Below are 233,115 nucleotides of genomic sequence, written 5' to 3'. Positions count from 1 at the left end.
GCTGATCAGTACCTGTCTGTGGACATATATGATCAATTAAGCATATAGAACAGATGTTTTATATCACTCCTGAATTGCAGCCAGTTTTAGTATAACTAATAGTGAGAATTCTCTATTACTATAGTGAAATTACAAATAATTTTTGTGATTCATGACAGTATTCCTTGCATATCACACATTGCCACTGACTTTAAAACCAGCCATAAATACATTTTGCTCCTACAAACACGTCTGTAAATGTGTTGAGCTTGGTAGCATTAGAGGCATACACAATAGGAACAAAACTAATGCTGTTCATTTCTTGCCATATTGCTATAAAAAATTAAACAGGTTAGACCATGCCTTGTATATGTAATACAGAACAAAAACTACCAAATTATATGTGCAGATTTGCTCCAGAAGAATATATGTGTGTGTATATATATACATACATATCTATATATGTGTGTGTGTGTGAACCTGTACAGACCTCAGTCAGTGTCCATGTTTCCCATGACACCTGGTTTTGAGAGTCAAGAAATCCAATTTTTTCTTCAATAAATGCTTTTAACCACAGGTGTCATCTCCACAGGGCGTGACAGATGTTATGGTTCATCTTTCCATTGAGTCAAATCTTGCCATCTCCTTTCTGCTCAAGTGCTTTGTAAATATGGAGCTTGGCTTCTGCTAGTAATAAATGCATTTTCAACTATCTATTGCCTTGCAATTTCTGTTAAAAATAAAGATTTAAGCTAAGAAGTAGGAGATATTGTGAGAATAATTTTATATTAAAAAATTGATGCTTATGTCTTTGCTTCATAGTTTAGCTGCACTCTGAATTCATGTAATTTTTCAGGGGTTCTTCCAACACATTGGCAAGTTTCTTATGAAAGAACCAGAAAAGGAAAAAAAATTATTTCTGTTTTTAGTAAAATGACTCCAGGTTTTTTTTTAATAGCCCTTACTGATGCTGTGAGTCAGTGACTCATCTAAGCTCATAACAATGTGAAAATACTAAAATTTAACTGTTAGAGCTAACAGTTAAAATAGATAAAAAGTGCACACTTTGCCTCCTTATTTACCCTCTGATCTTTTTGGTTAGTAATGCTAACATAATCCATACAAAAGGAATCTGTTAGCATCCTAACAAATATTCAAATGTATTTTCCTCTTTTGATGAGCACACAAACTTCCATAAAGGTCAGTAGAGACAGGTGCACAAACCGAGGGCAGAATATAGCCTAGCATACATACACCTGAAACTACACTTGCCAGGAATAACTATTTGTAGATCCAGTTATTGCAAATAAATTATTCCAATTCTGTAATAGCAGAAAAATTAACCTGCTCTGGGGTTATAGCCTCCAAATGCTTCACTTCACAGGGTGTTGTGAACAGCAGTCTTCCCTACAACTCTGCTTTGGCAGGCACAGTTCTGGCAGATCAGCAGGCTGGGGGACCCTGCACTCCACTGAGACAGAAGCCAGCAGCACTGGCCCAGCAGTTACCAAAAACAGGCACAGGATTCTGATAGAGGTTTCCACTGGATACAAAGGACAATATACTTATTTATTTAGGACGAGTGGGAAACAGCAAAGTCACTTGCTACCAGTTTGGAGCTGCATCAAGATGAGCGATGCAAGTTCACTCCAGCAGGACGCTCACGGTGGGATCCGCCATATCGCCAGGGCGGCCCAACGCCACCGGCTGCCGAGCACCATCTGCGGGGGCCATTTCGTCACGGCCCGACGCCCACACCGCACCAGGCTCTTACACTCGTTACCGCCAGCTCACTGCAGGGATCATGGCTACCGGCCGCACGTGGGCCCCGCGGTTAAAACCACACAGTTCCACCGACATGACTGGTTTTCTCGCTCGGCTGCGAGAGGGGCCTAAAGTGGATTGTCCCTCACTGCCCGGAAGCCAAAGCAGAGGCGAGGGCGCTGCCCCGCACAGGGATCCCGCACAGGGATCCCGCCTGAGCCCGCCTTGCTCTGCCCGGCCGGGGCCGCCGCCGAGGCGTCCCTGAGGGGGGCTCCCCGCGCGCCCCCGCCCCCAGCGAACAGGGGCACGGCGCGCATGCGCGCACGCACTCCACGGCAGGCGGTGGCGCTCGCTCCCCGCGACCTGCGGACGCCGAGTGCAGGGTGCTAGCGTGTCCCCACTCCGGAAGACTACAACTCCCATCATGCAACGCGCGGCAGCGCCGCGGCCACGCCCGGGGAGCATCGCCGACGAGAGCCTCCCAGCGGTGCGCGCTGCATGCCGGGTGTCGTTGTTCTCTAAGCGATTTCGCCAGCCAGCGCCCCGCCAGAGGGGTGTGGCGCCGGGCCTCGGGAACGGCCCTGTTACTGCGTCGCTTCGCGCTCGTTCTCCGTGTTAATTCCTTTCCGATTGCCGGCCCTGACGGTGTGGACGAGTGGGGTATTGGGTGTTTCACTGCACAGATCTCAGTGTCCTTCCGCAGTTTACGCAGGTTTCCGCGCATTCCGCAACGCCTTCGGAGCTGGTTTGACCCTCGGCGTGTGCCGTCGGCAGCCGCCTGCCAGCTGTCGGCGCCTTTGTGCGGCGGCGGAAGGGGCGCGGGGCCGAGGGCAGCGGGCGCAGGGCAGGAGCCGCGGGCAGGTGCGCGGGGGCCGAGCCGGGGGCAGCGCTGCCGCCGCCCGGTGGGAACGCGCCTTCCTTCGGCCTCGCCCTGTGCAGCGAAGGCTGTGGCAGCCGGGTGGGGCCGGGGGCGGCCCGGCTCGCTGGGCGGCAGAGGCCGGGAGTGCCGCCTTCTCCCGGGCCGCGGGGCGTGGGGCGACCCTGTCCGGGCTGCCGGGCTGGGGTTTGGGTGAGGACTTTGGTGCTGGCGGCACCAGGTGCGCACCGCGGTCGTCTCCAGGCGGGATGGGCTGGGCTCCCCCCCCTCCCCTCGGCTCCGCTCGGTTTGTGCTGCCGGCACTGCACGGGCGGCGATCCATGGTGTGACAACGCGCTTTCCTGCTGCTGCTTTAAAGGGACACGGGAATGCCATTGGAAAATGCTGACAGTGTGTTATTTATTTATTAGCACCTTAGTGCTAACAGACGACATGAAGGAATACACGCACTGCCTCCGGTATACGTATTACTAGGATGTGGGGTTAGGCGTATGAGGCTTGCAACATTTTGCATCCCTTTCTGTGCTTACCTGTGCTATGCAAACACTTGCAAGCATTCTTTATTTTGAACTAGCACACAGTCACATTACCAACGCCTAATCTTGTATCCTTATTGTCAATCTTACTGTAAAAGCATTTATAGTCATCTAATTTGTTATAGGACTACTTGTGCATTTTCTTTGCTGACTTGACTTTGCTTAAAAACAGTAAAATTAAGTTCTTCTTCACCTAGCACATTCACAGTTTCTCTTACCTGTGTTCGAAGTCTTTACGAAGTTCTAAACTTACAGGGTTTTTCACCTTTCATTGTTGACCTTGTTTGTATTTGCGTTAGTTACATAGAAAACTTTTTGTAGCATTTTTGTCCTTAAACAATCCACCAATTTATTAGTAGGCTAACAGTTTTGAAAAAAAAGTTATAATGCATGTGTTTTACAGTTTTCTTTGACCACACATTTGTACTTACATGCCTTATCATTTGTAGTAATCCTACTAAATGTTTTAATAAATCTTTACTTTGAATCATATAATGCTCTGTGGAAGGATATATATCTTGCATCCTGTTAAGTTATAGCATGCCAATATTTAGCTGTTGAAGTGAAAAATGATAGAGAAATATTGTCTTGCTGCTTTTCTTGCTGTTTTCAGTCTTGCAGGTGGTTTTGTAGCTGCAAAAATCTTATGGCAAGATCAAATAGTCACATCAGTGCCTAAGGTTTTTTCAAAGTAGTTCCTTCAAAGAGCATCAGACCTACCTTAGAAATGGATGCTGTCATCATGTCATGGTTCTATCTGTTTGTTTTAAGTCAATCACTTTAGTATTGAGAATGTGTTAAGTGAAAGTCAAATAGAAGAAGGAATGTGGGTTTTTTCAGTTATTGTTGACTCAGGCTTCTGGTAAGCTGGTTTTGGTAAGCTAGGGTAATTTCTTTGAGGATAGCCTCTGGAAAGAAGAGCTGCTATATTGAAAAAATGTAAACAAAACAAACAAACAAAGACTACCAAAAAAAGCCACCCAAATAAAAGCCAAACAGTGACATGATTTCTGTTGCTCAGTGTTGCAGCCATGTCTGACAAAAGTGAGCTGAAGGCGGAGTTGGAGCGCAAGAAACAACGATTAGCTCAAATCAGAGAGGAGAAGAAGAGAAAGGAGGAAGAAAGAAAGAAGAAAGAAGTAAGAAATAATTTTCACTTTGATTTGCATATGTTAATTGCCTGAAGTTTAAGACTACGTTCACATAATCTACCATTTTCTGTGTCCTGTTCAGGGAGTGTCTGTTTAATGGTTGGTGCAAATATAAATGTAGCACTTTCATTTTCTAATAATGTAAGCACCTACTCTTTTCTTTTCAACTGTCTGTATGATAAACTGGATTAAGAAAAAAAAATTAAACTTAGTATCTTACGCTAGCATAAAGTTCAGATTTCTAGAACTATCTCTGCATGTGACATCATTAATCAAATCACTGTGATCCGTTGCATGAAAGCTCTGCTTAATGAGTTGTGATAGGTCTAATCTAAAGAACTCATTTCTGAAATACAGTTCTGAGGATGTGTGTAGGAATTATCTGTCAGTATTGTCATTGTACAAACAATGTGCTGTGTTCTTCTGCTGAAGAAGAACATAGCCTATCTATAGGCTGAATTTTAAAATGAGCAATACTCAGGATGTATATGGTGCTTGTGTGTTACATTTAGTTTGTTACAGTCTTCTGGATTTCTCACTGCTCAGTACATGATAATCAGGGATAGATTACTGTTTCTCCTGAATGTAAATTGTATCTCATGAAAGAAACTTCTACTGGTATGTTTTGGGTACTTTTTTCATTACTTTTCTGTGTTTTGGTTATGATCTAGTTGGTGTTCTAAATCAGCATATGACTGAAGACTGGGCAGCTGCCAACCACATGATTCAGACAGAAAGGAGAAAGAAATAGCTCAAATTATGTCCTAATGACCTTGTAGCAGTGTATTGCCAGAATTGCTTTTTTAAAAAGCAGCTAACTAAGAGTAGAAAGATACAGAGTGTCTGGCATCTTTTGCAATAGAACTTGCACTATTTCTAAATCAAAGAGGGTGGGGGTGTATTTTTTTATATCTAGCAGATAACACAAAGAAAACTACTTTTCTTTGACACAGTTCTTATAATTTTAAAATAGGAACCACATGACTATCTCTAAAATACTTTTACACCCAGGTACAGGATGGTTTTGTCATTATTTGCATTTTACAGTGCTTAGGATTAGTGTGAAAAAAGCTACTCTTAATCTTATAAAGTGTTAGTCATTTTGGCAAATACACAGACCCTTTTTGTGTGTTTATATATGTCCTTTAAAGACAGTACCAAAGCTTTGGAACATTATTCCTGTCTGTTTACTTTATCTGCAGAAAAGAACAATCAGAATCATTGAAATTGAATATCTAATAGAGTTAATAGGTTTCAGTATTAAAAAACCCTGTGGGGTCTCAAAATAAATGAAAGGTTATAGACTGTAATTTATTTATTAAATAATTTTTAGACTGACCAGAAGAAAGAAGTTCTTCCAGTACAAGAAGAATCTGATCTTGAAAAGAAGAGAAGAGAAGCGGAAGCTTTGCTTCAGAGCATGGGGTTGACATCTGAGTCTCCTGTTGGTAGGAATGTTACTGTTTGTTTGAAATAAATGCTTGGGAGATTTTTTTAGTCTTTTTGGGGGGGGGGGGTGAAGTGTTTTTTGGGGCTTTGTGTTGTTTTTTGTTTTGGTTTGGGTTTTTTGTGGTGGTGGGGTTTTTTTTTGTTTGGTTGGGGTTTTTTTGTTTGTTTTTTTTTTTGTTAGGATTGAGGTATTTCTATAACTAACAATAATTCTCTGGCCACTTTTTCAGGGGTTATACATGTCTGGGTTTTATACTCTTTTGTCCTTCATGATCTGTTATAAATGTCAAATGGTATGCCTCAGTACACATTACATAACATTATTTTATAAAATAACGTCATTTACACTTAGTGGATTATTTGAAGTATATTAGTTAAAATATCATGTATGCATTTTCTTATCCCCTCCTATTTTTCATGCTCATTATTCTCCTGTATTTTTTTCCTTACTCTTTTCCACAATGCCAAATTTTAATGCTGATATTTTTGTATGGAGTTGGCTTTTTTCTTTTCCTCATCTTTCACACCCTAGTTTTTCTTATCTCAAATACCTGACTGACTTTGATGGAGGAATAAAAACATTAAGTATAAAAATTAGCTTCCAAGAGTGATGATTGGTATCTGTGCAGCTCTTGGATGTGGTTGCATATTGGTTCTTGCTTTTTGCCTTTACTTAGGCACATCCCTATGGAAGATGAAAGCAAGGAACATGATAATGCAACTCTGCTTTTTGTCTCCAATTCTGAAATCAAAGCAGTTTAAAGCTTATCAGTTTGGCTTCTTGGGGCTCTGTTCAATTGGGTTTGTAAATAAAATAGTAATAATTTCTTACACATATATCTGCGATTATATTTTCATAATTGCTTTTGTGTAATCCTCAAGTGTTCAGAAGTGAACAGCATTATAGCTGCTCAGATTCCATCAGCCCCAGCAGTCATTTTTGGTAATTCAAATGTTTTAGTAGTTGAGAGACTCCATTTGGCTGTGTTAGCACCAGTGTGCAGCTGTTCAAGAAATCAGTTCTGACCAGCTACAGATTTTCTTTGCAAGACTGATAGTTGAACAGTTCCCTTGCATATAGTGTGCCAAGGCAGTTGATTAAATTTTTGTAGGAATGTATGTGGTTGTTGATTTTTTTTCACATCTGGCAGAGAATCTGAAAGCCACAGAATAGCCAGTCCTCAAAGCAGGTTAATGTGTATGCTTAGAGTAGGTGTTCATGAACAACTCAGAGGTGCTGACATGCGAGAGTGGGGCACACCCCTGCATGTTGTGTTTAATTCCACTGAGCTGCTACTTAATCACACCCTTCAGTGTACACAGGGAATTCAGTCTGTCTCTTTTCGAGATAACCAGGTCTGATGTTGATCCTTAATCGAGTTTCAATGTCCTGCTTGCCTGCAGTTAGCATGCCAAAGGCTCAAGCTGCTTTTCTGCTGACTGGCAAGTGCAGTGATTGTGTGCCTGAGGTGATGCTGACTCGTGGCTGAGCTGCTTGGTGTGCAGCTGAGGTACCTCGTGCTCACACTGTCAGTGGAGGGGGGTTGCTTGACATTAGATTCTTTCCTAGAAAATTGTGTTAATTCCTAAGGCACTTGCTGTGCTGTTAACTGCTAGAGAGAGAGCACTCTGTTACAGGAGAAGGGACTGTATCAGTGTTAGTATGTTTTGATATCTCCCATACTTACTATATAAGAAGCCTTAAGTTAGTGAACCAGAATTATTTTCAAAAAGATTTTACAGTTTAATCCTGTGGGATAGGTGAAATTCCATCAGGTCTTTTCGTAAGACTGTTGGTCCTTCGGTGGGAGTCGGCTCAGTTTTGGGCAGGGGTTCCCGGGAATCTCTTTCCCCACAAGAGAGCGCTGCAGCACCAGCACTGGCCCCGCGACCTCGCCACGTCCTGAAAATGCGCACAGATGGCAAAGCCAAGGCCTGGGGCAGCTCCTTGGCTCTAGATTCACCTGGCGAGCATGCGTTAAGAATTTATATATTCTCACATGCCCCCGGTTGTATAAGTACAAAGTCTAAATGTGTGTATGTATGAATTTATGAAAAACAACTCAAGACCTATAGAAAAGGTCTCTCCCCTAGGAGGAATGAAATTTTTAATAAATTGAAGAATTCACTGTTACTTTGGTAAAATTAAGGGAGAATTTTTGTCAATCAGAACCATGTCTCTGTTATGAGATGGGGTAGAAAACTTCTTTAGAATTCACAATATACTTGTGATTTCTAAAAATTCTGTAGAAACCTTGCAGACCTAAATTCAGAGTTCTCTCTTAACTCTTGACAGAGTAGGCGGCAGTTTAAATAATTTGTGTTCAGTTGATTAAAGGGTTTTTAAGGGTTGCTAAGTAGTGAATGGTTTACATACTGCTGAAAAAGGAAGCATATAAATACCTTCAAAACACCCTTGATTCTTGTGTTTAAACCCTAAGTTTCATTAAAAATGACCATTTCTAAAAAGAAAAGTTGAAAGAAATACCAAAGTAGCTTTGTATCAGATTGCATGATGTCATTCACTATATATCACTTCCAGAAAGAGTATTACTTTTCAAATGGTAAGTGCTGTCTTCATCTACTAGCAGGAAATGGACTGACACTTAAGAAGTTTAAATACAGTGGTACTAGACTGCATACTGTCCAGCAAAAAAAGTCATTCTCAAGACCTAATACTAGAAATGTTGTAATACACAAGATTTATGTTGATTTGATTCAACCTAGAACAAAAATAACAGGATGCTGTATGACACAGCCACTTTTTTGGTCCACAGTTTGGTGATTATATGTTTTGAAATAACATTGCCAGTTAAACATATTCATTGTCTAATCTTTAAGAAAAACTAATGTCAGAGCTGTATTAACAACTATTTTTTCTATATTTAAGTAACATGAGTCAGTGGAAATTACCCTTTGAAAATCAGTGTCATCATTTGTCAGAAGTTCAGTTTAAAAATATTTTTTTCAATTCATTTTCTCTTAAATGTCTTCCCTTCCATGTCTTTTTGTACGCTCCAGATGCATAAACACCAAACAATTGCATGAAAATCCAGCATGAATTGTTAACATTGTCTTTTCCCCTCTCTTTCTACTGTTCATTTTCATCCATGTTTTTTTTTCGTTTGCCATCACTTTTTTTTAATCCTTCATTTTTAATTAATTTGCAAACATCCTAAGCTGTGCCTCCTCTGCGGGTAGTAACAGCGGATACCTGTCTGTTTCACTATTTAGTCCCTCCTCCTACTTCTCCGTCCTCCAAATCCGTGAGTACGCCCAGCGAGGCTGGCAGCCAGGACTCGGGGGATGGTGCTGTTGGATCCAGGTATGTCACTTTCCTTGCCCTGTTCCTGTGCTCAATACCTGGGCTCTGAGTAATTAAGCTTTAAAAGAAATCAAGGTTAATTATTTTATTATAATAAAATGAGGTTACAGTGTTGAATCTGTCAGAAGTTACTGTTTTGCACAAATATTTTACTTTAAAATTTGAAATGCAACTATACTTCCTGATTTGAAGTTGCCAGCATTCATGTGGAGTTGTTTAAACTTGCAAGTTTGAAGTTAAATGAATGTACTGGGACAATAACAAACTCAAAAACTGTAACTTCTGCATTCTTCTCAGCTTCTTATAAAGGAGGATGGGTATGGATGATAGGCTATTTACTTTTTCCCACACCTCGTTAATCTGATAATAGGTGCTGTCTGCAAACTTTGCATTACTTCTGATTTTATTTTTCCCTTACTCAGAACCATATTTCTCTTTATTTTACTTCATCTGTGTAGCACAGTTACAGCACTTGCAGTCTTTTATTTTGTCAAAACATAACTCCATCTTTGTACAGCCATTGTTGTTTTGACCTTTTTTCAGTGCCAATACTTATTACATTTTTTTGTCCAGTTCTTTGAGTGGTTTGAGACATGCTGCTTTAAAGAAGAATCAGATAAATATTTCTGTTAAATATTTCAAGTGGTGATATATGGGTGATAATGCAGGAAAACACCACTTCCAAAAGGTATTTCTACTGTTTCCCATGCACAGTCTGCAAATAAGAGCAGTAGCTGCCTATTAATATTGGTAAGATATTCTCAGCAAGTGAAGTTCATGTACTTGAAATTTAGTAAGTATGCACTGTGGAGGAAGTTTAGTTAAAGCACAGTAACTGCAGTTATCAGTTACTGTTGCCATTTTGGAAAAGGAGTCAAAGGTTAGACTGCTTTGAAACATCTTATAAAAAGACTGCAGTAACATCTTGTGTGCATGTGGATTATGCATGAATAATTATATACATCTTAATCTGAAAATATTCAAGAGACTAATGACCTGAACAAAGGTTTCATGGTGTCTGTTTCTAAGTAGAAATCGCTCAGTTGAAACAGAATATATCAGACTTTTTGTTAAGAGTGCTCAGGTATGATCTTGTTTGCCTGTTATGTTAATTAACCAATATAATTGTTCCTTAATTGAGTGACAAACGAATTTTAATTATTTTAAATTGTTGTTTATTGCTTATTAAATTGTCTTTAAAAAATATATTTATATATGTGTTTATGTTCACTAGAAGAAAAAAAAAAACAAGAAGTATTTGATGATGACTTTTTAAAAGAAAATATTTTCTTTCCATTCACACCTAATTTAAATTCAGTATGAAACCATATGCATAGGCCACATACCTGGAATGGAATGGCACATTGTATACTGCATTTATTTCCACCTCATCCATGCACTGCACTCTGTGTGTTCTCAAACATAGTAATGCACTGTTGTATGCAGGAGTTTTCTTATTAAGCCTTGAGAAAACCCATATCCTGAGTCCCAAAAGCTTCATGCATTTTCAAACTTTAAATCTGTCCCAGGATTGTGATCTTTAAAGCATGGAGGTATGAATATACAGCTAAATTGAAGGCATTATGGAGTCCCTGTTGGAATCCCTTTGTTTGTTCTTCCACCAGTGGGTTCTTCCCTTGCCCCAGTAAATGGGTGTCTACATCCTGGTTTATTAGTACAAGTTCATACATTTTGAACATGAAAGTTGGACTCAATGATATCCCTTGGTGTTACACGTGGCATTTCATAGGTGACTCCTACCAATATGAGATATATTATAAATATATCTCATCACCTCCTCGATGATGCTGAATCTTGTCAGTAACTCTTTCAGTAAGTAGTAGAGCAGCACTCAGCCTGTGCTCCTGCTGTTGCTTCCATCTGTCTTGCTTAATTTTCATTAGTAAAGAGTCCTGTTTCCTAGTTTGATTCTGGTTCTTTCTTTTTTTTCCTCAGTCAAGAATGCAAGTCCAACACTCAAAAAGAATACAGCTGGTTTACTTTTAGGCTGATGAATGCTTCATAGAATTAGTTTAAAAACAGAAAATATTTTTAGATATATAGGAATTGTTAGGAAAGTGCCTGAATACAGAGAAATCTGGACATATGTGGAGGAATGGGAAATTTGTTCACTGAAGTTTGTAGATAAATTCATTTGACTGAAGGCAAAACAAACTGAAAACAAACAGTATTTTGCATTATTTTGGTACATATAGAAGAGGTAAATTTTATCTTAGAATGTTACCTTTATTTAAAAGAGTATTTCCTGTACTACTTGTTAGCTTCAACTATTTTAAAGGACAGTCCCTGGTCCCACTGAAGTAGGAAAATGAAAATAATGCTTTGAAAGCAGGAAAACTACCTCATTAAGGGCTAGATGTTAAAGAGGTGCAGAAGTTGGAGCATTTTATGTTTATAGCCTTTTCCCCAAGTTCCCCTCAAACATGATTGAAAAAGTTGAGAAAATATTGGACAGGTATTGTGGTGATGCAGCATCTGTATCTGAAGCTAAGGTATTCTTTGCAACATGAACGTTGGGATGGTGGTTTGGTTTTGTTTGTGGTTCTACAACATATAAGCAATACCCAGCTTCAAGTCTCAGGGACCAAATTAAACCCTTAAGCTTAAATCTCTTTGGTCAAAATAGACAGCAGAGATCTAATGAATAAGTATGCTCAAAGTAATTAACTTCAGGCTAAAACGATGGGTTCTCTAATGCACAAAAGAATGGGTTCTCTAATGTACAAAAGATATGAAAAGGTTTTGGAGATTTGGGTATTAAGCTGTTGCTGTGGATGCAGTTGACTGGCTATATATGAAGATGGTGGATTTTTAATTCCTAATTAAGTTATGATTAATAGTCCTAATGCACACTTTGCACTAGAACAAGGTCGTGCATGGCACACCCATATTTATGAGCTTTTATGGCATTGTGTGTATATTTTTCAGGTCAACTTTAACTTTAGAAATTCTGCACCTAGTTAATAGTTAATAATTAGCATGTATGGGATAAAAATGTAAAATGGTCTTTTATTGACTTATCATAGTAAAATAGTGCATATTCTTTTTTTTTTATTCAGAAACATTATTTTTACAAATGCAGATAACGCATGTAGGTTAATCTGCTAATCTCTTACAAGTGTGTTTCTAAAATTCTGCCTAAGCCTGATAGCCAGTAGACTAGATGAAAATTTCTGAAGAAGGGATGAAGGCTAGAAATGACGGTGGAGGGAATATTGATTTCCCCCTTACTATTTCTTCTAGTACAACTTGAAATGGATCCATTCTGTTTGTTTTTCCACGTGACTTTGAAACATATTATTAATATAAAGCCCAAAATTTATAAGAGATTTTAAGTGTCTTAGATGGAGTTGGCTCTAACTCAGATGACACTTGCAAGCCCAAGGCAGTGCTTAACCCATAATTACTGCAATGTCACATCTTGGAAACTCTAGCAGTTCTTTATCCCAGTGGAAATGCTTTTTTTGCCCCACTACCAAAAGGCTTATGTGTTGATTCATTTCCTTTACCAATATGACTGTTTCCTCCACATATTTACTGCTCTGGGCAAGTTTATGTTATTGTAACAAATCTGTCTTCATATAACTTGAAGAAATCTGAACATATTTTGAAAGGAATTTCAAGTTTTTAATGGTTCTTATCAGTATTTAAAATACTTACATTTGCCTTTCATTAAGGCAACATTTGTTTGCAGACCTTTAATTTTCAACCTTTAAAATAATTTAATTCTTTGCTAATAGCTCTGAATTCTGTTTGCTTCTTAACTTTTGTATTTACTGCATGTGTTATTGCACTGAATGTTTGCTGAATTTCCCTTAACTGATGTTGCATTACCTTGTTTCTTGTGAACAATAAAATAACTATAAGCTTGCTGTAACTCTAGAATTTCATAGTGTATATTTGCTTCACTAATCTCTGGCCTTTTTTGCTAATGCTGCATGATTGTTCAACCTGGGCTACCAGGACGCTGCACTGGGATACTGATCCATCAGTTCTTCAGCTCCACTCTGATTCCGATCTGGGGTATTGCATAGATTTCTTCTATTCCCTCTTTCATGTGCTTATGAATAATAAGTATGAGCATTTTTTTCTTTAAGACTTATAGTTGTTGTTGTTGTTGTTAAGAAACTGTTTTGTAATTAATAGAAATTCGCTGTCCCTAGAGTTAGCACGGTTTGCTTGCAATATAATTTAATATACATTAGATGCTTATTTCCAATAAACACAAGTTGTGATTTCTTTGAGTCTTTCTTTGAGAAAATATAAACTTTAAGAAGTCATTTATTTAAAATAAAAAGGTTAGCATGACTGTATTTAAAAACAGTCTTCTTACAAATATGTTTATAAAAGCTGTAGTTCATTATAAGCACTAACTAAAACCTGTATTGTGTGCTGAGAATTATGATTCTGCCCACCAAAACCTTTCAAAAGGAGTTACTCTTCTGCTTTTATCTTGGGAGAGGAGTGGATAAAAAGAAACTAAATCTGATATAGGTGAATTGTTGGGCCATTGCAGTATTATTACAGTACATACTGCAATTAGGTTTTACAGAAGGAACAATGCCTGAATTAAGGTTGTGCAGGTTTTGGAATATATATTGTGTTGTATGATGCTAGCTATATCTACCTTCATTAAAGTCAGAAAGCTCAGAGGTTTTCACTATTGTGCTCTGATATGATGTATTATGGTTAAATTATTTGTCAGTCTGAGCTCCAGGTCAGCCTGGCAGTTCTGCATTCTAGATAGTATCTTAGAGGTGGACAGAAAAGGGCAGCGAAGTTAAAAGACTACGAAATGCTTTTTCCTTCAGTATAACTAAGTTGGTTTTCAAGCTTTATAATCCTAGAACTGTTGCTGTACAAGCATGACTTGGGAGTAGATCTGTACCCCTGATAATAGAGATGTATAATATATGTGGCACTATTCTGGTCAAGCACAAAGAGCAAAAGTTTTAAATTATATCCTAATGTCCAGATATTTATATGTGCACATCTTCCTTTTTGCCACAGATGTATAAATAGTTGCTGATTTTAAATAATAATGATAAAACAGTTGTCATAATCGTGTGACTTGTTCACAGTTTCCCCTGGATTTAAGTTTGATTAAACAGTGCTGTGACTTATTGACTTGGGTATTATTCTAAGCAAAATGTGAAATAATAAAATTGGTTTTTTCTGATTTTTAGACGTGGACCTGTTAAACTTGGAATGGCCAAAATTACACAAGTTGACTTTCCTCCTCGAGAAATTGTTACCTATACGAAGGAGACACAAACACCTGTCATGACTCAGCCCAAGGAAGGTGAACGGTTAATTTATTACTATTAAGTTATTTTTAGTTTTTTGTAATATAATAATGATGACTGGCTGAATTAGAACTAGCACTTGTGATCTGGAAACTTAATAAGGTAAATGAAGGTTGATTTGTGAGATAATTTATATGAATTCTATTACTAAAGTTTTGTAGGTTTTGCTTAGCTTTTACTGTTGTTCTGCATCTCTCCTAACATCACTCTTGCTACTAATATGTGGTATTTTCACACTCCTACTATATATTCAGATTAAGCACCAAGTTACTTAATTAGCTGACAGCAGATAAATAAATGGGATATATTTTGCATTTATGGTGTTTAAGGATCCACATGTAACTTGGCAGATGGAGGACAGGGAGGTGATTTGAGGCAACTGGCATGGCTTTAACAAGGGTAACTCTGCCTGACCAACCTTTCGGCCTTCTACCATGGAGTGACTACATCAGAGGACAAGGGAAGTGTGCAGGGTCTGTTTGGACTTCTCTAAGGCCTTTGACATGATCCCCCCAGCATCCTTCTCTCTAAATTGGACAAAGATGGATTTGATGGGTGGATGTTAGGATAAGGAATTGGTTGAATGGTTGCATCCAGAGGTCAACAGCTCAGAGTCCTGGTGTTCATCAGGGACAAGTGGTGTCCCTGAGGGTCCATATGGGGACCAGTGCTATTTATGATCTTCATCACTGACATACAGAGGGATTGAGTGCACCCTCAGCACACCTGCAGGTGACACCAAGCTGAGTGGGGTGGTTGACATGCCTGAAGGCTGGGATGGCACCCAGAGGGACCTGGAGAAGCTCAAGAAGTGTCCCAAAAGAAAGCCAAACATATCCTGGGCTGCATCTTCAGCAGCATGGCCAGCAGATCCAGGGAGGTGACCCTGCCCCTCTCCTCTGCTCCTGGGGTGCTGCATCCTTCTCTGGAGGGGGACCTCACCCAAGGGCCTGTGGCGACTGGACAAGGGGAAATGGCTTTCAACTGGAAGGGATTAGATTAAATATCAGGAGGAAATTCTTTGCTTTGTGGGTGGTGAGGCACTGGAACAGGTTGCCCAGAAAAGCTGTGGTTGCCCCATCCCTGCATGTGTTCAAGGCCAGGTTAGATGAGGCAGTCTGATGTAGGGGAAGGCTGGGGGTTGGAATTAGATCATCTTTAAAGATCATCTTCCAACCCCTAACATTCTATGAATTTATTGAAGGCTGTGTATCGTACAACAAACTTAGGAATTAACCCCTCTACTTCTTAAGAATTTAAATTTTTACACCTGAAGCTTGTACTTTGAGTTTAAAAAAAGGAATTAATTTATTTATAACTTAGGCAGTGTCTGTTTTCAGCAATTGAACACAGGCTTGTTTTCAGTCATGACTTGTTTGCTTTTCAAAAAATAAATTTTTTCTGAAGAAAATATGGTTGGCTAGCAGATTTGCCTTTCAGTGCTGAAACACTTGAATTTGTCTGCAAATGAAAGTATTAGTCTTGACCTTGATTAGTTTGTGTGTAGTTCTACAACAAAATCCCTTGGTTGTTTAATATGACTGACTTTGAGTATGTGTCTATGTTAGCAATTTTAGGACCTAGTTCTACATTCATAATTTTGCATTTTTCTGCTCTTTGGTATGTGAACTTTTGGGTGTTTATGCAAGAATATATCTTTCAAACTTGGTTATTATGTGAGCCAGAGGATATGATTTTTCTCTTAACTATGTGTCTTTTCTATTCTTCATTTTATCTGTATCCCTGCACAGGTAGGTGTTTGGGGTTTTCCTGCTTTCATTTCTCCCATGCCCTCAACATTTCCTTTCTCTAATTCCTCAGGTTTGTTTTCCTCCCCTCTGTCAGGTTCATGGAATCTGAAGACTTAGGTCACAGTTTAGATACTTGAAGAGTTCTACTTCTGCTGCCTGCTGACAGTAGAAATTGCTTGGGATTGTATGATCTGAGTTTCACAGTAGATGGGCTGTAGTTGAGGTTTGCTGTAGTGGAGTGGAACAGTGGTCATCTCTATTTCTGCATTTACCAGAAAGTGGTCTCAATGCATGCATTGTCTCCTGATCCATTCCACCTTACAAATACTGATTTCTTGAGGGCCATCATAATTTTTAGAAATATATTTATTTCAAATGCTTCACAAAATTCACAGGTGTCTTTTCATCATTTCAGTGTTGAAGATCTTTTTAAGGTTTATCTTAAGACCACCTGAATACATTAATAACAAAGGTCTATGTTCCCATTTGAGAATGATATCTGAAAGATATCATTGACATAGGTTTAAAAAGAAAGAATAATTCTTGCTACATAGAAAAAAGGAGTTACTAGGTAGGATATTTCTCTTGGTAAAAAAAAAAATTTAAACTGTTTAAACAATTGGCAAAAGCAATATGCTGAATTTACAGGGTTCAATTAGATAAATTTAAATTCTGTAAAATATATCTTATTGATTCTTATTTCTTCTCACAGTCTGAGTGAGAAGAACTTATCTGGGTGCATATACTGTGAACAAAAATAGCCCTGGGAAGTACACTTGAAAGTGGAGCTTGCAACTGAACTTACACCTGCAGTAGCTTCCTTATCCAGCAGCAATTTCCATCTGAGCTGGGTTAGCTCAGTGTTCATAGCTTCTTATAAACTGAAGTAAACTGGACCCCTCATAATATATTGAGATTTTAAAGTGCTGTTGGAGATGTCGTTTTGAAAAAGGAGAACAGAAGCAATTTTTTATTAGGTATGCTCTGCTGTCATTCTACTTGTTTAGGTCCACTTGTGCAAAGACCTGATTTGGTGGGGGAGGACAGCACATAAAATAAAACCAACAAACCCACAGCAAAACACCAAACTAAATAGTTCTCTTTTTTTCAGTTCTGTGTGCTGCAGTGGTTGTGAGGTTACATTGTAAGCTAAATTAAGAAACATTCCAACTGCAGCCAGTCTGTCTGGTGAGACAGATAGGAAGTAGAAGTAAACCAGTTTTAGTTCTGGAAATATTTGGGGCAACACATACCAAGTGAGTTAAATAGGAGAGACTTCATGTCCTCAAATAAAACTAGGCATTTGGAAATGCCTGGTTTGGCTTCACATAACAGTTTAATTAATTTTGAAATGTGGCAGCTTCCTTAGGAGATGAAGGCATTTAGTGTTCTAACAGTTCTCACAACTTCCATTATTTTATTGCAGTACTAAAATGTCGATTTATTATGACCTCAAAGTATTTGAGAAACTGCCTTAGGGAAATTGATTCTTATATATTAGAAAACAATAAAATTGGGGTCTCTCCTAGAAATCAATTCATCCAAATAAAGATGGGTGTATAGGGGAATATGATTTTGTTCAGCTGTCACAATTAAGGCTTTCCAGGACTAACTGGGTATTTGCTGCTTAGTGCTGCTGTACAATACTGTGCATGTGCAATCACAGCTGGCTGCAGACAGTATTAGTGCATTAACTCTACTCTTTGAAGACTAATTGTCTGCTCACATCTCCAGGACACAGAATTAAAATATTAAGCAGAGTAACAAAAATATGATGTATAGGATTTGCTTCTTGGATGCTGGTACAATATTTTAATTTTAATATTTTTCAAAGAAATAATGGACCATTGTATATTCCTGTATGGTCCTTGTGGGTCCCTTCCAACTCAGAATATTCTGTGATTTTGTATTAGCTAGTACATGCCCTAAATGTACAGAAATACAGATAGGAAAACTTGATGTGAAGACATTCAGCTTAACAAAAGCCACCCATTTCACAGGTGATTTAACTTTGATTAACCTACTCTACAGCAACAGATTACTGAGACAACTGCAACCACACTCTACAGTGTCATTGCTAGCAAAGCACTGCTTTTCTTTCTGTCTTGCCAAAATACATCACAATTTTGATGTTAACTCAAAGTAAAAATTCAGTGGTTCATTAAATCTGTTTTTAGCATTCATTGGCAAGACATTTGTTTCTATTAAAGATTGTATAAAAATAGCAGCTACTTTACTGCTCAGTTTGTAACTTTAGATCCCCTGATTGCCTGTCAGAAACAACATGGAGTTAATTCCTTAGCATATTATAATGAATATTCATTGCTATGTTGATGTGACATAGAGTCCCATTTCCTGTCTTCGAGGCCCTGTGACTTTTCCAAGTCTTTGCAGCCTTTTTTTAATCTGAAATCTTATTTGGTACACTGACAATTGAAGTGGCTTAAAATGCCAGTAGATACAGTCAGTAATGAATAAGGTGGATGCAGTTATGGAGTGCCCTTGAGGTTTCAAATTTAGGTAGCTGACTTGAGATAAATACAGTGCGTGACAGTTTCATGGGTTCTTGACTTAGTAGACTGGAAGTTTTTCAGAAATAGTATGCCCAGTGTTTCAGTGTTTTCTGGGTAGTGTATTATTGTTATGCTAATTCCTTGCAAATTCTGGTGTCTGGCCTGCTATTAAATAAATTCAAGATGAAGGAGAGACAAGAAATGTTTGTTTTAATTACTTTTCCTATCTCTTTTTTTTTTGGTCCATAACCTTAATGATGGTGCCTTTTGTGAACTGTGAAAAAGCTTCCTGGGTTTGGAATAGAAAGCATTCTAGTTTTGGATAATGAGGTCAAGAACTTGTATATGTGGGGAATTTTTTTTAATTTTGGGTTTTTTTCCTCCAGATCCCTTAATAAGAAAGTTTCTGTGTGATTCTTCTTCAAAGAGAAGGTTTTAGATTTATGCAGTTACAGATAAATCAGTGAGATGACATGTTCACTTTCAGAAGTGAACTTTGAGAATATGAAATATACTTTGAGAATATTAAAATAAATGCTGTATCCTGCATTAAATGCAGTAGTATCAGCTGGCTGTATGCAGTGAAAGTACTATGAAGGAATTTAGAGCTCTGTATAATATATGCCATTTATGTTTCAAACATTAAAAGGCAGGAGCAATCAACTATATGATCTTTTGAATAAAATATGTAGATTAGAAGGTCATATAGCACTAAGGGGTTGACCATCTACATTTGACAAGAATTTGACTCCTGTCACTGAAAATGGTACTTAGAATCAGTGTAGTATGACTAATGGGGGGTTGGGCTGAAATTTCTAATTTGGGACTTTCAAAGCTAAAATAATGTATACAGGGTGACCCAAAACCAAATTTCTAAATTTGAAGGCATCGTTTAATTCTGCAAGATTGATTGGCAGGGCAAAAAAGAGGGGGATTTTGATCCAAGTGACCATAATTTGAATACATGATCCTATATGTGTTGTTCTCAACGTCATGTGTGTTAGCTCATACTGCATTTTTAAATTAATCATTGTTCACACCTGTAGTTATTTGACATGAAGAGTTCCCTTGTTTAAAATGGCCACAAGTTAGACAGTTTTCGCGTTCCGAATCCACTGTGCGTGCGAATCCATCGAAAAAGGAGCAGTGTCTTTCTTTGCGTGATTATTTTGCCCAAAAAGCTTTCATTTTTTTTAAGTATCACAAAAGCTGTAATTGGCATGCTTTGTAAGGAAGTGTCAATGTGCAAGAGAGTGGAGATCACTAAGAATTCTTTTACGGGTTCTTTCCCCTTTGCACCACCGCCTCCTCAGCAGGGTCACTGAGATCACTAGCTTTTCTTGAAATGGCCATTTTCACTGGCAGGTGCATTATACCCTGTATTTTCAGATTGTTTTTCCATTCTGAATGTTTGGCAGGTTGATTGCTCTGGCTGCATTGACGGAGAAAGGGCTGACAAATGCGGTTGGGCTGGCTGAAAAGACAGTGATTACTGTTTTCCTTTGTGGCTGATTGAGGCCCTTGAAAGGAAAGATTTTAACCTTCACCATTTGGTTCAAAAGTATGAGCATATATTGAAATCATTCATGCCATTTATCCTAGTTCTGTAAACTTGTCAGAACATAAAAATCGCTCAATTTCAAGTAATGTAGGATTGGCATACGTCATTATCATTTTGATTAAGTTGGAGTTTGTATTATTGTGTGCATTATACAGTGTCATTTAAAGCTTTCTTTCCTGCAGGTACAGTTATATTTTTATTGCCTATACTATGGAGTTAGAAAGATTTTCAGCCCTCTTTAAACCTATCACTATGTGTGTGGTTTGGCAGCTGGTATGGCCTACAAGCTGTATTTTGTTTGCAGGGTAAAGGCTTGTCTGTAGACCTCCTGGAGTGCTGGTAATTGCACAGGCTTGCCATTGGGAAAAGACATGATTGGAAGCAGTCAGGCAGAAAAATGTTGTGCCATCCCATTGCCACCTCATAGCAGAGAGACAATCCTTGCAGTACCATCTGGTTGTTGCTATCTAGTCAGCTGGCCTGGCTGCTGGGACCATGGCTTGGCAGCTGGTTCCCATCCCTTGACCACCCCTTTTTTTTTTACTCTTTTTGTGTGCATGCATGTGGATTCTGTTTTTTTTTTTTTACTTTTTGTGTTAGATAGATAACTTTGAACATGGGTCAGGAAGATGGCTGCAACAAACAAGCCTAGTCCCTGTTGAATACTGTCTCATTACTTGTGATGAGGCATGCAGCAGCTTCCTGCTGCCATTCCTTATAAGCAGATGACGTAGCTGTTTAACCAATAAAAACAAGTCTTTTCAGAAGCTTATTCTAGAAAGTGGATGAAGAAAAGCCAGCATATTCCACAATTCTAAGTAATTTAAAGGTATTTTCTGGCTTACAATATTCAAAGAATAAAATGTAGAAATGCAGAAAGTGATGTAAGCCTTGTCAGTATTCCTGAACATTAACATTTTATGTTATTCATTGCAATTAGGGAAAACACATTTTCCTGTAAAGTTTTCATTGCCAAACATGATACAGATAATGAGACTTGCATCTAGAATGACAGAAAAAATGTAATCTCTCTGCTATTATCTTTAGCAAAATTTGCCTCTCAGAATAGCAACCTGAAAGCTAATGTAAGCCATCTTCATGCCATGTGCAGACCCATTAGACTGATGCTTTCAGATCATAAGTAAGCAGCTGCTCTGTAGACTATTTTAGACATTTGATTTTTCTTTATTCCACAGCATTAATGTGTCAGTGTGGTACACAGAACACACATCCACTGCATGGTTCTGTGTGGAATCACAACTGCCTGTAAGACAGATTGCCACTTTGGATTCTTCACAATTTCCTGCGTTTCTTATTTCAGTTTATGCAACTACATAACTCAGTGCAACTGATACCCAGGTGGAGACAGTGTTCCAATGATATTTTGGTTTGTGATAGTGTTATCCTTGGCATTACATTTTAGAAATGCAACCATATTAAGCTACATGATACCATTTTACATCAGCTTATTTGAGATTCATATAGAATATTACTGTTCCCCTTTAGAAACACTGATGGTCTTACCATAATGTTTCTCCTTAGATGAGGAGGAGGAAGATGATGTGGTTGCACCAAAACCATTAGTTGAACCTGAAGAAGAAAAAACATTGAAAAAAGAGGAGGAGGAAGAAGGTACAGTTCCTCTCATGACATTCTGAGTGCTATAAAGAAAGTCATCAATACATTTTTAAACTTTTTGTTCTATTAATTTAAAATTAATTTTGTTGCTAAATACTAATTAGCCAGCAAAACATAAAATACAAAAATTATTAAAAACAATGATACTGTTTTTCTTTCTTGAAAAGAATTGGTGAAAGGGTGCAGTCCAGAAAATGTCTGTATAAATTTTTTTCAGCTGCCCCTCATGAACTCACAGAGGAGGAAAAGCAACAAATTTTGCATTCTGAAGAATTTTTAAGTTTTTTTGACCACTCCACAAGGATTGTTGAAAGAGCCCTTTCTGAGCAAATCAACATTTTCTTTGACTATAGTGGAAGAGACTTAGAGGACAAAGAAGGGTAATGTGAATGTTAAATAATTTTCTGTTAATTTCCAATACTCTTAATTGAAAAAGTGATCTAAGATCAATATCTCCTAATTGTCTTTATAGAGAGATTCAAGCAGGAGCAAAACTGTCCTTAAATAGGCAGTTTTTTGATGAACGTTGGTCAAAGCATCGTGTTGTCAGTTGTCTGGACTGGTCATCTCAGGTAAAAAACAATGCTTAAAGTCAATTGTTGACTTTGTAAATTGTTGTAGTTCTGTGCATTTGATTCCCATAAAAGCACAGTTGGTACAGGCTGTATTTCTAAAGGTGTTCCTGATGTGCTCCATGGTTTGCAAAAAGTAGACAGCTGTTAATCTTTTGTGAGAGGTAGCAAAAGATTTGGATTGTGAAGAAAGTTGGTTTTGGTTTATGGACTGCTTGGTAGAGGTAACTCAGCTTTGCTAAAAAGAAGGCTCTCTTAAAAGTTATGTTAAAAGAAAGTTATAATGCAGGAATAAAACTGTGTGTATGTTAATGCTGATGTTGGAGCTAAATTAGCAACAATTGGGGTTTTCACTGACAGTTCTTCGCGCCTTTATAATGCAAGGTGGTTTTTAACCCTATTTTGGCAAAAGAAAACAAAGATTCTAGGATTATCTGGACCATCAGCCAGTCATCTTGCTTACTTTGAGTCTTTTTCACTTACCCTGCAGTATCCAGAATTACTTGTAGCCTCTTACAACAACAACGAGGATGCGCCTCACGAGCCTGATGGGGTGGCCCTTGTATGGAATATGAAGTACAAGAAAACTACCCCAGAGTATGTCTTTCACTGCCAGGTATGATTCTGTCTTAGGAGGAATTTTGTGTTGATGAATTTGGACAAGTACCTTCCTTATGTTTGTCAATATAATAATTTCATTGGGCTGGCATTCACTTTAACCACATTTACTTGCCAATAGATGTTCATAGCTAGACACTTCAGTTGAGAAATGCTATTCTGTTCTAGAATTTCTGACATCATTCAGAATTCAATCTTGTTTGAGAACTCCTTTTCTTTTTTTGTTTAAAAAAAACAGGAAAACTTTCTTGTCTAATGGTTGAAGCACAAAGGTTTGTATGTAAGGGGCTTGAGTGGGATTGTATACTACAGCTTAGGTTGCTGAATAAAGTGAAGACAGCCTGAGGAAATGGAACAAGGATGAAAACTAGAAACATATATATCAAGAAAAAGATGGAGGTTTTCTAGTAGTTTTCTGAAAGATAAAAACATGCAAATCTCTTTCATTATGCCAAGCCCAGGATATCCACATTTTTCCTATCATTTTGGAAAATTACAGAGTTGAAGCAAAATTTAACCTCATTGTCACATTACTGTCAAAGCCCAGATTGCAAAAGTAACTGTACTATATCAAAATGTATTTCTACATTCTCTAAGAAGTAATGACTACCGAAGGTGGCAAAACATTATTAAAATCTTGTGTGTTCCCAGGCCTTCCTTTGCTAATAAACTGTGCTAGGAGGAATACAGATGTATGCACATGAAAGAAAACAGGAGGAAAACTTTTATAATTTTATAATTATAAATTGAAACAAAAAGACTATTGAGGGGTTACAAAGGGTGGGTGAATCCTTAAGTGATTGGGCAGTGAAATACTGTACTGAATAAATTTAGGCAAAGAAGTTGTTCTGATATTTGGCCTCATTTTCTTCAGTTTTAGACATAGTGTCACTGGTTGATCGTTCATGTATTTTGTTGTTTGTTTTTCTTCCTTTCAGTCTGCAGTGATGTCAGCTACATTTGCAAAATTCCATCCCAATCTGGTGGTTGGTGGCACATACTCGGGCCAGATCGTGCTGTGGGATAATCGCAGCAATAAGAGAACCCCAGTGCAGAGAACGCCACTGTCAGCTGCTGCTCACACGGTAGGGGCTGAAATGTCTTCAAGGACTGTGCCCTCCTGAGAAGTGTTTCATGTCTATGTCTAGGAAATTCTGTCCAGTGCACTTGATTGGCAATGCTTAAATGTTTGTGTCCATATTTTGACACTTAGGAACCAGGCTATTCATAAAAATCAGAGCACAAGAAAAAACAAGTATCAGTTTTATAGGGGAGTATCGTTTGTACTTTTGATTGGGAGCAATCTTTTGTGCTTTGTTAAATGGTGAAGTCATATATTAATTATATTGTACAATAATTATACCAGAACTGGGTAGTACTTCTAAATTCTTTTCTGATAATATTTTGTTTCTTAGCACCCAGTGTACTGTGTAAATGTTGTTGGGACCCAGAATGCTCATAATTTGATTAGTATCTCAACTGATGGAAAAATATGCTCTTGGAGTTTGGATATGCTTTCCCAACCACAGGTAAGATAACTTTTTATATATATATATGTGTGTGTGTGTCTATTCTAGATTAATATTTTACTAAAAATTCAGTTGATCTAATAAACTTTAATCAACACTTTCCCAACACAGGTAGCTTGATATTTGATAAAATACTTCCCCACCTGTGGAATCAAATATTTTCTGTTGTTTCTTTTTAGTATCGTTTTGGTGTACTTGTGTTAGTGGTGAACACAAATGTATTAAATGTATTAAGCAAAGTTCCTTATTCCTGCCCAATCTATCTGAGTAAAATAAAAAGCCTTCTACTGTGAAATCTAAAATATTTTGTAGGTGTTAATATTTCTTTTTATGAAGTAAGTTGCTGATATTTTCACTACAGGATAGCATGGAGCTGGTTCACAAACAGTCCAAGGCTGTGGCTGTTACCTGCATGTCTTTCCCTATTGGAGATGTCAACAACTTTGTTGTTGGCAGTGAAGAAGGCTCAGTGTACACTGCATGCCGTCATGGCAGGTGAATACAAACTTTAATTATTCAAAGGAAGTAAAAATAGTGAAAGGATGAGTTCCTGCATGCTTTACAGTCAACATTTTTTTAAGTTTATACTTTCTCCTATCCACTGAAGGAGTTCATAGTATCTGTCTGAATTCCAGTGCACTTTTTCCTGAGTAAGAGCTTCATTAAAAACAGAAATTATTGGAATATTGAATTGGTGTTATGAGTTGTTTTTTGTTGATGAGGACAGCCTAGGTCACTGTGGTTTTATTCATTTGAATTGTAGCAGAACATTCCAAACTTCCTATCAGTTTTGTAGATAATTGTACAGTAACATCACGCACAGATCTTAAATTGGCTGGCTGTTCTCCTGCTGTTCAATCTATTTTGAAATTGTCTGACTGTATCTTATCAATTGCTTTCTTAAATACAATTGAGTGTCCAGGTTTCATCTCAAATACACATCACCTTGCTGCACAGCTTTTTTGGTTCCAAAATACCCCAAATTGTATCACTTTTGTGTAACATCCTTCCCATCTGTTTCCCTCCTTTTTTATCACCCTCGATAGCAGGATATTAGGGATATATTGTTACTGGTTTGTGTCTGAACCTCGAGCCCTTAGAGTGTATGCAACTTCTCTTAATTTAATGGGAGTTTCATGCTTATTCCTGAGTCTGGACTTTATTCTTTGGATGAATTGAAGTTGTAGCTACTGCTTGGAGGACAACATAGTTAAATGTGTGGACTGGTACCTGAATGAGTCTCCTGTCCTGAGGATATATTTTGGCACTTACAGTTAGTAGAAAATACATGTTGAACTTAAGGTCTGTTTTCAAGCCTGGTCTTCTGTGATCCCGTTGTGGTGAAGGCTTTGGCAGTGAGGTAACATCCATGCAAGGCAGCAAAATCTTCTTGTGGCTGTATTTAAATTGCATTTCAGTGCTATCTCTGTCTGCAAATGTTTGGTTTCCAAATCAATTAACCTTGGTTGTATATTCTGAAACAGCAAAGCTGGAATCAGTGAGATGTTTGAAGGACACCAGGGACCAATCACAGGTATCAACTGCCATGCAGCAGTTGGACCTGTAGACTTCTCACATCTTTTTGTCACCTCTTCTTTTGACTGGACAGTAAAGCTTTGGACAACGAAGGTAACTTAGATAGTTCAGTGGTTTTCTTCATAGCCCTTGACACAAGGTGGTGCTATAATGTCAGCTACTTAAGGAAGTTCACAAACCTGAAGTCAAATTGTGTGAAGTTCTGAGGTTCTTAGCTGCAGTCCTGCAAAGAGGAGACAGCTGATGAGCAGAACTAAGATTAACAGCATAAAACTTCGCTTTCAGCTTGAACATCATTTGTGTATTTCTGATCCATTCTTTTCAACTTTTGCCTTTGTTATCAACAATGATTACAATGTAATCAAATGTAAATCATGTTAAAAAGTCAATTATATCATATATTCATAAGGCAAATGTTTTGCTACAATTTTTTTTGAGGAATAAGGGACAGCACCAAAACTAATGTCAATTAAACTTGATGAGGTCAGAAATTAAATATCTGTCATTTCCATTGTCAGAATTACTTCTTTCTCTGTTAGTCTGATGCCCTTAGGAATGCAAAGCAGAGGAAGCAGAGTTAAAATCTCTGTATAATAGTCACTGAATTATCATTGGCTTGATTTACAAGATTCTTAAATCATTAAATTTACAATTTATAATTGGCTTGCTATTGATTATTTTATAGTAGCAGCCAGAAAACTGGCTGCATGCTTTGGGAAAAAAGCATGCATTTAATAATAAAAAGCTTTAGGTTTTGGCTGATTTTTGCAGTGGCATTTTTTTAAAGAAAGTCAAAATGCAAATCACTTTTTACTTATTGCTGGTAATGCTGTTGAAGTTCTGTATTTTGCCTTACCTTTTAGTTTTATAATTTTGAAATGTAGGGTCTGGGTATCACATTGTTCTCTTTGCTTCATTTCAGAATAACAAACCTCTCTACTCCTTTGAAGACAATTCTGATTATGTTTATGATGTGATGTGGTCTCCAACTCACCCTGCCTTGTTTGCCTGTGTGGATGGGATGGGCAGGCTTGACCTGTGGAATCTCAACAATGATACTGAGGTGAGAAGTCAGGTTAGCTGTCAAATGCAGCTGGAAAATTGTTTGTACTCTTAAAAAGTTGGGTGTTTACCATAGTTTGTGGGGTTTTTTTCCACAGCTTGTTTTTTTGTTGTTATTTTAAAATATTCTGTAGTTCCAGTAGTTTCTGTATCGTAGATAGCATTCTTTGATTACAGGGTTACAAATTACTCCTCTTAATGAATAACAGCAGTAATTAAATTGTTTTACCTATAACAAGAGAGCAAAGCATCTGTTGGTGTGACACTGATCCATGTTGTGAAAGTGATTATAGACCTCCCACCCTGAGGCCTTGTCAGCCTACAGCTCAACAGTGTGAACAAACATGTTACCACACACCACTGCTGTTCCTATTGCCACAGTAATACTTGTTCCTAACTTAGTGAATTGAGTGTTTGCTTTTCTGGTGTGGCTTACAAACTTCATTATAGTGGCAACCTTTTCCAGTATTTGCTGGAGGAAGATCAGAGGAGAAACCTGACAGATACTTAGTATTTAAATTTCACTATCTGAAAGCTACATATAGAAGACAGTTGTAGGACTATATGCCAGCCTGTGGCTTTACATTGGAATTACCTGCTCTAGCCTTTTGGACAGGGCTTGACCTGCCAAAACAGCTGCTCTCAACCCTGGCCTGTGTCATCACCTTCCTGAGATCCCAGGGTGCCTCGTCACTGCCTGAAAGTGTGTCTGGGCCTCCTGTCCCACAAGAAGAGTGCAGATGTGCCTTTTGATAGCAGATGTTTGTACTTTGGCCAAGGGACATTTTGGTCGTGGCACTGGTGATAGCTTAAGGCCACTGAGGTGTTTGTACTGTGAACAGTGTCTTTGATCTGCATTCCATGCACCAGTTGAAGTGTTGGGCACTTCTTTTGCTGCAGCACGGATGCCCCAGGTGTGTTCTGTTATCTTTCGCTTATGGATATCTGATGAATTTTTAGCAATGTGTTTTAAATTGGTGCAGGTACCCACTGCAAGCATCACCGTGGAGGGCAATCCTGCTCTGAACCGAGTGAGATGGACACATTCTGGGAGAGAGATTGCTGTAGGAGATTCAGAGGGACAAATAGTTATATATGACGTGGGAGAGGTATGTATGTCATGCATTGTGCAAAATATATTGCAAACACTTGTGTTTCTTTATTTAGCAGCTTGCCTTGCATTTTTTTCTCCTGTCATTAGAGGAAGAATAATTAAGTTTAATTTGTATTTTTGAATTAATATTTCCTAGCAGTGTTTTATTTAAGGTGTTCTAGCGTAACTTTTTAGCATGCTGTCATCCAGTCAAAAAGAAAAAGCTTTACTGTAAGGCTGGTGAAATAAAAAACGGTGGTTTTTAATAAAAATTTTATCTTCTATGTAACTGTGGCACATATGAATTCTGATCCTCGCTTGAGAAGTAACAAACAAAAATTTTGCCGTGGAGGAGCCTTGATTTTGTTCTTACAGGAAAGGGGCTGCTCTTGCAAGTATGTGTACTGCAGTAGTACAGGGCTAATGGATGGCATGAGGATATAGCATTAGCATTCCCTTTGAAGGCAGTCTCTCAGGTGGAGACACATAGCACAAGCTTATAATAACGTGATTTTATACTTCAGAAGTGCAGAAGTCTCAAATTCTGCTTCTTTATTAGTTAGAGCTTTTGATGCTTAGACTGGAATAAAGGTAAGCTTCTCTGGAACGGGAGCCTCTTGTGAACACGATGGAAGTGCTGTGCCATTGAGCAGAGCTGAGCTGTGTTTCTCAGGAGGTTTCAGTAACACTGTGTGTGTCACAGCAAATCGCCGTTCCCCGCGGGGACGAGTGGACGCGCTTCGGGCGGACGCTGGCGGAGATCAACGCCAACAGGGCCGACGCCGAGGAGGAGGCTGCCACCCGCATCCCGGCCTAGAGCTGCCTGCCTGCTTGCAGGGGAGCCAAACCCCACTGTCAGCCCTAACCCAGCACAGGGAGGAATGGATGGATTCAGCAATGGACTTTGAAATGTATTAAGATCATTGAAAATCAGATCTTGCATTGTTTTGTTTTATATATGAATTACAAACACGTTCTTGGATCTGTGTAACTTTTAATACAGTTAACTTTGACTTTGCAGGGATCTTCTTTTGCTGAAACACTAACCCGGTACAAATTTGCTACTTGGCCTCTCTAAAGTCCAATCTGAAACAGTATCTCTTTCTGAAAAGTAAAAGTTTTGCTCCTAAAACTTTCTGTATTACAGACTAACCTTCATTAGGTAGTAAATCTCTGAAGCATTCTTTACTTTGAGCTCTTCAAATTACCCATGATATGCATGCATATGTTCCAAGTTTCATTGTTTATATATAGATAAGCCTCAGACTCTGGTAGTGGGTAATATATGTGAATATAAATTTGTCTGTAGTTAAAAACTTATGTGATAATCAGACCTGAATTAATGAAATACATATTTAATACCGATTTCCTTTTGTTTCAATTGGTGCATTAAAAGGTGAGACTGATTCATAAATAAATACTATATGAGCACTCGTCAGCTGCCCTGACCTCTAATCTGTGTGCCTGCAGTAGTTCAGAGCTTCTGGGAGCTGATCCTGTTTTACTCACACATCACAGGCTTGTTTTCTACCCTCAGCCACCCCTTACTGCCAGGGCAATTGGCCAATAGCAAAAAGGCTCCTGTTATCAAATTTTTCTTTCCCAAAGGATAAGGAACTAGACTTTTAACTTAATTTCTATTGCATGATGGTTTTCATTCTGTTAACTACAGACTTGCTACTAATTTTCTGTACTGAGTTCAAGATTTTTATTATTATTGATTTTTAACATTTTTATTGAAACAAGACTTCTTAATGGCTTGAAACAGAATGGTTGTAATTTCTCTAAAGGTTACTTTTTTTTTTTCCTAGCACATTATGAAGTTTTCTATTATGATGGGTTGCAGGGGGGCTGTTTCTTTTGGGTTGGTTTGGGTTTTTTTTTTAATAAATACTGTGAGTTTTACTAATTAGGCACTAAATCAGTTTTGTATTCTTTAATTTAGGACTCTGCATTAGTTCTTAATCTGTTACAAGCTTATTGTTTTGCCAGAAGAGCTAGTTTTATATGCTTAAAAATAGGAAATAGGTTCATATGCTCAATCAGTTTCATGTCCAGGAGTATTGTCATTGTTTCTTCGTTGTTTAACTTTTCTGTTTAGTTTTGAGAGTTTTTTTTTTCTCTTTCTCCTTCTCTTAGTTCTGTTATAATGAGCAGCCTGTGGAGACACAGCAGTAACAGCAATTCTTTCTTCAGAATGTTTTTTTTTTTGGTGGGTCTGGAAGTGAAATGTGTTCAGGCTTCCACTGGTGTTAGCATTTCAAGTGTGTTTCCCTCCCTTTCCAACACAGCCAAGCTGCTCAGTGTGCAGACATTTATCCTGTGTGTTCTGCTCAACCCTGCAAGAGCAGCTCTGTTGAGCTGAGAAGCATGTGAACTGTGTAAGAACAGGCACAGCATGAGATGGTTTGTACCTTTGGGCAGAAGAATTGTAAACAGCAGAAGTTCTCTTAGTTTGATGGTTTTGAAGGGAGGGGTTGCTTGGCTTTTGGTTGGTAGGTTGTGTGGGATTTTTCGAGATTACTTTTCATTGAATAATACATTTCCCTCCCACTTTTATTTTCAGAAGTCCAGTAGGTAAGGCTTCCTTTTGCATTCATGCAGATCACATGGCATTAGTTTTGTGTAGTTTCAGCCTTCTAATAATTCTCAATTATTAAATTTTAATACTACTCTATCTTTATTCCTGCTTGTGGTCCTCCCTCACAGAATAGCTGAGTACAGATTAAAAATGCAAAAGCCATACCAGCAGCGTTAAGGCCAAAAGTAAGGCTAGATGCTGAAAATGAAGATTCTGGGAGTCAAACTGTCCAGTTTTGGAGCTGCAAGAAAAACAAATGCTGTTGTGCATTGTCAGGTCTCCTAAGGCCTTGATCAAGGCAGCCAACAAGTTGAGACTAAGATTAAATGCAGTGGGTCCCCACCATTTTTGTCTCTATTTAGAAAAGCCCAAGACAGAATTCATAGCTACAGCAGAGAGTTCCCAGAAGCGTGTCTCTATCCAGAAAACAGTACGGAACGAGAAATTCCTTAAACACAATACAACAAATAAAGCAGGAAGCCTTCTAATGGGGTTATCTATATTCATATTGCAGAATGGTGATCAGACTTCTAAGGTCAATGTACTGTAACCTCTGGCTCACTATTATTCAGCACCAAAATAATTTTTAGCTTCCTCAGAGGCTAGAGCTGGAGGAAGGCTGTTCTGTGTAGTGTTCAGTTCTTTATAAGCCATTTCTTCATAAACTGACTTAAACCCTGATGGGCCTGCTGTCACCTAAATAGAAAACCAGAACCTGAAATCAGTTTATAGCCTTTGGATATGCTCTATTCCAGGATGTTTAACCCTGTAAGAAACATGTAAAACTTCAGTAAGCAAAGCTGGTAACCACTCATCTCATCTCTGGCCACAAGGACAGTGTGATTAATTTTCCTCCACAACAGCAGAAATCTCAACTCCCCTATTTCCTCTGATATTTTTCCATTTCAGTACTATACCAGGGAAACTTTTGGTGGATGCTAAGCCAGAAATAGTTCAGCCTTTCTCTTCTCCTTTTACTTCCACTTACCTGTAAATATAAACAATGAGTTTTGCATATAAAAATAATACAAAAGTAGGTTTTTTGTCCCCACAGAATAACCTAATCTCATGGTGAAATAATCTAGAAATAAGGAGAATACTTTCAATTTTTTGTAACAAGTTTTCTATTCAGGAAAAAAAAGGCACTGGGTAATAAACCCTGTAAAAATTCTTGAGTGTGCCAGTAACTGGCAAATCTCTCATTGTATTTTGAACATGCTACCATAGAAGTAGTATCTATTACACATTTAGTATTGCCATGTATTTGGAGAGAATTCCTTGTCACAAAGTAGTGCTGCAAAATAAAACATTGCATGTGCTCATCTAATTACCGTGTTCTCTAGCACTTACAAGCCAGCACACTGCATTTCAATTCCTTTGCTGTAACTAGCAGTGAAGGGCATTCCTGCAGAGCTCTGTCCTGTCCTGTCCATTCATTTAATGGGTGCATCTGATTTTCACATTTCCTCTGTGGAGGGAAACACAATCATACCAGACAACTTCCTGTAAATGCAAAGAAGTGAAGTGACGCAAGCGTTTTTAAACATTTTATTGTCACGATTGTTAACAAAACACCTTCAAAACATCTGTACATTTCAAACTATTTTAAACTGCAATACCCATTATATAAATGTATGTGATAGATGCCCTGATGTCTCTGTACAAAGATGTACAATATGTACAGTAACATTAAATGCAAGCTGTGCAAGGCAAAGTCTAGGCTACAGCTTCATGCCACTGGTTAAAACAAGGCAGAGAACCACAGCTTCAATCAGTTCCTTGTGTGTAAATAAATAAATGCAGGTATGTATGAATATTTGAAAGGAGCAATTAGATTTGCAAGCTCAGTTCAGCTAGAACACATGCAGCTGACTGGAAAATAATACAGCAGTACTCTTGTGAATTCTTCCCACTGCATCACTTTGTTCATTTGAAACATCTTTTCAGGACTCAGCTGCTGCCGTGTGCTTGAGCTGAGGTGGCAGCAGGAGCTCGAAACTTTGGAAGATATAAACCAAATTTATTTTCTATACCAGCAAATGTAGCTGTGGCAAGTCTGTATCCTCCTATATGTGCAGGGTTAACAGGAGGAAGATCTGAAATTCGTGTTTTTGGGGTAGATTCTGATCCAGCGGGTTTGCTGTTTGAACAAAGAAAAAAGGTCATTTTGTTAGTCTAGATTTCTTAAGAAAGGACTTTAAATAGACTTATTCAAGCTTAAATACTTAAGGCTTTTGTCTGAATATGGAAGACTGTTAAAGCTGACCTTGATTAATTACTCCTATGGTGAGGTGAATGAGGTCAGACCACTACTTAATTATAAATCAAAACCAAAGTTGAAGTTACATTTTTATGGATACTTTTGTAAATTCTCTTAGCTTCCAGTATCACAAGGAAAATGGACAAAACTATCTTGCTACAATGGAAATACAAATGAGGGTACTGAAATAAATATTAAATGGCTCTTTACCTCCTCATCTGTTAGCAGTGGCGTGCAAGTTTCCCTCAATTATATAAGGATGGGGCAATTTTTTTACATGCTGCAATTTTAAGTACAGATGCTCAAAGTCAACACGTTTTAATGGGTCCTATCCATGAAAAGGCTTGGGTTTTTTCTTTGTGTTTGGCAGTTGTTTTGTGCAAGGTAAATAGCAAATATTTGACTTACTGGCCTCCAAAGTCAACATACAACCATCTCTGCAGAAGTTCGTAAGTGACCAAAGTAACACCAAACTGGGGTGAAGATCTGAACACCCGAGCTGTTAGATGTTACAAATCATAGTGTTAAACAAATAAAACAATTCCTCAGAAGAGAAGCTAAACATTTTTAACAAGGTATTATGTTTTTCACAATCAGACCTTGTAAATACTGCTCTGATTTGAGTCCTTATCAAAGCAAGTGCTAATTTGCAGATTTGGGGTCAGCCCTAATAATTTTTTTTCTCACCTCCAGCTCCCTTCCACAAAGCTGAAGGGCCTTCTTCCCTTAGAATCTTTCTGAAGCAGTCAATAACTCCACTGTATGTTGTCTGACCAGCGCGAGCTGCCACTTGCAGTCTTGTCTTGATGACATCAGCAGGGGTTACCAAAGAAGCAGCAGGCACACCTTTTAGAAGAAAACCACATTTAATTTGCACAAAGGATCTTGTAAAAGATGAAACACTTCCAACTGAAAAATACAAGTGCAAACTTTCGTATTTTTTACAAGGGCTAGACATTACAAAAATTCAGGTTCTTATTCTTGATGCTTATATAAACTGTTGTGCCTGAGATAATAATTCTTTCTTCTAAATTTAAAGGCTGAAACTGGTAGTAAAGGAAATAAACTATCAAAACCCATTCTCAGCATTTTCTTGTGGTCTGGCTGTAGCAGTAGTTTGAAACAAGATAAAATTTGCTATACTTATGTAATGTATAAAAATCAGTTGTGCAAATTTACTGTGTTTGTTTATACTCTACAATGTATTTTGCAAATTACATAGGTGATTGATTTGGAAATTGAATCCTATGCTTCCATTTGTTAAAGGTGTTGATGAGAAAAACTACTGCTTAAAGCCTCTGTTCTATAGAAATATGTCTAAACTGCTGGTTGGACTGTCCTGTAGGAGAATAGATGCTGCTTACTTCAGTAGGCAACCCATAAAAAGATTGAGGACAATGAAGGTGTTTTACAAGTCTGCTTAGTACCAAAGCGTGTTATTAGCCAACAGTGATGGAAGAACAAATCTCCACTTCCAAGGCACCACTCTCAGCTTTCTAGCCAAAGGAAAGGAGAATGTTTTCAGAAACGTACTCCACAGTATATAACTGTGTTATGAGATATTTCTGAATACTTCTAAATACTACAAAAACTTAATCCCCCTAAAAAGAGGAACCATCTTCTGACTTAAAATAATGAAATTAATTTTGACTTCTGTTAACTTTAACAACTGGTTAACAATGAATTAAAAATGTTAACAAGTAACTGTTTGCATAAGTGATGATAAACTGTGAAGTGTCACTGACCAATCCATGAGGTTTTATACAAAAACAGAAGCACTGCAGTTAAGGCTGCAAGCATACACAGACAGCAATCATATGCAGATTTTCCTGACAGGCAGATCCCTTCAGACTGTATTCTTGCCTGCTGTGCACGTGTAACCGGGACTGAGTGAGCAATTGAGAATGTGAAATTTGCAATTCAGAGAGGCAGATTCCTATACATGCTATAAAACTAGGCCTATGAAATTTACATACATTTTAATAGGGTTCATCCCTTAGTATGAGCAACACAGAAACACTAATGAAACAAAGAGAAACTGTGAAGCTTGCAGTCTCAAAAGTCTTATAGGAAATACAAATCAATAATATATATGAGTATTGTATGTATATAAGCTAAATAATTTTCCATTTCTGGCAGCTCTGCAATACTAAAGAATGAGCAGGGCTACAAATCTGTTAGATGTTTCCTAGGTGGTGTCCCTTCCATCTGGCATGAGGAACACACCAACTGGCCCAGAGAAGGTGCAGCCAAGCTTATGTGTCAAGTCCAATATGGGAAACTGCTATTCACATACAGCACATACAGGCACTCACAATTGCTGTAAATATCTATATAGTGGTCCTTTGCAACTGTAACAAGTAGCAAAAGGTCTTGTTGAGCCCAGGGGTGTTTCTGAACTGTAGATTCTGACACTGAATCATTCACAGTTGCAGGGCTGTGTGCAGATACTGGTTTTCATCTGCTGAGCTCGTCCTCTCTGTGTTTAAATATCCACCACTTTAGTTCCTGCATTTACTATTTTTATACCCCTTGCCTTTAGCAAAAACTTTTTATCACAGCTGCATATTGTCTTTATAGTAAATTTGTTTGAGATGCTGTAAAGTATTTTAAATTTCAGAGTATGGTACTTCAGCTTCTTGACAAACTAATGCCCTATTTTCAGCAATTATATTACAACAAAGTTTCTTTTCAGTTACTCCACAATCCAAACCTGGGTAAGTCATTTTCTTCTTAGCTCTTACGACCTCTCATTTTATGTTCATCAAAGATTCAAATTAGCCTTCAACTCTGAGAGCTCAGTAACAAGTAAAACCCCATTGAGACAGACAGATCAAATTTGACTACAAGTTGCTGAGCTGCATTACGCTGTTTATCCACATTATGCAAATGTAATTAGCTCTCATCAAAATTACATCGCCTCCCACTAAGGATAACAGTGATCAAATTTAGATTAAATCAGATACAATGGTACAGTATCCTTCCTTTATATGGGGCTACTGAATGAATATTAAATATTACTCACTAAAAGAAAAGAAAATTACTTTTAGGAAACATTCTGCAAAATTACCTGCAATGGCTCCAGCTGCAAGGAGATTAAGCCCTCCCACATGGCCACTTTCATCAGCAAACATCATTTTACTATGAGCATAAACCGGAAAGTAGATTGCAGAAAAGGGAATGTCTCTGAGGAAACATGCTTTGGCACCCTGACACAGAGAAAAGAGACATAATGCAAATAAATTCTGTAAATAAGGCTAAAATTGATATCCAGCAAGCAGCCTGAGCCCTGAAAGTACAAAGTCATTTGATCTACTACATAAACAACACAGAAAATAAAATGTCTCAGGAAACAGATGATACAGAGAACTTGAAAATAAGAATAAGGCATATCTAAACTAAGGGTCTGGAACGAGGAGGATTCAAGGTTTATGTATAATTTTGGTAACTTATACATTACATCAATCCTGCCATCAGTACATAGGATAAATACTTTTTACACACTATGTGTCCAAAGGCAATGAAAGAAGTGACAGAGATCAGTCCTTATGTCTTTCTGACAACTAGGGAAACAGCAAGACCAGTCCCTGCCAGCCTTTATTCCACCAAACACAAAAGCACTACTAAAATACCAGTGAGCACTATAAGACCTCACCAAAGAAGCTGCACTGGAAGATTAGCAAAAAGAGAAAAAAACCACTGCAAATTGGGTACTGTTTAATAAGGAAACACAATGGTCACGAATCTCATCTACCAAATTCAAAACAAAATCTTCAGCTCTAAAAATAAATGTGCACACTTTTATAGTATTATTGCAGGTCTATGGGCAAATCACATAAAGCAATGTTTTGTAAGTGCACAGCTAATATAACTGCTGAATTTACGTATTACCCCTTGCACTGGCAGAAGATACAGGAAGAAACACTCTTCCTTGTTTAAGGAAACTAATAGCTTCTGCTCCATTACACCTGATCTGTAATGATGGCAGTAAGTATACCTGCAGGGAAGGAATCTGTTGACTGGCGTTTTCCTGAAGTACCATACAGAACAGGCTTTTTTCAGTGGAATTTATTGACAAATCCCACCACTTAACTTCTTAAAAATCTGAATCCTACTAAACTTCACTACTGTTTCACTGCCATCAAATTATTAAGACAAAGAGAATATCCTGCTGCAAAGATAACAATAGAGATACAGAGATTCAAAATAAGTATAAGAAAAACGCACAGGGAAAGCTAAAGAAACTTTTCACAAAACCCCACCAAATGAAATGAGCAGTGCCAGAAGCCAGCAGGTCTGCAATACAGGGCTCCCTGTAGCTTGGCATAAAAGCCCAAAGGATAGAATGGGGGAGTATTTTTTTGTATCCCACTGCCATTAATATAGAAGTGAGTTTTCTTCAGTTTTCCACTGTGGGGCTGCCCTGCAGGAAGAGATTGGTTTTAAATTCAAAAGATGTCTTTGTTTTTAATAGTTTTTGTTTCAACAGTATAGAAGTTTAGCATAAAATCATGAAGGCACTCAAAGCAGAAGTACATACCTTATAAAGACCAAGAAAGCCTAAATCTTTTATAACAGACAGAGCACTGACTCTGGGTCCTGTAGTAATTTCTCCTGCTACCTGCAACCGAATCTTTACAATCTCCAGAGGATTAGTGAAGATGACCTGGGAACCTCCTGCCTGCAAACCCAAAGAAAAAGAAAGTAAATTGCATTGCTAGAGCATGTGGTGACATATTGACTTTTGCAATGTGATGAGTGCCTTCACTTCTCACTGCATTGGCTGATATTCTCATGTAAAAATATATGAGAGAGATTTAATAAAGTACCTGTCTGGAAGTCAAAAGACCTGGATCAGAAATCACGGTTTTGTAAAAATAGATTTTTACATATATATTTTTATAGCCCCCTGAGGTGAATTAATTCAGTTTGTCTCTGCTTTTCTCCTAGACATCACTTTCTAGAACTCATTTCTATGTTTAAAAGTCTATCAGATATTACAGGAAATACTAAACCAAAATAATCATTACACTTGTGCTACTAGAGCATCAAATACACTTAAAGACCTTATGTTTATTCAATAATAATCCATCACCAATGTGTAGACATGCTATTTGCATTTAGAAGTGATGCTGTTTAAAAGGTAAATTTGCATTTAACAGTGTAATTTTAAATTATTAGAAAAGGTGTTTGGAGTTTTGTTTAGCAGCCTGTAATAGTCCTAAGTGGAAACAAAATATAAAATTTAAATAGGAAGATTAATATTTCAAAATACGATACTAGATAGAAACAGGAGTCATATCTTTGAGCTGGACATGACAGATTTTACTTGAAGGAAATACTCTGTTGGCAGTGTTGAAGGACTGTCTTGCAAACTTCCTACCGGTAGCGTTGTAAAGCTGCTTCTGACCCTGCACTTTAGCTAAAGACTTTCATAGAACTGTGTCCCACGTTTGAGAGAGATTCAATCCAACAGTTTGGTTTCAGAGTTTTTAAACCTCTTTAGAAAGACATGTTTAGATTTCTTCCTGGTTTGCTGTAGGTACTACCGTTCACTTCTGAAGAAGTTTGTGGTTCATCACAATCCAGCTATATTTTACTAAGCTTGTTATGCTCCCCTCTTCCTAAGCCACCTTCTTTAATTTAAAAATTAAACCCAGTTCCTTAAAATTGTGGCATATAACTGCTTGAATACAGCCAACTCTAGAAAGCATTCCTTGCACAATATAAAAACTCCTCTTAATTCTGATTGATTCATCCTACCCATCAAATTTTACTGAAGTAAACAGATGCAGAACATCTGCAGTTAAAACTTTTTACCACATCTAAACTGCCCAAGCAATAAACTCTTTTCGTGATGCTGAGGGATTGGGAGGGGGCTGTGCATACAGGGGTGTGGTGAAGTCTGATACAGCATCTCCTGAAGAACCTGCATGGTGTTCTCTGCTAACTGATTGACAACTGATGAACACTAATCCTTTCTGCATCCAGCACAATCTTCCCCTCTGCAGCAGCAGGCAGAATAAATGTGAGATTAGCCCTGATACACAGTTTAGAAACTGGCAATCTGAATTATTCTAGCCTAGAGACAAAAGAGCATTGCAACCCTCATCAGCTCTTACTGAGAGTGACCCAGCACTTCAGCAGTGTCTATGGGCTGGGGGCAAGAAGCATCAACACCTTCACTGAGCAAGCAGCCCATACTTCACTGAGCCTTTGCTGAGGACTGACAGCCTTTTACTGCAAACCCTGTTTATCACTTCACTCAATATTGACACTGAAAATCATCACTGCAACAGCTTTGCTGAAGTACCTTGACTGAAATAGTGGGAGATCAACTGCTGCTTTTGATTAATTATTCCATTGTAGTAATTACTGTTTTTAACACTTCCCACTCAAATAATGAGTCTATACAGTTAAGCTTAATTTTATTCCCTCACTACTTCACCTCTCTGAAAGCAAATCAAAGCTCATATTTTTGTGGACATTTGTTGCAATCATCAGGAAGACCACAAGAACTTCCAGACTTTCTATGTTCCTTGGACTTACTGCACTGTGTTTACTCAGTTATCTGACACCATTCCTATGTCCAAAGGCATTCTTTAGACTCTCTTTACTTCTCATCTCACCTTTTCCAGTTTATACACACCTATGCATGCAAGATGATATGGCTGTTTTGCTAAGCAAAGTTCCAATCTAAATAAAATTTATAAAATTTGCATCTGGCAAATTCTGTTAACCTTTTTTGTTTGTTTGTATTGCATTATGTGGGATCTCAGCACCTCAGGACTGATGTGCAGAGTGACCAAGACCACCCTTGGGGGGCTCAGGAGTCCTGGAATGTTGCCAGAAGTGTCTGGTGGCTGGACTTTGATCCTACAAGGGAGATGACACCTGTAGAGGATGGGAGGATTTCACTGGGGTAAATGGTGAAGGGATAAGTTAATTAGAGTGTAAGACACAGGGTTTAGGATTTCTGTACGGGGGGTCTAAAGAAGTAAGATGGAGGAATTGGGGCGTGTCCTGTTCTTCTTCTTCTTCTTCTTGGCCTCCATCTTCTGTGGTGATGTTGGCACTTTGGGATTGGTTATTACTAAAAGTGCACTGGTTAATAAGGGTAAAAGGCATTGGGGAAAATTGATAAATATTGTATACGTAATTTTGAGTATAAAGATAAGTGACCGCCCCGGGGGCTCTCAGTGTGCTCATGGCTGGCTTGCTGTGCAGACCTCTGTTGGGCTGAGAGAAAATCTTTTAGATAAACAATTAATAAACACCGAGACCGAGAAAAGACCTGAAGCCTCTTCTCGTCCTTTGAAGCGCGGGCTGTCCAAGGCCACCCCGGGCCTTTCCAGGTCACCTAAACAGCCAAAACTGACAGCATTAAGCATAAAATAATTTCAAATGTTGACCATTTCCCTGTATCTTTTAAAAAATAATTTTGGTGGATAAAATGTTAAGCAGTGTGTTCTCACTACATAATACAATGGACCACACAAAAAAAATTCAAGTAACTTTAGATTGCAACACTAAGCTAGAAATTCACTCCTTCTAGACAAATACCAGCTACCCATCTATTAAATATGTATTATTTGTTTACATGTATAAATGAAATTCCATTTTTTATTTTTGATGTTAAAAATTAGCACACCCTGCAGAGCAGCCAAAATAACTCTTCCTATTTGCCCAACAGCCACTACAGAAACACAAATAGGCCAATTTGTAAACATTTCTATTTTCTAACCTGAATTCAATCTTCCTGTAATTAACATTTTCTTCTCCTAGGTTTACCTTTCTGTTAAAATCAGCCATAGCACTCTTCTGATACAGAAAGCAAAATACACTGAACACAGCACATTTTAATGATTTAGTAGCAACACTAATTAGAAATACAATGTTACAAATTCTATATAGTAAAAATGGAATTATGTAATCCATCACTATAAAAAGATGATTTGGTGGTCAGGTTATTAAGCAAAATAAAATACAAGGAAAAACCTACACTTATCAGTAGAAACCCCATCAAAAAGCTCTTCAATTACATCAACACTTTGAACATTGAGTATTTACAGTGCTGACAGACTTCCCAACAGGCAGCTTTCTCCAAAAGAGCTGTAACTACCTAGGTACCCACCTAAACAGCCCCTGTTAGCAGTATGTCCTGCTACCCAAGCCTTGACTTTGGCTGTTCTACTTGGAGCTTGACAAACTTTTCTGCCCAGCAGTGATCTGACTCACAGGAAGAGGAGCACTGCATTCAGTGGAGTGGCACATCTGAGTTAGGTCCCTCAACACATCACAAGCACAGGCAGGACAAGCTTTGACTTTAATACAGAACATGTAACGCAAGAAAACTCCCATTTTCATTTTTTAAAGAATGAATGCAAGGGTGGTTTTTTAGTTTGTCTGTGTTTTCTATTTAAGTAAAAGGTGTGACAAAGGATGTGTGAGGCAGAGGAAAGTGCTGCCTTGGAGAGGAGAAGAGCACTCTGCAGAAAAGGATGCAGAGGAAAATGACACAAAGGATCTCCAAATAAAAATGAACTGGAAGCATGTGGGTTTGCAGTACAAACCTCCACGCTCCTGTGCAAATCATTAGCAATCAGCATCATTCTTTTTCAAAGTCTCTTACTTCAGCTGTCAGCTCTGTATGATAAATACATGTGCAAGTGTATATGCACACAGAGGTATACATTGCACTCCCTGAATTGCTTTTGGAGATGGTGCAGTAAATCTAGATTGCTCTCTCATAAATCCTCGCTTCACACATAAATTGCAACAGACACTTTAAAAAAGGTTGACAAATTTGTTTCTGAATGGAGGTTATTCATACACATCAAAAATACCAGTAATAAAAGCTTCTACTTAACCTTAATGTCATGTAAAATAACTCTACAAGGAGCAAATAAAGGAACTAAATCTGACAGCAAAGGTTATGAGAGAAAAGATGTAGTTTGAGATCCCACAGCAAACGCCCCATGACATGCCAAAGGCTGAAGGAAATACACAAATGACCCTGCAACATGAGACCTCTTGCCCTTTCCAATTCCACCCGAGAGGCATATGCTCCAAAGGGGAGAGGCCTACTTCAAGCCCTTCCTTCCTTCCTTTTAGAAACCACCACATCCTGGACCACAACTATGTCCCAAAGAAGCAGCTAAAATAAGATGTTACTTGAAACAGCCTTGTTTAAAAACATCAAAAGAACTTGCATTTCTTTCTCTAGGCAAAGCTGACATGGTTCATGAACCTAGAGTGATCTTACTGTCTCTTTCATTAAAAAATCATTTTCTCCCGGTTTTAAATGTCCACAATAGAAATCAAGATAAAGTAGTAAAGTTTAATTCTGCTTCTCACTTATTTTTTTAAAGCATAACAAAAGAAGTAACATATCTTCAGGATTTTGAAGGAAAAGCAGTCTGTAACTCTTTATTTTTGTTCTTGTTAAACAAAACCATCAACATTTAACATTATTTTTTCCAAACAAAATATTTGACACATTCCTGTTTGCCTGATAACACCTATATGCATTTTTGTGTGTATGTATATATATATATGCATAAATATGTATGAAAATTATTTCTTACAAGTATACCAAAAATATTTGGACTGAATCTTAGATTTAATGTTTATCAAAACTTCAAAATCAGTGGTAAATCTGAATCTCTCTGTGTATGTATGTGCAAACACAAACACACATACACACATCCCAACCTCTAATTATCAACGGATGCATTGCCCACATCTCCAAAGGTTCCCAAGACCCTTTCTGCCTGGCACTCCAAATCATCTTTCTTCCTACAGCATAAAGCAAAAACATCTTTCTGATGAAACACAATTCATCCATTCAAAATATTAAGCACCACGCAGAGCATGGGAAGAATCTATTTATTCCCACGTAACTCATAGGAATTAGAGGCTAAACTCACAGTATCTCTGTCCACTGTAGCAGTAACCATGAATCATTTGCACAGCACTAGGTGTCTGCTTCAGCACTGCTTCCCAAGTGAGGAAGAGCAGCTCCCTAGAGCACCTTGCCCTTCACCATGTACTCACATGTGCCATGCATGTAAGCTGCTCTGGGAAGCACTGTCCATATCAGGCATGGGCTCTCTGCCTCCCAGGCCTCTGCTGGGATAGAGGAAAGCATTGCCAAAGCTTCACTCAGCCCCCCTGCAACTCAAAGCTAATGGGAGCTGAAAACGTCAGGAATGCAGGTTAATCACTGAATTACAACAGAATTTAATTCAATTAATTACAGTAACAGTAGGGAAAGAAATTGTTTGCCCTGAACATGTGTAAATATGGACAGTGCTGTTAATGATTAACAAACCAGCATACTGCAGGCAGGTAGGAAGATGGGATATCAGTTTCATCCATCAGGGACAAGAGCCCTTTCATTGACAGGTAAGACCTGACTGCTCTAACTGAGCTGCCCAACATAGCTGCTCTGCAGTTTTCAAATACAGCTGCAGCTTGAGAGCAGCTGGGAATATTTGGGCTCTGACAGAGCAGACCCTGCACTTTCCAGTGACATTTACATTGCCCAGCAGCAGCAGGAAGGTTTAAAGGAGCATAGGGCACGGGCTGCCTGCGGGAGGTCCCTGCCCTGCAGGGAGGAAGGAAAGACAACAGACAGGCAGCTGACCACACGAACAGGCACTGCCTGGGAGAAGTCTTTGGTAGCTGCTGTGAGAATGACAATGTTTCTCCTTACTGCCAGCACTGCTTTACTCCACAAGCTGACAGAAGCTGAGAATGATTGGAGCCTGAGCAGTAAAATTTTGGCCAAAGTGATGCAATCTCTCAGTGTCAGCGTTTCTGGAGGAGGGCCATTCCTTTGCTGGACAGTACAGCACTGCTTCCAGATACTGCAGAGCTGAGGATTCTGGCCAGCCTACACAGGGCCTCTGAACCACCACTGTCATAATGTCAAAGGCTTCACCAGTCCTTGTGTGTGGGTCTTAGAAAACTGTAACACTGTACATAAGCTCTGATACAGCACTGCCATCCAGAGAGGAGAATTTGCCATGTCTGCTGGAACCTTTCCCAAACTGCCTCCACTTCCTCACAAGAACTCTTTTGACTGCTGTTTGAGGACTGTGGCATGCACAATGTGCTTTTGTATACCTTGCAAGAGGGAAGGCTTTTGAAAGTATGAAAGGTCTCTGCTGTAAGCTCTGTAAAATAGCTGAAAATATGCCTTGCTCATCTTGCTTATCCACCAGCAGTTCCATACCAGACATGATCCAAAACTGCATTACTCCTGTTAATGAGGAGACAGTTCAACACTAAACACAGGCAAGTGAGGGTCAGAGACAGCAGGAAGTCCATCTCTGAGAAGTACATGCGGGAATAATGCTATTTCTTCTGATATTATGTAAGTAAAAAAGTATGGTTTTATTTTAGCCTATATTTATAGTATACTATTAGCAAAATACTTAAGTGTTTTAAGGAACAAACAGTAACAAAAAGCCACAAAAACCTGACTTACCCAAATCTAAATGCTGAAAATAATTTTGGTATATATAAAATCCAAACATTCCCACATTAAACCATAATTTGTACTAACAGAGAGAGAAGGAAGAGAATAAAGGAAAAATGAAAGGTAGCATCCCCCAAACACAAAGCCTTTTGTGCCCCTACTTGTGGCCCTTCCTTGGATGGAATTGTTGGTTGCGCCCCATAATATTTTCTAGAAAAACAGAACACAGTAACAACAGAAGTGTGATGACCAACATTATTTCCAAGCAAGTCAACACAGAAAAGAGCTGTCAAAATGAGAATGAAAAGGTCTGAGGATGAAAAAAGAGAGACTAATGTCTAATTGCCCCAGCTTTAGCCAACTGATATTTTCAGACTCTTAACCTTAAAGGCTTCCTAACAAAGATTCTGCTATCCAGGAAGAAGTGGAATTGCTAAAATTGAACTAAGCAATAGCAGAGACAAAAAAGTCTTCAGCTGGTAAGATATCAGATGATCCAGAGGAAGCTCAAGGAAACACCCCTCGGGTTGCTAAACTGGGACCAACAGTTCTATAATTTTGTTTAAAATTCTACCAGATTGAGTGAGATTAATATTACCTTGAAAAAGGAGATGAAAATACCAGCTCAGACAGTCAGCTAGAAGGTGCTGTTTTGGACAGACTAGAAATCCGGCCATCTTCAAAAAACACCTAAATCTCTGAAAGCTTATCTGAAACTCAATTTCTCCCCAATTTTTGCAGGTTCACTACAGTAAAACAATGCAATTATTTTGAAACAGGAGTACCTGGCAAGTGAAAAAGGCTCTAATATAGATTGAATTTAGTATTACATATTTCAGTACAAAATAATAAAATTATCAGATGTTTGACTTTAATTATGAATTTAAGCACAACACAACCACAAATGAATTCTATTCTCCATACAGATGACCTGTATTTGCTTTCTGTGTTACTGAGCTTTCCAGAAAAAGGTTACTCTTCTGCTAGCTATGCATTAGAGCTGCTTTCTCACATTTCTCAGAAAATAAACTTTGTACACTGACAGGTGAAGACTCAAGCATGTACCAGGCTGCCAAATTCAATCAGACAGAACTATAAGCAGCCTCCCTTCAGGGCTGTTTCTTTGAATTAAAAGTTTGCAGAGGTCAACAACCTTTCTGCCCCAGGTTTTGTTGTAAGCCAAGGAGGTTTTATACCAGCCTGTCAGCCTACTCAACTGGAAGTCATTAGTGTTCTCTGCTACAAAAGAAACCCAACTCAAGCCCTAAACATATTATAGGGTTAACAACTGTCGGGGAATCCCACAAATGAAATTAGCCAACGTGCAAAACCAAAAGAAATCCAGCATCAATATCAAGTCAAACCACTTACAGATTGCTAAAACATCCACTGAATTACAGCCCTCAATTTCAACAAAAACATGGTTTGTGTTTTAACTGTATTTGGATGAGGGATGTAATTAGCATCTGGAGTAACATAGCTGCATTTTATACGAAGTTATTTAAAAAGACAATTCACTTATACATGTTACATGAAAGGTAAGGCTATATTGTTAATTTTTTCCATCTTTTCACAACAGTAAAATTTTCACATACAGCAAGTTGAAGAGCGTATTTCTTTTCCTTCTTAAAATCTTCAGCAAGAATTAGATTTCCTTAAACCATTCTAGACATCTCCATCCCTCCCCTGAAGGAAATTTGATCATGGCTATAATCCACTCTCAAGGAGCACCTGTATTTTCCCAAACTAATGATGAATGGCAACCCAGCAGAACATATGGAAAGGGAGAACAGGGCACCCTCTTCTTCAGACTTTGTGAATGAAACCACTGCTGAAACTGAAAGTTATAAACTGGGCCAAAATAAGTTGCTTAAGCACACTGTTCCAAGAGAACTTAATTCAGAAGTATGCTATGCTTTCCAAACAGAAATAGTACTTTTTTTAGTTCTTGTGACTGGGAGAAAACAAGAGCACTCCTGCTCAAATTGACAAAGCACACCCATTAACTGTCATTCCAACTATTCTGGACGTGACTGAGAATCAATTTTTCCTGGGAATACAGGACAGATACTTACACAGCCTCCAGCAAGGATCTCTCCAAGCAATGGAATGGAACCATCTTTCTTGGTAAATTTGTCTCTGACAAAGTCATTAACCTAATAAAGATACAATATATTACACACTGTTTGAAGTTATTCTTCTTCCTTATTAATATATATCAAGTAAATCTGTAGCCATATATGTTAGAATGCTTGTAAGTGGTCATCTCTCACATGTGCATGTTAACAAACAAAAGGATGCCAGGGAGGAAAGAAAAAAAAAAGATACGTACAGTTAGCTTAATAGCCTTTTCTGGAGCAACACCTATCAGCTGTGGTAACAAGCCTATAGAAACAAAGACATCATAAGGCAACATTATCTTCCTAATAGAGAAAATAGTATTTTATCAGTGCTGTACAGAAATGCCTTTCTGCACAGGGACTAGCCTTTGAGGTGGATGGCATTTAAGTATGGGATGCTGCTAGAGCACTGCATAGCATACCAGTATAATTTTATATTATAGTTTCTGTTGAAAATTATAATGAAATGTGTGACCAGATCTGCCTTCCTCAACTAAGTCAAGCCTGATGCTATTGCAGTACAGAAGGAAAAAAGTTTAAGGCCCAAACATAAACCCTGGATATGTCTACTACAGAAAAGTTTGTTTGACTTTTTTAGCCCCTGAGCATAATTTTCCCATAAAGCTTCCAATCACTTTTAAAGATGGGATAGTAGTTGTGAGATAGACACATGATTATGATAAATTATCAACTCACTTGACTCACTAACCTGGGTTTTCTGAAGACTTGAGTCAACTAAGGATAAGAAGATTTTCTCTTGTTCAGTTCAACATGGAAGCATGAACTTCTTTAAACCCTATAACTAATGAGCATTTTTTAATCTTACTAAGAGGAGGGATTAGTGGACAGAAACTGATTTTGGCAAGGCCCTTGGTCCTGGAAAATGCTACTATGAACATGAACTGTCATTTCAAAAACGCACATGCACTTTTCTAGGAACTAATAGGTTTAAGAAAAACATCAGTAGATGGCAGTCTTAACTTCCAAACATAACACATCATAACAGCATCTGTTATTTTTAAACCCATCTTCTCCATGGTTGTTTTGGCATAGGTATAGATCATAAAACTTAAAAGAAAGTTATTTTTATTGGATATGGTCACTTCCTAATGTTATTCCATAGTTATGAAATATCATTTTGTCAAAAATGTTTGCCAGTTAAGTAACAAAAAACCCCACAGCAACAAAATTGTACCAATGCCACTTTCCACTATTTGTTAAGTACAGAGAAATCATAGCTAAAAATTCAAAATTCCCAGAAGTTCTCATTCTGTAGAATTTTTTTACTACTTCCTTAAAAGGAAGTTCAGAACAAAGGTGCCTTAATAGAAAGTGCAGCAGTTAATACACAAATGTAGTGTGTTCTTCCAACACAGTACTTTCTGTGCCATTTACAGACTTACTATGCTGAGGAAAGGTAGCTATTAAACACAAAGAAAGGTTGACAGTAACAAAAAGAAATGGTGCCTTCCCAGCCTGAATTTCCAATCTACCATGAAAAGACAATCTAGTTCTGCAATACCTATACTTAAAAAACCCAAAGCCACCAGACAAAACACTGCAAGACAATCCCCCCACTTCCTTTTGTTATGTAGCTGAACTCACTGGGCCACACATTTGGTGTGCCAGAGAACCCGGGACACAGCATGGGCTAGTAGGAACTTGAGAAGAAACTTAATTAATTCTGAAGCTGGATGCCAAGACTCATAAGTGTCTTTATTTTCTTGACCAAAAATCTAAGCTTTTATTTAGAATTATATCATTTCCAGTTTGTGTTCAATTCTGTTTTTTGAAATAGAGAAAACAACTACATTGTACCTTTATATTATGATATAGATGTATTGTGGAATTACAATGCAATTAGGATAATCCAGCTCAGGAATACAAGAACCCAGTAACAGACCCACAGTAAACTCCATAAGTGTTTCTGCTGTCTAGTTTAACATACTTCCAACAGACCACCTAAATCTCTGAGTCCAAATCTTAGCATCACGCTGACCATTAACTGTACAGTGTCAAAACAACTACATCAACTTCTTATCCTAAACAATCTTAAAAACAATTATTAAACAGGCTATTAAAAACTTTAGCAATCTAACATTCTTTCAAACAAGAATTTTTCTTTTCAAGTGTAAAACACTGCTTTTAACTCATCAATGGAATCATCTTTGATTTCAAAGTGCTTGAATAAGGTCAGAAACAAAAATAAAATAACAAGTTATTTTAAATGCTGCTGTGCAAAAATAGAGTGGGAGGGGGCAAGAGAAAGAAAACAGTACTGTACATCAGTCTCTTAGATGTAATTCAAGTATTTCCTTTTAGGAAAGATTTAACATCAAAAAAAGAAAACAATTTACCAGTAAGACATAATTTACACAGACTATAGCTCTTTCATTAACTTAGCACCAACATATTCCTTCCCTTACTTACTTACTTGCAGAGCAAAATCCTGAAAGACCACAAAACACTCTTTAGACATTTTAGCTCTTTCACATGTAAAATCTTCTTAGATACTGTCCATAAAGGACACTGCCCAGTGTCTTTTCTGCCAGAACACATCACAAAGCAGAACAAAATGCTGTAGCCATCACGTGAGTTTGCTGCAGCTAAAGAAGCAGGTGTGCCAATTAACAAATACCTTGCTGATCCCTATGAAAACTGTGAACTTCATAAAGTTATGGGAAATTAGAATTAAAAACAGCCAATTCAACTAAGTATCTATTCAGAAGGCTGGCAAGCATGTACCCTGTGTGCAAGTCACTTTACCAAAGTGATTAAAGTTCAGCCGAATTGATAAAAAGCTGAATTCTTAACCTGTATCTTAGAGTTTTATTCTTTTTCAAAATTACAATTTTCTGAGTTTCACTGATGATATTTTAAAGTAAAACAGGGCAACATAATTCAACAGCAGAATGCAACCTCTGTTCACAAGATAAAATTATAAAACAAGTCCGACTATCTCCAAAAGTATGAGGCACAAGATCTTGCATCCAGTTTACAGATACATTTCCAAGTTACTGTCTTTTGCCTCTTAAAAAAAAATATCTGCTGCAGAGCCAATCTTTCCTCAGATGATAATTTGCTCCTGATGTCTGACCACAGCCAAAAGTTGCAATCCTTTGTGAGATTACAATTATATCCTCAACATTTACATCCCAAAAATTAGGTCTTCAAGTTACTTAAGCAGCAAGGAGCAAATCACTAACAACAAGAAAAAATCCAGTTTTCCCCAGCAATTGTTTATGATGAAGGGTGTGCAATGGAAGAAGAATACTGAGCTCAGAAATGAAAGCAAAATTAGACATGATATCAAGTATTCTGATTTTCCCTTAGGAAACCAGCTGTTGAGGTACTAAAATAAAAAAAGGATGACAGAAAATTACTGACTTTATATATTTTTTTTTTATTTTAATACACTTACCTCTGTAAAGACCAAAAAAGCCTTCAAAACGCAAAACCTTTTTAAAGCAGTCAAAGCTGTTTTTGTACATCAACTCTCCTACGACTGAACCTGTGGAGCGCTGATTCTGCATACGAGTTTTCACCAGGTCTATGGGATACACTGCAGTAGCACCAACAGCTGCAAGAAAGCATCCAGAGCATTATTTCTGCAACATCATTGCTGGTGTAGTATGTAATTATTGTGATGATTTTCTACAGCATTTATTTAAACACAAAGAATAGATAAGCTGGTAAGACCTCTGGTATGTTGGAGGTAAGGAAGAACAATAATGAAGGTCTAGGAAAAGGGTCTCAAGGAGAATGAATGACACTGTTACATAAAACAAGGTGTGCAGGATGAAGAACATCTATCTCAATTACCACTAAAGAAACTTGTTACTAGCATAGTTTCAAAGGACTGTGTAGGGGTTCTAGGATTCAAGTGAAAAGGAAAGAAAGGGAATAACACAACCAAAAGGTTCCAACATCCAATTTTACACATGTATAACCAAGACATCCACCTTACATGAGATCAAGTAGTCTGGCAAAACAGTGTTAAAGTACCTCAAAGCTTGGAAACAGAAAGCAGAATATTACTCACCTCCAGCAATTGAGCCTAAAGTGAACCTGTAAGCTGACTCAGCTATCTGGAGCCAAATAGGTCTGCTTAATTCTCCAAAAGATTGCTGTGTGAGGGAAAAAGAAATGAAAAAAACCTTGAAAATCTGCACAGGAAAGCAAAAGCATCTGTGAATTATTTTTACAATGGTACAGAAAGACTCTGATAAAAATTAGTAGCTTTATGTTCAGGAGGAAGAAGAAAAAGCAATTACTAGATAATGTCTATTGTGCCTAACAGATGAAGCACATTTTCCAAATACCCCTTCTAAAAAATATTCCTTACATATTCCTAGTTGTGCCAAACCAGTACTCCAGTATAATCAGAACAATGATGCTCAAGAAAAAGAAGACAGAAACTCTAAACAACTTTGCTATTTTCTGTTCTGTTGCCTTTGAATTTGTAAGGCATGGAACCCCCTTTTGACTCAAATAATTCAGATTTCGAAAGGAATTCACAGAATATCTCACAGACAGGCTCTATCAGCACAGGATATATTTTAAGATTACATTCCATTAATGCATAGCACAAGTATGAGATTTCATGTCTTCAAAACAGAAGACAAGACTTTTCCATGCAGTTGCTAATTTACAGAGCAATGCTGACCTCAATCCTTTCAATTACATACACTATTATAAATGTGTTAAGTATTCTAAATAATACAGTCTGCACAGAAAATATCTGCAGAGACTCATAATTATGTTATTAAATGGCTATTAGAAACAAGGTAAACTGAACTGATTAAATACTATAAAATATGTAAGATGGGGCAAGGTTTCATCCAAATACAAATAAGACAATTAGAGCGAAATTGATGTTATACAGTATAACTTGTCTGGGCTAAGGGGCCAAGATATTAATTGTTAAATTCCATAGTAAAGCAGATACTAAAGTCCACTTTCCAAACACAAATCTGTTTTTCCTAAAAGCACCTTGTACTGTTAGCAGATGTGCTTCTGCCAGGACAGCTGGAATGTCCAGAACTCAGATGGATATTAGGAATTTCACAAAATTACCACACACACACTTCTCAGCTCCCTGTCCAAGGCTACCCAGCCAAGGTAGCTCAGCTCACTGGAGCACCACAGAATGTCAGCACCTGCCTCAGCACAGATTGCTCAGGGCTGGTGTTACACTGCTGTGCAAAACCCTGCCCACACTGCAAAGGGGTTACACGGTATACACACAACACAGGACAGCAGCCCATGAGGTCAGGATGAGATCATTACCTGTAAAAAACCATGGATTATATTTGATACCCTTTTTCCACAGAATAAAAAGGTACAGCTAAAACCACTTCCCTTCACAAGACACTCTCCTCCCCCACAATATAGCTTAACAGAGAAGAATAGAGAAATTCTAGGTAGCACTAAAATTACACACTGCACATGCAGACCAGCATAAAAAAAGCATAAATCAAATGCACTGCCTTTACAAGCAATGGAAGCAATAAATCCAAAGAATACCCTCATTATTGTAAAACCACTATGCTTTCCTATTAAAAAAAACCAAAAAAACCCCACAGGATAATAAAACCAAAATAACCACGAAAATAAATTATAAAATTCAGATACATTTCTTTTGATTCATGTAAATAAAAGACACATGCTATAATATACTCCAAAAAGCCTTAGAAGCAGAACTAGTTCTTCATTCCACTGAAATTTTCTCCTAGCTTAGCACACCTGCTCCCTTTCAGCTGGTTTAAGATTATTCTTTTTGCTCGAAGCTTCACACGGTTCTCATCAAAATCCAATCATTCCATTTAGACATTAATCTTAGTGAATGCATCACTGAATGTTAAAAATCAAATTCTTTCTGAAGGAAATGTCACTTTTATATTATTAAATAAGTGTTCACAAAGTTTTCAGTTTACTTGTGTGTTCAGATGGATATGTAAATGAATGTAATTAATGCTATAGCTTTCAAATCATGAATATTTATAAAGAGAAAATTACTGTAGCTGTCATCCCCATAGGATATTCAGCTGCTAAGCTTTAAAAAAATCTTACACAATGAAAAAAATTGACAATAAAGTAAACATGCTTGAAAGCAGGCTAATTTTCATTTCTACCAAATCTATACAGAGTGATTTTATGTAAAAATTTAGATTTTTCTTTACAAAGGGATTTTTAAATCATATAAAACTGATTACAGAATTGGTTTCATTTCCCAGGGACAGCTGGACCACACTGAGATGATATTTGCTCTTCATGAACTGATATCTTTCATTTTGTCAATACACTTAATTTACTGTTCACTTAAGATAAGGTCTAATAAAAGACTGTTCCTCATAAACTAAATAAAATGAAATTATTTTGCTTTCTGGTGTCTGGTTTTAACACACAATCTAGAATAAGATGAAAATATAATGTACTACTTCAAGAGTATGAAAAGAGTATATTCTCTTCTAGTGGTGAGGGAATCGTATCAGTGAGCTCATTTTGAAAGGGTGCCAAGCTACAAAGGTAGTTCTGGGAAGTGAAGTAAGTCAGTATTTTGTCCACTCAAGGAGGTGAGTACGAGGAACACATTTATAAGCTTTACGTTTAATATTATATTTTTTACTACCTGTATTGAGATTGTGTGGCACAGCTGGGGCTGGGGGATACAAGGATGGCTTTGTAAGAAGCTGCCAGAAGCTTCCCTCATGTCTGACAGAGCCAACAGCACCACTGGCCAAGGCCAAGTCCATCAGTGGCAGTGGCAGCACCTCTGGGATAATGTATTTAAGAATTAATGTATTTAAGAAGGGGGAACAAACCCTGTGCAATGGCAGCTGGTAAGAGGAGAGAGAACACATGAGAGAAACATCTCTGCTGGTACAAAGGTCAGTGAAAGAGCAGGAGGAGGTGCTCCTGGCACTGCAGTAGAGATTCCCCTGCAGAGCCTGTAGGACCCCACACAGGAGCAGGGGGATGCATGCCAAGGAGGCTGCAACTGCATGGAGGGCCCATGGGAATGATGGATTCCTGAAAGACTGCACCATGTGGGAGGGATACACACTGCAGCAGTTTGCAAACAACTGGGCTCCACAGGAAGGACTCACACTGGAGAAGTTCATGGAGGGCTGTGCCCTGTGAAAAGGCTTTTCAGGAACAAATGTATTCATGGTAAGGAATCCAGGTATCCATACATGCTCATATCTAAACAGGCCATGCTGATATCTCATACCTTGTCTAGTCACATACAGTATCTAACAGCCTTTTCTATCCTTACAGCAATACACACAGCACGCCCCACTTGGCAGGAATATGTATAAAGTGCATTATTCTTATTTTTCATTTGCAAGTACATACTAACATTCACTCAATTTCAATTTTTTTTTTCTACTACCCACCTGCCTCTGGAGCTCTGCCAGATTATAAGGCAATGCACCTTCAGCCAGTGGTGCTATTCTCTCAATATCTGCCAAAGTTAAGCGCCTTTACACAAGGCAGAGAAAAGGAAATTATGGTTAGATAAAGCATCAAACTTATTAAGTACAGTATTCCTGGCCACACCCCACAAACTACATCTGAGTTTAAAAAAAGACACTTGTCATATATGAATGCAGACCTAAGAAGTCTGCTACACTGCATTAAAGAATGCTTGGAGATGAAGGGAACATGGATTATTCAGAAGCAAGTTCTTCAGTACTAGTAATAAGGAATATAATACATAAATGAAACCATTTCTAGCTATTTCTGTGTAAGATTTTGCATGCATTAAAGATCCATGCAAAACATCAACCAGTGCATTTTGTAGCCTTTTGGGAATATTGTATTTTTCTACTTCATATGTATACCTATAATACAACAATTAATAATTGTGCTTGACATGCACAATTCACTTACAAAACCCATGGACACAACAAAATCAGTTTACATTGAACAAATTATGGTAACAAACACAAAACCCTTTAAAATTAGGACAAAAGTAAGAGGTGACACAGAGAACATAAAAATCATGATTGCAAAATGATAAAATTCATTATTATGTTACCCAGTAACACTGTATAAGTCTGTAAGTTGGTAGAGAATATCTATTTCCAGCGGTGTAATTTGTCCAAAGTGGATTGCAGAGTGTGTAAATTCCTCTGGATTTAAAAGGGAAAGAGAAATATAACATTTGTGCTATTTGTCAAATCTCCTTCTTGAATCCTTTCAAATAACTTTTTAAAAAAATGAAGTCTATCACCAAGAATCAAAATCCATAACGCAAAGGGAAAAGGTATCTTTAGGAGAACATCTATCCTAAAACAGGCCTTCCCAAGACACACCATGTCTGACTCCACAACTCTGACTTATGGTAAATATTCACCAAAGATAACAAAAATCCTCAAATTAGCAAGCTTAATAAAACAACACCTACAATTTGTGATTCTTGCTTCTGAACTTCTGCAAAACAGAATATAACAGAAAAGTGCTCCATTATTCACAGCTTTAAGGGCAACTGACTCATCTATTCCCATCAAGTCCAGAGTTCTTCCTCTCATAGCTCTGAGTGACTCCAAGCTTAGATATTCATCTGGCCAAATTACACAATATGTTTATGGCATAATTGGCAAGTGGCAGTTAACAAGTCTGAGCAGTGAAAACACAGCAGCCTTTTTTCTCTGTACAAATCCAAGCAAGATGTATTTATGCATCTGTACCAAAACACATTGCTAGGCAATTTGTTAGGACAATTTGGAGGATGAGTACAGCCCTTTTGTGCTTTTCTTTAGGGGAAAAATATGCAGAGCATATGAATATATGCTAAACAAAGAAGAAAACTTGGCATGCTTTTTACCACACAATGGTTTGGCTGGTCCCATCCATACAGGTAGTAAAACTGGTGATAAAATCTGCCATAAAATGGCTTCAAAAGCCCTCTGCTTATGTCTGTGACAAGACTGAAATACAGCAACCTTTCACATGCACAGGGATTTGTTACATACTAACTGGCACCATCTATATATAAAACCACTCAGATTTTCAAACTTAACCCAGTCCACCACATTCCCCAGTAACTTCCTATCTCTAAGCAACAATGCATCTCTTTCAAGGAGCTGTAAAATCCTCAGTATTATACTGACTTGCAGTTACTCATTCAAACAATAACTCCTGCCAGAATATTCTCTTTAATGAGCTAACTGAAAATACTTACTAACCTGTGAGGATGAAAATCACCCACAGTTAAAAAAAACATTTTCCCAGTGGCCATAAACTGACTTCTGACTCACCTTAAACCCATGTCCATTACCAATTACAAAATGGACAGAATTAAAACATTAATAAACTGTAGGAAATGTATCTTACCTTTTGTGACTTCAACATCTCTTCTTGTACCTGCTATATTACTGTATATCTTCCTAACAAGATCCATGTTATTCAAAAGGGCATTAAAGGCATTGAAAAAGGAGAAGCTGACCTGATGTGATACAGTTCCACCAGCTACCTTTAAAAATTAAATGAAAACAGTTAAGTGCCTTAAGCACGTTTACATCTTATTACAATCACAGAAACACTCATTTGAGCAAATTATGAAAGAATTGAATATATCTTTCTATTCCTGTAATTTTAAGATATTTTTAATAGAAACATGAGGGGAGAATTATTAAACAGGATACTATTTTTGTGGTAAAGATTGAACACTAGGAAACAATTAGGAAATAATCATGTAAGTAGGTTATTGTTGAAGTTATCTGATAGACACATTGAAAATGCCACCAAGTAATCTTCTGAAAGAGAAATGCATGCAAATGCAAACGCCTTTAGATAAAGGCACTAAGTGATTTCTTGCATCACATACATCAATGACCATTTACAGCAAGTCTGAAGTTAGTAGATACTCTAAATTTTATAGAAGAGAGTATGCCTTATGAGTAAGGCAAGGCAAGATTTATAGGTAAGATAGTAAGATAAAAGTTATTACTTTATCTTCTATATAAATTTCATTCTTATGTAATTTTCATACTACATACTTTCAGAGTATAACTTGTATGTTATTACTTTACCTACAGATCTTGCCAAACTATCAGGGATGTAACCATTCTATCTCTAGAATCTACATACTGATTTTCCAAACTCTGATCTGAAAAAGAAAAGAATGCAAGAGTATATAAAAGGACAAAATTTTAAGTAATCTCCAGCTCCTGAGATGTCATATATTCAAATATAAAAACTGGATGCTTTTGTCCTAAATAATTTCCATTGGATTTGATGATTTTAAGGTCTGTTCCTATATGGTTCTACAATTTTATGATTATTTCTGTACCAAGTACTTTGCCCTGCTGCTCTGGTGGAAAGCATAGCAGACTAACTCAAACTGCTTCCAGCAGCACTTTAAACATGCAAACCAGACTGCCAACATTTTCACTACTGCAGCCAAGGAATGCTGCCATGTTTCACCCTGCCCACTCTATTATGAAGCTGATAATCTGCAGCACCGAGGCAGTGAGTAATAAACAGACAGAAGACAAAGTGGGAGGGAAGCTGTGCCATTTTCAAACATCACAGCTATTAAACACTAAATTCAAGGCATTTTTTGTTAACACTTACTGAAACTAAATTTTCTTCCACAAATGGAGTTAGCATATGGGAGCGAATGGTAACCATGATCTCATTGAAGTCCAGCCCAGTTATCAGACCACTTTTACTTTTGTCCTTCAATGCAAAGGCTTGTCTTGCATGTTCTGACTGCAGCTCCTAGAATGAATATTCAGAGATAGCAGATTAGAAGCAAATTCTGTAACCCACTGTTCACAAAATGTTCACTTATTTCATATTCTTATGCTCCAAGAGGTCTGTGCATACAGACAATAGTGTAACTACAGTTTCAACTTCAAGGCCAGCTCAACTAAAATAAGAAGTCTGCATAGTGATTTAATCCACAGATTCATACCTCTGTCAAAGAAAAGCCTCAATTCAACTGTAAAGAAATATGCACTTTCACTAAATGATTTAAGAAATGCACTTCACATACCCATGTCCTCCCTGCTATCTATTCCTTAATTAAATACTTAAGTGCTAGAAAAACTTCTTATATTGATTTTGAAGACACAAAGTGACGTGATCTCTTACATATCCAAGATGAAATATGACTGGGCTATTATATACTAAATCACTGGAAAGTACTTGAAAATAAACAGGAGGACAGTGAAAATTATATAATATGGATTTAGATTGCCCCAAACAGCTATCTCCCATAATGTCACAAATGGTCACTCATTTCAGACAATTTAAAACTCCCATACAAACTGTAAAAACCTTCATACAAAGATCACTGTGGTAACCTAACCTCAAGATAATAACGATAGTTGTAAATTCTATGTCCAGAAAAAGTTGTTTCCTTCTATTCAAGCAAACAATAAAGCCCATTCAGCTGTCATTCAGACCTCTAGAAGCCACTAAAAAAATAACCATGTTCTGACAGACAGTAAGAAGAGGGCAAACCATCTAGCTTATATCACCTTTACAGTAATTTCTCAACTCTCATAACCTCATGAACAACATTTTCTAGATCAAGGTACAACAAACCCACTCGATTTAAGTCCCAAACCCCAGAAGATGGTGTTAGACCAAAAGAGAAAAACAATCTTATATAAAAAGAAGGGATAAAAATACCCAAATTGTGTTCATACTGAAATTACTGCAACCCTTTTTTTTTAATCATACAATGACAGTAAGAAGCTACTGTATCTTACATGGCAGTATCTTGGAAACACAAACATAAAACCAGAACAGACATTTTATCATTCTGCTCTTGGAAGCATGTGCAGAGGAGGGCCATAAAAATGAGAGAGGACTGGAGCACCTCCACTATGAGAAAAAGCTCAGAGCTGGGGCTGCTTGGCCTGGAGAGGAAAAGAAAACAGAAGGCTCCTGGAAGACCTTACTGGAGCCTTTCAGTACTTATGGGGGGCTTATCAGAAAGATGGTGATAGACTTTTTAGTAGGGCCTGTTGTGACAGGACAAGGAGTAATGATTCTAAACTAAACAAGGGTGGTAAAACACTGGAACAGGTAGCCCAGGAAGGTGGTAGATGTTTCATCCCTAAAACCACTCAAGCTCAGGTTGAATAGAGCTCTGAGCAACGTCAACTAGTTGAAGACATCCTTGCAGATTCCAAGGGGATTGACTAGATGACTTTTAAAAGTCCCTTACAGCCCAAAATATTCTGTGATCCTATGAGATATTTTTACTTTCTGCAATAATTACAGATTATGTCAAAGCACTCTATCACTCCTTACTTTTAAGACAATACACACAAAACTTTTCTTGCATCAAAGGCAGCTCCAGAAGTACAAAACCTATTTTTCTTCCCATCTACTAGACAGGCAATTTTAAGTTATATAACAAGGTGGTCATTGTATGTTAATTCATGGAATTCAGTGCAATTACCAGCAACTCTGTGAACTTCCTTTCCATGAATTACAAGGTAAATTTCTCCTAATTTGTTCTTTTTCCATCCTTTTTGGATGATATTTTCCTTTCCTTCCTTCTAGCATAATGTTCAGTTCATAATATGCTTTAACTATAACTTTTTGGCATAGCACAAAGTGCAATTCAACAAGTGAAATTCTTTAAAGTCCAATCCCTAAAGGGTAGTTCAGCAACATCACAGGAAATCAGATTTTACCTCCTGCAAGCTGACTGCATTTAAGACCAAACTCCCAGTATGTGTGTGGTAGCATGCATGCCAGTGAGAGAAAAAAAGTGATAAGTATTAGAATGTTTATAAAAATAAAGAAATGGTACAGAACCAAAAACCTCTATAGGGTAGTTTTAATGGTCAATAATAACTGGCTATATTCAGAATGCTAACTTTCTCTGGTAGAGTTTAGTTTTGCTATTGAATTACCATGATAGAAAAAGCAGACCCTCAACCCAGTTTAACAATAATCGGTAAAAGAGTTATTTTCAAAAACAGTATGTTTTGTCCCATTCTTTTAAAGGATGGTATTCAAGTTATGAGTACACACTGCTTACAAAACCAGTATGGAGAAATAACAGTTCATCATTAGCTGTCAGGATTAGTATCAGATAAGGATTATCACTACCAGAATAAACTCAAAATTTATAATGGTATTAGCGTATTGCTAAAAGTGAAATGAATTTCAGTTCCAGATTTGGAACAAGGTTAATAACTGACCTGAAGAAACTGAGTGAACTCTGAATAGTTAAGATGCTTCTTCCTGTTATGTCCAAAATGCAGTCGAATAAACTCACAGTCCCAGTTGAACGGGATTTGAAGATGAATAAGAGTTTGTTCAAAGATTTCTTTGACATTTGCTTTGAGGAGGGAAAAACAACAGGTGAGCCTTGGGGTACAGTAAATCTACAAACATTCCAGAAGGAATACAAAAAAATTATGATTTCAGCAGCTGTTTAAGAAGTGTTTTACTTTGTTAAAAATAATTGCTAACCAAACCTTTACAGACCTGTAAAAGAACACATTTGAGACACAAATGATACTTTTTGTATTATTGCATAAAACCATGGAGTGCATGTTTTATTTAGTTTTAATTAAGAAGCAATTTCCCTCATACATGACAAATAAAAGTGATTTTGCATTCTGATATTAAAATCAATAGTGGTTCTCTGTCTCTGCCAGGAGTCAAATTAAGCCCTTTATCAAGAGCACAAATACCTGCACTACAATCTCAGGCAATATTTGTCATACTAAGTATGGTTTGATTGAAACTTGATTATTACAATCACACTGTCTGAATATGGCTATTGAAGATAGGTATAAGAAATGACATCTAAAACATATCATTAACTCAGCAGAAAGCACGTTATTAGATGCTTTTGATAAGGCCTTAGCACAAAAATCAAATCCTATAAAACATAATTGGTAGTCTCAGTTATTAAAATGTTTTAAGATAAGTGAAGATAGAGATGTCCTCCTTTAAATGAAGTAAAGAAAAAACCTGCCATTTCAGATTGAATTGTCCACATGTATACTGTACAACTGAAATCTCAATGCTAAACATATTATCTGAATTCAGGCAAAAACCTCATCTGAAAAACAGCATGCATTATTCATACACAGCATTGCCATGCTGCAAAACAAGCCTGCTTTTTGTGCAGATTATCAAACACATGAACTGTATAACAGGACATCTACCCATAACACATGAACACTTTTCAAAATTTCCCTCACAGTACCTGAAATGGTTTATCAGCCTAGAATCTGTTAACAGCAAAATAAAATGGGGCACACAGTTAAAATTTAAAACAAAATACAAAATATTCTAGCTGATAATGCACCTTTTATACATTTAAACAGTTCTGCAAGGCAGAATGCAGTAAGAACCTTAATTATCATTTGAGAACTCCATCAAGACCGATGTACTTGAAGTAAATGTATTGCTTCCTTGCTAAAGGACTACTTGATTCATTCATAGTTTCAATTCTGTAGTCTATTAGTTCTAGTGCAAATCTAGGAAATCTACTACATGTTTTTGTCTTTTCAGTGAGAAAAGAAAAGGAAATATCCAGAATACATGTCTCTAAAGAGGTACAAAATCAGATTCCTCGGCTAGATCACCTCCTTCACAGTTAGACTGAGATTACATTTTCCCAGGGCAGACTATGGCTAGTGATTAACCCTTACATATAGGTCAAATACAAGAGTCAAAACCCTACAGTTTAAACCAGCTTCCACTGCAAGGAAGGCTAAAGGACTTGTTAGAGTCAACAAGAAACCTAAAAAAACCTACTCTGACCATTTCTAACTGTCTACTCAAACCTACTCACCAGTATCAATGTGCAAGGTGAGGGTTAAGAAAAAAAGAAAGCAAGCACTAAATAGATAGTGCTAAATTATTTTATTTTGCCATACTTCCTTTGAAAATTCTGTTTGCAGTAGATTTATTCATCACAGTTGCAGATCAAGGAATCAAGGTATGCACATTTAAATTCCCCACTTACCACTAATTCACTGCAGCTTCTGGCCAAGCTAGAGTCTCCATGTACTACAAACACAAACAGGTCAGTGCAGCTCATTATGGAGCCTGAAAAATGGCAATGAACCGTGAACAGAGCAGAAGACAGGCAGGCTTCACTGGCTCTATTGGCTCGGCTACCAATGCACAAACAGGGTGTTTAGTGGCTGCTACTTACATGGATGTAAACCTGACTGCTAACTCACACTGAGCTCCCCCAACAGAAACTTAGAAAAGAACATGCTGGTGCAGCCAGAAAACTTAAATCTTATTTTCACTCGTTTCCGATAATTGTTTCTCTTAACCTTAGAGAAAGGTAAAAAAAGCCTCATTTTTTCCTTTAAAAATTTTATTTTCTTATTCATCTATGTTCACTGAAACAGATTTTTCACTTGTTTCTAGTGAGACTTAAGCCCCTGGTGTTTTCACAACTCTCAAGCATTTAACTGTATAGTACTTAAAAAAACAAGAATCAATTTCCTACACTCAATTTTTTTCTTCATAAAAACATTTACAACTACTCATCGAAATATCTGAAGTCAAGACTCATCAGCATATAAAAATAATAGTTAAAAGAATTAATAAATTTAAATTTAATACTTGAGTGTATTGATACTTGATGAATTGCAGAAATGGCTAACTAGCTTTAATAAACAGTATCCAAACTAGCTTGCTGCCTCTCTCAAAACTGAGGTGCCTTCCCCATTTCTCTTTTCCAGGCAATCTCTCACACTCAGTATATTCTGCTTGAATTACAATAGTCTGGGTCTCAGGATATGCTCTGGTATATAATGCTTAACTACTTCTATGTTGGCTTGGTTTATGAAACACTGGGGGTACAGAGGCAAAACTGTACACTCGTTCTGAAAAACCACTGAGCCACAGAATGCTTTAAGATGGAATGAACCTTAAAGATCTCATTGCAGCCCCTCTGACACAGGCAGGGTCACTTTCCACTAGACCAGGTTGCTCAGAACTCCATCCAACCAGACCCTGAGCACTCCAGGGATAGGGCACCCACAACTTCTCTGGCAAACCTGTGCCAGTGCCTCACCACCCCCACTGCAAAGTAACTGACCCAGTTAAACCCATGGAAACATTAAATACCATTTACCAAAGCCACCTGAGATTCTCCAACACTTCCTGTTAGGTGCTAAAACTTACTATGTCTACCCAAGAGCAGAGGTGCTTTCTTCACAACTTATCAACAACACCTTTATAATCCAATTCTGCCGACTCCTCTTTTACATTAATGGAAATAGCCAACACCACAGCTAACACCTTGTGTGATGAGAAGCAGCAAACAGCCAATCACATTGCAGAAATTATACACAATGTGATCATCACCTACACTTTCATCACTCTGAATTATCAATAAATGCCCAATTTTTGAGTTTTTTTTTTTCACAGTAGAAGCAAAGCCCTGACAAAAAAGAAAACAGGCAACATTAAGGTACAGATGCTGGCTTTGCTGTTTTGGTTTTTTTTTCATCTTCCTCAGTCAAAACATAGTAATGCTTCTAAATTAAGATAAACTACAAGTGTTTCAAATTTCCAACGGAGCTATTCTGCAGGGGGCAAACAGCAAATTATTTTTCAAGCCTTTCATTTTAGTAGGACATTTTACAGAACGCATTCATTGTCCCTGTCAATACATATTGCTCATTTACTAATGTCTTCTACTCTTTGCTCACCTTTCTGTAGTGGAATTCTTTCCTACTGAGCTGATAACTTTCTTTCCAGGCTTACAGTAATGCATTTTCCTCTCAGATAGGCATACAAGTCAGCAGCCTGATGACATACTCAACTTACCATCAGCCCCAGGAACAATAAACCTACTACTCTAGTGTACTAGTACATTACCTCCAAGGCGACACACATTCTCACAAGATTGCTTCAGAATTTCCCCACCCAATCATTTTAAACAAATTATAGATGCTTGGAGCAGCTATCTGCAGGCAGCACACACATGACTGGCTCAACTTCCATCAAACACTGTTACCTATCAGGCTCAGAAAAACAGTACAGAACCCCAAAGATCCTAGGCAATAATCAATTTCATATAAGGAGGAAGAATACTTTAAATTATAAACACTATGCGGTCTCATTGGTGGCCCATTGTGGGGATGAGCTCCATACTCCCAGTAAACCTTGCAGCAGTACCTATTATTTATTTTGACTTATCAGCTCCCCAAGAAGCAGAGTGGAAAGCTCATACAATTCTAGTGCCATCAACCTGTTAACAGAGTTTGCCATTCCCTCATACTGGTGATAAAAAGCAATCACACTTCTTAGGGACAAAAAATATAAAAGTGTTAAGTTTTAAGCAGCAGTATAAGTATGGTAAAGATTTGTTGTTTAACAGGGTTGTTTTGGGTTTCCTTAGATCTGTCTACTCAGTAATCTATTGTCCAATTGGTGCATATTTCATGCCTGATGTACATAATAAATTTTAACATTTACATGTTGCTGTTGTTCACTATTTCTGCTATCAGCGTATTTTCACTTTGAGGAATAAATTAAGGAGCCAAAGTTCAGGGCAGAAAGACATTTTTGTAGCACCTGATGCAGGAGCAGCTTATTAAAGTAATCCAAATGTAATACAATAATTAATGTGAGAAAGCTTAACTAGAAATAGTTACATTTTATTTCTACTCTTATTTTAAAAGGATTACTGATTCCATTGAAAGATGAATGACAGCCATAATAAAAAGCTGTCAATACATATGATCTTAAAATGAAGTTCTCCTTTTCTGTTCCCTCTTGTTAACCATGGTTTTGAAAAAAAAATTAGTAGTAGTAGCAGTAAGAGGGGCTCCCATTCTGCATTGCTCACAAGCATTCAAAACTGTAGTTTAAGCCTGAAAAAAAATCATACAACGCAAAACAAAAGGAAAAACAAAGTCCTAACAGTGATGTTTCCAACATTATCTGCATGTGTTAAGCAAAAGATACTTTGAAAACTAGTAGAACTAGTAGTTAGTTAGAGGCAACTTAACAGGCAACTTACTAATTAGTAGAACAGGAGGCCAAAAAGAAACAGCAGCTCTGGTTTATAGCACTTGATGAAAACATGGATTTTTCCATCATATCCTCATGTCTGTAGTCATGTGATCATGAGTATTTTTCTGTTTATTTTAAAATATATTTACAGTCTTTATGGTTGCCAGCAGAACTTGAAGTTTTGAACTTTTGAAAGCAGAACTTTTAAGTTTAAATACAAATACTATCATTTTCACCTCAGCTGCCCTTTTAGAAATGAAGGAGTACTAGAAGTGATCCCTGGTCCCTGAGAAATAATACCCATAGAAATAATGCAAAGCATGAACAGGTGTTCAACTCCTTTCTCTTGCTCATCTTTTTCCAGTGTTCTCAAACTCTATGTCCTGATTAAGGGAAACCTGAACTTTCTCAGATTAAAACTTGTCTAAGTAACAGACCGGGCAAAACTTCAGTATCCCTGTATACTCAAATTCTGAAACTATTAAATGCTGGTTATTATTTCAGTTCACCAATATTGCACTATTTTCACATAGTTGCATTATGAGGCATCTGGTTGCCTTCCTCCCCCAATGCCTTTGGAGAAGATGCTGTTATACTTGGCAAAATATTTGTAATTAGATTTTGAGTGCAGGATGTTTTTAAAAGGCTTAAATACAGTTCCATAAATATTTTCCAATTATCTCCAAAATAATTCTGAATACATTAGACTCACAAACACATTTTAGCTCTATCCTTCTATCCATACCAGCATGTGTATTTAACTGAAAAAGCATCTCCAAAACTCTCCAGTTTATCAGAGAATGGCTTTCTTTGTGGTGACTCTACAAGGAAGAACAGCTGGAAAATGCCTTGAACTTGTATATTCCAATTAAAAGTGATGCAGTGCAGATCACTGTATGGTGTGCCAGAGATAAACTACAAAGAATCCTTTTACTTTCAGTTAGACAACCTATTTTTCAGAGAATTTTAGCAAATAATCACAGACTTCACCTTTTAAACACAGTAAAGATTATCTGCTTCAACACCAGAAAAAAAAACAAATAGCTTGAGCAGATTTAATATTCAGGTTTGCTTTAAACTGAATTCAGGTCAGAAGACCTGAACAGAATACAAATAAAAATAATATTCCTTAGTACAGTAGTATTAATTTTATGGAGTGTTTTTGAATATTTCACTCATGTTAAGTAGCACAGTCAATACATGCCATAATCAAAGGAGCAAAGCGCTTGTCAGTCTTCTATGACTGCAGACAGCAACCTGAAAAAAATCACTTGTCTTCATCAGCTTTAGCTGTTAGCATTTAATTATTTTATGGATAATGCAGTATTGTAAGGGCTCAGCAGCAACACATTTTGCATAAAATATTCACCTAGGAAGCATTCATGAAGATGTAGGAGCACTTGGTTAGAAATACATGCTTTTTCTCAATTTTTCCACGATTAAAAACTTGTTTAAACTACACTGTCACTTGTATCAATGGGTTACTAAAACAGTAATTTTACTGCTTTTTATTCACCAAGCTGACAGCAAGTCCAGTGCAGCTGAAACATGTAGAAAATAGTGAGCATGCTGTGCAGTTTGCTCGGGTAAAGCAGGTCCAGTTTCATGTCCTTGCACTGGACCTAGCTAACAAATGTCGCACAATACCAACTACACATTTATGGCAGCCATTCATATAGAATTTCTGGATGTCCAAAGCTCCTGGAAAAGTGTCCCAAAGCAGTAAGAAAACAGTAGATGACATTAAAGTGATAGAAGGCTTCCTGTTTCAACACATGACATGGCAGACAAAGACATTGATTAACTCAGCATAAAAGTATTTCTACAAAATAGCTTCTAAAGTCTTCTTCTAAGACAGTTCTTCTGTGACACAATTAATACTTGAATCACTGGAGAGCTGGAAGCTAAGTATTTTAAGAGACAAGGAGCAGACTCAGGCTCAAGAGGACTGTAAAATGCTGAAGTGCTTGAGAATGGTTCAAAATCATGTCAGTAAATAAATCCTACACAGAAGCGAACCCAACTAGAGCAGTTTGCTTCCGAAAACAGAGACAGCTCTAAAATTCAACAAGCACACTTAACTTCTCCCAGATCACTGAAAATTTGAGTAGATGAGAGTATTTTTTGAGAACATGTTATCTCACACAAGGCCAATGCTCGTTCTAGTAACTAGACCGAGGCAAGTTGATTCTGTCCCTTGCTTTGGATGCACAATGCAGAAAAACCTCAGCAAATCCATGCTGCTTCTGGCAAGACTTACTGGTTTGAGACAGCTTTGGCATCAATGCAATCACGTCCACAGAGTATTTCATCTGAGCTAGAAAGTCTTGACTTGTGTTTGCTGTCATAACTAACTCATTTTACCTGTAGACTGGGTACCTTACACAGTCTATAAACAACTTGACTTGTCTGAGAGTGAGTCTCACATCAATTACTGGCTGAACCTACTCCATTTCAGTATATTTCCAATGATTTAAAACTTCAACTTTAAAATTTATGTTTCTATAGTGTTCTGTTTTTACATGAACTAAACTCTGTGCCTTTATGTTTAGGTGGTATGAAAATGAAAGGGTGCAGGTCTCATCTATAAAACTGCCATACGACTGACTTGGAAATGGACTGCAGTGTTACCATAGTCTGAAGATGTCACAGATCATCATTCACATTTTTCACAGCTGTATTAATATGTATGATACATGTATGAAGTAGAAGTAAGTAGACCATGTTACAAGCAAACAAAGAAAGACAAAAAAGCAGCAGTAAATGTGGGAACTGCAGCACAAAAAATATGTCAGCTTACCATATGTCATCTTACCAACATAATGTTAAATATAGTAATAATTGCAGTATAATTAATTTTGTAAAAAACATCCAAGAAACCAACAGTAAATTTAAAATTCCCTCAAGAATTTTCCTTTCAAGATTTATCAGCCTTACAAAAAAATCAGAAAGGAAGATAAAGTAAATTGGTGGTTTCTTCTGTTTTACAATTTCTCATTTGTGTTTTCTTTCAGACTTTAATTATATAAAAATATCAATTCTCAGTCTAACTGAGAAATTTGTATACCATCTGAAATAGCTTATGCTCAATTATAGAATCAGATATTTCAAGTGTTCTCATGAGAGCTACCATGTTCAAACCCCCATTTTGTAAGATTATTAAATAAACCATCGTTAACATGGTCACACTGATTGTAGTAGTTTGTCCAATTCCTAATGACTGTATTTACAGACTTCACCTTTATTTAAATTCTAAAACATTTTCTTTTCAAGATGTTGTGCATCTGAACTGCTTAGTATCTGACTCTTCAACTAATGATGTAATTTAACAGGCACCATAAGTCAAACAATTTGTTTCCATAAAAAGACCTTTGCTTTTTTTTTCCCAACAAGGTACATCAATTTTCATAATAATGAAATAGTACAAACAGCAAGTGGTTACAAATCCAAACATAGTTTGCATTTTCTTTATTGAGTGCTTTATTTTTTTAGATAGAAATAACATTTAATTCTCATTCCATTTTATTAAAATTCTTACCATTGATTTATCTAATTTTCATAAACACGAAGTTTTAAAAATAAAGCCTAGTCCTCCTTAAACTGCAATGTTAATAACAGCTATTTAGCAGTATCACAAAGCAGTATAGTCAGCTTCAAGACTTTGGTCTAATTACTAACTTATGTGATTAGGTAACAAAACCAAAGGCCAAATTTTCTTCCTAATTTTGCAAACATATAATCAAGTTGTAAGTTACATTCATAACATTAAAGTAAGATTTGCTCCTCAAGAAAAGGAACAGGAAATCAAATAATTGACCTCCTAAATTTCTATATTGAGTTCTTACTGTATGAAATGACAATTATTCAGAAACATGTGAAGATCCAGAACATATCTTAAAACTCCCTCATGGCTGAAGTAGTTTGAAGTCCAGGACACAGAATTTTACTTAGGACGACACTGAACATCACCGTATTTATTTACTACTTCAGGAAAATTAAAAATCTTGATTCAAGAAGACAGAGAAAAACATATTTTGTCTCTGTGTACTTCTCAGGCTAGAACTGAGAGAGGAAAAAAAAGTTCTACTCATGCAGAATCTTAGAAAAACAGTAGAGTACTGCACAAAATGCATTTCTATGCACCTGTGCTCATGAACCACTATTATGATAGACACTATTATAATCAGATTCTTAAAACTGTTTTTCTTTAGATATTCTTACCAAATGTTACTTCTCCATTGCCATTCCTGTCAAATAACTGAAAAGCAACAATGAATATTGCATCTGGAGTACACAAAACAGATTCAAATGCCAAAAATTCTTGGAAGGAAATTAACCTAGAAAGGAAAACAGAAAAGTTATAATGATTTTTTAATTGTTCATAATACCAATGATAATTTACATTTGATACTCTAGAAAACAGTGTAATCCAAATAAAAATTTAAATAAATTAAAGAAAGATAATTAACACTCTAGAGACTGAAAAGTATGTTATATTTAAGCAGTTAACATTATGCAACTTCCTCTACGAAGCCAGTGAATTCTCCTGGAACACCAACAAGTTATTACTTTTGAATTATAAATGTAACCAGTGCCTGAAAATTAAGACATAAAAACACCAAAAAAATCCTAACAACATGAAATTTACAGGTCTGTCATTCTAATGCTACATATGTATTTCCACTGAGAAAAGATACTGTAATGCAAGTACAGGAATACACTATAAAACATTCATTTTCTTAAAACAAAACATAACATTCATAAAAAACAAACAGGTTCAGAAAAAATTACACTTTACTATGCATATGGAAAAAAAAATACACTCCAAAAATAACATGAACCACAAGTCATGAATTCAGGGCCAAACATAAAACATCTGGGCTCAAGGACAGACAGCACAAGGCAGGGAAGGATCTGAGTGTCACAGCAGCTCACAGGATTCTGAGCTGTGTGTGCAAGACAGTCACTGTGCACAACCCAGGCTGCACACACAAATCCAGGTCCTTGTGGTCACCACAAACTCAGACTCGAATGTATGCATAGATATCTTATTAGATCAGTAACTTTTCTAGAGGAACTCTGCTTATTCTGACTAACACAAAAAAAAAACCCTTCAGAAGGCATCCTAATGCTGCATGTATGAACTGCTGCAGAAAAATAAACATGAAGCTAAGCACAGATAAAGGATAATGCTGGCACAAGAAAATATGGGATAAATGACAGGATATATATTTTAGCATGAAATAATCAATGTAAGTAAGAATTTTAATTACATCTTTTATATTTAACAAAAAATTTCCTATATATCAGTAAATGCTGTTAAAGCTGAGAATATCACTGTTTCCAAGAAATTTTCCTAGAAAATGTATATAATTGATCTCAACTTAGTACTCATCATATGAGATCATTAGCTCATAGTGATTACTTCAAACACTACTGCTTACTGCTAAAGAGACAAGTACAAAGTCTGCTCCCCACAGGAAAAAAAAAGAGAAGAAAAATCACAATATTCACACTATTCATTACTATATCTAGTCTTTCTCTAAGTACACATGAAGCAGAATTGAGATACTTTAAAAAGGCTAAATATGTCAACACTCTTGTATATATGCACAGTACACCAAAGACAGGAAGAATACAAAATGATCATATTTACCACATTTTAGCCAGAAAAATCAGAGATATGAGAATGGCTCTTCACATGCAAAGTCAATTTCATCCAAAGGATGATCTTGATAAATAAAGGGTTAGTGTCAAAGAAACAAATGTTCCTTTAAAATAATTGTAAATACTATCATTTCAAAATATATCTCAGATACATGCATAAAGTTGACACACAAATTAACTCTTAACCAGGAAGCTTTATAACTGAAAAAAATCAAGTGCTGATCTCTGTAGAATGCACTCAGAGAAGCCTGAACCTGAAAGAAGACATCTTTAGCAGTCTCACTATAACAGTGCCTAGAGCCAGAGGAGATAGAACCTTCAATTTCCATTGCACATACTCAACCCGCAATGCCTAGGAGCAGGGACAGCCTCTGTGATCCTCCATTAGCCACCAGGGCAGAATAACAGGAGCTGATTAAGCAGCATGGTGAAGCTTCCCACCCAATCACTACTCAAGCATCATCCAGTGAACCCACTGCATTACGGAGTCCATAACAATATCAAATCACTCACCTTTCGTTTTATCTGTAACATTTAAAAAAAAAATCTTTTCCTCTGAGTTCTTCTGTACTTCTACCCTTCAAAAGCACACAAAGTAATAACCCTTGTGTTTGCAATTCTTCTCTTTCCTTTTTTCTACAAGTCTTTCCTAATTTTTCCCCATACAACACAACTTTTCAGACATTATGTATAGCTCTGTTGTGACTCTTCATTAGGTGAAATATCAACATTATCTTGGGGACTTCATTTACGAACACATTTCCAGATTGAAGAATGATATACTGATAAAAACAGTATCCAGAAACAAGCAGTTAAAATGAAGAATTGTGAATTACTACTGTGAAATTCTGTAGGTCTGAAGAGGGATCAAAATATTTTAGCTGGTTTTAGCACATATATATGTGTAAGTATATTCTTCAGAGAAGGTATTTATCCTATCCTAAAACCAGTGCCTGCAGTCTGGAGATACAGGAGGGCTTTCAGCATCAGTGAAATCCTATTGTGCTAAATAGATAACAGGCAAGTTTAAAGCAAATTCTAATTTAGAGGATGTCTCATAAATTTCGAAGAACATGCATTTGTAACAATGAGGAATAAACATTTTGGAAATGAACAGTCAGCTGTTTTAAGAACTACCTTAATGAGCTCCACTAAAGCAAACCAGTCTTGTACAGCAGTATTAGGAGAAAGCAATAGTGCTCTGGAACAGTTAAGTAAGGATCAAGTTACCATGAGAAAGAAAGTAAAACAACTTTTTTTTAAACGCGTGCCTACAGAGAGCCAGTTCCAAAATGTGTTGTTTCTGTAAAGTGCCAAACTTAAACCTAAAAGAAATAAAAAAATATTAACAACAGAAGCAACCACCATCAACACTCTTGAGTATTTATTTCAAGGGCAAGCAAGGCTAAGAGAACATGATAGCAGATATAGGAATGAAATTTTGCAACAGAACCCAAAGCCTCTCAATGACTTGCTGCATGACATTGGGCTGTCATTTAATGTAAAAATATATATACAGAACAGGACTACAGCTATGTTCTTGGACTTCATAAAGTCAGTCCTCAGAAAGATGCAATGCATCCCAGAATTCAGTTTAAGACTACAATAGCTATTAATGCCATTAGAGTCTGGATTTCGATCTATTATAGCTCATTACAAATGAAAGAATGTAAAAAAAAAACTGATGTTGATAATGGGGCTCTAACAAATTCTTCACATGAAATATAGATTGAATATAGATTAAAACCTTTAGGAAAAAAGTTTCAGACAAGTATTCAAACAGATAAACATTTTACACTTTGAACTATATAGCAGTGCAAAGTAAAAATGCCACTCTTCCCATGAAGAAGGTGGCAAAGCACTTACCCATACTTGATTATCTCACTTCAAATACTACCCAAATTTTTTTTTAAAGCAATAAACAAAAACAACAACAACAAAATCTTATTTACAGGGAAAGTAACAAAAAGCAATATCTAAAAGTTCTGTTCTAGCACTAAAACAAACTGATTACCTACTGTAAGAAAGGCCCTAAAAGATATCTTCTGAAGAACTGCACACCACAAAAGATAACCAACAGCTTTCAGAGAAACAATATGCTAAGCATGTTGGTTTACTTTATCAATTAAACTATTTTGAACAGATACATACAAAATTACCTTCTCAATCCATAATAAAGCAACAAACTGAAGCCATGTATTGGAAACAGAGACAGGTTACTAACATTTATCTAACATAGGTATAATCAAATATATTATCAAAGTGCTGCAGCCCTATGAAAAGAAAAATCATAGAGCATTACATCAAACCAGAAATCCTATTTTTGTCATTTAGGGTAAGAAGTATTCGGCACATACAATTTCATTTCCATTGCACAGATACTGTGCAAGCTGATCAGGATACTAAGCAAACTAATAAAATGTTCTATAGCAGAATGCATGAAAACAAAATTTAAGTAACCCAGGAAGTGAAGGAGATTTCAATTAAAAATAAGTTATATTTACATATTTACAAATGCATTGTCTACTATTTTAATGGCATTTTCTTCTCAACAAAATAACCATTCACTTCTGCATTCCTGACCTCTTCTCTGATCCATCTTAACCTTCTCACTTTATGTTAACAATGTCTGGGCCTCCTACTACAGTCCAAGGCCAAAACCAGAATATACACAGCAAAAGAAAAGGCTCCTTGGAAGACAAATGAGTTAGAGGGCACTACCTCAGCAGAGCAGGCATTTTGTACAGTGGTTTCAGGGAACTGCCTAAAAGCAAGCAGGAGCATCTATAAGCAGAGTTGGAAAAACTTCATGTGGTGTGACCTGATCTTCATTAGGCAAACAACTTCTTCCTCCATCAAGTCACTAGTGTCTCTTTTCTAATAGTCAGCCTTTTAAAACTACTGCAGTGGTTGGATTTGAATTGCACACTACAGAAATAAGAAAGCTCTTCCCTATTTTTGTGTTTAATTACTGAAGACTCTACATAGTACCTGATGATGGATGTGGACATATAGAAAAGAACTCTTCTACGGCAACTGTACTACACTTACCTTACCTGCTGTTCAACTTCCTCAGCTTTTGTAGAATTTAACAAAATATCCTCAAAATAAATCTCAGCTTTAAAAAATCCATGTTAAACACTGTAATTTTTTTCTCAGTTTTCACAAATTTATAGTCTATTGTACTTGTGAAAAAAATCTTCTCATTTAAATAAGTATAAAGTGTAATAAAATCAATAATATATTTTAGAAGATGAAGTTATCAAACTCATGCATTCAACATTAAAAATGCAAGTTTCAAATGGAAAGCAAAATTCTCACCCATCCTTAGTTTGATCTGCCACTCCAGCCAACAGCTGCACTGTTTTGGGATTGTGATGTGGATCTGTATGAAGTCCTAGGTATTTCTGCACAAAATCCTCGGGGGTCATGTAATGCTCCCCATCCTTCTCAACACTTGCATACTAGAGTAAAAATAAAAAACCAAAGCCACACAAGCAAAAATTAATCCATTTAGATGCTTATTATTTGTGAACCAGTATCTTCTAATTTAAAAAAAAAAAAACATATTTCAGAAACTGTCAAGTAATTGTGAAAACTTACAAAAATTACAACCATGGTACAGCATTCCATTTGCAGCTACACTGAAAAGACAGTACATCATTTCTAGTAGCAGATATCTTCTGAATAATTGCTCCTGATATTTACTATATTTTGGAAAACATAAATTATTCATTTTCTCTTTTTGTGAGAAATAAATGTTCAGATTCATTTTTATCCTGAAAGTAATGTTTTTAAGGAAAAATTCACACACAGAGTCAGTGATTGCTTAAGCATCTCGTGTATCTCTTCCACAATATCAGCCCCTCACATCACCTCATCACCTTTTACTCTTCCACCCTACAGCTGTGATGATAGCTGTTTGCAAGACAGCACTGTAAACCACATTACTGAATCTAAGGAGAATTAAAATAGAGTATTTCCACTAAAACAGGAACACAAAGCAGTGGACAGGAATCCCCTAATTGAGCACTGCTGCCAATATGACAGCGCAAGGAAACTGTGGCTTCCTTGAATCAACTCTGAAAGGTTCTCTTCTCAGCCATCCACACAAGTGACTGAAAAACACCTTATGAAGCACAATTCTGCTGCAAGACATGAAATCCAAAGAAAACGTTATGTTTGAAGGCCCATCAGACATGCAGAGTATGGAGCATATCTTCAAGAATCACTGAAGTCAGCTGACAGTAGAGTGCGTATCAAAGACAGTCACAATCTAAACACCATCTTTTTTTCTCCAGACACCAATTTCTCTGAGTTTATCATGAATAATAATTTATAATAATACTTTCCACGATAAAAACTGTTTGGGGGAAGTTTTGTTAAAAAATATTGAGACAAAAATAATTAACTGACAGATACATTGAACTCCATATGAGAAGGTCATGGCATTTTGGAAGAGTTTGGCAGAAAGTCAATAAATTAAGGCCTGACAAAGTGGCTAAGCATGGAAATACATCAGTCCTATGTTTGCACCATATAACTTACATCAAGAATCTTTTAGCCCAAAAAAGGCAATTTTAAATTATAGCTTAATTTGAGTATAACACATATCAATTAAATCTTTGTTCTTCTCAGTCTTGAACTCTGCTAGTTTGTAACACAAACTTCTTAGTATACCTTTATAGATTGCCTCAGGTAAGCACTTGATGAAGTGCTTTTAAAACATCCTCACATAAGACAAACATACAAACCCCCTACTCTAGTTTACAAGTTGGTGTTATGTAGCACCACACTTTCAGAAACAATGTTTTGGAAATTTTTTTTTTGTTTCCTTCCCTACGTTGCTTGAACAGGTTACACTTGAATTCAACAGGCAGGGAATAATTCAACAATATTTTACAAAGGCTGACTTGTTTAAGAAAAATAAGGAAGGTTCGCTAAGAAATCTGATAACTGTTTTTTCACCCAACTCTTTCATCCTTCTGTGATAATTTGTTAGCAAATTTCTTCATTTACAGTTGTTACTGAAGTCTTTGTCTAGCAAACACCTGAGAGGTGACTTATTTGATGGCGCACAGACATGAAATTTCAATGCCTGCATTTCATAGTTACAGGATTAAGAGAAATGACAAATCTTTTAAATGCAAATCATCCTTTATCTTTTTAATCGCTTAAAACAGGTAGAAGAAGCAGACAGCACACTCCAGAAGTTCTGAAGAGGAAGGTACAAGGTAAACTGCACGGCAGAGGGCACATACCACATTAGAAGACATGCATGAACAGAAGGAAATTTAAGCAGACTCTCTATGATTAAGGTGGATGGTGACGAGGCCTAGAGCTCACATCTTCCCTTCTAACCATTTCCAAGGGAAGCCAAATTTAGGAAGGAATGCACGACCTTTAGCTGAAGTTCACAGAAGAGCCCAGCACTTCCAGCAAGGAGCACAACGTATCTGACCCCTAAACACTTGCAATATTTCATAACAAGACCTTCCACAACTTAGTCTTGAAAAGAATTCTCTTTTATTTTAAAGCCTGCAACTAAGTTCGATTTCTAAGCATCAAAGAAGCCCACAATTTCAAACTCAACAATGCAGAAGAAATGCAAACTTTTTTCTAAGCTTCTTTTTTATTGCAAAATCTCAGATACTCAAAGATAGGGAGGAGTGCTTCATATTTTTCATTCCTCAGACTATCAAACAATCCACAACTTCATTTGCATGTTTCTTTGAAGAAAACAACACAGACATGGGGAAGAGCAAAAAGCCATTTTTTAAGCATACTGTCTGCTTTTTAGGTCAATAAAACATATACTGTCAGGAAGAAAATTTCAACAGCCAGTGGTACAATATTCTTCCTCTCTGCTGCTGTCTGTATGACCACTATCAAGAATTTCAATTGCTTATTTCCAGAAGCAAGAACTTCTAGTGACTGGATGTCAAGAATCATAAAGACTGCACATTTACAACTGAATAATGTTTTGACACCTCATTTCACTTTTTTTCATTCAAATGTGCAAAAGCATTTTGCGAAAAGTTGGAAAAAGATGTTCTAGAATCACATTTTTATACTCTATTAATATATATTTTTTTGTTGGTAGTTTTTTTAACATACTCTAGTGTAATCTTTATCTACAAAAGCTGAATGCCATGTCAATCAAAAATGAGCCTGTGTTGGAGTATCTTTTACTAGAAACTAAATGTTGAGCTTCCACAGTTTGATGCCAGCATTCTAAGTGTTTGCACTCCAGCAAAGTCACAGTGTAATCCAGTATGCAGAAGAAAAGGCCACCAAAATTATGGCTGGGATATAACTCCTCTCTCAGGCAAAAAGCTCTCTCTACTTATCATATATAGAAATTGCTAGATGGTATAGTAGAACCAGAAGATATATATAAATAGTTAAATAACAGACTTCATTATTTACAGTATTAGCTCTAATTTTATACTCCTACATTTTTAAATAGAGAAAAGCGTAATGAATATACTGTGTAACACTTAACATTAGGGGGAAAAAACATATTTTAGTACTTTTGAAATACTGGTAGTCCTATTATGGACCTAAAAAACAGTTCTTGTTCTTTTTATTATTCCACATGACTGATTCAAACCTTCTCAATAAAGTTTTAGGATTGACTGGATTTTCCTTTCTGATCATGCTTTACTGAAACTAAGAGAGTGGAGAAACTTTCATACTATTATTTATATGTGCTAATTCTAAGGCCCTGCAAGGGATAATATTACAAAATATATAAATCTTGAGAAATCAATTTTAAGTTTTAAAAACATTGCCAGTGGTCCAACCATTTGTACGAACACATATAAACCCCAAGGACAAAGCATACAGTCATGGAAGAGAAATTGTTTTGGATTCTGCAAAGGTGTATTTAAAAAAAACAGCAGTACTTCTTTATAATTATTTGCTTTGTAGAAAATAAGAAAATAGTTCAGGAATTTATTTAGTATTATAATTTGGAAATGGTATCACACTTTGTGCCAGCAGCAGTTTCTCCTCAATGCCTGACACCCCCGTCAACACGCTAAGCCCGCAAAGTGAACTTCTAAGTGTTCCACCAGCACGACATGAGTTTGATGCCATGGCAAACTGCTGAAATGGCAAAACACCGAAGTCTGACACTCAAACAACATTAGATCTTTTTACCTGCAAAAAAATATTTCGTAGTTCAGCAGGATCTGCTCTTTTGGTTGAATGCACCTGTAAACACAAGCAAATAAATGCTTCGCTTAGCCGGGCTGCTGTCAGAGCGCAGACAAACCGGCCGCGCCGGCCGCGGGCGGCAAGCCGGGGTCCCTGTCAGACCCACAGGCCCAGGCTGAGCCATGCCCGCGCTGCCGCGGGACGGCACCGGGCTCCGCGCCGGTGACAGCTCCCAGCGCCGGGCTGCCTGCGAGCGGGGCGGCGCCCCGGCCCCACAGAACGAGCACCACCGCCACCGCCGCCCCGGGGACCCCGGCCCGCGCCCATCGGGGCACTTCGGCAGGCGGAGGCAGCGCGGGCTGCGCTGCCGCTCCTCTGGGGCCGCCCCGCCATCGCCGCCCCCGCGGCGCCGTTCCCCGGCCCCCGCCGCAATCCCGCAGTAGCGGCGGCAGCGGCCGCCTCCTCCCGCCGCCCGCCTGCCCCCGGCCCCGCGCGGGATCCGCCCGGCTCCTCCTGCCACCAGCGGCGGAGCGGGAGAGTCACCTTGACCGCCATGCTGCGCTCGCCGAGGAGGAGGAGCCAGCCCGCCGCCCGCCGCGCCGCCGCAGCAGCCGCCGCCTCAGCGCAGCGCTGTGGGAGAGCGCCCTGCCCTGCCCCGCCCCGCCCCGCCCCGCCCCGCCGGGTGCCCAGGCGGGGGCCGCACGGTGTGGGTCCTTGGCGGGGTGCTGGTGGCACCTCCACAGTGCAAACGGAGCCGCTTTAAATGCTGCTCAGTCTCATTTGTGGCGCAAGAGATGCAGCCGTGCCCCTGAGGCTCAGCAGAGGTGAGTGTACCTGTTGTTTCAAGTGCCGAAACTGTTCACAGCCTGAAATTCTGGCAGCTTGGCTGCAAATCGGCTGTAGCTCCGTATTTCAAACATAGAACCTGAGGCCCAAAATCTGGCTGGAACTCAGCAACTTCTGACAGGGTCTTATAATCCTTTATCAGCAGAGCACGTATATGCTTTATACTTCAAAATGAAAGGCATGCAGGCCAAAGCCTTAAGAAAGGGAAGGTTTATACTTTATTCCAGCAGTTCAATCACAGTGCTTATAAAACCTGACTTAAATAATACTGCGTATTTTGTCTTGCTGTGCTATTTCAAGGGCCCAACAAAGTGTCCTTTATTAGATGTCACTGGAAAACACAAAAAGGGCAGAGTCTGGTACTCCTCAAATAATACAGTGACATATTAAAATACAATACTGGAACTGGTAGCTTATAATGGTGGTCATGAAACAATGACTCACTTAAGTTTAAAACAACTTTTCTCTGGTAAACAACTTTTTTTAGTTACGTGTCAACAAAAACTTTCTGCATATAACTTAGAGTTCATATACTACATATATACCTATGTCCCAGCTGACAGCAGTTTTGCTAGAAATCTGCCTATTTGATAAGCATCTGACCACCCAAGCATCTTGTTCAACAAATCCATATATATATATGCTAGCTGAAAGTGTCATGGTTTAACCCTAGCCAGCAGCCAAGGCCTACACAGTCACCCTGTTCCCCCAGCAGCAGGACTGGTGAAAGAATTGGAAGGGTAAAAAGTAGAAAGCTCGTGGGTTGAGATACAAACTGTTTAATAGGAAAAGCAAAAGCCACGCATACAAGCAAAGCAAAAAAAAGGAATCAATTCACTGCTTCCCATCGGTAGGAAGGTGTTCAGCCATCGGCAGGAGCGCAGGGCTTCATCACCTGTAGTCACCTGGGAAGACAAACATCATCACCCTAAACATCCCCTCCCTTCTTCCTTCTTCTCCTCCTTATATACTGAGCATGATGCCATCTGGTTAAAAATATCCCTTTGTCACTTGGGGACACCTCTCCCAGCTGTGTCTCTTCCCAATCTTTCATTCAGCCCCAATATCCTTACCAGCACGGCAGTACAAAAAGCAGCAAATGCCTTGGCTCTGTGAAAGCCCTGCTCAGCAATAACAAAAACATCTCTCTGTTATCCATGCTGTGTTCAGCACAAATCACAGAATCACAGAATAAGCTGAGTTGGAAGGGACCCTCAAAGACCAACTCACTACCCCCACACAAGCCACTGTGGAAAGTAATTCTGCCCCAAGCCAAACCAGCATAGCGAGTACCAAAGTGCATCAAAAGCCAGGCCTTTGAAAGAAAACGGCAGAAATCCCCACGCTCCTTCCCGCCGTAGCTGCAGCAAGCGGTTTAGCATTGAGCGTTTTAGTGTTTTGCTAATGACAAAGCTCCGGTTGTTTGCTCGGCCAAATCGGAACTGCAGCAATGAGCAGCGAGGTGTGTGCGTGAGGAAGGAGCGGGGGCGGCCCCTCGCAGGCGGCTGCCCCGCCCGGGGAGCGCTCCATGCGGGCACGGCCGCCGGCACCGGGGCAGCGACGCCGAGCCGCCGCGCGTGAGAGACGCGAGCACCACTGCGCACGCGCGCCGGCCGGCCCGCGGTCTAGGGGGGACGGGGCGGGGCGGGCACCCGAGCCAGCGCGAGGCTAGAGGCAGAGCTGAGCATGCGCCCGGGCTGCGCGCGCCGCACGGGGCAGCCATTGGCTCCCCGCCGGGTTTGGGCGGGCGGAAGCGGAAGTGCGTGTGCGCGCACGCTCATTTCCGCCGGGCGGGCGCGCGGGTTGATTCGCTGCGCGCGGGGCTCGGCCATGGCGGGTGAGTCCCGGCTCGGCGCTGTGGCAGCCTCGCCGGGAGGGCAGGGGCGCCCGGCGGTAGCGCCGTGACCGGGGCGCGGGGCAGGGGTGCCTGAGCTCGGGGCCGGCGGATGCGGGGGAAGACGGAGCGCGGGCGGACGGGGAGTAGCTGTGAGGGAGGGAAGCCCGGCTGCCTCTGCCGCCCGGCTCCCATGGCCCCGCTCCTGCGCGTCTCCGGCTTATGGCCCCCGGGTCTGTAGAGTTAAACCTGTGCGTGTCCGTGGCCACGAGTTTGCTGGCGGTGGGCAGCGAGTTAAAAACTCGAAAGTGTTCCTACTTAAAGTTTTCTGCCGAAAGTAAGATGTAGAACTTTCTTATGGTACTTCTAAAATGAAGGGGGGCTATGTTTGTGAAGCATTTGTAACATAGCTGAGGTGAAACGTGTCTTCTGGCCTAGATTAGGCTTTGGAAATCAGATGAAATACAGTTTATTTGCATTTTTTCTTCCTCATCCTTTCTGGAATAGTAGTGCTGGCTAAATAATTACTAGTGGTGTACATGCCACTGTAGTTCATTAACAGCAGTTTATGAAAATGACTTAATGCAAACATATTAAATGTCCTGACACGCATTACTTATAATATGTTATACTGAATTCTTATTCAGTATAGCATGTTATAATAACACGTGTGAAAATTTGTAGTAGCTTAGAATACTTAATGTTTTTATAGTAATGACTTTAATTCTCAGGAACTAAAAAGAGATACTTGTATGTTTTCTAGCTCCAGAACGAGTGTATGAAATAGATCTCTTTATCCTCTTTAACTTTTTTTTTCAGGACTTACTGCTACAGAGAAGAAGCTGGCTGAATACAAGTGTAATACAAATGAGGCAATTCAGTTGAAGCTAGGTAATGCCACTTTTTAATATTGTTCAAGCAATACTGAAGTATTCCAGTATCTTCCTATGAAATATATACATGTATTCATCTGTGTCAATTTCTTAGTTCTAGTCTGATTACTGATTTGATACTCACAGATAAGTAACTTGCACCTAAATTGTACAGGATGTCCTGATTTCATTTGTATGCCACTCTCACATAGTGTCTTAATTAGTTATCTGACTCTAGTGGAATGGTGCATGAACAGCTAGCAGGGCTTCTGTGGATAAACAAAGGAAAGGTGGTGACTTGGTCATGCTCTGTTCTTTTTATTTTCTCAGTTCGTTTTCCTGAGGATTTGGAGGATGAGAACACAACGTTTAATCCAGAGTACAGCCATCAAGTGTTTGGAGATGAGTAAGTTAAAGTTTCCAGATTTAAACTAATAGGTCCCAAAGGGCAAATTTGTTTCCAAATCATTAAAAGCCAAAAATGTTTTGCTAATACTGAGTGCAAGATAAGAAGTGCTGGCCTGGTGCTGCTGCCTTTGCTGATAGAGGCCAGGGTGCCACTGGCCTTTGTGGGCACCTGGGCACATGCTGACTCACTCATGTCCAGTCCATTGTCAGCCAGCACCCCCAGCTCCTTCTCCAGCTGCTCTGCCCCAGGTCTGTCACTTGTTGTGCCCCAAGTCCAGCAGATCAGCACTCCTGCCCAGCCTGGTGTTGACTGCAGTCTGACTTGGGGAGCATTCAGATCACTGATAAAGACATGAAATGGCACTGTCCCCAGGATGAGCCCTGGGAGCACCACAGGAGAGCACCTGTCTGGTGCATTTCACTCCATTCCCCACCACTCCCTGGGCATGGCCATCCAGACAGTGAGGAGTACACCTGTTCAGGCCATGAGCAGCTGGATTCTCCAGAAGAATGCTGGCATCAAACTATTTCCTGAAGTGTAGGTAGAAAAGTATTGTTTCTTTTATTTTGAGTATGCTGAATTAATTAGTGCTGAAGTGTCATTCATTATTTTCAGTAGAGTATTTTCATTCAACAATCTGGTCATAGATAAAAAAAAAAACACAGCCAAAACCAAAACAATTAAACCAAAAACCCAAACAAACCTACGGGGAATCCACCTGCATGTTTCTGTGGACTTCTTTAAGTAGTTGTGTTTCTTAATTTCAATTTCCTTTTAAAAGGAAAGTATTAAGTACTCCAGTTAGAATGATCTACCTGTATTAAATGTAATAAAGTAGTTACACTTATAGGTGTCTACTGCAGCTATCATTGACAATAATTATAATTTTAGTAATCAGAAAACTTTCTGATATGTTAGTTTAGCTAACAAGCAAATTCTTCTTCTGACACATACATTTCACATTTTAAATTATGAATGTACTACCATAAAAGAAAAATCCCAGTACAAAAACATTTTAGCCATGCTTTAATTTAAAAAAAAATGGCCTGTTTCTTTGTGAACATTACTTTTTTTCAGAAAATAAATTCTCTATTCTTTATAAGAGTATAGAGTTTGTGTTCAGGCAGCTCGTATTTTCAAACTGTAAAAAAAGTTTTTGTATTCTATACTTCTTTTTGCATATACTAATTTCTGGTTACATTGGATAACTAAAAAGAAACTGTCAACTAAAAACTCCACAAATTGCTACACCTGGTTATCTGTGCTTTGTACATTATAGATTAAAGTAGTTTACTCCCAAAACATTATACTGCACTGCAAAGTAATTTTTAATAAATGTTAGCAATCAATTAATGTAAATAACTGTTAATGAGTTAAAGCTGTTGAAAAAGCATAAACACAGTGTGAGCTGTTTCATGTATTCTCTCCTGAGCTGTCACAGTAAGGACACAGGCACTGCCTTACTGAGCTCAGAATATTTCCACTAGAGGAGGGAAATAATAGAAGCAGTGTAAGGCATTATCTCTTGTCCTATAGCACACATCCAGTTTGATTCCCTTTTCCAATTAGGAAGGTTACTTTACCTTGCCAGGAAAGTTTATGTGAGTGTCAGGTGAAATGAAGCCACTGTGGTGTGAATGTTTTGTTTTGTACCGAGTTCCTGGTTGTTATTTTCTCCTTTCTCAGTGAAGTTGCTTTTGGCTACAAGGGCCTCAAGATCCTCCTGTATTACATTGCTGGAAACCTGTCTACGCTCTTCCGCATTGAATACACATCAAGAGTAAATGAGAAGTTTGACTGTGTGGAGGTAAGTGCAGCTCTGCTTCTGTCTTTAACATAACATTGAGAAGGTTTACTTTGGTTCTAGGTTTAGTAATTTCCCACCTAGACATGGGTTAAATTAAAAGGAAGGAAACAAAGCTTCCGTTTGTTAAGCTAATAAAAAGCTTTGAACTTCATTTCACATTCCCTGACAATAGTACAATCAAAATTGTGTCAAACAGAACAGTCGGATGTGAGGTTCTGATGCCAAAGCCAGTTCCACACAATAAACCTCAACTTGGCAAGTCTGTATTTTCATATTAACTGTGACCAGGAGGAGGACTAGTATTGGTTGAGGCTAATGATGGAGAGAATCAGTGAGAAGGAAAAGGCGGTTTCTGTAAGAACTCATGAGATAGTGTGCTTGACTGTGTCTCTAAACATGGAGAACAAGTAGGGCAGTAAAGTGATTATAAACTTCCGTATGTGTATCATGTATGCTTTACGTCTTTCTTAAAGGAATGTGGTAATATGATTACCTGCAGGGTTTTTGTTTGGTTGTTTCTTCTTTTTTGTGCAGATTTTCTGAGCTTATAAAATACTTCTAGAAAAGCTTTTTTTTTCCCCTCTCCTACTGTCTATATGTTCTCATATAAAGTATGACTTCAGACTGCATTTAAATTACTACTTTCAAATTTGTTGGAGTTTATTTAAATAAATTCAAGGAGAGGCCTACTGTAAAAGGACAAATACGTTGGAATGACTTCATTAAAATGATTTTAAAGATTTGCAGTTACTTGTTTTGAAGGTGTGTTAGAATATGCTCAGTTCAACAGGCTAAGTTCCTGGACATGTCTGAAATACTTTGGAGGCTAGAGAAACGTGTCTTAGGTGTGAAAGTTCATGCTCTTCAATCTTAAGGATATTTTGGAAATAAGGAAGAAAAGGAAAGGCTGTTGGCTGTATAGTAAACATATTAAAATCCATTGTTTCAGTGATATAATTTCAAAATAGAACAGGAATCTGCACCGTAGCACCTTTTTACTTCATCTGTTTTCTGTACGAATGGCAAACTCAGTTTACTTCTGTGCAGGTCTAAACAAGGTCTGTCTTGCCCTATGCTTACTGCAGTTTTTGATTGATCAAAATGGTTGCTTTTTTTCAAGGCCTGTTTCCTATACTGAATTATTCCTCCAATTGCTTTAAGGACTCAGATGGGGACAAAAAAGATCTTTTTGAGCAGCACTTGTGTTTGCTTTCCAGAGCATTTACATGCCTTGACTGAAGGGGAAGAATGTGGTTGCTTACCCTGTGCTTCTCTTAGTGTTATTAGTACTGTCCAGTCAAATAAGCTGCTTATATTGCTGTATCTAAACATATGTAGGAAAAAATACATGGCTGTAGTCAATCTTCTTCTGCATTGTACTTGCCATCAATTTATCCACCCTAAGATAACGCATTTGCAGAGGTTAAAACATAAGCTGTCATTACAGCAGAACGTTGATCTGAATGCATATTTACATTTATGTTTCTAAGTTAACTATTTGCTGATCTCTCCTCCTTGAGGATAATTATAGTAAGACGCAGACTGTGTGCCACACATGACAGATAATCCTGTGCTGTGAATAGATGGTGTTTAGGAAAGGACAGCAGTTCTGCCTTTACCATAACTGGTTCTAAGCAAGTTGGTATTAGTGCTCTACAAAGTTATTCACAGCTAAGGATTTTGTACTCCCAAATACCCATACAAGCTCGTTCAGCAGCAGGTGGTTTTATTCTGTAATATTGAGTTTGGTTTCATTATTGCTAAAGCAGCTGCTGCTATCCCTGCTAGGGACTGACAAATATTCATCCCAATACCACTATTTTTTTTCTCCAAGATCTTTTTCAGCATTCGAGATACAATCTGGAAATGTCAAAAGGCAGAAGTCCAGTCATATTTATGCACCTTAATATGGTTTAGATCCATCTTTAAAGAAATTATGTTATTGGGGAAGCCTCAGCAAAGTATGATCATGTTATGAACAGAAGCTGGCACTTCATTTAGTGAAAGTAGACAAAAATTATCCCTTGAATGGCAATAATTCTTTCAAATAACTGAAGAGAAACAGTTATTCTGTTTTCTTCTAGTGTAAATATTAATAGCATTGACCTCTGAATTGCTTGCTACTTTGAGATATGCAGCTGTCCCAGTATCTTCCTTTTTTCTGCATTTTATGATGGGATAGGGGTAAAGTGCTTCACTAAACTCTGTATCTCGCTTTGCATCTAGTGTCTGCATTTGCTTTATACAAAAGTTAATTAAAAAGTATTGTTTCAGTATTTGGTGCTTTTGTAACATAATACTGCTGGTCACTCCGTTTCTTCCCTCAAAAGTACATCCCTCAAATCTACATGGTATGCAAATGTCATAGCTGCCTGTTAGTACAATAATAATTTCTAAATTAAAATTACCCAGAGTCAAATGTGATGTACAAAGAGACATTACTGACTTAAACAGTCCTACTACAAAACAAGTGTAGTTACAAGCCCATTCCAAGTTTCCTGTCACCACCTTACATGATTCTGATTGTGAAGGTAATATATTACAGGCAACACTTCCATGAACCATAAGCTTAACAACTCTTGGCTGCTTAATGCAGGTTTTTGCATGCTTCATTGTAAGTTGCTTTGCCTATGTTAAACATTGCTGTAGTAGTCACAAGGATTGTTTTTCTGAAGAGAAATTTGTGTGCATCCATTCCAGTTTCTAAGATACGAGTGTCTTGCTCTGATTAAAAAAAAAAAAAAAACTTTTCACCAATATCAAAGAAATGCACAAGGGAAGGCAGTAAACACATTTTGGTAGCTCCTTGGATTATGGGCTCCTCAGAGAGAAGTGTTTGAAAGGGACCTACTAAGTAATGAATGTTTCCATTTAAAAATACAGGTTTTATTTTTATGTTGTTGATCTATTGAGATTCCAGTACTTCATGTCGTATTAACTAAAAATTGCATGGCTTAAACTTCTGCCACTGCTCAAACTGAGGATTCTGGGATTTGCTTGGTAAAAAGGAGAGATCCTGTTAACCCTAAAAGTAATTGAAGACTGTATTTTCTTGTGTCAGACCTCATTCCAAGGAGAGAGAATTTTTAGGAGGCAATAGGTGAAAATATGTTGTAGTCATATAGAATCAAGAAGTATCATCCAGTGCTTTATTTGCTAAGCCTCTGGCATATTTTAATTCTTTCTGCTATTGAAACCAAGACTTCTGTGGTGGCAGCCAGTGATAGATGTGCTGCCTTACACTTGTGCAGGTCACAGTTTGGCTTCCTCTAATGAAGAAACTTAAAAGTGTAAGGGGAAGCAAAAGTAATTAAACATTATGTATATAGTACTTCCTACTGTATATTCACCCTTTTTAGTTGCTGTCCATAAGTCATTGTACTGTCCATGAATTATTGTACTGTTGCTTGGAAATGCTGTTTTAATTCTACATTATTTTTGCATGCCTATTCAGCTATATAAAATGCAAATTGATACAGATTCTTAGTTGTGATTTCTTACAGCTCTGTCATTAATGTAGACATAAGAGCTGTGTAAACAATGCGTTTGCACAATTTTTAAAAAGGTCTTTCTAAATTGTGTTCCATATAAATGTTTTTAATGTAATTCATTGATTCAGAAGAAGTGACTGGTTTTTTGTAATGCCCCTTAAATCAGCAAGTGTAAAGAAAACATATTTTAGCTAATACTGGTTTATGAAAAATAGTGAAGGCGCCAATAAATTATCTTTGTTTTGAGAATGAAATGAATGTAAAGGTTATACACATTTTTACTGAGTTCTTACACCAGGTACTGTAGAGTTGTATTTTAACTGCTTAATAGCTCTCTCTCCAAATATAAATATAAATGTTGGTAGTACCAAACCATTAAGAATAAAACTTGTTTGTACTGAACTAAGTCTATCTTTCTCTCCACTAAAAATGTAACTGAATGATAAAGTGCTATTCATTTGCAGGTGCATTGCTTCTGCTTAAGGGCCCATGGTTGAAAGGACAGGAATTAGCAGCATGTTGTATTAGCCTTTTGTAGTATATTTTGTTCTAAGCATCTTAATTTCCCTGTTTTGAATGCTAAGTAGCAAGAGTCTTGGTTTTGAACTAATACCCATCATGCATGTAAACGGTGTGAAAGAGCTGCTTAGTAAGTTAACACAAAGTGTTCTTGTGTCCGCCCTTGTGGAAATAGATACAATACAAACATTACAGCTGAACTCACGGCAAACTCCATTAAGTAAAAACCTGGGTTCATTGTCCAGAGCAAAGTTTGAATTGAATGTAAGCTCATTTTGTTGAATGTAATGTCAGGCTTTTAGGGGTTGTATTGAGGAGTATGGTTTTGTTAAGTTGAGACCAATTCATTAAGTTTTATTGCCTGGTGAGAAGCAGTAATACGTTATTGTGAAGCTTCATCAAATATTCATGGTTAAAAAGAAGTAGTAAATGTATTCAATCAAGTGGTCTTTTGGGGGTCTGAAAAGGATTATGAAGTCTGCTCAGCTGATAGTCTCTAACTTTGGCTATCTGAAAAGAGTAATCTCTGAATTAAATTTTGGTGTCAGAATATTTTGTCTTCCACAGTATGTTAGACTAAGGTCAGATTTGCTGACAGTATTTATAAGTTGTACTATTTTATGTCAAACTTTGTTTTCAAAACTTTCTTTTATTAGAACGTGGGATGTGGTTGTCTGAGTTTGTACTGTTTTGCAGCTGATTCTATAGACAGGCATTTCAAGCAGGGGGCCATAAGAATGCCAGAGTGTGCTTGCTGTCACTTCCCTATTTGGGAGCTACCGTTTTTGGTTTTTGTCCCTTTCTCTCTGCTTGGTTCTGCATCACCTAATACCTCTTGTAAGCTGCTTGTTTGTGAGCCTGAGTTCTGCAAGGCTGTGTAGCATAGCATAGTCTTGGGGAATGGCTGTCTAGAAAGTCTTGGCTTTTGAACATGCTGCACTTACAGAATAGCTACCAACACTCTCAGTCAAGCTTGAACAAATATAACAATCTCTAAGCATAAAAATGTTCATGAACTTAGGCTGTAGCCAAGAGTTTTTTGATGCTTAAAAAGGCTGGATTGTCACATTTCTGATCTCATGAGTGTGGCTCCTTTACTTGTTGGAAGATCACTAATGAACAACAAGAATGCTTGCATTTTCTTTTTTCTCTTTCCTTTTTGTTTTTTTAATTACTGGTAGATATAGTGTGTCTCATGTATTCATTTCTTAAACACAACAGTGACATCAATGCTGTCTTTTTCTAATTTTTCACTGAGCCTTCCCCTTTTTGTAATCTCCAGGCAGATGATGTGGAAAGTAAAATTAGAGAAATCATTCCACCTGGTTTTTGCACAAACACAGATGATTTTGTGTCTCTGCTGGAGAAGGAGGTCAACTTCAAGCCCTTTGGAATGCTGTTACACACATATTCTATCCATAATGAGGAAGCTGGTGAAGATATAACGTATCAGATATACAAGGTATGAAAAATTAACTTAAACTTCTGCTTTTGAGCAACCAAATTCAATTTTATTTTGCAAAGAGGCACGTTCTGTAGTGACTGGAGTGTATAAATAGTATAATTTTATCTGTTGGTTAATCATTAACATGCTTTTTCATATTAGAGAATTTAATTAGGTTTTGCATAGATTTTTCCTCTTGCATCTGTGATAGGTTTCACCTGACTTCTCCTGGCTTTTTCCCTAGGCTGACATGACATGTCCAGGCTTTCGAGAATATCATGAAAGGCTTCAGACGTTCTTGATGTGGTTTATTGAAACTGCTAGCTTTATTGATGTAGATGATGAAAGATGGAACTACTTTCTAGTGTAAGTACAGTTCTAAAGCAACAGTGGACCTTATTACCTCCACAAAGCCTGCATTTTAATTGTGGCTGGCCAATTATTGGAGCAGTATAATGATATTTTTCCCAGGAAAGAAAAAACATTGTTTATGAGGCTTGAGTTTTCCTCCATTATGCTTTGGGAAAGCTTGAGAATAGAGCTGAATTAAATGCTGTTGTCCGTTAGAGCCCTGAATGTAGGCTTAAACAGTAAAATGAGCTTTGCCCGTGTTTTCTTTTACTTGCCACCTATTCATCTTTATAATAGGCAAGTGCACTGAAGTGCTGTAAAGAGGTCTGATTTATCCAAGTTGCTGCACACCAATTAAGTGAATTGTACATTCAGAACATAGCAGGTGTACCCATTGGGCCCTCACAGAGTAGCTTGCTGACACTGAAAATTCAGTTGGAGAATGGAAAAGAAAATGGACACTGCATGGGAGCGCAACTGTAATTGACCTGCTTGGCTTTCTGTTTTATCTGCAGATTTGAGAAGTATAATAAGGATGGAGCTACGCTCTTTGCGACTGTAGGCTACATGACAGTCTATAATTACTATGTGTACCCAGACAAAACCCGGCCACGTGTAAGGTAATTGGCGGTGTAACTCGTGCCTTGCCTTTTATTTCAGAAGAGGGAACTGCTGAAGTTCCCAATACTTGTTTATAATAGTGTTGATTTGTTTAAAAAAATCCCCATTATTAGCTGTCTATGCACTGATTTTTTTCATTGTTCCCCTCTTGGAGCGGAGGGAATCTCAAACAAGTTTTGAATATTTAACAGTTTTAAGATTCTCTTGAAAATCACGTTTAACATGAAGATTGCACATACCTTAATCTAAAATGAAATACCATTTTGTTTTTAACACTTTGCATTATGTTTTCAAATGCTTGCATTTGAACTGGAAATGCATTCCTTTGTCTGCAGCCAGATGCTGATCTTGCCGCCATTCCAAGGAGAAGGCCATGGTGCTCAGCTGCTTGAAACAGTTCACAGATACTATATGTCTTCTCCTACAGTACTTGATATAACAGGTTTGTGTTACATTTTTAATAAGGAACTTTACAGGTTGTTAGCCCACAAGCTAACTTCTATGTTCATTTGTGTGAATTTCAAGCCTTTTGAAGATTTAGCTTCTGCTCAGTTCAGAAGTGCTTTACAGAAGTGTATATGGTGTAGCTTCTTAACTCAGAGAACAGCACACCAGGAAAATTCAATCCCTAGTGTGAACGGATTACCAGCTAATTAACTGTTTTATTGTGAGATACACAGCTGAGTTTGCCAAGAGATCAAGCTGGTCAAATTCCTTGTTCAACTTAACCCTGTTAGCCAAAACTCAAATTTGAGGGGAGACACAACACACCTAACTAAAATAGCATATTTAATATTAGTGTGCCTGCTGAAATTTCACAGACAGTAAGAGTTTATAGAGAACTTGTGGTCTAGGAGCACACACTGCTGGCTGAAGGTATCCATGATATTAGATGGATACAATCTATCAAATACCTGAAAACAGAAGTTTGTGGAAATGGCAGATAAAGAGTCCATGTGCATAACAAAACTACCATTGAAAATTGCCACAGACATGACATCAGTCCTGTGATTTCAAATCTAGTATAGGAAGAAATGCAGTTCAAAAGATGTTTACCATTCCATTCTAATGTAGTCTCATCTTGGTTATAAGTAACTCTGCGTTCTCATTAAAACCCAATAGACCACTTGCTTTCATACTGCGTTGTTGCCAGATCATCGTAACAAAATAATCCACCTCAATTTCAATCCAGTTTGTGGGAACCTAAGACAGTATAACTTAGTTCATGCAACATGAACTCATATGCATAATTCATTTTTCCTTTTTATAGTACACACCTGTATGTAGCTTTTATAATTGAGGATGAGCAAAGTCTTAATTTGCTACTGCATAAATCCTATGGCATGTTCATGGCTCAGTGCCTTAAGTGCAGGGTTGTAGAAAACAGTAAAAGTGGACTAAAACATTGGTCCATTTTTTTGTGGAATGAGGCAGGAGAAGGCTTGCAGTATTCTATGTGGCACTCAAATTATGCAAGTTAAAACTCTTAGAGAAGTATTTATTGTCCTTTTTGAGGGGGACATTAGACTTGGACTATGTTAATATGGCCAAGATATTTAGTTACATATCACTTAAAATTGTGAAATTAAGCCTTTAACTTTTCTCTAAAGAGGAAATGAAGATCTAATTAATTTCTTTGAAAAAGCTAATTAAAACTACTTTTGAGTTTCATATTTGCAGCAAATATCTGCTTATACCTTGTCATCCTGACACAAGCAGAATGTATGCTGTTAGTGCTTACTGGACAGAAACTGCCTCATTCTTCTTTTAACAACTCTGAGTGCAAAAGAATGAATCAATTTACTTTAGTGCACTTCTACAATCTCTTTTGCTGAATAAGTGCTATAAGGCTTGCCATACAAGATTGGGCCACTCATACACAATACATTTTAACCCAACCCAGAAAAATAAATTATTAGCTGTGCTGTGCCATATACACTATGTGGCAAAAGCTTCTATCCCAGTCCTTCTTGATAGCTTTGTTTTGCTTTTGATCATCCTAAAGCTGCAAGTTTTAACTATTTACAGTGTTAAAACTAAAGGAAAATGCATATGGGATGTAAGCTGGGATGTTAGCGATAAACTCCACAATGTTAGCTCCCAGAAAAATGAGTGTTGAAGGGGAAGCATGGCCCTACTACTTGTTTGTAGTGAGCTTGTCTGAAGCAAGGAAAAAATATATTCAAAATGTTGTACATATTTTTGTTCTGCATTAAATAGTTGCATATGTGCTCATGTTGATCTTAACTGTGGCTACTTCTCCATTTCAGTGGTTTTTTCTATAGCAACAGTTTTGATAGCTATGCTCTCTTTTTAAGTAAAATTGAAGTAACTTGAAATCATGATCAGCTTTTGCTTAGGTCCTTCCAGCCTTGTAATTTTGGATAATCTTCTTTGGCTTCTTGTACTTTTTCCTGCCTTTCCTGCTAACAGAGACTAACTCCTGCTCAATACCTATCTTCAACTAATTTACTTGTATACAATAGGATATTTTCACTAATCTTTTCCCATATTTTCCCTTTTGTTTGACTTTTAGTGGTTCTACCACTGTCAAATATAGAATAGGTAAAAGATAGAAGAAAAAAGATTTATAGGCTAGTCTTTTGCCAAGGAGTTAAATGGGTTTCAATAAGTCAATTTCACAATACATACGTACAATATGTACAGCACTGCATACACAAAATATTAGAAGTTTCCCATAATGTGACCTGTTTGTCTACTGGCAAACATCAAAACCTTGATAACAATTAAGCACAGTTGTTTATATACTCTTGGATACTGCATCTGCTTTTGTTTTCCATAGTTCTTTGTAATTACATACTAGAGATGAGGAAACAAATAATGCTGATAAGCTTTTTTTATTCTTTCTAGCTGAAGATCCTTCTGAGAATTATGTGAAGCTTAGAGACTTTGTTCTTGTAAAGCTCTGTCAAGATCTGGTTTGCTTTTCCCCAGTAAAGTTAATGCAAGGTTTCAGTCAAGAAATGGTGACGGAAGCTCAACAAAAGTTGAAAATAAATAAGGTATTAAATCAGTACAGTTGTAGTTGGACATATTCTTATCAAACAAGTACAATACCACTTAAACTTAGAGAGAGACAATCTTGCTTATTTTGACACTTGTTAAGGATATATCAAGAGATACATGGCTCGTGGTTTTAGATAAATGCCTTCTTTACCTACAAATTCTATTATAATAGAATTTGACATGGTTTAATTTCTTTCAAGAGTATGCAACTAAGAGTCACTTTGGAAATGCGGAATGCTAAAGTGGCAAACAACTTACTAATGCAACTCTAGACACTTGGAGAACTAAAGAGTTAAATTGAACAGTTAAATTTGATGATAATCTTGAGGTATTAAACTCATTTTTGAGTACGGTAGTGAAATAGCAAAGTTGCTTAATTAAAAATGTATTTGAGTGTGGTGTACTGAAGACTTTAAACCTTGAGGGATGGGCAGTGTGAAGCCATATTCAGGTGTGTTCATGAAAATGGCATAGCTTATAGAAGGAAACTACATCTGCAGCCTTCTGTATTTTAAATCTGAAGGAATAAATAAATTTCATTTGGTTTTTTAACAGTATATAAACATGTGGTAGTGTAGCAAACAAACCACTTTATTTTTGCTGGGTTGTTCAGAAACAAATACTTAGTCTTAAATGCAAGTTAAGATTAATATAGTAGCAACATAATTTTCTCCCCAGTTGTCATACTTTCTGATCCTGATAGCAAAAGCATTCAGTTTTTCCATTTACTAATTAATTTTCTTCCCCAGTAAACAGAAAAGTTTAAATATTGTTGTTTCAATTTCATTTTTATAACTTTCAGGGGGCCTTTAGAAGGGCAGTAGATATCTGTGGATTGTTAAAATCAGCAGAATGGATACTGCTTGGTATTGCTTCACATCACTCTACTTCCAGTCCTTGTTCTTAGAAAGAAGTGTGTTTAGACTCTGGCTTCTGGGCTTTCTGCTCTTCACTTACAGCAAGTCCTTGAAGCACCTCTATGGCTGGTGCAACACTTGAGAGATCAGACACTGGGTGCATGGAAGAAAATTGTTTTCAAGTAAAAAGAAAAATGTTTATTCACTGAATTCACTAGATAGGATGGATTTATCCTTGCCCCTGTCTTCTAAGAAGATAAAGAATTACTCTAATATTTCAGTATTTCTGCACTTGGAGTTCTGTTGAGTGACCTCTTTATTCAGATGTGTTTTTTATTCTCCTTTCTGTTCATTAGCAACACACAAGACGAGTTTATGAAATTCTCCGGTTGCGTGCAACAAACATGGGTGATGCAGAACAGTCCAGAAGCTATCGCTTGGATGTTAAAAGAAGACTGATTGGGCCCTATAAGGTGTATATGACTTTAATATCATTTAATATTTATTTCAAGGCTAATTATACTTGATTTTACTTTAATTTCCATAAATGTAGTTGATGTCAATTATGTTGCCAATCAACTACTATTAGTTATGCAGTGTTCAGCTGACACATATACAGATGCAGAGGACATTTGTACGTAGCAGCACTGAAGATCCTGTGTTTGGTTCCTGACGTTTCCTGCCCAGTTCCAGCAGGAGGTTACTGTTAAGCCTATGCTATCTAGCTCCAAGTGGCATTATGCCCAGGTAGGTTTAATGGGGGGAAATGGTCAATTTCTTGAAGAGGTTAAAAACATACCTTAAATAGACAAGCCAGAAATTTGAAGAGAGGTGAAGTTTACACTGCAGACTAGGTATAGTTTAGATTCCTGTTCTAATTGTTTGCTCGATCTCAAGAAAACAGCTTGCTAGAAGTAATTGTCACGTCAACATAGGACTAGCTCCATGCAGATGGAAAATAAAATACCAGCAGTAAAATTCAAGCAAGTACTAAACATAGTACCAAGTAATTTTCTTAATTCCTATTATTTATGCATCCTGGATTTTCAGTGTGGTTGGTCTGTGTTGCATAAACTGAACCTTTGAGATATGATTTTAAAATTATATCTTAGTTGTGAAAGGCATCAGTGTTTAAATCAAAAGTCAAAAAGGCCACAAATAAATCTAGGTTTATTGCTGTAACTAGCATGTTAGCTACTGTTGTCAATTAAGTACTTGCCAAGCAAACCAAAATCCTGCATATAAAGGTACACAGAGCACAAGGACTACCTTGATTAGCTTGAAAACCTTTCTAAAGTAGCATTTAGCCTGTTATACCAAATAGCAAAACTTTGCTTGTAGTCACATTGGGCTTACAGGGGCTGTTAGTAGAAATGAGAGGCCGGGATTGAATTATTAAATGTTTATCTGATCTAGTGATAACTTCATGTCATGCTGAATGCCAGAACCTTAATCAAAACACACTGTCTTTCACCAGTGTCTTGTCTCATTTGCTAAATTTCACTCAGTGTTCACTACAAATAGGTGATTTTTCAGCAACTGTTTTTCATGACTATTACATGGTTTCAATTCACTCACTCATTACTGAGGTCCTGTAGGCAAAATCCAAAATTTCATAAGCAGCTTCAATTCTAGTGCTTCTAGCAGGTGTTTCCACTTCAGTCTTTGCACACAATAAGTGCATGGATAATTAATGGATTTGTATCACTAAATATGCAATATTGCTACTTTAGAACATTGCATTTTTAGTTTTTTGTTATTTCAGTAGGGATTCAAAAGAATCCTTAAAGCAACCAACTCCTTTTTTCCCAGATTTTAAATTTCATGTTCTGAAATAGTCATCTTGTTTATAGTAGTTCTACCTAGTAAATAGCTTACTCATACATTCATTTTAAACAATTTCCAATAAATTTAGTCACACTTCCATTTCCAAAAAGTTTTCAGAAATTTAATGAAACTAACTTTTAGTTTAGAGAGGGTAGTTTTGAGGGGGGGAACCAAACTTTATAAACATATAATCAGGAATATTACTGCATACACTAATACTGGTGTCATTTTATCACATAAACTGCTTGATAGCTTCATTTGAACAGTGCTGTACAGATGTAGAATAATTCTAAGTTGATACTACCTTAGTTTAATAAAAATTGTATTAATCTAAGAATTATTTCCTGGCTAACAGTAGCAGTGAAAAAAACTATATGCAGAAAGCTCAGGGGAAAAACATGTAATACATCTATTCCCCTGGAAGTCATTACATTAGCAAGGAGGTGGTTGCTAAACATACTGAGACCTTTGTGCATGTGGCCTGACTGGCTTGGGATGACTGATGCAGCAGGGTCTGTTGCTCTCTGTATAAGTAGCACTAATACAGGAAAGAAAATATTTGGTATATTCAATAACAGGGCATCACTCCAATGCAGTTTAAAGGATAAGCAGCTTCACTGTACAATGTCAGTTTCACTGACTTCTTCATTTCTGACAAACTGCATTTTATTAGTTGATTGTGCTGGTAGACATATCTCCTTGATCATGTCTTTATTCTTCATGTCATCCCTCTTGGAAGTAAATACCACTGCTGCACTGGGTTTTTAATTGTGATACTTTGTTTGCTATTTGAATATGCTTTTCTGCCAGCCCAACAACTTTATCCCAAAGAATCCTCTTGAAGCTGCCCAGGTGAAATGTTACTGATGGCAGCTTTCAAAATCTTGTGTACCTGGATATGCTTGTAGTATATTTGGAGGTGGGAAATGGATATTGAAACAACTGGTTATCTGAAACATTCAAAGAGAGTTTGCTTTTTAGCAGGAATCTGGAACTTAAAGATGGCCTAATGCTGCAATATCAGATGTAGTGGGCATTTAAAAGCTTGCACCCTTTTTTTCAGAGCTAATGTTTAATCTAAATCTAAATAATCTAAACAGACACTCCTGTTAATTAGGCAGACTTTGAATTAATTCTAGAATAAAGTTTTAGTTGCTCTGCTAAGAGAAGCTGGGCCAGAATGTACTAATACACTATTTTCATTTCACTCATACAAATTTTCATTTGGGCAGCTCATCGTATGTTTTGAGTATCTTACTCCTTTTGACTACAAAGAGCTAATGTGCATCAGAAATTTAAACATCTATGCTGCTTTTCACATCCTTTCAACAAGGAAAGGTTTCTTGATTATTGACCAGAAATGTGCTTGAATTCCTCATCAGTACTTAAGTACAGAACCTCCTTTTCTGAACTGAACTTTGCCTATCTGTGCAATCTTTGGGATACAGTAAACATTTTTCTGGTCTTACTCATTTACAGTTCCCTGTAGTCTCCACTCCTTCCTCCTGACTCTCAGCATCAATCACAGAATGAAAACAAATACTCCTTTGAGGGATAAGCTTAAAATTAGAGCACAAAAGGACTTTGATTTTGAGAGTATTAGAAATATAATAACTTGGTGAAATTTTGTTGTTTTAATACATTGATTCCATAGGTTTTGCAAAGATTTATTGGTAATACATCAGGCATACATAATACTTTTTTTTAAATGAGGTGTTGAATGATATTCTGCTTTTACAAGGCTAGAGAAGACTGAAGAATGAAGAACTGAATAGTTCAGAAATAGGTATCATCTATATAAAAGTATATCTGGGTAAAGAAAATATAAAAGTATTTTGAGGTGTTTTTAAGAAACAGGTAAAAATCACATGTGACAGAGCAAGGACAACTTATCTTCCTGTACAAATATGTTTATGCTTATAAATCATCTTACTGCTTTTCAGTGCTGTTACTGCTAGTCCCTGGTAACTTGAATAATTTGTAAGAGTTTATGAAACTTTTTCTGTGTAGTGGAGGCTTAAAATTAATTTCTGATAGTCAGTTATAGGGAAATTTTTTGGCTGAATAGTCATGTAATGGGACACCAGTTTAATTAATGTAGGGTTAAATATCCTGGTCAGATTTCTACAGTCAAGTTTTCTGTGCCATCCATCTTCAGTAGTAGGTGTACTGTTAGACCTAATCTGTTTGGTTTAGGAACAAAATCTGAAACCATTTCTCCCTTCGCTAGTTCATTAGCAATACAGAAACTATGAGCCTTTAACAGAACAAAGGTAGTACTAATCAGACATGGTTACTGCTTCTCTTGGGATTAGGGACATCTTAAAGAACTAGATACTGAAATAGAATAAATTTTGATGAAACACCTTAATGAAATACCATATTCTTGATAATTACTGGCTGTGTTCAAACTACTGTTTGTTTGATTGCTTAGAAAAAACAGAGAGAACTTGCCAAGATGAGAAGGTGTCTAAGACCAGAGGAGATGACTAATCAGTTGAACCAAATAGACCTAAACTTGCAACGTGAGCAGTTAGAAGAGAGCTTCCAACAGCTTGTTTCAGATTACCGAAGAGTCCTAGAACGACTTGCACAAGCATGAGGATCCTACTTGTACAGGAAACTTGCAGATATCTATACAGTGTTGTAAAACACATCCTTAATTGCCACTTAACTGCAAAAATCTCATGTGACGTTTTAATCACATTAAAGGTGACTTGTGTTCCTGTGCATTTTGAATATTTTCTATTTTTGTGTTGTAGATTTAAAAATGTTGTACTTTAGGTTTTGGGGCACTTCTTGATGAAATAAAAAAATGTAGATTCTCAGATACAGTGTTACTTCAATTGTATGAATTTTCTTTTACCCTTTTGTTTTGATCAAGACTTAATAGATACTCGAATAGCAAGTTAATATATAAATCTAAGCCATCTCTCACTTCTCCTAACTTGATTCTCCTGGGGCTGTTCTCCGTGGATCCTGTTGTACAGGGTAGGGCCTGTGCAGGTTTAATGCCATGAACAGGTGACAAGGTTGGTTCTGTGGGCTCTCTGGTGTTTCCTGTGTACAGGCACTTTACCCTTTGCTAAAAGTGGATCCTGCTGCTGAAAGCAAACAGACACATTCTGTTTAAGCCTCTAAAGTGCCTCTAACACATTCTTCATCAAACCCCCAAGTTTTCAGGTTTTTGCTTTTGCAGGAAGAAACCTCCCAGCTGGGGAACCAGCCAAGATTTTGTGAGGACTCCAAAAACACTTCTACTAGTGAAAGAAACATAAATTTGTAGGAAGCAACTGCCTTTATATAGTTGCTTGATTCTGTTCTGCTGTTCATTACTTCTCAGACCGGAGGTTAGTTCAAAAATATCCTGTCTGTCCTCCCTCAAAGGAATTAATTTTTATCTTTTCTGATAGTTCAGGCTTTAGAGGATTTAGTCTGAATAAGGATCATTGAAATTTCTGAGCCATGTTTGATGGTCCTAATGGGATTCAGGTCTAGCTTTCAAAACTGGAGCTAGTAGGTTGACATATCTCCAGTACCTGATGTGATATGGAGAAAGTAAAATCTTAAGTGATTTGAATCTGTGGGATTTTTTGTATTTTATATTAAATGATTTTTAGAAATTTTCATTCCAGATTAGGGTATTTTGGCTGTATGGTATGTCTTTCATCTACTGTAGTATCCAAATCTATTAATCAGTAGTAACAATCATTAAAAGACCTTTTCTGGTAGTAATAGGAGTTTGAATTTTTTCTGTGGATGGTTCTGGTTTGTTTTTTTTTTTTTTTTTTTTTTAAATTGAATATGTTCAGAACTTGGGGATAAGTCAGAAGTGGGAAAGCTGAACTGAAGAATTGTGCTTAAACTTGGTTCCTGTGTAGAGGTCTGGGATACTTCTGGAGCAGCCTGCACTAACACTCCCTGAGCTTAAGCCATTGAAGAAACTGTAGGACTGACAAGGAGAAACAGTGTCTTAGAAATACTGAGCCAAAAAGCATAAAATTGCTTTCCTTAATCACAGTTACCTTTTGCTATTCACAAATAGCAAAACTTCTCTCACACAGTGACAAGGGCAGATTCACTTTTTCATAACAGATTTATTTTTTTCTTTTTACATTGACATTGAGAGAGTTTGAAATAGTGCTTCCAGTTCCTTTGCTGGTTTCTCATTCCAGTATGGTCTTGGGAACACTCTAAGATGTTGGGATGTGCCTATGCACAGAAAAACTTCTTGGTGTGAAAAATAGGAATAAACTGCTTCCTAGAGGCCTGGAAACTGAATCCTTCCATCCTGCAGCAGATTACAGCTTCTGCAGCTCTGCTGCCGTGAAAGACCTTGTCAGTGCACCCTAATCCATTACAGTAAATTAAGCCAATTATCTGAAGTAATCTTCATCAGCAAATTAAACTAGCCCTGCTGACTTTGCCTGAAGTGGTCTTAACTGACTGGACTATCCTTTCCCTTGGCAAAGAGAAGGAGGCAATAATCTTGTTGGACAGCTGGAAAACTACAACAGCTCTTCTGGCGCTGCTGGGGGGCACACGCCAGTTTCCTTCAGTAGGCTTGTGGGGTGCAGCTGTTTGAGTAACACTTCAGAGACTATGCACTCTTGGTACAATTAACTAAATACCCACGTTTCAGGATGCTGCTGGACAAAGTCCTAGCTTGCCAGTCTGGATATTTTGCTCATGATTTTCAGCAGGATAACTTCACCTACAAGTGAACTGCAGGATGCTTGTCTCCGAAGTACACAAAGCAGCAACTCCAGCTGTTCAGTGAGTCACATTGTGAAATTAAAAAGTGTAATACTATTTATAAAAGTTTAGTAAGTTTTGTAAAATGTTTGTATTTCTACATTAACATAACTAAGAACAAGGACCTCCTACTATATTTAAACACTTTGAGGTGTAGAACACAACTAGTGTGGTTTGACTTCAGCGTGCTGAGAAGACCGGCGAGCTCCTAGCAGCTGTTTGTATGGAATTGCAAGTAGGTACTGGAGGGGCTCAATTGTGGATTTGTGAGCTGACAAATTAACACTGAGGCTTGGTAGCAGCTCTTTCACTCTAGGCTGGGGGCATGAGAATTGGATAGCTGAAGCTGAATGCTATTGGTGCCCTCTCCTATTCTGGGCACAATATGATGCTAAAGTAATCCTGGATTAAAAATATTTTTGTTCAAATACTTAATCTATTGTTCTAGGTTACTTTCCCTCTTTTCAGTTATTACTAGCTAACAGAAACTTAAAGCAAACACTAATAATAGTCTTATTAATAATAGGTTTATGTGACTTTTTTTCTGCATTTTGATAAAATCCAGATACTTTAGTCACTTCACTCAAATTTCAAGTGAAACTTTACACAACATACTGGTAAAGCACTTTGGAGATTTTTTTACATTTGAATTTTCAGAATGTTCATAAGATCTCTGAGTATATTTATAAAGTTTTTCTTTGTAGATGCTTCTGGCATCAGGATACTGGTATGCCCTTTCATCACTTAAAAATCCAGCCATGGCAACAGTGAATCTACTTCAAAAAAATTCAGTAAAATAGTGAATTTATTTCAATTGACAGACACAAGTTTTCTTCCAATGTAAAGGTATTGTCAGCAGAGCTAATACAAGATTTTGTCCTAAGAGGTAAATAAAGCTCTGAAAAGTGTTTTATGTTCAGAAACCTAGGTCAAACTGTTCCCTTTCAGGTATTTTGAAACATAAAAGTTACCTACTGCAGATACTAGGAAACAACTTGTTCAACAACTAATAATCCCAAGAAATAGAACAGAATACCTGTAGCTTCAGAACTGAGAAAGCAAACTGCCAGGATCTGCAGGATTTGAAGGACACTAACTGCTGTAGTTGGAGGAATAAAGGTCTGTGTGTTGCTGAAGGAGTGTCTTGGGCAGCAAATGTCTTTGCCTTCTATGAACCAGCACACAAAGCTGCTATGTGGCAGTTTAGGCAATTCAAGACTGACCTATTGTCTCTCTCTGCAACAGCAGCAGGAGGGTAAGCAGCCCATAATGTCTGTATGAAGGATTTGTGTGTGCTTATATAGATTTTTTTCAATTCCTTTTTTTGTCTCTCACTGAGACTTTGTTCTTTATTCTTCTCCTTTATCATATTTTATGCTGTCAGACACTAGAAGGCTTGAAAATCTTATGTTGCATATTTTGCCATTTTATCTTTCCTCACAATGTCAGTTCTGACCTGCTTTCTTCAGTATCAAACTGTTGGAACTAGAAATACCTGTTACATTGGTAAGCCTATCATATAAAATCTTGGAGTTTCAGTTTTCAAATTTAAAATTATTCTGTAATGCTACTGCTTTGTAAAACATTGCTTACTAGGATAATTTGGACTTGAAGTTGAAAAAAAGACAGCATAATAAATATTAACAACCGTATCTCATAAGCAAGTATGTGTTGCAGATATTTCCATTTTCTGGAAAAAAAAAAGCCTAAAGTCATCAAAATATTTTTCCCCAAGCTGTCATTCATGATTTTCAATAATTTCAGCTGGTTTATACTGCTAGCTCTTTTCTCCAATGATCAGAAAGATTTCACTCTAACCCTGGGTTCATTCTATTAAAACATTCCATTTACAAAAGGCAGTTAACTACACCAGTGACAATATTTGAAATTGTGATGCTAAAAATTTAGTGCAGCCAGTAAAAATGTAAGGCTATTACACAAAGCAGTACAAATAGATGCAAGCTTGGCTCAGGCAGGGCATGCTATCTGCCATCATACTGGCTTACAACTGGTGGGAAAATTGTAGGAATGACTTTGCCTCCCTATCACTCATCTTTTTTACAATGTAAAAAGAAAAATATTACAACTATCAATTTCTACTCATAGCTACTTATTTAAATACACATTTACCAGGTTCTTAGTTCCTTGCACTAAAGCCTTCAGTGATACACACTGCAAGAAACAAGATTACACACTGTAGCTGAGCTTCTTTTACATCTAGAATGGTACAAGCTAGGTACAAAGGATCATTAATCTAACAGTTTTCATACTTTCATGTTCAAAATATGTTTAATTCTCCAGAGCAGAGGCAGAGAATAAAGGTTGGAAAAATGTCCTACACTGACTCTTCAAAGTTCATTTCAGATATAAAGCTCCGACCCAAACTGGAGGAATCTCAGGTAATGACACCAAGAAGACAAAGCCTTGGGAAGAGGATTCAGAATTCCCTCTTTGCCTGTACAAAAAAATCTATATAGCAGGAGCAGTACTGTGCACTGGTTTTTTTCTGAGAGTAGCACTAGCTTCTTTCTTCAGTAAATAAAGAACATGTAATGCTGCAAACATTCCTCACACAGGAGGTGTGTGCTCCATTTGTGGTTGTTGCACAGTTTGAGCTGAAGAGATAAAACCTAAAGAAAATCTAGATCAATGGGAAGAGCTTGACATCCCTTTTTTGTTTCTGAATGGTAGGGCAATAAGGGAGATATTCCATGTTCAATAGCTGTTATTTTTAGATGCTTTCCTTTTTTTCTAGATAGGCTTTTCTCTGAGCTGTTATGGGGTGTTCATGTTTTAAAACTTCATAGTTTCATAGTAAAGAGTAAATCTTTGCCTAGAATGAATTTAGTATGATGGGGATCTGTAAATAGGTTATTTTTCTTTCCCTCAAGGTGCAATGTAAATTTTATTTAGTGTAGCTTTACCTGGTTATATATATTTTGTATCACTAATGTGGGAGATTTATGGGTTTTTGCAAGTTCAGGGCTCCAGACTCTCTCACCCTGGATCAGATGAACATCAGTGCTGAAAAAAAGAAAACCTATTTGTGATTAGAGCAGGACCTAAACAGCGTCAGTCTCATCAGCAAAAGCTGCTGTGGAACTAAATCATCTTTTAAGACAATCTTAGATAGGAAAATCTAAGCCTAACCTCAGCTTCTGTACTTAAACTAGAAGTGTGTTTCTATATTGCTCTATAAAAGAACTTGTGTGTGCATAAAATACAACTCTGTTGCCTTACAGTCTGTTACAGACTGCTTTGAAACTTGCATGTAAAAACCTAGCTTTATGTCTTCTTTAGCACACTTTTACTTATTTTAATATCAGCCTACCCAATTTTGGGAGGAAATAAAGTTAAGATTCTACATTTAGTGCTTGGTGACTTTCACAGCACAGAACCAATGCAAGTGAGATGGGATGTGAAACATTCTTCAAGGACAGTCTTTCATACATATGTGTTGAATAAACCCTGAGCTGAAAATTAATTTCTCCAAAACTACCTCTCAACCTGACATTCAGGCTGTCTTGAGACATCACTGTCCATCTTAAATATTTCAGGGGGATTTGTCAATTGTAACCAAAAGATAATTATACACATGAAGAAGAAAGTGATGTATTTGCTTTGGGTGACCACTTGAACGTAGTGGAGTATGATTTTTTTCAGGTTTGCTATGTTAGGATCTGGTCTGTCTCTCTTTTCAGAAACACTCACCCCCATTTTACTGCTATAAAGGTCCTAAAAATGATATCTGTTGTTTCTATTTCTTAGCAAAAGGAGAAAACCTGCATCTAAGCATAAATTAGAGACTACTGACTGTTACTGACTGAAGATGCATCCAGAGACTGCAAAAATTACACAGTTTGCTTGAAATGTAATTGATCGTAATTTGATTGATCCCCTCTTATTTTCTGGCATGCAAAAATAATTGGTCCAATCTAACCACTAGTCAGTACCTACAAGTATTTGTGAAATAGCCTGACACTTAAGGACAAGGTAATTACAAAGGTGGTAGCAGCATAACTAGAATTGCCTCCATTTTCTTATGCCATCAACCAATTTTCAGGCTGTTACAATAAAGGAATTTAGGGCTTACAGCTGCAGAAAAAAAGCTAAGCATTCACTTCATTTTCTCTAACAGTGGCCTCGTTCCACTGAGTAGGAAATACTTGCTGACTCAAATAAGAAAGGTGAGATTAGGCTACCTTAGAGGTCTCTGGTTTTTTCCTTTAGTGACAGTTGAGGAAAATGTGGCTAATTACTCATCATACATGGATATGGATACTTTCATGTGAAGTGTGCTGTTCTCTTTAAGCACACACAAGGACACCCCCTCAAGAGTATATATTGTTTATATATATATACTATAAGTATGTAGTAATAATAAATAAGCAATTATATATAGTTGCTTAGGCCAAGCAGCAGAATGTGTGATTGCTTTACACTGCACATTGATGTTACAGAACTAGTGGTTGAGTGTCTGGATTCCTAAAGCCTTGGAAGATACAAAAGAGGATAAAATGATGCTCCTGAAAGACCATACTACATTGTAGAATTAAGAGCAAAGTGAAGACGTGCACATTCGGGCTCTGCAAATGAAATGTGTGCATAGCTGTCACCAGTGAGCAGAGGGTAATGGTACTCACGAGGTGTAACTGATCAGCCTAGCAATGCTTTCTCTATATTTATTCCTATAGCTTTATTTCTGAAAATCTTATAATTCTCCCCCTACTGAATAATGATGATGAAACATGTCAGTTCATCCAGAATGTGGCTATAAGTGGAATATTTTATTTTTTGGAGGCAGTGTAAGGTATTTGGGCTTTGAGTCTATTCTTAACTAAATCATAGAACTTGTACATGGGAAGTTAAAAATTACTTATGGCTGTACCAGGAGGTAAATAAATCTGGAGCTAAACAGCCTGAGTTCTCATTTGACAATTTACTTACTTATCCCACAATTTACTGCTGCGTGTGTACCCATGAATGTATGTAAGGACACGAAGATCATTACATGTGTGTGAGGATGTAAGAAAGGAATACTTGGATTATTTCCATATTTTGGAATGCATCCAGGTGAGTTTTGAATGTCTGCAGAGAAGAATGCAGCCCTTCCCGGGGCAGCCTGCTCCAGTGCTCTGCCACCCTCAACGTAAAGCTCTTCCTCCTGCTGAGATGAAACTTGTGTTTTAGTTACGGTCACTGCTCCTCATCCTGTCACTTGGCGCCACAGCAAAAGGTCTGGCACCATCCTCCTGGCACCTGCCTTCCAGGTTTTCCTTTGCATTCATTAGTTCATAAAGAGTAGTTCCTATTTTATTCACAAAAGTACAAGCTGAAGGGAGGGTGGTGGTGTTTGCTTGCTTGGTTGGGGTTTTCTTTATTTTTTAATGGCAAGAAATTATGAGGCAGCTCCAGCCCTCATGGAATAGTACGGCTGCATTCATGCGGGACCGAGTCCCGCTTTCGGCAGTTCTGTCCCGCTGCGGAAGGAGCAGTCACCACTGCAGCTAGGGCCGGTGAGCAGAGCAGCATGGGGCCGTACGGAAGGGCAGCCAGCAGCACCCCGGGGCACAGGGAGCCGCGGCCGGGCGGACCGGACCGGACCACAGACGGGAGCGGAGCGGCGCGCGGCCCCGGCAGGGCGGATCCCGCCCGCCGCCCTCACACCGCGCTCGCGCCGGCCGAGGGCGGGCGGGGGGCGCTCCCGGCCGCCGCCACACGCGGCCACGTGACCGCCTCACATGGGCAGCATGGCGGCGCCCAGAGCCGCCCGCGCGCTGCGCTGCGGAGGTGAGTGCGCGCCGCCGCCGCCGCCGCCGCCGCCGGGGTGAGGCGCGGGCCCGGCCCCGCTCTGCTCTTCCCGCCGCCCGCCGCCGCTCAGTCGGGGCTCGCTCTGAAATCGAGGAGCGAAAGGTCCCGGCGCCGCCGCGCCTGCCGAGGGCCGCGAGAGAGCGCTCCGCCGGGCGGGCGGGGGGCGGCGTGTGGCGGCGGGGCCCCGCAGCGGCGGCCGCAGCTGTCAGGGCTCGGCTCCTGTTCAGGCGAGTTCCCCCGGTGCCGTGCTCGGCCTGGGGCCCACACACGGCACCTCCCGGGGAGCCCGCGGTGCGGGAAGGCGGTGGGAATGTTCTGCTCTGCTTCTGCTCTGGTGACTTTTGCTGCTGAAGTAATGTGACATGAGTGTACGTGTTTCTTTTACCAAGCCGTTCAAGTGCAGATTCCTTACCTGCTGGCGCGCCCGTCTGTGCAATGGCTTGTCAGGGCCCCTTGTCCCCCGTGCCTTGAGGTTCTCTGAGCCCTTTCTCTACCACATAACCCTTCACAAGCCTAAGTCCTGTGCCCATGTCCTACACCCGTCTTCAGCCCCGTGCGCCCTTAAAAGCCCGATGTCCGTCATCCAGTTAAAAGAACCTAGCGAATTACATTTGCTAAGCCTTCCTACCTTCCGTTCAGGCATCAAACCTTGTTCAGCTTCCCTATGGGATATGCTTTTACAGATACTTAAGAAAGTGAAACTGTCATAGTTAAGACAAAACTGATTAAACAAAGTTCAATTTTCCCCGAATGGGACAGTTCAGTATAATTTAATTTGCAAATACCGAAAGACAAAAGTAATTTAAATTATGTTTCTGTTCATCTAAGGCTATCAATTCCATCTTAATTGAACAAAAATTACTTTTTTATAGCCTCTTATTCTTTTTAATGTATCTGATGTTACATTTTTATAAATGATGAAAGTTTTCTTTATTATGGAATTGTTTCTGCATAAGTGCATTTGAGCAGCAGGGATCTTGGAAGCTGTATACTGATTAAATGCTTTATCCACATATCAGAAGGACTTAGGCTAGCCTAAAAAAACCCTTTATTAAAAAATAAAATTGACTGGAAAATACTAGGAAATTAAAAAGTACTTTTCAGTAATCATATAGGGAAGTTATTTGAGTAGTCTCTGCCTTGCTAATGTCAAAATTCAGTCCAAGGAGAGGGCACACAACTCTTTAGGGTGTGAGTGGTTTCCACCAACCTTTGTGAAATTCTGTGTGCTCAAATGCTGCATTTCAGAGTGGACTAGCAGTGGGTTGACCTGCATTTTAGCTGGCACCTTTTCTTGAAGAATATTCAAAAACAATTTTACAGGTGATGCATAGGAGTGGGAATTGAATTTATTATTCTGTACTAGGAAGCACCCAGAGCACAGAGACATCAAGTCACTGTCACAGTTTGTAGTTAGAAATAGTATGGATTGTGTGCTGATTCACTGGCTTGTAAATGGTCTGATTAGATATTATCACAGTTTCAGGTATTATTGTAATTAAATCTGTGCTACTTTATTGGTAATAAAGTAGGACACATGAAAGAGCTGCATTTATATCTACAATTGTATCTTAGATGGTTTAAAGCGTAGTAATCTCTTACAGATCGATTTATTTTATACAGGTGAATTATTGTAGAGTAGAAGCCCCTAATTTCTTATAATGAAATTTCAGGGTTTAGTGCCACAGGGAAATAGTTGATGAGAAGGCATCCCATGTAAATTGAGTTACTTTTGTGTTCCATACTGATATAACTGATTCCTGATCTTGCTCCCCTAACAATGAATCAGAATTCTGTGCTAAGCTGTGTGAATTACTGTGGGCCAGGTTTTTAAAGTCAATTCAGTACAGACTGGTGGGGTGTGATACATCCCTTGCATGTGTAGTTTGTGTTCCCAGGCTGGCTGTTTGCTCAGTAAGGGGCTGGGCTGCCTTGTTCAGCCCCTTGTGGAACTGGGAATTTCCCCACAGGCTCCTCAGTGGGGAACCTGCAAACTGCCCCTGACTGGAACCATGGCTGTCTCCAGCACCACAGAATATGAGATGTTATGGGATCCTTCTTCTTCTGTGACTACAGAGCCTTTCAGAGATGTTTGTTTTCAAAATTCTTCTGAGAATGTTACTCTTTCCCCTCTGTTAGTAAAATGAGGAGGAAATGCCTTAAACCTTTTTTATTTTTTATGGAAACAGAGGGACATAGCTGGAGTTGGTACTGTTGCGGTACAGCTTCAGAGCCTCACACTGTCAAGTTTGTCCAGAAGTGCCAAGTCTCATTAGAAATAAGTTGGGGTTTGCTTGGGGTTTTTGATTTCTTTTTCTTTTTTCTTTTTTGGGCTGTATAGGTCACAAGTTTGGTTCACAAGCCTTGTCAGTAATGCATGGTTGAGTATTTTCTATATTTTGTAGTTAGGTTAGCCAAAACTGTGTATAGAAGGAATACTAAACTCTTCTCCAGAAGGGTATTTATATGAAAATCATCAAACTGTCCTGAAGCACTTCACAAGTTACAAACATTAGTTGGACTAATACAGAAGGTGTAGCAAGGAACTGAGGCAGTGTGAAGTGATCTGGTTTATGTGCTCTGGATGGAGTGCAGACAAGTCATTTTACGTAGTTTTTTATTCTGGTCAGACACGGCTTTGACATTTAGGGTGGTAAAACTGGTAATGAACTTTTAAATTGCCATTTTATGTTGGACTGTGCATGTTACTGGACAGAAGTGTGCTAAGGGGTCTCCATCTGGGAAGTGATTAAATAAATAAAGTACCTGCTTTACTGACTCTTTTACTGAGCACTGTTTCTGATACAGTTCATTTCTTGCTTTTTTTTAATCTGCAGACCTTGGTAATGCTCATGGTTTTACAAAATTCAAACTTTTCAGTATTTCTAAGAGGAAGTAAAAGGACTCAAAATTAGATTTTTTTTTCCTGAAATCAAAGTATTCATTTCAGATTTTTTTTTTTGCTGCCATATGCTACTGAATCAGTCTGTTTCCATCTTTCTGATGGGGCATTTTGAAACAGGAGTTATATTTCTCTTTTTTTAATTGTTATAGCTTGCTCTTTGATAAGCATATTTAATCACAAATTTCAGCATATTAGATACCATTCTCATGTTAAGAATGAATCATAAAAGTCTTCTTAGCATTATTAATATTCAAATGGTAGAACTATCACTTTGTATTTTTCTCACTGTTAAAAAGAAGTTCACAAATGTACAACTCAAACAATTAATACTCACCTACAGTAACTTCCAGTACTTCTAACCTTTTTTTTTTTTTTTAATTAACCATCGAATGTACAGATAACAGTTTTGGGGAGACTTGACTGTTTCCTGGTATTTCAGACTTACAATTAAATATGTCCTGTAATTCTGATTTTTTTGGCAAATGAGAAAAAATGGTTTAAAACTTGTGCAAGGGAGTTTTCAAGATCTAATCTGCTTGGCTGCGCTGTGCCATATATGCATTGAGCAATTAGCTGGAAGAAAATGTTAATTCACATTTTCCATTAATTTGTAGACAGACTCGTGTCTCCAGAATTTAACATTAGCATTATGAGCTGCAAGTGATGCATGGTGGAAGTTCAAACCATTTGATTGTAGTACACTTTCAACATTTTTTAAGTAATCTTGAGGTAGTTTCATCTCTGTCTCAAAACTAATCAGGCAGGCGAGGAATTATTCCCATTTCAACTGTGCAGCAGCCCTGGGGAAGACATGCACTTTCATGGTTTGAGGCATGAGAGAAAAATATTCCCCTTTCAATAAAGTGTTCAATCGCTCTGTTCTCTCAGTTGAGAGGTAATGTATTGTTGGCAGCACACTGTGGCTTTTTTTCTGCCGAGATCTCTCTCTTCTGGCTGTGGGTGGGTGTGTAGGGTGTGGTTTCTCTGTGAGCTTAGGTTTCTCAGCATTAGCTAGGGTTGCCTTTAAATGAAGGAAAGTCATTAGCAGATGTCCTGGACAGCTGCTGAAAACCAACATTTTCTGCCACATCAACAGCTTTAGTGACCCCCACCTACTCTCATAGCCATGCATTTCAGACTAAGAAGTCGTTTCTCCTTCGTAAGAAGGTGCCCATTGCCCTGGCACCAGAGTGTCACCGTTGTGGTTGCAGCTAAAACCCTCATGGAGACAAAGTTAATGACGAGTTCCTGAGGAGTACTTAGGTTCAGATTTTTGTGAATGCTTTCTCTGCTCTGCATGCCTTACGGCTTGGGTGCCCAGGTCCCAGGTAGTGTCCTGTATCTGCCAGTGTTTAGTCTGTGATAAATGTATTGCACAGGTACATTTTCATATGCCAGAAGTTAAGGAAAGTAAGCCCAGCCATAAGCCTTCAGACAAAATTGACCTTGTGTGAAACTGTATTTTGTCTGTATCACTTTTAATTTTGCAGAATTCTCCTTAAAGCTCACCTGGAGCTTTCTCTAAGCAGAAAAGAGCTACTTCCTCTTTCCATTCCTATGGCAGAGCTCTGAGCTTCTCCACCATCTGCAGAAGCTCACTGCCCTGGTGTGGTGATTTGCTGAAGGGCCATTGTCCACCTTTGTGCATAGGCTGCTGACCCTGAAGGAAAATACCATGAAACTCTGGGAATTACTCTAGAACGAAAGTGGGATGCCCCATTGTAGGGAGTTGTTGCTGCAGTGCTTCCAAAGTGGATTTTCCAGTGCTGTCTTCACAGTGGGACATGGGGATGTCTGGAGTGAGGATTGTTGGCATGCACAACTTCTACACTGCCTGCCAGAGCCTGCTGTCATCTGGCATTTCCTCACCTGCCTGCAGATGTAGAAGCAAAGGCTCAACATAATACCATGTAACAGGGTAGAAAGTCTGAAATGGAAAGTCATGTCTGTGATTTTAATTCAAGATACTCAGTACAGTGCTGCCTCTGGGCAGCAAAGAAGGCAATCTTTGTCTCTCCTTTAGGTGTTGCTTTAGTCTTTTACTCTTCAGGCTCACAAATGCAGTGTTAACCAACACACAAATTCCAGTGTTGTTCTGCAAAGAACCAAATAACTGATTTAACCTCCTGTATACTCATACAGCAAATCAGTGAAATAAAGAATACCACTTCACAATCTTTAGAGATTAAATTCAAGGGAACAAAAATACAGACTCCTAAAATCTATACTGGAAGATGATCCTGCCAAGGCTATGTGCAGGATCAAACTGTGAAGTGTCTGGCTACTTGGTCTTTGCATGTTCTGTTACTTAAAACATCAAGAATAGTGGTAGAGTTTAAGACAGGTCTCTAGGCTTGTTTAGAGTAATATATAGCATTTGAGGAGAAAGAATGAAGGATTGGATCATTCCTGAAGAAATTCTGGACCTCAAATAGTGAATTGCCTTTTATTTTAGAGTAGATAACTTCACTCCCTGAAATCACAGGATCAAATGTCCTGTGAACATATAATAAAACATTTTATTTTGCCTCTGAGAGCTCACAGTGCAGATAGCTAAGCAGACAAAAGGGGCTGAAATCATGAGCACTAGCTGATGGATGGAGAAACTCTAGCACTGAGGGAGTAATTTCTGGAGGGTTTTGTGGCAGCACAGCATCAGCAGGATGAAACAGGGCCTGAGCCTGCCCTGGTGCCTGCTGCTCCCAAGTTACCAGGCAAACTTGCAGTTCAGCAGTGGACATAGGTAAAGTGCTTTCTAGATTTAGATACAGAACTTCCTTCACTCAACTTTTTGCACTGAGTTACCCTGTGTAGACCAGAAGCTGAATTTAAGGTGCACATAAAAACAACATACCACATAGTCTGTAAAATTTGGGGTTTGTGTGTTGTGGGTGTTCTGTAGCTGTGCAGGGGGAACCCTGCTGAGCCAGTTTGGCACACTTCACCTCATTTCTTGTGTGGCTTTCCATGTATAGCTGTAGTCGGAGTGTAAGGTTGAGGATACAAAAAAATATTTCTGTGGTGTTATGGTATTCTCTTTTTTTTTATTCTGAAGATATGTGGATTTTGGCTGAAGTCACCTTGAAGACAAGCTGCTTCTGGTGTTGAACCTGTTTTGATGCTAAAGCTGCAGTGGAGGTCTGTGTCATGAAATCTAAGCTGGTTTTCCTTTCCATGATATTTGGATATATTAGACATGATGTTCTGATTGTGACAGTTATGAATCAAGAGGAAACTTAAACAAAAGCTTAGGAGATGCTTTTGGGCATTCTCCAGTGACAGTCCTGCTGGTCCACTGCAATTTGTGATTTCAAAACTTTATGGAGTACTTGATCATGTATGCAGTCTGAAAAGGCCTTTTCTGTGCTAAGACTACCTTTAGGACACCCAGTTACAATGATCTTACCAACTGGGCATTGGTAATTTTCCTTTTTTGGTTCCTCCTTCCTTCCCCACTCCCAAACAAGCATATTCCTGTAGCACTTCAAAATGCACATCTAGTGAGGGTCTTGCTGCCTCTCCTTCTCTTTTGACAGTTTGACATGATGATGTGCCATGATGGGTAGCTTGCAGTGCTTCCAGACACCACATCCCAGTGCTGTTGATCTAGCAATACTTATTACCATGAAAATTTAATTTGAAAATATTTTGAAGTAATGTAGTGGGAGGGGGAGTGGGTTACAGGGCAATGACTTCTTTTTAATGTTTGTTCTATTCAAGCTATTTGTATTTGTCACAGTGGTTTCTTTCCTAAGTATTTCTATTTAAAATCAGTGTTTGTTAAAATATGCTTGTCTGCCCAATCCAGCTTTCATATTATCTATGTGAAGAGGCAAAAGACCATATATAAGGAGCAGTCTGTATGTTGTAAACTCTTTGCCTTGCAGTTATTGCATCCTGTAGAAAGAGGCTGATTGGCTACAGCCTTGTTTTAATTTCATTTTTTAGTTTTCAGTTACACATTTCTGGAGTCTCCCCAAGCACTGCTGTTACCTGATGGCGCCTATATTTCATCAAGTTTAGACAAGCAGTCTACCTGGACTTAGGCCCAGAGGAGCTGCCATAGCTGATGAACATGATCCCCTCTGCCTGGGAATTCAAGACCTATAGAACCACGATTCCCAAGGGAATTGAAAGAAAAATGTGTTCAGACCTTGCCTCTTGCTTTTTTATTTTCTTTGTTGTTTTTATGGAGCATTGCCTTGTACTGATGGGTAGCATACTTTACCACAAGTGAAATCTGGTACTGGTTTGCTGATGATTAGGAGAAAAGATTCTTTTTAACCTACCCTGAAAACAGGAGCAGGAAAGAATGGAGCACACAGAGACAGACACGAGTTGCTGTGACATCTCTTCATTACTGCATACAAAGAAAGTGATGAGTTATTAAACAAAATAGCAAAAAATGTTGCGGCATTACGGTTGTGATGTTGGGTGGTTTTTTACTGCATCATCATTGTTAGGCTTCCAGAGTTTAGTGGATACAATTGCAGATTTAAATTTTGTTCTTGCATGCTGCTCTTTAATCTGTTTCCTTCTTTTGGAAAAATTACATTATATAAAGATTGCATATTATTTATAGTGGAGTTTTTAATTTAGAAAATATTTTTAGAATTTCTTTGTGATTGCAGAATTAATGTTAATGTTCAATGTAATTAAATCCAATTTTATTTCCTGTATGTTATATTTTTAATTTGCTCTTATCTGTCCTTGTTTTCATTGGGAGTTGTAGATTTGACTTCTTTTTTAAAAGCATGATGTTGGCAGTCAGACACAAGCTCACTTTAAATCAATGAAATAATAAGCTTAAAAGTCTTCTAAATGTGGGGAACTTGTCGTTTCTGTTTAATGATCAGGAGTTGTTTCTTCATTTTGTTTTGGATTATGTGGGCTTGTTATTTTTTTTTTCTTGATAAGTTTAAAACACTAAGGTGGGGAAGAGTATTAAAGGCTGCTTCTTTCTTCTTATTTTGCCTTTTATATCTAGTTCAACTGGGCAGGCTGGCTGAGCTCTTTTATCTACATACATTTTTGCCATTCATTTATCTTTTGCTGCTTGTGTTTGCTTATACCTTTAATTGTAGAGAGACTTTTTTCTTCAATATCTTAAGAAAAAGTGGGATTTGTTTTTCTGTTATTGTAACAGTTTGTCTGATTAACCTATATTTTTAAACATGAGTGGTTTACCCTGGGAGGAACTACAGTGGCTGGAGAACTTGCTAAGCCCTGGGCTCACAAATGTGAAGAATGAACAGATAAGGATTGTCAGATTTATATATTTAAATTTAGTGACTAATAAACATCAGAAGTAAATATGTTATTACTAAAAGGTCATTATTCATTTTCTCGGTGTAAGGGCATATAAAGACTGTTGTAGCACAGTATGTGTATTGTATTGTTCACGCTTTCCACGTTTCTCATCTGCTCCAGATTTGACATTCCTGGTATTTCTGAGGTTTAAGAAAAATCATATCTGATACTTTTAAAACTCAGAAAGTTAAAAGTACAATCATGCAGTGCAATCAGGTTCAATTTTTTTTTTCCAGTCACCAACAGGGAAGAGAATTACAATTCTTGAAGGCAAATTTCATTACAAGTTTTTAATAGTTAGAGAACACCAGAGGAGTGAAGCTGTTTTCTTGAATTGTGGCAGTACTCAGAGGCCAGAGACTTCAGGGTTCTGTTGTCTGACTTGTAGGAATCTGCTGCCCTGGAGTCTGTGCAGCAGCTAGAAATAAACAGGGAGAGAGGCAAAGGCTTCTGGCAGTGCAGAGGCTTTTCCAGCTCACTGCTTGATCGTGAATCAGTTTGAGAATCTATATTGTGAGTCTCACTTTAGTGTCTCATGGACTTCCCTCTTCCTGGGGTTGGTGATCCTGGTGGGAGCTTGCAGTCCTTGGGAACTTACCAGCTTTGGGAAAGGGAGGGTCTCCAGCCAGGCCAGCACTCTGCCAGTGCCTCGCAGTAAAAGAAGTTCTCCTGCAGCTCTGTGGCTCAGGAGAAGTTGTGAGCTCAACACACAGTGGGGCTCAGGTCCTTCACTGCACTAGGGGCCAGGAGCTGGGGATATTTGGGGCTGCTAGTGATCATGGCTGTGCATGAGTCAGTGAACTTTCAGTCTTTCTCCACCTACAATGCAGATATTTATCTACCTTGCAGGTGCATTGGTTGAGATTAATGAGTTGTTTGTAAAGCACTCTGAAGATGAAAAGCTCTATCAAAATGCTGAGTATTCTTACGTATGAGCTCTTGAGTGCATAATGGCTGTTTGCCTGCCAGTATTTAAAGCAATTTATAACACACTAAGTATGAAGTCACTGTATGAAGCCAAGTTCTAGTTTCCATTTAAGAAAAGTAATATTTGGTGTTCACTAGTTCAGATCATGCCACTGGCCTTTAGTGTTATCTAGGGTGAAAACAGACTCTAGAAGATTTTTTAAGAGGAACTGTTTCAAAACATTAAAATTGTGTTGTTGTATAATAAGGGTTTCTTCTCAGTTGATCATTTTTTACCCTCTTTGTATGACTTGAAGCAAGGTATGGAAAGTTTGTCCATTGTTCTTTTGGAGATTATGTCCTTTCCAAATCAATAATGTCTTCCCCTTCATAAATTCTGAAGAAAAAGGAGAATGTTAAAACCCAAGTGCTCAACAGGCTGCTCTGCTGCATGAAAGCCTTAGAAGGAAGAATAAAGGGCTCTTCAGAGCTCCTTGGAGGTCTTTTGGCAGACATACTCTCCAGTGTGCAGCCTGAGAAAACTTCCCTGGGTGTTTTTGAAAGTCACACTGTTCTTTTGACTTTAGATTATAAATAACCAGCCACTAACCAGCTCTATAAAGTCTCCAGCTTTCACATTTTAAATATGTTTATGTTCAGGTATTCATTGTTAAAACCTGTTTAAAGTTATGCTTCATTTTAGATCAAGCTTATTTTGAACCATAAAGAGCTATTGCAGTAATAACACAGTCTGAATGTATACATTATTACTTACAGCATATCAGATGTTCTATGTAGAAATTTGTACACTTCTCAGATGATCTGTTTCATGCTTTCTTGTACATAAATTTACATTGCATCCTGCCTTATGCATTTTTTTAAAAAAGAAAGTCAACAAATGTGGCATAACATTGAAAGAAAATGGCAAGTTTGTTTCTCATATAAATTCCAGCTGTTCTGGAAGTCTCAGATTTACTGATAGACACAGGTGAAGATGGAGTTGGGCAGAAGCAAGAGTAAACTTCTAGCTTCCCTCCATGTAAAGTGGACATGCTTTGTGTAAGAAATGGTGCAGTCACTGCAGATCTGCTTGTATTCTGCTTGACTTCTCTGCTCTGGAGTGTGCTTGTAAACTCATCTAGTGCTGTTGAGTTGAGGTCCTTTTCCACTGGACAAAGTGGATAGACATCTCACAAAGACATGCTGGGTTGATACTGAGAGGAGGTGTTGCCCATGGTCATTTGTGATCTGAGCATCAAATCACACTCGTGCCTTGTGCATGAAATGGTAGGTGATGACAAGGCTTAATGTCATTGCCATGTCCTTTTTGAACTCGCTCCTCTGAGGTGGCTAGGCAGGTCTGACCTCTCCAAGCCATTTCTGGTTGTTCTGCACTGATTATTATTATTAACAGAATTCTGTGAGTCATGGTAGAAGTGGGTGTTCTTTAAAGAAGTAAATACAGTAGCGGGTCTTGTCTGGGTTTATAAAAAATTATTCATGCTCTAACACACCCTGCTAAATCAGCAGAGGCTCATCTCATGAGAATAGTTCTCTTCTGGGAAAGCGTAAATCAAAGCTTGCTCCAAAAGATCAGGTTGTACCAGCAAGAATTATTTTACTGGTATAACTGTCCCAGCAGCTCTCTGAGTAGTACCATTATGTTGTCTAAGAGTTTTGAGTTGTAGAGTACTCTCCTTAACTAATACATGTTTTCTGGCAAGAGTGTAATTGCAGAGCAAACCAAAGATTGCTCTGAAGTGGCTGTTTCTAAAATCCCCTTGATAAAGGCAGTCTTGTTTTTGTTCATTTGGAGGTTGTTTTGTCCAAATAACTCTTCTCTAAAAGCTGCTTCACAAAATCAGGTATAGAGTGAGGTAGCTGATGGAAAGACTTCGGCAGAGCTGCTGCAGCAGTATCCCCAGCTGCGGAAACCAGTCGCGTGTTGCAAACAGGTTGGTGGGGTGTTGGGAGCTGGAAATTCGGCCTGATGAAAATAATCTGCTGGAGTGTCTGGGGAAAGGGAGCAGTTCTCTCGTGTCTCCTCCAGTGTGACACGCGGTGACAATGGACTACCAGCCACTGCAGGAGGAGCAAACGTGGCCCAGGCATGGGCGTAGCACTTCCAAGGACTGTGCCTTTGCCAGGGGAACAGCCACTGCAGAATCAGCTTCATTGTAGCTCTTTGCCTACCGAATACAGATCTGGAGCCTTGACACTTATGAAATTGTGGCCAGGGCTGTAAGACTCAAATTCACAGTCACATCACTTTTCAATAGGCCATGAGTATAGACTGAGATAGACTTCACATTTTCCATGTGAAAAAAGTATGCAGCAGGATTTTTAGCATGTAATTCACTGAATCCAGAAATTCTGAGTTGAGTTTACAGATTAGTAATTGATTAAGTGGATGTCCCTATAGAGAATTTCATAGATTACTGCCCAGATTTGCACACAAGGTAGTTAAACATGCTCAGGAGAATTGCCTGTCATATTTTGCTGGCAAGTTAGATTATCTTCATCTTGTGGAGAGCAAAACACTTATTATGGATTTACTGTCTGTGCAGAAAAGACTGTGTAAACCCTTTTCAGTCTAGAAAAAGGAGTTTGAGACCTAAATTCTTGCAAAGACTCCTTGCTTACTCCGTCTAGCGTAGAAAATCAGACAGTAGAATAGTCCAATAAACCATACAAAGTGAGTGAATAACCTGGTGAAGATAGCTCAGAAATGAGGGTTTTGGTTTTGTTTTTCTTTTTGTTTGTTTTGGGGTTTTGTTCATTTGTTTGGGGTTTGAGGTTTGTTTGTTTTTTTAAATAAATTAGTCTAAATGTTTAGTACACAATAATTCTTTTCTTTTCTGCCTGTTTTATACTTATGTTCTTCCCCTTTATCATCTATTAGAATAGCTTTCCTTTCTACAGAAGGGCCATGTTAATTATAAATAGCCATTTTATTTGCCATATGCCATATATGAAGTGGGCCGTAGATGGTGGTTACATGGCTTGAGAATAGAACCCTTAATTTTGGTGTGTTTTATAAACAATTGGCAATAAACGGCCTCATCCTGTGTCCTTTGACTCCAGCGGGAGCCCTGGCAAGTGTGTTTGCGCCAGGAGGAGCCGGCTGCCAGTGCAGGGAGCGGGCAGCGCGCCTTTGCTTTCAGCGCAGTTGTGTGTGCCCGTGCCAAGAATGAATTTTGCCGATTCAGATTTGCTCAGTTTGTCAACACACAGCTCCCATTGAACGTGGCGGGACGAGAATCATTCTTGGCACGGGGCCGCGGGCAGCGGGGCCGGCAGCGCCGGGAGCCGAGCGCGCCCAGGGGAGCGGGGCCCGGCCCTGCCGCCCCTTCCCGGGGCTCCCTTCTCCCGGAGCATTGCTTGCTGCTGGTGGAGTGGGGCGAAGAGTCTCTGATAAAAAGGGATTTCCTAGGTTAGTTTTCAAGGCTATTTTTTTTTCTGTGTGGCTGTCTGGATGATTAATGTGAATAGGAAAATACTGTTGACCCATTTAAATCATGTTAGACAACTTCCATTGCTCATCTACATAATGAAATACACACTGAACATTACAGCCTAAGTATAAGAGCCAGTGAACTACAAAAATAATATTTTACTCATTTAGATTATGAAGTAAAATATAGGACATTAGTACTAATGATAGTATTAAATTTTAAGCCATGCAAATTGCAATTGTCAGTGAAAAAGAAGTATAAGTTGAAAAGGCTATTAGCATTTCAGTTTTAACAGTTAATTTCAGTAATTTCTTTATTCTGCTGGTGTGCAGCTTAAAAAAGTCCATGCACAAAACATTTCATAGTAAGTGCAGAAGTGTTTGTTTTATATTGTTATTTAATTTCAGTCATTAAAGAAATGTTAGAAATTAATTTGTGATATTAAAATATATTAACATTTTGTATTACTGAGAGTAAACTGCAATTTTTGCTCAGGTAAAATCAAATATAAAAGGCAAATTATTAGTAACCAGTAAATGAAATCATTTTAGGCATTTATTTAAGCACCAAAGCAAAAACTGAATCCTTTAAAAATACGAATTTTGTCAAATAGAAAAAGAATTGTCAGCATTTTAAACTAAATACAAATTTTAAAGTGCTGAATTTAGGCTGACAGGTTTCTATGGTTACCTACCTTTCCAATAGTTTGGTGAGATGTGTAAATAGGCCTGTGAGTCACTAGTAATTATTTGGGTTTTGTTTGTTATAGTTGTAATTCTCTGTTCAGTTTGAGTCTAATACAGTTCATACCACATGCTTTGGTTTATGTATATTTTAGTGTGTATGATTGACAGTGATTGAGCATTTCTTATGGAGTGCTTGGTTTTTTTGTCATAAGTGATGTATGTTGGTACTTCTGAAAATGTAAACAACTTCTTCCTGTATCACTGTTTGAGAAAGAGATTTTTATGCTAAAAAGAGGTCTTTGTAAATGTTAAGCAAGGAGATAAGTGAAAGGTGTTTAAAAACATTTAAAACGTCTCCCAAACACTATACTCTACTCTTTCAAATTTGATCCATAATTCTATCATTATAATTCACTCAGTGACCCAAATGTCACATATTTATGAATAAGCTTCCAAGTAACGCATAAATAGCACATGGTAATGACTGACTGGTTTAAAAATAAATGTTTTAATCAGGATGCTACAAGTTATCTGCAGCAAGCTCTTGATTAGACATCTTCTTGTGCAGAGCATTTTCTTGAAATAAAAATAAGAGCTTATTTCTACCACCACAGCAGTTTAGCAGAAGAAGCTGTAAGCTCTCAGACCCCCGTGCTCCTGTATTTTGAAATCTGGATTACAGGATGTAATTCCCCAGCCTTAGACTCATCACCCTAGCAAAGGATGTACACTTGTTTTCTCAGTAAACACTTACTGTCCTAACAGAACTTGTGTTTTCAGGTGAAAACAGGACAATACACGTAATTAACAACTTTTAACACAAGGCAAGAAATACTACTAGTTGTCAATTTTACCAAATGAGTAGTAATGTAATCTTATTTTATTAAGGTATTCATCCCAAAGTTGTTGGCCATGTGCACTTTTTTCCTTAATTTTAAAATAAGATTGACCTATGATTCAGAAATCATCTTGTGTCCTTAGAGATTTGGCTGTAGATGCATGGAAAATACTGCAGAAAAAGGACTGACTGCCTGTTCTCTTCCCATGTGTCAAACTGCACAGAATGTGCTGATACAATGTACAGGAGCATTCCTAAATTTCCTATGCAAAGATTACTTTTACTTCAGCAATGTTGCTTGCCTACTGAAAGGGTGGAAAATCTTTTAAGGATTTTATGGTGATCCAGACATATTTTTTCCATTCCAGGTGGAAATTTTAGAGGTTAAAGTAGGATTTATTTTTCACATTTAATATTGTGTCAGGCATGTGTATAGGACATAACCATGCCAGTTGGAAAACAGTTGTTTCACAGAGCACCTGAAAAGATTTTAACCCAGTAGGATTCAGTGAATGTTAGAGCTGTGGGTGGGTGCATATAAACAATTAGATTTGGTATTGTGATGTATATAAGGACTATTTGAATAGCTTATTTTTTTAATCTGAAACAAGTGCTATTTTTAAAACTAACTTGTTCCAATAGTTGTTTCTTCCCTACAAAATCAAAATCATGAAGACAATAACCAGTCTTTCAAGCAAAAGTAATTTCTCTAATATTTTAAAAAAATCTAAAGATAGATAGAAAGTGCTTGGAAAATGTATTTAAATATGGAAGCCTGAACAGATATGTTTCTCATTCTAATTTATTCATTTTATGATAAATTAATTTACTCAATAAAGGAATGCAGTAACATAAGAGGAATGTTTCTCCTGCTAGTCAGAGAAGTTGAAACTTGCCAGATGCTGTGATCTGGAGCCTAAATTCCCTTGATAGTAACTGTGATTGAAACCCTTAATATTGCTTTGTGCAGCTTTTGTACTGGACTTATCTCATTTTGCAGTGATATTGCTTTAGACAACACTGTCTTTTTATTTTCTTCTTGCGTTTTTCTGTCAGAGAGGGAAGATGTAGTAGAAATAACAGTGGGAAGGAAGGCTGTGCTGGAGGACTGCGATGCTCTGTTCTCTGTGTCTGCACAGTTTGATCCCCTGTTCTGTAACAAACAGTTCATTTCCTTTGCTATAGGAATGAATATCACTTAGCTATAGTTAGATTATACGCTGTATTTTAAGTCCTATAATAAAAGGGAGAAGTACTGTTTAATGATACCAGAATTTTACTCAGTCAGTTAATTTATTTTTTACGCTGCCTTGGTGTGACTGTGTGTTTGTGTGTATACAGTTTTGTAACTGCTCAACTGGTCAAAGGAGATTGTAAGGATATAATACTTATTTTTTTCTTCTTGTTTGTTGAAGTTGCACTGTCAGTTGCTGCTGATAAAAGGTGGCATCAAGCCAGCTTCCTGAAGGAGCTATGGGGAGGGTCATGGCTTGTCATGACCTGGGCACCGGTACTTGAATGTTGTTATTATTGGGATGAAGTACCCTTAGGCTGTCATCCTTCCTGTAAATAGAAGGGGTTCTGAGTCTCTGTGGTTTCCCAGTTTACCAACTTGCAGAACAGCTATTTTGTTGGCCCTAAGTTTGACTGAATAATGAATTAGAAGCACAGCTCTATTCCAGAAGGCACTGATTCATCATTTTAGTCTGTTAGTCTAGACTAAATCGTAGTAAGTAAAGCAAAACAAAATCTGTTTCCATATAGCTTATAAGCTTACAAACTCATTTATATTGGCATGTAGCCAACAAATTGCCCAGTTCCACTCTGCATGAAGTAAGGGCAGAATTGTAATTAGCAAGGAGCATAACTGAGGGCCAAAGCAGACTTTTTTCAGTGACACGGGGGAGTCACAGTGATGCTGGCACAGGGGCTGACTCTTCTCCCCCGGAGTCAGTCGCTGTTCGACCATTGCTATGCTTCGTTGCCTCTTAGGAGAGTAACAAGAGCAGTTCTGTTAATGCCTCTATTAACTAAACAAATTCTGTTGTTAATTTCCAGAAAAATTAAATAAAACCATACCAATTAGAATATAATGTTTTCAAGATACTGGCCTGTGTTTCGGTTTATCAGGGTAGGGTCATAAGCATGCTGTTGTTGAAGTTTCACCAGTGTGTTGCTGTTGTAACTGAAGTCACATCTATCCTGATGAATATTTCATTTCCCCAATCATGCTGTTAAAAACAGAGTGTTTTTACCCTTTCATTTCTGCTTTCTCTTTTCCAGTACCATCGTGACAGCTGTGGCTGCGTCCTGTTTACAAATTGCTGCTAGTCACATTTTCAGTAGTCCTGATGGGTTTTGCTTTCCCCTAATACATCCAATTAGGAGGAAATATTTCTCACAAGCAGGGACTTGCTCTTCTCCTTGTAATGACATAGTTCTGCAATCCAGGAAACAGTCCTGCATGGTGTCCATGTCCACGATTTCCTGATGTGGGAAAAACGTGTGGAAAGCATCTGGAGAGGAGGAGACCCCCTTTACCAGCTTGTTTCCTGTAAGCGAAATTGGAAGACCTTGTCTGTGCAAATAGATTTCAAAATAGAGTCTGCCCTTTGACTGTCTCCATAATTACACAGCGCTCTCTGTATTTTATTTGGCTGCCAGAGCAGTTAACCCCTGGAAGTAAGGGGCTGATGATGGCATGACCAGCACGGGTATGCAGACATGACCATGTGAATACACTCTTGTTTGGAGAAGCCTGTCATTAAGACCTTCTTATAATATAATTTTACCAAATTTGAGAATTATCATGTGTTGGATTATGTTGATTAAGATACCTTATATCCATAATGTACAGAAATGTGGAGGTATTAGTTGCAAAAAAGGGAAAAAAAGAGAAACAAAAAAAAAGTTCTTTCATGGCTTTGATGTAATCAACATCTGTCAACAGAATGAATTTGCTTTTGTTTAATTTCAAGGGCTCTTGTCCTTCTACTTTGCCCAATCAGTTTCAACTTCTGCCTCAGGCATTTCCCTATGTTGTTCTTGGAGGTTTTTTCCTTTTTTTCTTTCTTTTTCTTTTTTTTTTAGCAAATGCGCAGGTTATTGCATGTGAAATGTGAGCTGGTCTTCTGCTGCACAGGTTACACAGGGCTGGAAAGAACCTTTAATCTTTCCCATCCTATTTTTGAAGCTTGGACATACCTTTGCAACAGGGGGGTTACAAAGTCAGTGTTTTATTAGACAGTTAGAGTTACAATTACAAGTAAAGGTCTTTCAAACCACAGCCATTATTTTGGATTGAAAAATGGGAACATTTAGTAATTAGCAGAAAGAAGCTATGTATTCTTACCTAGTTGCCTTGGCTGGATTCCACATATTGTTCTCCTTAGTGATTTTTAATACCTCATTTTAAGCTTTAATCCTCAGAAGTTTCAGCAAAATGAGTATTTGAAGAAGCTAAAGAAGAACCTAAATTATGCCAGAGTATTAAAATTACCTGACAAGCCAAATTAAAGATCTCTAGTGTTTTACCTCCAAATGAATATATATTAAGAAAATCTCTACAGTCATTCTTTTTTTCAGTTTAAAAAGAAAGATTAAATCACATAATTTGAGAAGAGTTGTCAGAACAATGCTTTTGATGTTGTTAACTTTATCAAGAGCAAGTTGATTTTATTTCCTAAATAGTTTTGAATGTTAATTCTTTTAATCTTAAATAATTTTGGTACTCTGCTTCTGTTGATACTGTGACTAAATTATTTAAAAATATGTTAATTTATTTCTTGTCTTTTTTAAGAGGCACCCTTGTATTTATTGTAGCTCAGAACTGTCATGAAGTTTATCCATTGGTAATATTTTTGTTAATTGCTTGGAAAATTGAAATCTTTCATTAATAAATACCAAAAAAAGGTTGCTAACAATCACATTTGATGACTCATGTAAATGAGCAGGTTTTTGCCCAGCTACTCCACACTTCATTCATTGGAAACATAGCTTGAAAAATTGCTGTAACTGTTAAACAGGAAGCATTAGAAAAGGGCTTATGTGAGAGTTCATTCTCAACATCTCCTGTTAAAAATACTTCTTGACCAGAGGAAAATCACATTTAAATTACTAAAATCAACTTAATTAAGGGTCATTAATAGAGATACACATAAAAAACTCTCCACTCTAGGAGTGAAATGAGAGCATTTCATTATATAGTGTAGCATGCATGAACAGATAACAATTAAAATAGCCCTAGAGTAAAAGGCTAATAAATATAGGGCACACTGTGCTGCAAAATCAGTCACTTAAAAATGCTCCCACCCATCATAATTCTAGAATGCCATATTCAGCTGCTCTGACTGACTCATTTAAAAGGAAAAGAAATGTAATTTCCACACAAGATAAATTCATCTGGTAATTCAGAAGAGCTCACAGTGCTTATTGACACTGTTGGTGCAGAGGCAGGTCTGGAAGGTGTGCTGAGGAATGCAGCGGCTCGGGCGAGCACACGGATCGCACAGAGGGATTCACTGACGGAGCCGTTGGCAGGGATTGTCTGTGCTCCTGCACCCCAGCTGCTCATGGGAATCGGGAATGCTGCTGATCATTCTCTTAGTGCAGCTCATAGTCAGTATTCTGTTGTTCCTGCGGGTGACCTGGCCTTGCTCTTGGGGTACAGGATAAACAAATAAACACCTAAAGGGGTTGACTTTGTGTCCTGGCTGTGCTGGTCTGTTACCAGCCTACCCAGCTTCACACACCAAGCTCTGCTGTGGCTGCAGTTTCTGCTGGAAGATGCATAAATGCCATGTGTATGAACTGTCTTACAGTAATTAGTATACACAGAAAGCTAACAAAAGGATGTGCTTGAGCACCAGTGTTGCAGAAATAAATAAAGGCACTGAGAAAAGCTTTGATGGGTGTAAGGGATGGGGAGGAGGGAACCTCTGAGCCAGACTTGGAGAATACAGACAGTTGTTCCTGTCTCAGGTGATTGATGATGTTGCTATATCAAATTATCTGGGAATACGGAGCTTGAAAAATAAAAGGCACTGTGGAGGCATTAGAAGGCCTTCTTAAGGAAGGAAGTGTGTGGATGGAGTCCAGATTTTCATTATAGACCAGTAACTTCATTGTATTTTAATGCCATTTTATTTAATTTTATTTTTACTTTGTAGAAGAATGTTTTCTCTTATATTTTTTTATATTTCAAATAAAGGTTTAGTTGCCCTGTGTTTATAATTCTTGTAATATAATTTAGGAATTGTATTTTAGAATGGTGATACTTATTTGCTTGTCTCATTTCATCTGTTCAAGTAGTAGATAGTTTTGTATGCATCTGGTTTATAATGAGTGGTTAGTAGAATAACAACAGGCTACAGTACCTTATTATCCTGTTATTTTGTGACAACTCTTGCAGTGTATCTTTGGGAGAATAGAGGTAAAAATTTTATTCGGAATAAAAAGGTATCCCTTCTGATGTGAGCTAGTGGATAGACATGCACCCATGAATATGGTTTAATGTATTTAAGAGTGTGTATTTGGGGGAGCTTATTGGGAATAATTGACAAACATACTTGCACCTTTTCTTCCCCAGTTAAATTGTGATACATTCTACAAGGTGTCCGGGGAGCATTCTGGGCGTCAAGGAGAGCATTTAAAATACATGTTCACATATTGATGTCCATGTGGACTTTAGCTAACCGCATCAGTGAGTGTGGGATTTCAATATATTTGTAGTACCTTTAGCTGTGCTAAAAGCAAGGTACTTCAACTGCACTTTGTAAAAGAGTGCAGTTGGCTTACACTGTCAGAGTGGTTGCTCTTTCTGATGGCCCAAAAGTTGCTGCCTTGGCACATTCTGTGCTTCCAAATTCCAGAAATGAGTACAAACCAGACAGGGAGTTTGTAGGATGCTTTAGGCTTTTAGGACATGCTTACAGTTGCAGTTTAGGTGACCCTTTCTGGGTTTTTTTTGTATATTTGGGTGATTTTTGTTAATTGCACAATGATTTTTTTTTTTCTTGTGAAGGAGACTCTAGGAAAGCAGATTATGAGTCTGCTGTTTAAATCCTAGTTACAGTTAATAGGGCTGCCACATCAATCCAGCCCTCTGTTAACTGAGCAGCTCCACTTCCTTGGAGATACTTTCTTCTCTTTTGAAGCAGGCAGCTTCCATTGGGTATTTAGGCTATACTGAGAGCTTGAGGTGAACCTCACCCTTCAGCTTCACTTTGTTATTTGTCAACAAATCAAACAAATAAACCAACCAACCTATCAAGCTAAAAACCCAAACAATACAAACAAAAAACCCATCACCACCACCAAAAAAACCCCAACAACAAAACAAACAAACAAACAAAAACAACCCAGTAAAAATTGGCTTGAGTGTAAGTTTCTACATCTAGGCTTTAACTTTTCAGACATTGGTATCTAAATGTGACCCTGACCAGTGCAAAGAGACAGTCGGAAACATTTCTAATGCAAACCCAATGAGACTCTTTCAGTCTGGGTTTGGGGCTCCAAAACTGAGCATGACTCAAATCTTCTGTATGTCATGGAGTAAAAGGGCTCTCTTTGAAAGACTGCACATGTGGAAGGATACTTTCTGCATCTGAACATGATAAATGCATCCAAAGGAAAGGAAGGAAGTACAATAGAATAAAAAACATGCAAGATGTGAAAGAAAGTCTTCTGGAAATAAACATTTTTACATAGTTACAAAATATGCAGTAGATTAATTTCTTAATTTCTGTGATATAAAAATGTTTAGTTGCTTCTGTTTAAACAAAAACTTTTTACTGAAGAATAATTGTTCATCTGGATTACTTGCCACAAGATTGCTCTTGTATTTGTATACTTAATGACATTTTTCAGAAGCAGATCAACTGTTATGGTAAACTTGTGTTTCAGGAGAAAAACTCTGTTTATATTGTAGAACATTTGAGTAGTGGAAATACACACTGTCTGTAATTGTGATGTAATTGGGCAGTGTCAATAATCCTTTTGAATCTCCTGGTTTTGATGCTAGCATTGTCTTTTGTGGTGGATTATTTTGGTTTTGATGTCTCTGAGAGCCTTTGGGCCTCAATTGCCCTTTCTTTTCCCTTTTTTTCTTTTTTCTTTTATCCTTTTTTTTTTTTTTCTGGGGGCAAAATTTGTCATTGCCCAACAACTAAGTTTGAGCTATGAAACTTTCCAAATGCCCATGAGAATTAAATGGAAATCTGATTCAAATACTCCAAATAAATTGCACTTTTAATGCCTTCAATTACTTCCGGCCAAGATAAAAATATCTCCTGAAGTTTCTTCTATTGCCCCCCGACCAAAATGAACTATTCTTTGTGTCTTGAGCAACAAGACAAAGATCAACATTATCTTTGTTATGCTCAAATCTGTGACCAATTCTGCAAGAATACAGCTGAAAATATTGTATGAAGTAACATTAAATCTTCCTTTTTTGTCTTCTCTTTTCCTGCTGTTGTGTCTTATCAACTCCTTTGCCAAGCCTTGGACAGTGCAAATTGCTCCAAGCAGAGGCCAGTTAGAGCATCACTCCTGTCTGTAAACTGTGGGGAATTTACCCACACTGCTTTTTAATGCATCAAGCCAAAACAGATTTGATATTTTATTAAGCTTCAAAGTATTGTTTGGGAAAGTTTTTTTTTTCTCCATTTCTACTTGTTCTTTCTACTCTTTCTTAAATGGTACAAGATTTGAATTACCCTCAGCAACTACATGACTTCTGTGCTCTGTTTTACATTATGCCCTTCTTTTTGCATACTTTCCATTTTGTAAAAATGTTAATATTTTTAAATTTATCTGTTAACAGGTTCCGTGACTGGCTGCCATATAATCTTTTCTTTGTGCAATCATAACTACCTGCACAGACACTCAAGCAATCATCAGCAAAGATGCTTCTTCTTTCAGGGACAAAGAAATGCTGCTTATAGCGTAGTTTGGCCAGCCATGGTTTCTCCAGCTCACCAAGTTCCTAAGGTACTGCAATTTCTGTTACCTAATCTGTTCTTCAGCCAGTGTAGAGTTTGGTTGCAGTCATGATCAAGTGTATTTGTTGTCCAACAGCTGGGGGTTGGATCACTGTCCTGTTGCTTGGTCTGGGATTTGAAATAGGAGAGCTGATGTCCAGCTGTCTTCCATGTTAAACACAGTGATGTATTTAGTTATGGGGGAGTTCAAACCTGGGGCTTGTTTAGTTATAGTAGAATAAATGTGAGTATTATAATCATCTGTCAACAATTCTGGGTCCAGATTCTGGTTTGAAGCAATGGTAGACTGTCTTACCAGAAGTCAGTAGGAACCATTCATGATCATCTAAGTCCCCTTCTGTATAAATCTCTAGCAAGCTAATTGTAAAATGCTTATATTTTGCTGATGGTTTTATTATTTGGTTATGTCAGAAAAAGAATGTACAATACCTGCTGGTAGCTGTCCTGCTGCATGTTTTAAACTTGTCTTTTTTGTGTCTGAGTGTTCTTATTCCTTGCAACATATATTTTTGGTTTTATTTACTTTAAAGCCAAAAGGGACTTTTTGATGCAAATGCAAATTTAACATGTGCTCCACTTCTTGTTTCCTTTTTTTCCGTTTCTTTTTTCCCCCTGTTTAATTACAGCATACAGATTAACTGTTTAGTATCTTTCCTTTTGCCAAAGGAAACCAAAATACCCTTTCTAAACAGTGCTTCTCAGGATGTGCATTAGTACTTTATACAATTCTGTTCTGTATTTTAATATAGACTTCTTATGCCAAATGTAGGACATTTCCATGAGCTAGATATACTAAAAAGTTGTTAGATAGAAAAAGAGATAAGAATGATGGAAGTAGGGCTCTTAGCCCTAAGAGACTGTGGAAGCTCTGTGTGCAGGGAGAACATAGGGTTACATGCTCTATTTATTTTCAAAAGCTTAAAATCATAGAAATTTAAAACTTTATTTTCTGTATTTAGATGCTTCTTTTAGGGTAAAGAGGAAGAAATACATTGTCATAATGAAAAGTTGTTTTCCCAGTTCAGAGTTCTCAGACATCTAAAAATCAGTCCACATTTATGAACTCTGAAAAGTTGAGGGCAAAGTTTTTACTTTTATTCAGAGCATGGCAAAATCACATTGAAATAACAGTGTTTTTTTGAAATAACAGTGTTTTTTAAGATGTTGGTGTGAAACTGTCCACATGGGCATTTGTATGTACTCTGCTTTGGGCTTCTCCCTTCACAGTTCTTAGAGGTCAGTAGGATCATGTCTCAGTTAATAGGTGAGTGCCCTCCAAGGGGACAGCAGGGGTGATGCTGTGTGTGGAGTTGCTAATCTAACAAATGGCATTGTTTTGGTTGGCTTTTTTTGGACTAAGGCCCAAACTACTGCAATAGGAGGTTGTTACAGTTGTTATGGCATTCGTTTTAAAGAAATGGGATCTGAAATTCTGTTGACATAAGTTTGTTGAAGATAATTTCATCATTTTTATCAGATTGGACATAAAATACCTGTAACAGTAACAGTAGCCTTCCTATTTCAAGTCCCAATAGAGTTCATCAGTTGCCCCACTCTTTGTTACTCCTACACCCTGTTGTTGTATGGTTGTTTTGTAGCCAAAATGCCTACTTTGTTTTCTGCCTGCCAGCTTGACTGTGTACTTTGTGAAGTCAGTGCAAAACTCACCCTGAGGCCAGCATGGCAGAAAATCAGTCTGGCTGTCATGGGCAAAGGGATTCTTCCACAGCCAGTGAAACAGCCCAGGACCCTCTGACAGAAAGTGCATTTCCAACTCTGTGCAAGACATTACTGTTCTTATTAGCTTTCATGTTTATAAACATTGTTAAATTGATGTGAATTAAAAAAAAATTCACCTCTTACAAGGGCTGAGAAGTTCTTGTGTGGAAAAAATGAGGCTTGCTACATTTTCTTTGGCAGCAAATTGGGATACCTTTGTATAATGTTGTAGATGGACAAATTTAGACACAGCATATGAACTAGATTAATGTGTAAAAGCCTCTAAATTAAAATCATTTAAATCCTAAGGTTCTTAGTCAAAAAGCAATCTCATGGATTGTTCAATAGGTGTTTTGTTTGAATGAGAAACGCAGGATTTGATCAGGTTTAATTTTGAGAGTAATTCTGTATGTTTGTCCCATCACTTCCAGTGTTTAGATGCCTTTTGTAGAAATGCCCCTCTTTGCAAAAGAAAATGAAGAGTTTTAAAGTCTTTCTCCCAGTTTCTTAACTTGAGACTGTCTGTGCTGGAAGTCAGCTGCAGTATCTGGGGTTTCAGCACTGGAAGGCTAACAGACTGTGTAAGTCAGTAGTAACAGGCAATGTTAAGTTCAAAAGGGCAGTGGAAGAAATACTGAGGCAGCCTTGAGGGTTTGCCCTGATGGCTTAGGAAGGTCGATACCACGACAGAAAGGGCAAGCTGCCATGAAGCAGGAGGCAATATCTGAGAAAATGATCCCATTGTCATGCTCAGTTTTCTGATCTTCATTTTCAATCCTTTTTCTCCAAGCACATAAAGAAGCCAGACTATGTGACGACAGGCGTTGTACCAGACTGGGGAGACGACATAGAAATTAAGAATGAAGATCAGATTCAAGGGCTTCGTCAAGCCTGTCAGTTGGCCCGTCATGTCCTGCTTCTGGCTGGAAAGGGCTTAAAGGTAACAATTACAGAGGTCCCAGAACAGCTTGGGTGTTTTTTATGCTTTCACTTATTTGGGTTTTGTTCCTACTTTTTTGTTCTTTTAATTTTCCTATTATGTGCATCCAACTTTAAGTTTGATTCTGAAAAAATAAGGATTTATTAACCTTTGATTCAGTTCATGATATGCCTGTTGAATTATTTCTGTACTTTGGTCCTATGTAGTGCATAGTTAGTGGCTCAGGTGTAATATCTCTGTGTTTGTCATCTCCCTCTCTTCAGATTGTGTCAAATCATGTGAGTTTCTCCTAAGGCACATGCTACATTTTTTTCCTTTCATTTCATGGCCCATCTACCTCATATGTCATGTTTTCCAGCTCTGCATGTGTACAAGCTCACACTTGGTCTGCCTTCTCCATTCCCATCCATCCTTCAGCCCTCACTGTCCTGTGGCTCCAGTGCCCCTCATAGAGCTGCCACAGGAAAAACAGCTGCCAAATTCTACACAATTTTCCAGAGTGCATTGATAGTAAAGCCTCATGATTTCCAGAAATGTTCCTACAGTATGCTTTTTAGGATACCTCCCAAGAAGAAATGTAGAGGGAGGAGTCTACTACCAGGTTTTGCAGATGAAGAAATGCTTTTTTAGCCTTGCCTTGGTATTTCATGTAATAGCATATTGGATAAGGTGAAATGGGTTGAGTAGCTATGAGATGCAGAGATAGATGGGGACTGTAGGTCAATGCCATTGACTTAAAAGGGGATTTTTCTTTCGGCTATCATCACTCTTTCACAAAGGTATAGTTCTGGAGCTGGAATAGCAAATAACAAAATTGCCTGAAGCTTTAATCTTGCATAGCCTTGTGCATGTTTAACTTTTTAATGTTCAATTGTTTTCCGGCACAATAAAATGTACTCATTTAAAGTTAAAGGCATATGCATGTTTCCAAAGGATCAGGGTGCAGTGTGGGTTTTGAATGAGAGCAGTTTTTCCACAAATACTCTTTTGTTGTATTCATGTGTGAATACACATGTATGCAGTCTGGTGTAGTTTATGATGCAGTTCATAATATGAGCTAAATCATATATAATAGCAAAATACTACTCATGCATAATGAATGCTTTGGAGCCAAAAGGTGTATAAGGTAATAATTACACAACCAGGACCTGTGTACAAGGGAGAGCTGATATTTGGAGTTGCAGTGCTAAAACCATGGCTCAGGTCAGTCACAGACTGGTGGTGAGCTCTGTTTTACACAATTAAGTGTTTGTTCAAGACTCCACTGACTGGGAGGATGCTCCAAAACCCTCCCTTATTGACAGTGAGCATCTTCTGCTTTCCAGCCTGTTGCTGCCTGTGGTCAGTTTATGCCCATCTGTTCTTGTGCCAACACTGCTCTTTAATTTAAACAGCTTCCTGCCTTTCTGTGAATCTTCCCCTTCATGCAAGAATAGAGCACCAGAATAGTGCACCAGAACAAACCAAGCTCTTTTAGCCTAGTCTCATAAGCTAAACTCTACATTCCTGTTTTACTTGGAGTCCCATTCCTCCACTTGTTCCTGCTATCTTGCTGAACCCACCTTGTTCACAGTCCTCCAAACTGGCTCTTGCCTGTTCTTTAGCTGGTGGCAGTTAAGATCCCCCAATATAACAAAGGTGCATTATAATCCATGGATACAGAGAGATAGAGTTTGAACATGGTTTTGATGTTGCCATGACCACCTGTGGGATTTCAAATTATGATACAGTATTATATATGATAGCTTTCCTGAGTTTGAGTTACAGATTTGGGAATAAAACCACAGATTCTATGACATGAAAATATTCTATACCATTGAACTGCCCTGTTCCGAGTAAGGGATTAGGGGCACAGCAGGTGCCACCCCTGACTTGCCCAGCTAGCAAAAGTATCTTTAAAAGTAAAGCACATACTGTTAAAAGAAGAACTTTTCACAGTGTAAGCCATGCAGAGACCAGTGACCTGTCTGCTGAGTATCCAAAAATCACATCAAATTGCTTGAGCAGAGAAGCAGTTGACAGCAGCCAGTCAGGTACATAGCAGTTCAGTTTGTCTGTGGGCTAAAGATGACGATGTTTGAGCAGAGGCAGAAACAACAAATCTGTATTTATCCAGAACCAACAGATGCCCTATCCAATCCAGAGAGCCTGCCAAGGCTGTGTCTGCAAAACAGGGAGCATGTGCACTAATCCCAAATCCTGGTCTTGAACCCACGTTCATTGCTCCTCACCTGCCCAACAATGTTTCTGTGCTGAGCAAAATTCAGCTGAGTAAACAGAGCTGATTTTATCCTCAGCACAGCACACAAGTGCACTCTTCTGTGTTGGCTGTGCATGGCCACACAGAATTTCAATATGTAACTGTCTCCTGCACCACAGCCTACCTGTATTCCACGTGTTCCTTCCAAATCACAGCCACTGAGACATTTCCTTCAGTGTGCTAAGAATGATACTTGTATCTGTACAAAGTATGCTTTTCAAAGGCTCAGAGCTCATTCAAAGCAAAATCAATTTACAGAGGAACCCTCAAAAGTACTTCTCAATTAGAGAGGGTTCCCTACCAAATTTCAGCTCAAACCATTCCAGAGACAGAGCTGATCCAAAAGAAAAGCAAGAGTAATATTATTTTAAGCATGTGCACTTTGCACTCCATGGATACCCAGAAAATGGCTGACTGATTCATGAGAGGGGTTTTTTAATATGTAAAATCATGCAGAAAATATGAATCTAGAAAACATCAAGCATAAAAATGAAAATTTCTAAAAATGATGGTCAGTACTTGTAGATTCATTATGATCATCCAGGCTATTACAACTTTAAGTAAAATATCCTTAAAATTTGCATCTAAATATTTCAATGTTTTATAAAATTTAGGAATACCTGGAAAACAATTTCCTAAAAATGCTTAAATACATTATGATGAATGTACTGGGCAATTACAAGACTTAATATCCTTTCTTTTACAAATAAAAGAGGAAAGTAATGTTGTGTTTTAAGGGACTGAGAGCGTTGAAACAAGACATTTCTATAGCAGCTACGGAAACAATGACATGGGAAATTGGTGTCTTTGAGAAAGTAGATATGGAAAAAAGAACAGAAAAGAAGTAGACAGGATTTTAGGTTTTCTAGGAACCTTTGAGTGCTTATTTCTACTGCATGCTTTATTTAAAATCTCTTTTTCGGAAGGTTTTTCAGAAAAAAAAGTCCGTATATCAATAAAGTGTATCAGACAGTATAGTCTTGTATCAAAGCAGCATATTTGAAACACCCAATATTTCATTGAAGCTTGGCTGCAATCACATTCAGTAAATATGAGAAACTCTCTTTGCTTTTTTAACAGGATGTTATGTTTGATATTTTAGGTTGGCATGACAACTGAAGAAATAGATTCCATTGTTCATCATGAAATAATCAGACGGAATGCCTATCCATCACCTCTGGGCTATGGAGGTTTTCCAAAATCTGTTTGTACCTCTGTAAACAACGTGGTATGTCATGGTATTCCTGACAGGTATTTCCTCAATAATGTACATTTTACAAGTGGAAATTAAAATGTTATACTGTAATTAATAAATTGTATTTAATATTGAGTATACTTCAGTTAACTAAATGTCGTTCTTAAATGCGTTGTAGATGCAGAGCATGTTAGCCTGTGATGCTGATAGCTGTTACAGAAATATATGTGAAATAGGAAAAAAATATATTATCCTGGTTTTCCAGACACTTAAAGAAAAATAGCGTATTGCATTTTGAGTTTTGTGTTTGTGAGGGGAAAAAAATGGTCTGATTTTTTGTTCATCCGGCAAATTAAGTATAGGCTAAGGAATAAATATATTTGAATTTATGTGGGATTTTTTTATATTCTCAATACATTCAGCTACTCACAAAGTAAAATATGAACCCTAGTGAGAGAAAAAGAATAAATATAATGGTAGATTTTTCCGGTGTTTATATGTTTTTCTGGTAGTTGTTTCTCATTATTTTATATTCAGCTACACTTGTTCTCTAAATAGTCGGAGCTGAACATTAAAAATGGTTATTCTGTTTGCTTCTGCCTTCCTCCATCACAAACTATCTACCCCTTGATTTTTTATGTATGTGTCATTAGGTGTTTATTCTTATATTCCCTTTGTTGGGAACTGTCTGTCACCATTATTTTTTTTTCTGTTTATGTTTCAGTCGACCTCTTCAGGATGGAGATATTATCAACATTGATGTCACGGTGAGTAATTCATATAAAAAATAGTCTTTGATCAACTTTAGAATCACTAGTAGCAACAGGAAGAATAGTGGATTGGAGATGGGGGATGCACAGATGGATGTGCTGTTTACTTCTGAGCCAAGGCACAAGCAGCTGGTTTCCTTTTTTGTTTTTAACTGTGTGTTTATTCCAGCGAGACTCAGGCCTGACTTGAATTTAGGACTGGAATCAGATGCACTGAGATCAATGTTGGCCTAAGTGAAATGTCAACCCAATCCTGCTATGTGTCATGTTTTTGAGAAGGTGTAATTGTTATTGATCCACTGTGTAGTTAATGCAGAGCACCACAGTACTGGGCAGCAGCTGAAGATAGATATGTATGAGATGAGCTAACATGAAGAAAGCCAGCATTTTTCCTTCACTCTGCCAAGATTGATCTTCCTCTTCCTGCTGATTTTGAGTGGGGCCTGACATTATCTTACTCTGTCATTAGAGGCTGCATTGGCCTGGGTATGTCAGTCTATTTGGACAGCAACTCTTTTGCTAGCAGTGTTCCCTACATTTATTAAAATCCCCGAAGGTAGTGTTGTGTTCCATTTCTCTATGGAAGCCCTGAACCTTTTGAGCAGAAACAGAAATAGTGTGATATAACTGTGACTTAATATTTCCAGGGAATCATCAATTATAGCTATTTAAATAAACACAGGCTGGGTTTTCCTAGGAGCAAGAAAGCACAGGACCTGGAAACCTAATTCTCATTTCATTTAAAAAAAAAAAATTTGTGTCTTGCAGGAGTTTTTTTTCTTTTTACTGTGCATGTTTTTATTTTTCTGAAGTGCTGTTTATTTCTAGTATGGACACAGATTTTTTTAATCACTCCATTATTTTGCAATAATATGTCACATACAAGGAAGTAGAATATCATAAAAACAAGGTTTTTAAATCATTAAAGAACCTATTGGTAACCTGATACCATGTTCATACTGGCAGAGTGAAGAAATCTTCAGCAGACCTACCTCTGAGCATGAGATTCAAGATTTCTAAAATATTTTTTCTATTAAAATAAGGGTCAACGACCTTTTTCCCATTCTATACTCATATGTGATCCAGAACTGGATTTGGTTTGGCTTGGGGTTTTGATCTTTTTAAATTCTTTCCCATCTCTGTACTTTCTAATTGTAGAATTCGGACTATCAGGTTTACACAGTACAATCTAGCATTTTAAAACTTTATTTTTTGCCTTCATTTTAACTTTTATGAACTGGTGTCACTTTGCTCAGTTTATTATACTAAACCAGTTTGCAACAACTAAGGATTTAAATCATATTTCTTTGTACCTCCTTAAGGTTCATTTTACTTTTTGTTCAGTCTGTCAGGATAATAATGATACCTTAGATGTAAAAGAAGTATAGAGTCATATCACAGATACTTTCCATGATAAACTAAATGAAATAATTTTTATATTAAAATAGTGTGTATGTCTTGTCCACTCTGCTTTACAAATGTCTGACTAAATGTTACTGGCCTTTTTGCACACATATATTTATTTGTTTTTAATTTAATCTCAGAAAATAAATCTTGACATTTCTGTGAATATAAAGATTCCTGCAAGGATGGGAATTGCTGACTGTCTTTGTAAGAATTTTTTTTTAATCATTTAAAACTAAACTGTGCTATGTGTGATAATTGCTTAGTCCAAAACAGCTGAGGAAAAAATACCACTTTTCAGCATTATTAACTGATCTTTTAGCTTATTTTTAATGTGCAAAACTGGGACATTTCACTGCTGGACAGAATAAAAATCAAAGTAAATATTGCACAACAAATTGTTTATAATTGTGTACAGGTTCTATAAAGTAATTAAATAATACTCAGGTTGTTAAGTTTAAATACCTAGCAATGTGTACAGATTATCTGAACAAAAAAATCAATTTTAGCACAATTAAGATGGTAGCATTTCATAGATGAAACACAAATTTTATAGGCTTGAAACATGGACTTGAAAATGTGTTTTAGTATAGAGACAATAGTGTTATCCGTTGCTGGATCCTCAGCATAGTGCAATTTTCAGGCTATTGTTACCTTACAACTTGGTTCTTTCACTGAATTTAAGGAAATAGTATATTACATTTGCTGTGGTTGTAGTTTATTAACATCAGAAATATGTAATTGCAGCTGATGGTCTGCAGTAAATATTATTATTTGGTTTGTTGTTGGGTTTTTTTGTTGTTGTTTGTGGGTTTGTTTTTTTTTTAAATTCTCCCGTGTTTTAAATCTGTGTTTGCTTTTCCAGGATGATGATGCTTAATCTTGGCTGTTTGTGTGTTTTCCTTCCAGAGCTAAAAACAAACTAGTTTAGTCTAAATATGAACTATCTACTTTAAAACCTGCCCAATAGGTATTAAATAAAAAATAAAAATTATTTTATGGTAGTCTGAACTGGCTGAGGAAGGTGTAGAGAGGAGGATTGCAGCTGCTTTTTGCCAGAGCAGTAGCAACACAGTTGGGCCCTTGCTGGCACTCACCTTTCTTTAAAATACCCTTATTTCCTAATGGCCTGCATTTTCTTTATATCTCAGCTTGAAGACAAACCTGGCCTTGAGATAAACTGTCTGTATTGTGGGGTTTTTGGGGCTATGGGGTTTTTTTTACTTTGGAATCAACCAAAAAGAATGTGAGTCTGTCTTTCACAAATAGCTTGCCAGTGGCAAAAGTTCAGTGGTTCGAGCTCGGTGAGTAATTAGTTGTAGAAGGATAGTTGCCCACTGTTTGGGGGAGAAAAAATGTTTTAGAAGATCAAAACTGTGCACCATTATAATTTGTCTTTTTGTAGGGAAATATGGCTTGGTCTTAGAATTACGGGCCTGCCTGCCATGTGCAGAGCTGCAAACCCCATTTTAATGGTGTGTTGCAGAGCTCCATAGTGCATAGCCAGGATTTCTTGTGCTCAACAGAGAATTTCAGGAGGGCTAACATTTAAAACCTATGACATTTCAAAGGAAAAGAAAAAAAAACAATTTGTAATTAATTCAACAGCATGTTCCATTTTCAGAACATGAAATTTTTCAGTGCCATGGCAGTACATTTATTCTCTCAAAATTCACCTCTGGAAATCAGAAGTAAAATTCAATGTTAATGCCACATTGTAGCTTAAAAATTAGGTTAAAGAAAACATGCAACAGCTGACAGTAGATTTGGTCCTGGGGGTCACTCTGGCTGTTGGTAGCAGGGCATGGCTCTCACTCAGAGCTCCAAGGGGGGCTGCTCCCTGCAGACACCCACCTCCCTGGCCGCCACCAGCAGGTTCCCCCAGTGCTGGGGCTCAGGCCCTGCCCCTCAGGGTGCAAGCAGGGCCCTGGCTGCAGGGCAAGGGGCCACCATGGGTGGGGTCCAAGAGCCCCCAAGGCCCCCTCAGCCCATCGACGGCCCCCACCCATCTTCTCCCAGTTATCCTCATGGTCTGTGGCTGAGCAGCGTCACTGCCTGGTGCACTGCTGGGCACTGATGCACAGCTTCTGCTATTCTTGAATTTTTAATTGGCAGCAATGGCAACCCTTAGGCACCTTGCAGTCTTTCAAGCTTTTTTTTTTCTTTGCAATGTTTTGCTTTTCCAGTCTTGCAAATATGACTTACCTGTCTATCTGTTGCAATTTATAGCTTGTTGCTAGAAAGAATGGATTTAATTAAGACCACGTTTTGTTTCTGGATGCAAAATGCGAAAATGTCTTTGCATTTCTGTATATGTTTAGGTGTATTACAATGGCTACCATGGTGACACTTCTGAAACCTTTTTGGTGGGCAATGTGGATAAATCTGGTAAAAAGTTAGTGGAGGTTGCCAGGAAATGTAGAGATGAAGCAATTGCAGCTTGCAGACCAGGGGCTCCCTTCTCTGTAATTGGAAACACAATCAGGTAAGCCTTATATTGACAAGTAAAAGGAGGGCTGGCAAATGGGACAAAGGTTATTGGTGGTTTGGTATAAAGCTGATGACATGTTTTATGATTCAAAACCATCATTTCAGTCTGATATCAGTATGTGAACTGCCAAGCTATAATGTTGTTCCTTGGATAAGAGGTGTTTTTTTTAAGTGAATTACACTAGGGTCAGCAAAGATAACTGTAGAAAAAGAAAAAGATATTAATAAAGTAAATTTAAATTAACAGATGTAATTTGCTGTGGGCTTTTGTTTATTTTTTATTTTTGTATGACCACACCACATCTGTCTAACGGTGTAAGACAGTTAGAAATCATTGTTTTCATTGACTGTTACAAAGGAATTAGTCAACATAAATAAGCTCTTTGTTTAAAAACTACGAAAATATTTAACTCGAGAGCTTCTGATCTTACAAAGAGCAGTGCCTGCTAACGTCACAGGGAAAAAAGGGCTGACATTCAGAGATTTTTCCCTATTTTGCATCTCTTCTAGCCTTCACATAAATGCAGTCATGACTCTTCTGCTGATGGCTTTAAATAAAAATGCGTCTTCGTTTTTTGAAGGTACCTATGGATTTTTTTAAAATGTTTGCCAAAAGAAAGAAATAGACATATATCATATACATTTCATTAAGCAATACTTCTTTGGACTACTAATGGTCCCAACAAGCTATTGAATTCATTCTGATTACTTAAAAGCTGCAAGGCTTAGTCACCTTGAAAGGATGCTGCCTTTTTTTCCCTTTGTAAATCTTCAAATACTTTAAGAAAAAAAGAGAACGGCAAAATATCAGTTAGATGTATTTATAGCTTTAAAAATATTGTAACAGAGTCTGAATCAAACTTTAGTAAAACCTCTTTGGGTTATATCTGAGAAGCTTTTATTGAAGACTTTGTATAAAATTGTGTTTTTGACAGTTTTAAATTATAGGCTAACTAGCCTGGAGAAAAAGGATAGTGTCTTTCTGTTCTTTCATAGGAAATGTTGAATCAGACCCCTACTGGGAAAAGAAATTTAATGCATATCTCACTATCTTACTGTCCATGAATATAATAGAAGTGAATTCAAAATGTAGTTTTATTTTTGCAAATGGGATGAGTCGATAGATGCACCTCATATTTTTGAACACCTAGGGTTCAACAAATTTACTGGTGGTGCTCTTGCATTTTAACAAAATTTATTCTTAAGTAGAAGGGGGCACAGAACACTGGATTCTTATTCAAGCATTCTATCGAGCTCTGCATTCATGGCTGTGTCTAAAGGGCATGTCAGCCTTTGATTCTCTCTGAGAGGTAATTATCCTTTTCCTGTCACGGAACAACAAATGATAGCTAACTACAGAGGCACATTTGCAGTAGTCACATTCATCAACTGCAGAAAAAAAATTCAATTTAATTGTGCAACACAGCTGCACATAGGCTTTTTGAGCATTTCTGTTGTTCTCCCTGTCTTGCTATTCCTCCCTCCAGATCTATTTTTTAAACTTTTTTTTCTGGTTATTTTTTCCCCCTTTTTTGTCTCTTCTTCCATTTTTACTCTCTGTACTTTCTTGTTAAAGTAATTTTCTTTTGTGGCTCTCATTCTTTTTTCCCCATTGAAGGCTATGAATGTAGAAAATTATCACAATTACTCATATAATTGAGCCTCTTTGTAGCAAGTGCAACTCCAGTAGCCTTTCTCCATCATGAAAATGGTTTCATTATAGGGTTTTTCATATTCTCTGACACCATCTACACAGAGGAACAGGCGTGCAGATGAGATGTACTAGGAACAGGGTAGATCAGTAAGGTCACAGTAGGAATAATTAGCTCTGCTATGGAAAGAGCATCTAGGCCTTTTACTGCTACATAAATGTACTGTCCATGGCTTTTAGTCACAAAAAAACTTACTAACAAATGGAGCTCCCGCCTACTACTTTGAAAAAAAGATTTGTATCAACACTACAATTTTCCATCATTAAGACTAATAACACAGAGCCTAGTATACATCAAGGGGAATAAAAAGAAAAATCTCACATTCAAGTGGCGGCTGGGTGCTGACCTTTGTTCCCTTTTTTTGTGTTCAACTTAACTCTTTACAAAAAAGAGCCACACGCCACACCAACACGCAGGTGAACTCCAGCTAGTGCTAGCAAAGCATGGCATTCAGTTGGAAAATCTGATAAATCTCCATGCAGGATAATGCATTTCATTACGGATTCACTACATTAATTCTAGCTGTTTTTAAAAAAAAAAAAAAAAGGAAGAAGAAGAAAAATAAGAGTTGAATGTGACATTGGATTTTTGCTGTGTTGTTGCAGAGGTCAGTTTCCTTGCAAAATGTAAATATATAGTCAGTGTCCCCTTTGCAAGGCAGATTAATTGAAGCTAGTAGCTATTCAAAACTGCATATGAAATAGCAGGTCATTAACTTTATTTCTCAAGATTTTATCGTGTTGGTGATTTAAATGCGCTGATTTGTTTAGAACTGCTTTAACACTCCCTTTGCTGAAAGCTTATATATATATATATATATATATATATATATATATATATATATATATATATATATATAAAGTTTCACAAGAATTAGATATTATAAATGCCTGAGAACAAGCACCTAACCTAGAAGCTGAAAACATTTAGGTCCATCAGAATGGAAATGTGTCTAGATTTCTTTCATCAGTTTTTCTGTAAAGGTGCTCCAGTCATATCCAGAATGCGTCTTCTGCACAAATAATGAGAATATTTCCTTTCTACAGTAGGTTTCAGAATAATTATATCTCAGAGTAAGTTTGCAGTCAATATTCTGGCATAGTCTTTGTCATGGAAGCTCAATAGCTGACACTGAGTATTTCCTTGATAGCAGCTCATTCTTCCATCGGCTACAAGTTGCAAATAAAAGATTGCATGGATTCGTGAATTACTTTGCTTAGAAAAATTTGGGTCATTGCTAACCTCTTTCTACTGGAAGGCATATCAAAACTATTGGTCAGTTCCAGTGTAAATGGAGTTGGTCCCTATGGTCCATTTTCTTCTACTGTTTCTGACATTTTCAGACAAAAATGTATCTAGTTCGAAATCTGCTTTTTAGACAGTGAGTCTCAGTGCATGAAAGTGTTATGAGTGTAGAGAGCTAAAGAACTTAAAAGTGATGTCGTTAAATAAACTAAATTTCAACTCCTACAAAAAAATAGTACTGATGAAAGTATTAATAGATGGCTTAAAATGTTTAACTAGTAAGTATATGTTTTGATATTAATTTAGAACAATATAAAGCAGATTTTTAAAAAAATCTGTTTCTATCAGATTATGCACATTTAAACAATAAGTGGCTCAGGCAAAATAAGTCATTTTAATGTCATCTGTGATAGATTTTCCTTGACAGCTACTGTAAATTACAATTACACTGCTTCTCTCTGCACTTGAAAGTAAGCATTGCAATAAATTATCTTTTATTTCAATCCATCATGTCTGCTTTCAGAAACAGAGAACCTCAAATAAAAGTTCAGCACTATTGTAAGAAAAATACAGTAATTTGTGTTCCAGTTTGAAACTAAAATGTACCTTTCTTTCAAAAAACAATTGTTGGCTTTCAAAAATATTACTAATTATACCTCAACATTTATTGTCATTATAGGGAATCCCTGAACTTGTGCATTCCCTCAGTCTAGGATTACTATTTCAGAAAATAAACCCTACTTGAATATTTTCCCTGTAGAATTTTGTAATTTCTCAAATTAAATACTATGGTACTATTCAAAATAGGTTTTTATCATAAATAAATAAAGTTTAGGATGAGTCTGGTTTCAGTACTTAAAAAAAAAACCAACAAGTATGCCATTCAGTGGCCGTTTTGCTACTAATATAGCTAAGACAAACATGATTACTTCTAATTAAAAAATAAAATCAGATCCCTACCTAAGAACACAATTATCATGGGGCTGCTACCAGTTTCAGTGTTTCTCATGTATTTTCATTGCCAAGAAGTGTAAGACAAATTTGTTTAACAACTTCAGCCATTCATGTCATGCTGCTCTGCAGGACTGTTTTGGATAAGGTTTCATCCCTGGTAAGAGAATCTGGCAGTGTGGGAGAAGGATCCCTGGCTGAGGATCAGATCACCAGGGTACTTGTCCTTGGCAGCAAAGCTGTCTGTGCCATCTTCTCCAATCAGTCAAATTCTTTCTTCCCTTGTGCTACCACAGAGCCCAGAGAAGCAGTAGCTATCAATGCTGAAAATGGGATTGTTTCACTTTTTTTTCTCTTCAATGAGTTCTAAGAATACTAGACCAGACCCACCCTGAGGAAAAAGTGACAACATTTGGAAAATGCTTCTCTAGGTGCACCTACAGGATATCTGTACAGGACAGCTCCCTAAGGAAATTCTTTCAACCTACTTTTCAGCTTAACAGGAGGGATTTATCACCCAAGAGTTCCTTTGAGGGGAAGCTTGAGTATAAGGGAAAGCTTTCTAGAGAGTCAGTCCTGCCTGTTCCTCCTTTGTGGCAATTTCCCTGTTAGGCTGCTGTCAGGACAGCAATGCATGTCTCCACACTTATCCTTGCTTTCAGAGAATTAGCTGTTGTCTGGCAACATGGGAAGAGGATGCTCAGATGGCAACTGACACCTATCTCTCCTGTCTCCACTCTCTGAAGCACACCACCTTATGACAGGCTCTGACAATGGCTTCAGGAGGATAGCTTGGCCCTCAGTGATGTTCCTTTACTGCTGATCCATGCCAGTGCCAGACACTTGGCCTGGCTTTGCCATCAGCAAAAGAAAGGCAGCACTGCAGCTCTCTTGACTCCTCAGCCACTGGGCTAGAACACATGGCAGCAAAACATAAAATCAAGTACTGGGCTCACTAAATAATTATGCTTTTAATCCTGCCCAATTCACCTCTGCCCAAATATGCAACAAAGATCAATATGTGTGATAATAAATGTTGTCAATGGGTATTTTTAACAGTGATTATTCTGAAGAAGCTTTTTTTTCTCTTGATTCTGTCTTGTGAGGTGTACCTCTGCTGCCTCAGCATTTGCTCTGAAGATGATTTGCTGGGATGTTCCCCATTCCAATGGGAACTAGCACATCCTTTCCCACAGCAGATGCCAGGCAGCCCAGCTCAGCCATGCCACCCTCTGCCTCCTGCCTTCACTGCTTTCCCACTTGCAGTCAGGCCTCCTCCAGCTGTCTAAACTTACTCTGCCTGTCTGCAAGAAGCATCTGATGAAGCTGGAGCTGCAGTCTTGTAAGATTGTCTCATGAGACAGCTGCAAAGAAAGGCCACCACTGACAGGTCCTGACCTGGGCAGTGAGACCAAAATGTTGAGCTGTTGTCAGCAAGAAATGGTAAATTGTGTGCAAAAATGCTCTGCTCTCTGGCATCTTGATTTTTTAATCAGATTCCACAGCTTGGGAATCCTGGAGACTGGAGAGGCTAACCAAGACCAATAGTTCAATTCACTCTTCTCAGAGCTGTCTCAAAGTTACAGCCAACATGTACATTTACAGGATTACCTTTGCAAGTTGTAGCTAGGATTAGCAGCTTTGTTTTGTTATGAAAGCTGGGTGTTTTACTGTAACTCCCAAAGGATGTAAGAGTACACTACTAGGATTTATTAAATACTCCAAAGTAAAGCTAGTAGTTGTGGAGAGAAATGCCTGAAGTGCATGCAAATACTAAAAACAGATTGAAAATGGTTGAATTTCATACCTGCAGCTTATTTTCTGTGTGTTACTGCAGGTCTGTTGACCGTGTTACATTTTATGTAGAGAATACCAAGGCTCTGGATGTAAACAAGAGGGAAGAAGGAGGGGCACAGTGTCTGTCAGTGTAGATGTCAAAGCCCTGTGAGCTCTGGGATCCCCTCTTTGATCACAGACAGTAACCACTGAAGTACTGATGCTAGCAGAATTGTTCTCAAGCTGTTTGGCAAGAAAGTGGTAGAATTCACCATTGAGATGCATATGAATCATTACTTTGACTGCATGAGGACAGGATACTGTTGTAACACTGCCTTCTGTGTGCCCTGGTGCTTGTGTGCTTGGTGCCCAACACACAGCTCCTGCTGCTACTGCCACCCTCCTTGGCAGCAGCTGAATGCTGAGGCTGGAGCTTCCCCTGCTCACTGCAAAGTATGTAGCCATGGTGCTCAGAAGAATACATGCACAGAGAAAAACTATTTCTGTTTTGCTACAGAACATGGATTTTTCTGGAAGAAAAAAATCCAGTAGTAATACAAAAAATTACCATGCTCTGTCCTTGGTCAAGATACCATGTAAGGACATCAGCAAAGCTGAACAGTTAGTGTGATTGTTTATGATTTTGCTAAAAGACTAGCAGAAGAAGATGAAAGAATACCTTATCATATGTTGCATGAATGACTTCTCCCATCTCTCCTTGGAGAATCACTTCACTCATATGGGAATTATCATCTACATTGCTCTAGGCTTGGTCACTGGACATCTTGGATTTTGTGTATGTTTCTGAGGAATCTGGCTTTCTAACTCATCACCATTCCCTGTACTTCTTGCTCGACCTTCAGTGGCATCACAGCCAGCAGGCCAAGTCTCTGACCCAGATATGGGGAACATGATAGAAAGGCAGGGGAGAAAGTATTTTCCATCTCTAGTAGGACTTCCCATTGCATAATCCTTCGTGATTTCTTTTCAAAATAATTGACGTATAAAGTTTGTGTATACATAAATTATTTATAAAGCCTGGACTTTTGAGTGCAAACAAATTAGGGCCCAATTTCTAGCTTTATCAGTAATCCTCTTTGGAGTTTGGGAGTACCTAAACCTGAAATTTCTGTTCTTCTCCAGAGCTAATGAAGAAATATGATGAGTCCTTTTATCAGAGCAATAAAAGGGTAGAAAGTAACGAATCCTGTTAAAACATGTTCCAAAGTCTGAACACTGCAGCATTAACCAACTCTACTCTCTCATTGCCGTTTAACTGTGGTGGAGCAGCATGTCCCTCAATTGAGTGGCATTAAATTCTGGGACGATGACCCATGGGCACTGGAGCCAGCACTGCAGAGTCTGTGGAGCCTGGTGTGCAAAGGTGATTACTTTGCACACAAAGTACAGCAAGCTGAGGCCACTTTGCACCTGAATAAAAGCTACTCCATGGGGATTAACAGGCTTTAATTTCTGCAACAGCTTTAGCTTTAGTTGAGTTTTGTAACTTTTCCAGCTTTCCACCTGTAGTGAGACTGTGAGACAGCATTTCCTAAGACATAAATACAGACAACTTGAAGTTCTTCAATGCCTACCTTCATTCAAAAAGAAGCAAATGAAGCTTTTAATGTTATAGGCAAAATCTCTTCAGGCTAAGTGTATTCCTGTCTTGCTCCTGTTTGATTTTAGAAATAGGATGAGGGTGACATGCAGGGACAAGGGCAACTTTCTTGGCACTTCTAATCCATCTCCAGATCTTTGTGAATCTCTGCATTTTTCCAGTTTGGAAACAAGCCTCTTGGCTGAGCTGCCTCAAATCACTGTGTCCACCACTGCTTGAGTACAGGGTGACCCTGAAAAGTGAAGCCTGCATACATGGGGTGGGCCAGCAGCCATGTATCTTCAAGTCCTCCAGTTTCGGGGAACTGGGAGAGGAATTTTCTTTCCTACCATGGATAGGGATCAGTGCTCAGCCATGGTCCTGGAGGCAGTTCTCAGAGATGCTTCTCCCTGAGGCAGGCCATGAAAGGCAGGCCAGATCTCTCAGGCAGAACTGAAATACTGTAATTGTTATGATTTGGTTTTGCCTCTGTGGCAATATATTCATTAGAAATACATTGTTATTTAGCATACATCTATTTGCTGAACTTTCAATAGGTTTTTATACTAAATGTTTGAAGTATCATGAAAGCAAAGTAGTAAGGCTCCTAACTCTCCCTGTTGGCAGCAGGAGCCCCTTCTGCAGGAAACCCAGTGCAGTCCCCTGGGTATGCAGCCCAGCACAGACTCTGCACTTCCAGAGAACTCGGCAGAGGCTGTGCTTTGGTACTCTGCTGAGGCCTCGGCTGCCCAACTTGCCAACTTCAGCTGTGCCATCTTAAAATGAGTTCTCTCGTGTGCTTGTGGAAGAGGTTACCCTCCATCGAGCAGGGAGACAACACACTGCTGTTTTACTTAGAGGGCTGGCACGGGAACCACCAGGCTCTGTTGGCAGGCGTGTTCACTCTGAAAACTAACAATGGCTCAGCCATGCTCCCTTCAATGCCTGTCTTTCGGAACGGTGGCAAAGTGGTGACCCAGGGTCAGTAGCAACGCGTAGCAGGGCTGGGGCCGTCTAGCGGGGCTGGTGGTGGGGGCACGCACCCTGACAGGTCCTCTTTGCCCCCGCAGCTCCCTGGCATGGCAAGGTGGCTTCCACGTCTGCCCCTTCTTCGTCGGCCACGGCATCGGGTCGTACTTTCACGGGCACCCCGAAGTGTGGCACCACGGTAAGCGGCCCCCGCCCGCCGGGCCCGTCTTCCCCCGCCCGCTCCGCCCGGGCGATGAGAGGGCTCCGGGGAGGGGGAGAGGGCGGGCGGTAAAGCGAGCAGAGCCCCACACACACACCCCCACACGCACACACACGCACGCTGCCGGTCCGGCGGGGCGGGGGATTGCCGGTGGGGAGATTAAATCGCTGGGAAGCTGGAGGGCATCCCCGGCCCCATTTTCTGAGGTCGCGGGGGTATTTATGAGGACGAGCCGCTGGTTAGCGGAGTTGCCGGGGCAGCTGAGCGCCGCGCACCGCCTGCCCCGCCCGCTCCGGGCCGCAGCCGCCCTGTCCCGCGCCTCCGCATCCCGCCCGCGCCCGAGCCACGCCGGCAAAGTTTGTCACGGGGCAAGGAGAAATCCCTGCTAAAAATCCCTGCTAAAACGTTAAAGCTCCCGGCCTGGACGGAGCCGCCGTCGGGGTGGTCTCACTGCGGCCGTGCGGCCGGGGTGGGATCGCTTTCGGCGGGTGCTCCGGCTCATAACGGGGCTCGGGTGCACAGTACCTGCGAGCTAAAAAGGGGTTTAAACAAAGGACTTGTTTGCGTTCTCTTAAAAAAAAAAAAAAAAAAAAAGACCCAAGATGCATAAACGCGGTTTGTTTTTTTTTTTTTTTCTTTTGTAGCCAATGACAGTGATTTGTTAATGGAAGAGGGAATGGCGTTCACAATAGGTTAGTAACTCTCTGCTATGGCTTTCTGTTAAAAAGCACACACGAAGCAGCCCAGATCTGTAACATTTCTTTATTGGGATATAGAAATAACCGTGCAGACAGGGGGACGTCGGTGAGATTGACCTCTTAGGAAATAGATTAAAATATCATTTTAAAAAATGCATTAGGAACTAGTTGGATTAAATAATTTTCAAATTACAAGATTTAAAGAAGGAAATGTTAATTATAAATTTTGCTAATATTTGACTCCTATTTCTGGCAAGGCAAAGACTCTGCCAGGACGCTTAATTTGAGGAGGGTGGGAAGGATGCGATCGTGTCCCCGAAGCCGAGCAGCCTGGTGGCACTTAGTCATTTGCTGCCTTCCCGAGCTGCTGTTGGGTATGGGGACTGCGGCTGCGGTAACCAGCCGGAGCCTCGCCCCGCAGACTGATCGTGCTCACTTCCAGTCGTGGAGAAGTGCTGGGGGAAAAGCCTTCGTTCTCACTGTGTGGCTAAATGGCACGGCAATTAGAAGGAAATAAGAAAATTGTTGTTTTGCTGATTTAATGAACATTTTAAGCCTGTTTAAAAAATTCAAATATTTAAAACTATCTGTTGTTTATAAATGTGGTTGGTGCTTTGGTTATTATCCACACGGTCTTAATTAAAGCTTGATTAAAATTCCATGTTTTTACAAAAGAGGAATGGGCAACTTCCTACCTTGCTATTTTGTCTTCCTTTTTAGTTCACATTTTAGTCTATCAAGAGAATGCCAGCCCAGGGAGATGGGACCTGTGTGGATGGGGAGCTACCTGCTGAGATACCTCCTGTTCTTGATTGTTTCATAATCCACACAGGAGTGCAACTAACTTTAGAATACATTTTGTTTTTCTTGATACAGAGCCAATAATAATGGAAGGATCCCCTGAATTTAAGATTCTGGAGGACAAATGGACTGCGATTTCTGTAGACAATAAAAGGTGCCTGATTTTATTTTTTTTTTGTATTTCTTAAGACATGGAACTCATCACTGCCAGCCCAAAAAACCCAAAGAGATGATTTTCCAGGCATGGTGAATGTGTATTCCCCCTCATAACTACTAAATGTGAATTTCAGATCGGCACAATTTGAGCATACCCTGGTGATTACCTCAGAGGGAGCAGAAATCCTCACTAAACTGGTGGAAGAAGCCTAAAGATGGAGCAAGGAGTGGAGAGACTTGCTGTACTTCTGGGATTTCAAGTTTCACTCGGGACAGGGAAGAGGTTTCTGTAATTTCTGAGGGAAATGACTGTTGCATAAGTCACTCCAGGGGACAGAAAAAGCAATTTGAGGTGTTGGCTCTCGACATTTCTGTGTATTACCTGGTGAGTATTTAATAAAAGTCTTTAGGTATTTTGTGACCCTTGGAGCAGCCAAGCATAGTATGCAAGTGGAAAGGGTTTGGGTTATTTGGGGTTAGGTGCAGAAAGTGGGGCCCCTCTCTTCCAAATCCTATGTGGGGCAAATGGATATATCAGATTATACAGTCTTTAGGCAGTTGAGAGGACAAAGAAACATAGCATTTTCCCTTTACAGCTGAGGTATGGAGTCAATTTGTCTTCATTGAGATTAACACAGTGCTGTTTCTCAGGCTGTAACTTCTACTAGGATGGAAAAAAGTTTCCTGAGAGTGTCAGGCAGAGGGAACAGACTCTCCCCAGCATCATTCCCAGCAGCAATCCCCTGCTTCTTGCCTCTTTTTACACAGCACAAAAAGTGATTAAAAATGAGATGCAAAGCACACCTCTCTGGGGATCAATAATTGCCCTGCTTGAAAAATTAGCCAGTTTGGGGTAATCACTGCTCTGTGGTGCCCATGTTAGTTAAGGGAGAGGCACTCTACAATTTAAGCATTTTATGGAGGCAGAGGAGTTTGCAGTCTGGAAGATGAGTCCTGACTCCTGCCCAGAGTTTGGAACCGATGGACCTCACGAGCTGCGGTCTCACTCAGCCCTGTGCTCTCTGCAGTCCTGTCCTAGGCCTGCCGGGTGTGCAGGGCTTGATTTGCAATTTAGCCACTTGCTGACCGCCCTGCGGGATCAAACAAGTCTGGCACTGGTATTTGGAGGCTACCAGAGCAGGACCTGGGCCTGTGAAACGTGGAGTAGCCTTGGAGATAATTAAAGGACTTCCAGAATTTCCCCAGGCCCACGGCAACAGCGGTGCTGTTTGGTACAAGTGACTTGGCCCTCATTGCAGGCAGATGGGGTCGCATGCTGAGGGCTGGCCAGTTGCACATTCAGGCAACCAGAGTGGCTCAGCACTGGCTCCCTCAGTGGTCCTGGGCAGAAGTAAGCTGCTTTATTACAGCTTTACTCTGCTGTTTGCTTTCATTCAGGTACAGTGAGCTCTCAGCTCTAATAGTTTCTAACAGCAGCTTTTCAAAAAGCAGGGACCCCCCTCCCTGAATACGGCTAGCACCGCGGGGCAGCCACTCAGCTTCATCCTCCCGAGAGGAGCTTGGAAGGCCATAAAACCTGCAAAACAAACGATGCAGCCAAGTTTACAAATACGCAGAGATTAAACATTGTGAAGGACAGTCGTCATTGCCTGGAGGGGCATGTGTTTTGTTCCCTTACGTTCCATCGCCCAGCCGCGCTGCCCCTTCTGAGGGGCACTGGGGGCAGCAGGCTGTCCGGTGCGTCCCGGAGGCGCAGCAGAGGTGCCTCCCGTGGATTTTGGCCACGCCGGGAGCCCCTGGATAGCACCGCAGGTGCCATGTTCCTCACCCATCGTCTGCCCTTTGCCTCCTGTCCTGCTCTTACCGCGGCGTGGGATGAGGCGGGAACGGGGCGACCGGGAGCGGGGAAACCCCGCAGCCCGCCGTGGGGGGGGCTGTCGGCAGCTCCTGGTAATCAGTGCGCCCTGAAGTCCCGCCGGTAACTCTGGCGGGACTGCGAGTTTTACTCCGCGGCGGAGCGCTGGCGGCCAGACGGAGGCATTGATAGCGCACCTTTTTAATCCTAATTACGAACGAGACTGGAGAGATGTGTCGGCTGTTCGGGGACAGCCAGCACAAGCCCATCATGCAGAAGGTGTTGCCGGGCCAGCACCATGAGAGTCCCGACGTGGCAGTCGCTCCCGCGGGGTCGGGACGTCCCGTGGCCGCGGCCCCTCCGCGCCCGCCGAGGCCGCGCTGACCGGGACCGCGGAGGGGCGGGGGCCCTGCTCTGCAGGACGGGGGCGAGCGGAGCCTCACCGACCTGTCCGCGGGGCTTTGGCGGGGTTGGAGGGACTGTGGTTCGCCCCGGGACTGCCCGTGTCCGGCCGAGCGGAGCAGAAGACCGCAGTCCCGGCGGACGCGGAGCGGCCTCCCCTCTGCAGTTGTCAGGCTGAGGCCGGCGAAGGTGCCGGAGCTGCCCGGGCGCCCTGTTGCCTGCTCGGTCAAGCTCGCTGACCCGCCTCGGGTGGTCACTTCCATGGCCAGAGGGGCAGAGCTGGCTGGCGGGGGTACCGTGTGCGTGCGGAAACACCGTCACTGCCCCTTCTGCGCCAAGCCTCGGAGAGTTAGTGAGAATGAACTTCGCGCATTGCGAGCAAAGAAAGAAAAAAAAACAAAACCCAAAACATTGAGAAAAAAAAAGGGGGGCGGGGGGGGGGAAGGAGGTAAAAGCGTCGTTAGGAAACGGGCAATTAAAACCGACAGAGCCACTAATGAAAGGAGAAAACAAAAAAAAAAAAAAAAAAAGGGAGCAGAGGGGCTCGGTTGTGCCAGCTTTGCACAGTTAGGGGCCGGCTGCTTCAAAGGCCGCGCTGTCCGAAGGATCCTGAACACTACGCGGGCTCTGCCGGGGGTGCCCAAGCCCCGCTGCCGGCGCTAGTACCTCTAACGACATCAACGCTGCGATTTGTTTTGAATGTTCATTTTTATTGGCGTTCTCCCTTTGCCAAAATGTGTTTGATTACATAGATGTAGTGCAGTGATAACTGCGCACCCTAGACAGCCTAGGTGTAACCGGGAAAGTTCAGCCCAGGCCAGATCAAATCCCAGGCTGTTTAATGCTGGAAGGCTGCATGTTGCTATTAGTGTTAAATATATGGCTAATTATGCGTATGAAAATTAAACATCAGTGTTATGCTAATGGGGCCGCCTTCAGCTGTGGATCAGAGCACTTGAGACTAGCATTTAATCAAATGAATCAGTAACTAATACATCTGCACGTGTGAACTTTCACAAGATCATTTTCCTGTTACAGTCACACCGCAGAATTATGAAAGAAATAATTATCAACACTTTCTAATTATCTAGCAAAGTAATTTCGGATTCATCGTGAGCTTTCTGGGGAGGATCTCCTAAGTCCCACCTCATTTACCGCTCACGCACGCGGAAGTTTTCATTTTGAGCTCAAATGCGCCGTTGGGCCCTTTCAGGGGGACTTTGTTTGGTTGGATCGCTTTTTCCCCTTTACAGCAGCGGCGGCAGGAGCCGGGTAGCGCGATCCGGAGGTGCGGGCGGCGCTGGGACCAGCGGGCCGGGGCCGAGAGCCGCTGCTCGCCCGCGGGGCCTGGCGGGCGGGGGCCGCTCGCTTTGTCCGCGGGCCCCGCCGCGTCTGCCGGAGCGGGGCGGCAGCTGCAGGAACCCCCGCGGCCCGCCCAGCCCGGCGGAGCGCGGCTGCTGCCCCCTCCGCACCGCCTTCCCGGCGAGGGGCGGACAAGGGCGGAGGGGGTTGCGGTGCCTTCCGCCGAAGTCCGGATCGGCGGCGGGAGCGGGCGGCCTGCGATGGGAGAGGGCTCCTGGGCGGCTCCGCGCCGGGGCTGGTCGGGAGCGGGGCGGGCGTGCGGCCGCCGCCGGCGCTCGGGCAAGCGCGGCGCTGCCAGCCCGGCTCTCCGCGCTCACCGGGGTCCGGGCGAGCCCCGAGCGCCTCGGACCAATCCGAAGCGATTATGCAAGACGGCGGACCAATCAGCTCCGCCGTCTCATGAATATTCATAGACTTGGCTGAGTCAAAGCTTTTAGGCGAGTTTGTGTAGATCTACAGCATCATGCTTAGACTTTTCAAAGAGACAAACTCCATTTTCTTATGAATGGAAAGTGAAAAACCCTGTTTCGCTTAAATTGGGTTCTTTCCTGTCCTGAGAAACACAACAGACCCCAAAAAGGCAAGCTGAAGAGAGAACACACACACAGACCAAGCGACAAGAAATGACCATGACTACCATGCCAGAGAGTCTAAATAGCCCCGTCTCAGGGAAGGCTGTTTTTATGGAGTTTGGGCCGCCCAGCCAGCAAATGTCTCCTTCTCCCATGTCCCACGGACACTATTCCATGCACTGTTTACACTCCGCGGGCCACTCTCAGCCTGACAGCTCGTACAGCACAGCTTCGTCCTTCTCCCGACCGCTGGGCTACCCCTATGTGAACTCGGTCAGCAGCCACTCGACCAACCCCTACATCAGTTCAGTGCAGTCCTACCCCAACAGCTCCAGCCTGACTCAGACCCGGTTAGAGGAGACAGGTAGGTGCACTCGGCTTTGGGGAGGGGGGGAGGGGAGGAGGGAAGGCAAGGCGGGAGGGAGGGTGTTGTATTAAAAAAAAAAATCTATCGGGGAAAAAAATTAAATTAAATTACAAAATATTAGTCAAGAGAGGCTGAGAATCACAGAGGACCAATACACAGAGGGCACAATGCTTGGCTGGAAAAGAAACCAACCCAGATGTGCACGTATTAGTCTTCGTAATTATTTATTGCGTAGCGCTATAAACAATGTATGCAATTAAGGGTAATTAAACCTAAACTGCAGCCTGTAAAAATAGCAAACTTTCGCTGGGAAGAAGCCTGGGCTGCCATAATCGCCCGGAGCCTTTGTTAGCGTTACTCGAGCTTCACTTTTCTTCCTTCTCATTATTGTTATTGTCGATGTTGCTGTTGTTATTGTTACTGCTGCTGCTTCTGCTGCTATTACTGTTACTGCTATTATTGCTATTGCTGCTATTATTATTATTTATTCTGCGTCGTTTGTTGTTTGTAGGGGCCGAATCGGAGAAAAGCACTGTGGTAGAAGGAGGGGAAGTTCGCTTTAACGGGAAAGGGAAAAAAATCCGCAAACCCAGGACTATTTACTCCAGTTTGCAGCTACAGGCTTTGAACAGGAGGTTCCAGCAGACTCAGTACCTGGCTCTCCCCGAAAGAGCCGAGCTCGCAGCATCTCTTGGACTCACCCAGACCCAGGTACAGCTCCGGCCCCTCTCCCGTGTCCCCTCCGTGTCCCCACCGTCGGTGTGGGAGACCACGCGCGTAAGGCGCACGGGTCACAGCCGTGGGCAGCGGGGCCCGGGGCGACAGCCGTCCCGCCGCGGGGCGCTCCCGGTGCTGGGGAAGCCTCCGCAGAGCCCGCTGGAGAGGGCCCAGGGGCTCCTGCTGGGTGCCTTGGAGTCACAAAATAACACAGCAGTCGCGGGGGGAATGAAGGAGAGAAGCTGGGGGGCCGCCGGGTGCGGGGGTCCGTCGTGCCCTGGGAGGGATGGAGGGATGCTGGACCGTACCGAGGGATGCTGAACCCTGCTCCGTTCCCCTTTGCAGGTGAAGATTTGGTTTCAGAACAAGCGTTCCAAATTCAAGAAGCTGATGAAGCAAGGAGGGGCCGCCCTGGAGAGCAGCGCCTTGACCAACGGCAGGGCTCTCTCGGGCAGCTCGCCACCCGTGCCTCCAGTGTGGAACACCACCTCCGCCTCCGGTAAGGCCTCGTCGGGGACCCCGGGCACCTACATCCCCAGCTACACGTCGTGGTACCCTTCGGCCCACCAAGAAGCTATGCAGCAGCCGCAACTGATGTGATTATATATACGTTTTCCCCTAATGCAAGCACCATCGGTCCCGAAAATAATTAAAATTGTTACAGGAAAAAAAAAAAAAAACATACAAAAAACCAAACCAAACCAAACCAAAACAAAACAAAAAACTAAGTAAAATAAAAAGAAATAAAAAAAAAAAAAAGAGGGGGAAAGAGAGAGAGAATTAAAAAAAAAAAAAAAAAGAAAAGAAAAGAAACCGGAGCAAACAAACAAACAGGAGGTCTCTTGCCCATCCAGCCATTAGGACGCTGCACGGTAGCTCGGTGCAGGAGAGCACAGATGTGATGCGGGCCGGTTCCCACCGCTGACAGCTGACGGAGCGGCCCCGAGCACCGCACAACAGCCTGGGAGCAGAGCGAGCGCCGGCCGCGGCTTTGTGGGACAATCAGAAAAAGATGTCTGGGGGGCGGGGAAGCCCTCTCCTCTGTCCTGTCTGTCTGTCTGTGTCTGTTGAAATGTAGGTCATTTATTTACTACTCCGATCTGACCGTTTCTTAAATTGCAAGGGGGAAGGAAGCTGTACAATTTACCAGAGCTTCGTTCCCGCGACATTTTCTGTACCTTTCACTATCCATCTGTATATTTTTTTGTTGTTGTTAAAAGGGGAAGATAGGGGGTTTATTTATTGATTTAAATTACCACTATGAGAGTGCTAGAAACAAACTCAGCTTGCTGAGTGTACTGCTTGGACGCACAGTTTAAACAAAACCACAGACGGTCCGTCGTCCCGTTCCCCCCCCTCTCCCCGAATAAATCACCGCGAGGGAAGGATGCGATTTTAACTTTTACAGTAACTTTTATACTTCGCTGCTGTGGAAAGTTTTGGTCCGAATGATTTGCATTTCTCGAGTATTTAACAAAGGAAATAAATGCACATTGTTTGGTACTCTGAAGTGGAATTGCAGCAGCTGCCGGCGCTTTGCTGAGGTGAAGCAAGGCGCAGAGGACGGAACGAGAGCCCGGAGGGCGGCGGGGGGGACCCACCGGGAGGGCGGGCAGGCGGGCACACCCGCGCAGTCCCGGCGCGGCCTCCCCGCGCAAAGCCGGCCCGAAGGTGAAATGCACAAATCGACGTGCAGGAGCTACTCGCTGTACATATTTTATTCTTAATTATTATTATTATTGTTCTGTAAACATGTTGCACAAATTTAGCCTTTTTTAATTATTATTATAATTATAATTATTATTTCTGTTCTGTTTCGTGTGGCTGTAAAACATGATGCTTTGTGTACTGAGATCTTGACATTTTACTTGTGAAATTCGGAAAATGTGATAAACTGAGCTCGGCTGTGTTTAGTGTTCTATATGTCAAAGTTTAGTTTTATATTGAGAATGTTAACTTATTGCTTTGTATCTGGGGGAGAAAATGGAAAAAAACCCACACAAATCTTTGTACATAAGTTATAAAGTTTCTTTGAGACAGTAAAATTATGGTTTGGAAAAAGCGACACGCATGCTCCCTGTCCCGTAGCGCGGCCGACAGCGGGGTCCGGGCCGGGCTACGCGCTCCGCGGCGGGACGGCGGTGGCCGTGACCGGGAGGCGAGACGGAGAAGCGACGCGGCCCGGACAGGGCAGCCTGTCCCCGTGCGCCCAGCCGGGCCCAGCTAGGCGGCGGCAGCCTAACTCCGATGGTTAATCGGGGGACCCTCGGCGGAGGGGCCGCTCGGAGCCGGGGGGAACCGGGCTCAGCTGCTGGGACGGGAAGGGGATGCGCTCAAGCCGGGAGAGCCCCGGCCCCCGTCCCAACAGCCGAGCCGGCTGCCTGCCCAGGCGTTCCCCGGGAGGCGAAGCCGTGCCGGTACCGCCGCGGTCATCCCGCCCCGGACTGAGCCGTGCCCGCTCCCGGGCTGGCGCAGCGCCGGCACAACCGGTGGCTATTGCTGGGGTGGATAAAGCGCTGCAGAGCGGAGCAGCCGGCAGCTGCTGGGCTCGGCCGGCTGTCCGTGCGCGTCCCTGCGCGGGGGATCGGCCGTGCAGCCCCGCGGGGGCCGCGCTCACTCGGCCCGAGGTACGCGCCCAGTGCCCGGGGCGCGGCGGTGCAGCATCCTCCCCAGCGCACAGGCGGCGCGGCGGCCCGCGGGGCGCGGGATCGCACACGGCAAACGCCCCGCGTTTCCCGCAGTGCCGCGGCCCGAGCCTGGTCCCGAGCGGCCCGAAGTGCCGAGCGAGCCGGAGGGCTCCGCGGCAGCGCCCCGGGAGCCACACAGCTCCCGCGGCGGCTCTGCCGGTGACCAAACGCCTCCGACCGGGCCAAAGAGGGGTGGTCAAGCAGCTCGGAGGGCTTTAAAGATATATCAGCTTCTCCTAATTCAATAATGTCTTGCTAACAGTTCAAATAGAGAAATTATCAGTTTTCTCTCAGCGAGGTGGTCTTGAGTCAGAGGCTATTATAATTGTACATTTGAAAATGTTAATCTCAATACAGGCCTAATTAATTCTGCCTTGTTGCTGACAAGTAGTTCATCAAATATCTGATTCGAAGATTTTCATAATGAGGATATTAATTAAACTATGAATAATCCAAAGGTGCTTATATTGAAACAATACCTCATTACAATGATTAAGCTCTGATTCCGAATATTATACCTTTACCAATTGTCACCCGGCAAATACAACCTTATGGATGTGCCGTAAATGGCAAAATGTAATTTTGGGATATATTTTTCCTTGTTGGGGAAAAAAAAAAGTGCCCCTCATTTTCAAACACTTCTGAAATAGGTTACACACAGCTTAATGATGATCAAAATGACTCTTTTCTGCAAAAAAAGACCCCAAAGTGCGCGTACAGCTGCAAACCCAAGAGGGTCAGCATCATTTCACTGTATTCTCTTCTTGATTACAAGCCGAGCCCATCAAACACAACATAATTACAGTAATTTCAGGTTTATTTATTCTAATGCAGTTTCCCCATCTCTCTGGTAATTATGAGCAATTTTTTCGCCCAGGGAATCTTTTTGCATTAACAAAAGAGATAACGCACTGAAAGCCAAATTTGCTGTGCATTGAGAAAAGCGAAGAAAAAAAAATAAAATAGGTGCGAGCTGCCATCTCTGCAATTCTCCTATATTGGAGCTCTGCAAATTGCTTGCAGGTGTATGGAGCAGAGCTGTCAATAGGAAGGGGCTTCCAAATTAGCAAATGCACAATGTTGAAGTAATGAAGACAGACTTAGCAAAATTGCCAAACAACAGATACCTCTTTAATATCTTCCACCCAAAAAGAAAAAGGGGAAAAAAAATCCCCTTGGAGTGTCCCTGCGAACCCCCTTGAATAGCTGGGGATGTTGTACATGTGTCAATCTAATTGCAGAGCACAGAGCGGCCCCTGAAACTAGAAAAAAAATCAAATATCAGAGCCCAAGCCCGTTTGCATTGGGAATTTGCTCCCTTCGTTTGACAGAGGGGGATAAGAAATCCCCGCCGCCGCCCGCTCCGCTCTCCCCGCTGCCGCCCTCCTAACCCCGCTCCTGCCGCCACCGCCACTCTCATGCCAGTGAAAAAGTGCCATGTTCCCCTCCGCACCGGCGCCTTTCCCGCCCGCCTCCCGGCTCGGGACAGGGCAGTAACGCTCCCCTTCGCAAGGGACCGACACACGCACACCACGAAACCACGGCCGAGAACGAGCGCCCGCGGGCGCCGGCAGCCCCCGGCAGTCCCGGGCGGCGAGTGCCCCGCGCCGCTGTGCCCGCGCTGGGCTCCGCGCTGCGCCCGGCTCGGCCCGCGGGGCGCCCCGGCACGGCTCGGCTCGGCTCGGCCGAGCGGCATCCCCGTCGCCCGGCCCGCCGCCCCGCTCCCTTCCTCGCCCCGGTGCCGCCGGCGGGCAGTTTGCGGGGAGACTGGGTCGGCAGAGCCGCCGCCGGTAATTCCCCCCCCTCTCCCGGCCCGCGCCCCGCACACTCACCTACCCCCGCGAGAAAGGAGCCTGTGTCGCCGCCCTTACCTTCCGCCTCAGTCCCTGAGGCTCTGGGCACAAGTCTTTGCTTTACAACAAACCAAAGGACCGAACGCGGCTTTTTGCTACGAAAGTTAGAAGAACGAGAGAGTGTGAGAGAGAGGGAGAGGATCGGGGAGGGAGAAAGAAAGCGAAAAAAAAAAAAAAAATGAAGCCGAGCACAATAATAATATCCTGAGAGTGCAAATGTGGATTGAGATCCCCCAGAGATGCACATGCCTCTGAGCGCAGCAGCCTTTTTGCAGCTCTGCTCTTGCAGAATATGACTGAAATTTTCTGCTATATAGCCTCTGTCTTTATAGCTGATGAAAAAAATTGCAGATTATTAGCATAAATGTTTACTCTTCATTACGCTGATGACATTGTGCACTCGAGATCTTGGTAATCTTTGGGAAAATTATGAGTAATTTTTAAAAATTTTAAAGCAGCAGCAGTTACCATGCAATTCAGGCTAATTCTGCGTAGGCTCCGAACGGATATAATTATCGAGGAGTCAAGATGTTATGCTAAAAACTATGCATTGATATTCCCATTTATTATGTACATACAACTTTGACAATGTTGATGCTTGAAATAGCAGGAAATTGTCTTGCGCAAAAATTACAGTCCATATTAGGACATGTGAAATTGCGAAGAATTATATAGTAATTGCAGGCTTTCAGATGGGAGAGCCAGAATGCTCAAACTAGTGCAAATGTGGATAAAATTACAGATCAGAGCAAAAATTAGGGAAAAAAGGGGTCTGGGATTTTTCAAGTTGGCTATAGGATTCCGGAAGTGTCTAATGCCACATGATTGCTGCAGCTTTAGGGGAGACATTCATGCCTCAAATAACTCCTTTTGCCAGAGCCGCTTTAATTGAATTTCTCGTGCTTTCTCTTTTCACCGGGCAAATGAGTAAATTGCCTCCCCACGGTACAAGCCCGGCCGGCCCCGCCCGTGCTCCGGGGGGGCAGAGGGTGCCCCCTCGGCCGGGCGGCTGCCGTGCCGCCCTCCCGGACCAGGCTGGTGGCGGAACCGTCACTTACCCCGGTCGCCCCCCGGGACCGGCCCCGCTCAGCCTCTCCCCCGGCCCGGAGCCGGGACCAGGCCCGGCGAGGGGCGGCAGGGGGAACCTCGGCGCTGGGACGTGGGGTAGAATGGTCTCAGAACCCCCAGCAGGCCCCCTCCCCCGCTCAGCGGCCCTTCCCGGAGGGCTGCGGGGGCCGGGGCATCTCTCGCCCCCCGGTTATCCTGCTCCCTGCGGCTTTGGCCGGCTCCGGGAGGCCGGTCCCCGTGCAACTTGTGAGGGGGATCGCGGTTCTCAGCGGTGCCTGCCCCGTCCCATCGGACGGGAAAAGAGCAGGAGAAAACAGGTTACAAACAGACGCATATCTCTATACGTGTGCATCTGCGGGGCGTGCGGGAGCGGCACCGCGCTGCTGCATCCGCCGCCGTCGCCGACTCCCGCACGGTGTGAGCCGCATCTGGGATGCGAACAGCGGGGGAGATACGGACCCTGGGAGGGCTCTGGGGGATACGGGGACGAAAAACCCTATCGCATACACTGGGTGCGGACAGCCCAGAGAGGACTGTACCAGCAGAGAGCAAATAAATAGTAATAAATAAATAAAAAATTACTAAATAACAGAAAGAAAGCGCGGAGGCTCCCGTACTGGGTGTGGTGTGCTCTGCTCCCCTACCGCTGGTAGCGTTCCCCCGTTGGGTAGGTCCCTGTCCCAGGGACGCCACGTAGCTGTCGGCATCCTGCCAGACCCCACGGAACCGAGCAACACCCCGCACCGCAATGCTACCTCGGACTGGAGACACCGGGCCAGGAGAGACCGGGGCGCAGATGTTTGGGGGGAACTTTATTTAACTGCGAGAAGCGCCTGTGGAAGCGGTGGGGGACAGGGAGGGAACGGGAATCATCCGTCCCGATCGTGGCCGGCGCCCACGGCTTCCTCGTGCATCCCAGACGACTGATTTAGCAAAACTTGTCACCTGCCAGTGGCGTGTATCCCACTTTTCTCCCCGTCCCCCCCCCCCCCCCCCCCCAGCCGTAGCCCGCGGGAACACCGCGCTGCCGGGAGCACAGCTCCTGCGGGACCACGGGGCCGCGGGGCTCCACGGTGCTGCTCGCCGCGCTGCCGCCCCGCTCCGGGCTCGCCGCCCCGGCGCTTCGCCGTCCGCCAGCGCGGAAGTTTCTTCTCCCCGGTCCGAGCGGGCGACTGAGGCCACTGCCACCAGTGGCCCGCGGCCGGCAGGAGGGTGGAGGAGGGGAAGGATACGGGATGAGTCGGCCCCGCTGTTTCTTGGGACGGTTCTGGACTCTTGTCCCCATCCTCGCCGCCCGGTCAGAGTCGGCACTGGAGGGCAGATCCTCTTTCCCCTTTGTCTCTCCCACTCCCTCCTCTCGCTTTCTTTGCACCCGACTCTCCTCTTCCAATATCTCCCCGTCATTCTTCGCTTTTCTTCATTCCTCCTTCGACCCCCGCCTCCCCTTGCCCCCAAGCTTTCCCCAAGCTCTCAGAAGCAATCTGCCCTCCCGCTTTCCCCCCTTCTTTCCCCCTCCCTCTTTTCCCCCTTCTTTCCCCCTTCCTCCCGAAGTGTCTCCTTGTGAGGCCGCCCCCCTCCGCCTTCCCCGGCCCCGCCCGAGCTCCCCATGCCAAGGAAGAGCCTCGGCCAGGCTGGCCATTCCCGACCCCGGGCAAGCTGGCCTGAGCCTTCTTGTCTGCAATGGGATCTTCATCACGGCTCTCTCTCTCCGTGTCCCCTCCAAGAATGGCGGGGTCCTCGTGGTAATGGAGGCCAGTGATCCCTTCCTTCCGCCGCTTTTGCACCTCCAGCAGCAGCGCCTCCAGGGGTGCAGCCCATAGGGGTGTGCCCTCAGAGTTACAGCTTGGGGGGCACAGCCGGGAGGGGACATCCCGAGTGGGGCGGCCCCAAAGGGTGCAGCAAAGGCCATCAAAGTGAGGTTCAGCTCAGAGGGGTGCAAGGGAGCGTTCCAGAGGGGTCCAGCCCTCGAAGGATGCATCCCATGAAGCTGCAACTTGGACGGGGTGCTGCCTGGAAAGGGTTCAGCCTAGAGGGATGCTGCCCTTACGAGGCACATCCCAGAGGATTTCGGCTAGGCGGGATGAAGCTGAAGGGCTGCATCCCAAAGGGGAACATCTTGAGGTACATCTCAGAGAGAGAGGTACAAGGGGTACATCTCAGAGAGAGAGCAGTCGGCGCCTCCAGCCCTCGAAGTACCCCAGAGGGGCTTGGGGCAGCCACCAGCTCTGGCCTTAGCAAAGATCCCGTGCAGGTTACCGGCCTGGTTGCCATTGCCGGAAGGGCAAGGCGAAATGCCTCTGGGTCGGGGCTGCGCCCGAGGTGCGGCTCCGGGCACGGCGAATCCCGGGCACGGCTCTGCCCCAAAGCCCTCCGGACAGCCACGGGAAGCTGTGAGACGGCAGCAGTCTGTCCCGGGTGAAATGTCGCTGGCGCCAGCAGGCGGGAGAGGGGGAAGGGGGGCGGCTCTGGGCTGCTGCAGGCAGCGCTGAGTGATTCATAGCCTCGCCAAGAACACTGTCAGGGGCGAGATTTTATTGTAGACGGGAAAGAGGGGAAGGAGGAGGGAAGTTGCGGGCTTGCGGCAACTGTTACAATGGGGAGGGGGTGGAGGGGACGCGGCTCTCCCTCCCTGCGAACGCCCGGGTCCGAATCGACACCCTCAAATTTCCCCATCCCCCAAAAACTCAGCGTGGGCACCGTGGAAACAATAATTTATTTAAATACTCTCTGCTTATTGTAAAAGAAACATTAATGAGTGTATAAGTTTTCCATAATAAATAACCAAAAATACTTTTTTTTTTCTTCACGACGCTAGACATCAAAGAGATCAGGGGCATGTCAGTGGCTCGGTTGCCGCCGGCGGGGGAAGAGTGGAGGGGGGGCTGGAGAGGAGAGCTGGCTGCGGCTGGCGCCCGACGCGCGGAAGCCCCGTCGGGGCACGAAACCAGCCCGGAGGCAGCGCACGGGCGGGAGCCGCACCGGCACCGCCGCCTGCGGCCGGCCCCCGCCCCCGTTTCGTTCACGGCTAAAACGGATACCTCAAACACGGGAGGCTTCTGTTTTAAATCTACATATAAAAATTATTTATCTTTTTTTTTTAATCGTTTTATTCTTTTAATCCCCAGCATCAACGTGAGGTTATCCGCAAAGGCACCTGTCAACTTTAAAAAAATAAAAAGTAAAGTTAACCAGAGTTCTGCGCCGGTGGTTTGATGAAAATGCCGGGGAAGAGGAGGAAGATAGACGGAGAGGAGGGAGGGAGGTGAGTACTCGTTTCGCAGCGTGGTTGTTTTCACGGCGGGAGGGAGGACCCCACGGGGCCGAATGCACACGGGCCCCGCCGGCGGCGGCAACGGGACGGGACGAGGCGCGGAGCAGTTTCCTCTCCGTCGGGATGGCCGAGGCCGGAGCCAGGCTTCACCAAAACACCAGTGCTGCACGTCGGTGCCCCGCGGCTGCCGGGTGCGGCCCGCAGGCTCAAGTCTCTACTACGGCGCCTAGAAGATGTTGCCGCTGCCGTGGTGATGCGGAGGCTGCGCCGGCTGCGGGAGGGGAGCGGCCGCCGGCAGGTGCGCCGGGCCGCCGGGGGTCGGCGGGTACCACGAGTAACTACCGAGGAAGGCGGCGGCGGGGCTGGGGCTGGCGGTGCCGGCGCCGCCCGCGGTACGTGGGTGCGGAGCGAAGTCCCAGGCGGGGGGCGAGGAGGGAGACGGTGGCGAAGAACTGCGGCGGGGAGGCGGCTCCGCTGGGATCTCTCCGCTTTTCCACATCTTCTTGAACTTGGAGCGGCGGTTCTGAAACCAGATCTTTACCTGCGGGGAGAGGGGCGTCAGGCGGCCGCTGCCTCTGCGGCGCCTTCCCGGCGCCCAGACCGCCCGCGACGGGGCAGGGACGCGCAGCTTTCGCAGCCCCGAGCACTCCCGGCGCTGCCTCAGCGGCGCTGCCGCCGCGCCTGCACTCCCACCGCGGGCCGTCGAGGCGCCATGGGCCGGCCTTCCTCCCACGCTCGCACCCGACTCCGCGGAGGGCGACAGGCCCCGGCGGGGCGGGACGTGCCCGGGACCCCGCGGCGGAAAGGCCTTACCTGCGTCTGGGTGAGGCCGAGGGAGGCCGCCAGCTCCGCTCTCTCGGGCAGGGCGAGGTACTGGGTTTTCTGGAAGCGCCGCTGCAGAGCCGCCAGCTGGAAGCTGGAGTAGATGGTCCGGGGCTTCCGCACTTTCTTCGGTTTCCCGTTCACGATCCTGATCTCCGGCTCGCAGTCTTCCTTCTCTGCTGCGGCAGAAACGGCAACCCCAGTGAGGCGAGGCGCCCCCGCCACCTCGGGCCCTGCTCGCAGCTCGGCATCACCGCCCTCCCCGTCGGGGCGACCCTCCGGGAGCGAGCGCTCTCCCGGCCCACCCCGTGTCCAGAGCCCCGATCGCCGCCTCGCCAGGCTCACCGAGCCGTCCCCCTCGCGGGGCTCGGACGTACCAGAGTCATTGTTGGCCGGGGAGGCCCTGCTGCCGTAGGGCCCGTAGGAGCCGTAGGCGCCCCCGTAACCCACGTCGTAGGCGGCCTTGGCAGAGTAGGGGGCGGTGCCGCCGCCCGCGTAGGGGTAGGAGCTCACGGGGCCGTAGGGCGGCCCGCCCGCTGCCCCGTGCTGCTGGTTGGTGTAGTAGCTGCTGTCGGTGGCCGTGGAGACGGGCAGCGTGGGGGACTCCTGCGGCTTGTGCAGGACGCCGTGCTGGTGGTAGCTGCCGGCGGAGATCTGGCTGGTGTGCATGTCCGGCATCAGACTCTCCAGCACGCCCGTCATCCCGCGCCCCCGCCCTCCGGGGCACGGGTCGCCGCCCCGCGGCCGTCCCCACCGGGGGCAGGCGGTCAGAGCCGCGCCACCATGGCGAGCCTCGCCGCGCTCCGCCGGGGCGGTGCAGCCGCGCTCCCGCCGCCGCCAGCGGGACGGACTGTGCGCGCCGCGCGCCGCCGGGACGGCATTTAACACCGGTCACGTGGCGCGGCGTACGTCACCTAGCAACAGCCAATGGGGAGCCCGCCCGCGCCGGCGCCCCGCGGGCTCGCGGAGTGCGGGACGGGAGCGGCGCCGGGCGTGGGGACGAGCGGCCGCGGGGCCGCCGGGACCGGGACCTTCCCCGTCGTAGGGCTCAGGCTGCTGCACCTCTGGTTGGACGGGGCGGCTCAGCCCGGCCGCTTCTGCCATGCTGTGTCTCTGGTGTGTGCCCCCGTCTGGCCGGCAACCCCAGGGAAAGATCCGCGTATCGGTCCCCCCTAAACGGGCATCCCCACGCGGGTGGAGCTGGGCGGCCGCGTTTGGGATCCTTCTCAAAGGGAGAGCGTGCACATCGCAGGAGATCAGTAACCCGCTCTCTGTGCCAGAGTGGCAGAGCTTTCCAGTGAAATCTCCGTAACATTTGACGCGGAGGGGCGACATTCTGCCTAGCACGCGTGTTTTGTACAGCAATTGCTGAAGGCGCCCACGGTACGTCCTTCCACGCGGCAGTCCCTAACGGCGCCTGATGCAGCCCAGGCGGGGCCGGAGGTGCCAGGCACCCGCGAGCAGCCGCCTGTCTCCCTGCCCTGTCCGCTGGCGGTCGCACCAAGGCCGTCGGGGCCGGTTGCCAGTCGGGCACGGCGGCGCTGCCCTTGGCCGCCCTCTGCCGGGGCCAGCACCGCTGGGCAGCAGCTGGAATAGTGTCTCAGGTGCGCTGAGTAGCGCTTCGGAACTGATTTTTACTCTTGTATGTTATTTTCCTCGCTCGACTGTCCCGCCGCGGAGCGGGGCCGCCTGCCAGGGAGCGCGTTCCTTTCGCTGGGAGAAGGAGCCCGCGCTGCCGGCGGCTGCCCCGGGGGTGCGGCCGCGTCCTTGCGGGAGTCTCACGTGTGTTCAGCGCGGACAGGGAGGGAGGCGGCACTGGCGCGAGGGTGGCTGCAGATGTTACCACAAAAAGGTAAAAAGGTAACAAAAAATAAAAGAAAAGGTAAAAAGGTAAAAAAAAAAAAAAAAAAAAAAAGATAAAAAAAAAAAAAAAGCGTCCGGCCGCCGTCGTGTTGTTCGCAAGGGCCGGGGTACGTGGCGTACCTGGCGATCCTCGCGCGCGCCCTGAGCTCGCCCTGCCTCGCGAGCCCGCGCGTGCCCGCTCAGGCCCCCTCCTCGCGCTCGTCCCGTCCCGCTCCGCCCGGCGGGGGCCGCTCCCTCACGGCGCCGGTGCCGGTGCCGGGCATCCCGCTCCCGCCCCGGGCCGGCCTCGCCCCGGCGTCGGCCGCTTGGAAGAGGATTGTGGCCGGAGCCTGATCGTGGAATCTGTGCCTGCGGGTGGCGGCGCTGCGGCCAGCGCAGGTGCGCGGGGCTGGCCCTGGTGGTCTGCCAGCGGCAGGTGGGCCCGTGAATGGGGCTGCGGGGATGGGGCGCTCGGCTGAGGCGGCGGTGAGCCCCGGGCGCGGCCTCCGCGGGAACCGACGTGCCCAGAACCCGTGATAACGTTATCCCGTTATCCGTGATAACGCCGGGACCTGGCGGCCGGCCCTGCTGGGCAGCGGGGCCCGGAGGAGCCGGAGCAGCGGCGGTCACGGAGAGCTCGGTGCCCGCAGCAGTGGCTCTCGTGCTGCTGACTCTCCCAAGTATAGCTGGTGCTTAGTGCGAGAGAAAAGCACTTTCTGCAATCAGCACTGTGATCACAAGGCATGTTCGTAGCACTGTTTCTGTCCATCCCTGGGTGAAGGCCGGCAGTCTGAAAAAGCCGCTGGCTCGCTCGGGAGAGGGGCAGACAGCGTTTGGTGGCTGTCAGCAAGCAGCAGGACAATCAGCTACCCTTCATTAGTCACGCTTTGAAGTGTGTGAGATAGTTGAAAAAATACAGAGGTGAAAGGGCACTTCATCTCACACTGAGGATTTAATACAGAAAAGGACTTACTTGGGAATCTGTCTTACTATGTGGCAATTTTTATTTTGTAATGAAATTAAATAGTGCTATATAGCATGTACATGGTGATCTGTACAAAAAGTAAAGGGCATGGTTTTGTTTTGTTTGCCTTAGCTTATATGAATAGTCTTTCCTGTGCAAGTTGTTCCTCATAAGTTGATGCAGGGCTCATAAATTTAAATGATATTGTCAAATGATAGCTGCTCCGAAGTCTTATGGCTTTATTTCTGAAGTTTTTTTGCTTATGTGGAGGCACAGACTTGCTGGAATGACCACTGGCATTTATTTTGCATTTATTTACTTTGCATTTATTCACATGACTGATCTTGTTGATCTGATTTTGTTATTTCTAATTTACTTGAACTTTTCTTGTGAGGTGGTTGTTTTAAACACCAACTTGTATAAATAAAGGCATGATTAATGGAGAGATGACATCAGGCAGCAGGAAGAAAGGAGAAAGACTTATTTTATGTGAGAGACAACTGGACTATCATGAATGTTTTACAACACACTTCTCTGAATCAGTCATAGTTTTATCAGGAGTTTAAAAAAATAATGGCATTAGGCTTGCCCAGTGTTTATGTGTTTTCATGTTCTTGTGTTGAGCTAATAATTTTAATTCTGCTTTTTTTGTCCTTGCTTTGGGAATTGTGAATGTTACATGGCTGGGTAATTAGAAGAGACACAGAAAGACTAGGGAGTGAGGGAAAAATTGGAGGAGAGTAGGAGTGTTTTGTGTACCTGCTGTTCATACTCGGCAATCCTGCCTGGTTTTGGTGTAATAGATCATGTGTTATTGTTTATATCCCGTGAGAAGGAATGTTTGTATGATACAAAATTACATTTTACACACGCTGGTCTTTCAGTTGCACGTGGGAGGATGCTTGCCTTGCTGCAGAGCAGTTCAGTGGTGAAAAGTTTTGGTCATGAAGTTTGTATGAGTATACAGCACTCACTGCTAGAGGCAACAAAACAATTGAGCTGGCTTTGTTGCTGTTGACTTGTTTGTTTTAGAAGCATCCTCATGCTGACTGTGGGCATATTTAGTTTATGAAGTATGGTAAACACAGTGTGTATAAACACAAGAGAGGACCATCAAAGTCATCATCTCCAGCTGATCCGGTTATATTAATTTCTTATTATTTTTTTAAAAGGCAGTTGTATATAATTCATAGAAATGGTTATGCTAACTCCAAGCTGGTATATTTTGTTTAATTTTTTTTATTAACTATTATTCCTATGATTGTCTTCCTGAAATAGACTTTGTCTGAGAAAAACGTGAAAACACTTAGGGCTGGTATCCTGACTCAATATATGTGGCATGGATTTAACCTAAGGATCAATGGAACAAGTTGTTACGCAGTGTTTCATCTCAAGTTTTACTTGAAGAGAACGGCACTTAACATTAAGAATGAGGTTAATTTTTAATCTGCTGTATTTTTAAATATTATTTTATCCATTAGGGTCCACATTTGGCCATGCCATTTTACTTACTTCAGCAAGAATGTGGTGAATCCTAAGAGACTGGCTTATTATTTCTGATGATATTGCACAAAAGTAGTTGGAGAGTAGTCTCTACTGCAGTGGCATGTTAACAAGTATGGATTTCTTTCCATGGCAAAGGGAAATGCTTTTCAGTGGACTTCTAGTGATGTAATGCATGGTGTAGTTCTGAGTATTTGCCTTAATAATTGAAGAGTAATATAATCATGTGCCAGATGAAGCCATGAGGAGGGTTTATGCTTGCACTGTACCTATGAAATCTGGTATTACACTCGAGAGTGATGGTAACAGTTCAGTCTTCCTTTTCTGAGGGATTAAGTGTATCAGCTTTTGGGAAATTGTACGAATCTTTTCAACACCCTTCCGTAAGCTTGCTACCTGCTGTGCTTAGTTTCAGAATCCAGCATTATCATTTTCCTCTCTAAAAACTGTTTATTGTCTCATTCATCTGTACATCAGATTACTTCATTCCAAAAATCACATAACTCTTCTGAGAAGAATATGCCCCCTTGTGTGGCTCCCTGAGGATTCCTTTCTTAGCCCCTTGTTGTAAACAGCTTATACAAGCGTGACATGAGACATGGGTTCTGTAAAATCCTTTCAGAGTTGTTTATTAAGCTGTCTTGGTCTCAGATTATCTTTCTCAGTGATGATTCACTGGCAGCTCAGCACCTTTCTTCAGCAGAAACCTTAGCAGACTGGAGCACAAACTGTGACTTTTAATAGTGGATTAGTCTGGTATTATTTAGCACAGGTGTTTCTCAGTTGTTTCCTTGCACAATGTTGAGGAAGTGCACAGCCTGATGCATTGGAGTGAATGTCTCATATCAGCACATTCTTGGTTCTAATAATTGCTGCAGATGCTTGGTGTGGGAAGGAAGGTCTGTGTGCAGAATGTGAAGGCAGTAGAGCAGCAGTCCTTGTGGGTTTTGGGAACAAAGCAGAGCATGCCCGAACAGTCCCTCTTGCCTCCTTTAAGACTGAAATTCTACCTTGTTCTGCAGTAGGGCTCTTTGACATGTTCTGATCATCTCTGGGGCTTCCATTTTTTTTTCTTTACCAGATGTATCGTAAGTAATACTACTGACAAAACCCAAAAACTGTGTGCTTTTTCATGGTGGTTTTGTGGAGTGTTTTTTTTTTTTTTTTTCCCCTTAAGAGAATGAGATTGGTAGAATAGTTAGAAATGAATCGTTTCAGTGGTGTTTTGTGGGAATGTTAACTGGCCAGAGGCCAGGCAAATGGTACAGGGCAAGTGCTTGTGAGCCCACTTTATAGTGGATTTGAGCACGCTCAGGTTCAGCCAATAAGAAAATCTTTGTCAAAAGTGTTTTTTGTGTGAATATTTGGATGAAACAAAACTCTTTAGTAAGAGCATGCATGAAAAATGCTTTCAAGATGAATCATTAGATAATTTCTAATATTGCTGTAAATGGCAAGTGTGAGAGAAGCTGAGAGGCGTATTTTGTGGGAGCAGATTTAAGCTGAGTTGATCAGTTGTATCATTTTGAGCTCTTGTTTTGCACAGGTAGTAGAGAACATTTTATTTTTCCTTGACTGTAACATCTGTACAACCTTTACCTGTGCGCAGTTTAAGCAAATTTCAACACTGAGAATAACCTAGACTGCTTTGGTGTTAGCTTAAATGTGATTATTTGATTGATTATAGTGGACAATGGTGTTTGGAGCCCAGAAATGCTACATCCCCTGTGTGTACTGGATGAGTTTTGATTTGTAGTGCCAGTGAACTGTCTGAGGTGCGGAGTGTGCTTTCTTCTGCAGGATCTTGTTTGAGCTGACACCTCCTATGACTGGCAAATAATAAAGTCTGTTCCTGATGGAAAACATGAATGTCTTGCTTGGAAGGAGGAGATGTGTGTTTTGCTTTAAAGAAGATATGTACAAGAACAAATCTTGTAAATGGATTATACAGCTGCAAAATACTTGGGGCAAGTCCTATATTGCTGCATTCCCATCTGGAATGCTGCGCTAAATTGGCTCAAATTGTGGACCATGCAAACTGCAGATACTCTTCATGGGAATACCTGGACATATGCCCTGGGATTTGGCACTGGCTATTCCCAGCCTTTGTAGGCATCTTAAATAGAAATGATTAATTGCTCAAACTTGGAAATTTAAAAGAAAATCTTCTTTTTTTCCAGTAGTGAGAAAATATGCACATACAAACCTTAAAAATCAATTGACTTTGAAGTTATTTTTTTTTTTAAAGTGGTGAAGTAAATGTGATCAGAAGTGAGTGTGTTGCTATGACCTTAACTGGTGAAGCCACAGCTGTTCCATGAACTGGTTGGGGGACCTTTTCTTCAGGCTGTGTAGCTGAAGTCTGTTGTGTAAATATGACAGAGAGGGAGTTTTAGGTAGTGAATTGTCTGTGAGGAGTGCTCAATCTCATAATCTGCACACACATCTATCTTGAAACTGCTCCTCCTTGGAAGGAAAGGGGTGAAAGGAACTGTGTTCAGGTTCACAAGAGTTACTGCCTTTTGTTTTCTTGTGCTTGCTTCACATACAATATTGGCAGGTGATTTGCACATGTATTTAATCTCGTAGTATTTTTCCTGTTGGCAGAATGCCTAGATCTGAGAAGTACGTGCCTTTTATGAACGCTGCTGTACATCTAAATAAATTAAATTAGAATGTTGCTTTTTACCTGTATGCATGTCTGTCAGGGGTTAGTGTTGTCACCTAAGGAGTTTAAGCACCTTAATTTTTTTTTTCTTTTCAGCTTGGAAGCTAAGAAAATATCTAAGAAGAAAATGTCTTGAAAACTGAGAGAGCAGAGCAACTGCCGACATAAAATGGTAGGTGGTAAATTAACTAAGTAAATTCTATTGCCTTCAGGTCCTCTCGTGACTCAGTCTTATGTGACTTTGCATGTAATTTGCAAAAGTAGTTGAAAAATTGAGTAATAGTGATGTGAACATTAAGGTGTAAAGAATCTAAGTGGCCGCAGGGTGTCCCCACTGTTCCATGAGGATGCATCCTGGTGGGCCATTTATCCTGTAGTACAAAGCTTGGTACACATCTTAAATATGCTATTTTATATGTTGTACGTTTTAGCATTTGTCTTTATATTTCCAGTGCTTATTTGTCAGGGCAACCAAATAACATCTAGTCTGAGGGAGGGACAACGGGAAAAAAGGAATTGCTTTGCTTGGTTTGCTTGCTTTAGGTCTGAGTTCTCTTTTAGCTTCCAAAGATTGGGTGTGGACAGGACTTGATTTTTATAAAGTAACAGTTATTCATTACATGTGAGTGAAGTTTGGTTACTGAAATTAGAATGAGAATTTTTTTCAGAAAGATAGTTTTCTGTCCACTTTAAAAGCCTGCTACAGGAGGTTTTCATGTTGGCCAAGAAAGTGAAGTGACATACTTATCTAAGGACTTGTCTGAACAACATTGGTGGCATCAAATTAAGGGATGACAGTGGAAGTAATGCTTTTGGTCTCTTAGGGTAGTTTACTTCAGATATGGTTTAATTTAAGCAGAAGGGAGGCATTCTGCACAATAAATGCATCCAAGTGGGAAGCTGGTGCAGAGAACAGCTACAGTAGTAAAACTTACACCCTGACTTCTGAGTAGTGTATGTGTCCCAAAACTCTGAATGTACAGTATGTGATGGATCAGACTGTAGCTGATACTGCACAAGGATATGTGCTCCACTCCTGCAAATGTTCAAGCCTGGTCTGGTGGAAAGTGTCCCTGTTCACAGCAGAGGTGCTGGGACTAGATCATCTTTAAGGTCCCTTCCAACCCAGACCATTCCATAACTCTCTAAAAAGTATAAAGCATAAGGAGCTCTGTGTTAGGGCTTGGACTTCATATTTTACTAAGACCATGCTGTTACATGGAAGCTGATGCTTTCCTGAGGAATTCTTTATAGCTGCATTAATGATAACCAGTTGCCTTAGATTTTCAGCACCTCTGAAAATCACAAGATGTGTTTTTAAGTCAGATAGTATTTGGGATGAGAAACAATTACGTTTTGGGCAGCCTGTTGTGCCTGAAAATGAAAGCTGATTACTAAGTAGATAAAACGTTCACAGTGCTCTTGGAACCAAAAGGCTGCAGTTGCAATAGAGGGTGTGCAAGGTACATGTGGGCTGGGAATTGGTGCATGGGTGACTGGGCTGTTTAAGCTCTGAGTGGTCAGGTTTTGTAAGGAGCCTGCAGTGCTAACAGTTGAGAATCTTGTATGGATCTTAGTGCTTGGAAGAATGAGCTACATTGCTAAGTGCACTGCAGCAAAGCAAAAGGTTACCTTACAAATGGGAATTTTTATGCTCTGATTGAAGAACTGTGAGCAGTTGCTCCTGGACAATGTGAGACAGCACATATTGGAGGAATAATTGCCGTTTAGACATAAACTGTACAGTATGAAGGTTGCATGCTTGCTTCATAATATTCTTTGTGTCCCCTTGGTTGCTTTTTTTTTTTTTTTTTTTTTTGTCCTGCATACACATACCTTCCTGGAAGGGGGAATAATTAATGCAACTTTTCAAAGAGAGATCTAGCTTCCCAGAGGTTATGAATTTTCTCATTTTCTCATTCCCTGGCAGGAAAGAGGCAGGAGATGGAATATCTCCCTAGGTGGGTTCAGGTTATGTTCCCCATCTCATTCAATACATTTGTCCCTGTAAATGGTTAGGAGTAGGCAGCAATAAGAAATGTCATCTAAGACCCTGTATGTACAGTGTGGCCACGATGGCATGACTCTTTCAGCTTTGTGTGTGGCAGAGGAATGCAGTGGTGCTGTGGTTGGAGTATAGCAGCTCTCAGCTTGCTGTGGTAATGGGGATTTGGATATTGCTGTCTCTGACCTGAGGAAATGTATGCCATGTCCTCACATGTCCAGCCTGACTTTGGGAAAGAAAGACTGAGTGAGGAAAATTGCATGTCCAGGTGATTTGCCTTCAGGTTAGCTGGTCCAATCTTGATAAAAACCCAGGAGCAGAGACAGATAGGAAGGTATATTCATAGCCATGTTGTCATGAGAAAAAAATTTCTCCCGGGAGATGGCACATTTCCACTAGGTTTGTGACAACACAGCTGTGTTGGCAGGCAGACTCCAGCCCCCTAGGGGGTCTGAGAAGGAAATGCTGTCTTTCACCTTTCATTCATCCATCGATGAAAACCGACCTCTCCCGGCAAACTCTGGGATGAAAGGAAGCATTCCTTTAACTGTTAACTAGCTGTGGCTGCCAGTTGGTACTGACCTAACATACCTGTACATGTTAAATTCTGTTATGATATCAATGCTTGGGAAGCTGGGGAGGGGAATGGGAAGGAGACAGCACTGTCATTTCTCAAATGAGGTGGGGGAACAATGTGTTTTAAAGTCCAGAGAGCTGCTGTTAAGCTGAACCAGAACTTACTTTACTGTTACTTAACTTTTTTGTTATGTGTGAAGAAGGCATTGAATACTTTTGAATTCTAAAAGTGTCCTCACTGTTCTGAGGCGAACTGGATAGAGATAAGTAAAGAGTTTGTGAGAATATCTCTCTTTTAAAAGAAAATGTGTTTTTGTTGATCCCTGGTTTACATGACCTAGTTAGTTAGTTAGTTAAGGTTTTTAGAGTTCTGCAGATATTTAATAATAACTTGGTGTTGTAACTAGAAGTTCTTCAAAGAAATACCAAGCTGCAACAAATACATTACCATTGATGATTTAGTGAACTGACAGCAAAGGTAAGTAAGGCTGCTGTGCCAGCTTCTGCCCTTTTTGCCTTGCTTGCTTGCTTCATATGCTGCCCAGCAGTTGTTTAAGTGTATTGTAGGTAGGTAAGTAAATTGAACCTTTATTTTTTCAGGTGATATGTCTGACACCTAGCTGTTTTCTTGTGGCCTCTCATGCTATTATTTTTTTTTTTTCTTTTGACAGCAGCTCATCTGATGGAGTCAATGTGGTGTTTTGGACACAAGTCTAATGCCTATTGTTAAACCAGGAAGTCAGTCATGCATAATCTCTTGAATTTTAGTTAATCTTAAAATCTCTTATATCTCTTATTCTTTCTTATACCATTTTTTTTGTGGTAATATGGTGGGTGTTTTTTTTTTTTTTTTGGTTGGTTTGTTTTGTTTTGTTTTTGTTTTCACTGTAAGGGTGGGTCACATTATAACGGAAGTTGTCAAGGATGCAGTTATATTTAAAACCACATTGAAGACCAAATGTACATCATATGTATTCCTTAATTGCACAGTGATATATAACAATACTCAATTCATCCACACACACAAATGTGGGGCTTGCATTGGCAATTTTAACAGGACATTCAGGAGACTTAGTCTTTTTCCCTGGTGATGGTATCTGAAAGTGAAAAACATGCCTATATACTTATGAAATCTGGCAAAAATATCTCTTTTACAATAACAATGGTTATCCTCTTGCATGCTTACTCTCTTCTAGTATGTATTATTGAAAATGGATAATTGAAATTGGAGTCAGTAGAAGCCACAACAGTCTTCATGAACAATGTGAAAAATACCTTTAACAATTTTTTTCAAGTAGCTTTAACCTGTACTTTAGGACAATATCAGGAATTCTGTGTCAATCTTCTACAGAACCTGCAGAGGGAATAGCAACCATCTTGTAGACTTAATGCAGCTCCTTCAGGAGGTTTTCTGAAGCCCATGTTTGGACTTAGTATACACACTGTGTTCATGAAGATAAGTACCCCTGGGCAATTTCCTGCTTGCATCAGGAATTTCCATTCTTGCCTGAAGGAGAAAAACAATGCCTGAACTTTCTTTTGCATGAAATTGAAATTTCAAAACCCTGCCATTACCAAGTGTGTATGGTGTGTTTCACTGGAGCATGGCAGTATCTCTTGAAAAAACATGTTACTATTGTAGCAAGATGGTTAATAGGTGTGCCCAGTTGGCTGCACTGTAGATTCATAAATGTTGCCTTAAATACCTCCCTCTCATGTCTTGTTTCCTGAATTAGTACTCCACCTGAGCTTGAAAAACTTTCAGTTCCTTGGGATGTTTCCAAAGTTCTGGTATCACATCTGTGAGAACAAGACTTTAGAAAATCCTCCTCAACAAAGCATAAAGATCTACAGCTTTTTCTTTTATACAATATGTTGAGTACAGAATTTGGGAATGTTTTGTTATTGTCTTTTGTCGTTTGCAGCATACTTTTGGGCAAAAAACATTTTTTTGGTGCTAAACCAGCTCTGGAGTTAGGGTAGGGAATTTTTGAGCTGGGTGCAGCTACAGGTGCTGGTGTCCCATGCCACTAGGGCTCATCTCCTTGTGATGCTGCCTCTGGCCTGGGTGAATGCATAGATAGGGCAGGAGCCAGGGAGGAAGCTCCCATCCAAAACAGTTACTGAGGACAGCTCTGCACTATGATCCCTGCTACTCAATGGGCCCACTGCTCCGTTGTCCACCCTGGCAGGACACAACTTGTGGGGACAAGTGTGGCAAAGCCAGTGGGACTTGTGCACAATGGGGACATTAAGGGGTGGGTGAAAGGAGATGAAGAAAACTGGTCTAGTGGAATGTGTCCCTGCCTGTGGCAGAGGAGTTGGAGCTAGATGGTCTTTGAAATTCCTTCCAACCCAAACCCTTCTATGATTTGTGGCTGATCTCCAGTAGCTTCATAATGCTGTGACCTCTTCTGAGGTACAGTAAAATTATAGCAAGAGCAATGCACTGTCACAGATCTCTAGTATGATGTCTACCAGTGTGTTGCCAAGCAGAGATCTGGACCCTGCCTGATTTGAAAATTGTTTTGATTTGATAGGTTCTAGAAGTTCCACTTGTTTCATATCTCTACCATTGAATATCATCAACTGGGAACTGTGTTTCTGTAGAAATTACACATTACATATTTTTCTTAGGATAGAGCATACCTATCAATTTATAGATTGCTTCATTAAAATATTCTATTGTTATTAAATATTGCTTCATCAAACAAGGTATTAACATTAAAGATTACACACAGAGGAACAGTGTTTAGTAATGCATAGCAGTAGCAAACAGCATTACTTGGCAGTCTGACCACCCAGCTTATAACAAAGGCTTTGCCTTTCACATCAGTGAGATCTTTGTATTGCTGCCAGCATGCTTTCCACAATACTGCTTCATGCTTGTGTAAAACTTGTGAGAGGAGAAGGCTTAGAGAAATAACAGGCTACGCCATTATGCATCAAGATTACACTCTCTTTATCATAAATGACGTGCTAAGCACTGGCTAAGTCATCAAAGAGATGATGTGTGTGAGTGGATGGCTGTGTGTTTAACTTCTTCCTTGTGTTCCTTTCTGTAATATTGGTTTAGTTGTTGAGCCTGAGTACTTTCACTAATACTTGCTCTATTTAGCTACTGCCAGTTTTGACTGAGCACAAGCCACAGTGAGTAGAAATTTTCCAAATGTGTTTTTACTTAGCTATCTGAGAACTAATAAAGTAGTTTTATCCTTCTTACTTGGTATGTTCAAGCAGTTTCCAGATTGCTTGGATTGGTACCTCTGAAATGTGTTTGATCAAGATTGGAGGGTGACAGTTTTAACAAATATTTTAATTCAAAAGAAGTCTCTTATTTAAAATTAAGTAGCTTCTTCTCTATTATATAGGTGTATAGCAGTTTTCCCCTTTTTCTTATGCCTTTCAATGATAGGTTTGCTTCAAATACACCTTAGTTATTGCTATGGAATCAAAGAGATTGCGGTATGTGTCTGCATAGTTAAGCCAGTGTCTTGACTTAAAGCTGGCAAGAAAATAATTAATGACTTCAGCTATAAAAACTTAAAAGCAGTAAAACCACTTTATTTTGTCTGGAAAATCAGGAGTCTGTTTCACAAAATAATCTGGAGCATTAAGGAAACTTACAAGTCATTCAAACACTCTAATGTTACCCGAAGAACAACTAGAGACCATGACAACTTTATTTTCAGGTAAAAACCCCACAGTTCTTATTCTCAGTGAGCATTAACACCTTTTATCTTAGGCAAGGAATGCTAACATATTAGTATTACAGAGAAAGCTCTGCAGCAGAAAATAATAGCTTCCTATTTCCTTTACAGCTTAGGGGGAGTATGTATATTTGCTATATTTACTATTTGTATATTTATGTGTTCTATGAACACTTCAGTTTAACTGCACAGGAGACTTTTGAGGACAGTTGTTTCTTTGTTTGGATGCTAAGACTTTGCTGATTTGTTTTTTATTTATTTTGTTACTGCCAGTCAGTAACTATTGAAGCTGATAAGCAGTACTCAGCAATCAATAAGCTTGCTTTCAAGGCTGACTGAGGTGCTGGTAGTAGTGTCTGTCAACCACAGCTGTTGTCTGTAACACCAGTTCCAGATTTTATTTTGGAAGCCTCAGATGAAGTCACTGCATGACTACAAAGGTAGCAACAAGTGAGAAGAAATAAAATTCTAGGATCCCAATTTTTACACTTTAAGCAAACAAAGGAATCTGTAATCCGCTAAAAAACGTGGAATGAGAATTGAGAAGAAACAAAGAAGCTGCAGTAATCTGAAAACAACAGCAAGTGAACTAAGAGCTGTGCTCAAGGGTTAGGGGGTTTGCTGACTTTTAGACCTCTGCCTATTAGGTCATTAATGCCTGGCTTCAACCTTTGATCTTTCTGCAATTCTGGAAGCTCTCTTCATTTTTTTCCAACACAAGGCCAAAGTTGTGTGATTACAATGAGGCTGTTGTACTGAACATCCCACATATGGATGCAACACAGAAGATTCTGAGAAGTGGCTTATGTTGCAAGAATGCAACAATCTACATTGTAAAATGTATATTAATCTCAAACATCCTTTTTTATGTGATTAAGGTGTTACTGTTTTTAAGAGGAGCTTTTTTTTGAGGAGGGAAGTTGCCCCTCAGAACAAGATAAAGGATTGATAATCTAAGCTCCACTGTGACACATTAGGTGGAGAGGAAGGGGCTGTTTGTCAGGCCAGAACTACTGGGGAGCAAAGCTCTTGGAAGACAGTGAAGAGTGGCAACATGAGACTACCAAAACATGGGGCCTGCAATGCTGAAGTATGTCATAAGTGCAATGAAACTCAAACACCCTTGCTGTTAATTCCCAATAATTTTATGCCTCAAAAAACACCAGAGTTGATAAATTGTGCACAGCAGATTAATTAGAGACTTGGCTAATTTAAAATTACACATATCTCAGGGAGAAGTATGTCCTCTGGGGCAGGGCAGGAAATGCCAGATATATTTCTGAAGAAGTGTTCCCCTGTTTAATTTTTAGAATACATTTTCCCTTGATATTTGGATGAGTTACATAGTAGTTTCTTTAGTGGTTTCTTGGATTGCCATGCATGACAGCTTTCCCTGTAGATTTTTATGGGCTAGATTCTTGGCCATTTCAGGGTATCATTGACCATTCAGGAGCATGACTGTAGATTTGGGGTACAATATAGAGATTGTAAACACCATGGCTTCCCCAGTGTCTTTGTGATTGTTCTGATTTGTGGAGTAGGGTCAACGTGGGAGCTCTAGCCCCTTTCCTGAGGCTGTGAAAGAAAAGAACTTGGAAATACCTGTATTGCCTGATTACCCAAAGCTACCCTTTTACGTATTTGCTAACATGTTGCCCTTTCCTACTTGTATGGAAATGCCTGATTTTTTCCTAGCTTTGCTTTTATTCTACTCCATCACCACCACTGACAATCTGAACCATAGGTCTAGTAAGCTAATTGTTCCCAGCGCACAGTTTTTGAACTACTTTGCCAGCTCTGACTGAAGTACAGACATCTCGTTGGTGTTGCAGCACCTCTTCCTCTTTCTCCTCATCCGTATCTAGTTTGGATGTGCTGTCTATCTGTCTGTCCTACTGCCCTTGTGTTACTCAGAGAGCCTATCCTGGAGTAGTGGGTGAAGCACGGAGTCATGGAAACAGGAGCTGTGTATTCCACACTCACAGGGTCTTGGAGCATGTTGGGGCTGACTCCAAGGCAGACTCATTCAAGCTCAATCTTGCCTTTCAGGCTTAACCACTGGCAGGCTCTGTCTTGTCCCACATACCAGCATCTGGACTCACATGGGGTTACGGAGGAGAATCCCAGGATGTCTGTGCTGTAAACAAAGATGTAACTGTGGAGCCAAGTACTGAAATCATGTAGGCTGGAATAGTTGTGTAATGGAATTTCAGCCAGTTCAGTCCAGTGACTTTTAATATTTTTATTTTTCCTTTTTTAAGCATAAAACCCAAAAGGGACCATTATATTATCTTTCTTGGCCACTATCTGACACTTAGTCTAGCTACCAACCTACTTAGCAAATGAAACTGACAAAAGGTGTAATGAACTCTAATTAGAAGGAATCTTAGGACTAGTGTAAGCATTAATAGCAATAGGAAAGTTAGGGAGTCACATTGTAATTGGAGGATGGTATCAAAAATATTACTATTTAAAAACAAAAAGAAAAAAAAAGCTTGCTTTCTTTGAGATCACTCACTACCAAATATTTTTCTATTTGGCAATTATGTGCTTTAAAAAAAAAAGAAATAAAAAAAGGCCATGACAGCACAACAAGGCTTCCTGTTAAAATGTGATATCTTCCTGCACAGTCAATAAGCAGAGTGTATTTACCAGGAAATTACTGAAAATCTTCCTGGAATATGACAGATGACCAGTACAGAGCCAGCTATCACTGAGATTCCTGGTAAATGTAGACCTCTAATAGAATCCAGTAATTGGAGATTATTTTAATTAGCTGCAGCTCTCTTTTTGGGTTCAAAGAGCTGGATTAGTGACTTACCATTGTCAGTTGGAGAATTTAATTTACATACTGTTTCTTGCTGTGTTCATTCTGAAGAATGAAACTATTTGTTTCGTGTTGTTGTTATTTGAGCACTATCACTTAAGCAGTACATTAGTGCCTGACAATGTAGCATTAAAAAATTAATGTTCTTTAACAAAGTTAGGAACCCATAGCCCTGTGAATTTGGCTCATCTTTCTGCAGTGTTGCTGTGCAACTGTATGTGCTTGTCCTTGGCTACACTAGGTTTGATCAGTGTGAGTTTGCAGGAATGAATAGCTGGCCCAGTGAGGTCAAATTTCTTGTGGAAACTGCTGCTCTGTTGCAGGGACTGCCAGTTTTTTCAGGAACAGAGGAGGCAGATGGAGCTGAATATGGTAAAGAACTGATATTTTTAGTGTTCGGGAATGGTTTTATATGTGTACATTTTTTAAAGTTTGTCATGGTATAGACAGCCTCAGTATGTAAAAACTGCAGTCAGTGTGCCTTGCCTGTGCCATTCAGAACAAGTAAAGCCAGTTGGGACCCTGGAAATCAAGAGCAGGCAGGATGTTCCCTTTGCAGGAAGAAGTATGCCTGTTGCTCTTAAAACCTAATAATTAGAGTTACTGAGTCCAACTAGTCTGCTGTGTGGGTGGGGACTTGGACTCATGGAGACACTAGAGGTAGTGTTTCTCCTCCTTTTTAGTTTTCCACGGCTTAGTGGTGCAAAGACACTCCCTCATATCCCGAAGCTGGCTGTGATCCCCCAGACATCTTAGTCCTGTGTTTGTGCTGCAAAGGGCAAATCTGCCTAAGCAACAGTAAAGTCATCCCTGTCCTTTGAATCAGTAATGAACTAGTGCTGAGCATTCCTGTGCAAGGTGGGGTGAGGGAGGGAAAGGCAACCGAGCCCAGAACATAGCCCACATGCTCAGCTTGAGCTGTCTCTAGTGACCACTAACCCTTCCAGCATCACTGCTGCTTACCCTTAAATAGCCCATCTACTTCTCTGGCCTTGTGTGGCTTATTTCCACTTCATGTCGTGCTTCTCATATACCTGAGTACCAGACCCAGGGGCACTTGAAGTCTCTCACAAGTTGGCTGCAGTCACATTTTCTGGGTGCAGTCACATTTTCACCTCTAAACTTTCCCCAGAACCCATGGTTGGGCATATTAAGAAAGTTTTAATAAATCCCTAAAGGAAGTCAAATTATATGAGATGAAGTTCATCCTTGCACACAAACACCTCAGATTTATGGTCACATTGACCTGGCAGAGGCTAGCACTGTGTCTAAGCGAGGTGGTCCTGCTCTCCTGGTTGCTCTTTCTGTCTGCTGTACTGACCCCTTCCTGTGCCGGCATAAGTGTACTTGTGGTAAACTGTGCATGCAGCAGAGTGGCTTAATAGTGAAATGACAGTCTGGGTTCCCTTAAGTAGTGCATTTCTGCGTGCAGTTGGCACGCACAGAGTTACTTAAATCTTAAGGTGTGTTCAGGAAGCAGAGTGAGACAGTTGTGTGGCTTGAGGCATAGGACTTAGGTTTGAGAAATGTGTTGCAATGTTTTTGAAGTTTTTGGAGGAAAAGGGAGAATTGGCCTCCCCCCCCCTCCCCCCCTGCCACAGTGGTCCCTCTGACTTGGAAACATGGGTTTGAGCTGTAAGGGTTGATTTGAAGATTTCAACACTAGGCTCCTAAATCCCTCTCTATGCACTTTGTGTCTCTGGAGTGACAATACTTAAAGATGGATTCTTTTAGTAGGGCAAGTGCAAACTCTTTCTAAACAGGGAAGACATTTTAATACTCAGACACATTTTTCTATAACTGAAATGCTGCATCTCTTGTGTCTCTGGTATATGTACCTTTTTCTAGATTGTTTCCAGGGGTATGCAGGAGAGAAGTAGTTAACAGCAGAGGACACTTTCATGGGCTCAGGAAGGACTGGAAACAAAACCAGCTATGTAAAAATGTGAATGATCTCTTTCTCTCCGCTGTTTTTTGTTCTTTTTACAAGGTGATGGCAGACAGTGACTTGCTGGACTTCTGTTTCAGCTGCATGTAATATATTCCAGCATTGCAGAAGATACAAAAGCCATTATACTGAAGGTGTAAATTAGCTTGCACTCAGGATTGTTGCCAGATCACAGAACAGTGTATGAAGCATACCAAATGATAGAGTCGAGTATGCAGCAATGATACCAGTTCAGAGAGAGGCTGCCACCTTTTTGCTCCAGTGATACAATTGGCAAGGACAGAAGGTGCAGCATCTTGGAGCTATTCATGAAGAGGAGAGAAAAAGGCATTGAATTAGCATTTAGTGTCTCTAGCTGCCAAGCTGTCTCACTTAGGCTGAATATCACTGCCAGGCTGTGTGCTCTCAGCAGCGTGATTTGGATTGCAAGGAGGCTGGGGAGGAGCTGGAAAGCACCCACTATGTGGCAGAGTGTGGAGGCGGGAGCTGGCTGCCAAGTGGTAACTTCTGGATAGTTTGAGCATCCAGCCCTTCAGTGGAAAGCTGCTTGGGATGTATATGAAGCTAAATTGACTAACAGAATTCTAGCTGAGTCTTCAGGTTTCAGCTCTGTACCATGATTAAAGGAAAGACAAGACATCCAAGAAAAGTCTGCTTCCTTTGGAGTAATTAAGTTCTTTTATAAACTACATTATCCTGACACCTAGGAATCAGGGACTGTGCTTGCGTTCTACAGGACAGACACAAGGAAGTGTAGGTCATCAGTAAATAGCTTATTGATGAACACAGTTACTTTAGCATATTTGCATAGCTGCATTGCCTTTTTTTTTTTTTTTTTTTTTGCAATAGTGTATCAAAGGTTTCATGTTAGACAGCCAGGTATATTTATTCTGTTTGCAAAAGCTGCTTGGTGAATCTTGTTTTGGTGCACGCTGGTCTTATTTGGACTCTTATGTCAATGAATGTGTGTATCAAGGTACCCTTAAGAAACTGGAGTGTATATTAGCAGATTATTATCCTTAGAGTTGTTATGTGGATTTTTAGGTATGCTTTAATCTCTTACTGCCTCTTCCCTAGAAGATTGGTTTTTAAGTAGCAAAGCTGTTTAAAGCTTCTTAAGTTTTGGGTTTTGTTCTTTTTCAATTTAAGAGGAAAACACTGTGTGCACTTTTATCTCTTAACCATTGTTCACCACAGCTGTAACTGTTTAATAGTTTAAAATATAGCCATTGTGATAGGATCTTGTTCTACAATGTTCAGCTCTGACTCTAATTTATTCAGTTAATCATTAAAAGAACAGTGTTGCTGACTAGTAACAAAGCAGAGCTTGAGATTGAAATGAAGCTGCTGCACAACCTAAGGTGGAAACTAATACAGGAATAGTAGCACTTGACCACCAGCTAGTTAAGAGTTGGATTTTATATCTGTTTACTCTTGGAAGTGAAGGGAGAGAGTAGCTTGGAAAGAGGAAAGAAAGTACTTCTTAACTTACCACATGATGTAAACTCAATCCAACCCCTTTACTGTGATATGTAACATTTAATGCTACGTATTAATATAATATATGACAGATAATGTTAGAAATTCTTGTTTACCTGTACTTGCTTAAATATAGAAGTGTTTATGGCACAAGCACATTGTTCTGACCTTCAATGTTAACATTAATTTCATTTCCCAGTACCCACTCTCTGAATCATAACTGAAAGACCTTTGATTTATGATAATGTAAAGCACCTCTTTGCATTTTGTGGTTTTTTATTTTTTTATTTTAACAGCTGAAAAGTAAATAATATTTAACACAGCTGCATTTAGTAGTGATAGAATAGGATTCCTCCTACTGAACAACAGTGAATACTGGGAGAAACCTGCATTATGTAAGTATGATTTTTCTGGCTAAGGCCATGGTTATCCATTTTGCAGCTGAGTTAGCCAAGTGTTTAGTATAGTCTGAAGGAGGAGCAGGCACACTGTAAGGAAACATATTGCTCTTGGTGTAACATTATCTGGCATTAGTATGTAGTTTCAAAAATAATTCTACAAGGAGGAGAACAATACTGTCACAAAATTGTTGCAGCTTTTCTGCCAAACCTAGCTTTTCAGCAGCAAAATATGTTTGAGAAATATTTTCTTTAATTTTTTTTTTCTGATTTACACTTCATTCACAGTCAAACTTCTCTGTGGTTTTTATTTAGTTTCTAAGTCATAGTTCTTCTTTCTCTTCTTAAATAACAGCCTTCCTAGTTTTGAGAATAGCAGCACTACTGAACCTGCCAGTTCTCCTCTTCTACATTGCATTGTGCTGCTGCTCTGCAGTGAGGGTCCAGGTGCATCTACAGCCTGGGAAGCAATAGTCTGCTGTCTCCTGTCTAAACAGATCTGATTCCTGCCTGCTGTGGTAACACCTCCAAGTCCTGCATCACCTTGGGGTAGTTGCTGAGGAGACTGTTTGGAATACCCCACACTGAGCTGACTTCCTTGTTTCAGAAGGGAAGATAGTCTAGAAGGATGAAAATATCATTTGCTGATGCAGTTTGCTGCTCTGCAACACTGTGAGCAAGAGCTATGGTTTTCCTTCTGTTTCTACTTGTAGTATGTTCAGGAAGTCTACAGGCACAACCTCTGCACTTTGCTTTTGCCTCTGTGGCAGGACTCATCTCATCCTATAGTTAGGCACTTAGGCTAGGAGACCAGTGCAAGGTGAGAATCTGCTATGCTGGGTGAATGCAGTAAAAATTTAGGAGAGCAGGAGTGTGTCCTGAAATGAAATGAGAACTTGTTTTTAGTAAAGATAGCGTGTTGTTGCAATTTGTTTCTTCTGATCTTGGAGAATTGGAAGTATATCCTTCAGAACATTAGTCTTTCTTGCTGGTTAGCATAGCCAAAATATCTTACTGGGACAACCAAATGACAGTATGGACCTTAAAATAGGATATAACATATGAAATTGTTGAGTTCTTTTGATGGATGCGAGCATTATAAAATTTGGTACTACTTGATATAAGGCTTTGAGTTTTGCACTTTTAAGGTATTGGTGTATTGATAGCCTATTAATACCTGTTTCTTTTACCTTAATGTAGCCAGGAAATGGTGATGTCATATTTAAATGAGTTCAGTAGAAACAGAAAGTGTTCCAGTATGCCTTTTGGAAACTAATGAAAAGTGTCCATGGCACTGCTTGGCTGGCACTGTAGTCTCATTTGAGCAAAAGCTGGAGTCACTGAACCACTACAGTTAGGTTCACTGGCTAGCTACTCACTTTGCAGAGACTCTTTTTGTTTTTTAGTGAGAGATATTACATTATTAGCTTTTTTTGATACAACAGTCAGAATTGCTGAGTATGTTTGAAATTTTTTCTTTGTTCTCCATTTTTATTTTTAGACTTTTTAAAAAATAGAAATTATAATAGTGACTGCATGCTGAAAGTACTTCCTTTGCTCATGGCATAAGAACGTTTTTCCTGTGCTGTGTGTGCATTTTGAGTGTGACCTAGAGCCCAGGAGTGATTCATGGTGTCATTGTAATGGGAACCTGACTCATCTAAGTCATGACGAATCAGCTTCCTAGGCATGGTGGATGCTGTTCTGGGAAAGAAATGTTCTTTGGACCTGGTACACTGTGTAAGCACACATTCCTAGTCTGTCTTTCTGTACTTACCCACCAATTACTCAGACTGTAGACCTATATCTAAATTGTATTACTATTTCAGTGAATGAACATTTCAGAAGAACAGTATTTTGCCATTCGTTCGACTTCTTGTATGAATAGAAACTCTTGGGCTGCTTTTACAGAGCCTTGGGGTGTTCTTTTCTTTTCTTTCCCTTGTGACACTGTTACTTCTGGCTGCTTCAGTGGTAGCTTTGTCCTATTATCACAATGACTCTGCAAAGAACAGATTTGTAAGTGGGAAAGTGTTCCAATATCAATAAGAGTTCTTAAAGCTTCACATTTGGCTTGAATCTAGTAGGATTAAGTGGAAATGAAATAGGAAAGTTCAGCTTAGGAAAAACTAACATATTTTGGAGGGCTTCTTTAAAATAAAACTGACTTGACTCTTATAATATCTTAGCTACTACTTTATTAACCTTAGTGTGTTCAGAGGATTAAGAATGATTTATCCTCTCTCCTCACTGGCCTAAGGAGAATTTGTGTTTGCCTTCAGCTTTAGGTTAGACATTGCCATAATGCCATTATTATAAGAATTAAATATGTGACAAGTGACTTAGGAAAAATGCAGATTACCTTTTATGAAGTGTAGACTAGGCACAATTTTCTGTTAGCAAATATACTTCTTGAACCAGACTATTATAGGACATGACTTCTTAACAATAAAGTACCTTAAATTAAAATTTAATTATTTTAAAAGTTAAAATTACTTTTTTTTTGAAAGTAAAGTCAAACGTTCCTACATTTCTGGTCAAGAACAATCAAACTTTTTAGCTCTCAAAAGAATTTTGTAGGTACTTTTTTCTTTAAAACAAGTATTACACAAGATATGTTATCTAATATTTGTTATATCATGTGCTTGGATTTTGTGTCTGTTTTTGGTCATCAGGCATGAGAACTGCAGTACTAGTCTTCAGAGTGTGCAAAATATAGGAGTACTCTATGTACTGTGTATAGTTAATAGAGCTGATGGTGTTCCTTGATACTAAGGGTTGTCTGGCATTTGTGTGTAAATGATCACTTTTCAGATACTTTTAGCTTGACCAAATTTTAAGCTTTTGGACTGATATTTGATCTGTGTCTGTGGGTCAAAATTTATGGCCACAAATTTTAGTGGCATTGTTTTTCTGAATCTGTCTTGCTTTTGTTCCATATAATGTAAATTTTTTTTTAAGAGATGGGAATTTGCATCTGAAGAATTTATGTTAAAAGCACATATCTTAAGTGCAAACTGAAGCATGTTTACAAAATACCAGATTTAAATTCTCTTTTGTAACTTGGAGTCAGTGGTTTACATGGAATGAGTTACGGAGGCATCACCTATATACTTAATATAGACGATAAAAATAAATTCTGAATAATCAAATACTAAATAAGGGAGTGTTATGGAGAAGTGCTCCAATAATGTAACTAGAGCTTTATAGCCTAATAAGTATACAAAGGGAGTCACCTGAGATTGCAACCCCACTTGCCATGGGCAGGGACACCTTTTACTAGACCAGGTTACTGAAAGCACCATCCAACATGGCCGTAAACACTTTCTAGGGTGGGGCAGCCACAACTTCTCTGGGCAACTTGTTTCAGTGCCTCACTACAGTGAAGAATTTATTTCTAATGTTTGCTATATACCTACGTTCGAGTTTAAAGCCACTGCCCTTTGTCCTGTCATTATATCCCCTTGTCCAAAGTCCCTCTTCAGCTTTGTTGTAGATCTCTTTGTACCTTTGTTGTAGGTACTGGAAGGCTGCTAGAATGTATCATCAGAGACTGCTCTAGGCTGAACAACCCCAGCTCTCTCAGCCTGTCTTCTTGAAAGGGGTTCTCCAGCCCTCTCATAATTTTTGTGGCCTTGTCTGGAGATGCTCCAGCAGAATCATGGAAGGTCCACATCCTCCTTGCTCCTGGGACCCCAGAGTTGGATGCAGATCTAAAAGTTTGTGTTCTGTGAGTGGGTGTGGGAGATCAGATCCACACTTTTCAATAGCTAAAATGTCTCTGTAGTGTGTGACTTCTATTGATGTAAGAACTTAACTGAAGAGAATTTTGAAGTGGGCTGGAATAATTGAATAATTGTTTTAAGCTACTTTTATGATTTTCCTTTAGTACCTCCTGATACAATGAAATGCAGAAGGGGGATCCACATGAGGTGTTTCACCTTGTTCATAGAGAACTTACTGCCCTACTAGAAACAGAAGGGATAGGAGTGATATATACATACTTCTAATACCGTCCACAAGGCATGAAATTCTTTCCTTGAATCTTGCAGCTTGGTCAGGAGAACTTCCCATATGGTGGTGGAGACAGTACAGTAGTTGCAAGCAGCCAGGACATCTGTGCAGGACACCCCTGTATCTGAACAGATGGCTTACAGGTCTGTGACAGTATGGGCTGTTGGTTTTTACAGCGTTGCTGAACCATTATCAATCCTCTTCTGATCATTGCTAGTGTGAGTTGAACCCCTTGAAATAGCCTCAAGATTTACTGTGCCCAAAGCTTCCTTACTTGGAAGCTTTGGGCACAGTAAATCTTACTGAATGTCCACTTGCACCATGGTAGCACAAGCATACTTTGTTTCTTCTGTATCTTCTTGCAGCTGTTCTGGACACAAGCTGCATCTTTGTCCTTAGAATAGCATTTGCTTCTCAACCTTACATGGAAATTGCTTGAGGAGAAAGAAGGAAAAGAAATACTGAATTAATAAGAAGCAGCAGTATTTGGTTCCAGTAGCTGTGGAAGGTAGCATTAATTTCCCTAACACATAGCCTGTTACCAGAAATAGATTTTTCAGACCTGGACCATTTCTTCCTAATATTGCAAGAGAAAGTGGACAAATTGTTCTGTAGCATCCTGTGTGTGTGCTTAAGAGGTAGTAAGGTATTGGCAAGGGGAAATGCAGGTGCTTTTCTTATAGCTAGTGATTAATACTGATAGTGTTAGAAATGCTTTAGGAAGTAGAAATGCTTTTTTTGGGTTTAGCAGAACTTGAGGACAAAAAACTTTTCTTTTTCTCTCAGCCTATGTGAACTTGCACTTCACCTGCAGTGAAGTCTGAAATCCAACATGCTACTGTATTGCATTTCTCTATAGACAAACAGCTTTCTTATCAGTCTTGATAAAAGTCAAATAACATCCTGCATTCAAAAAGCAATGTTCACACCTGACGTCTAATTTCAAAGCCAAGATCTTATTTCCTATGAAGACTATCATGCTGCATCTGCTGAAATTGTTATTGGAAGACACAGCAGTAATGTGCTTCTGCTGAATATTAAATGCTCCAGCATGAAATTTTATTTTACGTTCCAAAAATGTCAGTTGCATAGCTGACATTGTAACTTGTCAGAGGAGTTCTGAGTTTAACAGCTGATAAATTTTTCAAAGTCATACACATCCCTTAAAGCTGATAACATTCCAATGATTTACTGAAATAATAGCCTTTTTTTTTTTGCCTGGATATTGTGCAGACATCACAGCTGCTATGATAGTCATCACAGTAATGAGTATGGTGTAGCAGAAGTGCAGCCTTGCCCAGATGGTGGCCCAGAAAACTGGAACTCCTCCCACACAAGTGCTGACTGCACCTGCCACACTCTGCATTTCTCAAAAGGTTCTCTATAGTTTGTCAAGGCTTAAGTAATTTCAATTTATGAGTTTAGGGCACAGGTTTCTTGGCATGTGTTTTCTCTGGGTCTTCCTGCTGTGTCTGGTAATATTATTGCCTCATGAGAATGAGGATTGTATATCAAATATACACAGAATGGGTTATGGCATATAGGTATGGCACTTGCTTTAGAATAGTGACAAGCTGAGTATGGCCTAATGATTTTGCCTAAAAGAAACCTCCATGCAATTTTATAATAGAAAATAAACAATCTACAGCTGGAAGGATGAAGCAGCTGCACTCTATTTCTGCAACAGGTCATGGACGTTGTACAAAACTTCTTGTGTAAACCAGTAAAATAATTTGGTGAATTTGAGTTATTCTGTGATTTTGTGATTCTGAGTCATACTGTAAAGAATTGTCTTGCTAATCCACTGCACATCAGCCTTTGTTCATAGTGAATGATAAAGCTGGACCAGAGAGGAGTAGGGCTGAATGGTGTCATGGCTTTTTCAGATTGGCACAGTTTGACCATCTCTGTGAGGAAGTGCTGTGCATGTTGCTTCTGAGCTGGCTCCTGATGGCTTCATTTTCGAGACCCTATCTCTAATATCAGGAGAGACTATGAAGAGCATTTTCTATCCTCTTCTTACTCTTTTACCTTTCTTTGCTCCTGAGGCCATCACTTTCTTAGACTGATGAATCATAACCTGCCCAGGTGACCCATTTCTCTGTTCTTCCTTATTGTCTTCTCTGAACTTTTCACTTGATTAAATAATGGGACCAGTCTGGACTGTACTCAAGGCCTGGAAAATCATGTTTTTATTCAGCAGCATAATATTGTTTTCTTTTGTTCACTGTTCTGTTCTTAATAACTGTATGCATTTCTGCTGGTAGTCAAGCACTGAGCTGATGCTTTTGTGGAACTGTCATAACGTCAGTCCAGGCTTTACAGAAATAATGGCTGGGAATACTCTCTTCCTCCTCTGAGGTGAGAGAATTGGGTCATTCATACATGAGGAGTAGTGGGGATATGAAGACAGTTTGGACCTAATAATTAAAAAATAAATAATCTAGACATTCTTTTTAAAGTGGCTTGGTCACAGTATTTCTATAGACAATACCATGCAAATCTGTCATTGCTACAACATCTCACATATACATAGATAGATTTTTTAATTAAAAAAAATCACTGCACTTTTCATTTTTTTGCCATTGTTGAGGTTGTTAAAGACAGTCTGGTAGTTGCATTCAGTTACACTATACATTTGAGCAAGAAAATATTTTTTTCTATGTCAGTCCTCGTTCTGCTTATTTTTAGCTCTAGAGAATAACTCTTATTTGTACAATCCTGGAAATGTATGCTTGGCTGCATTTGCTGGAAATGTTAAAAACATTTTATATTATGGAAACACCAGCTGCGTAGTAGGCATGAATCTGAGAGTGTGTTTTTTACAGTCTTATCTTATGGCCTTAAATCTAGGGTGTTTACTTCTAAAAGTATATATAAACTGCATCTTGATGGATGAAGGCTAGAAAGAAGCTTCCAGTACTGGCAGACTGTGTTGAGACTGTCCTGTGTAATTCTGAACTTGAAGTCTTGACAATTTTTCCCCCAAAACATGTGGTAACTGGGCACAAGGTTGTTCCTGTGCCAGTGCTTTTCAGTGCAAGTAATACTGCAGTGCTAAAGAGTTGTAGCCATATGAGTGGTTCAGGATGTGGCACGATAACAAATACAGAAGTAGGTGCAGAATTTGTCATTAAATATTGACGCTATTCATGGGTATTTCTCTATACATTGCTTGGAAATATATATAGATCTTGTATGTATAACTCCTTCTATTGAGAACATTTAAATGGGAAGTGTATTACCATACTTCTGTTAACTGTATGTTTTTAATGTGTTTCCACTCTCTGGTTGCTATTTACTCGTCAAGCCTGGTTCAACTGGAAACACAAATACCTTCCAAGCAGAGGGAGAAGGATTTCAAGACAGGGAAAAGTAGTAATGCAACATTTAGTAAGGATGAGGTAGCATTTATGGGGGAATAATGAAAGCAAAACATGTACTAGAGGAAAAATAAGTTATAATTTACTAGAGGTATGTGAAGAACCTTGATGGTATGTTTGCTGCCAGGTTTGCAATGGCAAAGAAACATGTATGTTTGAACTGCATTGGCTATCAGAAACTGTGTGTTTCTCTTTCTTCCTTTTAGTTCACCATAACTCTCGAACCTGTTGGCTGCAAAATTTAACAAGGGAATGAGATGTCTGAAATATATTTATATTCCTACAAATTTCAGAAAAATCAGTAGCTGGGTAAAAGAGAACAGCCTGATTAGTGCTCCCTGCTGAGAAAAGGCAGCTACATCCTGGCTCTCATCGCCTCTGCTGGGCAGCAGCCAGCTGGTCAATGAGTGTGCACATCCTGCACTGGCTGGACAGCCGGCACACATGGAGCTGTGGAAGCATCATGACCCATATGTCAATTGTCTGGCTGATCAGAATGCTTGGGGATAAGTGGGTTAAAAAATCTAGGACAGTCTATAGGAAACCAGGCATCACGTTTCCAGTAGCTCATGGAACAATGTTATTTTAGTAGTAACCAAGATGTGATGTTTTGTTCCTTGTCAACTAATGTGCACTCAAAAAGCTTCCAGATTTTTCAGCTTGAGAACCTTATGGTCAGATGGTCCCACATGATGGGAGAACCTCTAAAGTACCTCTGGAGCTCCTGCTCTGGTTTTAATGAGGAGTAATCACTGTTGTAGCTGCAGTGATTTCAGCCAATTGATACATGTGTATTTCACTTTTCATAGAAGAAAATAATTCTCTAGAAATGAAGTGACATGAAATATTTCCAAATTTTCTCAAACTCTTTATTTGATACTCTATTTGATACTTATTTATTTGATGCCAAAGGAAAGATGGAGAAAAAAATACAGTAAATATCATCATCAACACTTGTTTTTTGTTTTGTTTTTTGATTGAGAGTGTATTTTCTTGAAATGTTTTTAGTGAATTCTTCTATTTTTTTTATTTCTTAATGTATGCTATATTTTTACTTGAATGAAGGAATAAAAATTTTGGCCAGCATATGTTTGGGAAATATACTTTCCATATTAGTTATGCTGCTGTAGCTTCTCCTTTTAGCCACTCTTTGTGGCACCAAAGCACTTTCTTATTCTTTACTTATTTTAACCAGATAAACAATTAGGCGCTTTTTTCAAACAATACAAAAGATGTCTTCATGCTCGTAATCATGTTCACATTTGGCTGGCAGCATTTTATGGCCAAATACCTGTTAGTCTCATTTGGTTAGATTGTCTGTATTTGCTTTTAAAATTTTTTTGATGTTTCACACTGTTTTTGAATGTTATCATAAATTTAATTATGTGATATTGTGCTACTGAATAGGCTTTAAAATTCTTAAAACATAAAATTATAGTATTGAGTGGAGGTAAAAAATATGAATAAAGGTATTCTGGATGGAAGCTGCTCTAGGCTGACAAAAGTCATGCTGTGTAATTATCCTAATTTGAAACAGTAACAGAAAAACAATTAAACAAAGGACCTTGCTGGACAGAGATGTGGAAAGTGTTTTTTTTTTTTTTTTTTAATAAGGCCACCAGAAAAAAGTTTAAATGCAAGGAACAGAAAATCCATATGAGACTGGCAAATATGTTTGATATTTGTGATGAGGTACTGAAAAAGGGGTTGTGCACTGCAATGTTTCTCACTTTGCTCTGACTTCTGTTTTGATTTACAAGTTTGTTTTTTGTAAGAGTCTATATCTCTTTGTGCATAGTGGGAAATAGAGTAGAAATGTAATGGTTTTAAAGTCTCTCTAACAGTTGGGCAGGGCCTAACAAAATTAACCACAAACTATTTAAAATCTGCTTTAAAATCTGCTAAAATCTTTAAAGAATGATGCTATTAAAGAGTAAAGAATAAATACTTTAAGTGAGAAATTTGAAATTGGTATTCAAATTAGTGTAAAAAGAAGCTTTAAAAAACCTGTAGTCTTCTCTTTGATTTCCTGTTAGAAACAAAAGGAAAAAGTGCTATTAGAAATGGTTGGAATAAATATGTTCTCTACCTCCACTACTTCACTGATGTAAAGCTAATAGGGAAGACCAAAGCAGATGCAAACTTTCTAGGCTTTCCTATGTGTAGAGGCAGAGGTCAGTAAACTGGGGCTTTTGAGGTGACACCTTGGGTCACTCTTTAGCCATGCCTTTGCATGAACAAGGACTTCAATTTATCTCTGGCACAAATATGCAAGTAAGTTTTTGCTAAAATGTTTTTAATATATTTAACAACACCAATGACAAAATAGAGGCACATTAAATGGCCTGAGACACTGTTTATCCTGTGTATTTGAAAGATCAGTTCTTTTCTGAACCTTAGAGAGATTTAGCTTAACATGAGCAAAAGGGGAAGAGAGAAGTATAGAAGAGATTCATAGAAGAAGATATAAGTAGCAGTAAGCTAAAACCAAACAAACTATATCCAAACTATATCCAAACTATATCCACCAAGCCCCCACAAGAACACAAAACCCCTCAGTACTGTAATTCAAACAATCCTGCTATGTAAGGAAGGAAAAAAACCTAAATAACCCTATGGCATAAATCTGTGTTTCCTCTATTTTAAAGGTATTTTACAAATTAAGTTTTAGATTGTTTTGCTTATTTTGACCCTTTTTTACCCGGAAGAAATAAATCTTTGTTGGCATAGCAGTTTGTAGAGACATATAAATTGCATCAGCAGTATTTTATCTTCTAAGATAATGTAATTTTAGATGAACTTAAGGAATGACGGTCAGCCATTTAATTGGCATTGTTTGCAAGGCAGAATATACACACTAAAGGTTACCATGAGGTCTGCAGCTATAATTGCCATTGACCAAACAGACTTTTCATTTAATCAGCCCCTGAGAAATAATTTTTCAAGGTTAAAGGTTACAGTTTTTCAAGAAAGATGTCAATAAGGAATGAAGACTGCTTACAGTTTACAGGCTTGTCTCTGCTGTGCTTGAAGAAAGACTTAGACCCTTTAATATGAAAAAAACCCCCCTGTGCTCAATACTCATTCCTACAAAAAGCCCACCATCACCACCCTCAACCCCCCAAAATCACAAAGAATTCTGGAGGTGGGAAGTGAAGACATTCAAGTGGCTTTTAAAAGTCTTTACTGCTTGATCACATTTTGATGATTTTAAAAATTTTTAAAATGTAAACATCTAAAGAACTGATAGGGAAAAAATACTGGAAGTATCGTAGTATCCCTTGATATAGTGGCAGCTAAGATTATTGGAGATGCTAAACTGACAGCTCTATAAATTTGTGAAGAGAGAGGTTGTGGCAGCTTTTACATCTTTAACAAACGTTTTATTGCTCAAAAATATGCTTCCTTCCTTTCATGGTGGGTTCACATTTGGTTATGATGAGGAAATTCTGAGGAGCTGACCACTGTGCTTTCCAGCTTGAGCATAGAAATACAGTTAAAAACACATACATAGGTGGTTACTTCCAGCTTTGAGGAAGGAGAAACGTTGTTAAGTCCTTCTACCTTTGTGTAAAACTGTATCCACAGACCCAGTGCAAATAGGATCTCTGAAACTTTTGTTAATGAACTGAAAAACTTTTAAGTGGCTCCTAGACAATTTTGTGGCATGGCTTGACTCACATAAAATGGACAAATCTAAATATTGTCTAAAATGAGACTGCATCTTTTCTCTCTGGTTTTTTATTTGTTTTTATACCTTGGGATGAGTATGATAGTTATGTAAAAGCTGAAAACACAGCAAAGAGAGGAGACACTTTAACACTGTATGCTGAAAACCCTTCCTGCTCCTTCCAAGGAAGGTGCATGATCAGGATGCTGGAGCAGCTGAGTAATTTCTAGGCTCTGGTGTCCCCCTTGCCGTGTTCAGTTGCCTGTTCTCCGGCAGACAGAGGTTGTGCCATGCCACCATGTGAAAAGCACAGGGCCACTGCTGCAACACTGGGCCCCTTCTGCCACGGATCGGAAATCTACATCTGCCCTTTTGTTGTTGCTGTCACCCTTCCTTACATGTCACCTCCTTCCATTTCTGTGTGATTTTTTCCACTTTCTCTAGCAGGATAATCTAACACCTAGATAGTGTGGGATAGGAGTTAGTTCTCCTGTGACTGGTTCATATGTTCATGCCACAATTAGCACAGAGGCCTCAGATTAGTGTAACAGCTGCTATCTTGGTGAAGAGCAGATGCTTCAGTGTGGGTCTCCAGAATTAAAAGCACAGCCTCTGCATGGATCTCAAGTGCAGTAGCTGTCAGGCTCAAATTCATGTCACATCACAGCAAGGGCTGCATTCCTGCAGCAAACACAGCAGTGGCACCAAATGAGGTGCTGCAAGGGGCCTGTGAGGGAAAGCACAAGTACTGCAAATATATTTATCTGCAGTGGGGGAGAAGAGTGGATCCTTGCACTTTAATCCCTGAAAATGTATATATAAGCCATACCGAACCTCTCTGTATCTAATTTGATTAGCATCTCAGTGATTGTCAAATTACTTTCCTTTATCCCCATCTGATTTTCAAATCAACTGCAGGATTCAGGATGTGATAGAGAAGATCTTAAATGTTCACAATGAGCTCAGCTTTTCAACTTCCAGCAAGCTAGAAACACATATGAAAGACAAAACATGGAAGTCCTACAAATTATCAGTGAATGCCGGTGTTCTCTTTTACAGGAAGTACGCTTTGGCCAGCACATCCCTATCAGTACAAAGTTCCTCAGCAGTCTTGCTGCACAGTTTGAAAGTGATTACCTTGGTAATGCCACTTCCTGCAGCCAAGAAAGCTTCAGGCAGCTTGTCTTAGTATTGCCTTTGTGCTCAGTGCTCCTAACAATTATAGTGTGTGTCCCTAATTATTTTGCCTCACAACAACTTTCTTCCTCCCCTGCTGGAGCACTGAAAAAGGTGCAGCAAAGTAATGAAAAAGGAGAGATTTACATCTCTGAAATGTGTTCAAAATAAGGTATTTTATTTTGAACAAACTAAAATGCATTATGGAAGAAAAAAGTTTTGATTATCAGCTTCCTGCTGCTACATCTTCCTGTTTTACACTAGTACACACACACACACACACACACACACACACACACACACACACGTGCACATTTCTTCATTTCCTTTAGATCTCAGGCGGGAATTTGAATGTCATGCCAATTAAGAGTATAATGCTAATGCTAGAACTACTAGACCCAAAAAGGGTGTGGCTAAGAGGGAGCAAGAGAGAGTCATTGCCTGCTTTTGTTTTTTGAGTTCCTCTCGTGGTCTGGTTTTCAGGTATACAGCATCCAAAACAGTATGGAAAAGAAACAGTACCTACTCGATGTTTCTGAAAACTGGCTATTAGTTATTCTGCTGGATTCTGCTCCAAATACTGCTGTCCTGCCTGTCTTATGACCACGCATGTCTTGTAGTGGGTCTTACAAATATTTGTTTGTTCCAGGCTTGTAAAGTTACGGTTTCAAAAGGAGAGCTGTGAATGTGAGGAGATTGCAAAGTTTGTGGTCTTTCCCTCAGAGGGAGCAGCAGGATGCTGCTAACTCAGTGCTATTTTGCCCTGCTTCAAGAGTTGACATCAGACAGTTTCTTAAGTTAAGTTTGAAAATATTGTAGTTTCTTTGCAGTTGAATATAAGGACTTGTATTAATAAAAACAAACCCCACATTGAAGTAGCTCTTGCAACTGAGGAAAATGCTTCTGTGCATTACAGGCCACATTTAAATGGTTGTAGTAGAACAAAGCTTTGTGTTTTGGAATCTATTGGAGATATTCCTTATGGAGAGGAACCTTTTGTTACCATGGGATTGTACTATTTACATAGGTAGTGCCTAGTATAATGCCAAAACTATATTAGTTTTGTTAGAAAAACATCTTGCTTGTATTTTGTCTTTATATTATTAGGAAGGCATATGTTTCTGTTAGGGAAGCAAACTTACTATTAAATGCTTCTTTTGCTGTTGATGGAAATTTCGCATTCAACAGTGATGTGTCAAGTATGAATGTAAGAGATCTGCTATTCTGCAATAGCTATCCACGATATATACCAGTGACAGTGAGGCCAAAATTAATCTGCTGCATGCTGGTCAATATTTACAATTGTTAAAGAGTTTCAGTGATGGACATTTATATAAATAGTGGTTCATTGTCCCTTAAGTGGACGTCACCTCCTGGGAGGCATAATCTCCCAGGGGAAAAAAACAATCATGGCAAACCTATAATCAGTCTACAGACTGAGGGACATTAATTTTCTTTTTGTTTCACTGTGAATACCTATTTTGCGTGTTCTGACACTGATTTTTTCCCACTTTCCTTAATGTACGATTTCCATTGTCTAGTTTGGGCTGTTTTTTAGCAGAGCGTGGGGTAGTCGCATTTCACACATCAAGTTCTTCATACAAAGCAGAAAGAGACAGACATATGTATATACATTTTTTGTGTGCACAGTTGCTATTAGAAATTATTAATTCTCTCTTTTTTCCCTGTGAAATGCAAAGTCCAATTTTAAAATCAGGACTACACAGTTTAAATAGTAAGATACTAAACATTCCTATGAAATTCAAGAATTTGTAAGGACTTGTAAACTGCATTGTGGATTATCCTATTCAGAAATTGTATTAAAGGGCTGTCAGTATGTTCAGTTCATCCTTAGTAGCTTCTTTGTCTTCTCAGGTCTTCTGCCAAACTCTTCTATAGTGCTGACAAGAGCCGTCTGTGCTCTTTCTCTTCTCTAACCCAGGCACCTGTAAGTCACCAGGCTGTTCAGTGTTGAAACCTGCTTACATAGCACAGCAATAGGTGATACATTTTTTTATGTGAGCATTTATTTAAGAAAGAACAATGTTTGGTTAACAGTGTCGTACTGTGCACTTCAGGAAATTTATCTTTACTCTGCTTTGCTAGATTTCTGATAGGTTTAACCCTATGCTGGTCAAATCACGTTCTTGTAAGAGAAGTAGTAGCTTCACATTTCATTAATGTTTTTGAAAACATAACCAAATAAATGTCTTCGCTCCTCAATACTTTTTGAGACCGAATCAAATTTTGCTTCTGGCTCTCCTTGTCTTTCATTTTTAAAATTAGTTGCGCTGAAACTTCTCCAACAAGCTTCCATTTACACAAGTGGATTTTATTTATAGAAGAGTGGAGTTGGTTCTCCTGCGGGAAGAACAAATTTCTTATGTCGGAAACAAACATATAAGCAAACTAAAAGAAGGAAAAGGTCATTTTGGCTTTCCTTACTAATTAAAGAATGAAAATGCAAAATATGGGCAGGGGAAGGGAGATCACAGTTTGATTTTCTGTTTGGCTTCAGTTTCTGTTTTTCTGGCTCAATGTTAGGAAATCCTCTTCCTGTGCCCCTACTGTCATGAAAGAGCAAGGGGAGAAATCTTGAGGTCACAGATAACTACCAAAATGGTATTAGCTTCAACCAGCAATGAGCAAGTGATTTACAATGCTCAGGAGAGAGACTGATCTGTTAGACCTAAAAAGTAGAGAGAAGGAAGAACTTTTATGGCTGTTTGAAAAAATTGTCCTGTAACCATCCTTCTTCTTTTGTGTTGGGAATGGTTCAAGCTTTAGGAGAATGAATTGCCTCCTGACAAGCTTGCCTGTAATTTTGTTATGCCAATAACATCCAGCCCTAAGGCAGGTCATCCTCAGCCTTGTGTACTTGCCATGCTGGGCTGCAGGCCCTCCTTGCCAGCTTGGGGGCTCAATGTGTGGGCAAGGCTCTCAGGAAGCAGGACATGGCTGTTATTTGTATCTGCTTGCCATGAAACACATTATGGATATGTGGGTCACTTCTTTCATTCTAGCTTGTTCTTTTCCCTTAGCTTCCAGAACTTTAGGATGCCTGAGGATTTCACAAATACATTGCATGAGGAAAAATTACTCTTCTGTTGATAGAAGGTCTATGTCAAAGGTGGGTGTACTCTGTGCCAGAGAAGCACAGTTTCTGTACCTTGTCATGCTCGGGCTTCTTTTGAAATTTTACTTACATTTAGTAACTGAAGAGTCCTTAGCGGTTGTTTCTTTTTGTGTACCTGTCTCTGTGTCTGTAATTAGTTTTGTTTAAAGCTACTCAGGAAATTATTATTAAACAAAATTTAAACCAAAGTAAAACATGTTTATGACTTGATTATATACAGAAGTCTCGGGAGCACAGCAGAAAGTGACAGAATAAATAGACAAGAGTGAGACTGGATTGATAAGTAGCAGTATTTGAAAGAATGGTAGTTTACAATTGTATTTGGTTTGTGTGGCCAGGTTGTGATAGCTGGGGTGGCTTCTATGAGAAGCTGCTGGAAGCTTCCTCCATGTCCGACAGAGCCAGCACCATCTGGCTCCAGGATGGACCCGCCGCTGGCCACGGCCGCAGCAGTCAGGAATGACAGTAATGCCTCTGTGACAGCATTTTTAAGAAGGAAAAACAAGTTATTGCACAGATGTAATTGAGGCCAGAGAAGAGCAGAGTGAGAATATCTGTGAGGAACATCTCTGCAGACACCAGGGTCAGGGGAAAAGGAGGGGCAGGAGGTGGTCCAGGTGACAGAGATGAGATTTCCCTGCAGCCAGTGATGCACACTGTGGTGAAGCAGCTGTTCCCCTGCAGCCCATGGAGATCCACAGAGATGCAGAGACACACACCTGCAGCCCGTAGAAGAGCCCCATGCCAGAGCAGGTGGATGCCTAAGAAAGGGCTGTGAACCTGTGGGAAAACCCTTGCTGGAGCAGACTTCTCACAAGGACTTGCAGACCCATGGAAAGAGTAGCCTACACTGGAGCTGGTTTCTTGGTAGGGTTTGTGGCCTTTTAGAGGACCAGTGCTGGAGCATGCTGTTCTTGAAGGCCTGCACCCCATGGAATAAGGACCCACATTGCAGCAGTTTTTGGAGGACTGTTGCCTGTGAGATTAACTCATGTCAAAGAAGCTCATAGAGAACTGTCTCCCATGATAGGGACCCCGTGCTGGAGCAGGGGAAGGACTCCTCTCCCTGGGCAGTGGTAGAAACAATGTGTGATGAACTGACCATAATGCACATTCCCTGCCTACCTATGCTGCTGGAAGGGAGGAGGTAGAGCTTGGGAAGGAGAAAGGGACAAGGGACTATGGTTTTAAAGTTTATTTTACTACTCACTACCCTGCTCTGATTTTGTTAGCAATACATTCCCCAGTTCGAGTCTGTTTTTCCAGGATGACATTTGGTGAGTGAGCTCTCTCCAGACCTCATCTCAGTCACTTCATTATATTTTCTCTCCCCTATCCTGTTGCAGAGGGGAGCGATACAATGGCGTTGGTGGGTGCCTGGCATCCAGCTGGGGTCAACCTACTACAACGCTTATGAACTGTGTTGTGCACATAGGACTAGGTTTTTTTGTGGTGCTCCCGTAATATTTATGCTTGGCCTTGTAAGGCTGTCAGTATCTTGGTACTGGGAGCACTAGTGCCTCTCAGCAACCTTGTAAGTGGACTATGTGCTATCCTGCATGACTGCTGAGGGACACGAGAATGTAGTTAATTCAAGGTTACTCAGGAAGTCTTCAATTCCTGTGACAAAAGTACTTAACGTTTTGTTGCAGTGCTGGTAGATTCCTTTAACTGCCAACTCTGGGGCAAAACAGCAAAATAGCTCTGTAGGTTTCCAGATTTTTGGAGAGTGAAATGGTACGTTTAGAAGGACTCCTGCAGAGGGTGTCTGTTTGTGTTCATAGCAGAGATAGGTCTAGAGGAGGAGTCAGTCTGCAATACACAGCCACAGGACTCTCTGGAGTCAAGTTAATAGCTTCAGTCCCTGAATGTCTATTTCCTGAATCTACTCTCAGCTCATCTGCAAGTGGTAACTCTTGTTACCCCTGCAGCATGAGGGATTGTCCTGTTCGGTGCTGTAGTTATCATTATCACTTTGCATCTATAGAAAAAGTCTGTGGGTCTTGTTTCAGAAATCTCTCTTGTACAGCAGGTAAAATGTAGCCATTTTTAGAACAGTTATAGTTGAAAAAATTAATATTAAAATGTTTCAGAAACTGGATTAATAACTTACCTTTTCTCTTTATGTTTTTTTGAACTCCCCATTAACACCAAGAAATTCCCATTGTAACATGTTGATGCATGACTCATCCTAGGAGATATCCTCTATTGGATTGTGGCCCTAGATGAGACAGAGAGGTATCTTATAAATGGCTTTTATCAATAAATTAAATTAACTCAAGGGCAATATTCCCACACTGCACGAGTTGATTGGTTTTTTGTTTGTGTTGTTGCTGTTGTTGTTGTTTGTTTCATTTGACCTCCATCTTTCATACTAAAGGAGATGCCAATGACAAATAGTTTTGGACAATATTCTGTTTCTGGTACTGCTTGAATGTTGATAATATTTCTCTGCAATGCAGCCTCAGGGATTGTCATATCCCCCACCCACTGGCTTGCAAGAAATGCATTGGATAATGACAAGCTGCAGTGCACTGTGCTCAGAGAGCTAATGAGGTGCTTTGTTCTTGAGCATCAGTATATATTTCATCTACAACTTTCAGGTGCAGGAGTTTTAACTGACATTGTATGCATTTAAAAGGAAGTGAATTTCAGACGCAAGTGTAGGTACTGCACTGACTGTAATGATTTCATTATGTTCTCCAAACTCAGAATCAGGCTGTCCTCAGGGGAAATAGATGTTTTGAATGTAGGGTAGGGAATTACCAAAGAAGATTGAGGACGCCCTTGTGAAACAAGGTCATAAAGATGCTGTGACTTGTTAGAAGGAACAAGGGTATGATACATGCTCAGACATGTCTTTATTATCCTTTCCTTGGCACTAAGTACCTCTGCTGAATGCTAGGGCTGCATTTCTATATCATGAATGTAATGATACAGTAAATGTGCAGGAAATAAAATTTCGGTCTTGTCCTTTTCTGCTTTTGCTACATATTTTTAAAAAGGTAATGGAAATAGGGATACATAACCTTCATTTTTAAAAAGGAAAAAAAAAGAAGACAATGGAGACTGCCTTTCCTCATTGCCCACTAAGATCATGGAGCGGATTCTCATGTGCTAAGGCACATGGAAAATAAGGGGGTGATTTGTGACGGGTGATGTACCTTCACAAGTCATGCCTGACAAATTTGGTAGCCTTCTACAGTGAGGTAACAGCATCCTTGGATAAGAGAGATGAGACTGATGTCAGTAATCTGAACTTGTGCAAAACATTTGACACTGTCCCACAAGACTTCCTTGTCTCTAAACTGCAGAGGCATCAGCCCATGGATAAGAAATTGGCTGGATGATTGTGCTCAATGAATTGTGGTGGACAGCTCGATGTCCAAGTGGAGTCAGTGACAACTGGTGTTCATTAGAGGTTGGTATTGCGGTTTAACATCTCCATTGGTGACCTGGCCAGTGGGTTTGAGTGCACCCTCAGGAGGTTTGCTGATGACACTGAGCTGTGTGGTGCAGTTGGCACACTGGATAGAAGGGATGCCATCCAGAGAGACTTTGACAGTCTTGAGAGCTGGGACTCTGTGAACCTTATGAGATTCAACAAGGCCAAGTGTAAAGTTCTGCACCTGAGCTGGAGCAATTCCAAGCACAAACATAGGTTGGGAGAATAATGGAGTAAGAATAGACTTAGGGAGAAGTACTTGGGTGTGCTGGTTGACAATAAGCTCAACACAAGCTGGCTGGCAATGTGTGCTTGTAGCCCCAAAAGCCAACTGTGTCCTGGGCTGCATGAGCAACAGATCAAGGGAGGTGATTCACTCTGTTCTGCTCTTGTGGGACTCCACCTGGACTACTGTGGGCAGCTCTGAGGACCCCAACAAATGCAGAACATGGATGTGCTGGGGCAAGTACAGAGGAAGACTTGCTGAAGAAGATGATCAGAGGACTGGAGCACCTCTGCTATGAAAACAGACTGAGAGAGTTCAGGTTTTCAGTCTGGGGAAGAGAAGGCTCTGGGGACACCTTAGAGCTCCTTTCAGTACCCAAAGGGGCCTACAAGAAAGCTGGAGAGGGACCTTTTTAAAAGAGCATGTAGTGACAGGACAAGGGGAAATTATTTCATACTGAAAGAGGGTAGGTTTAGAGGTAGGTATTAGGAATAAATTCTTTACTGTGGGGGTGGTGAGGCACTGGAACTGTTTGCCCAGATAAGTTGTGGCTGGCCCATCCCTGGAAGTTTTCAATGGTAGGCTGAATGGGGCTTTAAGCAACCTGGTCTAGTAGGTGTCCCTGTACATGGCAAGTGGGGCTGGAACTCAATGTTCTTCAAGTTTCCTTCCAACCCCAAAAAATTTTCATGATTGTGCTGCTTGAAAGATTGATATTTTTAGACTGCAACTCTGAGTGTGAATAAATGTGGAAAATATGAATTTTGATTTTTAGGAAAATGCCATGTCTCCTAATACTAGCAAAGTGGACATCAGCTGTTTAAAACCTTGAACATTGCTATTTGTGTAAAAGAATGCTGTTCTCAGTATTATGAAATATACCAACTTGCTGAAGTTGTCTCTTCTGTTGTTTAGACTCCTACTGTGTGTCTGATCATCCTGCAGTAGTTAACTAACTAAGTGGTACAGTTCATGTCTGCCTCGTGCAGGGAGAGAAGTATATGTAGTGAAATATTTTATCTGAGAATTTTTTGTAACTGTGTGTAGATACAAGCTTGCATGTGTTGTTACGCACTTGTACTGCAAGGTCAAGATTTACGAAACACTGGGGTTTTTATCTATGTTATCTTTATCTTCCTGTGCAGCTCAGCCTATTGGATAGTTTTGCCTTTGCCAGAATACAAAAGCTGTGTGCAGAGTTCTTGAGCTCGAGAGCAAGGCTGGGTAGCTTATTTTTGACAATGCTTCACAACCCCAAGAAAAATCTCAACAATGTAAAACTTTCTTTGCATGTCTGAGTCAAACTGCAGCTTTGCCTCCCTCCAGATTGATACTAATGACAGGGACTTATTTATTTGCACTGCTGTATGTCCTCATCACCCTTTCCCTTCCCCATGGGAGTTGCATGGTGGAAGTAAAGGGTGCTGCCTGAAGTACAGGTGTTCTGAAAGAAGAGTTGCAGTTTTTGTGTTATAGCCACATAAAATATTTCAGTGTTTCTTTTTAGCCCCTACACTGTTCCTTCCTCCTGTTCCTCTGTTGTGCTGCCATACATTGCTCTCTCTTACCAGGAAGTAAATTAAATCCAGTGTTAATAACATGAGTAATACTACTGCTTGGATATAGGACAAGTAGGAGATAAGGGATGGAGACTAGGGGGCCTTAAGCCTTCTGGTAAATCTCTGCACTGAATCTGAGTTACAGAATTTGTTAGTTGCTTGGAAAATGTCTCCTGTGTCTTTTTGTTGCTGACTGCCTTTATTATCAAGATCTGCTTTTAGAAATCAATGTTAGTGTGGTATTTCAAGGTGATCTAGAATCCACATGTAGACTATAATTTTGCTTCAGCTATGTTGCAGACGCATTAGTGCAGATTAAATAGAAGAAGATAAAAGGCAAGTTGATACAATCACATTTTCAGGACAAGAGAAGTGAGAGTGATCAAAGGCAAGAACATGGCTAGGCGACTCTGCTGGAGTACACCTGTCACTCTCTTCACTTGAGCTGCTCTTAGCCGTTTTCCAGGCTCTTTGTAGCAGGAATTGGAAGCATGCCCAAGGAAGGTATTGTGCCATTACACATTAATTTTTATTTACTACTCGACAGCTAAGAGCCAAAGAGCAGACCTTGTACTTTAATATGTGGCTGACTTACCACACACCTCTATAAAGTCCCCTCATCAGCAGGAGTTAGACTTCAGCTAGTCCTGAGGTCTGAGGTACATCACAGATCTTTTGAAGCCTTTGAAGCTACAAAAGCCAAAAGTACCATCAAACTTCCAAATTGTAGGGTGTGTATAATGATCCATTAGAGAAAATAAGAAAGTTAGGGAGTAACAGGGAAATGTCTGGGATCTACAACTGCTCCTTCTTGAACAAATGCTGTTACACTGCAGAACCTCAGTTTTCTTCCCTGCCAAGGATGGGGTTACTGCTTTAATCTATAGAATGCTTTAGGGCTGACAGGTGAAGGGGATTGAGGAAATACTTGGATTAATTACTATTTATCATGGTGCCACTATTATGGCTATCACTGCTATAATCTAATGTAGATCCATTTATATAATGAAATAATTCTCTTGTCAGTAGAGATTTGAGTTGCAGTTTAAATATGTTGAGACAATGTAGAAACTTGTGACTTGCTGTAGCACAAACCTGTTGCTGTCCTGGGTTTTTGTGAGAATTGCTTAGTAAAGTGATGCACTCTAAATTTGAGTATCTGATCTGTTTGGGTTTTTGAGAAGCATTGAAAACTTGGATGTATACAGGTTTCAATATTTTTTTAACAGCTATAAATTGAGTCTACTTAATGATGTATACCCATAGTCAAGACCATAGACCATTCAGCAGATATGGAAGAGACACTGGTAAACCACTTGAGGGATGAAATTATAAATATTATAACTCGAAAGAGAGGCTCAAGAAAAACCTTGGGGCTAAAAAGGAACTTGTTGTTTACTCAGATCTTTCCTTACAGAAACTGTGGAAGCCAGTAGTTTTTGCAAGCAGGAAAGGATTTATGATCAAAGATGAAATGACACTGGGAAAAGGTGAACTGCTATTTGATATATGGTAGCCACCCAGAGCACACTGAGCACCAAAGGCTGCTGAGGTATCATGCTTCTGGCATTAGCCGTGGAAAAGGGTACCTAGTCTGTTTTTGAGCCAGACATCTAGCTTTTTTTAAAGATGCTCCACCATACTGTCATTTTGCTCTGACCAGGGAGACAGTTTGCTTCAGGATTGTTTTGAATAAAGACTCTAATGCCCAGAGAGAGAAAAATCATCCCTCTTTTAATCTGAGATGCAGTAGATTGGTTTCACGACAGTTTGAATTTTTTAATGTTTTTTTAATGTTGGTTTTCATTATTACTCTGCCTAGCTATTTTGTATGGTGTTTGGGGGTGTTAATGAATCATAGCAGCATTGTAATTTCAGATGGGTTTGGTGAGGCATCCAGCGTGTTAGTGCCTGTGAGCTGCCTGCTTGTGCTCCAGCCAGCCACAGGATCACACCAGTCTTGCACAGGAATAAATAGGTTTACTTTCCCCTATCTTACATATCTGCTGAGTGGGTCAGTCTGAATTATTTCTTTCCTCGGCTTCCTTCCTTCCAGCGCTCTGCTGTGCCTTAAAAATGCACCAGAGAGGGTATAATACCAGCTTTACAGGACAAAAGGAGAAGAGGTGAAATGACTTGACCATCTTCAGCATGAATAAGTAGAGCAAGAGACAGAAAAGAAATTCATTAATTCCCACATAGAGTCAGCACAATCCCTACTCTGACATCTCCTCTCTCAGACTTTTACTATTTCTTTCCCGTAGACATTTGAAAAAAGTTTCAGGACTTTGTGCTTCCTTCTGCACTGCTTGACCTCAGTGTTTTCCTGTAGTAACCAGAGTGGTTTGAGATACCTAGATCCTTTGAGCTTTAGCTGCCTTTTTTTCTTTGTTTAGCTACAATTTAAATACCAGCCAAACTATGTCAGAATTGTTATTTAGCATGACTGTTTCTGACTAGCTTCAGCTGCTTTCTTACAGGCTAATAGAAGTGCTGGAGAGCAAAGTCTAGTAACACAGTTTCCTCTTCAGGGTAGATTTCATTCCTGCTCTTAACCTGTTCACCTCTTCAATAGCTGTATCTGTGAAGCCACATTTCCAGTTTAAGATTAAAGACTTCAGAGGTTACTTCTGTTACACTGAATGATAATAAAAAGCTTTCATTGCACAGGTTACCAAAAATGTTTTCAGCAAATATGCAAATATCTCTTTGCAAAAGAAGCTCAAAAGAAGTGATAGGGGAGAAGGAGCCTTCCATCTGTAGATGGCTTCCCAACCAAGGCTTGGTCAATGATTTTGTGGAAGAATTACTTGAAGGTGACAAATAGTACTTTTTTCTCTTTTTCCCTCCTCAAAAATGTCTAGAAAATAAACTGTATAAATTTCCTGAAAGTAGGAGCAGATTAGATTCACCAAATTCAGAACTTTGGTCTTTATGCACACTTGTTCCACAGTTGCGTATATTTTGAATGTGAGTGCCTGACATCCCTAAGTCAAATGAAATGCTACAACTAACAATCAGAGCATGCAGCAGTCAAGAAACTAACAGGCTGAAGTGCAGCTATCATAACCTCAGTCTGTCACTTTGAACAGAAAATAGGCACCTAAGGCTAGAAATTGTCCGATCAACCTAGCATCTGTGCTGATGCACACGTGTGTCTCTAAATGTTGTGGCGCAGCATTTTCTAGCCACTTTTTTTGTAATTTCTAATCATCTGAACTTGTGAAAGAATTTTTATATTTGGATGTTGGCTATACAGTGGACTGATGCCGTTTGGATTTAGATTTTTTTAAAAATAATTTTTGGCTCAGTTAAATGCAGTCTTCTACTTCAGACTCTATGTGTATGAATTAGTGTACCTTATAATGCATAAAAATGGCTTCATAGTTAAATGTTTTCCTTCCATGTAAATCAATTACTTTACTTGTCTTTTTTAGTGATTGTTGTTCAGAGGGCAGAAGAAAAAGGGATTAATGAAATCTCCATTTTATGTTTAGCTAGTTATCCAAAAGACTTTGCTTTCTCTCAAAGCTTCATGCTTTTCACTAGATCCTTAAATCATAATTGATCTTAAGACATGGTTTCCAAGAATTGCTTTACAGGCAACTCTTGAATGTAATTTAAGAGATTTCTCCATCAGTTTTAACTGATACTCATAATCAGGAAAAAAAATTGACATTTGAAGAGCTCTTTTACACTTCTACAGTATAAATGTGACATAACTAATTCTTCCCATGTTTATGGTGTGTGTTTTTTGTTTGGCTTGGGTCTTTTTAATCCTTTGCTAAAGTAAAGCAGAAGTAGTATAAACAAGGTTTCTAGGTAATGCAGTGAAGTTCAGTGTTTTACTGCAGTGATTAAGAGTGTTCTATCATGTTTGACTGTATCGTGCACTGATTTCCTTTCATTCCCAGATGTGAATTCTTACCATACCCTTTGCCTCTTCCACCCACTCCAATTTCCCAGCTAAAGTAAAGTTTCTAGAATCAACCATGATTGTTCTAAAGAAAAATCAGAGTCTCCCTTCTTACATGTTTGGGGCACCTCAAATAAATAGCAGGTCAAATTACTAATCTATTAGCTCTTTGTCTGCCATGGTATGCACAGTTAGTCATGAAATATTCATGCAATTCAGAAGAAAGCTTGGGGGAGGGGGGTGTGGGGGGGAAGGCAACTCCTGAAATAAAACCTCAGTATAGTAAGGTCAATCAGCTTGCTGCTTTTAGATTCAAGAGCAGGTCAAACCTTTCATCCTAGAAACTTTGCCCAAGAATTATTTACTTTCAGCTGTCGAGCTTGTTAAATGATTACCTAAGTCTATAGTGTGCTTTTTTTTCTTCACAGGAAGGCTTTTATAAATGACTTTTTTCCCTAAAGGATTACATTTTTACAGTACATGATTCTCTATATGTAAGCTTTTCACAGAAGTCCTAATCCGACTTCAAATTAAATCCATTGGTAACTCCTGTTGACTTCAGTCAGAACAGCAGTGTGCCTGTCTGTCTTCTTGCATTTAAAGAAAGTTCATTCAGCAATAGAAAGCACATTCAATGACATATAGTTATAAGATTACTGGGTTTAAAAGAACGTGAAGTTGAATATGCACATAAATCCAAAACAAGATGTACAGTAGCTGGGCTTCCTACCCCATCTTCTCACTTGGCCTTGGAGAGTGAGTAAATATGTAATAAAAGAGGAATTTTGAATAAAAAAGAAAAATAAAAACCAGTGTTACATCTATGGAAAATCTATGCTAACATTATGTTCATTATTATAATATCACAGTACCTTCTTCTGTGTACTAGTGACACTCTGTTCTTGTGCTTTCTCATCAATGTGAAAAATTTGTAAGGGATGGCTTCAGTTTGAAGGCAATTTTTCCTCTTTAAATACCTGAATGTGTTAGGGAAGCTGAGAAGAATCCAGCTTGTAATCTGAAGCAAAAGGTGACAAGGTTGACTCCAAGGTTGGTTGAAGAAAAATTAATTCCACAGATTCAGGCTGATGCTTGTAGAAGCTCATGTCTTTTTCCATTATGCCAGATGAACAAAGGGTTGCCTGTCATTTTTATTTCAACACCTCATTTATTTTGATTTATCTGGTTAAAAGTTTTGGAAACCTTGCAAATTATCACCTGAGGCTCTGATTTTATATGTATTTGTTTAAATATTATTATGTAAATATTTACACAAATATTTAAATATACTTATTGATTTTGTATTTACATTATGTTGGATGCACAATGCAATGACTTGTAGCCACTTGCAGGTGTTTAAAAATGTGTGGTTTTTGACTCAATTCAAGACAGAAATGACTTTCTTATTCATGTTGGAGACTCCGACTAATCAGAAATACTGAGGATATATAAAATTGTGGAGTCATAGGGTATTGGCTGGAAAGAACATTTAGTCCAATATCCCTCTCAAGGCAGAATAATCACTGGGTCTGCTGTATTTTCATCTAAGTGTATTCTGAAAACTTCCAAGGATGACAATTTGGCCTATTCTAGGTTCTCCAGAATGGCTTCTTGCTGGAGATATTTTCCCCCAAATATCCAGCCTGAATCTCCCAAGCCTCGATTTCCAGTTGCAGTTTGTTTTCCCATGTTACACTATTGGTTACTAATTTAAGAGATTAATTCCATAACTGCCTTTGAAATAGCTGTAGGCTGCTAGAACCTTCTATTGTCTCTAGATAAGCCTAGACTAAACACATTAGAAAGCACAAAATATTCTGTAGGCAAATTTTACTGTAGTAGAAAATATATTCTGTGGCACATGCCACATATACCCATCACTAGTGGCTGCTGAAGCAGATGAATCATAGTAGAATAGGAGTGTGATCCATAGCACATGAAATTTCCATTGGCTGCCAGCCAGCGTTTTTCTTGAACAATTTAATGCTCCACCCTGTAGCAGGATACCCTGCCCAGCAGCAGGATCAGGAAGTGAGACATGGTTTTGTTTTTTGAAAAAGAGCATTCACTGGCATGAAAAGAAATCTTGTCTAAATTCAACTAACTTTGTGCATCCTCCAGCGGAACTGACACATTCCCATAACCTGTTCATTTTTTAGTGAATGGTATGTGCAGCCCTTCAGTCTCACTTCTAGTAAGAGATGGAGGAGTCACAGGGAAATGGAGTCTGGTGTTGGATGTACCTATCTAGTTTCTTTTTTCTGAAGAATTGTATTAAACACCTTCACATTACCCATTTGCAGATAGCACCCACATTGTTGTTGCTGTGGTGTTTATGGCAAAGTAGAAAGTAGATCAGTAAAGTCACCAAAATTCTGCTTTAAAAAGATTTGCCACATAACATGTCGTCACCAGACCAGTGTAATTCTTTTTGTCCTACTGAAAATCCTAAAGAGGCAAATGTAATGAAAATGTAGATATTCTGAAGTGTTAAATTTATCTCAAAATACTGCACTGTATTGAAATGCTGAAATGAAAAAAAGAATTCAGTATGTCTTGCTCTTAGAAAATTGATGTTGGCGAAAGAAATGTTTTCTGAGTTATTTAGATACTGCTTTTTTTCATGCAACAGAGTTGTTCCTTTCTTGTACCATTGCGTTGACTTTGCAGTAAAGCATGCATGATATTGTATTATGCAGTTTGGGATTTTTAATGGGAAATGTAGATTTTGTTGTGAGGATATGGAAAAAACCATGGTATACTTTAAAAAGATTATTTTGTATGTGGTTATACAAACTATTTCCTTCAAGAAGCCAGTTTAGGAGATTGTAAAAGAGTATATATGAGTTGACTCATAAAGTGAGGGGCCATTGACTTGAAAAGTGCTGCGCATGTTGTTTCTTCACAGTTATCTGCTGTGATAATGAAATAAAGATGGGGTGCCATGCAGCCCATTGAGGTTGAAAAGGCCATTGCTGTTGTCAGTTGCTCGTGATATTGGATAATGGCTGCATCAATCCCCGTCACTGGGGAGGTTGTGGGGAAACCTGCACGACAGTCCCTGTGGGAGCCTGCAAGGCTCAGCTCACTGCAGAGTGGGACACACTGTCCCTCGATGCTGCTGCTGGCACACTGAGCCCCAGGCCCTTGTGTGAGCTGTTTCACAGAGCTGGGTAGATCCTGCTAGGAAAGGATTGCAGATTGAAACTTGAGTTATGCGGTTATGTCACACAGTGAGCTCTAAAACAAGGATTGTTTTGGGTATTGTTTCACAAGTACATCCTGCAAAGCCAAAATGAGGTGCTGCCTTCTTTGCTGTGCTAGCTTTTATTCCACCTGTATAGAAGGCCATCTCCACTTGTAAGTTCTTTTTAAATAATTTGGAGATATGCTGCTGTGGGATGCAGACTCTTGACTCCTGTCAGAGGCACTGCGAGAATTACTAGTGCATGTGCATAGAAAATTTCTGCCTTATTACCATAAATAAATAGAAACACACCACATATTGCCAGTTATTTGTGTGTTAATAATCACATTTCTCAGATTAATCTGGTTCATGGTGACATATCTATAAGAAGTATTAAACCTACAGATGAAGACACATCTACAGATGAAGGCACAGCTAATTAATGATTGTAATGATTCTTTTCATTTGTGGTTGGGATCTGGAAAGGTCACACTGGTAAAAAAATTATTTAATACTCCTACACTTCCCTTCCTTGTCTTAGATGATTTTTCTCTATTAAGAGGTGAGAATAGTAGAATATTGAACTTGGGAGTATGAGTCTATATTCAATGCTTGGTGTTATTACAGAACATTGAGAAATTGGTCTTTGTTCTTTACTGTTTCAAAGGTCGAGTTTAAAATCAAAACTCTGCACTAGAGATGAGAGATATGACTTACTTTCCCAGCTTTTCTATAAATTTCAAGATTTCTGATACTGCTGAGGTCTTTGCAGTTTTGCCATTTGTAAGGTAAGACTAATGATAGTGGTTACCTTGGCAAGGTATTTTGACAATAATGAACATAGAGTTATTGAGAGCTGGGTTTTTCTTTTCAGATAAATATTACATCCAAATTATTTTAATTTTCCACCAAATTAATAAATTATATTGTAAATTTTACAACTTTTCTTTCTCTTCTGATGGAATAATTTTCATTTACAGTTTTCAAAAGGTATTTCATTTTAGTAATTAGAATACTCTTTTGGTTTTGTTTTCTTTTTTAAATTTGCCTCTGGTGGATTCTAGTCAGTACATGTTTTCCTGTACTTATGCTTTCCTTTAAGGAATAACAATGGAGACAGCAGGTGTGGTGATTGATTCTGGTGATTGATTGACTAGTTAAGTGCTGATGTCTCTAGGAGGAGTTAAGGCCATCTTTATAAAATTGAAAATGAAAGAAAATTATAAGGGGTGGATTTTTTTAGTGATTGAGACAGCTTTTGCTTTGTATTGTTAGAAAATGAGTTTCCTGCACAGTAGCAATTAGATTTCTTGAATTATATTATCATTCTATTCAGTTTAATATTATAGTTGTCACTTACATAATGAGCCTTCTGTATAGAGCTTTGATACACCAAGCCTTGCTGTTTCACACAGGGAGCATGAAAAAAGTAAGTATCTACCTCTAGATTTTCCTGCTTACCCTGTCGTCTGCACAGCAAGCTTTTGGATCCAAATAATGGAACTGGCATGATTTCTAAATGGTAAATGACATCCTTATTGCTGACTACCAGGGAGCAACACCAACTCCTTGGTGGCATGTTCTTGTTTTTGATGCTTTGTCTTTACTTAGAAATTCCCACATCCCCACTGACTCATACTGGGAAATATCCATAGTTTTATGCTTTTATTTGCTCAGATATGCTTGTGTTTTAGTGTTCAATTTTTTAACTTAGATCGTAAACAAAATATGAATGGATTTTTCTAGCATGAAGATATATGGTCACAATATGAAAAAAGGGCCATGAGACAGGCTATTATAAGGTAAATGAGAGAGGAGATTTAGCAAGTATCTAGTTAGTGCTATGCTACCTGTGCCTTTAACTACCTTTCCTTTAGGGGAAGCCTCAGATTTGTTGCAGTTGGGAGGTTTTTTTAGCCTCAGCCATGTCACGCCATTGAAGGGAAATAAGTCAGTTCCAAATTTGTGTGGGCAGATATCCCAATTTCATCTCAAAGCCGGATGGAGCCGTGTGCTGTGATACACATGAATTTCCAGGATGGCTGGGATCAGGGAACTGAAACTGCATTAGCAGGATTAGAAACCTTTTGGAAAGTGCTTTTCTGGAACAGAGTATGTTTGGTGCAGATGAATAATGCTAGTGCCACTTAGAAAATTATGAAGAACAAACCTGTAGATAGGACCAGCCCAAGTCCAGTACCATTCATAAATTGTCAAGGAGTATACTAACTGGCAGTAAAATGATCCCTTGTTCCATCCTCCAGACATTAAAAAAAAAGGTAAAAACAAGTTCCCAAATTTCAAAGCAATTTTAGTAGTAAATTTGCAATGTAGTAGTTTGACAGAAAACTTCTTTGATAGAAGAAGTGAAAATTATGTACCCTGCGTGAATTACACTACTATGCTCTCAGCAAGGTATGTGTATGCCCAGTCAGGTGCACTAAGAGAGATGTGCATTTGTGTGTTTATACTTATTTCTAGCTATCCTTTAACTTGAAATATTTCTGTCCACTTTAGTGAAACAGTGGCATATTTTAGGATATGCATGTTTAAGATTTAGATTGTTTCTGATCTGCTTCCCACAAAATAAACAAACCAGTCTCCTTGGTTTGGGGGTTTTTTAGCCATTATGCCATGCTTGCTCAAGGTAATCAGCAATATCAGTGTCTGACAATAGCTCACTTCCCAGCCAGCTCCAGTTTAGGCAGGACTTTAGTATGTTTCCTGTTATGACAGCGCCTGCTTATTTCCGTTTTGTGCTTATTAGGTCTTGCATGCTTAATGAAATTATGCTCTTTAAAGACTCCAAAATGCATATCAGTTTCTATCTGGTATTGTTTTGGATAATCCACAGAGTTTCCCTTTGGTTTGTTTCCAAATGAAATTGTGTCAATTTTGCACGTCTGCAGTTGTGCAGACCCGGCTGTCCCATGGAGCACCCAAAAAACTGGTGTGTCTCCCCTCTGCAACAAGGGCACTGTGAGAAAATGGTGAGACCTGATGGATCGGGGAGCTTTGTTGCCTGGCAAATGTCTGAGGGTTCCTCTTCCCTGTTTGTGTGGTGGGAAGTTAGTGGAACACTCCCAGAAGAGGCTGTGCATTGCCACTGGCATGTGCTCTTGCAGGTCTTTCACCAGGGGACACCTTTTCTCCAGTCAGGAGTCCAGTGGTGCTTTGCAGACTTCAGGCACCCACTTGCCCTCCTCAAGCTTACCTTGGCTGGTTTCTTCTTCATGTACCGGCCAGATGGCTGGTGCTCAGAGACAAAGATGAAGGATGGGTTCAGCTGCAGCATGAGGGATTTCAGGAAAATCAGGCACTTAGTTTGAGGTTTTGCTTGGGCGTTAAAAATAATGGTGTTTGTGCTTCAGGAAATAGGCTTGTTGGCTTCAAAAGCATCTACTTAGTCCCATTATCTGCAAAATTATTTCTGTGTTTGTATGAAGAGCACGTGACTTCTTGGAATGTTGCAGTATTTTTAATAGAAAGCAGGACAGTGTATAAATAAAATGAATAATTGAAAAGTCCATGGCATACCTGCCAAATAAAATCAGATTTTTTTTCAGCCATTATTTAAGAATTATTGGTAGATGTGCTAATGCCTGATGGAGAGATACTGTCCTCATGGATGTGAGTAGTCGTGACCACAAATGGAAACAAGAGCAAATGTCCTTCCATAAGTATGGTGCAGAAAGTATTTTCAAATCAAAGGGCCATTTTGTTAAATCAGCTAGTCTGGATGTAATGTTTCATAGTGACTTCTTGTTTAGCAGCAGATTCTTTTTATGCTAAAATCATTGTTTCATTCATGACTCCTAGCCTTATATGAATAAACCCGTTCCATTTCACCTACTTGCCTTGCAGCAAAATCACTTCATTTTAGGTTTTTTAAATAAATGTCAGCTAAAATGAGTGTTTAATTAAATAATAAGGACCTCTGTTGCTCAGCTATTAAAGATCAAGCTCCATTTGGCTGCAAAAACTTTTCAGACATTGCTTAGCAAAACATACTTTATTTTTATAAAGGCATCTGGTATTTTTGGACACAACATTCTCTGCTAAATCTGACTGCCAGTTTTTTTTACTGGTGTTTTTTATTGTCTTTTAAGACTTGCTAAGCTACTGCCTAACCTTGATTTATGTCAGTAATGAAAACCGGGGGTTTGGAGCAATCAGTATAATCAGTCACTTTTTCATACATCCCATGACTAGCCATTATCTATCTTAACTTACTTCTATCATAGATTTCTGAAGCAGTAAATCTCCTGAATGATCTCCTTGAGCAGGTGTTGCCCTTGCAATTTTAACCTTGTTAACAATAATTTCTACAGTTCTTTCTATAGGTAACAATAGGGAGCATGTTTCTCCCGTTCAGAGTTTTGTATATGTATGTTCACAGAAGGAAAAAGAACACCTTTCAATTTTTAAATGTGTTGTATGTTCTGCTTTAGCTCACTGCAAACAAGGAGTGATCTTGTAAATTCTGTACCCTGCATGCAAGGAGCAATGAAAACAAAAAGATAAAAATCTGTTATTCTGTAGAATGGTGCTAAATGACAGATCTTTTCAGGCAGAAGCATAGCTCTTTTGGTAATAAGACTGCAGACTCTTTTTTCCTTTGATCTTCGTAAAAAAATTAAGAACTCGATGAATCAGTGTTGCATAAATGAAATTATGTTGTGGTAAGTAACATTAAGCAAATTGTATTTAGTTGGGGTTTTTTTAACATGCTTGTGAACATTGGACTGTAGCTCAAGTCCTTTGTAATTATATTAGAAGTTTATGCCATTAATATCTGGAAAATATAGAAGTCCTGCAAGATTTTTGTGTCTCTTTAGTTGCCTACACATAAAGCACTGTGAATTCCTGGCATTTGGAGTGGGTGACTCAGGATTTCAAATCACAAGGTTAGCATAAAAACCTGTACATTTAAGAGGCTTTATTTTGACCACAGCCCTCCTAAAGCACTTTTTGAGAGATGTGTGCTAGACTGGAGCATTGCTGGGTCTGTGTTATAGTCCTAGACTTCCCAAGACTGCTCTTGCTTGTTTTCCTATGTTTGATGAGCAACATTTCAAAAGAGCTTTTTGAATTCTGTGTTGTTTCATCACTGCTTAAAGGGGTGGATCTTCATGTTTCATGGCTGCTGAACACCTTCGCCCCAGGTTCTTGCCTCCTTGTGCCCTTCACCTCTCAGAAGTTGTGCTTTACCCTGCAGCTCTCTGGGGACAGCCCCATGGGGCCTGAAATATTTGCAAAATCTTTTGTCTGCAGTTATTACAAGAAACCATGATAGATAGGAGTATTCTCATGCAATTCTCTATTTCAGTATCCTCAGCACTCTTGAGCTTTCTCAGGGCTAAGGTCAGTCTGCTGTTATGACTTGCTTCATGTTTTTTTTTCCTGTGGTTGCAGTCTGAGTCATGAAGCAAGGCTGTGGACCTTACCTATTTTCTGATCTGAACTTCCTTAAAATTAGCCTATGAGACTACTAGACTAAACTTCATGTGATAGCCATGTGTCCAGCATGCTTCTTGAACAGCTGAGATACTTCATCAGAACACTACTTAACTATCACTCACCTGAAATTCTCACCCAAAAACTTGACTGGTCCTGGATGTCAGTGGATTTACTAACACATGATCTATTTCAAGTGACTGGCAAGTCTTGGAGTACATTTGTGTAAATAGCTTCAGTTGGGCTTAAGCCTGTATCATGCATTTTGTCTTGTACCTCTGTACACACCCACAACTCCTGCATGCTCTGAGTTAGACAAGACAGGTAAGGAAATAATTAATTGAAACTGCTGCTTGAGGTATTGTACTCTGAGTTCAGTTTTCTGACTTCTCACTGGAAGTGCACAGAATCATTTGCTTGGTACAACAGCAACAGAGAGAGTAATTTGAGAAGATGATGGGCTGCCAGCTGAGCCCAGGGAGGAGGGACTGTGCACATTCAGTGTACACTATTAAGCATATTAGCAGGCACATTGAGAATAACTGGGAAGAACAAAATCACCCAACGGTAAAACTGCATTTCTAGTGCTGTCTGATACCAAGTAGAGAAAATTCTATTAAGTGTCACTATATCAGTATATGTTATTGGTTTCAAAAGCACACTTTAAAATGAGCTTAAAAATAAACCCATGGGAAATAAAAGGCCTTAGAAGCAATTTTAATGACCTTCCTAAAGACTCTGCTTTCTTTTGTGTAATTCACATTTCTTTCTTAGAATTTGGTGAAGTCCCTGGATTTGTTCTTGGGGTTTTTGTTTGGTTTGGTTGGGGTTTTTTTGATTTTTTTTTTTTTTAATTAGGTGAAAACTGCCTTCAAAATTTGTTAGTGTTTGCTGAAGTATTTTATCTTGAGAGTACTTTAAAAGTCATGATCAGCAGATTGCCAGGGACAATCAATCAAAGACAATCAAGGACAAAAATGCCAACCAGCCAGCCTTTCTGAGAAAGAACTTTATCTATAGTTCAGCTTTCTCTTTTCCAGCTCAGATAACTCACTGCTCAGCTGAGTCATCCTCCAGCACAGCTCATTACCAAGCTACAACTCGCATCTACCCATAAATCACTCCACCAGCTGCGTTTTGGTTTGTATCTAAAACGACTTGTTTTAGATACAAATTTTCAATTTCTTTCCCTGAAGCTGCATTTTACATGTTTTGTTGCTTGAAATCTTAATCATGTTACAGGTCTATGTTAATGTTTGTATGAACATCAAAAAGTTGGTGATTTTTCATTGCTGAAGCTGGAAACCAAACCAAGGGGGAAATTAGTAATATTTTTTCTCACCAACCCATCTACTCTCCCATTCAAATGCAGGAATAAAGGCATGGGTGGGAAGAGGCAAACAAATCTGATCCTCTGGGGAGTGGAGATGCTGTGTCAATTTTATTGAAAATGTAGTGTCATTAATTGTTATTGTAGGGGAATGTTCAGATTTCCTTAAATGGTGGACTAGGACAATACAGTGCTTCTGTTAAGGCTTCTTTGCTCTGCTCCTCTGTTGCTGTTAGTAAACTCTCAGTACCATGCTGGGAAATAATATTCAACTAAATGTGGGCCAAATCACTTGTTTGATGGTGACGCTCAGCATAACCTTGAGATAAACAGCAGGATGTGCAGTGCTTTGCTTACAGCACAGTCTGTTTCATGAACTGCGGAACAAATCACTCACATCTTTTCAGTAGAGATAAGTGGCTAAGTGGACTTATTTTAAAATATTTAAGGATTTTAAACCAAAGAATAGTTGAGAGAGTGATAAGCCATGATCCAAATCTTTGAATCTTTGAACTGAAATTTGAATTAAAATTCTTTTAAAACTCTACCAGAGCCACACCCCCCTTTCTTTTTTCTTCTTCTTTTTTTTTTTTTTTTTTTTTCTCCAGGGACCAGTGGGGCAATGAGAAAGCAGAACAACTTTGAAAAAGGTTTTCTTAAGCCAATTGGACTTTGGAGGACTGTTTTTGCTGTTCTTGCTATTGTTATCTGAGAATGCAGAAAATTGTAAATTGTCACAAATCTTGGATGCAAACCCTCCCATAGTTTTTGGCTTGTAAGACAGACAGTAGACTGTGGTGTCCTACTTCACTATTCTTCAAGCCACCTTGCAAGGTGTTTCTGACCTTAGGGCTCTAGAGAAGCAGATGTTGTACCAAAAAGGCTATTAGGTTTGAAACAAACTTGACAAAAATGTTTTAAACAAAAGCATAACTATACGGCAGCAGTGCTGCCAAGCTATTGATATGTGTAGTATGCTCAGATTTGGCTTAATGTGATTGGTGTATGTTTACCACCTATGGATTTAACTTGTGTTCTGCAAGGAGCTCCTTGATTTCAATGGGCTGATGGTCCAAGGCTGTCAGTTAACCTTGGGCTAATACAGTGATAGCTGAAAGAAAGGAATATATATAGCTAGTTTAAAAGGAAAAGCACGTTAACATAAAAAGAAATGAAAGTTGACTCTGAAAGCTGCAGAGCTGAAATCTTTTAATGCAGGAGACTAGTAGATATTATTTTCATCAAAATTAATAACTCTGGAAAAACACATTCTCTTGAGTCTGGCTCTTCAAGTTTGGCACTGTTTCAGAATTGTAACATTGTAAAAGAATATGAAGTGCACACTGTTAGAGTGCTATAAACCAGCTTTTTATATAATAGTAATTGGTTATATAGATTTTTTATTTTCTTTTAAAAATTTTTAAAGTTTTTTTTACTGGACAGAGAAGATATATTAGTTCTATGAAACCAAGGTCCTATTTCCTTGAAATAAGTTGTAAAAATCTCACTTGACTTTCAGGGAGATTAATATTTCAGCTCTTGTTTGAGAATGCCCTGAGGAAAGACCAGTGCTTGACTGTGTCATTCTCTCTCTCTTGCTAACTTCTAATATTATGATCTGCCATGTGTGTTATGGAAGATCTGCACTCACCATCTTTTGTTTCTCACAGCAACATATCTTCTTTGTAACAAAGCTGTTGTCTTGGTTTGATGTCACTGTGAATTCTTGGTAGTGGTAAACGCCAACATACACAACAGGATAGAAAAACCAATATTGTAACATCATGACAGCATGGATTTTCCATGGGTTCAATGACAGAGTCCTGTAGTCAAGACTACAGCTAGAAAAACGTACAATGCCCTTAGTTTGAAACAGTTCAATGGAAATGTGTGATTTCTCTTTCTTTCCTCCCCCAGAAATCCATCCATCTTTTCCTGCTTTAGACAGACTTCAACACTTTTGAACTGTACTTAAAACCAGAGCAGACTTGTTTGGATTTTTGGTTTTTATGCTTCAGCTGTTGCAGGACATTGCCTTTATTTATGTGTTCTTCACTTAACCTTCTTAGTTGAATGCCTTTTCTTGTTAAGCTCCTTGTTTCTGGGTCTCTAACTTCAAGGCAAATGTATACGTGGCAATGGAAGCTGAATGTGATTTACTGATACTGTAATTTGTTTTGAAATATTTTCAGTAGTGTGTTGACAGTATTTGCTATTGATGCACTTAGTAGGATTGCAGTTCTACATACAACTTACATAATGGTGTTGTATTTAGTAGTTCTTGTAGTTTCAGAGGGCAGAAACCGTACTCTTCTCTATGACTGTTGGTGGGTTGTTTTGTTTTGAGTTTTCCTTCTATATGTATAAATTCCAACTGAAAGACTGCTGAGCCTAAAGTCTTTTGTAAAACAGAAGCCTTCTATTTTAAAGAAGCAATCACACAAGTTTTTCTCTAAAGGATGGTTTAATTATTCCTCAAGAAAATAATTTATCACTCAAGAGCCTATGTTTCTTGGCATCTAAAAGAAATTATACCTTTATTCTTTTTTAAAAATAGGGCTGTATAGATTTCAAAACATATACTGGAAATTCATATAGAAAGGGCTTGTTCTGATAAATGTTCAGAAAGATGAGTTACTAAGCTGTGCTGGTTCCTCTCATGCAAACACCTTTGCATGTGGTCTCATCCCTGTGAAATGCATGGATCAGTGAACACTTCTCAGATGTCTTTTGCTGGTATCTTTGACAACCTCATATTGAAAAACTCTGTAGTCAGTTAACAGTTCTTCCAGGCCTGGGACACTACATGATTTGATGCTCTCAACTTGGTACTGAATCAGGTTGTGAACAAAATATCCAACTAGACATTGATGGGCTGTGAGTAAATCCTCACAGTGGCTTTGGGGTTTGATGTGGCTCCTAGCACCTGAGCCTCTCTAATTTGGCTGCTCCTGAACACTTACTGTTGTTTGAGGATCTGCCCTTGAAGTGCCACAACAAAAGCCTCTTGGAGAGAATGAGCAATACTTCAGTATGATCACATTGAGCCACAAAGACCAAGTGCACAAATAGGTGCTATTAATGAAATGGAGTCTAATGTCTCTAAAGTACCAAACTCTGGGCAACCACTCCTTTTTTTTTTTTTTTTTTTAGTGCATGTATTTTTGATGTGATAAATCCTGACAGCTCCTGCAGAGTGATTATAGCCTAGTACAAAACCAAATGCTTTTGTGCTGAGGCTCCAACACTCATGGCACCAAAAGATATGGGATGACTTTCTATTAAATATGGTAGTGGCACATGTATTTTAAAAATATGACATTTCCTTTGAAAGTCATCTAGCACATGTACAGAAGCCACTGTTCTAAAGTGATTATGCAGTCAGGATATTTTTTCCCTTAGCAGTGCAGTTTGTATTCTATGAAAATAATAGTTGGCATTAGCGCCAATCTTTTCAAAGTCGCTTTCAATTTCAAAACTTTTAAAATATTCTCAGATGCTTTAGCATGCATTTTACCTGTTTTACAGTTAATAAGGCTGAAGTACAATGATTTGTCTGAGATCACAGAATATAGCACTGGTAAACCTAGGAGAAAAGTAACGGTATTAAAACCTGTTGTTTTCTAGCTTACTTAATGCATGCTTTCCTGTGGTGCTTATCTAGAGGTTAAAGTGCAGAAAATGCTTGTTTGGTTCAGAGATGTAGGACTTCAAAAGCAGCATTTAAAATGAATACATATTTATACTATTTTGATTTGATTTTGTACTTATGTCGAACCAAATTGCTTGGTTATTTCCTTCCCCCCACCTAGCCCCCCCCCAAACCCCCCCATCCCCCATCCCAAAAAAAAAGGTGGCTTGAGTGTTGAGTAAAATGCTGTTGAGGTCACTCAAAAGAGACATGACTGAAGCTGTTTGGAAAGAGGAAAACAGAAAAGTTGAAACAACTAATCCTTTTGTGTAGCATTGCAAATAGAGCCCTCATGAGCTGAGAAAGGATTGTTGGATTGGGGGAAGGGAAGCAGCATTTCAGTAAGCAGCTAGGACAGAATTGTTTCAGCAGCAGATGATTTTGGGGAGTAGTTGTTTGATGAAGTGCTGTTTTACTAGCACCTTCAAGCAAAACACCTATAAGAATCAACCAACAATAATCAAATTGGTCCCCCTGCCCTGTTTTTTCTTTTCTTTTCTTTTTTTTTTTTGTTTTTTTGTTTTTTTGTTTTTTTGTTTTGGTGATACTTTATTTACTCTTAAATGTAGGTCACTGATTTTGGCAAACTTGGATGTGGGTTTTGTAATTTAAAAATTCTGCACAACTTGCTCACCAGGCTGCACTGAGTTCACTTGAGTGCATGGAGGAGTTGGATAGTCCCAGCAGATCTGAGGAGGGGCAGGAGGGAGTCTCCTGGTGCGGCAAACCTGAGGGAAGTGTGGATGGTGTTCCAGCTGGCCTGCTGCTACTGAAGGCAATTTACAGCAGCTGAAATGCTGTTCTCTGCTTTTCTGCTTGTGTCAAGAAATTGAGATGTTTCTGTTGTGTGTTCTACACCTGATAGTTTGTGAGGTCAGCAGAGTGCTGCTGAGCTAGTGCTGTGTTCAGATATACAGGTCTGCAGCAACAAATCTCGTTGCACATGTAGCTCTTGATGCTGATTTTATGCCTTAGATAAGCACTATGCATGAGACTGGGAGCTGTCACTCTCTGAATTTTTTGATCTTTGTGTAATTAAATTATTTTCTGTGATATTGTATTATCTGTGGCAGGCAGGCATAGCCTTGACTGAGTAAGGATCTCTTGTCAGGTCACTACATCCTGTAGAGTGTGGGTCTTCAGGATACCTACACTATCAGGATGTAGGTTTTTCTGGAGCACAGTAAAAAAATGGGATTAATAGGTTGGTAGGCATTGGTTGGATCATGCCATTAAGCTGGTACTGAAAAGGCCAGTTGTTTTTCCTCCAACCCAAATGGGTTAAGCTTTTCTAATTTAAATATTTTCTAAATTAAAATTAATGGCTTGTCTAGATTATTTTCCATCCTTTATATCAGAGTTTAGCAAACTAATATAGTGGGGTTTTTCTTCTGTTAGAAGGGTGGTTTCATGCTCACACCTCGAGAATGGGATACAAGTAGGGACGGGCAGGCATGCACTGTCTGTACATGTTCCACTATCCAGCTTTTCAGGAGCCCGGTTATCCCTCTGCGGGAGGGTGGGTGTTTAGCAGTAGCTGTGTCAGCTGCTTGGAGCTGCTGGGCATGCCTGTGAGCCCATGGCCATTTCAGCAGAGTTGACATCATTCTTACAGAGCTCCAGTAGTCATGCTTTGGGAATCGGAACTTGGAAATAGCTTTTTACTGGAAACCGCTGCTGCTAACCAGTAGCTTTGTGATACAAATTCAGAAAATACCTCCTTACAAAAAACTTCTTGGAAGCTCATGCAAAAGATTGCAGAAGAGTTTTATTACCCATTCCAAGATTATCAAACACGTTTGGCTCCAGGAGATAATTTCTGTTCTTCAATTCCACTTTAAGCTGTAATATTCTTTTGGGGTCTGACATGAAAGGTGGATTTCTGCTTTATTGAGCACATGTAAAGCATGAGGGCACAGCCACAGTAGGGATAGCCTTTGGCTATTAAAACCCAAGTATACTTAGCGTGTTTGTTTGGCTTTGCCAAAGCTATATACAAGAGCTTTCTCAGAGTATGTAACCTGAAGGGGCTTTCCTACATCGTGCTGGCTGGCTAGTGTTTTGATTTGGAAGGAATAGAAACATCAACATGCCCTCTAATTTCCTCTGCTCTGGTTTTCTTTAATATAATTAGCTTACTAAGCAGTAGAAGATAGGGTCATTAGCAGCAACTCCATTCTTTGTCTTGACATGTTAGCTGCCCACTTTTCCTTCAAAATTATCCTTAAAAATCCAGTTCTTTTAAAATTATATTATAAAAGCACATTCAAATTTGTGTTTTTCTTCCTTGTTTCTGCATTCCTTGGTGCTGCATTTGACTCGAGAGAGACTCAGGTGGTGACTGCTTTTGTGTAAGATACTGTCCTCTTGGAGACCTGTGATATTGTTTACATACAAGGGTATGTAAAGAGGGAAATATGGGGTAGACTCTTAAAAAAGCTCAGGGGATCAGGAGTGATTGCTCCAACTCCTAAAGCCTCACCAAATTAGGTGAATGAGTAATTAGGTAAGCACAATATATGAGAAATACCTGGAAATGAACACCTGTGTGATTTGACCATCTGTTATGTTAAACAAGAGAGAGAGATTAATTGCTAATTTGTACGAAGTAAGCACCACGGCACCCAGTCCTCATGGGGGTTTGATCATCAGAGTAACCCAGGCTTTTTCCACCTCATTTTGCTCATTGTTCCCTGCAACTGCACCCAGTGTTTTGGGGAATAGATTTTGTTTCCAACCAGATTTTTCTTTCTGCATATACTTTTCATTGCTTTTTCTTTCACAACCAAAAAGCACCTGAAAGATTAAAGAAAAAATACCAGTTAGAACTTGTCAAATACCTTTTCCATTCTGTCAGATGTTTTATGAACTGCACTATCTACGTAACTGAATTAATTTTCATTATGAATACAGCAGTTGTGTTTATCTGGGAAATACTGTGGTTAAAAATGACTCATGTATACCTTACAGAGCTATTGCACAGTAAACATCTATTTTGTGTATAAGATAAATCCCAAAGGCAGAATTCCCACTTCAGTCTTTGACTAGAATTTCAGACAGATTGTCTGTTTCAAAATCAGAAGCCATTTGAGTTCTCTACATTTTACAATACTTCTTTTTTGATAACAGCCACTTTATAATGGAGTTTCTGGACTCTTTGGCATCATATTTCCTCTGTAAGGTAGAAATTACTACCTCCAAACACATTTTATTTATTTTTTCTAACCAAATAATAATAGAAACATTTACATCTTCTATATTACAAACATTTGCTGAAAATGCCATGTTTATGTAATTAAACAGAAATTCCTTGGCATTGTATATTAGGAGACAAAAGGATGTATTATATGCCTTCTGATTTTGAAGGTACTCTGCATAGTGCTGTCTGTATGCTGTAAATTAAAGAATGCCTGCTTGCTTGTGTTCTGTCATAGAACTTAATTGCAAGTACAGCATGCATTTGCTCAGGAAAACAAATATAAAGAAAAAGTCAGTCTAAATTGGAAACTTGGAGTGTGGCGTTCTCTGAATTTGATGTAAATTGATGCATAATAGTAGTATATTTGTCAGAAGTAAGGTCTGATCCTGGCTATCTTGCTTCATTACTCACCACTGATAGAGAAGTCCAGAATGCCTATATCTATATATTTATGGATACCTTTTTTTTTTTAATGACTAAGGCTTTTATTCTATGTTATGAAAGCTTATATTGTCTTGCATTGAAAATTGTGGTGACTATTGTTGATTTCCTGCTCTTATCTATACCAAACATTGATTTTGCATGCAATAATCCTTTTGCAATGTAGGAAAAACAACCAGACTCTTGGTAACTATCTTATTACTTTATTTTTCCCCAGTGACAAATATACTGCAGATTTACAGCGCTGTTTTACTGACAGATGAAAGCAAATATTTTCCTAGGAATTGCATTTTTTCCTATCCTGGCAGCTACTGCCCTTGTTTTTAAATCTCTTCTTACAAATTAAGGTAACATTTCATCTACATTAGATAAATAATACAATCTGTGTATCTCCAGAGTTGGAACCACATGTGGCTGTACTGAACTTTTGCAGTATTTTACACTGAAAACAAAGTTAAGGCTAGGATTTCTGCATGATCTGTAACATGATGCTTAAGAAGGCTTTTCTCAAAACTGCGGTGAGAATCTCCCAAGGAATTGAGTGAGTGAGTGAGTGAGTGAGTGAGTGAGTGAGGAAGAGACAGGCTAGAAATAAGTAAATAGATGTCCATACATATGCTTGCATAGCTAATAGTCGAACACAGACGTTGATAAAAAGTGACACAGAAAGAAAGCGTATAGTTGCAATTTCCTGTGATATTTAAGGTATAAATACAGAAATAGTGACAGTCTAATGGAACACTGAACTATTTCCTTTAGTCTTTCAAAGTTGCCTCCTTGCTTTGCAAAAGCTGAGAGGACGAGATCAGACACAACTGCTGTTGTGAAGGAACTGCTGATGAAGTGAAGGATGGTGTTATGTGGTGAGGAGAGGGCCATTCTCTGCCCTTGGGCAGTGTGTGGTTCATGTCTGCTGAGATGCCTTAAGCACTATCCTTCTGCAGGTCTAGTGGAGATGCCAGTGAATGTCTTGTAAGGAAAAGATGGGAATGACTGACTATTCATTTCTTCCTAATGTTGTATCAATGTTGCATGAAGCAATTGATGTGGACTCTTAGTCCACAGTGTGGACTCTTGCAATGCTTCCTTGCTACTACAATTAATGTTTTGCTGTGAGTTATGTAGAGAGATGTAAATTACCTCTGTTGTACATATTTTTATTAGGACAGCTGTCATGTTTCATCTTTTTTCATCCAAAACCAAGTATTTTACTCGAGCATCTAGATAAAACTGCTTTTTAGACTTCCCAGACATCCTCTAATTTTCTTCCAGCAGTAGCAAGAGGAAGTATTCTCTTATTCTTCTTCACAGATTTGAAGAATACAGGCATCAGGCAGATATGTGATAATGAGTTACAGTAGTCTGGCTCCAACATTGCTGATAGTTTGGTACAATTAAGTCAAGCCTAATCTTAAAATAGGCCTAAATCCTGAATAAATATAGCATTAGGATTGCAATGAATAATCCCTGCTTCTTAAAAACAGTAATTGAATGCACAAATATTAAAGGCAAACCACATGGGGCCCCAGTACGTAAGATTTCTAATCTACTTACCAGGATAATTTTATATGGCTAGATTCAATTAAAAAAGATAAATACATTCCGTTTTGTCAGTGGAGAACCTGTACATACTTTGTATTCTATCTAACTCATAGGGTGTAATTTTAAGCATTCACCGTGGCAATGATTTGAATTTTTTTGACCCTCCCAAAAATGAATTTATTGCATTAATAAAAGTTGTGGAAGACCTGTCATATCTTACAAGTTTGACATTTTTCACTCTAAGGTGTCTGCCCTCCTCTTTCTTTGCATTCTCTGTCAGGGCTGAAGGGAAATGTTTACTTCTGCGTTCCTTCTCTCCTTCCCAGGTTCCTGCACTTACTTAAGCTGCTGGTGAAGGGCTGGGAAGGTGGGGTTAGAAATGTTCTAAATGAGCAGCTGCTGCAAGACACTCACAGCTCATCTGTCAGTGTCCAGAAATTTGTGGAGAATATTTGCTTGTCATGACCTGTCTGGCAGTTGGGTTAGATTTGAGTCCAGGAGATGATAAGAAGATTCCCAAACTTTCATACAGATTTAGATTCTAGGTTGTTTGCCTGATCTGGGTTGACGCTCTGGTCTAAAGTGGAAACTTGTTTGCAAAATTTCAGTATGATTACCCACTTGTCTATAATGAGTGAGTAGACTGAGATCATGCTATTAATCATCTAGGACTGCCAATACTTAGGCGCTGAGGAGCTATTTAACATGGTGGTACTACTAGACTGTAGTTTTGTCTGGCCTGTTGTTAGGGCTGGATCAAATGATATGTATTTCTAAAGCCAGAAGCTAGATGACTGAGCAACATTTCGTGAGAAGGTTGTAATTTATGCAAGGAACTAACCATATATGATGGTTTATTATCAGCATAGAAAAAACTGACCAGAAAAGTTTGCTGTAAATCTCAGCTTAAATTTTGTGTGTCGTTTATAAAGGTCATTGTGCCCAAGGCTCCTTATTTTCCATTTAATCGACTCCCACTTCCATGGCCCAGTTGCATTTCGGCAAACATCGTTTCAGCGTGCTGTGACACACCCAGTGAATTTGCACAATGTGTGCTTGAGGGAAGCCCTGATCTTTTTACATGTGAGGACAATGATTCAAGTGTTTAAAATTATCTGAATGTTCTGCATATCAATTCAGCATTGTTGTAATGCCCGAGTCTTTCTAAATGTGAAATTAGTAGATTTAAGACCCAGAGCTCCCCTGGAGTGTCCCCATAGATAGATTGTAAGTCACAATAACATGAGACAACCTAATTACCATAGTCATTGAAGAGAGTGAATGCACAGTAGGCACTGGATTATGAATGCTCAGTTCCAAGGAATCCATTCCCTGAATGGTTGCTGCTGGGTCCTTCACAGGCACGTAGGGTTTTTTATCTGTTTAGGCACAAATTTGTTGTACCACCGTTGTGACCATATCGTTACTTTAAAGTATTTGCAAAGCTGTGAAAAATTAATCAGCAAATACAAAATATATTTATGCAAATACATAATTATTTTTTTTCTTTTCACTCTGAATTGGGGCAGGCAGCAGGGTGGGTATGTGGTGGAATCTGCTGATTCTAGTTTAGATTGTCATGCATGACTCCTCTGTCCCATTTACATTTGTTTTTGGTATTCGATATGACATTGCAAATGTGGGGATGGTGCCAGTCAGAAAATCAGCAAAACTTGAGGAACATAGATTTTAACTGCATAGCTGAAGACCTTTTTTTTTGTTTTCTTCTCATTTTTCTTTTAATTTTTTTCATTTGTTTATTGATGATAGTAGCCACAACACTGTTTCCATCATTAAAAGAATAGGGCCCTGCTTCAAGCTGGGGAACAGGCAACTTTCTGTCTTCAAAAACAGTAACCAGGTTCAGTCAGAGAACTAGAGTTCAGTGTAGTTGCTCTCTAGAAATGTTGTTATGTTCTCTGTTTATGGTCTACATTACTGACTTCTAAAACTGGACATAGCAACTGTCTTACTTTCCAATGATAATTGATGTTGCAGTGCTCATTTTTCTCTTTATTTTAAAGGTTAAGCATTTAGAAACTCATGGGCAGGTTCTGCTTGGTAGCATCCAAGTCAGATGGTCCACATCCTTTCTACAATATGTCCAAGCTTTCTTCTTGTCACAACAGGAGCATGCAGGCAAGCACTTAGAATTTATCTTTAGAAGGACCAATTTATGTCATCTGGAGAGAGACTTTAGTGAAAGGAGAATAAAGCAGATTTTGTGTCACTGATTTGGGTATATATTGCTAGAAAATCTTTGATGCAGATGGTGCCCTAGAGAGTTTAAGTGTAGGTAAGTCTCCATCCACACTTGTTCCCATGTAGCTCCAGTGGCTGAGTTGGGCAGGTTTGGCAGTAAGCTTTTCATAAAAAACTTAACACCTTGAAAGCTTTCATCTTAATTGGTTTGGTTACAAAACTGACTGGGACAAGAAGCTGGAAATGTTAATTTTGTTCTGTCATCTACCATTTCACCCCTTTGAAATACTGCACTGAAATAGTTACACAGAGGCTGGTCTGAGTATCTGCATTTTTGTGAGTCACAAAATAACAACAGCCTTGAATGACAGAATTTTGTTCCAAATATCAGTGTTGTGGCTGGGTTCACTTCTACAGCAGGACAAGGGCAGCACACCTACATTTACCAAATGGGAATCACTTTCACTGTACAGTTTAGGAGCAGAAGCTGTGCCCAGAAGTTAAAGTGAATTGGGAGTGTCAGTTCTGCTAGCTCCCCAAATACTTTTTATGGCAAAGCTTAGAGAATTTTAAAGATGGCTTGCACCAACTCTAAAAGAATGACCCCAGGAGAAATATCCGTGGACTGCTTTTTTTTGTTAGTTTGATTGATTTGTTGTGGTTTTGGGGTTTTTAAAATATTATTTTAGAAAATGCTTCCTTAAGATTAATAAATAATGTACTCCTAAAGCAGTGAAAAGATTCTATTTAATGCTGTTTTTAAAAATAATAATCTGATTTCCTAGTCAGTAGCATTTTAACTCCTAGTATTAAGCATCATTCTGGTGAGGGCACAATCATCAGATAAATGGTTTTGTTAGAGTAAGAATTTATTTATTTAAGAATAGAGCTAAAACATATAGTACAGTAACACTGTAGGAATGTTATGTCTTCAATATATACAGGTACTTAAATATGCAGACAGATAAAAAAAGTACACTTTACAACATGCTTGGTTGTTTGAGGATCTAACTTTGATTTTAAGGTTATCTTGTTTTCAGTGGTAATTAAACTCTTTCTTAGTTTCAGTCCCAAAGAAAATCTCCAACATACGAATCTGCCTATTTAGGCACATAAAGATACTTGAAAATACAATTTTTTTCTGAGGACACATCTTCACAAGGAAGCAAAGCTGTTGCTGATGGTATGTTTACCGTCATGAGTCTCATTGAATTGATTTTTAAATACAGCTTCACAGGTTGTGGCAAGAGTACTAGAAATAATTTTGTTCCATTACAAAATTTTTCCACGTCAACTACATTTAATGTTTCACATCTGTGTGATAAAAAAGATCAAATCCTCAAACTAAGTCTTTAAGAAGGAAATAAAAATATATATTTCAGGACTTAAAGGGAGATCTCTATTTCTGAGACTGCTGAACTACAAAACTGCATCTGGTCTGTAAGACTGGGAGGGTATTTGAGGCAGGGAATGAAGCTGGAATATTTCATCTTGAAGTCAGCACTTAAGGGGGTAGTAGGTAGTGCCCTGTATCAGTGGGTGAGGGCCTGAACTGGTTTTCCAAGGGCTCTGCAAAACCCCCTGCTCAGCCCCAGCCCTTTGGGACAAAGCTGTCATTATTTGATGGATATTTAATGGTGCTTTATGAAATGAAAGTTGTGGAGGCCCACATGGCTGTAGTCTTTGCTTTCCCGGCGTGTTAACCACAGGGTGAGTAATTGAATGCTCATCCATGTGTGATCGGCTGCACTGCCACAAGCTCATTATCAGCATTAATGTGCTGAAGTCACCCAAGGTTCCCTAATGGCACTGTATGCAGCCACCACAAGAAATTCTGCTGTCTTTGTCCTTGTCCCAAGATGCCAGCCAGCAGTTTCCAGTAGCTGTTGGAAAATCTCAATTTATAGAATTATTATAATTCCTTTCTGTTCTCCTAAAGCTGCCAGCTGGACTCCAAAATCTGCCAAGAACTTGCGTGCTTGCGTGATCTGGCAGCTGCCTGCTGGTTGGATGCTGTGGCTCTGTTTTATTTAGGGTGAGGGCTGGGTGCAGCTGGTTAAGCATTGCATAGAATGAGACCATAGAGAAAGAGCAGAGGAATGAAAACCATAGTCCATCATGTGTTATCTGAGGTCTGTGGAAGAATGGCATCTGGGGGCTTCACATTGTATCCTGGCATCAGGAGGTACTTGGTTATTCCATTTCTGCTGCATTTTCTTCAGGGTTTTCCATGAAACTCCAAGAGCTGTATCTGCTTTGTCCCATGGTGCTAGCAAAGGTGTCTAAGTGGGTGAACACACCTAGTATCAACAGTGAAATCCAGTAGTGAAGAGCAAAAGGATGTGGTAAAGTGTGGGGCTGGCATGGGGACTGGCAGCTGCTCCCACTTCTGTGAGGATAGGTTGTCTAGGAGGCACTCTTGGGAGTTCATTAAAACTTTTACTGATGTTTATTATGTTCTGGATCTCTACAAAACCCAGTCATACTTGCTAATGCACTACTGTGGGAAATCAATGATTTGTGAGAAGAGATAACTTGAGTGACTTTGCTGAGAAATTTCTTGAATGTCCTCATTGCATTGCTCCTCAGTACTATGTTGGAGATCCTGTGACACAATTCCTACACCACCAGTTTCCTGCCAGGGGCATTTTTGTCCTTGTGGCCCATGCCACTCCTTAAAAAGGCTATTCATCTCTCCCAGAATCAGTCATAAACATACTCTGCTAAATGCAGTAGTGGGAGGAAGGAGATACTTTGCAGCTGGAATGGAAATTAGAAATTCAGAACATGTCCTCTTCTGCTGCCCTGGGGAGCACTGGCAGCTGAAAGGGGATTGATCCATGTCAAAGGTGAATGAGAGGATGGAGAAGACAGAGCAATTTAAAAAAAATATATTTACACATTTATTTGGAGAGGTGGGGAAAAAATATCAGCAACTATTTCAGGCAGCTTTTTTGGCTAAATGGCAAAGCATTGGTATGCAGGAAACAACTGCTTCCCCTCTATAGTTTTTCGGCACTTGAAAGGAAACAAGCCAACTCCAAAACTCCAAAGAGGAAAGCTGTTACAGAGACTGATTATTTGCCCTCTAAAGCTTTTTACAAGTTTCTCTTGCATCCAACAGAATGATGATTCTTCTACATCCCAGTAATATAATATTACTGTATTTCATTTGCAACAGATAACTTCCATGTGAAAATGGACAGTACTGGAGCTTTATAAAATTAATATATGCTACCAATAACATTATATGTGGAATATTCCATGTAATTCAGTCCTCAAAATAGCTAATAAAGTGGCAAAATAATGAAGAATATTTATTGCAGTTTTATGAGGAGACTTGAAACTCCACTTATGCTTCAGAAAACAGACAATGTTTTTAGAATATTGTTCTTCTGTTTTGGAAAAATTTTTTCTCTAAATCATTACTAAGTTGAGGGGTTTGATTGTTTGTCTGTTGGTTTACAAGGACCCTTGGCTTAGATGCATGTTTAGTGCATGTGTAGAGTGACGATTGTGGTTATGTGCATGTTCTTACAGCCACACTGCTGTATTCATGCAAACCCCTCCTGGCCTCAGAGATGCTCTGTGCAAACTTAGGAAGGAGGCTTTTTGTAAGTCAACTGCTCAGGACTTCTCTAATGCAGAAAGGGGGATCAGAATATCAAATATG

At 39.9% G+C, this 233,115-nt stretch overlaps 6 protein-coding genes across 12 annotated transcripts; 4 read left to right on the top strand and 2 right to left on the bottom strand.

Annotated features, from left to right (window-relative positions):
- Positions 1-2,231: 2,231 nt before the first annotated feature.
- On the top strand, positions 2,232-35,114 carry DYNC1I2 (dynein cytoplasmic 1 intermediate chain 2). 5 transcript variants are annotated; one of them, XM_058809376.1, is made up of 17 exons: positions 2,232-2,388; positions 4,178-4,295; positions 5,641-5,755; positions 8,991-9,081; positions 13,066-13,125; positions 14,289-14,404; positions 21,776-21,865; positions 22,089-22,251; positions 22,344-22,443; positions 22,934-23,059; positions 24,000-24,146; positions 24,477-24,590; positions 24,952-25,085; positions 26,075-26,219; positions 27,049-27,189; positions 28,172-28,297; positions 28,985-35,114. In XM_058809376.1, exons 2-17 carry the CDS (start codon positions 4,188-4,190, stop codon positions 29,096-29,098), a joined length of 1,890 nt encoding a protein of 629 aa, XP_058665359.1. In that variant the 5' UTR covers positions 2,232-2,388; positions 4,178-4,187; the 3' UTR covers positions 29,099-35,114. The 5 variants fall into 5 exon arrangements, with proteins under 5 accessions (XP_058665359.1, XP_058665360.1, XP_058665358.1 ...); XM_058809377.1 differs by having other exon boundaries at positions 2,388-2,403; XM_058809375.1 differs by lacking the exon at positions 2,232-2,388 and adding an exon at positions 2,422-2,604.
- Positions 32,396-78,105, bottom strand: SLC25A12 (solute carrier family 25 member 12). Its single transcript, XM_058809374.1, has 18 exons — positions 78,078-78,105; positions 77,538-77,591; positions 73,695-73,837; positions 68,928-69,043; positions 59,906-60,045; positions 57,312-57,458; positions 56,070-56,208; positions 54,772-54,865; positions 54,128-54,212; positions 50,770-50,854; positions 50,149-50,307; positions 46,940-46,992; positions 46,683-46,763; positions 37,663-37,803; positions 36,193-36,331; positions 33,810-33,968; positions 33,531-33,621; positions 32,396-33,002 (listed from the first exon to the last, which is right to left on the bottom strand). Exons 1-18 carry the CDS (start codon positions 78,087-78,089, stop codon positions 32,813-32,815), a joined length of 2,028 nt encoding a protein of 675 aa, XP_058665357.1. The 5' UTR covers positions 78,090-78,105; the 3' UTR covers positions 32,396-32,812.
- Positions 78,106-80,180: 2,075 nt separating this feature from the next.
- HAT1 (histone acetyltransferase 1) lies at positions 80,181-98,323 on the top strand. Of its 3 annotated transcripts, none has more exons than XM_058809441.1 (11): positions 80,181-80,217; positions 81,034-81,105; positions 81,417-81,492; positions 83,182-83,302; positions 88,595-88,774; positions 89,001-89,122; positions 89,623-89,727; positions 90,064-90,170; positions 92,600-92,751; positions 93,969-94,085; positions 97,874-98,318. In XM_058809441.1, the coding sequence occupies exons 1-11, from the start codon at positions 80,211-80,213 to the stop codon at positions 98,039-98,041; spliced, it is 1,227 nt and encodes a 408-aa protein (XP_058665424.1). In that variant the 5' UTR covers positions 80,181-80,210; the 3' UTR covers positions 98,042-98,318. The 3 variants fall into 3 exon arrangements, with proteins under 3 accessions (XP_058665424.1, XP_058665423.1, XP_058665425.1); XM_058809440.1 differs by lacking the exon at positions 80,181-80,217 and adding an exon at positions 80,315-80,551 and having other exon boundaries at positions 97,874-98,323; XM_058809442.1 differs by lacking the exon at positions 80,181-80,217 and adding an exon at positions 80,441-80,551 and having other exon boundaries at positions 83,187-83,302; positions 97,874-98,319.
- A 7,625-nt stretch (positions 98,324-105,948) lies between these two features.
- METAP1D (methionyl aminopeptidase type 1D, mitochondrial) lies at positions 105,949-149,543 on the top strand. The gene is made up of 10 exons (XM_058809747.1): positions 105,949-105,984; positions 127,928-128,094; positions 130,615-130,764; positions 134,127-134,275; positions 134,944-134,986; positions 138,715-138,878; positions 147,238-147,335; positions 148,001-148,048; positions 148,931-149,009; positions 149,146-149,543. Exons 2-10 carry the CDS (start codon positions 128,065-128,067, stop codon positions 149,222-149,224), a joined length of 840 nt encoding a protein of 279 aa, XP_058665730.1. The 5' UTR covers positions 105,949-105,984; positions 127,928-128,064; the 3' UTR covers positions 149,225-149,543.
- A 3,549-nt stretch (positions 149,544-153,092) lies between these two features.
- Positions 153,093-154,881, top strand: DLX1 (distal-less homeobox 1). Its single transcript, XM_058809794.1, has 3 exons — positions 153,093-153,527; positions 154,042-154,241; positions 154,593-154,881. Exons 1-3 carry the CDS (start codon positions 153,215-153,217, stop codon positions 154,845-154,847), a joined length of 768 nt encoding a protein of 255 aa, XP_058665777.1. The 5' UTR covers positions 153,093-153,214; the 3' UTR covers positions 154,848-154,881.
- Positions 154,882-163,138: 8,257 nt separating this feature from the next.
- DLX2 (distal-less homeobox 2) lies at positions 163,139-164,650 on the bottom strand. Its single transcript, XM_058809856.1, has 3 exons — positions 164,326-164,650; positions 163,940-164,127; positions 163,139-163,667 (listed from the first exon to the last, which is right to left on the bottom strand). Exons 1-3 carry the CDS (start codon positions 164,648-164,650, stop codon positions 163,353-163,355), a joined length of 828 nt encoding a protein of 275 aa, XP_058665839.1. The 3' UTR covers positions 163,139-163,352.
- Positions 164,651-233,115: the final 68,465 nt, after the last annotated feature.

This window comes from Ammospiza caudacuta, chromosome 8 (assembly GCF_027887145.1).
Source record: "Ammospiza caudacuta isolate bAmmCau1 chromosome 8, bAmmCau1.pri, whole genome shotgun sequence".
Classification (NCBI taxonomy): Eukaryota; Metazoa; Chordata; class Aves; order Passeriformes; family Passerellidae; genus Ammospiza; species Ammospiza caudacuta.
Note: the sequence above shows the minus strand (reverse complement) of the source record. Positions and strands in the feature narration are given on the sequence as shown.

Coding starts and splice junctions, on each gene's coding strand:
- DYNC1I2 (XM_058809376.1), top strand. CDS start 4,188: ATGTCTGACAAAAGTGAGCTGAAGGCGGAGTTGGAGCGCAAGAAACAA. Junction 26,220..27,048: donor TAAAGCTTTGGACAACGAAG/GTAACTTAGATA, acceptor GCTTCATTTCAG/AATAACAAACCTCTCTACTC. Junction 28,298..28,984: donor TTATATATGACGTGGGAGAG/GTATGTATGTCA, acceptor TGTGTGTCACAG/CAAATCGCCGTTCCCCGCGG.
- SLC25A12 (XM_058809374.1), bottom strand. Junction 60,046..68,927: donor CAATGGAGAAGTAACATTTG/GTAAGAATATCT, acceptor CCCTCCTCAAAG/CAAATGTCAAAGAAATCTTT. Junction 54,213..54,771: donor GACTTATACAGTGTTACTGG/GTAACATAATAA, acceptor CCTTGTGTAAAG/GCGCTTAACTTTGGCAGATA.
- HAT1 (XM_058809440.1), top strand. CDS start 80,437: ATGGCCCCCGGGTCTGTAGAGTTAAACCTGTGCGTGTCCGTGGCCACG. Junction 80,552..81,033: donor CTTAAAGTTTTCTGCCGAAA/GTAAGATGTAGA, acceptor TTTTTTTTTCAG/GACTTACTGCTACAGAGAAG. Junction 90,171..92,599: donor TACAGTACTTGATATAACAG/GTTTGTGTTACA, acceptor TATTCTTTCTAG/CTGAAGATCCTTCTGAGAAT.
- METAP1D (XM_058809747.1), top strand. CDS start 128,065: ATGGTTTCTCCAGCTCACCAAGTTCCTAAG. Junction 138,879..147,237: donor GTAATTGGAAACACAATCAG/GTAAGCCTTATA, acceptor TTGCCCCCGCAG/CTCCCTGGCATGGCAAGGTG. Junction 147,336..148,000: donor CCCCGAAGTGTGGCACCACG/GTAAGCGGCCCC, acceptor TTTCTTTTGTAG/CCAATGACAGTGATTTGTTA.
- DLX1 (XM_058809794.1), top strand. CDS start 153,215: ATGACCATGACTACCATGCCAGAGAGTCTAAATAGCCCCGTCTCAGGG. Junction 153,528..154,041: donor GACCCGGTTAGAGGAGACAG/GTAGGTGCACTC, acceptor TGTTGTTTGTAG/GGGCCGAATCGGAGAAAAGC. Junction 154,242..154,592: donor TTGGACTCACCCAGACCCAG/GTACAGCTCCGG, acceptor TCCCCTTTGCAG/GTGAAGATTTGGTTTCAGAA.
- DLX2 (XM_058809856.1), bottom strand. CDS start 164,650: ATGACGGGCGTGCTGGAGAGTCTGATGCCGGACATGCACACCAGCCAG. Junction 164,128..164,325: donor CCCGGCCAACAATGACTCTG/GTACGTCCGAGC, acceptor TTTCTGCCGCAG/CAGAGAAGGAAGACTGCGAG. Junction 163,668..163,939: donor TCGGCCTCACCCAGACGCAG/GTAAGGCCTTTC, acceptor CTCTCCCCGCAG/GTAAAGATCTGGTTTCAGAA.